General features: G+C 39.0%; 16 protein-coding genes, 1 long non-coding RNA gene and 6 other non-coding genes across 42 annotated transcripts; 9 read left to right on the forward strand and 14 right to left on the reverse strand.

Moving 5' to 3' along the window:
• Nucleotides 1-7,309: 7,309 nt before the first annotated feature.
• On the reverse strand, nt 7,310-19,714 carry dolpp1 (dolichyldiphosphatase 1). The gene is made up of 8 exons (XM_006640653.3): nt 19,607-19,714; nt 18,144-18,244; nt 17,391-17,475; nt 15,958-16,057; nt 12,871-12,969; nt 10,696-10,824; nt 8,842-8,931; nt 7,310-8,704 (listed from the first exon to the last, which is right to left on the reverse strand). The coding sequence occupies exons 1-8, from the start codon at nt 19,680-19,682 to the stop codon at nt 8,668-8,670; spliced, it is 717 nt and encodes a 238-aa protein (XP_006640716.1). The 5' UTR covers nt 19,683-19,714; the 3' UTR covers nt 7,310-8,667.
• Nucleotides 19,715-21,567: 1,853 nt separating this feature from the next.
• miga2 (mitoguardin 2) lies at nt 21,568-75,623 on the reverse strand. Of its 4 annotated transcripts, none has more exons than XM_015366879.2 (17): nt 75,532-75,623; nt 72,783-72,879; nt 40,279-40,455; nt 39,325-39,538; nt 37,163-37,272; nt 35,750-35,870; nt 34,957-35,087; nt 34,278-34,395; nt 34,057-34,160; nt 33,493-33,605; nt 32,205-32,277; nt 31,944-32,030; nt 30,674-30,772; nt 29,700-29,834; nt 29,056-29,109; nt 28,140-28,256; nt 21,568-27,996 (listed from the first exon to the last, which is right to left on the reverse strand). In XM_015366879.2, the coding sequence occupies exons 3-17, from the start codon at nt 40,372-40,374 to the stop codon at nt 27,799-27,801; spliced, it is 1,770 nt and encodes a 589-aa protein (XP_015222365.2). In that variant the 5' UTR covers nt 40,375-40,455; nt 72,783-72,879; nt 75,532-75,623; the 3' UTR covers nt 21,568-27,798. The 4 variants fall into 4 exon arrangements, with proteins under 4 accessions (XP_015222365.2, XP_015222366.2, XP_006640745.2 ...); XM_015366880.2 differs by lacking the exons at nt 72,783-72,879; nt 75,532-75,623 and adding exons at nt 41,091-41,187; nt 41,571-41,781; XM_006640682.3 differs by lacking the exons at nt 72,783-72,879; nt 75,532-75,623 and adding an exon at nt 41,571-41,781.
• st6galnac4 (ST6 (alpha-N-acetyl-neuraminyl-2,3-beta-galactosyl-1,3)-N-acetylgalactosaminide alpha-2,6-sialyltransferase 4) lies at nt 42,034-47,497 on the forward strand. 3 transcript variants are annotated; one of them, XM_069183450.1, is made up of 6 exons: nt 42,034-42,120; nt 42,752-42,833; nt 43,069-43,206; nt 43,645-44,054; nt 44,879-44,986; nt 45,740-47,497. In XM_069183450.1, exons 2-6 carry the CDS (start codon nt 42,822-42,824, stop codon nt 45,939-45,941), a joined length of 870 nt encoding a protein of 289 aa, XP_069039551.1. In that variant the 5' UTR covers nt 42,034-42,120; nt 42,752-42,821; the 3' UTR covers nt 45,942-47,497. The 3 variants fall into 3 exon arrangements, with proteins under 3 accessions (XP_069039551.1, XP_069039549.1, XP_069039550.1); XM_069183448.1 differs by lacking the exon at nt 42,034-42,120 and adding an exon at nt 42,413-42,565; XM_069183449.1 differs by lacking the exon at nt 42,034-42,120 and adding an exon at nt 42,413-42,558.
• st6galnac6 (ST6 (alpha-N-acetyl-neuraminyl-2,3-beta-galactosyl-1,3)-N-acetylgalactosaminide alpha-2,6-sialyltransferase 6) lies at nt 50,597-67,476 on the forward strand. 4 transcript variants are annotated; one of them, XM_015366884.2, is made up of 7 exons: nt 50,597-50,709; nt 57,997-58,074; nt 60,726-60,920; nt 62,109-62,518; nt 63,229-63,336; nt 63,597-63,663; nt 64,324-64,412. In XM_015366884.2, the coding sequence occupies exons 2-6, from the start codon at nt 58,051-58,053 to the stop codon at nt 63,655-63,657; spliced, it is 798 nt and encodes a 265-aa protein (XP_015222370.2). In that variant the 5' UTR covers nt 50,597-50,709; nt 57,997-58,050; the 3' UTR covers nt 63,658-63,663; nt 64,324-64,412. The 4 variants fall into 4 exon arrangements, 3 of the variants coding, with proteins under 3 accessions (XP_015222370.2, XP_015222371.2, XP_015222369.2); XR_011183488.1 differs by having other exon boundaries at nt 50,598-50,709; nt 63,581-63,663; nt 64,324-64,356; XM_015366885.2 differs by lacking the exons at nt 63,597-63,663; nt 64,324-64,412 and adding an exon at nt 64,034-64,278.
• Nucleotides 68,648-74,396, forward strand: LOC107079858 (globoside alpha-1,3-N-acetylgalactosaminyltransferase 1-like). 3 transcript variants are annotated; one of them, XM_069183445.1, is made up of 7 exons: nt 68,648-68,789; nt 69,497-69,557; nt 69,717-69,773; nt 69,994-70,041; nt 71,716-71,751; nt 72,421-72,555; nt 73,286-74,396. In XM_069183445.1, exons 1-7 carry the CDS (start codon nt 68,780-68,782, stop codon nt 73,971-73,973), a joined length of 1,035 nt encoding a protein of 344 aa, XP_069039546.1. In that variant the 5' UTR covers nt 68,648-68,779; the 3' UTR covers nt 73,974-74,396. The 3 variants fall into 3 exon arrangements, with proteins under 3 accessions (XP_069039546.1, XP_069039547.1, XP_069039548.1); XM_069183446.1 differs by lacking the exon at nt 69,497-69,557; XM_069183447.1 differs by lacking the exons at nt 69,497-69,557; nt 69,717-69,773.
• Nucleotides 74,571-76,727, forward strand: endog (endonuclease G). Its single transcript, XM_006640678.3, has 3 exons — nt 74,571-75,247; nt 75,574-75,683; nt 76,202-76,727. Exons 1-3 carry the CDS (start codon nt 74,705-74,707, stop codon nt 76,482-76,484), a joined length of 936 nt encoding a protein of 311 aa, XP_006640741.1. The 5' UTR covers nt 74,571-74,704; the 3' UTR covers nt 76,485-76,727.
• Nucleotides 76,728-76,815: 88 nt separating this feature from the next.
• Nucleotides 76,816-84,059, reverse strand: spout1 (SPOUT domain containing methyltransferase 1). The gene is made up of 12 exons (XM_006640677.3): nt 83,987-84,059; nt 83,737-83,776; nt 83,456-83,575; nt 83,108-83,267; nt 82,664-82,753; nt 81,837-81,886; nt 80,624-80,754; nt 79,530-79,602; nt 79,161-79,259; nt 78,780-78,882; nt 77,813-77,960; nt 76,816-77,437 (listed from the first exon to the last, which is right to left on the reverse strand). The coding sequence occupies exons 1-12, from the start codon at nt 84,032-84,034 to the stop codon at nt 77,363-77,365; spliced, it is 1,137 nt and encodes a 378-aa protein (XP_006640740.2). The 5' UTR covers nt 84,035-84,059; the 3' UTR covers nt 76,816-77,362.
• An 810-nt stretch (nt 84,060-84,869) lies between these two features.
• On the reverse strand, nt 84,870-97,189 carry kyat1 (kynurenine aminotransferase 1). 6 transcript variants are annotated; one of them, XM_069183441.1, is made up of 14 exons: nt 96,473-97,189; nt 94,303-94,415; nt 94,035-94,093; nt 92,730-92,877; nt 92,247-92,396; nt 91,407-91,493; nt 90,611-90,733; nt 90,262-90,382; nt 89,118-89,194; nt 87,579-87,668; nt 87,240-87,426; nt 86,609-86,685; nt 86,274-86,360; nt 84,870-85,997 (listed from the first exon to the last, which is right to left on the reverse strand). In XM_069183441.1, the coding sequence occupies exons 3-14, from the start codon at nt 94,085-94,087 to the stop codon at nt 85,938-85,940; spliced, it is 1,260 nt and encodes a 419-aa protein (XP_069039542.1). In that variant the 5' UTR covers nt 94,088-94,093; nt 94,303-94,415; nt 96,473-97,189; the 3' UTR covers nt 84,870-85,937. The 6 variants fall into 6 exon arrangements, with proteins under 6 accessions (XP_069039542.1, XP_015222459.2, XP_015222460.2 ...); XM_015366973.2 differs by having other exon boundaries at nt 94,303-94,425; XM_015366974.2 differs by lacking the exon at nt 96,473-97,189 and adding an exon at nt 94,892-95,346 and having other exon boundaries at nt 94,303-94,425.
• Nucleotides 97,190-97,293: 104 nt separating this feature from the next.
• surf6 (surfeit 6) lies at nt 97,294-101,635 on the reverse strand. 2 transcript variants are annotated; one of them, XM_069183442.1, is made up of 5 exons: nt 101,305-101,635; nt 100,872-100,967; nt 100,099-100,320; nt 99,563-99,648; nt 97,294-98,279 (listed from the first exon to the last, which is right to left on the reverse strand). In XM_069183442.1, exons 2-5 carry the CDS (start codon nt 100,963-100,965, stop codon nt 97,587-97,589), a joined length of 1,095 nt encoding a protein of 364 aa, XP_069039543.1. In that variant the 5' UTR covers nt 100,966-100,967; nt 101,305-101,635; the 3' UTR covers nt 97,294-97,586. The 2 variants fall into 2 exon arrangements, with proteins under 2 accessions (XP_069039543.1, XP_015222462.2); XM_015366976.2 differs by having other exon boundaries at nt 101,354-101,634.
• A 2-nt stretch (nt 101,636-101,637) lies between these two features.
• surf1 (SURF1 cytochrome c oxidase assembly factor) lies at nt 101,638-108,440 on the forward strand. The gene is made up of 9 exons (XM_069183443.1): nt 101,638-101,805; nt 102,012-102,093; nt 102,779-102,906; nt 103,168-103,250; nt 104,326-104,517; nt 106,446-106,518; nt 106,925-107,087; nt 107,766-107,847; nt 108,217-108,440. The coding sequence occupies exons 1-9, from the start codon at nt 101,743-101,745 to the stop codon at nt 108,281-108,283; spliced, it is 933 nt and encodes a 310-aa protein (XP_069039544.1). The 5' UTR covers nt 101,638-101,742; the 3' UTR covers nt 108,284-108,440.
• Nucleotides 108,440-114,076, reverse strand: rpl7a (ribosomal protein L7a; the record flags this gene model as incomplete). The annotated part of the gene is made up of 7 exons (XM_015339895.2): nt 108,440-109,252; nt 109,482-109,551; nt 111,208-111,338; nt 111,647-111,726; nt 112,796-112,936; nt 113,376-113,525; nt 113,926-114,076. Coding segments are annotated over 7 exons (828 nt in total), but the record flags the coding sequence as incomplete, so codon positions are not given.
• Nucleotides 109,625-109,696, reverse strand: LOC138225018 (small nucleolar RNA SNORD36). The gene has a single exon (XR_011183562.1). It is a non-coding gene; the product is annotated as a small nucleolar RNA SNORD36 (small nucleolar RNA).
• LOC138225016 (small nucleolar RNA SNORD36) lies at nt 111,438-111,511 on the reverse strand. The gene has a single exon (XR_011183560.1). It is a non-coding gene; the product is annotated as a small nucleolar RNA SNORD36 (small nucleolar RNA).
• Nucleotides 112,489-112,557, reverse strand: LOC138225019 (small nucleolar RNA SNORD36). The gene has a single exon (XR_011183563.1). It is a non-coding gene; the product is annotated as a small nucleolar RNA SNORD36 (small nucleolar RNA).
• LOC138225021 (small nucleolar RNA SNORD24) lies at nt 113,132-113,201 on the reverse strand. Its single transcript, XR_011183565.1, has one exon. It is a non-coding gene; the product is annotated as a small nucleolar RNA SNORD24 (small nucleolar RNA).
• On the reverse strand, nt 113,595-113,667 carry LOC138225020 (small nucleolar RNA SNORD24). The gene has a single exon (XR_011183564.1). It is a non-coding gene; the product is annotated as a small nucleolar RNA SNORD24 (small nucleolar RNA).
• Nucleotides 114,077-114,382: 306 nt separating the features above from the next.
• Nucleotides 114,383-114,460, reverse strand: LOC138225017 (small nucleolar RNA SNORD36). The gene has a single exon (XR_011183561.1). It is a non-coding gene; the product is annotated as a small nucleolar RNA SNORD36 (small nucleolar RNA).
• A 2,730-nt stretch (nt 114,461-117,190) lies between these two features.
• On the forward strand, nt 117,191-122,838 carry med22 (mediator complex subunit 22). Its single transcript, XM_006643409.3, has 5 exons — nt 117,191-117,262; nt 117,817-117,945; nt 118,050-118,130; nt 119,089-119,297; nt 121,980-122,838. The coding sequence occupies exons 2-5, from the start codon at nt 117,823-117,825 to the stop codon at nt 122,179-122,181; spliced, it is 615 nt and encodes a 204-aa protein (XP_006643472.2). The 5' UTR covers nt 117,191-117,262; nt 117,817-117,822; the 3' UTR covers nt 122,182-122,838.
• Nucleotides 122,839-123,553: 715 nt separating this feature from the next.
• On the reverse strand, nt 123,554-126,672 carry c24h9orf78 (chromosome 24 C9orf78 homolog). Its single transcript, XM_006643410.3, has 9 exons — nt 126,472-126,672; nt 126,278-126,337; nt 126,050-126,101; nt 125,651-125,721; nt 125,418-125,495; nt 124,881-125,078; nt 124,331-124,467; nt 123,974-124,072; nt 123,554-123,737 (listed from the first exon to the last, which is right to left on the reverse strand). The coding sequence occupies exons 1-9, from the start codon at nt 126,549-126,551 to the stop codon at nt 123,646-123,648; spliced, it is 867 nt and encodes a 288-aa protein (XP_006643473.1). The 5' UTR covers nt 126,552-126,672; the 3' UTR covers nt 123,554-123,645.
• A 63-nt stretch (nt 126,673-126,735) lies between these two features.
• On the forward strand, nt 126,736-153,937 carry usp20 (ubiquitin specific peptidase 20). 3 transcript variants are annotated; one of them, XM_015366965.2, is made up of 27 exons: nt 126,736-127,562; nt 128,013-128,089; nt 129,121-129,217; nt 130,099-130,152; nt 130,868-130,930; nt 131,283-131,417; nt 132,534-132,636; nt 133,474-133,543; nt 135,166-135,279; nt 135,847-135,925; nt 137,300-137,735; nt 138,540-138,603; nt 139,407-139,489; nt 140,928-141,040; nt 141,679-141,851; nt 142,897-142,991; nt 143,224-143,257; nt 143,674-143,719; nt 143,931-144,111; nt 145,327-145,453; nt 145,865-146,034; nt 148,637-148,718; nt 149,229-149,337; nt 149,794-149,896; nt 150,611-150,679; nt 151,077-151,271; nt 152,579-153,937. In XM_015366965.2, exons 3-26 carry the CDS (start codon nt 129,137-129,139, stop codon nt 151,232-151,234), a joined length of 2,742 nt encoding a protein of 913 aa, XP_015222451.2. In that variant the 5' UTR covers nt 126,736-127,562; nt 128,013-128,089; nt 129,121-129,136; the 3' UTR covers nt 151,235-151,271; nt 152,579-153,937. The 3 variants fall into 3 exon arrangements, with proteins under 3 accessions (XP_015222451.2, XP_015222450.2, XP_006640711.2); XM_015366964.2 differs by lacking the exon at nt 128,013-128,089; XM_006640648.3 differs by lacking the exons at nt 128,013-128,089; nt 138,540-138,603 and having other exon boundaries at nt 126,737-127,562; nt 139,361-139,489.
• A 1,575-nt stretch (nt 153,938-155,512) lies between these two features.
• Nucleotides 155,513-166,966, forward strand: LOC107079863 (uncharacterized). The gene is made up of 3 exons (XR_001480771.2): nt 155,513-155,812; nt 162,202-162,359; nt 166,596-166,966. It is a non-coding gene; the product is annotated as an uncharacterized lncRNA (long non-coding RNA).
• A 10,096-nt stretch (nt 166,967-177,062) lies between these two features.
• Nucleotides 177,063-187,582, forward strand: ptges (prostaglandin E synthase). Its single transcript, XM_006640647.3, has 3 exons — nt 177,063-177,400; nt 177,788-177,870; nt 185,618-187,582. Exons 1-3 carry the CDS (start codon nt 177,293-177,295, stop codon nt 185,865-185,867), a joined length of 441 nt encoding a protein of 146 aa, XP_006640710.2. The 5' UTR covers nt 177,063-177,292; the 3' UTR covers nt 185,868-187,582.
• A 4,869-nt stretch (nt 187,583-192,451) lies between these two features.
• On the reverse strand, nt 192,452-218,672 carry LOC102695424 (paired mesoderm homeobox protein 2). 2 transcript variants are annotated; one of them, XM_015366873.2, is made up of 4 exons: nt 218,012-218,672; nt 196,540-196,721; nt 194,770-194,948; nt 192,452-194,171 (listed from the first exon to the last, which is right to left on the reverse strand). In XM_015366873.2, the coding sequence occupies exons 1-4, from the start codon at nt 218,244-218,246 to the stop codon at nt 194,036-194,038; spliced, it is 732 nt and encodes a 243-aa protein (XP_015222359.1). In that variant the 5' UTR covers nt 218,247-218,672; the 3' UTR covers nt 192,452-194,035. The 2 variants fall into 2 exon arrangements, with proteins under 2 accessions (XP_015222359.1, XP_006640737.1); XM_006640674.3 differs by having other exon boundaries at nt 196,540-196,724; nt 218,012-218,671.
• Between the last annotated feature and the right edge of the window lie 20,525 nt (nt 218,673-239,197).

The raw sequence follows: 239,197 nt of genomic DNA on the forward strand, positions 1-239,197 counted from the left end.
AGAGGAGTTTATTGCCAAACTTACGTGTACAGTGGAATTCGTATTCATGCTGATCTCTCAGGACATACACATTACAATAGACATCATCACACAATATAGACAGTACATTACAAACATCATGAATAATAACATATTGTAGCGATCTTGGGTTCACGTGGGTTCGAGTCCCTGATGGTGGGGGGCTGACCTGAGGCGGCAGCGGCGAGGGCGCATACCCACGTGAACCTGAGACTGCTACAATATGTAATAGCTCACTCATTTATAGCAATCACAACAATTTACAGTAATCTGTCATTCTCCCGATCACATAAATGTCACGGACGTCCAAAGGGACTAACCGTGGGGAGCAGGAGAGCGGAAAAAGACCCATATGCGTAGCGGCGAGACGGGAAAAAGGCCCGGGCTCATTAGTGCAAAGAGTTCAGGAATGCCGTATAGAAACCTATGCCCTCAGGGAGCGGACGTGGGGCGCCCTGGTGCTAGGCGGGTCTCAGGACATCCGAACATCAATGCTGAGCGAGGACAGAGTGCAAGACCCGGAAATATATAGCCCAAGGAAGAGAGGGACAGGAAGGACAGCAGACCAGAAACTAGGGACAGGACAGAGAAGGAGCGCCCTCTGGCTGCAGAGGGCGTGACAATAAAGATATCGCCACAACACAACGATTTCTATAGCTGCCTAACATGTGAAAGACATAATACAACTCATTCATCAGAGGCACTTACTGACAAGAGCAGTGCAAAGAAACCCCATGGAACCCAGATATCAAACAAATTTCCCAGATGGGAAGTCCGGCAGCATTCTTCTCCGAAACTATCTCCGACTAATAACATGAGTATAAGATAAGATCACTTTATTGGCCATATACAAATTCTTGCATTAGGAACTTATCTTTTCACATACCCCAACTTGCTCTCCATGAGACACACAGACAGGGAGAGAAGGTTGGGGTCAGAGCGCAGGGTCAGCCATTTATACAGCGCCCCTGGAGCAGTTGGGGTTAAGGGCCTTGCTTCAGGGGCCCAACAGAGTAGGATTCCTCTGCCAGCCGCAGGATACGAACTGACAACCTTCCAGCGACAGGCACATATCCTCGTCCACAGAGCCACCGCAAGCTTTTTCATATAATTTTAACCAGAAGTACAATGATTCAAAATGATCCTGATACAAAACTGTAGTTGCTGATAAACAGTGATAAATGAACACTGATCATCTGAGAATCAGAAGTTTAACCTATACCAGTACTCATTAATGGTGATTTCAGTATAAATGATTGGAATAAAGTACAATTAAATCATCCAGTCCCTTCAGTATAAAACTCCATGTAGTCCTTCACTGGCTCTTAGGCCATCCCAAACCATGTGGTTCCCTTGTGCCCCCCCCACGCCGACCAAGATTCTCCAAGTCCAATGTCAGGTGCGTGGGGAGGAAAATGATGCCAGAGTCTTCCTCAGCTGCTCCCTGCAGAGTGCCTGGTGTCACTAATGTTTGCTACATGTTTGGAGTAGATTTGTTTAAGAGAGATAAGAGAGATCAGTTTATACGACTTCTTGCATTAGAAATTAGGAATTCGTCTTTTGGCATACCCCCAGCTTGCTCTCCATGAGACACGCAGACAGGGAGAGAAGCTTGAGGTCAGAGCGCAGGGTCAGCCATTGTACAGCGCCCCAGGAGCAGTTGGGGTTAAGGGCCTTGCTCAGGGACCCAACGGAGTAGGATTCCTCTGCCGGCCGGGGGATACAAATCGGCAACCTTCCAGCCACAGGCGCAGAGCCACTGCTCTGCCCTATGCCATATGTACTGTACAATACATTCTTAATCGCGCTGATCTCTCGGGACATATTACAACAGACAACACCCAATTGCCGATTAGCGTCTATGGACACTGAAGTTAAGGAAGTGCTGCACCAGGGCAGGCTGACGCTTTTTCACAGGTTGGAGTAATTTGTTTTGGCCTTGCACTACCTGTTCCTCCAGACTGAACCCCATTAGGTAGGGTAAGTCCAGCCTGGATGCCGCGGTTTTTCTTTTTGTTTTGTTTTTCCCGCTTTTTGGGTTTCTTTTTCATTTTCGCTAACCTCACACCCACTCAGAAGGGGCGTCGACTTGTACCGGTTCGCCGCGGCTCCTCCCACTCCCGCATTGCCACTGTAACGCATACGGAGAAACTCTCCGACAGAGGCATGATTAGCAGCCCGGCACAGCATCTGATGTCCAGACGGCTAAAGTCCTCACTGCCGACTGGCAGCAATCTGCTAGAGCTGAGCGTGGTGTGTGGTGTTCCTGACCCACTGAGGCAGCGAAGCCACGGACCTGTCCGAGCTGAGAATTGATGAACCCGTAAGGTCGAAGTCCTTTTCCTGGAGATCGCACAGGAAGATGGAGACCGGGCTCTTGCGGGAAGAAGGTTGCTCCGCGCTCCTGTCTTGTGGATGTGGAGGGCACCTGCAAGAGGCAGAGCAGTCAGGAGAGCATGCTGGTGAGGGCAATGTTACCCCCAGCCTGACGAGAGGACCATCCAGACCCGGGGAAACATCTAGCTACAGTGACTGGTCTGCACACCTGCACACTGGGCGACGGAAACTGAGTACTCCCCAGACGCTCAGCTCAGATCAGATGTGGCCCAACTACACCTACAGCTGGAGTGGCTGACACAAGAGAGAAATCCCCCCCTCTTCTCCCGATCTGCCCGACAAATAATACGACACATTTCTGGACATTATATTAGTTCTGTTACATAGTTAAAAAAAACAAGTAATAGTTTTATTCCATGCTGAAAAAAAGAAGAAAGAGAACACAACGTTTCGGCCGTGGAGGCTTCTTCAGGTGTGAAAAAAAAAAAGTTAAAAAAAAGTTTGTTTCACCAGTTTTGAACTAGAGACACGTAGAAGAAATCTGGGATATCATGTCAACTATTAATAAGGGAGAGATTGCGGGGGTTACTGGTGTTATGACAACCTAGATTTCAACATGGCTTCTGTTTACTACTACTACTACTAATTCTTTACACATATATAATGCTTTTTTTTGGACACTCCACTCAAAGTGCTTTACAGGTAATGGGGACTCCCCTCCACCACCACCAGTGTGCAGCCCCATCTGGATGATGTGACAGCAGCCGTAGTGCACCAGTACGCTATTAGCTATCAGCAATTAGTGTGTAGGAGCCAGTTCAGTTACAGCTATATTATTGTTAAAGCTCAGCTTTAATGGGTAGTGGACTGTACTTTCAACATTTATAGATGATTTAAAGTAAACATATTGCATTCTTATATTATAGTTTACACCAAAAGGTTAAATTCACACTTTTGGATTTCTACAAGACAGGGAGGCACGATTTATCTGCCTGCTTGTGCACAGGTTTGGAATTGTCTGTAGTAAACGCCCCATTCTGTTTTTCTGTTTTCAATGTGTGAGTACATATAACCTACAATTCTATACCGAAATATATATATTTTTTAAAGTACTGCTTTGATTCAGGATCTGATCACAGTAAGCTGGAAAACAAAATTTCTCAGGATTGCTGCGTCTGCCTTACACATAAACCTAGTATTGCCAAAATATTTCTAATCAGATTCAGTGAAACCAGGTAATAAAAATATTTCTGAACTTTCTTAAACTGACATTTTGTTCCGATTATGAGTTACCATGTAGTTTTGCCAGTGTTATGGGCAGAGCGGTGGCTCTGTGGCTAAGGAGCTGTACCTGTGACTGGACGGTTGCTGGTTCAAATCCTGCGGCTGGCAGAGGAATCCTACTCTGTTAGGCCCCTGAGCAAGGCCCTTAACCCCAACTGCTCCAGGGGTGCTGAATGTTGGCTGACAAATTCCTAATGCAAGAAATTGTAGAGGGCTAATAAAGAAATATTATGTCAATGCAGTTGCAGAAACACTGATATTTGCGGTTGCATCATAAAAAAAAAGTATTGCAACTGCTAATTCAGTGACATCTGAAGCTAATTTTAAGTAACCCTAAAAGGGCTTACCATTTAGCTTCATCGTTGCACATCAAATATTCTCCCAGGATTTTTACTCACACGTCCAGGATAAAATTGTGTTGGAATTTTGGAAGTGCCATCTCAAGTCTGACATGACTTTAAAGCTTCAGAGTTGCTAGTCCAATTAAGGAAGGCTGCAACCATAATGACCTAAATTGCAGCCTCCCCCTACCCCTTCACCTTGAGCGTCCCTCTTCAAAATCCATTGTAAGAGGAAGGTAGTCAGGACAGTCCAAAGTGATCTAGACCGGAGATAGCAGCGAGATTAATTTTCTTCCTTTATTTACGATGTGTGCACAAAGGGAGTTCCACAACTCATGTGAAACTGTAAAGATGCAAGGCAAGCATCTGATGTTAAATAAACGTTTAGGTGGGGGTGGCCACCTTCACCATGCATTTCTATCTGAATTTGAATAAGGTGCACAGTGCAGTAAATGATCACCATTTGACCATCCCTTAATACTCCTCCCTAGTCTTCTTAGCCTTCATCACTGTAGGGCCAAATAAGGAGGATCTCTACAGCAACTCTGGGACACAGGGATGCTCAACTTAAATGGCGCCTTCTTGAACCGTCAGGGGTAGTACATTTCTCCCTTTAATGTGCTCTGAAAACCAGTTCATACAAACTCTTAGGATGTTGTAGTACTACCACCCACTAGCCCCCTCCATCAAGGATGTATTGTTACCCTGACAGTCCAAGTAACGTTCTCAAAATATTCCGTGGGATAGTAGGCAGCTGGTTCAGCAGCGTCAGTATACATGAGTATAAGGCTTTTCATGTAACGTTAACCAGAGGTACAGGCTGGGTTCATTCAAAATGTTTCCGATACAAAAGTGTAGTTGCATATATATTAGGGATAATAAAGTAATCAACACTGATAATCTGAGAATTAAAAGTTCAACCAATAGCAGTACTCATTAATGGCGATTGCAGTATAAATAATTGGAATAAAGTGAGATTAAATGACTCAGTCCCTTAGGTCCCCTCATCATCCATCCATTATCAGAAAGAGACTTGTCCTGGTAAGGGTCGCAGACATCCAGGGCCTGTCCTGGGGCTGGAACTGCTGGACACAGGACGGGACCAAGAATGGACGACAGTGCATGGGACACTAGTTCATTACAACTCCAAAGAGGGACAATACAGAGTGGACAAGCAATACCAATACTAGGCAGCAAATCGTGAGGACTTGGGTGGAAACCACAACCCCCAATCCACACAGACATGGAGAGACATGGAGACATGGAGAAGTGCAGACTCCACACATAGGCCACTGTGGCCCAGAATCGAAACCAAGCTCTATTAAGCAGTAATACTGCTTTTAAACCATGACACCAATCTTCAAAATATGCATGCAAATTACAGAGTATAAATAAGTAATAGCAGCATCGAATAAGGCATAAGTGACTAAAACTGAGTGTACAGTGTAAGCCACTACAAATTAAACCTACGCAAAGGTCCCTTATCATGCAGAAGGAGTACCAAATTCAAAAGGTTCTGCAACAGACCAGTATAAAATAAAAGTAAAACATCCAGGTTAATTTTAAGAGATGTTGGTTTGCTTGCTCTGGAGTATCTGAGCTACTGTAAATGCCTATAATTTTATATAGGGCAGAAAAGCAAATAAAAAAAGCATCAATTGAGAGGTTCTCAATCCAAAAACACAAAACAAAAGCACAGTAGGTATAAACAACTTTAAAAGCTGTTTTGTTAAAGTAATTTGCATGCTTAAAAAAAACTTTGGAAAGTGTGGCCTGGTTTCAATTTACTTTCTAAGCTAGAGGATGAAAAATGGAAGGAATAAAATGCTGGATGAAGAAATGAACAAAAGGTTTAAAATTTTTTAACTAAAACTGGCCAATGTTAGAAGTATCATTCTTTTCCTTATACTTCAGACCCTGTTGCAGGCTCATTCCAGTGTACTGTTCAAACCAAAGCAATTTCCCTGTCCATGAGAGAAACAAAACATTAGGGAAAAAGATTGCAGTGGTTATGGCTGTTACAATTACTTAAACCAGAGGTGTCAACTTGAGTTGATCCACTTCAGGTCTTTGTTACGTGGTGGGCTAAACTATTATACTTCTACAGGATAATATATTCTATAACTATTCTATACTTCTACTTCTATAGCACATTATACTTCTACACATTAATGAAGAAAAAAAAACTTTAAAAGTTCTATATATCTAAACAAGAAAATAAAGTTCAATGTTTAATAAACTACTTAAATTGGAAAAAAAAATCACAAAACACTAGGTTTTCAAGGATTTAAATTGGAGATCCTGACTTAAAGCAAATAACTAAATACCAGTGCATCAACATTACATTATCCATGCCAGATAGCACTAACAGACCATTATCAGTTCACTGATAAAGACTTCTTTCAGTTTGAAGGATTATTTTTATATCGATCTTGTGTATAACATCACTGTAATCTCAACACTTGTAACCTTATGCCTAGCAACTCGAAGCATCGATGACTTTGCATCTGTTCTTTGGGCTCAACACTTCTTTGGACAACAAAATGTTCTCATACTTCTGCCATAACGTGCAGACTGCTGGCAGCAACTGTTCAAACACAAGTGTTTGACAGGAAGAAAGGGGAGAGAGGATGAGTCGAAATAACTATTAAGGAAGCAACTACCAAGTTGTAATTTCTGATGGACTTGGTTGCACCTGGCTATAAAGGGAGCTCCGCAGCAGAGAAAGAGGAGGGGAAAAACTTCTCTCATGGAGCTGGTTGGGTCCTTGATCTCTGCTGAAATAAAGAGGCCTGGTGATCGGTTCACCTCTGCAGCCTGAACTCCTAATTATTTCCCAGTCTCCTGAAGAGGTTTAACCAGTTTAGTAGGTTGATCAACAGCCCCGTTCCCCTGCTCTTTCTATGAACATTCTAAATATGTATTCCCCCTTACAGGAAGAAGAGTCTGAGTACCGGATGACTTGGAATTCTAATTGCTACTGAATGTCCATGTGTGCAATACCAATAGATCAACACAGTGAGATAAAAATGCAAAATTAAGATGCTGTTCATAATGGAAAAAGCACTGGGGCAGACAACTATATCCGTATTGTTTGGCGGCAGCTGTCACAAATAATAAATCCAACCAAGAAGTTTTGCCTTACAATCATTAATTACAAACTATATCTGTGAGGGTACGCTATACAAATAAAACAGTAACAAACTGAACCAACACATTCTAATTTTAATTATCCTAGCTCAAGAGCTATTCCACATTTATAGCCTTTAGTATCCCATTAAAGGCACATGATATAATTTATTATTAATTGATAATTAAAACAACTTAAGGATGTGCAGATGCAATTTTAATCTTTGCCTTTAACCAGCACATTTTTGTCCAAAAGGATCTCAGCGCATCATATATAGAAGGGGGTCTAATTCATACACCATAAAGTGTCGCACTACATAGATGACACAAAAATAACTTGGCAGCAGTAATCCCGCTGCACAGCAGACCAGGTAGAAAAGGAAGAAATGGTTTTACCAGGTGAAGTAAGGGAGATGATTCCGAAAGCCGACTGTGATAAGTGGTATGGCATATCAGTTGAACACCAGGGTTAAAATCCCTTTTCTTTTGAGAAGCGCTATAGGATTTTTATTTAACCATGGAGTAAGGACTTCAGTTGAACATCACTTTGAAAGACAGTACAGTATCTCCGGTCATCATAACGGGCCAATCCTTAGGAAATTTCATTGTCTAACCTCTTATACACCCCTGCAATGTTTCATTTAAGTAACTCCAGTTATCATAATTCCAGGGTGTTCTCATATTTTTCATTTTTAAAATGTTATACTATACCTGATCATTTTAAAACCGTGTCAGAAAAACAACAACAGAGCAGTAAGTTGTTTGCTATAGCTAAGGCTTCTTTTTTTTTTTTTAAGAGGAATGCTTTATAAAACATTTAGAGACATTCGGTAGTAGGGTTCCATACTCTCCTAGCTTAATGCCAATGTTTGAAAGGATGCATAATAATTAAAAAAAAAAACATTTCTTGCACTTGGCAAAAGAGGCTGACAATCACACAAAGACACAGGTTAAAGTACCAGGGACAAAATTTCAGTTTTCTTCCACATTTGTCTATAGTGTTCATAAAAGCATTTTTTCATTATTTTTTTTTTTAATCTTCACAAAGTGCAAATTTAGTTTATATTAAACTTTTAACTGGTTTCTTACAAAAAAAGTGTATAATTTCTTAAATGCATGATCAAAAAGTCAAAAGTGTTATGTCCACCCCACTCCCACCCCCACCCCCCCAAAAAGCCACCAAAATTGTACTTAAAAAAAACAAAACACACATCTAATATTTTCATGCCTCAATATCAACAAACCACTTTCATGTTTGCTTTTCTGAATCCTCTTTTTGCTCCCAAAATCAGATACAGTACTTTATTACTGTCAACGTGCGCTTGTGGCTAAAATATATTAATCTTTTCATTAAATAGTCTGCCTCCTGCACGGTCACGCATGCATTGGGGAGCATTTAGCAAGCTGCGCGAGCACCAGAAGCAAGCCAATTGACTTGCTCAGGCTGTAGGTCAGTCCAAGCACTTCCTGTGGTCCGTCCTTTAAATGGTTCCCCTCGTAGCAGTCTAGATTCTCCAGTGTGTGGTCCTTTCCAGGTTTAAACAAGGAACTGCAGATATCACTGAAGTTTTGTTCCCAGCTTTCGTTGTCGGTTTCTAAATAACACAAAAAAACGACATTAGCTATAAACAAATACACATTCAATCATTCAAATTTGGCACTTGTACTCTTCCTAAAACTGTAAGTGCACACCTTAGACTTTTTTTAGACGCTTAAGTTTACACATAGTTACCTTGCTTCTGCTCGTGTTACTGTATATTCAAACCACAGGATGTTTGGAATGAGGCTTGTGTCCCGGATGAGAAAAAACTCCGATACTGGCCTGTAGGGAGAAACAAAAACAATTAGAGATAATTAACAATGAACTGCCATCCGCTCAGAACATAATTTAAAAAAAAATTCAGTCTTTAAAAATTGAAAATGTAAACAGCACAATAAGGGATATTTTGGATGTGGATCACCAAAAAAAAGATAACCACACACTACTATTTGCTGTTAAATAATATATGATTTATATGACCTCCCCAACATTTTTACACACATATCCACTGCCCTGGTGTTTGAGAGAATTTACACCATGTTTCCGTTCAATGAAACCTCGAGTCACTAAAACAAACATGTTCAATCTTGGGGCGGAGCGGTAGGTCTGTGGCTGGAAGGTTGCCGGTTCAAATCCCACAGCCGGCAGAGGAATTCTACTCCGTTGGGTCCCAGAGCAAAGCCCTTAACCCCAACTGCTCCAGGGGCATAGTACAATAGCTGACCCTGCGCTCTGACCCCATGCTTCTCTCCCTGTATGTGTGTCTGTCTCTGGAGAGCAAGCTGGGGTATGTGAAAAGACGAATTCCTAGAAATTGCATATGGCTAATAAAGTGATCTGATCTTCCAGATGTACAAATTAATCCTTATATAATTTTTGCACACTGCAACCTACCAAATTAAGATATGCAATCAGTACTGGCACCCTATGACTGTACTTGACACTTTAAAACAGATTCCACAAGATCAGATCTTCATCTGAACAAAGGAATCTTAAAAACCTGCCACACACAAAGACCTCTAGAATATCTGTTGATACCTTTGCAGTGACAAATTCTGTTGCAACTGTGGATGAGTACAAATGTAGATCTTTTCAAGCAGTAGTACTTCCAATGAGAATAAAATGTTGCTTTCTCTTTTAGACCCATTTCCACCCATCAGATCAACTGTCATCATCCATTCAACAGCTTTCATTAGGCCAAGCTGCCCCCATTTCTACAGCGAGCTTTGCAAGATTTTAACAGTTTGTCTTATTCTTAGACTCTGTTGCATCAAATTAAGTAATTTATCCAGCTGTAACTAACCACTAATAATTGTTGAGCTCATTAAATCCAAGGGTTAATTGGGGTGTTTCAAATAAAATATTACATTTGAAACATTTACAGAAACAGTTCTGTATGTGTCACTACCACGGAAAAAACACCATGAGAAATACCATGAAAAAGCACCGTGTGATTTTAAACAGCTTTGACTGCTTTTAAAACAAACGATTTTACAAAAACACCTGTTTATTTTACAAACCACTGTCTGTATAGTTGCCTGTATAACCAGTCTGTGAAGTGTGGCCAATTTGGCTAGTGTCATGGGGAGATATGTTTGATTGACTGAATGCACCTCATGTATGAGGTTAAAGCCATCTGTTGTATTTTTTTAGCAATAAGTAATGCAGCAGATGATTGTGTAGAACTGGAACAGCTTGACCGAATTTTGGGAGTTATTTGTAGAGCACCTGGAGTATAGCCACAGGTCTAGAAATAGTTTTAAAAGGGACAGATCTAGTGAATTTGCACTACAAAAGTTATAATACACTTCAATCATTACTAAAGATATAGAAGCACAGATAGGTGTTGGGGAACTGTCCACAAATATGGAAAACAAAGCCTGATTAATTAAAAGATAAAACCGAGTGGACATTCAATGGCATCTTAGTTGGTGCCAGTAATCAATTTGCATGCTTCTTGCTTCTCATTATATTAAAAAAATAAAGCCTCCAACTGCTACAACCTTATCTTAAGTAAACATACCTATAGGTGACAGGGGTACTTACCATGCTGCGATCTTAGGAAAGAGTGGTGTTAGTAATTCCTGGGTGATAAAAAACCAGACTGCCCCTATAATGCTGCCAGCAACTCCACCATATATAACCTGACTCCAGGAATGGTACAACAGATACACTCTGAAAAAAATGAAAAATAACAAAAAATTAAATTGGAGAATCTAAAACAACTAAACTATTTTAGCCATTCCTAAGTTTCAATACCTAAATTTACAATTCTTCTGTGTCCGTGCAATCCGCATAAAAAAATCTCAGAGTCAATAACCTAGCTCTGTGCTGCTACATTTTGGCAAGATACCATGAGCTGAGGAATTGATAAATGCATATACATATTTCTGGACACTCCACTCAAAGCGCTTTACAGGTAATGGGGACTCCCCTCCACCACCACCAATGTGCAGCCCAACATGGATGATGCGACGGCAGCCATAGTGCGCCAGAACGCTCACCACACACCAGCTTATCAGTGGGGAGGAGAGCAGAGTAATGAAGCCAACTCATAGATGGGGATTATTAGGAGGCCATGATTGGTAAGGGCCAATGGGAAATTTGGCCAGGACGCCGGGGTAACACCCCTACTCTTTTCAAGAAGCGCCCTGGGATTTTTAATGACCACAGAGAGTCAGGACCTCGGTTTTACGTCTCATCCGAAGGACGGCGCCTGTTTACAGTATAGTGTCTCCATCACTATACTGGGTCATTAGGACCCACATGAACTGCAGGGTGAGCGCTCCCTGCTGGCCCCACTAACACCTCTTCCAGCAGCACCCTTAGTTTTTCCCAGGAGGTCTCCCATTAAGGTACTGACCAGGCTCACACCTGCTTAGCTTCAGTGGGTTGCCAGTTGTGAGTTGCAGAGTGATAGTGAAATTAAAATCTTAATTTTATAACTACAATTTCAATGGCTTCATCACACCAGATTGGCTCAAAACTATAAAAGGACATAGCATGACCCTGAAAATTACAAGCCCTTAAAATGCAATATTTAAAATATTATACAAATAATAATGTCAGATGTTTTATATTTTTTAGTATAATACATTTATAAGGCACTTTTCATAAATCACCTCAAACAAGTACAGTAAAATACAACTGAACATATGCAACCCAATTAATAATCATCAAATCAGACATGATTTTGTACACATGAAGCACATGTACTACAGTTGTGTAATCAGACATTCCTGGGTTATCCCAGTATAAACTACCTTTAACAAGTACTGTATCCAATGGTTATAAATACATATTTAAAGAAATCAAATCAGACAAAATTCTATATAACGTTGGCAAGCTATGTTTTAAGTGAAGAATCTGTTATTTGTAATTCTTGATCATTACTGTTTGTGCATCTAAGAGTCATGTGAAAACAGCTGTAGCACAAAGGATTTCAAAACTAATACCAGAGTGAAGTTTTATATTACTGTATCAGTCATAAGATAACATTTTTGGATAAACAAAAAATGGTATCTTATGTATGATACAGTAATATATAATCAGTAAATTGCCTGAAATAATTATGCATAGTGAAATAACTGTCAAAAACCATGAATACACAACAATCAAATGTTGTTACTAAACAGGGTATCATGCACAAGGTGCATTCATTGTACTCAGTTGTCATTGTTATAAAGCATTTGAACCTTTAGACTTTTTAGTATGTTAGAACACAAATAAAAGTGTCAGTCACCAAGTGAAAAAAAATACTTTTATTTATCAATCATCCACCTAACTGCAATATTTGTAAAAAAGAATGTCTTGTCAGAAATTAAGTCACTGAAAAATACCCTACACTTAAGGAAAAACAAAACCCTTAACTAAATAAAATAATACTGTCCTGAAAGAGATCACTGCCTTAATCTCAGATGTGTGGTGGTGATTTTCAGGTTTACAGCCCATGTACAACTGAAACTTGATTATAAACTATTTAACTGAAAACTGTAATTTTTGTATTTATAGATGCATTTTTGCTTCAGCATCAGTATACACACAGATATGAATTGGCCTTTAAAGCATTCACATATCTGACTTGGAAGTGCAAGCATACGCATTAGGTCAAGCTACCGGAAATGTTCTGTCTGTTGCATTACATGCTTAGCATTTTGTCATGCTTATTCCATCTCTGGAGTCCAACCTACTTATAAAGAGAGGTTTATCAAGGATTTGTACCTGCTGTAGGAGACAGACAAGGCCACAGTTAGCAAGCAGATAGACAGGATGTGTCTCCAAAGCAGTTCCAGGCATCTGGCATTGTTAGTTTGATGCATTCTATGAAAACAAAAGGAAAAACATTTAATTTACAATCAGCAAAGGTATTTCCTTACAGCTGATAAAATAACCATTCCAGGACATACGAATTTTGAAAATAATACTTCCGACGATGTCCTACACCAGGGTTCAGCAACCTGAGGCACAGATGCGATTACCACCACGAAAAAAGATTTTCTAATGGCACGTGCAATGAAAGTCTAATAAACCACATGGAAATTAAATTAAAAAAAACATAAAAACTATGCTTGACTGTCCTGCTATTCTCTACAACATACTACCCACTGAAAGAAAGCTATTTGGCATAAAAAAAGGATTTACTTGGTTTATTTATTGCATTATTTTTAGCAGGGCTAGCCAAATGTTTTTACAAGAAGGCTTGCAATTCGCGGACCTGATTACACTGTTTGACTTTACACTCAAGTGTGAAAAATGTCAAGCCGGGGGAAGGTTTTGGCACGCTTTGTGGACTGTCTCTATGCAAGCAAGAGTTTTGACAGAAAAAGGTCAAAACTACCCAGAATGGCAAGGTGAAAAATGGGTGGCAACATTTCAACATTTCCAACATTTCTAGCCGAGATCACCATACAGTGTACATATGAATGCACTTGACTTCTAACTGCAAGGTGCATATCAAATTATTTTGGGGCTTTTAAAAACATGGAAGGCATTTCTTGCAATAACTGCCATTTACTCTCAGGACACTGACCCCTCACATTTTAGCTATTGCCAACATCTTAAGAACTTTCAAACCATAGCACAATCTGTGATGCTGAGTGTATATGATCTGGCATCAGAATATTCTGTCAGATTTCAGGATATCCAACATTTTGGCACATTTTCTTTTCTGACTAAACCAGGCAGCTTTGATACCAGCAATTTTTGATTTCTCAATGTTTCAGTGGATGGGTGTTGAGGATTTTGAAATGCACCACATTTCAAATTAGCTCAAAGTTTGATATCACCTTGATTTGTATTTTTTGGAACTTCAACAGCTTTTTAACAAAACCACCCAGATATGTCAAACTTCTTGCATTTTGTTGAGGGTGATTTGAAAATTCTCACAACTTTCACTTTATCATTTAAACACCTATTTATTTTTGAGACATGATGTTTCAGATGTTAATAACTTTGCAAGGAAAATACACAAAAGTTTCAAACCACAGATGTTTAAAAGATCACGATCTGGGAATTTAGGCAGCATTGGGATTAACATACAGTCATATGCAAATGTTTGGGCACCCCTGGCCAAATGACATGTTTTGTTGATTTTCCAAGTGAAAAGAAGTTAACGCAACCTCTGCAGCGGACAGACAAACTTAACATGTTTCTGCAAATTTTAATGGACAGTTACTTTTTATTTGCTGAATTTAACAGATAGAAAAAAATAAGACAGTAAATGTGGCATGTGCAAACGTTTGGGCACTCTGTCAGTCAGTACTTAGTTAACACCCCCTTTGGCAGAAATCACAGCCTCCAAACGTTTCTTGTAGCCAGCTAACAGTCTTTCTATTCTTGCTTTAGGAATTTTTCCCCCCCACACTCTTCCTTGCAGAACACTTCTAGTAGTAGAATGGATTCTACCAAGTATAACAAATTTCAGAAGCTAATGTTCCAGAGTCAGTGAATAAACTGAAGCTGAGAAGAGGTTGGATATTACAACAAGACAATGAATGATCCAAAACATACCTCAAAATCAACCATGAACTACTTCAAGAAACGAAAGATTAAGGTTTTGGAATGGCCTTCACAAGCCACAGACTTAAATATTATTGAAGATCTGTGGGTAGATCTCAGACGTGCAGTGCATGCAAGACAACCTAAGAATATTTCTGAACTAGAAGCGTTTTGCAAGTGGGAAAAAAATCCTAAAACAAGAATAGAAAGACGGTTAGCTGGTTACAAGAAACGTTTGGAGGCTATGATTTCTGCCAAAGTGGGTGATACTAAATACTGACTGATAGGGTGGCCAAACTTTTGCACATGCCACATTTACTGTTTTATTTTTTTCAATCTGTTCAATTCAGAAAATAAATAGTAACTGTGCATTAAAATCTGCAGAAATATGTCAAGGTTGTGTTAACTTCCATTCACATAGAAAATCAACAAAATGTGTAATTTGGCCGGGGGTGCCCAAACCTTTGCATACAACTGTAATTCTGTGAACAGGTATTCTCACACATTAAGTCAGTTCACTCAATGGTAAGACATGCATATTAATTTAAGATATTATACATTATTTTAAGTTGGGCTATTCTTGACACTGAAAAAGTATCATGCAAATCCATAACAGGTGCATGAACTAGCTCTAGGCACACCCCTTCTGAAAGGCTGCCAAACCCTGAGTAATCAAATAGCTTTTAGTAAGAGTTTGCCAATGCAAAAGAAACCACTTTGGTTTAGTGCAGAGGCTGGTAGCAGGGAGTGGGGTGGCACAGACAAGGTTCTCTGCTGTGTATATTAAGAGGGCCTAAATTTATGACAGCTAGCTGATGGAGAAATATTATATTAACTGAACTGAGAGGTGTCAGCATATTGACCAGAGTCCCATCCTGGGCTGCATCCATCCTGGGCTGCACTGACAATGAGTAAGGGCCAAACTTGGCAAAACCACTAATATTTCTAGTGAAATAGATGTTTTGACTAAAGTCAGTAGACATTTAGAGAGAAGATGAATGCATTTACACATTTGCAAAACATTTAATAAGGAGATCTTTCACAGGCTATAAAAACACTGCTTTTTAGTGTTTTTTAAAATCTCAAACATTTCCACTGTTTCTCTTCACAGGTGAAGTATGGAGAATGTTAAATCCTCTTTCAAACACCTTGACTTACTCTTTTTATACCAAAACACTGCTCAGATGCACTAGAAATCCAGAATGCTCAGCTGAAAAGATGTACAGTAGTTGTAAACTTTTGTCAGCATCATTGACATATCAGGAGAAAAAATAAAACATTTGATAAACGGATACATTAAAACAACCTTACCTTAAATAAAGGAAGAGAAATGAGTATATAAAGAAAAACCAGATGAACTGAGAGTGACTTGAGGGCATCCCATATTCAGTAGTTAGTGTGGTATGAGCTCCTGTGATGACAGAAATAAAGAACAAGAAAGACAAAAATGGAAAAGAGGGCAGGATATTTTTTAAGGCTAAGGTGGATCCCCGTACAAAATCATAGCACACTGACACAGAAACACCCTTTCTCACTAATAGTTTAACCACTCAAATGGACTATTTTAAACAGAACTGAAAAATGTAAGGACTATGTAAAGAGTTTTAATGTACTGGCTTGATTCAAAAAGTGTCCTTTCTCCTTTAAGGAAATGTTGGAACACTTTTAAAGATGCAGAAAAACATTTTAAAGTTTCTTTTTGGTCTCCAGGGTGCATTTAAATATCTAAAAGGCTCCCAGGACCACTATGATTCAATCAAAATAAATTCAAAACAGGGCTCAACAAAATGTGTTACTTCACTATTTCCGGTGCTGTTCAACATATTCTATCAGACAAGGATTCCAGATGATCTTAATAGATAAGATTCTGTTAGATGGGGATAAATACGACACCAATCAATTTCACGGCTTAGTTTCAGCACTGAACTGGTAAGACACTGTCATGATCACAGTGTCAAGCTCAAAAACAATCATCTCGGAGAGGACACCCAGGCATTGAGGAGCACCCCTGAGCTTAAGCAGGTCGCAGGGGTAACTGGATGGGCTACAATGTGTAAGGCAGAGTGGGAAATTAAACCAAGGCTATATTTATGTCAGGAAGTTAGGTCAGGGGATCAAGGGAGTTAGGGGTTGATCACTCTCCTGAACTTTTATTTCCAAATACCACATTTTTATTTGTCCAAAACATTGTTCTGCATCTCGTCCTTCGGATGAGACGTAAAACGGAGGTCCTTACTCTCTGTGGTCATTAAAAATCCCAGTGTGTTTCTCGAAAAGAGTAGGGGTGTAACCCCGGCGTCCTGGCCAAATTTCCCAACGGCCCTTACCAATCATGGCCTCCTAATAATCCCCATCTATGAATTGGTTTCATTACTCTGCTCTCCTCCCCGCTGCTAGCTGATGTGTGGTGAGCGTTCTGGCGCACTATGGCTGCCGTCGCATCATCCAGGTGGATGCTGCACATTGGTGGTGGTGGAGGGGAGTCCCCATTACCTGTAAAGCGCTTTGAGTGGAGTGTCCAGAAAAGCGCTATATAAGTGTAAGCAATTATTATTATTATGACTTTCCTGGTGCTGCCGCCACACGGCCCACTCTAAGAATATTACAATGTCAGATACCGCTGCTGTGACTTGGTCATAAGAATACTGTTGGCTTTGACTGCATCTGTGCAGCCTGGCTAAGTCAAGCCATATCCAACAATACTACCTCCCTCCAAACGCACAGCATGACAGGCTCCTCCATACCTTCACAGGGCCGCGGCTCCCTGAATATGTGCTTCAATACCCAGTTGACTCCCTCGTTGAGCACCAGCCCTCCAAAAAACGAAATCTGGGGGAAAAAAAAGCACAGATACACACAATGCACTGTTATTACAATAAGGAAGCTTGAGTTTCCTGGAGAAAACTGCCCTCTTTCAGAGCGGAATTAGAATAGGCTGAACGCAAACAATAAACAGCACAAAAAGAACATAATAGCAAACAGAACAATCCAGCGAGGAGAAAAAAAAATCTTTGGTTAATTCAAATCTTTGTACACTGTTTAGAAATATGCCCAAGAGGTGAGCTCTGCATATGTATGTTCAGCAGAATAACTGATTAGGCATTTATGGTAGCATTTCTGCAGAACGGCTTTATGGTTTGTGAACACTGACTACATGTGTTCGGCCTCAACAACAAAGGAACACCTCCTGTTCAGGCTGTGCTGTTAATTTCCCTAGACATCAATTCACCAGTTCCCAGTCTCACCTTGTGATCACTCAGATGGAAAGTGAGGCGAGAGACATGGCTCACTGATCACAATCCTGTGATCAGTGCATTTGCAGTGATTATATAACTGGCTCACCAATGTATCGATCACAGGTGTCCAATCCCAGTCCTTTAGGGCCAGTGTCTTTAAGAGTCGAGTTGAATTGAGCACCTAAAGACCTAAATCAGCTCATTACTGGTTTAATGAGTCACATGTCCATCGCTACTCAAGGCGAAGCTGAATTGACTTACTGTGTGCAGCTCACGCTTAAAGACGATGAGTGTCACAAAGCTCACTAGGATGAAGATTGGCAAGAGACTGGAGTAGGCCAGAAGCTCTCCTGTTAGATCACCTTAAAAGCAACAACAAATGACATCAGGAAAGAGTTCATGTTTTTCTAATGATTGGTCCTACCGGCTGCGGAAAACAACAGAATCCTCACATCTGAGGCAAGAAAATTCATTCTTTCTGCATCCAGTGTGCAAAAAGATAATCTTAAATACATCAACAGTAAAATGCAACACATTTTCAGTTCTGGTTTAAATTCTGACACAACATACTGAAATCATGTTTTTAAGTGTGATATTGTCTACCTACAGGTAAAACAGATATTCAGAGAAAGCTTTAACATTATAAGTCCCTTATAGCTGTTTTTGCTAATCATTATCAAAGTACTAAAAATTAAGGCTGCTACAGCACACACAATCTTAAACAATTCCTATGACCTCATACAAATATATGACTTTGACATACACATCTTTTTCACACTGGCAGCAATTACAAATTTCTGAAGGGAATCTGTAATCCCTTTCACACTATGAAGGCGAAACATACATTGCTGTAGCAAGCTTTGAATATATTCCTGAGGTTAAGGGGCTAACCCACTAATATCATTTACATAAAGTTAGCAATTTCAGCAACCTAGTGACATTTTCTGTGCTTTCATTTTACCTCCTTCTTGTATTAAACAACCTTTCAAATATCAAGCCAGGTCATAAGAAAACTCACACATGAGCTACTTTGAATACAATAACACGTAAAAATAAATCATTCTTCGGTATGTCGTGGTTTTCATAAATGATTTATTGACCGGCGACTCTGTCAGAGTAAAGTGTGCATACTTCACCCAAATGTTTAAACGATTATCTACTGACTAGGCGCAGGTGTGTTTTCCTGTGGCAAATATAAACTTGTCTTAAACAGACATACAGTCTGAGCATATAGGTAAACCATAAACATGTGAAAACAACCTTAAGCAAAAGAAATAAAGCGTAATTGTGAGACTCTGCCATTCTGTCAGTGATTTTTCGGGACCATTAGGAACTGCAAAAAGTACAGTGTTAGCGGATAATGGCTTACTTATTTGGATAAGTCGTCAGGGCGATTGGCTGTATACGCACTGCCTTGACAGAGTTTACAATAGGCATTTTAAGCGTCTTAATTTTAATGTCTATATAAACTGGAGAACCCAATTATTGTACAGTTTTGAGAAACTGCGCATGCGGAACCGGCACACTATTTGGCAGTCGCTGTGTTACGTACGCTAACAACGTCTAATAGCCTCTCCACAGAATGGCTCACTATTTAGCAGTTACCCTCGGCCGTCCATTCAGTAGAAGGAATTCCAAAACATCATCTGCCCGAATACAATTTTAAAACTACTTAAGACTACAGATACGCGAACTAACAATAGAAATGTATGCAACTTCTTTACCTGAGGGATACTCGACATGGGTAAGAGAAACCGACTGCCACCGAGGTGGTACAGAGCACTCTTCTGCCGCCGCCATCTTACCCGGATACCGGGCACTAACAGCTGACCAATCAAAGTGCAACGCCCAAATACCTCCAGCCAATCAAAAAATGGAATGGAGTTTTATTTCTCGAAAGTGGGCCAGTGAGAGTGAAGAAGCTGAAAGCCTGTCAGGGGAAACAACCACCCAATTACATATGCGAGAGGTAAAATATTTTCTCCAATCAGAACACGAGTATCACCGGCGAATAAAATGTAGCCAATAAGAAATAGAACGGGGAATAAGCCTGGTTCTATTATCTATTATGCGAATATATTAATTGAATGAGGAATTTAATTTTAGACCGTCCTTCACTGGTCTTGTTACGTTTTATGTATTTACCGTTATGCCGCTACTATGTACTCAAAAACAGGAATCTCTTTTCATATTTAACTTCAGTCAAGCGGTTGAGGTAGATTACACATCTCTCAAGGAAGTTCTCTCAATTTTAAATAACATCTGCATAAACTGGATAACCTAAATCGTATTACAGAAATAAAATAACTCTAAATGCAAAAAAAAAAACAGTAATTCTACAGAACAGTTGTGCAGTTTAATACAGGCTATATATATATATTTCCCATAAGGAAACAGACTATAAATGAAAGCTTTATGAATTACCTGAAAGAGGCATTATCTTCGAGACATTAATGTGAAAATCAATTCATCATAATGTAGAATATTCCAGTTCAGTGTACAATTTCATATGCAGAAAACTAAATTGGTAACAATTGGACTGCGCTCCCCCTGCGGTCCATGTGGGTCCTAATGCCCCAGTATAGTGACGGGGACACTATACTGTAAACAGGCGCCATCCTTCGGATGAGACGGAAAACTGAGGTCCGGACTATCTGTGGTCATGAAAAATCCCGGGTAATTTCTCGAAAAGAGTAGGGGTGTAACCCCGGCGTCCTGGCCAAATTTCCCATTGGCCCTTACCAATCATGGCCGCCTAATAATCCCCACCTATGAATTGGCTTCATCACTCTGCTCTCCTCCCCACTGATAGCTGATGTGTGGGGAGCGTTCTGGCGCACTATGGGTGCCGTGGCATCATCCAGGTGGGGCTGCACATTGGTGGTGGTGGAGGGGAGTCCCCATTACCTGTAAAGCGCTTTGAGTGGAGTGTCCAGAAAAGCGCTATACAAGTGTAAGCAATTATGAATTATTATTATTATTAACAATGATAATAATGGTTTTGGTTGAAAAAATGTTTATCATCATGAATCCTTAATTACTAACATGGTCCAACACACATCTTGAAAATTGTGGATTATTTCAGGGCTCCAATAATGTCTATAAAAGCCACCCTATGGCTACTGAACACCAGCTTTTCACCATTCTCTGTTCAAGTACAGTACTATACTTGCCTTTCTTTTTCCTCAGACATGCCAGTATTCCTTCTGGATTCGCGTGGCGTTTGGTTATCTCCGCAATCCTACGGTACGTTTGAGGGGTGTGCTGAACTTGTTTGCTACTAGTGAACTTGGCTACACCACGCAATTCTGTTAGATCATATCGGTACCTCTGATGATACAACGATAACATAAACAAGATCATTTATATGTCAATAGGCGACTGGGACTAATCAATCTGCAGTATTAAAGTGTCTGTGCACTGGCAGAGACCAGTTGGGGTAAGACACCCGCACATATAATTAAACTGTTGAGCTCAAACTGCGCTCCTGCAGGGGTAAGTATCGGCTGAGCACCGTGGAAGCCCTGGATTTTATCATCTTTTGAACAAAACTAAGAAGCGTCTGTTTAAGACCGTGTTTTAGAGAGTACACATCTTCAGGGATTTTCAGATGGACAGGAGATCATTGTAAAACCACCGTGCTCCAAACCTTGATAACCTTGCCCACAAAAACGACCAAAACACGTTGGAATTATTGGTACATTTTATTGGAATTTTCATAACGCAACAAAAACCGATATCAAAACAGTGCACGAAGAAAGAGGAGAAGGAAAATGGCACAACTTTGCACATTAAATGAGATGTAAAACAAACACGAAAGGCACGGAATAAAAGTAGAGAAAAAAATTGTATGTCACCTAAAATGACCTTAATTGGAAAGGCGCTAACTAGTGCAGTCTTATGGAACCAACATAACTAGGACCGGATTAGACCAAACGCACCAGGCAGTTCAAATGCATTTCTGAGCCTTACAGACAATACTGCACACTATCATATTTGCATACTTTCCATAGTTTTGGAAACATATAAATAGTCAAGGATAAAGCAAGAAGCTGAGCTAGCAATACACGAAAGACAGTCTTTACCACTTTGTGTCTGACTTTCGTTACCATTAAGATCTGCCATATTTCTATTGTCATCGCCTAAGATACTTTACACTGGGAATTCTTTCCAGTTGTAACACAGGCGTAAAGGCCATGCAAGTCCATAAAGAGCTGAACATTTCACAACTTGTCTCGTCTTGTTTACATAAATTAAATATGGTTTCCGTGCACTTTGCAACAGCAATTACGGAACAGTTGCTTATGTTGCAGCGAAAGTGTTCCGTATAAGATGAGGAAAATTATAGGTCAAATCACTTTTCCTTTATAACAGAACAGTTAAGGTATGTGACCTGTGCATGACTGGCAGAAGGAGCAAAGAAAGATTTGTGCAGACAGGATTAATGATTTTCAGTCTGTGCAGAAAGAATGATTTAAAAGCTACATTACCTTAAAATGAAATATATTTGCACTATACTCTGTGCTTTTCATTGAGCATTCTTACCCAAGGATTCATAATTATAAAATGTTATTTGAACACCTTTTCCCTCATTTGCATTTTTCATATTTAACACCTATACCCTTAAACTCTTACACCGAGTCTGGCTGTTTTTCTGCATTACACATAACCTGATTTGAAGTTTGATTTAAAGAGCCACTCATAGACAGTAACGGGGATGGCAATATTCAATCCATAAGATTCTCTCTTATTTCAAAGACCTTTTTAACTACAGTACACTCAATTCTAAAAATCACATGAATGCTTAAATAAATCCCAGGCCCATCCTGACAACAGATAAAATACATTCACCAGGGGATGTACAGTAAATTGAACTTCATGCAGGAATTATGCAAACAGCAGAAAAATCTAAAGACAAAAAAATGATTTTTTGAACATAGTTTTCAAATCATCTTTGAAGAAGTCAGAATGTCTCAGAGGCTGTGTTGTGGACTGTTTAACATTGGGCTTAACAAAGAAATGATTAGATGAGAGGGCAGGTCAATAAGTTCATAAGAAAAGATATTTAATCTTAGCATTTGGCTCCTTTCAAAATGTAGTGAGACACAGATGCTACACCAAAAAATACATTAACAGTTAGAAATAAGAGGAGGCTCATCTAGGTCACTTTTTGTTCCTCTTCTTGAACAGCTGGTAGATGATGATGTCATCGCAAACTTCCCAGTTAAAAATCTAGGGGTGTCGCATAGAAACTGGCGAGATAGCAGCAAGGCCAAAGTCCCTGCAAGCTGGCGGCTGTGAAACTTCAGTTTTCAGGTGCAACACCAATAGAATGGAATCAAGTCGCTTTTATATTCCTTGATTTACAGGTGATACTTATCACTGAATCTCAGTGACGGAACAAGAGTTCTCATAGTGAAAGCTGCAAGGTGTTCCCATTACCATAGAAGTTACACTCATCCTTCAATGGACAAGATCATAGTGCCCCCTTTCAGGAGTCAAGAAGGAATTTCTGATGATGATTAATACCGGGATGTATAATCTAATTCAGTGGAAAGGTCTGGACAAGTTATCCAAGGACAAGAGGAGACAGCGTTACACAGTACAAGTCACTGGCCCTGTGCACAAGATCCATGTTGCCCAGGATGCCATTTGTGAATGCAGACTTCCGGTAGCTATGTAATGTCCATACCTGGTCCTAAGCGATTCCTGTTTCAAAGCTTGAAGGCTCACCTTCAAGGTGTGAGGTTTACAGACAATGAAAGCCTGAAGGCATTCAAAGAGGTCAGTTGAGAGAGGCATCCTGAAGAGTTCTATTTTGCTGCTATAGGCATGTATCTTACAGTATAAAAAAGCAAGCCAAGTGTATTGTGATTATAGGAAACTACACTGAGAAGTGATATTAAAACTGTACCTATAACCATTTTAAATACTTTATTCTCAGAACTTACAGACCCTTTCTCATTAGTTTAGCAGCACACATTAGGTATTCCTCATTATTTCAATTTTTGAGCTTATTTGTATGTCTTGTTCCATTACAATGGGTTTTGATGATTAAATCATTCATATAGACAGTATATTTAGAAAGCTGCTTAAAAAGTTTCACACAAGGTGATATGTTATACAGAAGGATTCAACCTCTCCAATCATATTCCTGGAAAGCAACAAGCTATCAAGTTTTAAAGGAAAACCAAATATTTCTCGAGACTTGGAACTGTTAATTACTTGCTATCAACTAATTAATTCTACCCATAAATTGTTAAGTCGTTTAGATATGTGGGACAATAATCTGAGTACTCTTCAGCTCTCAGTGACCAGAGATCTCTTAAATAGATAATTGGCTTAATTTATAAATATCTTAAAAGTGTTTATAATCTATAGAACTGGATCTGTACTGAGGCTCTGCAGGATCAGAGTTGAAGACCATAACTATAAGACATTGATAACGGATTCTAAGGTTAAAGTAACATCAGTAGTACACATTTAAAAACCATAAATGGCCTTCATAATGTCAACTTAAGTTTGATTTATATACTGTATACTGAACAAATCCAATGCTGAATAAGTCATTTCTACAACTTTGTTATTACAGTGCTCAAACATTAACCTGCAAAGGCAGCCTCCTCTAAACAATACACTTCTGATCCAGCAGGCTTTTCTGAAAGTCCTCCCCTGAAACTGGCTATTCAATAGTACTTTCTACATGTTGTACGTCCCATATGAAAATCTAAAAAAAAGTCAAATTAAAAGGCTATGTGCTTGTATTTGAGCAATAACAAACTATTTGCAAGAAAATCTGGACTGTTTACTCTGATAACTAACACTATACTGTACACTACACTGATACCATGTAGTTACAAAGTTACAATGAAGTAAATCTTTTTCTAAAGTTGTTAGGAAAAATAGATTTAATCAAACAAGTCAGATTCGCTGTACAATAATATACACTATTTCTGAGTTAACCAAGAGTATTAAAACTGTGGCTCAGATTTTCAAGACTGTTACTCCAATCTTGAAATCTAGATTGCCTAAGCATCATGTGAAGCTTTCTCATCTGCAACTTGTTTCTGATCATTAAAAAGCAAGCAAAAAACAGTTACAGTCTGAAACTGATTTGGAGACTGTTTTCTGATCCCCATGCATGATTTTTTCCTTTCTGTGCTACTCGTAGTGAGGTCCTATCTACTTTCTGAACAATACATCACATGTCCCAGCAGCTGTCACTTGATTCTGAAACTCATAACTAAAATTCAGTTCAAAACTTAAACAGAATCATGATATATGTGAAAATAAATTTAGCTTCAAAACGATACAAAAAAATAAACAAAGTGTTACTGGATTTTTTAAACCATTTCTTCTGTCAGGACAAAATGTTTCTACTTTATTATATGTCCCTTAATGCTGCAATATTCCCTGAACAAATGAACATTGACAGACCTCATCGCTTTGTCAACAGAAACAAGCTCCAAATCAGCTTTCTCTCTACAAAAATCTTAGCATTGCAGTAACACCCTACCCAAAGCAGATCTGCCCAGCTGAATGTGCCATACACAGTGGGCATGTGACTGTATTTAGTCAGGGCTGTGCAGTCCTGAAAGGTTGGCGTGTCTGCAGGTCTTCTAGGGCTATTTAAAGAAGCTGAATCAGAAGAACTTGGGGAAGGTTTAAATTGATCCAATTAAGTGAGTAACCAGCTGATTTAGCTTATTAAAAACTGAGTCGGAATGAAAGCCAAGAGAGGCACCGGTCTTCCAGGACCAAGATCAGACAGCCCTACATTAGATGACTGCTTGAACCAGGAGGAGCGAATCAGCTAAGAAGCCATCTTACAGTTAGAGGAATTAAATGGGGAACTTGGGTTTGCACTCATCACAGGTGATCAAAGACAGTGGTTACTTGTGTTTGTTCTACCTGAGCCAGAGGTCTCTTATTAGTTTAAAAACTAATTAATTAACTCGACCCATTTTACCACCTCTTTGGGTTCCAGTTATTTCACGGGTCATGCACCTAGGAATCTAATGTAACATATTGAGTGACTCATGCCCCATGTCACCCCAGACTCCATGAGAAAGAGCCAGCTGCCTCAGAGTTAAACAGAGGTCCACTTAAAGGGCACAATCTGTATAATAGAGATCCCACAATTTATTTTCTTTTACTTTCAGAATTGTGTATCAGGTTTTTAACATGAGCTTAATAATAAGGTCATGATTACCAGAAGACAGGAAAGGTTTCTGACCTCAAAAACAGCAGACAATGTGTTGGAAATGTTTGAACCCTAACAGATCTTTCAACAACAATGACACAGAAAGTACTACAGTACAGTATGTAGGTTTTAGAGAAAAGAAAAGTCGTTTTTAGATAAAGTGCAAAATACATCAAATACCACATTATGAACTTTGTAACTCACCCAAAGTTGGAAGGAAAATACATTTCTAAAACATAAAAATCAACTTTGTGCACAATTATGTGCTTTTGATACACGATTAATAAAAAAACACATTAAACAAAAAGCATATATCTTTCCTTGTGGACAAAAAGAAGCATTCTAATTATTTTGTGTAACTGATGGCTGAATGTTATCTTTTTATAGAGTTATTAACAACTGTTATCTGCTTTTGTATTGAGCTACCCAGACAAAAACTGCAACGAGACTGTTCTCCTCCAGAGAACTTCTGGCCAAGCTGAAAAAACAGATAATTCCTTCATGTTAATCTTTGAGATGTTGTAAAGGACAAGGATCTTCTTTGAAATTTTAAATTAGTTGCAAGCAATTAAGGAAGGTTTCTGGTACTTCCTAAAGGAATCTCTTTGTGGTACTTTTTCTTCATGCTGAGCTCTCACAAGTCTTCTTTGCCTCTCTCGTGTATGCAAAGAGGCCTTTAGAGCACCACAAAACACCAAGTTTGATTGAACAGACAACAGAGGGGAATTAGAGTTCCAGAGAATTAGAACAAAAATCTTTCAAAGCATTCCGACGATAAAATCTGGGCTGATAAGCTTTTCAGACAATGATGGTCTTTTTCCACCCAAAGTAACTCAGTCTGAAAGAGTGTGGAAAAAATATGGACTGACAAAGACGGAACAAGAAATGCTTGGTTTCACCCGAAATCCCTTATGATCAGTGGTTTTACTTTCAAGAGTTCTATCAAGACACTGGCCATAACATGGAGTTCCATGATTTACAGACTTTTCCTTTTGAAACACTATTTTTGCTTAATCCAGAAGGTAAAAAGAGATTAAAGCTGTAAATTCCAAGTTCATAGTGTCTCTGCAGTATATCCAGTACTCAGATTGCCATCTGCCTGAAAATGACATCAGAGTAATGTCAGCAAAAATTCTTCCTATGTCCCAGCAAGCCATGATCATACATATATTCATAGGTCACCTAAGCCAAGTAACCCAATTAGTGATTCCCAGCAGGTCTGGTTAAGGTACCAGATTTGTCACATTCAGTAAATTACCTTTTAAAATTCAGATTTAATCCTATTGCATTGGAATTCTGAAGACCACAAAAGTCTCTCTTCTGTAATTATGATGTGCCATCTAAGGTAGGAAAATATCTTTAAAAAATGCAGACAAGTGACTGATGACATATTCACAGGACTGAATAAGAGCTCGATTAAAAGACAGTGTCTTTCAGTGTTTATCCTTAAGTGTCAACACTTGAGTCCGTACCAGAGGGATAATTTACAGTTGGCCAAGAGAGAACAGATCCCGTGAAGTGTATGAGTTCTCTTTGCTCCTGGCAAGACCTGATTTTCCACAGTGCAGATGGAGGTACAGTAAGACTGATTGATTATCAGCAGAATACTGATACCTGTGGTGACTTATGTGGGAGAGATGGACAACAGCTCCCAGGCCTTTATGAGCAGGGATATCAATGAAGTAATTGTAAATTAGGTTCAAGGTACGTCTCTTAGTTATGTTCAGAAGGTCCATTGCTAAGTGGCAGCGATCCATTGGGCTCCACTAAGCTGTCAATGCCCAGGTATCCGAGCAGAATCTCACTGCGTCGTCGGGACAATCGCAAGATGTCATCAGCCAGTGACTGCGCAGTTGTGAAGCGAACTTTATCATGGTCAAACATATCCTTCAGGTATTGGACAATCTGTTGCTGTTAATGTGAGCAAAGGAACAAAAAAAAAATCATTTCTTTAAACAAAACATCAAATAAATATACCTTCTTCATTAATAAGCCGTTTTATCATTGAATCAACACAAAATAATTAAAACTATACAGCCTATCATGTGGCTTACCTTGAAGATACTGCACACCTCACTCAGGTGCTGTCTGGGACCCAGGAATCCAAATGCCAGAACTGGGCTCACATGCTCCGAGATGGAATAAAAGTGGGAAATGAAACCATCTGGTACCTAAAGAAAGAGGGAAAATTCCAAATTTAATTTTTCAAAGATCTTTCAATAACAGGCCCATAATCTATCATTGTGTGACTACAAGAGGCTGCATTTCTAAGACTAGGTGAACGTCCATAACTTCACAGTTCCACATATAGGATTTACTGGAAATTAATGAGCAGTTATTAAATGAGTGATGCCAGAGGAGAAAGATAATGAGATCCGTCATAACGTATTGTAATGTCGCTGCCTCAGTTGTAGTGAAGCAGCGTACGAGGGCTGTGTGACGAACCCGAGTACAGGGCAGAGCAGGCAAGCAATCAGGCACAGGCTGGCGTGGTGACAACAAACAGGCAAACACTGTCTGGAGTCATGATCAGAAACAAAGCAAAGGCCGTTGCAAAGTAGATCACAGTTCAAAACACAAAAGGTAGACAAGGACAGAGCAAAGAGAGGGTCGAGAGAACAGGTAGGAACACGAAGCAAGGACCATGAGTATCACAGTGCTTCTACACAATAATTATCACCCATACTGTACCTTTGAAAGGTTTAGAGCTTGAAGAGTAATCTTTGATGCAAACAAGCTACATAAGTGATTTTCTCATCTTAAAGTAGAAAAAAATGAGCTATGGCCTTGCTATAGATATATATTTTATAGTCTAATTAAGACGTAAAGACCAATTTGTATGGATGAACAGAATCCCAGTATAAGTAATGGTAATGATCCTGACTGTAAAGTAAGTTAGCAATCACCTTTGATCATAAAAACACAGCTCAGCACTGCACACACAAGCAAGCGGTTTTCAATTGCACTTACCATGAGCAGACGCCTTTTGGCTTTGAGAACAGACCAACAAGCTGTGGCCAGAGCCTGCAGAAGTAAAAATCATAGCCTGAAGATAATTCTCTACATATTTTTCACTGTATTACTGGCATTAAGGCTATCTGTGTTAAAGTTTGCCATTTTAAATATAACATGAAAAAACATATTACTGGGATTAAAAATATCAATCTTTTCTCATGTGCACTTAGAACACATTGAAAACACATGAAAGGAAAAGAAAATCTTCTAGATTCTAAAATATTAAGGAGCAAACTCAAACCTTAGAGCAGTCTCTTTTCCAAGAAACTGAGGATACTGAAGAAAGAACGTTAGCAAAAAGGACAAAAGAAAAAAACAACAACAGAAATAAAAGGCCATGTAATGAAATGCAAACACAGAAATATGCCACTTATAAAATGTATAAGTGGCCATGTAATGAAATGCAAACACAGAAATATGCCACTTATAAAATGTTTCTTTTTCCAAAAAGTCTTTTATCTACAAAACCCAGAATATTCAGAAACCTTTACTCAAAATATAGCGGAGCTGCTGACACGTGGGATTTATCATTATTATTTCAGTAGAATATTCCACAGACTTTCCAGTGTCTCCAATTCTTCACACCAGAGAGAGCTCACCGTCTCTTTGAAACTGTCCGAAAGCCAGCGATTACGTAGCACAGCCACTACAGATGACGGTGGGCTCTCCAAATCTTCGAAGGCATCCATCAAGATGAAGTCCAGCACAATGTCAAAGAAATTCATACACACCACCTGAGTGAGAGACAGGAATCAGGGGGTGGCCCAAACACTCAACTAACACCAGAAAGAAATTGGAGATGGTTATTTACTCATTCGTCTGAGGCTTTTGTCCAAAACAATTCACATTTGCACCCATTTATATACAGCCAAGCACTTTTTATTCTTAACTGGAAGAATTCCAATGCAGTACCTTGCTCACGGATACAACAGAAATGTCTCATTTGGGAATTGATCCCACAACCTTCCAGTCACACGTCCAGAACCCTAACCACTGCTTCACACCACTCACCCATTAACATTCATTTCCTCGCCCTGCACAGCAAGCTGTACTGGAACTTAAGTTAGCGGATGCAAACTTCTTACCACACATCTTTCAAAAAATAACTTTTTATGTTGATGATTAATTGGTGTGTTCTTTAATTTTAAATAACTAACTGTAAGTACCCTTTTAAGAGTAACATAAGCAAAATCCCCCTGCAAGTTATAGAAATCTGACCATTTGGGTCATACTAGAACAGAATTATCTGACTTTAGTAATTTTTAGGTACTGCATTCTGAAGACAGAAATGAACAGTCATTTCAAAATCCCACTTTATAGAATTCATTACCACTGTTGCCTCCTGGTAGAAAGATCTTAGCATCACGGGTAATGAATTTGTAACGGATTCCACAAAACAAGCACATTTTATAGTGACAGAACCACATTGCTGACATGTTGCTTTTCTTCCATTAGCACTGACATTAAAAACACTGGGATGCTCCTTGAATTTTAACAGCTCTGTGCTTTTATACCAGTATAAACGGATCACCATGTCAGCAGTAAGGCAAAGGGATTTTAGAAAGAGCCTCACTCCTCGTCCTTCTAGCTCCATCTTGGTTGTTGGCCAAGTCTCCTCCCTCTGTGTATAACGCAGCATTTCTTCATAGCTTTCCAGAAATCCCTTTGGACTCTGAAGGAGGAAAAGACCTTTAGTGTTTCAGTGCTAAATGTTGAATGTTTAAGTTGCCAAAATCTATGTAGATCTAGGAAGGCAATCCTGGTGCTATGCTATATACTGTATATAATGCAAAAGCATGCCAATTATAAAATGTTTCTTTTTCCAATAAGTGTTTTGGGACTTAACTACAAAACCCAGAATATTCAGAAACCTTTACTCAAAATATAGCGGAGCTGTTGACACATAATGGCCCCCGCAGGTCACCTACAGGAGATGCGTGCTGATCTCAAGCAGAAGTTGTAGTGCTTTTGGGCTTCCTCTGGTATGGGAAGCACTCCAAAAACGCAAGGATTTATTACGAATTATTTCATGAACGAAAACCAGCAACAAATTGAGGGTGCAATTTTTAAGATTTAAGAGGATGAAGACAATGCCTGCAGTACTAAATCTGTTTTTCTATACTGCCTTCTTTGTTGGCGAGAAAGCAGGCTTGACCGTAATACCGAAATGTGAACAATAAGGATACATGGTGCAGACAAGAGTTTATTTTCATCTCAACATTTACCAGTCAGGATGTGTTTACCCTGTGGTGGTCATGGTGAGCTTGCATCACCCTCAACGCAACATATAATCTGACATTCTTGCAGGTGCTTATTAAACACAGATTATGCCGACTGGGTTTCACAGCATGCTGAACAACCTATAGTTTGAACAAACTGCAGTATGTCCAAAATTCAGCAGCCAGGATCCTGACCAGGTCTAGTGCAAGTGATCACATTACTCCTATCCTGGAGTCCATGCACTGGCTTCCTGTCAAATTCCGTGTGGACTTTAAAATCCTCCTGTTCACCTATAAGGCTCTGCATGGCTTGGCACCTCAGTACCTGTCTGAACTATTATCGCCCTACTCCTCATCTCACAACCTTCGCTCTTCTAATTCTGGTCTCCTAACTGTCCCTCAAGGCCATCTACATGCGATGGGTGACGAGGCGTTCTCCTGTTATGCCCCCAAGCTCTCTGCCCAAGGATATCAAAACGTCACCTTCTCTAAACTCATTTTGCTTTGAGAAGCCACCTTTGAAGGCGCTATTTAAAATAAAGTTTATTATTATTATTATTATTAGTAGCAGTATTATAGCAACCACATGGCATCCAACCATGATTTAAGATTGAAGAGTTTCACCTTGTTAGCCTTGGCCATGAGCCCTGTAATCATCTGTTTCCCAATCTCACTGAAGAACACCTGCTGGTTTTCATCCAGCAATACCACCTGCAAAAGAGGGGTCACAGTAATGGCAACACATTTTTAAAGAGAAGGAAAGCAGAGTAAGCAGTACTGTTGCTACATACGCTGAGTTAACAGAGTGATGCGAGGAAGGCTGTGAGTATCGCCAGTGATATCCTAACATTCTGAAACAATATGAGCGTTATATCAAAACCGTACCTCAAAGGCCTGTCTCACACAGTGCAGCTTTGCCAAAAAATCTTGGTCACTGTAGCACTCTAAGAGCTCTGTTCTAGAAAAGAGAAAACAGGAGAGTAAACACAGAGCACATGTGGTAAGGCTGCAGATGTTCAGCGTCTCTCAGACTAGTCCTCAGACTAATCTAGACCTTGAGAACTGTGCTCAGAAGCATTCTTATACTTCTCTGTTACTAGCTCAATGCTAACAAGAAGAATGATTCTCATTTGGTTAACCTACTGCACCCACAAATACCAAAACAGTTTAGTTGTTGTTCACAGGAAGCCCCTAGATTCCACAATGAACTATGGTGTTATAGGAGACAGAAGCTTTGTGGTAAAAGTTTTTGACTCGGAGAAAGGATCAAAGAGCACTTGAACCCAGACGGACATCAGAAATAAGCATTCCCAGGTGTCAAGTCAGAGGTCAGATCAGAGAAGCTGGAAGATGACCAAAAACTGGTAGCAGGAATTCAGGTAAATGAGAAATTTATATAAGACGCAGAAAACTTGTATTCTATACCTCTGAGGCTCTAATGTGTGGTAAAACTTTGAGGTTCGAAGGTAGTTTGCTGGGAAGTAATCACTCCACGTAAAGACTGGGGGGTGAAAGGTGATTAATCTGCTTCTACAACAGCTATAGTGAATAATGGTCAATATTTCCAGTATTCCCATGTCTTGAGAGTTATCTTCCCCATGACAGACAATTACATGGGCATAGCAATCATACCACAGGTAAAATATTTCATCTTTAGAAGATCAAGGTATCGACAGTTGAGAATATATAACCTGAGCTGTTTTATTGCTACAGAGATGCTCATTTACACACGTGTATTTACACGTGATGCGATCAGATTAATTGGAGAAAGCAATGATGCTTGGAATGGTCAGTGGAAGAAGAAGACGAGGCTGCCAAAGATCTAGGTGGCTCGATGCCATCAAAACAGACACTTTTAGGCTTAGGCATAGAACAGCTGAAAGGGAAAGTCCAAGACCGGAAAGTGTGACGAGAGATGGCCTATAGAATCATCGAGAGTCGGATCGGACTGACTGGATAACATCATTATCATTTACAAGTTGTGCCTGTATATGCATATACAGCCAGACCGATCTTTTTTCATTTTAGCTATATGTATTAGTAGCATAAGGGTCAGTCCTGAAATGGACAATAAATAACCACTTTTAGTTTGTAAAAATGCAAGCCAAAAGATTACAGCAGGAATTGCTTCTAATTCCGCATAGGGCACCAGTACTCCAGCCTCTTCTCTCACCTTAGTGTTCTGCAGGACACCTTTCCCTCTTTCACAAGAGCCAGAGCCTCCTCATACAGCGCTGCCAACCTCGAGGGCCGGTATACTTCGTCAAAAGACATGGTATCAAAGAGCTGCAGGGATAGACAGTGGGCAGGGTCAGCCGAGAACCAGACTCACAGCAAGGACGGGTTCTGTCATGTCTAACATAGGCATGGAACAAATCTGAATGATTCTAACATGGAGGGTCATAAAATCAGTGCAGGGACTAATGTCCCAGTATCACTATATTAATATGAAATGAAAGACAAAAAAAGAAGGTGTGGGTATTATGGAATACATGTTTGAATTATTACATGACAACCTCTGACAACCTCAGCAAACACATACAAATTGACTTTTACAGCAGTTTGATTCATTCATGCTAAAGATCTCACAGAACCCACTTTTCTGAGATCTGCACAGATGACAACATTTCCATCTGCTGCACATAAACAGGAGAAAATGAGAAAAGCACACAAGGGAAAATGAAATACAGCCAGACTGTTAAATGTTAATGTTAGAAGGCGGAAGAAGGAAACTCACTTCGGCCGCTGAGAAGAAAGAGTCATCTGAGGTGATACTGGCGCCATCGTCCATGGGCAGCCTATGTGAACTCTCATTGGGCAGGATAAGTGTTCCCTCACTCTCTGTCAACCACAACCACAGGAATTGAGAGCGAACCTGAGCAAACTTCTTCTCTTCTTTTAACAGTTTGGCAGGGTCCAGAAATTGTCAAGCTTCACCCTCTTCGGGACGTGACTTACCAAAGTCAGGCAGCAGACTGTCTGGGGGGATGGTGCTCCCAAACTCCTCCTGGAGGTGATATGCTCGGTGAAGGAGGGTCTCCAGCTTTTCGGCAAACACATTGTTCCTTGGCTCGGACTGGGAAAAGGGGAAAATGGAGAAAAAAAAAACTCTGTCAAGTATGAAGGAGAAATGTTTTTCCTTCATGGATGCGCTTTCAGGAGAGGGAAACTCTGAAAAGGGGAGAGTGGCAGTAAAACAGGGGACAGAAGGAGACGGGTGGTAAACGGGGAGACAGTGGAGTGTCCCACAGAGCCCCATTTTCCAGCCAATCTCACCTTTTCTTTTGTCTTCTTCACCATGCCTCTTTCCCAGACTTTTTGCTCTCCCTCTCTCCCCTCTACACACTGAAAGAAGGCTCCGCAATCAAAACCTTGAGCGTTTCACTCCATCATTTTCTCCTAAGCATGGAATTCACCTCTGCTTTTTCCTTCTATACTTTCATGCAGTTCTCCTTTCTAACTACAACACAAAAGTACTGAAACAATCCTTTTACACTATACAAACACAATACAATTCCCAGGGCGAAACACTGCATTAAGGAAGCCCAATTATTTGATTCATGCTATCTGCAAGATGAGATCTGGCTGAGCTCCACTGGCAAAGCTCTGGGAGGACAAGAACTGGGAAGAAGAGCACCTCAGGCTTTTCTGCTGCTGATGCTCCCTGAAGGACCAGGCTACTGCTGCCTGTCGCCTCTGATCGGCGTCGGTGCCGAACGTTGAGGGCTAGCTCCCATTTCTGCAGGGCTTCCTCAAAGAGCTCCATCCCTGCAAGGAAAAAGGAAACGTAGGGTTGGCGCAGATCTGTGTGGACAAATCTTTTCTTTTCCAGCAGCTGAGGGCAGCTCAATGCCAAAGACTTACGATCAATGCCAGAAGGAACATGAAAAGTACATGCTCAAAAAGTCCTGCCTTGAGCATTCACACAGTGCACTGCATACGTTGTCCAATCCCTCAGACACTCACAAGCTCCCTCAAACTGATTTAGGCACATATCATGTTGTTATGAAATAAATCTGAAATCAATGCAGGTGAATATCAGCAGAGGAGGAAATGAAAGGGGATCAGTGTGGTGCCACACTATTTTTAGCAGGAGCCTATGAAGTTTGAATAAACAAGGTTTTCTGCTTCCAGACAAATCGACAACACAACTGCAGGATCCATATTAATTCCTATTAGATTCAGATGATCCTGTGTTGGTGCACCAAAGCTACTGAAAATAGCCAACACTTTTTCCCATTTGCTCTTAATAAACCGTGATGGTATGAGTAGAATTATAAGCTCTTGAGACACAACATTGTAACATTGAAACTTATCTCACTGCAGATAAATACAGAAATATTATTAAACATATTCTTACAATAGCACATTAAGTTCTTCCATATTTCCGCACACCAGGGGTCCTTGGCACAGAGCTGACTCCTTCTTACCCATGATGTAGAGATTCTCTGCATTGGAATCTTCCGCCATGCCAGACTCTTCCTCTACTGCCTCTGCTTCCCAAGGTGCTGCAGGGTTGGTTGCTTGGTTCGGCGAGGGCGGAACGCGCACCTGCGATCAAACATTTGTGAAGAAACAGCGACTGAGAAAAGACAACACTGGGATCCCTAAGCCCATGCATAGCCCATACCACATACGCCAATGCCAGCAAAGCCCTGTGCAATGGCAGCAGCATTTTCAAACACTGAATGGAGGCAGGCTCTTATTATGAGCACAGATTATTCCTTATATTGCGACAATTAAAGGATCTAGTTTCCTAACATCCTAAGGACCTCACAAAGTGAACAGGAATACTGTAGTGTGCTATTTAAATAGACATTCCCCACCTGAAGAAGGATCCACAGCCAAAACATTGTGTCTCTTTTCTTTTCAGCATGGAATAAACCTTTACTTGTTCCTTGACATGCTCCACACGCTGATTAACACTGCAATTGAGAGGTTTTCAAACAAGTGGGCTGCTCTACACTTCCCACACTTAAGGACATTCGCCTTTTTGATGCACTGTTCACCCAGATAATACTCTATAGCACTCCAATTTCTCCTCGCACTGACGTTTCTGTAAGCCCAAAGTCACCGGTTCACTGAGCGAACTCTCTCTGGTAGCTCTATTCCAGCAGGAATGCAGGTCCTGTTTGAGGACTCCCGGTCACAGGCTGTTAGTGACATGATCCAGGCTGGAAACACAAGCGTCGGGGCCACAGAGTTCAACCCACACTCAGGAAGAATGCCATCACTGGAACCATTACCACCTTTTGCTTGAGCTCATGGGGTCTCAGGAGCTAAGTACTGACCAGTACTGGGATGGTAGACCTATAAACAAATTCAGGTTGCTGTTATATACAGTGTTGGAAGACCACAAGGCGGTGCTCCTGCCTCTGTACAAGAATGTCCAAACCAATGTCCAAGCATGGTGACCAGGAAAGCTGTTCTGTGGATGCGGTGCTAAATCAAGGTTCTCGCCACTTTGTCACTAAGGATCCCGCCGCACTAATAAGAAAAGGGGTGTTAATCCTCTTGTCCTGGCAAAACGTCCTTCCTAAATTATCCCCTTAATATAACCGCTGATGTAGATTCTGCACCTTACTATATCTGCTGTGTAGTGAAGATGAACAATGTCCACAATGTGACCTAGGCAAGTCCTGCACTTCAAAGAGGCTCCCTTTCAAGAAGTAAAGAGCTTGGGAATCTTTTGGGAATGGAACTCAGGGCACAAATACGAACAATTAGCGTTATTTATGAATGAAGCTGCCCTCTCCAAGAGGAATGTGCTCATCCTGTGAAAGAAACTGCCCTCATCCCAGCAGGGTGGCTGGCGCCTGGGACAGCCCTGTGTCCAGTCTTACCGAGGCCAGGCTGTGTGAGGAGCTGGAATGCTTGCTAGGAGCAATAGAGGAGATGCCGCTCAGGGTGTCATTACTGCGGCTGCTGGGGCTCGTTACCCTCCGGCCAGGGGCTGACAACGACAAAGCACAAGGGCATTTATTGTTATCATCAGTGTGGGTCGCGTGTCCCTAACTCAGGCGATTTCCATCTGTGAATCCTCCACCAGTGCAATCACGTCGAAATGCTTGGGGATTATTTCGGCAATCAAATCTGCTATGTCTGATACCATAGATCCCACAAGCAAATCAATTCTAGTACTTTTAAATCTCCCAGTAGTTAGCCCAGCCCCCTTTCCCTGTCTTTTCTTTTCCTTCTCCACTATGAACAGAAGAGGCCCTCCTGATGGTCTCTGCAGAGACCTGGCAGGACTGGACCGGACCTGGAGCACTCTGGAAGTACACCTTACTCTTCCAAGTACAATTTTAATATAATTGCTCATTAAACCATTTGATGTAAATTCTATGCTTTTTAGCTACTTTTTATATTCTAACCTAATGGTTGCCTATTTTATTGTTTTCCCTAGCTGTATATAGAAAAGCAATGCATCAGCATAAACACCTATATCCTTTTCATGGGTAAATTATCCATGCTTATATCCCCCACCTTGCATTTATGCAGTGATACTTTATTCACCACTATTACAGAGTGCATCTGGCACTGAAAACAAGTTAAAAGCATAAAAAAGAGCAGTAACATGTTTTTTTTTAATAAACCCTGGATGCTGTGCCTGAGAACAGTCAGACATTCACTTTGCCAGTAATAAGAGGAGTAATAGTTTTCCAACAGTACTGTTAAGTAAGAGTTCATAAAACAGAAATCAGGACCTTTACACAAGTGGCTGAGGGGATTTAGAACAAACTGCCCAGCTATGCTATTGAAATGGTTTCCCTGGGTCTTTCAAGACCTTGGAACAGTAATCAACTAACAGCCCACCTTGCTGATTTGCTTGAGTGACTTCCTTTCACACGTAGCTTTGATTATTGTTAAGTTTTTCGCCATCAAGTAAGTCAGATAACAAAGTGTACAGTTTCTGAGCGTTTCCTTAAAAAAAGTATCGCTGATTCTTCTGTTTTCTTTCTAGCCCACAGATTATTTCATAGTATGTTAGTTTAGCACTCTAGCAATTCTGTGGGGTCGTTATTATCATTCTTAATTTCTGTCCAATGTACTAATTGTTTTGTATATTAACCATGTTTCAATCCAACTACACATAACCCCAGACGCTTAAACTTTAGAAATAGTCTTCATTAACTGTATGTGAGACAATTGAAAAACAGGAAGAAATATAGATGGATGCAATGAGAAGGCTCTCATCAATAACACTCATCTTGGTGCAACAAACTGTACAGTCAAGAATTGTAAGTTTCAGAGGTGAACAATATCAAGTCATTTGTGCATTTTGTAAATTTAGAAGAGACAATTACACTTTACTACATACCTTTTACTTTATTATTGCCAATTATGTCTTTACATCTCAGCTCACAGAATGGACGCCTGTGGCCACACTGGGACAATGAGGAAGTGCAGACAAGCTCCTCCTACCTGTTCATCCATTGAGTCTTTCACCTTTTGAGGTGCAAGCTCTGCAGTGACATGCAAGAGGTCCAGCACCAACTGGACAAGAGGCTAGACTCCTTCTCACAGCAACTCATAGAGCTAGGATCCAAGATCCCACCCAAGATCCTACACCCGACAGTGCCAAGCTAAATATGCGCTGCCACTTGGGAAAATCCCAGTTACGGACGGCTCATGACATGACCCAAGCTCAAACTTGAAACTAGATCACAAAGCTTGATCCGTGCTCTGAGCGAGCACCTTAACCAGCTGAGCCACTCTAGAGCCCATAGTGTGCACATGATCTGGTATTCTCTCATCTTTCTCTAGGATGTGCTTCTGTAGCGGAGCTCGTTTGGGCACGGAGACGTCATCGCCCTGCCTGCGCGTAGCAGGGACCTCAGCCGCCTGGGTTGAGGGTTGAGGGTTGAGGGAGGTCTCCTTTAGCTCACTCGGCTGGTACCCTGTTGCGTTACACCGCAGACCCAGGTTCCTGCCCAGGTGTTGCGGGACGAACCGGTGGGGTGGAGTGGTGAGGGCATGAGCGATGGTCGCACTTCTTGCTCACCTTTCTTGAGGGATGACTGGCGCCGCCCATTGCCCAGTAGGGACTCGGGTACGTTTGTCTGTTTCGGCACATCCTTCCCCTGGGTTATCTTCTTCCTCTTATGGCCACGTCTCTTCAGGTGATGGGCTGTGAGGGCCAGGGCTACACTGCCCAGGGCTGTGGCAAACAGGACCTTCTTCAGGCTGGGGGAGAGGCGCAGCTGGGAGAAAATGGACTAAGAAAGACGCAATCCATAAGAGCCTCATGTCTGAACTGTACTTCACCACTAAATCATACACCACAGTATCACGGGAATCAATGTGAAGCTTCGCATTTTCGAAACACCTTATTTTATGGGGAACAGCTTAAGGAAATACACTTGGTTCTGTACCCTCAATAAAAAGTGCCTCTAAAAACCTTCCTCAAACTACACACTAGCACAGAGCGCAAACAAACGTGTGTATGCTGCCTATCTGAAAACACCTGTACTATAGCATGGTCTGCTATAGTAGCAATCCAATTATTCTCTATCATGAGAAACTATTATTTTGACCACACTTCCCATAAGCCTTACCAGACTTCCGATTTTTCTCTCACATTCCACAAATACAGGCTGAAACGTTTCCCCACTAGCCCTACTAATGAGAGGTGCACTCCCACTGAATAAAGATGAATCAATTGCTTTTTGTCTTCAATTAATAACTCATTGTAAAGATAGTCAGGCCAGAGACAGGTCCATGAGACATTTGCTCCAAAACCTCTCTTATTTTGAAAGCTCAGATATGCAGTGAAATAAAACATTTCACCTCACTGAACTGTATCTTATTACCATTGAGCTCATTACCATACACACAATACAAGTCAATCAGTTACCATGAAGTGCCCATCTTGTCTTGTCCAGTTTAATTTCTCAACTACAGCCTTGAAATTACTAAGCCTGCCCTGTCCCACCAAGAGCGCTCAAATAAGGTTTACCTGCCCGAAGGTAGAGTAAAGGAACATAGGGATCTCGGCCACAGTCATGGCCAAGGCCTGTATCACCGAGACGCCTTCTGTCCTCCTCATCGACATGTCCGCCTTCGAACGTCCACAGCAGATCAGCACCCAGGAGCTGCGTGCACTCAGCTGCCTTTACTGGGCATTTCCCAAACCCTATCCCGAGAGAAATCCGAAAACAAGGCCAGGAATCTGCTTAAGGGTCTTGCACTCTCACATAATCTCTTAACGGCTTGGCGAAGGGTTACAGATGGGAAAAACAGTTTTCATTTTTTTCAGCGTTCTATTCGTGTAATTTCGTATTTCTACTCCTTTTTTTCCTTTAATTATTTTTTTTATTCTGAACTTTCCTACAAGTCCATGTATAACTAACACTATCATATCAAGAATTTCTTTCCTTAGTAGATACATTTTTAATGGTACTTTGTGCATCATTAATCTTATAATAGAATCCAGGCACAAGGAGTAATTATCCAGTTTGTCCTGACAAAATAATTTCCAGAGAATGCTAATTACATAGGCGGAGAATTCCAAAACTTACAAAATCATATGTGAGTTAAGAAAAAACACCCATTAAAATTTAACAGCTGAAAGAAATGCAACCGGCGATTTAAAAAAAAAGACGTAGAAAGATTTCAAGTAGACTTGAAGAGAGACTTTAAATCCTAACACACGTAAATAAGCAAACAAACAACAACACATGAGAATCAAGTGAAATGAAGTCAACTGTGCTGCATCTTTGTATTAAACATCTGCGGGTCAGAGACAGCAGAAAAAAACGAACCTCCTACCTAAAGATCAGTTTAAGTCATTGAATACCACCCTTGCATCCGACAAAGTATGAGCCAGATGTTCCACGAGAAAATGAACTCCTCTTCACTTTCGCAGCTGTGAAACGTGCATGTATTAGAAATACATGTCAAACCAATTCCTACACAGTAGCGCGAAGTATCAGTTTAAAATATCAATGCAGAAGTAAACACAGTTGTAAATAATAAAGCCACGTTTCGCTTTCGTATTGCAGATAGGTGTCGGAAGTCTTTTCCTGATTTTTGACGAGGAATTTCCTTAACCTGACAATTTCGGATTCAGTACTGTCCTTTCCTGGCTGAGACATTGGAATGTATTGTATTTCCTATATTGTGTACCTCTATTTTTACGGGTTCAAGTCATTTGTACTTATAAGAAAGTGATATACACAAACTGTAAAGACAGCCACACTCAAAAGTAACCTTACACTAGGAGAGAATAAATTCTATTCAAGCACTCACTCTGCTTCTACAGAAGGGCATTTTCTCCTTTGGGCTCACACTAGCATGATACTCTGTAGGCAGGATTTCATCTTAGTTTGACGTTTGTACGAGCAACTGGTTCATGAGACGCCAGCACAGAACCGTACTGGTAGCCAATGCGAAAGCAGAGGGGAGGAGCCTGTTCGATCACGTCAAACACCGGCATTCACTTCCTGGTTTACAGGCGAGAGGTAGTTCCATGCTGAATGCTTTTCATGTTTAACACTGGATTGTTGATCTTAAAGGTGTATGCATCACTGCTTGGGCCGAGTAACGTTATTCGATTGGCTCATCCACTAATACAGACAAGCAAAGTCTACTGGAGTTGCAAAAACAAACTTTAGCACCTAGAAAGAAGAGCACTCGTTTTAAAATCTGCATAAACTCTGACAAATTTAGGTGGATGCAACGACTTGCGCTTATAATTGTTGGTGGGTGGGGTAGTTTGTTGCAGCTAGGTACGATCCTCTATGGAAAGGGATTCCCATTTTCTTTTCCATTTCTTCAAGGTTAGATATCGAGATGAATGGTACGTGCCTGGGGTTCACCTCATCTTTTTATTAAACTACAGGAAAAGTTAGCCACAGTATGTCAAATTTTGAAAACACACTGAACAATATCTACATTTAAAATCGCGTTCCACATGATTTGTTGTTTTCCTGAAAGTTGAACTGTCAATTGCTGAAAGCCATAAATGATATAGACTCCAAGTCTTCCGCTGACAGTATTACAGTATATGATTGCAATGTGGGATGGATTAAGAGGAACGTTTGTCTGCTGTAAACTGCTGTCGGGGGATAGTCATTCGTGCAACACAATATGGTGATGTAACGGGAGTGGATGCTATGTTATACATCGAACATAACATTAAAAGTTTAAATTAATCTTGCACTATTTAAAGATCATCTGTGTAATTAATATGCATGACCTAAAGAAAAAGTCCAAGACGACGCTAGACTTAATCACGGTACCTTGTGAGTTTATGTCATTTCAATGTTAAAGTAATTTACAAGTTTAGCGGTTGTTTCCGATACCTACATTTAATGTGCTGTATGTTGTGGACTAGTGCTAAATCCGATATATGCAGTTTTATATCGGACAGATTATTGCGCTGTAGGGAAATGACGTAAATCATATCGATTTTTCACGTTTCTTTTTAGGAATGAAGCTGTCGTTAAGCTGTACCATGATAATAAGGAGGCGTCGAATATAGACAGTCCCTTCTAAGAAATGAAAACTCTGGTTTGTGCAGTTTATTATTGATTCTTCATGGTGGATTGGGAGTAAGAGAAAATCATTTTGAGAATAAATAAAGTGCACTGTATCTACCTGCCTGTTTATTGTATTATTTTGTCAGAGTGGAATCGAGATGTTTTTTTTTTTCGATATGTAAAATACTTCCTTCAACTAAGTAAAGCCTTCATGACGTGATATTAAGCACAGCCATACACACGTGTATACTTTTCATTCTTTACAGAAACTACTTTGGGTTGGAGTGGGGGTCACTACTGCTTTTGCCGTCCTGGTATGCTACAATCACGTGACGAAACATATTCAGGCTCCCGCTGTTTCTGACATTGGCCTGCATGGGTACGTTAGTATCTCCACAGGGCAGGTGGGTGAAGATTGCCTCAAGATGAGAGTTGAGACGAGCTGACTTTTACTGTCATGTCCTTTTTTTTTTTTGCATGATTTGATCCTGTGGTGTTGAAAGGCCTCTCTTAGAAAATATAATACACTTTCAAGTTTCTGAAAAGCAGTTGTCAATAACAAACATTGCTCCCACGAAATTACATAAAAAATTGTGCTCTAGGTTATATTTGGTACTATTGATATTACATTTTAAGGGAGATCGTGCGGTCAGACCCTAGACTTGATTCCCATTAGTCTCACCGAACTGAGTTGCGGCACAATTATTGCATCAGCGCCAGGAGATACAAGCTTTTGGGGAACTGGACGAGTTATTTCACAGTTAACAATCATGAGATTGACTCTTCCACTTCACATAAAAAAGGAAGTGGTCCTTACAAAATCTGTCTTTGTCTCTTTGCAGTACCTTGACATCCACTGTAAACGATGTGCTCTGGTGTCGAGTTCTGGTCGGATGCAGAACTCGGGGCACGGGGGAGACATCGACCGGGCGGACTGTGTGATCCGTATGAACAACGCCCCCACCCTGGGCTACGAGGCAGACGTGGGACACAAGACCACCCTTCGCGTGGTGTCCCACACTAGCGTGCCACTGCTGCTCAAGAATGACACCTACTATTTCGGGCGGTCGGCGGACACTGTCTATGTGTTCTGGGGCCCCGAGGGGAACATGAGGATGGATGGGAAGGGCAGGATATTTAATGCCCTCTTCAGAGTTGCGAAGAAGTACCCCCAGGCCAAGGTGTACACAGTGACCAGGGAGAGGGTTCTTTACTGCGATAGCGTCTTTCAGAACGAAACAGGAAAAAACAGGTGCTGTTTCCCTCTTGCGCTTTGACCCTTAAGTAATTAAAAACATTCTGCAACTGTAAACGGCCTGCAAAAGTCACAGAAAAATCTCGGCACCTTAAAGGCATGCAGTTTAAGGTTAAGAATAAGAATTCCTAGAGAGAAAAAGCACGTAAAACAGCTAAGGTTTTTGACTAATTTAAAAGATCTTTTAGAAAAGGGGTGTATTGCGGTGTGGTGGCTCTGTGGCTAAGGATCTACGCCTGTGGCTGGAAGGTTGCCGGTTCGTATCCTGCGGCCGGCAGAGGAATCCTACTCCTTTGGGCCCCTGAGCAAGGCCCTTAACCCCAACTGCTCCAGGGGCGCCGTATAAATGGCTGACCCTGCGCTCTGACCCCAAGCTTCTCTCCTTGTCTGTGTGTCTCATGGAGAGCAAGTTGGGGTATGTGAAACACAAATTCCTTATACAAGAAATTGTATATGGCCAATAAAGTGATCTTATCTTATCTCTTATATTGTCATATTTGTGTTTAGTTACATTTAGTTTACAAATCATAGGAATTTGGAATTTGTTTCCACAATGTGGGTCATACCTAGTAACTAGTAATGGCTATTCACAGAAAATATGTTTTTATGGATTGTATTACAGAATTATTGTATTATTTTCAATCATAATTATCAGTATTCTTTGACAAGCTTCTTTAACGTGAGGTAGCCCAGGACTAGTGATAATTAGACTATAAAATTATAACAGAAAAATCTAGCAAGAGGTGATAAAGATAAAGAATTTGTCTTGCTGTAATGAGTTTTCTTGATGTTGTGCCTGACACCAAATCTCCATCTTTTAGGATGAAATCTGGGGCCTTCCTGAGTACAGGGTTTTTCACAATGGTTCTGGCTATGGACATATGTGACAGTATACAAGTCTATGGGATGATCAGTGATAACTACTGCAGGTAAATGCTTGTTGTTCGACTTTGTCTTGCACATTTTTGTTCCAGTCATGTAACAGTGATTATTCTGTTATGTGATGATTTTAAAGGTAGCCTTTGAGGTGGGGTGGGGTGATAGGGGTCACATTTATGTTACGGGGTAAAGTTGGACATAGATGTGCAACACGGACATAGACATGTTCATCCTTCATCTCGTTTCATGAGGTTTTTGAACCTAATTTAAATTATTGACTTTTATCTTGAAATATTTCAAATTCACAAGATTCTGTGAATGCTGCAGTATGACCTTGAAATGCTAACAAGAATTCCATAATGAATTAATTCTGACTAAAAAACATATGAATAATCCTGGAACAGGAGTGCTGTTATCACCCACAAAGCATAGTTATTTTATGAAAGCTTCAGAAAATGAAATAATTGTTACTGTTTCTCTCTAGAGCCCTTTCGTCTGAGATGTTTCTTGTTAGTTTTCCAGTCTTGTGGACATTTTTAAGTGTTTTTTTAAGAAGTTTGAAAATTTGAACAAGACGAACACAACCTGAGAAACATTTTTAAAAATCCCAAAAAACATCAGCCAGACAAAGAGCCGAAAAAACCCAAATTTGCTCTGTCTGGTTGACGTTTTATGAGATTCCATTGTCTGTTGACACAAGGGCCGAAAGGTTTGGTGTTTTTATTTTTTTTAATTGTGTCAAAAGTAGCCCCATGAGTCACAGCGACAGTAATGTGCACTGACGTCAGTCATGTCTTTCCTAGCCAAACGAACCACACGGCTGTGCCTTACCATTACTACGAGAGGGGGAAGATGGATGAGTGCCACATGTACAAAGCCCACGAGAGAGCACCGAGGGGAGGCCACCGTTTCATCACCGAGAAGGCCATTTTTGCCAAATGGGCAACGCGCAAGAAAATAGAATTTCTACACCCCTCATGGACAGATGAGAAGATTGTTTCTTGAGTGTTTTCTGCCAGTTCAAGGTTTATACTAACCTTTATCGCTTTCAGTGCCTACAGAAACCATGGCCATTGTGTTGACATTTCTAACGTGGCAAAGTAGTAAGACTAACAGTGTTTAAAGTATTAATGCAGCATCAGTATTGCATGATCTAATTTTATAGTAGTAAGGTGGGCTTCTGTGCAATATTGTTCTGCCCCCTATCATCTCGTTCTACATAAGCCAAATGTGCTCAACAAGGCAGTATTGTAAACTGAGCTTGGCATATTGAATGGGTCGTTTGAAACAGATGAAATCAGTATTATTATGTGACAATTGAGTTTATACATGTATACATGTATATATATTTATTTAAATTAAAAAATTCTGTGACTATTGTTTACTCTTGAAAACTCAAAACCTAAAACATAATTTTTCATAATTTCCTGAGTTTTAAATTTAATTATTATTCAGACTGTTAACATGCCATCATTAGTTGATGATTTAAATTCTTAGAGAATTCTCAGACAGATATTTAACTCATTATAGAAAGTCTAAGTGAAATCAGGACCAGCTTTCTATGAACATTTGTTTTGGGTTTCTTGCTAAAGGTCAGTTTTTCAAAAACAAAATCACAGTGTCCTATTACAAATTACAGATCTTTTTTTTAAATTGATTGCTTGATTTTTCAGAAATGTTGCCATCAGATCAGTATGGCGTGTTTTAACGTTTTTGAGTCCCTACATCACACTGTTTATGACATACTTAGCTTTTATTAACCGAGTGCTACAGCAAGGATACAAAGCTTTTTTAAAAATAATAGCCAGCGTTGCTACCAAATTGTAGCCTGAGCTTGTCAGATCTCACAAGTCAAGCAATGGGCTGGCTTCCAAAGAAAACCAGGTTGCGGCAATGTTAGGTTACCAGTAGGTGTCACTCTGACCAATGTCCAAATCAGCACCCCGGTATGGTATCTATGCTATAGATGGTGCAATCCTTCACATGTGATTGTAAGTGAAGATTTTCTATGTTTAGTCATTAAAGATACTGTAGCATTATACATAGGAATAGATGGTATTTATCGCAGTATCTTAGCTGAATTCCACTCTAGTCTTGCTTGATCTGTCCTTGATGAATGCCCCTTTAATTCAGTTGGTAAAGTTATGCTTCAGTGCTGCTCAGTTTCAGTGCTGCTCTGCATGTTTCCAGCTGCTCTGCAGTGTAGTAGGGCTTCTGGCACATAATGGTTGTCACACATCACCCAGGTGATGGATGAGGTTTGTTCCCACTGATTTGTAAAACACTTTGGGATCCTTCTGGATGAAAAGTGATATATACATGCAAGAATTGTTATAAGGTAATTTTTGTATTGATCTGAATTTGCTATGTTGTTTGCTTGATTGTTATTTATGAGGTATTTGTGGCTGAAAGACAGGTCTATAGGCATACAGAGGAATAGTGAAAAGGCCAGGCCATAGTTATGTAATCAATGTCAGTGTTGATCTGATGGCATCCTGGTGAGATGTGGGGCAGTTGGTGCTTCTGTTAAGGGCATTAAAATATTCTATTTTAATATTCTATCCGGTGTTGTTTTAAAGTAGCAAAATGTTACTTTTAATGTTATTTTACATAGTATGTGCATGGACAAAACAATAGCCAGTACAAACACAAACAGAGAATGTCGGTCACAGCCCAAATATTCACACGAGAAGAACGAAAGATTAAATCATGAAAATAATTGGCAATTTATCAAAGATTGTTAAGGTACCGATTTGTACATTAAATGCTTCAGAATTTATTGCGTCTGTTACACTTGAAATTCAATTTAAAGTCACGCCAGAATAGAAATCCATCCATCCATTTTCTAACCACTTCTTCCAATTCAGGGTTGTGGGGGGAGTCTATCCTGGCAATCAGGGGCACAAAGCAGGGTACACCCTGGGTGGGATGCCTGTCAATCGCAGGGCAGGTACACAGACTTACCAGAAACCAGAAGTTTCCCAGAAGCCAGTTCACCTACTGGTATGTTTCTGAACTGTGGGAGGAAACCCACACAAACACAGGGAGAGCATACAAATCCATGCAGATAACACCCCAAGTCCAGAATTGAACCCAGGGCTCCCATCCTGCTAACTACTGTCCTACCGTACCTCCCCTGTGTACAAATGTTTTTACAATTGTACAGCAGGACCAGACTTGACTCAAGACGTACGCCACAAACTTTCTGATAAAAAAAACAACCTTATTTGTGTGTCTGAATCAGCGGCGTGGTAGGGGTTGTGTCATAGTTGGGAAGTCCTGCCAATGTCTGAACTGTTGATGCTGGCAGCATTGCAAATTGCATTTAAACCCATTAATGCCTGGAAATGAAATCAACAGGGCTGCCTACTTGTCATAGCATTTCAATTATGTTTTAATTGTTGAGATATAATATAAGTATATCTTTTATTCTCTGTTTCTCTTTTGTGCCTAATTTGATGTAGCCAATTAATTCATTAAACCACTATGTTGCCTCAGTTTGCTTTTTGTATCCTGGGTATGAATATATAACAAGTTGAAAATGTACGCTGCTCAGTATCAGTGAAAGAAACAGCATTACTGTTTTGTGTACCTGAAACGATTCATAGTGCCTTAAATGAGAACAGATTTAAGGATCCAAAACCTGTCCCTTAAGTTCTGTGTCCCTGTGTCTGATTAAACGGAACTGGACTGCTTTATGTCTTTTAAAATTGAAAATGTAAGTTGTTTTACCAAATGAGATGAACTTTACAAGACAAAAGCATGAAAATGTAATTATGCATGAATGGCTTCATGTTCAAACCTCACTGGTCAAGATGGGAGTTTTGGATCAATCATAACAAAAGCATGTTTAAAAGGAAAGTTGCTGGGTGCTCATTTGTAACGAACAAGGCGTGCCCAAAAACACTACTGCAGTATAATGATGGATATATGAACATATTTTTAGTAAGCATTGCTGTGCTTATTAAAGTATTCATCCATCAAAATACCGTAATAATTTGCAGTTCTTGTTTTCAACAATGAATAAATATCTCCAGGAAATGGACACATTTGGCACCTTGCATAAAATTGCTGTATGTTGTGATTCCTATGACAAAAGCAGTTTATAAAGACTACCTCACAGTCAGTGAACTCTTGTAGTTCCTTTGTATTGTCTACATCTTTTCTATTTTAAACATCATGATTAAAATGGAATGCAATCTTCTGTCCTGGGGTATAATCCAAAGTAATTCATTGTGTTGATTGTTATGCCTGCATTCTCAGCTTTCTCAATTTCCTTGCACAGAACATGTTGCTACTCCTTCCGTTGTATAAAGATATGAATACACTTGTTCTCTGAACCGTACAGTGTCCTGTATCCTGAGAAAGGTTAAACATGTCATTGTTTTTTAATCTATATTTTTGAATCACATTATTACCATTATTGTGGTAACATCTGTGTTGTACTGAACTGTTGCAATTTGTATTTTAATTGGATGATGCCTTTTGTTTAAAATAAAATATAATCTTTTGATAAAAGAGTGCTTCTCATTGATACCCTAGAAAGATTAAAGTATTGTGCGGCCTGGAGTTTCACTGAGTGGCATATTCTGATGACTGCTGGGATGGAGACTGACACGAGTGGCCAGTGTCCTTTAATTATTGTTCCGCGTGATGTGTTCATGTTAGATTTTTAATTGACCCCCCCCTCTTCCTGTCTGTGACCCTGCTGTGTGTGTATAGACCTGACAGGCAGTGAGGGAACTCTCTAGCTGGGTAGCTTGTCCCATACTCCCCCACAGTCCTTTACCCAAAGGGTAGTGGGAGTCTGGAACAAGGGGGTAACTCTCCTCCCCTCTCTCAAACTAAACTTATTGCTTATTTTCTGGGCAGAAATTCAATTTACTTTCAGAAAAGCCACAGCACTCACAGAAATGCAATCTGTCATTATTTTGTGTGGGGAAAACGAGCGACAAGTCCTCTTACTCCAGTACAGCCCAGGTGTTAGTTTAATATGCAGTAAACATTAAGACACACATTTTCTGGCTAAGTGCTAGGTTACTCTGCGTGTTGGTCAAATATAATGTGATCCATGTGAGAAATGTGGTTAATAAATAAGTCCTCGGAGATCGACCTGTAAAATGTAATTTTAACGCATTAAGTGTTTCTTTAGCCAGCAGGTTCAAATCCCAGGATGCACGCTTAAAATACCCAGTTCTATAAACGAATGCAGGTGTATGTCCCTTTGGATAAAAGCATTGGGTTAATTAATTATTTTTTAGACAGTATATTTCAGTTTCCTGTAATTTGCGGCCACCCAATCTTTGATTTTATGACCAAGAAGGTTTCCCAGTGTGGCATAATTGGCAATTATATTCCTCTTACCGCCAACGCAGAAAAGAGACAACCGTACCTCAGATTGAGGCACACTGATATCACTGCTGTAGTAGTTATCGAAGTATTAAAATTGTTTTTGTAAAAAAAAACATTACCATGGGGGAGAGGTTGAGGAGTCTTGCTAGTTTGTATACTGAAAGGCAACAAGCAGTCACCCGGTCCTCGCTTGAAGTAGAGACTTAAAATAGTGGAACACATTTTTTTCCATTTGGTCACATTGTACAATACTTGTTAGAACAAACCAGTTTAACACGGCATTGAATTGTACGTAGACTAGCTTTAGGACTCAGCGGATACTCGTCTCCTCCTGAAACAGGAGATGCTGGGAGGCTGGGTGACGCGTCTCGTCGTTTCAGCGAAAACGGAATGGATCAAAACCGATTAAGAAGCACAGATCGTAAGTTTCGCAAATGCAAAAATAAATGGTTTTAATTTCAAAATGTATTAGGGTTATTTTTAAACGCGTCGGATTATCAATGTTATCGTTGAGCACAACGGCGTTAGCAATGTGCCTCAGATAACGGTTATGAATTTCATCCCTATCTGTGCAATGCGAGTAGCAGCTATCCGGAGAGACCTGTGATCATAGTTCTTTCGAGTATCAGAAATGTTTAGGGTAGAATTTAAAGGCCTAGTCTGTAATATATTTATATTTTAATGTACAGCAAGAGCGAGTATTTCCCGCATGGGATTACAATTCGATGTGCGTCAGTATTATGATTAAGGCGGAAATGTAGTCATAATTAAAATTTTCAGATTTTTGATACCAGATCCTAGTTTAAAACATACTTGGGGTTCACTAAGAATTGGCAAAATGTTGCACCTTGTTGCCTATACATTGGGACTTCATAGAGTGTTTCCAAGATGTTTCTGCTAAAGCGAACTCTGATTCGCAACCAACCAAGGGTCTGAACCGATGTTATCGCTTACTACAGCTTCGTGGTTGTGCAACGTTGCCCGAGGCACGGATAAGAGACGCCGTAGTTTCATTTTAAGGCACTATGAATAATAGATGTGTGTATACATTTCTTTGGAAAGAAACATGTGTTCGTCATCAATTGATCACACCCTATGTAATATGGAGCCATTTAACTGGGGCGGCAAGCGTAAAAATAATTTATTACATACAAGGAATGTCATTCATCACATCTTCCTTGAATTATTTTCTAACCGATTTATCTGCTTACCGATTTATTTTGTAGATGGTTACCACTAGTTTATGCAACAGCTGCTTTGCAACACCTGACCAGAAATTGTATGTCTTACGCGATGTGGTCCTGCGCTCTGGATATTGCGAAACGTAGAATAAGTGGTTTTAATATTCCAGTTCTTACGGTTTTAAAGGTGACATTATGCATTTTAAAACTTGAGCGATCCAATATTGAAATTCTAAACATTGTATTGTCAGACATGGAAAAGTTCGGAAGCCTCAGTACTCAGTACCTGGAGGTCTTAGTGTCTTTTGGTTTTTGTTACAACCTAAGTTATCAATTAATCTAAGTAGTTTCTTAGATATACAGAATTTTTCATAATGCCATGAAGTTGGTTACTCCAACTATTTATTTCATTAAAGGTGACGCCACAGAGCCTCATTGGAAGCCTCAATATTATGAAGTTGATTAAATAATTAGATCAATTATATAACTAAGAGCTTTGCTGAAACTAAAACCTGAACACACTAGGCTCTTGGGGAACTGAGGGAGAGACCCTGTTATTACTGTTGGGGTTTGGGTTTCTGTTGATAAAACACAAATATCTTGGGAGAAAAATTAAGATGAGTTCAAATAAAATATTAGAATTTGTTACCACTCTTTTTAGTCCAGAACATAGTTGCTTCCTTTTCTTACAGAAAACATATATTGAATTCCTTACTACTCACATACTCACATTATTAATGTTTAGTGATAAGTGCTATGAGCTTAAGTGCTCATTGAGCTATTCAGTGGTGTTGAGTAAGCATTGGTTAATCACACTTAAACAACTCAATGGCAATGAACACCAGGAATAAGGATGAAGAAGCTGGTAGGAAGACGATGGGAAAATTCCATAGGTCTAATGCATATATGAAAAAATTAAATCACCTTTAAATCACCCATCTATGAATTGACTTAATTACTCTGCTCTCCTCCCCACTGATAGCTGATGTGTGGTGAGCGTTCTGGCGCACTATGGCTGCTGTCGCATCATCCAGGTGGATGCTGCACACTGGTGGTGGTGGAGAAGAGTCCCCATTACCTGTAAAGCGCTTTGAGTGGAGTGTCCAAAAAGCACTATATAAGTGTAAGGAATTATTATTACCTTTAAAGGTGGGTTTCCTTCTCACACAAGGAAGCTAATTTGTCCAGTTCTAGACTCAGTGGCCATAGTGAAACAGAGTTTTCATCATACAGTAGACTAAAAGATATCAACTGCATGTCAAAACATGCATATACAAATTTTACCTAAATATGGTGTATGTGTTCCTAGCATTTCATGGAAGAAATCAATCTATTTAATATTGCATTGCATCTGATTTTTACATCTAAGAAATTGACTGTGTATAGAATATTGAGTGGCAGTAAAACAGCTACTGCTAAAAATGAGAAAAACTAAAATTAGGCATCTAGTTACAAGTAAAAAAGGCAGTAAATTCCTGAGGTTAGAGTTCTGCATTTGTGATATTTTAAGAGTTCTTTGTAACAACCTTCTTTATAAGATTCTTCCCCTGAAAGCAAAGCTGACTTTCAGAATTCTTGAAATATAATTGATAAAATATGCTGCCATTACTGTTTTATAGGCATTATTTGTTATGATAAATATGAGGGAAGAATAATTTATTAGTACATGAATGAACAATAAAGGAGCAATCTATTTAAACGAAGAATGAAGAATGGGATTGCACCAGTCACCCTCAAGTAAAGACCAAAAGTACCAAAATAGCAGATTAGACCTGTAAGTTCAGTACTGAAGTCTGTTTTTAAATTTTTCTCATGTCTGACAGAACAAAGGAATTCTTTTCAAATACAACAGGAGCTCATTGTCTTCGGTGTAATTCACAGGAGGAAAAGACTGAAGCAGAAGTCAAAGTGCATGTATACACCCTGCTGTTTGGTGCAATTTGTGCCAGTCAAATCTCAACTCTGTGACAGGAGATGTTGAAAAGATATACAAGGCTGCAGGATTTTAGAATCTGAAACTCTGCTCCCATTAACTATGCAGGAGATAAAAAGTCTGACACTTTTTATATAAAAATATTATGCATTTCGATTTTTCTCAGTTGTTTTTTCTGTTTATGAGGTCACTGTGGATGCACTGTGGAATTAGAGACGAAGAGACACTAGGATACAAGAATGATAAGGCACAGAGCTTAAATTACCTTTCTGTGCTATTGAGGGATGAATTCACAAAATTACATGTTGTTGAGGAAAAAGCTAAAATTAGCAAGAGGCACAGAGACAGCTACATGACTAAATGATGAACAAACCGGGCAGTTAACAGTCCTGCCATACAAATACTGACAAGAGGAAGAAACAGACCAGGTTAATTACAGGAACCATGCACCAGCCTGCACTTCCTGAGTTCATTTACCGATTGAGAAAGAGTACAAGAGCATTGTTCTTTTACTTGAACTTGTTAGGGCGTGAATGTCACATCTTGATCTTGCACAGTTTATATACTGACTCTTTGCAATGATATAAAGCATGCCAATTTGCTTTTGACTTTAGCTCACTGTTCTGGGACTTTTACAAGCTAAAATCTGTCCAGATGGGCAAATCTTATGTTGAAGCCTTCTAGGATAGCAGGTAAAACCTCTGAATTCTTGAAACCATCAAGGGCAGTCTGTTGCTGCACTGAAAAAAAGCCATCTTTCATTATTGCATGTCTGTAACCTTGCCATATCTCTGGCTGGTATTGTTTTTTAGGTCCTTCTGCTTTGAGTCATTCTTGATCAGTATAGAAAATTCAAACCATAGCAAATGTAACCTAATAAAGAAGCAAGCTTTATAAAAAGTTTATTTGCAAGTGTGTATGTCCTTATTTAATTAATACATGGTAATTAGAAGGAAAAGTCTGAGAGAAAGTATGGGTCTGGCAGGATTTCTGTGAATTCAGATGTGCTGCAGGACTGGTATCTTTCATAAGTTGCCAGCTGGGCTGGCACAAACAGATGAGCAAGCTGTTGCCCTAAAATTATATTCAATCCAAAACATATTCAGAATTTCTCAACAGATGGGAGTTTTTAGAACAATTATATAACCTGTATTTTAAATCAAATGTATATTTCGTTTTCTGAAAGAGGAGGGGTGATGAAGACAATTTTAGTTTGGAATGGAAAAATGAACCTTTCCTGGTTTTAAAGCTTGAGTGACAAAAAAAAAAAACTTATCGATTTTCTGAAATAGTGAAGAAAACATTTAATAAACCAGTTCTGTTCCTGAAAACAATTACTTTAGGGGCATAGATTTTTTAGATAACCACCATCATTTGTAGCATTAACATGCATTACTGTCTTATATGATAACCCTGTATCCAACTACTCAGCATGATGAAAATATGAAATGATTGCAGCTCATTGACTACACTGTTGCTCATGAATGGTTGTGACCTGAAGCAGGCACCTGCACAGCTGTACAGCTGTGATTGGCTTTTCAGCTGCTCACTCAGAATGCTGGCCCTCGTACTCACTGACACAGAAAGATGTTTTAATATACCTTCATCAGTGGTTAAACAGTTAGTTTAATTTAGACTGTTGCTTGCCCTTACAGATGTAATTAAAATATTTCATATTTTTATTAACCTCTGTGAGTGTGCTGCCAATGCTCAATAAAACGTTAGCATATACTCAAAGAGACAGTCTTTGACTGTAAAAAGCCTGTCACAGAAATCATCTGTACAGCCAAGTAATTATGGCAGTACTGACTGAACACCCAGCCCTTTTCGCTGAACTTTTGCATAGAGCATTTACAATAATACTATTACATACTGGATTGTTTACAAGCAGTCTGCAAATGAAAACTGGGCTGCCAGTTGCTACTGAACAGATGGGGTCATGTAAAAGTGTACACAACAAAAGCAATGGTTTATTTTAAGAATGCACACTAGTGTATATAACCACTAGTTATAGTGGTTATAAACATGGACATGATGGATATGAACATGGACAGTTCATAGTTCTTCTCTAAAGTTTCACTGGAAATTGATTATATGAATTGACTGTTGCTACTGTAGCTTCCTGTTTGAATGCCACATACTGAACTTCAGATACTGTATCAAAGGGCGATTGATCCCAAGTGGAGTTAAGTGCAGATAAAACAAGTAATGTGTAGTATAGAGGAGATCAGGAACTTCCTATTTTGCTGTGATTGCTTATGATAAATAAAAACTTTTGGAATGTTTCTGTTAGCCATGGTGGTCGAAGAAATACAGCTTCAGAACCCACTACGTGCATGTGCAGGGAACTGGTTTCTTACTGTTTATAGTAACATTTATACGTTTACAGTTTACATAAAATTGAACATTTTGTAAAATTATGTTTTGCGACACACATTAAAACATAATAGCGGATGTTTACACACTCAGTATAAATGAAAAATATTATTTCAATCGTGTAAAACACTACTTGGTATTGTTTGGATCTAAAAATCACAGCAAAATAGAATCTTGTGTCATTATCATTTATGTTGAACTTAATGTTTGATATCCTAAAAGAATAAAAGTCTTTTTATAGTTGTATTTCTTTCAGTGTTAAAGTAGTTCCCCATTGTGAATCCATGCTTGTTCTTTGCAATAAGAGAAAAATTATTGCTCCGATTCGATATTTAACTGTGTCACATCATAAAACAAATCGGATAATATGATAATATACGTCTGCTAAAGCTCAATCTGTTTCCTCGTGGGTTTCATGTGTAATTTAGATACTGCAGAAACAGATTTACAGTTTTGTGTATTATTAAATGAGATGCATGTTATCTTTTGGGGGTAATGTACAATGTTAATTCTTTTAAGGAACTTTATTCCATTTGTCAGGTTAAGAAGCACAATGCCAGTACTGTTCTTATTTTCTAGAACAGTATTCACTAACAAACAAGCATGTTGCATGTGTGAACTCGACAGTTCGCTGTAACAGACGTGTGTGTAAGAACTTAATTAGCTTAAGCACACAGCAGTTTACCATTAAACCACAAAGCCCAGCTAGAAAATCCTTTAGCTTGCCTCTGCTGTTTTTTCTCATTATTATGTCACCTGCCACCACTAGTGATGGCTGATCGCAGGAAATCTGGGTGTTTTTTTAATGTGATAAGCTCAGGGCAAAATGAAGGACATGAACTATATCAAGAGGATGTGTAAGAAAAGTTAGTTAATCTCTCTGAATGGGATTTTCCATCAGATATAATTGGCTTAGCAGCCCTTAAGTTTCTATAAGAAGCTTTATCTACAGCCTGGCCTGTCAAGAGCTTTAAGTTAAGAGACAAGATAAATACAGGGGGGTGGATGAAAGTGTGAGGAGAGGACCTCTAGTACATTAACTTATTCCAGGTGTAACTAGTTTTACAAACAAGTACAGTTATCACTGTAACTGTAACGTTATGACGTTATTTTATTACAATGTATGAGTTTAGCCTGAAAAAAACTGAAGAAAATATAACTTTATGCTTTGAAAGCAATATCAGAAAAAAAACAAACAATAGACAAAAATAAGGCTTTGACTGAAACACACAACTTTGGAGCAAATATAGATAATTCCTTTTCCCAAGACGCATAGCAAATGGAAAACAAAGTCTTTTATGACTTATGAGATAGCATCAGAGCACCACACTGTCAGAGAGTTCCTCTCCAATACTGTGTTTTTTCAAAGTCATACAGCGTGTATATTGACTGACAAGTCATTTTGGGTATATTTTAGACAGTAGTGATGTGGAGAGTGATTTGTGTTTATAATGTTACTTTATGCTTTATTACTTTATGCTTTATGCCAGCAGTTCATTTGTACACTGTATGCTGAACATGTATTTTACAAGCAAAGCATTCTAAATATAAATCATATCATAAATATTATTATCATAAATCGAATCTTGTGCATTCAGAAGATCTATATGTTATAAATTAAACAGTACTGATTTCAATTCACCGGCTCTGATATGCTCTGATTTCAGGAACTGTAGTACATAATAAGTCAATCATTAGTGTCTGGGTCAGTTCCAGGCAGTGAAGGCCTTCTGTTGAATATTCTAAACTGACCGATAAGCCCAAGGCTAGTATTGTGTGTTTTGTACAACTCAAAGACCTTCAACGGCTTCTGACAGAGACACAAAAAACAATTCATTTAAAGAAATCATCAATTTGTTTAGAACAAAAAGTGTTTTTCCTCAAATTCTGAATCAGATAAACTATACAAACAAATAAAAATCGCAAAAAGATTATAAGCAAAACTTGCACATTGCACTATTATTTGTTTGGAAAAAATGAATGATATCCATCAGAAAGTAAATCACAAAAGCAGGTGCATTTATATTCAGATTAGAACACCTTGAGAAAATGTATTTACATTTACAGTTAATATTCCAGATCATGATGTACCAATTAAACATACAATCTGGTTAATTCCTCCATCCAGGACACTATTATTTGGCACTTGAAAAGTTGTCCAGTTTGAAGATATAATGTCAGAATATTAATTTTTTTAATTTATCTTCTTTTTTTTCAGGAATGAAGACTGAACAAGTGAAGATGGGATTGTAGTCCTTGCACAGCAAGCAGAATGGCACATAGGCGTGGGGATAAGGTAATCTTTTAAACAGAAAACTGTATTCAATGGTTGTGTATAACAAGTCCCATCTTTTTAATGTAGCAGGATTATATTCTGTATATTCATCAGCATCACCAAAAGCTACATAAATAGATTTAATCCTCTCAAAACAAATGTATTCATTGTATAGAGCTCAGTTTCTCTGTAGTAGATACATTTATTTAATTGTAATGTGACCTATATATATATACTGATGGAAAAAACAAACGCAACATTTTCTGGAATGAGAATACTACAGTTATAGCTTATGTGCTTTCACAAAAGGTTGTCGATTTGTTTTAAGCACTCTGACCAGCAAGACAACTTGTGCAGTGAGGCATTGCAACTTGACAATCACATGAAAGCTTGTTAGGTGCACTTTTACCCAACGACATCCAGGTGGAACAATGCCTGATCAAGTCACCTTTAAAAGGGCCTTAATTCACAGCTTAGGTCACTGTAAGAAAAAGGCCCCACTTAGTCAGTTTTCTGAGCATTCCATAGTGCTTCGAATCTCACCAGATACATGGGCAGGCATGACATGTGCCAGCATTGCCAAATATTATGGAGTAAGCTGCTCCACTGTGTCCCGACTGCAGAGAAGGTTTCAGCAGACCGGCAGGACAGAATACCATCCAAGATCTGGTCGCCCTCAAGTGACCACACCAGAGCAGGACCGACACATCAGACTGGTCCAACTGAGAGATTGTTTCGGAACTGCCACCTGTACTGCTGCTGAAACTGCCAGCAGACACAATGACCACATCAGTGACAGGACAGTGAGGCTCCATGCTGCTGGCCTTAGAGCAAGGTGACCTGTCAGAGGTCCTCTGCTCACACCTCTTAGATGTCACACCCAACTGGCTTGGGCCAGACAGAGGCTGTGATGGACTCGTCGGCAGTGGCATCAGGTCCTCTTCACAGATGAGTCACTCTTAAGCCTGTTCCACGCAGACAGGAGGGCCAGAGTGTGGAGGAGGTGTTTCTTTTTTCCATCAGTATATAATTCAGATCAGTTATAACATATGATATATATATATACGTCAAAACTATACAAGCATTTGTGCCATTACATTTGTAAATATAAATACAGTACCATCCTGTGGGGGTGCTGTACTGGAAGATGCTTCAAGAAAAGCTATGCATCTTCACAAATATTTATCTTTCATTTCCTTAAATGAATTAAATAATAATGTTCATGATTTCAGTTATAATCATCCTAGTTTACCAAGTAGAGATATTAAAGATTCTTGCTTTTATTAAGTTCACACATCCATTTTAAGGGTTTATAACTAGTGCCTGTTTATTTTTTATTTTATTCCATTTAGTGTATGTTTGTAGTCACTGGCAAACAACGTGATTTTCCTTGTAGTGCAAGTCCTTTTAGTTTTTGTATATTAGATAATGTACACATCCCTGTATTTCTGCATTAATAAAAAAGCCTTCCCTTCAATAAAGCAGAATGTTTACATCCCTGTTTATACTTTATGTCTACCATTATAATTGTTTATAATGTTGTGTTGTTTTAATTCATAATCAGTATTCTTTACAGAGGATTATACTCAGAGGCCCACACTAGTGTTGTTCAAACTGTTTCTGCATATACTGTAGATATGAAATCTACATGTGAAAGTACATGTGAAAGTAGCTGGTATCAGTGAAATGTAGCTGGTATCAGTGCATAAGATGAAACACCAGTGTGGAGAAAGACCAATTCTAATAATTCTCTGCATTTATATTGCATTTTTATAGCAGAATAGATAGATACAATACTAGCCTGTGCTGGTGGGTGACCACTATCTTGTGTGGTATCATTTGCAACCTTATATATTCAAAACTATTGTTTATTGTAGGATCACCTGTTATGTTTTTAATATATTCCACCTAATTTACTATCAACAGTTGAGACTTTATCCCTTGGCTCACAGTGACAACAGCTGTGCCTGCATGGTGAGACTGAGGAACAGCAGACAGGCTCCTTTAAATTGCCAGTCCATTAAGGTGTTCGTCTTTGGACATGTTGCTAGTTTCACCCTGACATGCAGGATGGTCTGTCAACACTCACTGATAGCAGCAGGCACATGGGAGCTAACAGGAGTTGCTGTTTCTCTGGGTGCTGAAAGAGCTGAAGTGTTGCCTAATGACAATATAACAGTCATACCAGGAGACAAACATTAATAATACAGTAGTTCAGCATGCATATGCTGCAAAGGAACAAGTAATAGGTTTATTCCATGCTGAAAAGAGAAGAATGAAAACACAACGTTTCGGCCGTGGAGCCTTCAGAAGAAACGTGTTTTCTTTCTTCTCTTTTCAGCATGAAATAAACCTATTACTTGTTCCTTTTATAATTCAGTTCCTTTAGAAGACCTTTTTTCCATGGTGATTTATACTGAACTATACATCAACAACTGTCGCGTTGTTTCGCATGACTGATCCCAAGCTTAACTAACTTGATCTGGGTTAATAGAGCATGTCAGTGGCAGAGCAGGAAAATGAACAGGAAATCTCATGGTAACGAGACCTCTTTCTCAGTTACAGAACCGCCTAGATTAATGTTGATGAAATACTGAGATATTCAAATTCTAAAAGTGCTTGACAGGCTGTATATGCTGTGTCTCTTACATGTTGCCTATGAACTTGTATAGCAGGGGCAGCAAAGCCAGAAGATAGTCATCTTTGGGGCCATCTTCCTCCTCACGACGCTGCTCATCCTCTATAACTCCAACACTGGCAACGACAGCTACAACCCACTGCGAAACGGCCATCACTTCACTGTTCGCTCCACTGACCTCAAGAAGTGGGCGTCTGAGGATGGCTACATCTCTGTATATGGGAACAAGGTACAGTATAGGATTGTAGCCCACATGTGAACTATTAGACATTATATTAACAACCACCATCGAGTCATGTGTTATGACCCTCATAACAGCGAGAACATCTTGAAAAGGACGGGACATGGATTCTGCAAGGCTGTGAAGCGCAGCCCAGGCTCACCCCTCTGATAGATCCATGTTTTCATGTTTAATTTTTAAAGATGAGATGTGCTTTTCCCTCGCGTCGAGTTTATGCATTCAGGAGAGTTTATTCAGGTGGATTTAACCGACTCCCACACTAAAATAATCCTGACTTTAAAAAAATTAGATATTTAAGAAGCTAAAAATAAGGGAAAGTGTGAAATGCGTAGGACCTCCCTTAAGCCCTTTTGTGGATGGGGAAGTATATTTACATGTGTAGCCGGGATATCGAAAGAGTGAATCCCAGAATCTATATTTATAGCAAGACGGGAGCAATCTGGGTTTAGGCACATCATGGAAAATAAACCATTTTTTAAATGGAAAAGAGAGTCCCCTGCCTGAAACATTGCATCACTACATTTCTGCAGATATACTGCTCCTTAATGAACAGAAAGCTAGACAATTGTTTATATTAACTTAATACTTTTTAAACATTCATTTCAACACCTTGTCTTAATTGTACTGTATTTGTGTTTCATTTGGACTATTCTCTGCGTTAATATGTTGTCAAAAGACACAGTATAAGGTAGCATGTTTTTTTCCTCAAAATGGTCAAGCAAAGATGTTCAGTGAAGAAGCCTACTTGTAGATTTGTATTCTCAGTGGAGGAACCTGTGATGGCAGCTGTTACTGAAGAATGTTACTGATCAATAGGCATGACTTCATGACTTACTCTTAACTGGTATTGGGAGCAGAGAGGTGCATGAGGATGGATTATTGAATCTCATTAACTTTGCACTGAATAGTTGGTTTTATTAATTTTAAGGTGGGATGTAAGTAGAGTGAATGGAAAGATCTGGCATACACGGAAGGAAAATGATTTAAGTGAGACCTGGAAGCAATGCAGGAATCAGCAGAAGCTAAGAAAAGAGCTCCGAGTGTCATTTTAGAGCCATTTCTGAAGCGAAAAGTAGGAACATCAGTCGACAATTTTTGCCGACAAACACTGCGATTTCTATGGCCTTGCTCTTTAAAGCAAAAACATACCAGGTCATGCAAACTGTCTTTTCCCAGACCTTGAACCTTCACTGTAGGCACTGCGCCTTGGTGACAAGCTCAAGCCACCTACTGGGAAGCAACGTAGGCAACGAGATCGACCAAGCGGACTGCGTGATCCGTATGAACGACGCGCCCACGACGGGCTTCGAGAGGGACGTGGGGAACCACAGCACGGTGCGGGTGGTGGCGCACTCCAGCGTGTACCGCCTGATCCGTCGGCCCAGCGAGTTCCTGAACAAGACCCTGGACCCTGTGCTTATATTCTGGGGGCCTCCTTCCAAGATTGGCAAAGAAGCCAAGGGCACGCTCTTTCGCCTCATCCAGAGGGTCAGCATGGCGTTCACCAATCTTTCTGCCTTTATCATTGCTCCCAAGAGGATGCGCCAGTTTGATGACCTCTTCCATAAAGAGACCGGAAGGGACAGGTAAGAGACAGCCTTGATGTCTCACGATGCATTTGAAAATGAATTAATCCATGTCTGTTGCAACCACTGTGGCGTTACACAAGGTGTGTTCAGTGTGGAGGCGGAGCCCTGGAATGACGGCCATGTGTTGCCTTAGCAACGACAGCTGACCTGGCTAATTTAGGACAGGCCACAGCTGGGGAGGCCTTTTAAGACACACTGAGCACTTTCCTGGAGGGACGAACAAGCAGGACTCCAGTCCTGGTACCCCAGTAAGGGGTAATTTTTTTCTCATCCCTCCGGGGAAGTGCTCAGTGCGTCTTAAGAGGCCCTTCCCAGCTGCGGCCCGTCCTAAATTAGCCAGGACAGCTGTCAGCTTTGTGTCGTTACAGGTCCCACGTAATGCCACACCGTCTTTCTATTGTTCAGATTTCACTGGACCTAGAAGATCGATTTAACCCTTTATTTTCATATATGTACAGTACTAACTGGCCATGCAAAGAGATACAGAAAAAAAAGTATTTCTGGTGCAACACAAGATTAATTCCTTAATCCCTGTTTCTCTCTCAGACTTTTGGTTTTTTGCCTTCCATTTTTAAACTTGTAGCTGTGCTTTCATTCTCTCTTAAAAGCCTCAAAGCTTTTCAAAGTTAGTCAGGGGCTCCCAGTCTTTGAGACTGTGTACAGTATATTCCCTACAGTGCATGTGTCCCAATTTTTCTCCTGCGCAGGGAAAAGTCTCGATCATGGCTGAGTACCGGATGGTTTACCATGGTGATTGCCATCGAGATGTGCGATAGTGTTCATGTATATGGGATGGTTCCACCACACTACTGTAGGTAAGATGAAGTGCTTTGAATCAGTTCAGCAAAGAGGAATCAATAGTACAAAGTGTAATCTTCACACCATTTATAAAGGCATTAATGCGCTATAAAGAGGCAGCATAGATAGAACAGCAAAACTCTGTTTGTATATAATGCACAGTACCAATACCGTATGCACAATTACAATTAAAACACGCCTTCAGATATGCCTCTGAGCAAGATTCTGCCCTGCCCTGGAAGATTAACCTTTTTATTTTAGTTAATCTCTCATCCAGAAATTCCAGGGTTTTGCATCATCAAAGATGTCCTGTCAGATGCATGCTGACCAGGGTGTGAAACAAGGCAGGTATTGTAGGAGCCATGTGGTGTTTTAATTTTTGGTTCTATTCTTTTGAAATCAATCCTGTAAGTACATGGTATAAATTGTTGTTTTGTTATTACGTAAATTGCGTCTATCCCTTTAAGACGGCCAGTGATTAGTGTTGACTAATCACTAATGTTCATTTGTGTAAATTCTAGAAATGTCTGTGGCAGTGGAAAAAAGAAAACAAAGAGTGGCCCGGTTTCTGACGTGCTTGTGTAGATGCCTGTTTAGTTTATGTGAGCTTTGTGGAATAGTTTGGTATTGTGGAAAACTCTGCCTTTTTGTTTTGCTAATGAAACCATCGTGAATGTGAATAAAATACATTTTGTTTTTTTAAACCTGGCGAAGTTTATGGTGGAGTCTGCACAAGCGCAGTCAGCCATAAGCTCGCCTTTCTTACAGTGGACTGTGGAAGCTACCCAGAATGTATGTCGTGACAGAAAAGGGGAGGGTCTTGCGCCATGAGCAAAAACAACTTTCTAATTCAATAGTAGTCTGAGGAACAACAAGGAGGGAGAGAGAAAAAGCTGTCTATAATAATGATGGAAAAATCGCTGGACTGCTTGCTTAGTTAGCAATGGATCCAGGGATTTGAAGACAGTGTGGATGAAGAAATCTCACAGTCCTTACTTTTGCAGCAGGAGACCCCAGCCCAAAAAGATCCCATACCACTACTACGAGCCCCGCGGGCCTGATGAATGTACGACCTACATCCAGAATGAGAGAGGGAGGAGGGGCAACCACCATCGCTTCATTACCGAGAAGCAGGTGTTCGCACGCTGGGCCAAGCAGTACAACATCACCTTCTCCTACCCGAAGTGGTGACCTTATGCACAGGAGGTGTAGTAAGAGGGGTGGAGGAGGGGTGCAGACACCCTCTTCAATCTCCCTTTTCCCCGGTCCGCTTCACACTTGCAGCGAAGGCATTCCTGAACACAGTCAACGCTCTGTGCTCAGCAGGTAAAACCCTACAATCTGAGCATTATTGGAGAACACTGAACACTTTGCTAGCTGCTGCAGCACCTTTTGTGATTCCCCTGAAGGCATCGCGTTATCTGATTTATGCTGCAGGTATTTGCCGATAGTTTTGTAAAATAAGAATCACAGGAGTCTGTTGTTTTCATAAAAATGTATTTTTGGCATATTTATAGTTCTTTGTAGAAAAGACCACAGAAATTGGGTATTTGTATTTTTGTCTAAATCCTCAATGGAATTTAAATGTATTGCTGCAAGTAAGGATTGTTTTCCTATTTTCCTAGAAACTCTGTATACAGAAACTGTGCTACAGGTTACAGTGACCTTTTGCACCACAACCAACTATAAACATTTTTCTGTAGAGATGAAGTATCTTTCTTAAAATATTTTCATTTTTATCCCTTTTTGATACAATGGCTTTCATTCAGAAACGGTCGGTTGTTTTCTTTCTCTGCTTTTGAAAATCTCTAGGAAACAAGGGCGTTTGAACACAGTCAAGCTTTTGGTTTTTAGATTTCACACAGCGTTCAGCTAGTTCTAAGACAAAAGCTGCTTTTGTGTTTTGATTTAAGGCGCCCACTAAGAGAGCTACATGATGTCTGGCCTGACACAATGCAAGTCACGAACAAGTAAAAGCAGACAACTTATGGGTATTTTATAGTCAGTGTTACAAATTGTTCTTTTTTTTTCCTCATCTCTCTACTGAACTGTGTGGTTAAGGTGCACTGCTCAGTTCAGCTCCTACTGTAATGATCTCATTGGCTGCCTTAAAACTGCCATTGTTCCTTTACAGTACTGTCCAAAACAAAGGTTTTGAATAAATCAGACAAAGAAGAATGTACAGTATAATGAATGTCAATGTTTTTCAATATTGTTCAATATTGTTGTAAACTACTGTATATAATGAAGTATATTGTTTTATTGACATAGTAATGCAGTTTTCTTCAATGAAAGAATGAGTTTGACTTTTATTCTGTATGCAGAAGTGCAAATGCTTTTTGTCTGTATATGTAAGGTTCATAAGGAGCTGTAGAAACAGTTGCAATTGAGAGGAAGCCATTTGGCCAATGTAACCTACAGTATTTAGTAGTTAGCAGCTAATTTATCCTAGGATCTCATCCAGCTGTTCCTTGAAGGAAGCCATGATAATGAGTGCTGTGTGGGAGTGTGTTATGGCGTGAAGCTGTAGCTTTACACAAAGCTGTACTGAAGAATCTGCAGCTGTCATCTATGGTCTCATATGTACCTCATATTTGTACCAAATTTAAATACAATACTGTTTTCACACGAGTTTTGAAAGCTCACATTGTAGTTTCCTACAAATTTATTCACACATCTGAAGCAATGTAACCGAAAGTTGCTTTAACAAATGAATTTGTAACTAACTGTACAGTTCTAAGGACCCTCTAGGGACACATTTGTACTACTGAAATGAAATACACTGTTCTATCGTGCTTTATTACATACTGGTTTCACACTGTTTTAAACTATAAGCTTAACTCCAAGTGGTATAATTTTTAAGACTGAATTCTTACTGCAAAAACTGCCACTTAATCTTGAGTATGTGGTCCTGAGGTGTGTTATGGAAAACAACACAAATGATGCCAGACTGCAATATTTGTAAAAGGCCTTTCTGAAAATAAGTCCGTTTAGCTAGAAATTTCGGCTTCACTGTTAACACAAAAACAAAATGCATATTACAATTTATTGTGAACATGTGCAATGTAAGGAATTTACTGAAACACTTTAAAAACATAATACCATATTCTAGTTAAACAACTGACAGGGTAGTGTAAGGTTGTTTTATGAAGTTTAGGCAGTATTTCATTGTGAACCTGTTTCTGACAAGGTTATATGGTGCAACAAGTCCCTCTGAAAGTGATAGGTACCAGCCTTAACTCAACTATAAGTACAGTATGTAAACAACAAGGCTCAGACTGGCAGAGCACTGTGATCCCATATTGGCACAGGAAAGTTTGCGTTATCTTCTATGTGTAGGGATAAGGATATCATACTGATGTTTGTGTTGCTGTAACAGGTCTGCAAATATTGCTATCATCATGTTATACATTGATCTTACCAAATAGTCCAAGTTATCAAGTTTGTGGTCTGCAGACCTTGTCCCTTGTTCTCAAGGGAGAATTAACAAAAGAGTTAAAAGCTTAACGCACACAAGCAGCTACTGCAAGCACAAGCAATTTTACAAAGTAAATTGTCTTTGACAGAACAATATGTGCAGCTGTTCTACCATGATTCGTAAGACATGAGTCCTAACTCTTTTGCCGATTTTATACAAAATAAAATGTCAAGTTAGTCAGCACTGTATGATGAATATGAATAGTAAGGGGTGGAATTACTTTGTTTCTAAAATGTGTCAGTGTTTTAAACGCACAATATGTGTGGAAAGGAACCTAAAGGTATAACTCAGGCCTTGAAATGTATATTTCAAAATGCTTCTGCTGCTGCTCACCTTTAGGGGCTCGAAAGATGTGGCTCCTGACTACATCAGTGAACAGGTAACACCCCAGCCCTTTATTTTGGTCATCTCTTCAGATTCTGGATTTATTTCGGTACAATTACGAGACATTGAGCCCCTTGAGGGACTGTGCTTTCTGTGCTGTTGCTCCAAAGTAGAATGATCTTCCAGCCCCTATTAGAACTTGCAAGTCCCATACCTCTTTCAAATCCCATCTTTATTTATTTTTACTGTATTCATTTATGTGTATGTATCTCAGTTTTTTTTGCCTGGTTTTAAGCACCTAAAGATGATGTGTCATGAGAGACACTGTATAAAATAAAGATGATAAAATCCTAAACTTCAGTCATGTACTCTTTTTTAATAAAAAAAACACTGCTCAAGAATATAATTGACGCAATATAAAATACAACACTACAATTTTAAATAGCTTGTGACATTAATGAAATTCTAAGAAGCCCTCACAAGAGTTGGTTACGAAATACATATAAATAATGTACGTATATTTATAAAGGGAAAGATCATACAGATGGACCATTATGTTTTTAGAATGTACAGCAAATTAGCTCAGTAAAATTATGTTGAAAAAAATAATATGAGTTATTGAACTCCAGCACATTTTGGTGATCTGTTCACACATAAACTTTTATTCCTAGGCAAACACCCGATATGACATTTCATATAGAGTTGCAGACTGTTAATTAGCAAAAATGTTACTAGACTTTTTATATGGAAAATTCGGATGTTGAAGAAGCACAAAGATGACTTGGGTTCTATGAGGTTTGTAAAAAACACTGGATAAACTTGCTGAAGTCTACACATAATCAAATGATTCACCCTTCAGTTTGTTCACTGTGTTATTGCTGTTCAGCTAAATTTACCAACATGTCATGTATTCTGTTTCAGAACTTTATTGAACATGAATATGTCGTAGCAATATTAAGAATTCTCAGGAAATTAACCAACTTTAGACGAGGGGCACCAATGTGGTCGTAATTGTGTAGTGTTCCAGGTACAGGGCAAACTTTGACACTTAAATCAAAGGATTTGGAACCAAAGGGCTTAACAACGATCACCAGATGACCTGTTTTCAAGTTCTTTCTGTCCTTTTTGTCATAGAATAGAATGGTTTGTCTTGGCTGGTGGAATAATCACGGATTGTAAACGCAGCAAGACAGCCTCTAAAATGATTGCCACTATTCATACAAAAGATAACAGTTTTATAAATGAAGCCCATCACCTTTCTTGGTTCAGCTTTCTTGATCCACCAGAACTGTATTGATGTGGGATTTAACCCTTACAGAGTAACATTTACTCACTCCTGGGCACTCTTAAGGTAGGTCCTTGTCAAACGTTTTAATATTTTTATATTTTAAATTTTAATATTTTCAAATGATCTTCATAGCGTTATTCATATCATCATTTCATCGTTTTAAACAGGGAAAATCAGGATAGTAAAATCCCTAGCAAATAATAAACAGTACAATGTATTTTTATTTCCATTCAGGGATCCGCGGGGACTGCGCCGTCTGCGTGAGAACACAACGCCTCTGTAGGGCACATTAACAACAGAACACGGGTGTGGTTGCGCTTGTGTGCTAATACAGACCGAGGAGGACACGGTTTTAGTAAGGGAGGAAAGGATGAGCAAAGGTACAGTTTGTCATAGTGACACTCGTTTTAATCCTTAATGACCGTACAGTACATGCATTTTAGGTCTGCAGGAAAGACCAACGAACACTTAAGTTAAAAAAACAACATCGTTTATTTCTACTTTTTGACTCCTACTTGTAAAGTCAATAATGAAATCAATACTTTCAATAATAAAAAACGCTGGGCGCATGTGCGACGCCTATATAGATTTATTCGTTTGAGTTATTGCGAAAAAAGCTTTTCAGGCTATCCATAATTTATTATACGTGGTATCTCTATGTAATAAAAAAGGTACGCTCACTTTAAATAGAAATTAAAATAAAAATACATTAGTATTAATTGCAAAATGGATGTTGCTTAAACGCCATTGCTCTTTGTGGCTTTAAAACCTTGGCTACGAGTGAAAGCATCTGCACCTTTTTAATATTTTTGTTTTATCCTCGTTAAATTACGTATAATATTGCCGGGTGCTGTAACATAGAAATGTTACTAGACACTGTATGTAATAACAGAAATAAAGCATCGTCCCCATTCCTTAAGTTACTTATTGTACGTTCCACATGATTTAAAAGGCAAAGTAGCATGTAGTTCATTCAGCGGGCTGGTTAAGACCGTTAATAAGTATATAGCGTAGCTAACTACAACAGGCTTACAATAAATAAATACGAAATGTTAATATTGCCTTAAATAACCTTCATTTCATTTAGGTAAACTGGTCATTTTGGGCACTGTTTGTCTTGCCATGTTTGGAATATTTTCCGTCTACTGGTAAGGTATACTGGTATTGATATTGCTCGTTGTTATAATAGAATATTTAATTTGTTAGAAGCTTTAGAATAAGAAAATATTCTTTACATTAACCTGTATTGCCATTAAACAAAAATGTTTGAACTCTTTAATTCAATTAAGTATTCATGTCTCCACTAGGTTCAAGCCTTCAACGACTCACTTCAGAGTAGTTCCACTGCCATGTCTAGACCATGAGTATGATTGAATTTTTTTACAGTATTGTATTACAGACTAAATACATAGTTAAACAGATAAATGACTATTGGATCTTAATTATTTTTAGTATATTGAATATAGTTTATTTACACATTTTTAGGTGCAGATTATGATACATCCTGCTACAGCTATTTTTATTTATACATTTTGGATTAAATGACCATAATGTTGACTCTGTTCTGCCTTATCCCCTTTGCAGGCTCGTGTTGAGAAAAAGCATAATGAAAAAGGGTAGCTTGTCACAGAGGTAAGTCAGATTTTCACAGAAGTTACTTTTTATTCCAATATTCTTAAAAACTTTAATAGACAGCCTTAATAGAGAGACAGGAATAGACTGAAGACGTCTGATGAATTAAACTTTCAGAGAAAACGTACAGCAGATTAACCAGCAGAAAATTCCAAATTTAAGACCAAAATGAAATGTTTTTTTTTTATTTAAATTTAATTCTCCAAGGATAAACAGTAATAGAATAAATTATTGTGAAACCAAGAAGAGCTGTACATCCAATGTTTACAGGACAATAAAAATGGCCAAGGAACAAAAACTTACGAGTGCAAGCATGTCTCACTAAAGTGACCTAAAGCCATGTCACTGATTCACTAGTGTCAATACTATATGAAAATGCATTGTCTCGCAATAAAAAGGCCTTTTTTAAAAGTCCGAAGGACATCTGTGTGCTTTGGTGTGCTTTATAAAAGATGTATGCCTCTGTGTTGAATTCCATCTGTGGAATCCATTTGTCAAAGTTATTCAGTAATGATACTTCATTGTGGGCAGCACAATCGCACAGTGGTTAGCATTGCTGGCTCGCCGATATGGAGACCAGACACTGGAAACACCAGTTTGTTACTCACAAACAAAGAGTAACAACACAACATCCTGCATTGTTGCAGGGTGAGCTACCCGTATCTCGACGATTAGCTTGTCTTGTAATGTGGTTACATTTTTTCCTGCGTATTTACCTTTTTCCTACCTTAAATGAGCAAGCCCAGGCAACACAACGGCGCAGTGGTTAGCATTGTTGCCTTGCAGTGCTGGGGTCCCAGTTCCAAGTCTGGAGCCAGGAACATGTTTGAATGTTCTTCCCATGTCCGTGTGGGTTTCCTCTGGGTACTCCAGTATACTCCCACAGCCCAGAAATATAATGGTAGATTAGTTGGCTTAAAGGGAAATTGGCCCTAGTATGAGTGTGTCTGTGTGTGCCTTGTGATTGACTGGCATCCCGTCCAGGCAAGTACCCTGCCTTGTGCTGCTCCAGCTCCCTCAAAACCCTGAATAATAATAATAATTGCTTACACTTATATAGCGCTTTTCTGGACACTCCACTCAAAGTGCTTTACAGGTAATGGGGACTCCCATCCACCACCACCAATGTGCAGCATCCACCTGGATGATGCGACGGCAGCCGTAGTGCGCCAGAACGCTCACCACACATCAGCTCTCAGTGGGGAGGAGAGCAGAGTAATGAAGCCAATTCATAGATGGGGATTATTAGGAGGCCATGATTGGTAAGGGCCAATGGGAAATCTGGCCAGGTTACACCCCTACTCTTTTTGAGAAAACGCCCCGGGATTTTTAATGACCACAGAGAGTCAGGACCTCGGTTTTACGTCTCATCCGAAGGACGGCGCCTGTTTACAGTATAGTGTCTCCATCACTATACTGGGGCATTAGGACCCACATGGACCGCAGGGGGAGCACCCCCTGCTGGCCCCACTAACACCTCTTCCAGCAGCAACCTTAGTTTTTCCCAGGAGGTCTCCCATCCAGGTACTGACCAGGCTCACACCTGCTGAGCTTCAGTGGGTTGCCTGTTGTGAGTTGCAGAGTGATATGGCTGGAATAGGAGGAGGCCATTAGGAAATGGCACTTCGTTGTCATCCCCTTGCTTTCTAGCGTAACCACTGTTTTTCTTCCTAGTGTCACATTCAAGCAGCCCAATGCGATGGAATCACCGTATGTATTTGTTTTTTCTATTATGTTTAAGATGAAGTGCATTCATGAAAATATTTAGAAACCTCTCTAAATTGTGCTGAATTGTGTTACGCTTCAGAAATGCAACGTATTGGTTCTCTTACTTATGAATCATGCAGTGCTAACCCGTTTAAAAAAATATGAGAAGTGCTAATAATTAGAGCTAATCCTATTTTATGTTCTAATGTCCCACAAAAATGTGCGATACTACTTTTAACTACTTTTTTCTTAGTTATTATATAGATGTCAAACGTTTTTAAATATTTGTAGGTAAAATGTACTCCTTACCATTTTGGTCATAATAAAGAGTAGTATTTTTTCAATGTTGTCTCATTGCAATTGAAATTACTAGGCTCTGTGTAAAGCAAAACAATTTATTGTCAGTTTTCATGATGTTTAGTTGGAGAGGTCATTAATCCTACTTTTAGGAGTGAGCTTGATGTTAATGGCAATTTCACTCTGAAACTCGTTAAAAGTCTGCGCCTTATCCACTGTTACAACAACACTCATGTCAATTATATGATATATGATGATAAAAAGGCTTACTACACCCAAGTGCAACATAAGACAACTTTAAGGTATTATCTTAAATAGGATCGGGAATGTTAAGTAATGGCTGAATAGTTTTCCTGAACAAGGCTTGTGTTCCAGGAGGAGAGATGTGCGGACAGTCACTCCATGGTTGGCGCCCATTGTCTGGGAAGGGACCTTTGACCCTTTTGTTATTGACAACATCTACAAGCCTCTGAACATCACCGTAGCAACCACTGTGTTTGCTGTTGGAAAGTAACAATTGGACTACTAAGTATTAGATAGTGATTTCATAATGAAACGGAAGCCATTATTTCTTTTATTTTTGTATTTGTGGGTGACTAATCTTCCTCTGGGTTTTCTCGCTTATGTAGGGTTGGCTGTCCTGCAACGTCATATCTTATTGCATCACACTACAGTACCTCTCCTCAACCATCCTCATAAACTCCATCTCTTCTTTCCATATTCCAGACTTTACCTACCTTTTTCTGTCCCTTTCTCTGTAACCTCTTCCAATTTCAGTCTTCTTTTCTCCATTCCTGATTCTGCATCTTCGCATCACCCTCACAAACGAAACGGCTGACGTGCGTAGGAAAAAAAGAAAGTCCCGCGTGAGAATGAAATTAAAATGGTTCCCTTGTGCTGAAATTTAGAAAACATACTTTATTCACAAAGTCCTGTAACATTCAGTCTTTCTACCTTCCCAGTCATAAATCAAGCCGGAAGACTAAAATATGGCATTATTAAGTTAAAAAAAGTTAAATTTGCAAAGCTTATGATTTCATTTTCTAGTAGGATGTACTTATAAAATATGCTATATAAAATAAGGATATAAATATCTACTAAAATAAATAATTTGACATCACAGATTAGCTTTGAAAGAAAAAAAATCTACTTTCAGCTAATGTTAACTCCTCCACATATTACTGATGAGCTCTGGCGCAGTAAGACTGTTCTTACACCTTGCCATTATGCTCTGTTCCAGGTATACTCGCTTCCTGAAAGCATTCCTGGTGACAGCAGAGAAGCACTACCTAGTGGGGTTCCGGGTTCAGTACTATATCTTCACTGACCAGCCTCATGAGGTGCCCAAGGTGCCCCTGGGTTCTGGGCGGAACCTCACTACCATCCAGGTGTCCAAACTCGACCGCTGGCAGGAGATCTCCTTACAAAGGATGGGGATCATTCTAAAGACCATTGAGGAGCAGATCCACAAAGAAGCCCAGTACATTTACTGCCTAGACGTGGACATGCTCTTTCACAGCCGCTGGGGGGCGGAGGTGTTTGGTGACCTGGTGGCTGCAATTCATCCTGGGTACTACAAGGTCTCCCGGGAGAACTTTCCTTACGAGCGCCGGCCTGCCTCCCAGGCAAACATTCCCCTGGACCAGGGCGATTTCTACTACGGCGGAGCCGTGTTTGGAGGGCTTGCTGAAAACGTTTATAGGCTGACCAGGACCTGTTACAGGAACATTTTGGTAGACAAAGCAAATAATATTGAAGCCGTCTGGCAGGAAGAGAGTCACCTCAATAAATACTTTATTTATAACAAGCCCACTACGCTGCTGTCTCCAGAATACCTGTGGGATGACGAGAAACCTCAGCCCCAAGAGATAAAACTCGTCCGCTTTTCAACAGTGAAGAAAAACTACGCAGAAGTTCGGGACAATTAGGAATCTAAGGACAAAGCTTTTTAAGTTGAGAGCCCGTTAGTATCATTTGGTCTCCTAAAACAACTGCTTTTTACCTGAAGCTTTTGATTTTTAACGATTACACAAAGCCTGTCGTGAAAACTCAAAATGATTTTTGTTTGAGGAGGGAATGTTTCAATATTCACACAGCACAAGTTGAACCTTTGAAGCAGCAGGGGCTGCGGGAAAGAGCTTGCTGCGCTTTCTGAGCACCATTTGACGTCATACACCATCCCCCCAAAAAAAGTTTTTACAACACCATATCGTGCCAGAGAAGCGAGAGAAATTCAGTGAAAGCTTTGAATTTTATTTTTATTTTATGGACAATTCATGGAACAAATACGTCCTTATAAGATGATGTATAACAGAAATGACTGGTAAATAGAAAACGGGCGTCTTCCTTTGGTTATTGATTCTTATTTGCAGACTTAACAGCGTTTCTGAGCTACACAGAGCCACACACATGGTAAATACAAGCACATCTTAATGACGTCACACAAGGACACTAGAAGAATGGCTTCTGAGCCACCGGAACGCGACCAAACACCTTCAATGGAAAGTTTACACGTCATTATCTTGCGACAGATTGACTGTGCCGGTGTCACACTGTAACGCGTTCGAAACGTTTAACAGGTGGTGGGAGATTATTAACCTGGCATATATAGTATACCTAAAGAAACGCACAGATATTTGTCTTAGATTTGGAATAAATAATGCACAGAATTTTAAATTCTAAATATTTCGTTTCTGCCGTGTCCTTGACCGTGGGAGCGGGGATAGGCGCTGCTTGGGTGGGATTGAAATCAGAAGGACTCGGGACGCAGGAGCAGCTGGATGGAGTTCTTAAAAGAATTCCAGTCCTCCCTATTCCAAGTGTGGACGCTTTAGCTACAGACCTTACGCATTATCAGAAGAATCTGGCCGGAACGTCTAGAGCCACGTCAGTGATGAAATATGGTTTTCCTTCCCTGTCCAACATAAAAACCAGGGAGTCTTACGTTGTCTCCTACGACTCCAGAAACAGGACTGCGCACTGGGTAATTGAACAGCTTAACGGGGAGACCTTGACAGGAGACTCCGATAGAAAGTTCTGCGATTTTAAAGAGGACGACACTGTGCACAGTTATCACAGGGCGGCGAACGCAGATTACAAAGGCAGCGGCTTCGATAGGGGTCACCTGGCCGCCGCGGCAAATCACAAATGGAGCCAAAAAGCGATGGAAGAGACGTTTTACCTCAGTAACGTTGCGCCACAGGCAAGTCGAAACTTCTAAAATAATGGTGCTTCCTTACAATGACTCCACAGGAGAATCCTATACCATGACAATTATGATTTTGATTGTAAAAAACTGATTGAAACTTGAGGACGAAATTGAGCGCTGTCGCGAATGACGTTTACTAACTAAAAAGCTAGGAAGTCAAGTCGCGGCTCTGCAATATTAAAGTGAAAAACATTTCTCGCGTAGCAAAAAAAAAAAACTGCAGTCCGGTTTTAACATTATCATATAATGAACACGTCACTTCAGTTCTTAATGCTTACCTTCTCGGGGTGACTCTTGTATTCATGTATTTTTTTCCACAGAATCCGCATTTAAACCAGAACGCGTGGAATAACTTGGAGAAGTACTGCCGCGCGCTTACCAGACATTACCAGAACGTGTTTGTTTGCACGGGGCCACTGTATTTACCCAGGTGAGACCAGGCAACGTCCTGTAATGACCAGCTTCCAGGATGGTTAATGCCAGTTTCGAAATTCGTTTTGCAATTTATCTTCCTGAATAGGTTGGAAAGAGAACTTTATAGTAGTCTTAATAATAAAAAAATATATTTTTTGGACCTATTCTAAACCCGAAATTTGTCAGGTGCAGATGTACCAGAATCTAAGAATTATTTGACCTTTTTATCTGCTTCTTGATTTCATAACCTGTTTTACAGCAGGGCTTGTCTGTATTTTTCCCCAATGATTGATTTTTTTTTTCCTTCCCCAAACAAATTAATAGCCAAGTGGTACCGATTTGTGTAATGTCTTCATTGACTTTAGTAGGAACAGACACAAACGCCTTCTGCTCAGAGATTGTGAAATCGAAGTTACTTTGCATGGCATGTTTAAAAACAACACCAAAGCGCTCGTTTTCACTGAAAATCGAGCCTGCTGTTCCGAATGAACCAGTACACGTCCAGTAACATTTGATCTGCACCTGGTAATCCAGACAGGAGCCAGATGGGAAGGTATATGTGAAATACCAAGTGCTGGGGAAGAACAATGTGGCGGTGCCCACACACTTCTTCAAGGTGGTCATTCTGGAGAAGCACAAAGGCGAGGTGGAGCTCCGTTCGTACGTGATGCCCAACGCGCCTGTGGACGACAAGATCCCGCTGGAGCGCTTCCTCGTGCCCATCGAGAGCATCGAGAGAGCCTCTGGGCTTCTCTTTGTGCCCAACATCCTGAAAAGCACTGGCAGCCTCCGGGCGATCACTGCCGGGGGACAGTGAAGCCACCCACAACACTGACATGCAAAGAAGCATCTGGTTCTTTAAGATCCAGGTATGCTTTTCCAAACTGTGAACTCCTGAAGCTTGTAAAATAAGTTAACGTGGGTGTTTTAATTTGCATGGTGTAAATCAAAAGCTAATAAGGGCGAACAGATGGGGTGATTTTAAAGACTTTAAACGGGTGTTATTTAAAAGATGAAATAATTTATGTATTTTAATTTTGTAATAAACCTGAACAACAAACCTCTGCTATATTTATGTCTGTTTCATGCACATACACCACCTTAACCAGTTTTTGTTCCACAAGTAATGAAAGCACAGTTAACACCAATGATGATGGGCCTAATACTTTTAATGGATTACACTGAATGTTTGGACATGGCTTTAATATAATACAATTTTGTAAAATCATGAAAATCACACCTTCATTAAGAAATAAACACCCCAGGCTGGTTTCTAAGCATCTTGGAAACTACCAGGAAAATACTCCTAACATAGAAGATATTTTTTCCCAATGCTATGAATTTAAAGGTGGGATTAGGGAGTACACTACTAAGGAACTTCCATTTAATTCAGGAGGAGCTATTACATTTCCTTTGTTGTGCTATGAAATCAGCTTCTTACTCTGTAAAAAAATACATGATCTTGTTCCCTAATATTATCATACATCACAACCCCATTCACACTGAAACTTGGAATGATCCCTACATGTTATTCTTTGTAACAAATAAAGCTGAAGGGAATTCCTGTCAGTCTAGGGTGCTGAAAAACAATCTCGCAAAAAATAAATAGACAAACAATACTCCAGTGTTTGCCATTGCTTTCACACGCTTTATGGAAAATGAAGCACATTGTGAAAATTCACATTTTTGCAGCAGTCAGTCTGTAGCTGCGCTCTGAACAGTTGTTGCAAGTTTGGGTCTCAGGCCAGACAGAGTAATGAGGATGGCTTCCTGAAAGCAGAAAAGAACAATTCAGAAAGTCAGGTGACAGTATAGAGCACTGGCTATCAACACTGGCAGAAGAGCACCCAAGCCTTAAGAATTAACTTTTTATTCTCAAAAATACTACGTATATCACATCTTATACATAAGAGTATAAAGAAATGTAGCAAACAGATCTTCCATTCCCTTTAACTTGAAAGTGGTTGCTGTCTTAAGTTTGTGTTGACTCTTAAAAGGTAATATACATTAAAGGTTTAGCATAATAACATTACAAGTCAGTTTTGCAATATTTGCACTGTAAGAAGAGCAAATGGAGAGAAAAGTTTCATCACAAAAAAAATATTATGTAAAAAATAAACATGACTGCTGTGCCTCATTATGTACCTCAGTGCGTATCGTCCTGCTGCCCTGACCAGGACAGGTGTTGAGATAGAGGTCAAACAAAACACTTGGGTCAGTGACCTCCAGGTTCTGGTCAACATCCACACTTGCTTCCAAGCCTTGCAGCCCTCCAAACACTATCAGCACGTGACTGAAGAAGACAGCGTATTAGGTTACAGACAAGCAGAAAACAAGCAGCCTGCTCTGCTGGAAAACCTCACTCCTGACTCCCTTTGGGACAGTTCTCAACTATGTTTGTGGAATGATGTCCTTCACACAATCAAAAAATAAATATACCATTTTCTACCTAGATGACTCAATACAATTACACAGTGGCCCTAGGTTTCAATAATTCTATAATTTTTCAAATAATACAGCAGTACAAAGGTCATTTCTTCTAATCAATTTAACTTTTTTTATTAGTAGTTTACAATTTTGGTCCAACCTGGGGTTAGATTCTCATTTCTAGACATTTTTACTAAAAAAAAAATAATATTAAGTGAAGTCAGGTGATATTGTTGTCTGGTTGCTGCTAAATGTCTACATATACATACATCACTTTTTAATAAATATAGCAAAATATATATCTTTAACTGACCAGTAGCAATAGAGTGAGGTTTATAAAGTAATTTCAGTTGTTCACACATTGTTATTAGGAAATATAACAAATATTCTTCTTAGTTTAATTCTAAATTATCGTGTTTTGGCATGTAATGTTTTACAGAATCTTGCTTCAAGAGCTGTAGCAATTATGCAATATTTGTAAACTATTTCGTAACACAGATCATTTGTTCATAATTTTAGTGACAGCTTAAAAGATCCAGCCCATCCGAGGCAGGAGCCAGTTTGAAATCAGTGCACAGAATTCCAAAGAGAGTATCTGCCATAAATAAATCTGAAATAAATACAGTCCTTCTCAAAAACTGCTCACTTTCCAGGGGAACACAATGAAACCGAGCATGAAGCTTACTTAAAAGGGGAAAGGGTTACGTCATCGATACTGGATCCTCTCTCCGACGTGCCAATTGTCAAATCATACCCTTCCTTGTATGGGCATTCTGCAAACACGTTGCCTACACAGATCATAAAGAAATGATAAGACTGCAAAAATAACTCTCATAGTAAGTTTATATTGTTCTAATTGTAAAAAACTACAAGGGCACAGACTCGTAAGTCCTACCATGTTTTCCACAGAATTACGTCTGATTACGGCTGATTATTTCTAATTAGCCCTTTAATGCTGCCTTGGTTAAATACAAACGAACAAACAGCAGTAACAATTTCTTACTAGTATGCTGGCTCTCTGATTGGGAGGGGCTGTGCTAGTTTATAAAAAACAGCTCTGACTTACTGAGGCATGACACCAGACGGACACTGTAACCCCAGTACAGTCCAGCTTCTGTTCGAGGGACATGAGGTGCCACTACAACCCCTTTATGGACTTTGCTTTCTGAACAAACAAACAGACACGCTCTTAAAGTTCAGGAAAAACAGCAGGCGCACATTCCGATTTAAAAAAAAAACTTCACATTTCCTGAAACTAAAACAAACCTTCAGCTTTATTATTATAAAAAGAAAAGAAGCAATTTAGTCCACTGACATTCCTGATTTGTTATTTTTTAAAAACCAATTTCTCTTAACTTCTCAGCCATCAGAAGTTGCTGATTGACATGGTTTGCTATAATTCTTTGCTGTCTGTGGTGACAGTAAGGTTGATTACCTGCACTCTGGTTTTTATCTAGGTGTACTGTAACCCTCAGACCAGCCTGAAGTCTTCGGTCAATCCTCACTTCCTATGGAAATAACCACAAATAGAAACACGGGTTTAGGTATTATTAAGTTTTCTACTGAATTATTATTAATTTGATCTTTTTTAGTCAATTCAAATTGGCCATCGTGGAGCAAACAAAATCCTTTGTTAAAAACAATTGTGCAAAATTAATAAAACATCATACACTATTAGAGCCATACGGATCTCTACCACAGTGAACATGCTGTTGTTGAATTACTTGAAATATCCACCATACTAGGATTTACATGATTTTCAGAAACTAAAACTTTCATAAACACTATTGAATTTGCATATGTTGTAGATTTCTTTGTTCACTATTGCGAATTTATTAAACTTAACTGAGCAGTAAAAATGTAATGCATATATTTCCCACATGTAAATAAAGCCGATTAGTTGTGTGATATAGTGGCTATATTCAATTTTATTTTTTTCATTTTCTCTCCAATCACCAGCACGATTTAAGTATAATTTTGGAATTGTGATCTTTGTCAGGGGAGAAATGTAGATGTGAAATCGTAAAAATTAATTCTATAAACCAAGAAGGACATCAACAGCCAATAAAAAATGCTTTTAAAAGGGTCTGTAGGTGGCACCATGACAGGAATTCAAATACTGTCACATGCAAAACTGGTGCAAGTGTTAGACAGGTGAGACCGACAGTTTGGTTTCAATCCATGTCATGGGAGCTATATGGGTGCTTGCAGCTTCTAATATAGATTTTGTGGCACCCATTAGGAATTGAAACACTTACGAGAGCCTTATTTTAATTCAAAAGCAGTGTATAATACAGAGATAAAGTTGCTAAAGTGTGTTGTATAGAGCCTCACCCAAGCTGTCATAGTCATCATCAGCATAAACAGAAAATCTATACAAGTATCTTAACCCTTAGAAGGAAAGAAAATCTCATTACACCAGCTGATCTACCATGCCTTGAAAAAAGATGCTCAACGCCAGTATTATTCTTTAATCTGCAAATTTCCCTTGGTTTTTACATGGTTCACCCACTCCCTCGGACTGCCCACCTTTCTCATGCCACAGTTTACAAAGGAGCCCTTCCCAGGCCTGCTTGGCCGATCCAAAACCACTCCTTCCCGAAACTCTGCCTCCTCATCTGTCCTCATGTGATGAGGGCTGTCCAAGGGGTTCAACAACCCTGGAAAGAAAAGCAAGCCTTCGTTTTCCTTTTTCATGAAAACCACAGTCTTATGGCAGAAGGCAAGAATGACCTCCTGTAGCGCTCCCTGTCGCACCGTGGATGAATCAGTCTATTGCTGAACGTGCTCTTCATTTCTACAAGCCTGTCATAGAGGGGATGGGAGATGTTGTCCATGATGGCCTCTGGTTTGGACACCATTCTCCTCTCAGCCACTACCTCCAAGGGGTCCAGGTCAGACCCAATGCCAGAGCTAGCAAGCAATGACCTCTGTCATTTTTGCCTTCTGCCATAAGACTGTACAACGCATCCACCTTGCGTCTGGGCAGAGGCAACATTGACAGTGACCTGTTTCTGGACTGAACGCATCTACACATCTTCTGCTACATCTGTTCTCTTTCTTTTCCCGTTTACAACCATTTTTTGTGCAATATATGCCAGGGACCCGTGCAATACATTTATATTTATATCTATATTTACATCTATATTTATATTCATATGTGCGATACAATTTTTCTGCGTACTGTTCTGTTCTAGTTTGTTCTTTGTGTGTCCGGACTGCGAGTAACTCTTTTAGTGCACCCCTCACTGTACTGATTGTATTGTATGTATTGTACTATTATTATTATTGTATAATTCGTTACACTGTGGCTGTGTTGTCTGTGTAAAGCTGCTGTTGCACTGCAATTTCCCTCACGGGATCAATAAAGTATCTATCTATCTATATGAAGCTGGTTGAGAAGACTTCAAACAGGGGGCTTTGATTCAAATTGAACCATTAGTAGAGATGTGGTTAGCAGGCCTCTTCTGGGTGAATAAGGGTCACAGGCAAATGCAGCTGTCTGGTAAAAATGTTCATGAAGATGCCAATTTCAATATTATTTTTCTTTTCTGGGGTGCCTTCTTCAGGTGGCTTCACACTGAAGAAGGCACCACGGCTGAAAGTTTGAATATACCTTTACCTGTTTCTTTGGTCCCTACAGATGCTGACACAGCTACCTACTCTAACTTCACTCTTTTTTTTTCTCTATTTCTTTATAAAGAAAAAAAACATTTTACTCATAACAGTGACATAAACTCACCAGCAAACTGCAGGTCTTGGTGCTTTGGAAAGAAAGACTTGCGCAAGTACCTGGACAGAAACAGAAATGGCAAATTCTCAAACACAAACCACAAGCAAGTGAGAGCGAGTCAGAAGCAGAAATGGAATCTTATTATTTGTCATAATTTCTTTAATTAATACAGCACATTTAAATATGAGTAAACCAGCACAGCTAAGCAAACCAAAATTGCATGGTGACCCTCGATTTCATTGAGGCAAAAGAAACAGTTGTAAATTCAAACCCACCTGAACTAATTTATAAGTCTATGTGTGAAAAACTATAACAATGCACATAGATCATAGCTGTCTAATCCTAGTCCTGAAGGGCCAGTGTATTTGCAGTTTTAAGCCATATAAGTTCTTAATGACCTAAATGTGCTTATTATTGTTTTATTTGGACCAACAACCTTTTTTTCATACTTTCAGTCCATTATTTAGATGCTACTGCTGTAATGGCATCTAAAGACCTTATATACACACTTATCGTCCAGGACCAAGGCTGGACAGCCTTTTTATGTCAAAAAATATTTTTACAGGAACAAGAAATCGTTTTATTCCATGCTGAAAAGAGAAGAAAGAAAACACAACGTTTCGGCCGTGGAGACTTCTGAAATAATTTTTACCCACTGAAATATTTCTACAGTACAACTATTGACCAGGCAGCTCCAATTATTGACTGCAGTGCTGGAATAATTGAGTTAGAAACCAGTACATCTATATAAAGACAAGTCTGAAAAATGCCTTGTACATCTAAATAGTGAAAGTCTTCAATGGTTTTGTTTCTAGCTGTAGAACGTTCTAACTTACTGTGGGCATTCCAGGTACTGTAGGATGCGTGCGAGCTGCACACAGGCTTGACCCTTCTTTCCAATCCCTTTAAACTCGCCTTCCACACTCCTGAATGCAAAGAAAATAATGTCAGTGGTATCATTTTGAATTTTTCATTCTCTTATGCCAGTGTATGAAGTCTCACTGTTCTATAAACATCAATAAATAGCCAAAGATCTTTCAGGGAGTAACAATTGTATTGATGCAAAAACTACCACAGCCCTCCAAACACACAATTGAATGCCACGCAGTGGTGCATCAAACCATTTAACTCTGTGATTAAAGTTTACAGTAGGTGGCTGCAAACATTCAATAACTAATGAGGTAAAACCCACAGATCAGAGCATGTTACCTATGAAAAGCAATCACTTCTACAAACAACTGATGATTCTGAAGCAAGACCCGGAGAGTCTTCAGGCTTACTTTGCATCTTCCCCTTGCTCGTCAAACACCACAATCTCGTCGACACAGAAGACAGTGCAGGCTCGGGCTATCTGCCCGGCCAGGTAAGTCCGCAGTTCAGGAGACTGGGCATTGTCCAGCACTGACCCAGGCAAGGCAATGCTGACTGTATAATGGCGACCTGCAATCAGAAGCCACATGACAATCATTTTCGGAGCTAGCTAAAATCTAGTTACATTTTCAAGGCAGGTTAAAAACAATCATCTAATGACTCTCAGTGGCCTTTTGATTTAGCGTGTCTGATTAACTGCTCAACACTGTGTTACACATAAACATTGAAATGTCCCATATTGAAGAATTACCGCCTACCTTTCCTTATCTTGTCTTCTTTCTGCAATTTTTCTGTCAGCTCTTGCTCTTCTTTCTGCCTCTGTTTCTCAAGCTTTTTAATAAGCTTCGCTTCTCGGATCCTCTTTTTCTGCTCTTTTCCTGTGATTTAAAAGAGATCCATTAAGACGAAACCTGCAACTGTAGCAACATGCGCGAATAATGTGTTTTCTTAGCGATATATCTTACTCAACTAGAAACACTTCTGATCACTTGTACTGTTCGCTAATATATTAGTCATAAAACGCGTAAGGACCACTCACTTTCAGCATTCCTCTTTTTCCAATCGATCTTCTGGTCACCCTGGAGGGAAAAAGTAAAATGTATTTAGGTTTATTGCGACGAAATGTATTTTCTTGCATCTAACGTGGTTGGTTAAGTAAATGCAACTACAATTAGGTTTAAAAATGACATCTACGTTCTGATAAATTTTATAATTGTTAATGCGACACCTCAAAAAATATTCATCGTCCATTTCTGAAACATTACTTGATAACGTTTGGCATAACATACCACTTTTGGTGAAAGCTTATGCTTTCCTAGTACTGTGCTTTCGGACATCTTTAAACAACCATGCCGACTATATTTCCGGTGTCCGCAGAAAAACTTCCGACAGATCTCTTTTCTGATTGGACATGAAAGATGCAGAGGAGGAGTGAGGCGTTAATAGTAAGGACTTTCAAGTCTTAGTAAAGGTTTTTCAAGTCCTTGAATTGACGCTGTGCATATGTACTGTATAGTGCAACTTCATAGACTATATTAAAATTAAATTACGTTTCAATTCATTCTTTGAACGCAATCAAGATTACTCTACATCCAAAAACATAGTGCGCCAGAACGCTCACCACACATCAGCTATCAGTGGGGAGGAGAGCAGAGTAATGAAGCCAGTTCATAGAGGGGGATTATTAGGAGGCCATGATTGGTAAGGGCCAATGGGAAATTTGGCCAGGATGCCAGGGTTACACCCCTACTCTTTTCGAGAAACGCACTGGGATTTTTAAAGACCACAGAGAGTCAGGACCTGGGCTTTACGTCTCATCCAAAGGACGGTGCCTGTTTTAAAGTATAGTGTCCCTGTCACTATACTGGGGCATTACGACTCACATGGACTGCAGGATGAGCACCCCCTGCTGGACCCACTAACATCTCTTTCAGCAGCAACCTTAGTTTTTCCCGGGAGGTCTCCCATCCAGGTACTGACCAGGCTCACACCTGCTTAGCTTCAGTGGGTTGCCAATTGTGAGTTGCAGGGTGATATGGCTGCTAAATATTTTTTTCTATATAAATATCTTGCATGTTTTATAGAGAATTGAGATTTTCAAGTTTTTTTTCTTATGAAAGACTATTAAGATTTTACATGTTTGAGCTTTAGGGAATAAATCAAAATGCACTATTTCATCAATGCACAACTTTAATCAATGACAAAGAAAAATAATTCTTCTGCTGTGTGCACCCTGACAGACATAGCCATACATACATTTTGTACTTTTCATATATTTCCATTGTACTCAAATAGATTAAAAAATGACAGTTGGAGTCTTTCAATTTCTAACAAAAATGTATTTGACTTTGATGCAATGAGTCATTAATACAACACTTTTCCATACAATACTATGATTGTTACACTTTTAAAACAGTATTATCTTGAATGTTCACTTTCCTGAGTAATGATGTGTGTGCAAAATCTTTAAACGAAACAAAACAAGACAAAACACAGAACCTGAAGTTATTTGTTATTAAGAGAAAGTAAGAAGTCAGGAATAACCTACAGTATGGCAAAAATGTGTTCGTCCAGAATCCATAACAGATAGCTTGTAAATGCAGCTTCTGTGTGCTTCATTTAAAATCTTGTCAGCAGATATGAAATGAGGCCATACAATGTATTTATTAATGGCTGGAGTTGTGTAACAATGTACAATATGACAGAATAAAAAAGAGAAGAATACACAAGGTTTCTTATTTCATCAATGACAAAGAACACGAATCTACTAATAACTAAGAATCCATCAATTTAAGCTTAGTTTTTAAGAGAAGACTTACAGTATGTACTACCCGGAAAATACATGGATGTGTATCTCTTCAGCAGCACATAGAAACAGTAACGTTTTGTTCACTGAAAATGTCTCCCTAAACTGTTAATACTTTTACAATATTTTAAGTGCATACTACTTAAAATCTTCTGTAACAAATATACTAAATACAAATGAGAACATAAATGAATATTTTAGATTGGGTGTGCTGTATAACCAATATGATTAATCACTCAAAATTAGTTAAACAAATATGCATGTTAGATATTGTCATTAATCAGAATTCAGGTATACTGATAAACAGTGTATTTCAAATCACCTTGTTTTTTTCCATTCAGGAGTGTGAGTGTACTGTTATGGCAAGTATGTGGGTAAGAAAGTGTTGCTGTTAATAGAGGCTTGAAAATGACAGGAATATCAGTTTTCCAAGTTCACTTCTTCACACTCCATTCCCTTAAGATTTGCTCAGCAGAACTTAATGTAGAATCTTTCTGCAGAAAAAAAGAAAAAGAACTGAAAATCACTGGTAAGGGTGTACATACTGTATTCTCTGTCCCTATACTGAGGAAATATACAATATTGTCCGACAAACTGCTTAATGGACTAAAGTGAAATTGGACCTTTAAATTACATGAAATATAAAGTGCTAAACCAATGAACTATAAAAAAAACTATAAACATAAAAGTTAATACAATGTGTGACTGATACTCTTGTTGTTTTTCCATGTTCAATTTGTGCACATTTATGAGCACCTAGAAACGCTTACCTTCACAAAGCAGAATCTGACATAGTTTTCAAACTCCCTCTGGTGTTCAGGGCTGTAAAAGGCAGATACTGGGATTGTAGCCAATCCCTGAAGGCCAAAACACAGGAAAACAATGCGTTCTTATTTGATCTGTGATCAAAAAGCACTTAGATATATATGGTGTTCTTCAAAAATGTTCAGATGATGTGAATTTATAAGTCAATCAGAAAAACTTAATTCAGTGAAAAAATGATCTTCACTAACCTATTAAGACCTCAGGTTCAAACATTTTCTCGAACATGTTTAAACCTCAACGTCATGTGAAGTTACTGTGAATTATATTTCCGGGTACACACCTTATTCCTGATAAGCCATTTTACAAATCTGTTATCATAGGGTTCATCTGAATCATCAGAATCAGGGAGGTCTGCCTCTAAAAAATGAAAGCAGTTCAATTTAGATTCTGTACAAAACAGATTATCAATAAGACAGGGACAGTATTCAGCCAGTGAGCTCAAGCATTCGATCAGTTTTTCGAAGCACAATAAAGGGAACAGAGTTCTTCTACCAAGAACATCTATAGACGAGGGAAAATTGTTTAATACCATCAATGTCCAGAGACCACCGACAGTTTAAACTATAGTATTTTGGGGTGCAAATGTGAATGAAACATTCATATTCTGTTAAATGAGCACAACGTATATGAAATTAGAAACATGCACTTCCCCGTTTTATCAAACAGACAGTGGTCTGTGTCAGGGAACCACAAAACTCAAAATGTTGAAGTGGAACAAGAATAATGCAATCTCTGTGCAATGTACATCTTTACCAGCTAGAAAACACAAACATCTTCCAGCTTGATTTAAAAAAGTGCAGATATGGGTATTGGCAATATTATCTAACACTGAAATTTTACAATTTAGGATTAATATCTCGGAAGTATTGCCTATTGGGAAAAGGTAAAAAGCAGTTTTAAGAAAACTTCACTGATTGCTGAAATATCTGCGATCATGAAGTAGCCCCCCTCAGGAATTATAGGCTGCATTCCCACAGCAGCCAGGCAATCTGCAAGTCTCTGCCGTTTCTGATGGAAACTCTGTGGCAGCTGGGAGAAATAACTGTCTGGCTTCCCAAAGCGCTCATACTCCCGCTGAAAGCCATGAGCCACAGCGTCCTGGACAGAAACACAACCAGACAAAAAGGAACTTTATGACCCTTTGAACCAGGGCTTCGGAAAAATAACATAAGGCTTTAATCTCAGTGTAGTAAAGTCCAGCAAATATTCAAAAATGAAAAAAGGACTCTTGTCCAATAGCGGACTCTTACCTGAGCTGCTGTGGCAGAGTGATACACTGAGTTCTGGTGCACTGTTTTCAAGTGCTTCAGAATATGTTGAGGACCTATTGCCCAGCCCACCTTTAATTCAATTGGAAAAAAAGGAAAATTACAATATGGATTTTACATGTACAGTGAGCACAATAAACCTTTACTTCAAGCAGTTTGCCAGGCTGGCTGATAACCTATTCACCTATGGATCAGACAGTTTAGTAGTCTGAGCGAAGGTCACTGACACTGATAGCTGTGTGGGCTAATTGATACAAGGTTGAGAACACAGAGGTATGTTTCATACTGTACATCTGAATATGGAACTGTTTTCCTTTTGTTGTGCCTGTCTTTTGAAGTTTCCTGAAGTAAGACCCAAATGCAGAAGAACATTTGTTAGAAACTACAAATGAAACAGAACTGTTAATTATTTTTGTGCGCTAAAAGATGTCTAACTTTTCGCTTTGTCAAGTTCTGCCACCTACAGCAAACCTGTTTTTGACTCTTCTGCATCATCTGTGTGATGATATGTCTCCTTGGTACCAAACTTACTCAAAAGGCAATATTGCTCATATAGATATACACTCACCACATCACCTTCTCAACAATAATGCATGTTTATAGCATGTTTAGCAGATCACATTAAAAGATTCTTAGCAAAATAATCCAAAATAATAACTTTTAAACAAGTAATAAATACAAATTTGCTTTTTTAATCCTACAGTGGTTTCAGATAATACAGGGATTTCCTTGTTGTGTTTGTTTCCTTATTTAAGAAACTTAATATTTATGTGCATTTAATCCAAAAATATATATTTAATTACTTTTTTCATTAACATAACACTTTTATAAAATGAGCATTCTGATTGGTTAAGGGTTTAAAAATGGCAACCCCAGATGTCCCCCTGACAGTGGTCACAATTCTATTTCACTGTTCACTTAAATCATTGATTTTCACAGTTGAATTCGCTTGCATGTGCTCCTTACCTTGGACTTCCTCTGCTGTGACTTTTATAAAGGAAAGTGGTCAAACAGAGATATTAAATACCTTGTCTACAAAGTAATGAGAATGCATGCTTTTAAACAGCTCAGGGTTTTCTGGATTCCACCCTTGTAGAAGCTGATAACTCCACTGATCACTAGCAAATATTCAACCTCAGAGGTCATCACTGAAGAATCGAAATGGGTACAGGAAGGACAAAGTCTGGAAAGAGTGACCAAGATGTAAGGCACTTAGGAAGTGTTTAGTGTTTTCTTCATGCTCATTTGAGCTGTACAGTATGTGGTCTTGCAATGTCAGGTTGCACCAGAAAACCTTAAAAGATTAAATGTTACCCTGCTAAAGATTCGCCAGGGATTACAAAGTCCAATAGTGAAAATGTACCATACATGGCAAGCAGAAAGCTTCTACCAGGATGGCATTAAGAAACATGAGACTCAGAAATGCATTTGTTGCAACATGGAGAAACATATTCATATATCTGTACTGTGTCCAGAATAAAAATCATTACAATATTCCATTGTTTCCCCATCTTCTCTTACCTTCCATCCTGTAGCACTGAAAGACTTTCCTGCACTCCCAATTGTGACCGTCCTCTCCCACATTCCAGGTAAGGTGGCTGGATAAAGATGCAACAGATGCATCAGTGTCAGTGACACATGCTCACAAGGTATGTCATAATATTCTGGACTATGCAAAGTAAGATTTCAGGAAATATCTTCACGATCAAGTGTCCAGTGGGAAGTGGGAAGGTGTATTAATTCTAAATGGCTGTCTGCACCTTTGTGTCCCTTCAGCACGATTTCTATGGGCTTTCCGATTGTAAAATACAAAAGTTTTATTACAGAAAACTTGGCATTTTATTATTAAATTGAAAGTGTTTGCTCCAAAGTTCAGCAGTTCAAATTTCCTGCAAAGACTAAGAGTGTTTGGAGTCCGACAGTAAGAAATTATATCAGATCTTACCCACGTTCTCAACTCTGAATATCAACTTTTTCCTTCTGGCAAACGTTTTAGGGTTCCCAAATGTAAGTCAAACAGATACAAACATTCCTTTGTTCCACTATCCATTAAAGCCGTCAACGCAAATGTCAAGGATAAACACAATTTTGACTCTTATTACCCACTTGAGTGCAAAATGTTTTGTTATGTGTTATAAATGTTACGTGTTGTTATGTGTTATACATGTGGAATAGAGCGATTTGCAATGTTTTTCTTATTTTTTGTAATTGAATAATGTGCAATGTTTTTCTTTTCTTCTTCTTTTTTTTGTTGGCATTTTATTTAAATGTACAGGAGTGCTGTGTATCCATAAAAAAATTCCCTCAGGGGACAATAAAATCAAATCTTAAATATGTCCTCCACAATCACCTTTTCAATTTTGAGTAATGGGATTCTAGCGGAAATTTAAAAAAGACAAACCCCTCAACCATACACACCCATCTTAACTGCAAATACACTGTACGTGAAACAAGCACAGAATTCATTGCTTCGCACCCCTATTCACTTGCACTGGCTGTTTCCACCAGGTGAATGAAATTCTGATAACTTTGCTTTGGCCAAAGCCAAAGCCAAACTGTTCCTAAAAGTGCTTACCCTTCTCTGAATTAAATCCTTTATTTAACCAGACATGATCACTGAAAACAAATTCTCATTTACAACCACAAACTGGGCATGATGCCTCACCTATCTTAATGTGCATGGCTCCATCATAAACAAGCCATTCATAGACCTCATCACTGATACAGACAACTCCGTGCTTCACACACAGGTCTGTTATCACCTGCAGCTCCTCTCGCTGAAACACCTGAGGCAACGACAGAAGCATGGTCAGTGATCACTACCTACATCTCAGTACCCAAAGCCCTCCAGCTCTCCAGAAGCCATTACCATCTAGAAGAATGTACCCTTAATCTGGGAAAGTACAGACAGTACAGGCCTGGTTCATGGCTTGAGAGAGAGAGAGCATTCATTACCAATGCCCATTTCACAATAAGCACAGTAGTCTACTATGCTTTGAAGAAAAAAAAAATACCTTTCCCAGAGGATTGTTAGGTGTGTTCAGGACAATCGCTTTTGTGCGTGGAGTGAATTTGCTTGCCAGCTCTTCTGGATCCAAAACCCAGTCCCTGCTAGACATGGCTTTCCCCTTCACTGTCTCCAAGACAGAACACAGGCTTTTAAGTTCACTGAAACCGATTCCATTGACAAGCAGGCTCTAAGGTACCCATTATACCAAGAAGTAGAATGATGAAACCGAAAGTATAACAAACAGAGTAAATAGGACAGGTATGTCCTGAAACAAAAGGAGCAGAAGGTGCTTCTTCACAGTCCAAAGACATACAGAAGGGTTAATAACATCACTTTATTAAACCTTAACAATTTCTTGCATTAGGAATTTGTCTTTTCACATTCCCCAGCATGCTCTCCATGAGACACACAGACACACAGATAGGGAGAGAGCCTGGGGTCAGAGCGCCCCTGGAGCAGTTGGGGTTAAGGGCTTTGCTCAGGGGCCCAACGGAGTAGGATTCCTCTGCCGGCTGCGGGATTTGAACCGGCAACCTTCCAGCCACAGGCACAGATCCTTAGCCACAGAGCCACTGCTCCGCCCCATTGGCTTCTGGGAAAATTGGCCCTGGTATGAATTTGTGCGTGACTGCATCTATGTGTTCCCTGCAATAGACCGGCAACCCTTTTATAGAAGAAATACAAAAGGTAAACACCGAAAGGTCTCAGCATGACAGGTGCCGTATGATAAGATTTATATTTATGTATAAAAGATTTACATTTATTATAAAAAGGTCTGAAATAGCAACACACATACTTACTGGTCTCAAAGGCACATAGACTGCTTTTCCCCCTGCCATTTTCACCATTGGCTGGTAGCAGTCAAAAAAAGGCTCTATAAGTATAACCTGTGAGAAACAGAGATTGCTATCACAAAACAGCACATGTGCTGTATATAGTGTACAACTAAAAACAACCATTTACTGAAACCAAGAAACTTCTCCTTACACAAAGCAAAACCTACATAAGGTCATACGTTATCTTAATGAGTAATGTTTAGTTACAGTACATCATAGTACTAACTATATCTGCCAGGCCCTTGTATTATATGAAATCCAGATTTGTTATAAATAAAGGAGCTCCAGTTCTATCTCTTCCTCATCCATTGTTAAAATCTATAAAAGTAATAGCCTACTGTATTATCTATAAAAGTAAGACCTACTGTATTATCTACCTTTGAGTTGCACAGACACCTCGTGCTAACTTGTGTTGTGTAGATGTTGTTTTGCAGACTTTCAAGGTCAGCTGTAACATCCTTCTAATACGTTACCAGGACACGAATAGTTTGCAGTTTCAAACTATTAAACATTTTAAGCTACTAGTTTAAACCGTGTTTTGAAAGTCTGCAAAAGAAGTTAGGAAAAAAGCTTTGAACATTGTTAAATTGGTTTTAAAAAGTGAAAACATGTATGCTAGATTATAATACAACATCAAAACACAATTGATTCTTCACACCTGAAGAAGGCTCCACAGCCGAAACTTTGTTTTCTTTCTTCTCTTTTCAGCAGTGAATAAACCTATTACTTGTTCCTCAAAATACTATTTACAAAATTCACAAATTACATGGACGTGGATCAGTGAAAATGAAAGATGCAGTGTACCTCATCCCCTTCATCAACGAGCGCCTGAAAAGTACAGTACAGGGCCTGGTAGGCTCCCACAGAGACCAGGATGTTTTCCATGGGGTCTATCTGCCGATCCACGATTCTCCCAAAGAACTTTGCCAGGATTTTCACCAGAGGCGGATAACCCTGTGGCAGTAAACACATATTCCTTATTACAACCTAGACAAGCCTTGAACAAAACATCAGATATACTGTACATCTTATCTTTGAGCTACACCAAGGCACCAACTAGCTGTAAAAAGGGATATTGACTGTCTGGGTCTCACTAATACAGAAACTTTGAGCACCCTAAGTACTCTACTGTGTAATAATAGTAAAAGCCAATGCCAGAGTAATCATACTACAATGAAATATATCCTATGTTACTTGTTAAGGTTAACATTATCAAATGCAGATCTCCTTTAGTATGCAGCTAGTGTGTGTTGTATATAAAAAAACACCTCTTCATGAATTGCTTACAAAAGCCCGGGTATACTGGTGCAGGTCATAGTCCCCACTGACAGCGTGACAAAAAGCTTCTTTCATGAAGTCAGGAGGAGAGAAATCTGGAAAACCTTGACCCAGGTTAACAGCCTTGTAGTCTGCTGCCAGCTGGGTAAATTCAACCCTACCAAGGAAAGAGGACATAAGGACTTGGTGAGAGAAGGCTCCTACATGACAGCAATGGGCATACTCCACAGGAAATTAACCCCATAGGTGGTTGTTATTGACATGATAAGCACCAAAAACACAATGTTCACTTCTAAGCCACAGTAAGATACTGAGACCAGACACAGCAAACTTGTTTGTCACTCACAAACAAAAAGTAACAACATAGCATTCTGTATTGAATTAGTGTGAGCTACCAATATCTTGAACAGTTGCTTAGTTTGTTGTTTTTAACATTTCTTTTCTGTTTGATTGTCGTTTTCTTCCCTGAAATAAACAAGCCCGGGTGGCATAATGGTGCAGTGGTTAGCATAACTGTGTTTTTGGGGCCCCGTGATCAATTCTGGAACTGGGATGCTATCTATGTAGAGTCTGTGAGTCCTCCCTGTGTTTGCATGGGTTTCCTCCCACAGTTCAAAGACATACTGGCAGGTTAATTGGCTTCTGGGAAAAGTGGCGCTGCTGTGACTCTGTGTTTGTGTACGCCCCGCGATAGACTGGCATCCCATCCAGAGTGTACCCCGCCTTGTGCCCATTGCTTGCCCTTGACCCTGAATTGGATGAAGCCAAGGCAGAGTGACAGAATATTTGGCACTGTGCACAAAAAGAAAAACAAAAATAAAAAAACAGCACAAATTCAATTGGAGAGCCTTTAAATTATTGTAAAAACGCATTGAGAGGAGATGAACATTTATTCATGATCGTGTGCAAGGACTTCAGAGCTTATGGTAATTATCACACAATGGGGGATGCACAAGATTAACACAGTAAGGAGCTTGCAAGCAAAAATTGAGATTTCAATGATAATTGATTTAATGAGAGCTCTGAAGGGTCGATGACAACCAAGTTCAGTTTCAACACTTCTTTCCTGTTGTAATTTCCTGAAAGCTCTAAACTCCAGATGCAATATTCTCTTTTTGTATTTGCGTACTGCATCCCCGCCTCCTGTAACTGTGCAGCGGTCTCCTGGTGAACCCCTCACTCTGAGTGGGGTTCCAGTTTCCTCCTCCTCCTCCTACGGCACGAGGGCTAAGCCAAATTCCATCACACATATTCAATAAAACAAACACAAACAGTTCTGGGGTGTTTCTCTTGCTCGTAAAGTGTCATATTTACCAAATATTTTTGTCCACTCCCTCAATCCGGCGAGCGTGGAGCTGGCGTGACATTTTCAACTATAAATGAACACAGAAATAAAATATTTTGCTTTATGAACGTACTTCACTTTCAATATTCCACTAGCATACCTGTTGACTTATTGTGAGTACAATGCCATAGCTCCATTATTAGTAGCAGTACTAACATTCAAGCGCAATTCTTCAAACTGATTTAGCTTTTAATAGGTTTCTGTCAGTATTACGATAAATCACGATCTTGATCCTACCTGATTTCTATGAAGTTGATTGAATATTTCCTTGTTGGTGATCTGACACTTCCCGGGAAGAATAATACTTCTTCTGAGGATGCCAGATAGCGTTCAACAGCAGGAGTCACTCGCTATAAAAAACTGTGTTTAAACATAATGATTGCATTCACAAAACTATAATCAGTGAATTCGTTTTTTTTAATGGTACGTTTGAGGTAAAGTGTGAAATATGTTTACTAGAATGTACTGGGTTAATGTTGCATGAAAACAGCTCCGCTATAGAAAAAGCGTAGCTCTTTAAACTGAACACCGCTCTCCGTAATGCTCTAGTTATAGAAATCTCCTTCCCCTGCATGGTGTACGCATGTGCACAACCGTCTTTCTCCAGCCTAAGAGCGTCCCCGATCACGTGAAAGCGCATTCCTGTCAGAGCGCTGCAAATGATCTGAAACTCTAAACAGAAACTTTTTATCTACAATTCAGAAGGATTCTTTAACACTGCAAGTAGTGGACGCCCAGTGTTTGACATATGTCTACGTTCCCGATTGTGCTTACTTTTTAAAATTAGAGAGCAAGCGTGTCTTAAAATGCACATCTTAAGACGTACCCCAGTATTTAAAAAGTGTACGTGGTCCATCACTCATCTTCATGAATCTGAAAAGTTATTCTTTACAGGCGTATATACTCCACACAAAAGGGCGCCAAATCCAGAACTGCGACATGGACTTGTGAATGGATGAAAATTATAGTTGACTGACTCCCCTATCTTTCTTACACCCGAAGAAGGCTCTACAGCCGAAACCTTGTGTTTATTTTATTCCCTTTTCAGGGGAGGGGGAGAGACACACAATCCATAATATTTTGCGGATGATATTTATTTTGACGACTTTTTCAGCCTATTACAATCGATGGTACTGATGTTACCAAACCAGCAAGTGAGACAGTATGTTAAGACACTTTCAATAAAAGACTCGTAGAGAAGTGTTAGGTTGGTTCTAGCTACATTAAAATTGCTTTGTTTCCTCAGAAAAAAAGAGTCCGTTGTCCATTTCTATGAATAGTGTCACAGCATTTGTTCCAACTCAGGGTTTTATCTACAAGTCCCAAGTACACACAGTCATTGACAGTTTCAACAGTCTGACCCTTAACTACAATATCTTGGAGGAGTTTTGCATTTTTCCTAAAACCAATGACTATCTCTTTTCTTTTTAAAACATTTAACTGCAAAGAGGACTCGTCACAACATTTAGTAAAGTCATATAGAACGGATCCATTATAGTTTTGTAGGTCCCTTAATAAGCTGACCAGGCCTGTGTCATCAGCAAACCTGATGAGATGTCTCTTTGAATGTTTGCTTTTACAGTCGTTAGTGCACAAAATGTACAGTAAGGTGGACAAAACAACCTTGTGGTGGCCCAGTACCAAGTATAGCTAATCCAAGATAACCATACATTACACTGTTTCCTGAGTACTACTTCCAATAGACCATAAAATAAAACAATAATGTTTCTCATAATATTTTTATTGTCAAACACACAAATATCAGCAAAAACGGTGTAATTGAACTTTTACTAATGATTAAATATCTATAAACAGTCTTAAGCGTTCACGTTCAGATCAGCTGAGGCCTTGTGAACGCGCTTTTACGAAATCGGGAGCGCCCGTGGACCAGAGAGAGCACAGGTGCTCATGCGCACTAAGCACAAGTTAATATTTGAGTTCTGCGAGACGGCTCAGCTGTCAAATGGTGACGAAGTGAATCTACTATTTACATTCATTAGAAAATATACTTGTGCACTACACGTTACTCTTAACTCACGACATAATCTTATGTCAACAACAACGTGCCTTAATTATAACAAGGTAACGCACCAAAATCATATGAACGTCACAAGTAGTAGTGTTAGAAGTACTCATTTAATCAGTAACTTGGAACACTTAACTGAATCCTCACTTTAAATGGAATGTTTAGTTTTCATTTGTCGGTATTATTTAATAAAAGAATCAGGCATAACTGTGACATCAAGCGAGTTATCATACTGCAGTGAGTCTAAAGTCTGTCAGAGTGTAGTAAAAGCAAGTAAACAAATTTAACGCTTATAACGCTGCATATTCCGCCCTGGTGAGGATTTTTACAACGTTATTGAGTCACAGAAATTTACTTTGAAAATAGTGAAAACGAATTTACCTGATGTGTTGTAAAAACGCTCATTCGTCCGTAGAGGCTACTTGTCTACTTGTACTATATTACCCCATACGTGACCGCAGTGTCGCATAAACGTGAACAAGTCTCTCGAGAAAGCCAAGCGGCGCTGTTTTTGAAAACGACCCAACACCTATCAGAGCGGAAAGGTAAGAGAGAACAAACTCCAGTGCTTTTCGTAGTACTCGACTAGCTTTCTGGATACAAAATTAGATTACACATTAAAACATTAAATTAATGTTTTTTTAACGTGCAATTCGCATTGCTTTGTAACCTAGGTCGGCAGCGTCGTAATAATTATAATGTGTGCATACACGGACATCAACCACTGAAAACATTCCCCTGCCACTTTCAACAGGATTGTGTTAAATACGAGACCATCAATTAAAACCAAAATATCGCAATCGGGACTTAAAAAAAATAAAGCAACTTAAAATTAACATAGGTGTACATAAACAGGGGGTACAAGGCCCCTTGTCTCGGCTTTCCCATAACTGATGGACAAAAGCCAATATACGGCACCGATAAAACTGCATTATATAGATATATTCACATCTATATTGTGAGCAAGCAAAACCTTTTATTTCAAACTTGTCTTCCACTTTTAAAACAGCAATTAAGCTTTATTTACTGTATTCCTAAAGTGCAACTTACTGTGAAATAATCGACGGCAACTGGCTGACATTTTTCCAATGCTGGCACTACCTACCTCCTATCTACTGGTATTAACACCTCAGTCTCATAAGACAACTACAGATGACAAAAACAATCTTCTCGCAACATGAAGGAAATAAAATTTCCCAAAGTGTTGTTATCATTTTTTTATTAGCCTATTCACATTTTTTTTTTTAAAAAACGAGTCTTCTCACTCCTGTACTGTACATGTTGAAACAGTAGATGTACACAACTCTGGTATGGGGGTTTGCTATGAATCAGTGGGAGTGAGCTGCCACCTTCAGAGGAGACCACCACACAGCGGCAGTGAATGACATTTCCCACAGGACGTGGAAACAAATTAAAACCATATTTGATTAAGTGGGGGGGGAAATGAGCTGGCCCAGAACGATAATACTGTGCTTCGTTCACATTCCCGTTGGGCCTACTTCAGGTCCTCTGGTAGGATCCGGCCCTTTTTGCGGGCTCGGTCCTTGCGTTTCTCCGCTTTGCTTTGCTTCTTCTTCTGGATGTTCTTGCGCCGCTTGTCCTGGCGGTTCTGCATCTTCTCCAGCACGTTCTCGCTGCGCTGCTCCCACCGCCTCTTCTTCTGGGCACGCATTTTCTCCTTCCGCTTGAGGGAGCGGCGCAGGAGCTCCTCGTTGTCCTTGATCTTCAGGCCCTCGGCCTTGTACAGCACGTTGGTCCACTTGATCTTCTCCTCCAGCTCCTTGGCCTTCTCCTCGTCTTTGCTCCGCAGCTCCTCCACTTTTGCCTTCCGGGCCTCCACGCGGTCCAGGAGCTGCTTGTAGTTCTTCCCCGTCAGCGGCGTCACGTTGCCCTTGATCTTCTTCCTCTTCTCCTTCTTCTGCTGGGCTTTGCTCACGTACTCCCCGCTCAGGTCCACCTTGTTGAAGACTATTGAGGTCTCCGCTCCTCCTCTTCCTCCGGTGCCACCTGGATTCTCGACTTTCGCCCCATCGCCCTTGGACTCCTCAGCTGTCTCACCTTCTCCGGTTTTCTCTGCGAGCTTCTTCATCCTTATCTCTTTCCTCTTCCTCTTCTTGCGCTCCCTCTCCTGCTTTCTTCGTGCACGTTTCTTTGCCAAGTCTTCAGCTGACAGCCCCTTGGAACTTCCCTGAAAGACATAAGGCAGCGATTACCCCTCCTTACTGCCGCCTGCACCCCTTTGATTCTCAAATGCTTTTCTCACACCCCTTAGCAAAAATCACTGAAGTAATTCAGTTCTTTAAACCTCAGATATCTCTTAACTCTACAGTTGAATCCCTCTCATTGTACATTTATTTTCGTTTTGCAGTAAAATTGAAAAGACATGAAAAAAGACACACTTCTTTTAAACTTAAATGCCTGGGTTTGATGAAAGAATGTAGCTTACGTGCTTGTGCTCAATTTGTTTAAATTTTGTTTTAGCCTTCTGCACAATCTGGCATGTCTCACACCCCCAGAAAGGGTGATGTGTAGAACAAGTGTCTCCATTCCTGATCCTGAACCCCAATCTACCCTACTCCAAGCTCCAATCCTGTTGGTCTCATTTCTAACCCCGACTCATGATTTTCTATAAAAGATTAAAACCACTTAAACATTACTGATCAATTAAACAAGTAATCTGGTCCATTAATGAAACTCTAGAAGATTGAAAAGTCCTCAGTATCCTTTTTCCAAATGATCTCTATATCACTTTACAAAAATTGCTTGTTTCATTCAGTTTAGTTGTTCCAGATCTTTAGGGTCTAGGGATAAGCAAAATCCTAAAACAATCAGATTCCAAGCTGTCTGGGTGTGTTTATTATCATGGTTCAGGATTTATAAAGAAAGTAAAATCTAAGAGTACTACAGAGTAATGAAAAATTAAGAGATAAGAGAGATGCCCGGGAAGTGAGATAATCATATCATTTTCTTGTTTTTGTATGTTTTTGCAAACTATGCAGTCTAGTGGCTTGACGTAGGCTTTGTGCTCAAATGTATATTAAGATGCTGCCTGTCCTTGGTCAGTAAGATAAGGGCATGTATTTGGTAAGCTGGCTGTATGCCCAGAATATGAAAATAACTAACTGTTGTCTAGTCTGCAACTTAGATATAATTAATTGGCAGGTGTTGCTGTCTTATCATTTATTTGGAATATGTCATTGTAACTCTTTGTGTTTTAAGGTATAAAGGACCATCTTCAGCTACTTATTTTTTAAGTCTGGTGGTTGCAAGCCGGACTTCCATATGCATATGAATAAAGGACTTCTGCTTCACAGACACCTAAACTTTGTCATTTGTTTGACACTACAGTAACTACAGATAACAGAACAGTGAAATCTTAGGCATCTAAAACTGCTGCATTCAACATTTTCAATTAAACAATTAAATTATTCTCTTTAAATATGGGAACATCCCTAGCTGAAATATACATACATTGCCACGGGACTCTTCAATCTTTTCATGCAGTCTCTGACGCAAAATATCCACAGCAAAAAAGGAGTCAGTGGCAGTCTTTGCATCTGTAAAGGAAACGCAACACCTTCAAGACTAGTACCACCTGCCTAAACAATTTTAGGATTGTTTTCACTTGAATTACATAAAATACAAAACAACAATGGATAAAATATGAATCACAAAAGCTGTGTAAACAACAGCACACTGTCAAACTGATGGTCTGAAAAAAACATGTTCATACTTTTACATAAGATTTATAAAAATACAATAACTAAAAGCAAGTTGGACCAGAGACAAAATTAAGTGAGTGGACACTAAACAATATTTTCCAACTTTTGAGAGGTTTGAGGTTCCCGACCAAAATAACAAAAAATAAACCTAACAAAGCTATAACATAGCATCAACATCCAAAACTGTCAATCATGTCTTTGGTGCTACTAAATTACACTGTTGTTATTTGAAAGCTGTCAAAGCAAGAGCTTTCAAATGACTTCATACAATATTTTAATTCTCACCTTTGGGTGCCTGTGCTGTCTTGACAGCTGTCCCATTCAGAACTGTCCCACTGGTGCCATCAAGCACAGTGGTCTGAGCTTTGCTGGATGCTGGCTGAGAAGATCCTTTCTTTGTGGTGTTCACTACAGGCTTCCTTTGCTTGGCTTCTGAAGTCTTTTTTCCATTTGGTTTCTCCTTTTTTTTCTTCTTTGGCTGATCTGCCTCCCGGCTCCTGTATGGAACTAGGGCGTTTTAATAATAATGTTGGTTACATTTGGTAATGTTTCTTACTGAAGTGTGTATCAAAATTAGAACGTAGGATATATACTCCATGTAACAGTGCAATAACCTAAAAAAAACAATCTAATTTATATACTGCGGAGAATGGAACAATCTCCTTGTGACCTGTATAATCTCCTGATATCTGTTGTGTTTTCAAATTGCTTTAGTTATGACAAAATACCACACTGAGATGAGACTCGTGTTCATGTACTGACAAATACACTATAATATATAATAGACTGCCATGAAACCTGACAAGTAGTCAATCATAAAAAAAAAATGTTATAATGAGGCCGTCCAGTCTATCTAGCTTGGCTGCTAGTAGCTAATTGGTCGGAGAATTTCATCCAGATGATCCTTGACGTACCAAGGATTTACAACAATGTAGCTGGGCAGCCTGTCTCATAAACACACAACCGTTAACCTCTGCCCTTATAATGAAAACACGAATAATGTCTATAATTATAATGGTCTCCTAATGTGTAAAAGAAAAGAAAAACTGAAATATTACCAAAGGGTCGTTTTCGCGGTTCTTGATTCTGCGTTGCACACACTTTACTTGCTAGTTTTTGAAGGTATGCGTCCTTTGAAACAAGACTCGCCATTTCTTTAAAAAGCCAGAAAGACAAGCAAGATTTAGAACTCATTTTACACATGAAAGGCGTTGACAGGCTCAACATTTCGTATAATAAGATAATAATGTGTTAATTAACCGCATTATGTTAAAGTTCTTTGTTTTACTGAAGTACTCTTGTATTTCTAGCAACTATGTTTAAAAGTGTTTCAGAAAACCTGAGAACGATTACCACTCAATACACGTGTATCATAAAGTGAAGCTCAACTGAAATGCTAGACTTGTGTAACTGGGGCTACCAGCTCGATCTCCAAAACATATATTCGATCGGAAAAATTCGTTAACAATAAATATCAGTCGAGCATGTTACCTTCTTGTAATAATAACAGTTATCAAGCAGTTTACACAGTTCCCAATACCTGCGTGTAGTACAAGCGATCTTCTGTTAAAGGACCCACATGGCAAGACGTAAGCAATCGAAGCACGCCATCATCGAGCAAACACAAGGCTGGAGAAACAGAAAACGTTTTTTTCCTCTGTTCCCCTTCGGCTTGTTTTTTTTTTTAAACTAATGATAACGTACAACAGATTAGCTAAACATAAGTCTGCCACTTTTACAGCCGTGATTAACCATGCTGGACTTGATTGATACAGATCGAATTCCGCTTCGAGCTAGAGACGGATGAGGAGGAGCTATGCTTTGCTGTCGGAAGTAGTTACTGTATCACCAGTCCCCGGAAAACAACCTTGTGGCCGTACAAATGTGTCTTCAGATATAGTTTGTACTGTAGTTTGCTTTTTCGCCAAAATGAGTAGGATCAAATTAGTCTTAATGTCTTCTACCAGAGCTCTGATGATTTTAAGAAACAATGTAAGTAGTTACGCTAGTTTTGCATAAAATTAAATGATATAAATTTGAGCGACATTGTAATGTGGTCTCTGTTTACATGTAGGTTATGCAATTTTTTTTTACAAAGTATTACTGTTTTTCACGACTAGAGTAAGCAAAGGCGAGCCTGTCCTCTTATTCTATAAGAGATGTAGGGTGATGTCGTGCGTTTTTGAATGTTGTTTCAGACCCATCACTTATGCGCCAAAGGGACGGTTTGTGGACGACGCTTCGGTTTTTCCACGCTTCTTAATTTAAGGAATTGTGAGGGTAAGGTTTCTTTCTTGTTCCTATCAGGAAGGGGAAAGTTCCTGAAAAGCCGTGTCTGTTTGAGCATTTACATGCTGTACAATTTGAAATGGTAAAGAAGAGGCGAATTTGATATTTCTCCAAGGGGTGTCAGGGCTTACTTAGGTAATCAGCACAAGATTCTGCTGTTGGGTTTGAGGTGGCCTTAAGTACACTACCCAAAGTATAGTACTGGGTTCAGTTCTGACCTTGAGAGACTGTCTGTGTGGAATTTTGCACGTTGTGCTCCTATTTGCAAGTTCCCTTCCACCTTCCACAGATATGCTGGGTGGATTTGTTTAACGACTCCAAATTGTAGAAACTGCGGAGGAGCCTCCCGGATAAGCCCCACCTAGCTGTGACCCTCAGGAGCACGAACTTACTGAAAATGAATAGGTGATGGTTTCCAAACAAGTACTTTTAACTAAACAACAGGAAGTAACCCAGGTTTGCAGGTGGTGTTATAACCTGATTTCCATACTCAACATTGATTTTTTTCAGACTTACATTTTGTACATTTGGTGAATGTTCTTGTATGCCTGTGTTTTGGGATTAAAAGTCTTTGTTTGAACTGATGTTTATGACAAGAGTTTAGTTGCATGGTCAGGCTCTATCCAGGCTCAGTGTCTGTTTTAGAAGTACCCGCTGCTCTTGTTTCTGTCATTAGGGAGGAATGTCCGACCGTACTCACAGTCCAGCCCCACAGCGGCTGAGACAGAGAAGGGAAACGACACCTTACTCAAATGGTTCCTTCTGCTGATTCCAGCCACCACCTTTGGCCTGGGAACATGGCAGGTATACCGACATTTTCAGAAAGCTATACGCCACACACATACCTATCATTAGATTTTGAATTGTAGTTTTGCACCTACAGTACATAATCCTAAATCATAGCAATGACACACTGCCAAAAGCTAGTTGACCATTTCAACTGTAGTACAGTTCACCTTTGCATATCTCTACCAGTTTCCTGATTTGCGGATCTGAGAATGGTGCACCGCGTGTCATTAATGAAGGAGAACATGGGAAGAGATCTTTTTTTTATTTTTCCTTCAGGTTCAGCGGAGGAAATGGAAACTAAAACTGATCGAGGACCTGCAGAGCCGGACTGCTGCAGAGCCGATTGACCTCCCTCTGGAGTAAGTGGTGGAGAATGCTGCTACGAGCACTAACAACACTAGGCCTGGAGAGTCGGTGTGTCTGCGGGTGTTCATTCCCCCCCCCAGCTCTTAACAGATCAGTGGGACCAGTTAACAGCTTTTCTGACCTCTTTAGGTGCTGCTGCTTTGGACAGACTCAACTGCCCTCTAGGGCCAGGACTGCCACCCCGCTGTTACTTAGCTAGGATATTACGAACATTGGTTCGTAAGATCAAATTTCATCACTTCGTACATACTTGTGAGCTCTGTAGGTCCAACATTAAAGCAGTTATACAAGCTGCAGTCCACATATCAAACGCTTTATAGCCAGCAGCCATATCACCCTGCAAATCACAGTTGGCAGCCCACTGAAGCTCAGCAGGTGTGAGCCTGGACAGTACCTGGATGGGAGACCTCCTGGGAAAGCAAAGGCTGCTGCTGGAAGAGGTGTTAGTGGGGCCAGCAGGGGGCGTTCACCCTGCGGTCTATGTAGGTCCTAATGCCCCAGTATAGTGACGGGGACACTATACTGTCAAAAGGCACCATCCTTTGGATGAGACATAAAGTTGAGGTCCTGACTCTCTGTGGTCATTAAAAATCCCAGGGTGTTTCTGGAAAAGAGTAGGGGTGTAACCCCGGCATCCTGACCAAATTTCCCATTGGCCTTTACCAATCATGGCCTCCTAATAATCCCCATCTATGGACTGGCTTCATTACTCTGCTCTCCTCCCCACTTAGAGACGATGTGTGGTGAGCGTACTGGTGCACTATGGCTGCTGTCACATCATCCGGGGGGGGCTACACATTGGTGGTGGTGGAGGGGAGTCCCCATTACCTGTAAGGCTCTATATAAGTGTTAGGAATTATTATTCTTGCACGCTTGACACCTTGATGAATTAATGAAGGCATGCATCTCTGGCCTCTGATCTAATAATTTTTAGCTTCTTCTGCCATTATCCTTGTTTCTTTCAAGTATCTATAAGGCGTGAGGTGAGCACGGCTGTCACTCGGAGCCGGTGTTCGACACTGGGGTTGCGTATTCACCGATCGCCTCTGCGCGTGCCTGTCTCCCCAGCCTCCTGGAGCTGAAGGCCCTGGAGTACCAGCGGGTGAAGGCGCGCGGCCGCTTCGACCACTCGCGGGAGCTGTACGTGCTGCCGCGCTCCCCCGTGGACCCCGAGCGCGAGGCCCAGGAGGCCGGCAGGATCATGTCGAGTGGAGGGAGCGGAGCCAACGTCATCACACCCTTCCACTGCTCCGACCTGGGGTATATAGCGCCGATTCGCCTGCTGAAAACATCCTTCTAATGAATGAGCATGGAGAAGATACAATATGGATACAATATGCTTGAAGGAGGGCATTTCTGAAGCTTAATGGAGTAGTTTTCCTCTCAACGACTGTTCGTATATAAATACTGTAGTTCAAGTAGGGAGCTGCGTCAGCTTGCGCAGGCTGCAAAGGGTTTATTCCCTGCTGAAAAGAAATGAAAGGAAACCCAACATTTCGGCTGTGGAACCTTCTTCGGGTGTGAGAAAGACAGGGTAGACGGCAATGATTAGGGCGAAGCGGTGGCTCTGTGGCTAAGGATCTGCGTCTGTGACTGGAAGGTTGCCGGTTCAAATCCCGCGGCCGGCAGAGGAATCCTACTCCGTTGGGCCCCTGAGCAAGGCCCTTAACCCCAACTGCTCCAGGGGCGCCGTACAATGGCAGACCCTGCGCTCTGACCCCAAGCTCCTCTCCCTGTCTGTTTGTCTGTATCTCCTTGGAGAAAAAAAGCTGGGGTATGCGAAAAGACGAATTCCTAATGCAAGAAATTGTATAGGGCTAATAAAGAAACATTATTAAGATTAAACAGCACAGGAGAACGAAAGCTGGAAAAGTGGAGGAGGAGGGAGAGGGGAGAGGCCACTCAGGAAGTGCAAAGTGGAGAGGGGTGGAGAAAGGTGTGAAGTCAAAACCTGCATGAGAATAAAGAAGATTACACGAAAATAAGTCTGTCATTGGTTGATGGTGGGGTTGATGGGGATGGTGTGAACCTAGTTCCAGCTCTGCTGCTGTGGGAGCTCTCCCTGCTGTGGGAGTTGAGAAACCCTCCTTTGAGAATGGAGACAGAGAGATCAGTGTGATCATGACCGTCTGAGGTGAAATGAGAAACCATGGGCTTGGAGAAATCTGTCATCTTCACAGCCATAACATGTTCTCTGAAGCGGTCTCTTGGTCTCCTTCCGGTTTCCCCAACGTAGCTAGCTGGGCATTTCCTGCAAGAGATACAGTAAATGAGGTTGCTGGAGGTACAAGAGGTCGCCGGGGTGATCCGGAATTGTCCTGAGGGGCCCTGAATGAGCGTGTTGTTAGATATGTACTTGCAGGTGATGCAGCGAGCTCTGTTAAAGGGGAAGGTGAACAAGAAGTTTACGTAGATTGGGTGGTTGGCGATAAGAGACAAAAGGGTACCGATGGAGGGATTGTCCTGTAAAATGGAGTCGTTTTAATAATGGTCTGTTAGGGTGGTAAGGAATACACCTAAATACTGTATGCATTTTGGTGTGCAAGATATCCTGTTTTTAATAGTGCACTATACAATGTTACAGTTCACTTAGGCCAGTGTTGCCCATTTCTGGTCTGCTGGCCTCCTAATTGATTCCTTTAATTTATTTCATAACTTATCTAGACTTGTGGATTGCTGGATTCTACACTATGTCCTACGCTAGTCAGGGAGCTTCAGAAATGCCCTCCTTCAAGCATATTGTATCCAGCAGCTTCAGCATACAAAGTCTCTCCTCAAACTACCCTTATTTCTTGCTAAGAATGACGATGTATCAAACAAGAGTTAATGTTTTCAATTTTGCAGAGAAACCACAGTTATACTTCAGGCAGCATACCTGAATGTGGAGGACCCCTGACACTCAGAAATCGGTGCAGGGTTGATACAAATTCCAAATCTGAATACTTTTTAAAATATGCCCTAGCACGTCATTGCAGAAATGAAATATGTACGCTGCAAATGCAATACATATTGAATCAGTCAGAAGATGGAATGGCAGTAAAACAGCCGATTTGAAACTAGCCCGATGTGTTGACAGTTGTTCCAAAATGGTGCACCAATGTGATGACATTGTTTGAATTAGAATTAAAAACATTCAAAATAGCCTTTTGAGTTAGGTGTTGGGTTGGTCATGTTGTTTTTTTTCCTAGAATCACAATCCTTGTGAACAGAGGCTATGTCCCCAGACAGAAGATTAATCCAGAAACACGGCAGAAAGGACAGGTATGAGTTCAGAAACATTGGAAGAAACATTGGAATAAACCGATTTTAAGGATTCGAAAATATTCCAAATCAAGAATAAGAAATAGTTTTAAATGAAATCACCTTGTTCCTACAAAAAGTGTTGAAGCTGGTGCAGAAAAGTGATTTAATTTAAAGTTGCAGGTTCTTTTTTGTTAAGAAGTGTGGCGTTTTACAGCACATGTTACTGAACAAAAATGCTTCAGTTTTACATGGTTAGCAGAATAATCCAATTTTAAAATTCGTCAGATTAAAGTTTTTTACACGGATTTTGATCAGTATGTTCTTCCAGTCACTGCAGTGGTTTAAGCGTTTCAAGCTCTTTAAGAGCGACATGCTCTTTTGGAATTCTGTCTCTCTCCTGTTCAGGCTGTTCTGTTGTCTGTAGATTGACACGGAGGTGGAGCTGGTTGGTGTGGTGAGACTGACTGAGCCTCGCAAACCCTTTATTCCTCACAATGATATTGATGGGAACCGCTGGCATTACCGTGACATAGAGGCCATGGCTGAAGTCGCTGGGACAGAGCCCATTTTCATTGATGCCGACTTTGGTGAGGTCTCATAAATACTAGAGGGATAGAATCTGCTTTGTTTATGTCTTTTTATAATGTAGGGCTTTTGGAAAAAAATCATCGTCCTATTACATGGTCGAATGCAAGAATGTTTATTTGTTAAATTTGTAGTGTCAAACAAATTACAAAGTTCAGGTGTCTGTGAAGCAGAAGTCTCTTTATTCATATGCATATGGAAGTCCGGCTTGCAACCACCAGACTTAAAAAATAAGTAGCTGAAGATGGTCCTTTATACCTTAAAACACAAAGAGTTACAATGACATATTCTAAACAAATGATAAGAGAGCAACATATGCCAATTAATTATATCTAAGTTGCAAACTTTCTTTTCATGTTCTGGGCGTATAGCCAGCTTACCAAATACATGCCCCTTATCTTACTGACCAAGGACAGGCAGCATCTTTATATATATTTGAGCACAAAGCCTAATTCAAGCCACTAGACTGCATAGTTGGCAAAAAAATACAAAAATAAGAAATTATATTATTATCTCACTTCCTGGGCAGCTCTCTTATCTTCAAATGTCATGGAATATTTCAACACTGTCCATTTTGCTCGTCTGTCTTTGTGTACTTAGTAATTGGATAGTTGTAATAGGCAGTTGTGTTAACAGTGGTTTTACAGTGTCTGCTAAAGCTATACTTCTGTATCTCACAGTCAGCACAGTCCCAGGAGGACCTATTGGAGGGCAGACTCGAGTCACCTTGAGGAATGAGCACATGCAGTACATCATTACATGGTAAGGACAGCTGGGAAGGCTGCAAGCGTTCAATTTTACAGGTGGACAAAGGTAAAAGCAATTATGGCCTTAAAATGATACAGTTCTGGAAATGAAGGACTGGGGTCAAGGTCCAAGAAAGAATCCGATTTAAAGGAATGCCCAGAGGCTGTTCAGTAATGCTAGATTAAACATCATGTGTTGATTAAATGGAAAAGACAACAGCAGCCCACACTATTCAATAATACAACCTGCCAAGTTATCTTTTCATGTATCAAAAATGTCTGAATACCTTACCTAATAATTCAAACAACTTGTGGACAACCCAAGTGGCTTGGAACACTAATATCTGAAAATATTTACAAGTAAAAGGTCTTCTTTCCTTGCTAGGTATGGTCTTTGCATAGCTACGTCTTACATGTGGTATAGCAAATTCATCAGAAGAGTACCACTGTAAGATTTGGAAACACCTGGATGGATGTCATACTCTCATTCTGCATTCTTTTGGTCAGAAAACTGTTCATTTATACATGGTCATATCTTGAATGTAGTTATCTATAATATCTGTTCCAAGTTTTTCAGAATTCTTTCAAATAAAATTAGCATCAAAAGATTATGAACTGCCTTCATTTTTTATTGGCATCTGCATTTGGTCCTTGCAGGCCACAATCTGGCCTTCAGAAGAAATTAAAACACCACCGTACTATAATAGTGTACACCTTTGTGTTGCCTTTCACAGCTGAATGCTTTTTGGGGACCTCATCTCAGACTAAAATGACAAAATTAGGAACAAAGCACTTGCTACACCTTGATACATGTAACATTTCTCCAAGTATGTTTTTAATTAAGATAGTGTCTGTATAAACCTGGATTCAAATTAATACTCCACAAGGAATGTAAAACTGCACCATGTCAGAGAACTATCTTGAATTCAGAGAAACAGAATTGACTATTATAAAGGCTGCAGTCAATATTAAAAACTAAAATTAAGTTTTAGGATGATATGCAAAGATGATCCGAGTATATAATTAAGTCACTGAAAGGTGAAAAAAGGAGCCGAGAACCACTGAGTGGATAATTATTTCTTGGGCAAAGAAAGCAGGTGACTGACATTAAGGTACTAATTTTGCATTGGCATCGGTATAATAGTTGGCAAACAAGGTTCATACATCCTTAATGAATCCTGACATATGGTTAAGCATTTGATTAGACACTACATGTCAGTTGTACATCATGAATTTTCAATAAGGCTGAAGCAAGCAGATTTTTTTTCCAGAGTTTTATTTTATATACACAACAGGGAACCTCAAGCATTGTGTATTTAACCAAGCTTGGTGGCCAGTTCCTTGGCTTTAGCCTTCTCAAGCTTGGCGATGCGAGCGGTGGACTTGGGGCCCATGATACCGCCTCCCCAGTGACGGCGGATCTGCAAGAGAAACAACTTTGTCGGTCAGTCTGGCGAGAGAGAAGCCGAGTGAAGAAATAACCTTTTCTTCAATTCAAAATGAAAACAGGCCCCGCAGAGATGCCCGAGATGTTAAATGAACCAGACAAAAAGTGGATTAGAACACAGGGAATGACTTGCATTAGAATTTCTTTTTCAGATGGAATGTTGTATAGTTCTGCTTTAACAAACAACCAAAATCCAGTCTTACCTCCTCATATCTGTCATTGTAGTTAGTCTTGACAGCTTCCACCAGCTTAGCCAGGGCACCCTTGTCCTCACTGTAGAAGAATTATAGATTACTGATCACGTAAAGAAAGGTACACAAATCCCCAATTCAAACAGTTGAAACCTCCTGCTCAGGGTTAAAAAGCTCATATATAGCTACACGGTGCTTCAGCTGAAGAAATTCAAACATCATTGCCAGGAGGTTATTCATGTTCCCAGATCCCCCATGAACCCTTTGTGCACTGTTTAGATTTTTGATATCCTGTGAATTGTCTTTGAATTGATTTGAGGCCAATCATGATCGCCTTCATTACAGAAAACGTTTAATTCCTTCAGTGTCACAGCAAATTAAAACTAGGGTTACATCACTGTTCAGAGCACAAACAGGAGATCTCAAATTGTAACCATTTGCAGTTCCTCTATCAAATACGTTGCCGTGGTGCTCATGTAGCCAAATCCGAATTTCAGGTTAACTACCTTCCTTTAGTGTCATGAAGCTCCAGTTATCTAAACCGGATTAAATGGTTGGTGCATTTATTACCCGCCAGAAGGAAAACATGCTGAAGCAACACACCATAAATCACGAGACAGATACATAAAGTTGATGTATGAATTTAAAAGTTGACTCATCGCTTTGATAAAATGTCAACTAACACTTCATTCCAAGAGGAATACAAAAATCACTGTAGAAATACTGTAACACATTGCTTATCAACACAAAATTAGATATCGGTCTAGTACACGGCCAGATTCATCAGCATCCACTAAGCATAGCCAAAATGAATTCAGCAATAACACCTGAATCAACTGACAACCCTTATTAAAAAGCTCAAACCTTTGCTCAGCACAAATAAAAATAAAAGACTGGTTCAATGCCAAATGTTATGTGAATTACATTCTCAGGCCTGCACTGATGAATAAGTACATCAGAAACATGTCTAAACTAGGTGCCAGCATATACATAGAAATAAAAATTCTACCACAAATCCCCAGTATAACCTTTCAATCATTAGAAAAGTACATTTTTTCAAAGTTTTCAATCTGCTCTAGTCTGAATGACTTTTCCAAAAACTGAAAAACCCCTCACTCCCTATTTTAAACTCAATGTTTTGGAAGCCAAGGGTGCATCTCCATATCCTTTCAATCTGTAAGAACTTTCAAACTTGCAGGAATATACACCACTCCTTCTAAACCCAAAAGGCAGAAACCTGAAGCTAACATCATTTTGAGGAGAAGCTCAGAATATGAAAACACATCAAAGCCTATTCTGTAAACACAAGGGCACAGGGCAGTGAACAGGTTTGTAGTTTATCACAGAGCCACAGAGATCCAATTCACAGAGCTGTCCATCAAATCTAGCAGGAAACTGGCAAAGGAAACAAAATGCAAGTTTAACCGAGATGCCAAAAGCCAGAAATGAACCCATGACCCTGGAGCGTTAAAGAAGCAGTTACCTGTCACACCACACCACCACTCCAATCAAAAGTTTTAACAGTAGTCACGCATTGGTTAATCTGCTGAGATGAAGGACTAGTATTTGAATTCCAGGCAAAAAATACACCAAAGATTTCAGATTAGTAGGGATAATATAGAATAGATACAAACTGTCCTCATTTTCACTCTAAAACGATCGTGCAGTCAAATCCCAGCACTGAAATAAACCATAGCCACTATTTAATCCCAGATATTCATTTTTGTTCCATACTTACGGGTTGATCTGTGTGAAGGCAATGCAGGTGCAGGTCTTCCTGTGCACCAGCCGACCCAGTCTGGCTTTGCCCTTGACGATGCAGTATGGGACGCCCATCTTCCGGCACAGCGCAGGCAGGAACACCACCAGCTGCAAATCCCAAACCCAGTCAAGGTTAACAGGAAAACCGCTTCTGAGGTAGCTTGATAAAAGTAAGACACTTCAGGAATAGCCCTAAACTTTATGGCTGTTACTCAGGGTTAAAAAGCTCGTGTTTAATCTTCATTGAGAATCAGGTGAAGAAATTCAAAACATCATTGTAACAGCCAAACATTTTCTAGAAACATGAGCTGCAGGTGCACACACCCCTTATCCCTTTATCTGTGAGCTGCTTTAAAGGAGCACGGTTGAAAAAGCGACATTTAATGAATAACCTGAATGCTATTTAAACTCTTTACCTCAATAGGATCCACATCATGAGCAATGACAACCAGCTGGGCCTTCTTGCTTTCCACCAGAGTTGTGACCGTGTTCACACCTGTGACGACAACAGCTTGTCAAATTCCTAATCTTAAGAAATCTGAACAAATCTCCAAGGCCCGACAAAAGGAATATGGCTGTGCACCCAGAAGCTGTCAATAGTTAACCCTTAAATGTGAAGTAGGAAGCCAGTACTGTGGCTTCTTTCAAAACAACCTGGATGAGGTCCTTGGATCAACTACCAGCTACCTAACAGGATAGATGAGCTGAATCTTGTCACACATTCATGTAGGTATATGTAACATTCATCTTGGGCTGGTGCTTAACAACTCCTAAGGAGTGTCTGTCCATACTGTTTCTGTTTGAGTATCTCCAGTCAAATATGACAAATGACACACACAAGTGCATTAATCTAACCAGTCATTTAAAATGACAGGAAATAGCACTTTAGTTCACCTACATATGGAACAAAAAAGGCAATTTACATATGCAAACCCATCGTTTAATACCAGATGTCAATGAGAAATGTCTACAATTTAAGACATTGCCTCCTTTGGCATGAACTTTGAAGACATTTGGCCTTTATACTGCTTACTATGTGGCCATCGTCACCAAATAAGACATATAACCCTAAATGAAGTTTATTACTCTTTTTACATAGCACTGCACTACTTTGTCACACAGTAACAACATTTTTCCTTCCATGGTAGTACATTCACAGCAGCTCTTCCAGAACTAGGTATGAGAAGTGCAATGTTTTATCACTGGTAATACTGCCCATCACTACTGTGAGAATATGTACAACCTTTTAATTTTGGCCAATGCTCAGGGTTAAAAAGCTCAATTGACTCTACATTTAGGTTTCAGATCAAGATCTTCATCATTGCATCAGCCAAAAACCAACAACTAATACAACAGAGAAACCAAAATCTACCTCACGTTTATGTGAGCTCACACGAGAGACAAATTCAGAATTGTATATTTAGAAATCCTCCAAAAATGCCACTAAAACCTTTTCATGAATACCACTAAAAAAAACACCACCTATGAAAATAGATGCTGTTTAACTGTCTTTTTCCCCCATGACTTGGAAGAACGATACAAGGTCAGCAGGCCCATAACCTCACCTGCTCTGAGAACTGGGGGCCTCTTGGTTGGGGTGTCTCCTTTGCCTGCAGCCTTCTGCTCAGCCCTTGCCAGCAGCCTCTGCTTCTTCTCCTGCTTGGTCTCAGGCCTGTATTTGTGGGCCAGCTTGAAGAGCTGGGTGGCTGAAATGCACAGCAATGGTCACTCAGCTGTTGGAACCGTTAAAGACAACCTTAAAGTAGAAGACTTTATGCTTCAAGAATAGCAAATTCCAGTGTATAACCAGTACAAAGCAAGCTAAAGTTATGACACTAAAACATAAGGTTGGATTCTTTTGGCCACAGTAAGACCAATGGACATTGGAGAGAAGGGCAGGGTGCATCAGCGATCTTGGTGGGTATATCAGCACGCAGTACTCTGATAGCAAATATTATCACATCACCTGCACAGCCTGACTGCAAACACTACCCAAGTTAAATCTCGGCATCTGTTTTTATTCAATAGTTATGTGCTCCTAGGTGCTATGCTACCCTTTCAATGGCAAGGCAGTCTTACAGTAGGTTCACCTGGAATTAAGGATGAAAATCAGGCTGCCACACGGAGTGGACACGGAGGACGTACCCGTCTGGCGGTCCAAAGCCTGGGTGAACTGGTTGATCGCGGGTGGCACCTTCAGACGCTTGTACAAGATGGACCGCTGACGCTGCAGCCTGATGTAGCGAGGCCATTTCACGAAGCGCGTGAGGTCCCGCTTGGGCTGGATATCCTGACCTGTACGGATGGGAAAGACGATTTAAGACTGACCGAAACCCGCTTATTAAAGCGCAACGGGGGAACAAGTGCATCAGAGATCTTGGTGGAAAGTTGTCGGCATTGCTTTCTAAGATAGCAAATATTCATTACATCATCTGCACAAGGTCGTCCACAGGGCTGAGACAATGAAGAGAGAGGTACTGTAACTTCAAACCATGTGCCATCAACTCCAAAGAAAATTCAGAACTGAACACACCTCAAGAGTGGTGACATATGGGTTAAGCCAGCTTATCAATTCATCAGAATTGTGCTCTAAACAACCCCAGAGCACAGCCTGACTAGTTAAATTCAGTTTTTACCAAGGACAGCCCAATAGACAGAAAGGATTATGCTATTTTCAAAGGGGGGCGAGACTCACCGATGCCAAAGTTCTTGGGCCGCTTCTCGAACAGGGGATTCACCACTTTCTTGGCCTCCTGTTTCTTGGCCACGGAAGGGGCAGGTGCCACCTTCTTACCCTTAGCCTTCTTCCCCTTCGGCTGCGAGGACACAGGAGAGCCACACTTTAATCAGGCCGCGACTACACAAAGCTGCAGATTCTCCACACCAGTCTGTATATTGAGGGCAGTATTGGTCAAACTATTTTCCGGACTTCAACTTCCATTCAAGATCGGAATCAAAGCGCCTTACTTTCGAGACCCACGATGTGGCCCTGTCCCACCACAGTATTATGGGTTTGGGATATCTCTCATCGTTGTCCAGTTAAAAATGTTTTGATCTCCACAGGCCAAGTGAGAAATGTTCACTAGCACTTATGACCCGGTAAAAGCACTACTCCCGCCCTGTATGGTGGGGTCACCTGTAGAAACGCGGCTGGTGCTCAGGGTTAAAAAGCTCGTGATTTTTTGCTCAACACTCAAGTTTCAGGTGAAGAAATTCAGACATCATCGCATCAGCCATTAGCGTTTCCGTCATGCTTCTACCGCGGTGTAACTAGACAATAACGACCAACACACTTTCTACAAATCTGCACACGTTAGGAAAAAGCTCCACATACACAGTTTCAGAAATGAAATCAACTGTTAGGATCGCACAGCTTTTCAGTATTTCTGTGGATTTTTATCGGACACATGTGAAACCTGAACGCATCCACACGTGAAGGCCTGGTCTTGTCACTGCTAACGAGAGTCCTGTTTGGTCAAATAATCACGAAAAAGTGACCCCAAAAAGCTAATTACGACTAAAAACCCTTAAAAGCAACCACAAAACGATTTCATATATCCTCCACAATACAAAAAACAACTATTAAAAAGCTAATCGACATGGCCCAAAAGCAAGTATACCAAGTTATTAAAAATGCTTTCCCCCAAAAAAGTTCTCCATCTATCGCATTTTCAGGTATCATCGATTCTGTTGGTCTTTACTAATCGGAAAAATTGTCAGAACTGCAATTTATCTAATTTTTAGGGGGGCTTCTGCTCATTGGGGAACACACAAAATTCTGTTAAACATAATAGAATTGTATATCGCACTTTTCGTAAAACTATGCACTTATAGGGAAAGGAGAACTTGAACACAACACATTCGTCTTAAATTCTGCATGATTTAACGCTTAAGTAAACTGATGTTATAAGATATAAAAAGCAATGGTTCTCCCCAATTCAAGATGACGGAACACTCACCATGTTGGATCAGAGAGAAAGGAAGAAGGGAGCATTGTGGGAAATATAAGTATCGGACACAAAACAACGCGAGATTACGGCTCCACACCATTACGTCACACTGTCGCTAACCCACTCGATTGGCAGTTACTTTTTAATTGCAACAACGAAAAAATACAAATACAAACGAGTACATATAACATTTCAATAACATCGTCAGGGGTACATACTGTAACACAACTGCACTTTACAAAAAAAAAGATTAAACAGGGTAAATAATGATTAGGTCCGCACTGCTTTCATATTCCTACATTTAGAATGTCTATACGTCTATTTTAAACTTCAAATACGGATCTCACTTTATGCATAGTGAGTATACTAACTAACGTACAAATACCTATTATTTTAAATGATTATGATTTCAATAATTATGTTACAATTTAACATAACATCTCTTTCTTTAAAAGTAATGTCAATATTAGACTCTGTCTTTATAAATCTGTGCAGATCAATCCAGAATGTTTTAACAACAGACCATAACCAAAATATATGGTGTAAAGTTTCAGGTCTACTTTCACAAAAATACTCTGTTATCATTTATATTAATTGTAAAATATGCACAACAACGCTCTTTACGGGGGAAATTCGATGAACGGTTTTATGCGTTACCCCCTTAACCTCATTAGTTATACAATATTTGATATCACCCACATTTTATTCCAATCGATTAGTCTCCCAAATGAGGTGGTACAAAATAGTTTCAACTTGCAAAAGGGATCTTAAAAGAGGTGATACTTCTCTAGGGATCACATTGGTTACAGTCAAGTATTGATCAGACTTAATAGAATAGAATATCTCTTCACAAAGTTAGTATAATTATATATTTCACCATCAACATTAAAAAATTGCTTTACCCATATGATACCACTTTCTACCCATTTGTCAAAGAACAAGGTTTAATTTCTAACTTTTATATATCTGTTATTCCAGCTGGTATGTGGGGAAAATTATGTTTATACATAAGCAACCATGTAAGAAGTACATGCTTATGGAAGCTGGAAAGTTTCAGCAACAGTTGAGTATAAAGTCTATACACCCTACTTCTTGAAAGATTAAATTAGGAAATATACAGTATACCACATACCTTGCTTATTTTTTTAAATATTTCTGCATCCATTTTATCTTAAAAATATTATTAGATGTTCTAAAATCTAAAGCGTTTATTCTTCCATATAAACTTAAAAAGTTTAGAATCAGTCCTTCTAATAATATTTGAAGGTGGTATATCCAAGATAAATGGTTCAACCATTTAAAAAAAGGTCTCTCAACAGCCATGAGATAATTGGCATTTGCTGTAAACGTGCATCAGCATATACATATAAATGATTACACATCGTGACTCAGAAACAACTCTTTCTCATTACCATAACTAAGTTAAGAAAGTTCTACACACAGTTAAATTTAACCAGAATTAATCAACTCTCCTCTTTCATAAACATGGGACATTATTAGTTGTATTTTTTTAACAAGAAAATTATCCTTTTTACATTTTAATATTCACTGAACATATTTTTAAACAGTTCATTTGCAATGCAGTGCAGATCAGTATTCTTACATTCCTATTATAGTAGCATGAATAAATGCTTGTATTTTGCTGGCGTTTTGTAAATAGCATATAAATCATATAAAAAATGTAACCATCTTTTCTCAGATCAAGAAACATCCAATCTGATTACCGCTTTCTCGTTTTTTATATCAGAGTTTCCGAGAGACCTTGGCAGACCCCAGAAACAAACATTAAGAGCTTCAAGAGTGCTTACGTTTGGTTAATCTACAGTTCGGGTTTTAATGTTTTCAAATGAACAAAAGAATTGTGCAAACATTAATTTCCAGTTCATGTTGAAGTTTTACGAGCTGCTATTTGAACACGAGCTCTCAAAGGCGGGTCACAGCGCAGACGAACCTATCAGAGAGAAATATACGGGTTTCCGGTTAAAAAGCCAATCACAAAAGGTCGTGGGAGGGGATTAAGGTGTAGGAGGTTAGGTTGTGCTGTAATGTATTAACGGCAGTATTGAAATGAGGTAGTCGGAAGTAAGTATTGTTAGTTGTAATTTATTTTGTAATTGAAAAGTATGTTGCATGAACACACCTTTCGTTTAAATTATATTTGGGAAATAAAGGATGTGAATAAACGGAATGTTTAAGCGTTACTTAAAAAGGATCTTAATAGTGGTAAACCACTAAGAAAATACGACTGATTATATGGATTCATTTGATATTATTAAGTATAAACAAGATTATGTAAAAATGTTTGCAACCTTTTTATGCAACTTTGAATATAAATTAACTTGACACCATAAAAGTAGACGTTTTAACCTGACTTCAAAATTCTATTCAATGGTTATTAGTCAGTACTCTTGAAAACATCACTACATGAGATATCACTTTCCTATTTTAAAACGGCATTGCAACGGTTTTTGTTATTTCACAGTACCTTCAATTAATCTGGGATTTTGAGACTTTGTTTTTCTTTTTTCATAATAATACATTTTCCGTGAAACATTGTGAAGTGGCTGAAGATAAATCTGGGCTTTTATACTGATGTGTGGTCTCTGACCTGTTTTGTTTTGGTAATGTTGTGGTAGGACAAGATGTCTACACAAAGAGTCCTTCCTCAAAGTAAAGAAACGCTTCTGCAGTCGTACAACAAAAGACTGAAAGATGATATCCGATCCATATTGGACAATTTCACAGAGATCATAAAAACAGCCAAGGTAGGGGGTCATCATGGTTAACTGTTTTTTTGTGTGCAACTTTTAGTAGCCTGCTGTCGTAATCGGTAATCATTTAATAATTGAATTATTGTTCTTATATCCAGATTGAGGATGAGACCCAGGTTTCACGAGCAACGCAAGGAGAGCAAGATCATTATGAGATGCATGTCAGAGCAGCTAACATTGTGAGTAACTGAGCTCCAGGGGTGTCAAATCTATTTCGGTCCTGTAAAATACAGTCTGTGTCCTTATAATAATAATAATAATAATAATAATAATTTCTTACACTTATATAGAGCTTTTCTGGACACTCCACTCAAAGCGCTTTACAGGTAATGGGGACTCCCCTCCACCACCACCAATGTGCAGCCCCACCTGGATGATGCGACGGCAGCCATAGTGCGCCAGAACGCTCACCACACATCAGCTCTCAGTGGGGAGGAGAGCAGAGTAATGAAGCCAATTCATAGAGGGGGATTATTAGGAGGCCGTGATTGGTAAGGGCCAATAGGAAATTTGGCCAGGATGCCGGGGTTACACCCCTACTCTTTTCGAGAAACACCCTGGGATTTTTAATGTCCACAGAGAGTCAGGACCTCGGTTTTACGTCTCATCCAAAGGACGGCATTATTAAGGCAAGGTGGAATGAATTGGTCTGCCAAGCAAAACAGGTTGTTGAACATGCTTTTACACCTTAAAAAGTCTCATACAAAACCAAAGGAAAGCAATCCTGCAACAAAATTGTCCTGCAGTTAAAAATGTGATGATTTTGTTATTGGTGAAAATGTGTGGATATGTAATATATTTGCAGAATATAGTATATTGTGGTGTGGCTGTTGATTTCCAGTTTGTAGTAAGCAAGAAAAAAACCAGACTGGTATGCCCATTACTAATAACCATTGCAGGTAAGAGTCGGAGTTATAGGACAGTATTATTTACAGCTATTATTTTGCATATGATGTCACTATGCTGAGAGAAAAGTTGGACCTTTCATGTTAAAAAAACATTGGTTGTGGTTTTTCCTCTTACTGCAGAAGAATCATAGTAGCATTGTCCCTGATTTTAAATCTTATCCAGTAGGAGCCAGTGTTCACAAACTCAGCTCTGTGTGTCTATATCTCCTGCCGGTGTGTGTGCGTGAAGGTCCGAGCTGGAGAGTCGCTGATGAAGCTGGTGTCCGACCTCAAGCAGTTCCTGATCCTGAACGACTTCCCCTCCGTGAACGAGGCCATCAACCAGAGCAACCAGCAGCTGCGGTCCCTGCAGGAGGAGTGCGATAAGAAACTGACCTCCCTGCGGGATGAGATTGCAATTGACCTGTACGAGCTTGAGGAAGAATATTACTCCTCCAGGTACAAATAGGTTCATAGTTACTCTCACCATACACGTCTCTGCCCTACGCATTTATAACTAGCGCCTTAAGTGCCTTTGGCCGTTAGCTGGAGTGCTGGAACTCCTTTTCTTTAATCTAAGAAACTTTACTATACTTTATAATATCATGTGCCTTGTTCAACAATCCTAAAACCCCAATGGTAAAAGAACAATTACTCTCTCCTCATTTTGCCTCTTGAAAACGATGCGTACAAGATAATGTAGGTGACTATTTTATCTGGAAAAAATTCTAAGCTGCAAGACTATAAAAGTGAAATGAGAGAAGTTCGCCCTTGGTTCCTTCAGCATACTACAAAAGAAATAGCAGTGTAGTAATTTATGTTGTGTGTCAAATGTGTCCTAGAATCCAATGTGTTGTTTCCTATATTTACACCTCAAGTGCTTTACAGAGAACAAAAAAGTAGGTTGCAATTTCTACTAAAGTGTATTTTCCTTGTAATTATGCTAAAGAGATGATATTATTTTGAAGCACTTTTTAGTCTTCGTTGATTTTGCACAAGGATGATTGTGATTGGAGTATGTTGTTTTTTTAAGCAACAAAATAAGTGGTTTCATTTGCCCATAAAAGTATCCACTCAAAAAGTGAATTGTTTCTAAATCTAGAAGCAATTCGACTAAAGATGTTTTTTACATTTGCAGAATTATAATTAGCTCCTTAATTTTTATGATCAGTCTGCATGGAAATTGACTTTTTATGTTGCCAGGCCCACGATTTGATTAAACTTTTTATTTTTGTTATTTTAAATAAATTCTAAAATCAATAAACACAGGACAAGAGTAAAACCATACAGAGATTAGGTACACAGTTGTTTGGTTCAGCTATGTTACTTATAAATCGTGGAGATTTCGTGTTTTCTTTTAGCAGAATGTTCAGAAAGTATGCATGTGGATATCTACAATGGTTTTGGATGTGAAAAAATATTTGTACAATATATCTTATTGCAACGCGTTTTGCGAAATTTTCTTATTGGGCAAAAACTATTTCTTTAATTTAATCCTGTATAGGAACTTCATATCTACATTAAATATTTGTTTAACGTGTTCTCTGATACTTCATGTTATATGATATGGTCAAGGATACGTTTACATACTGTATGTTACCTGTATGTCCTATATATAAAATGCTTTAGGATAAAAAGCACTATATATAGTAAATGCAAGGAATTATTCTTGTAGCTAAAGATTTTATTATTTTTACTTTCAATAATAAGTGTTGGTATTTTAATTAATTGTTCTGCACACCTCTAGTTGAATGATAGTAACAGGCTCAAAGATCTACAATATCTAAGAATTTAGCAATGATGTTTATGCCCTGAACTGCAGGTTCTCATCCCAAAATCTGAGAGGGATCTGGGACAGCATGTTTCATATAAACACACTAAAATGGTAGTGCTAATGACTTTCAAAGTAATGAAGTTCTCAACATTACACTAAAGTGCATCTTTATTATATGGTTTAATGTAACCTGTTTATGTAGTTTTACTTTTACTCTTAAAAATTCTGGAAAAAATAAAGTAGAACAATGGGTCCCTCACTTTTTAGTCGTTTTTTTCCCCCATCAGAAAGATTTTAACATTACTTCTTGGTTAATACCTCTGTACGGTTACTTTTCTCCTCTTTTTATTTATGTATTTCCCCAGAGCTCTGTCAGGTTTGTCTGCATGGGAATGTTATCTAAAACATTTGAATGTTTGAGTCTGACTGCATTTTTATGAAATCCAAGCCACACATTTTTGGAATAACACAATGAGATTATCAGTTAGATTTAGATTTAAATTAATGATGTATTAAACGTAGGAAATCCCTATGTCTGCAAACTTAAAAACATTTGTGTGCATTTATTTATAGAACATGCTTTTCCAACATCATTTCTAGTTTAAAATACTTATATTGCTTGAGTGAATAGGTTCAAATTTGAGCGTTTTACTAAGGAAAGAGTTGAAACACTCCTCAACTAAACATTCAGTTCTATAGTTTCTCCATTCCCCAACAAGGGTATTAAGACATTTTCAGTATTTGGGTAGAAAAATTATGTTCTAGAATTGCTTTTAAATTAAATTCAAGTGAACTGTGAGAGCTTTCCAAGTGATATTAGATTATACATTTAAGTGCATTTACAAACTCGTCGAAGTACGTATTAAACAGTTATGGAAATGTTCCCAGAAACCTTGTGTGACATGTCAGAAAATTGTCTTCTATATCAACATCGGAACCAGTTAGTGTAAAGCAGTAGTTTTAACTTTAAATCAGCTAATTAGTTGATAACTAGATAGAACTTTATTCTGAATTGCTTTACTAATTTTAAAAAAGTTGTTTTTTGGGGAGAAAATGAGCTATGAAGTGTCTAAATATATAAAGGTAAATGGCACACAGCTAACAATTCCCTGATTTGTACATTGAAGTTATAATGCTGTTTTTCCACACTTATTAATTATACGAGCCTCAGAACAAAACTCAATTCAACCCTTTTAGGTAAACAATTCTGTAGATTTTTTTTTATTAAGGTTTTCCAAAGTTTCAGCTCTGATCACGGGGAAAGTCTTCCTATGCTGGTGACTGTTTGCCTATCGCCTCCTTTCCCTCTGTGCGTCTGTCTGGACCCCTCTGTGCTCATTCTGTGCCTGGGTTTTTGTTCTGGAAAGCTACAGTCAGTGGGACAGCACCGACCTGCCCCTGTGCGAGGCATTCCGGAGGCAGGACAGCCCGAGCTCCCCGGATGGGACTTCGGGATCTTCAGGCTCGGGAATTGCTGGGAGAGCCGAGGATGGCAGTGGAGCGGCGTCACAGGGGTCCACACCAGGCCACCTGAACGGGCACACAGCGGGCACCTCTGAGCACCCCTGAGGAGCTGGCGTGACGCAGTTCTGCTGGACGCTCTCCTGATTCCACCAGTAGTGTTAAGACGCAGCCAATCATGTGTATCGATTTACTGTACATGACCCTGACCCCATCATTAACAATGCTGACAAATACAGGGCTCGTTGATTAGTCTTCCTGTTTGTGTAGTTCCAGTTGTGTAGGGGATTATATTGTAGTATTGTATTTTTGTTCTCTAAATGTACATGTGGGAGCAAGCTGATCTGAGCCTAAACAGTTGTGATAAGCTGCCTATGCAGGCTGTTTTATGGTTCACAATACTTGACGCAGGAAATAAAATCACATGGGATAGAAATCCCAATAGGGAAGTGTTGCTTTCTGGGTCTTGTCTGCATTGTGTGTAAGATGTAAACTTTATTTTTTATCAACATTAAAGTGTTGGTTGCACACTCCCACTCCAGTTATGCATAATTTGCTTGGATTTGTAGGATTGTAAGTTTATAAGTACACAGGGAGCAAGATTTCAGATGTAGGAAGACTTCTCAGAAACTCTTCTCAGGAAGCAGTATTAAAGAGCTTAAATGGCATTATGAACATATCATTGCACTGGATTTATAAAAACTTCATCTCAGGTCCATCTCGATGTATTTGGAGACTTTTTTTTAAATAAAAAGGTGAAAATAACCTAAAATGTTGTCTGAAGTTTGTCTGCCTTTAAAAATGGGCACAGTCGTGATTTTGTGGAACCAAATAGCTTCACAAAAATAAATTTCACAAGTTTTTTTATTCTTTTTTCTTTATAAATATTTAGTAATCCCTCTTAAGTAATACACTGAAGATTTTTTAATTTGAATACTTTACAAAACAGTATAAAATCCAATGAGAAATGTTTCTAAATAAAATACTGGATTGGAAACTTAAAGAAAAAAGTTTAAGATACATGCACATAAGTTTTTCATACTTAAGTGCTAAACAATACAAGAAAATCTACCATCTTTAATATTTATTAAAATTAATTAAAAAACATGGAATGGCTTGTGAAGCTTTATTTCATATAACAGAAAACCTTTCAATTCAAACTGCTAACAATTAGCAATGCCACCTCTGGCATTGTTTGCCCTTTTGCAACAAAAACAAAAGCCTGGTAAATTATTTACACAGCAGTTTTGTGTAATAAAAATTGTTAGCTGCACTTTTTCAAATGCTAACAAATTGAGAGATTTGTCACCATTACAAAAAGGAACAAGTGTTAAATTTTAAACGTGTGAAACACTTCACCTTCATTTTGCAAGATCTCTTTAAAACCTGAACTCGTTTTCTTAATTTTGTCATCATTACTGTTTGATTTTAAATACCCATTTCTTGCTTTATGGCTTTAATGAAAAAACTTACAAAGACCTATAATAACAAAGAGATATTTTAATGCAGTACAATGTTATAGGAAATTGGAAAAAGACCTGGACAGTCATAGATATCCTCAGACAAATCAGTTCAATATCTCCTGTTCATCTTTTTAAACTTCTCATAATGGTAGTCGTCTGTGGCCTTCTCATTGGCTGGTCTCTTGCGATTAGGAGGCGTTTCTGTGGAAGACAAAGGTGCAATTTTTTAGGCTGTTGTTACACAAATGTGTGTTAAACTTGGATATTCCTACTTATTTTGTACTAAATGGCTTTCAAATTTAACAGAAAAATTAACTTCAGGTTTACAGGTGGTAAGTTGTCCACTTCAGCAAAAGAGCATGTGAAGTAAAAATAATAAGATTTGATTTAAAACTGAATTCATTTTAGTACACGGTGATTGTTCTGTCAACTCTTACTTTCTGGTTCAGGTTTCTCAGTGTCCCCCACTCGAAGTGGCCGAGCTTTGGGCTCCTCTCTGTGTCTTTTTGCTGGTGCATTCACATCTTCATGGTAGACTAAAATCAAACAGAAGAACAGGCATTTGACATTACACTACACTACTGGGCAGTGCATAATGTTGATCCTATATCCTTTGGCATACAGATTCTAAAAGGATATAAGTAACTGAGGATAATGTACTGTTACTTCAATAATCTGGCTCAGTCAGTTCAAGCCAAATCGTGTTACATTATTGCACTATCAATACAGGAATCTGGGATCAGTTAGGCTTGACATTGTGGGTCTTTATTAATTACAAAGAGAATGGGGCTTACAGCGATTGTGTTGAACATAGTTCACTGCTATGTTTGTAGGTACAAAGGAAGTGCTGCTGTCCTTCTTCTTGTTGCGTTGCTCCGCTATGAGCTTGGCCTTGGCGTCTTCGGTGCTAATGATGTTCTTTATCTTGGCACTGAGAGACAGTGAAAAGAGACAAGCATCTGCGTTCTTGTTCAAAAACCAAACCTTCAATGTCACTGCACTCTAGGCATTCTGTTCTAAAGTGTCCCAAGAACAGTAAGCCAACAGAGGTAGTACATTTTTGTTTAGAAGTATATCCCATTAATACAGATAGACGTACTTGCTTTGAGATGATAGGGTACTATAACTACAATATAAGCTAAATTATTGAAAAGAGAAATATTTAAATGAGCAAGACAATCACATTACAAATTGCTTGGATAAACAGTAGCTTTACTGTGAGAACACATTTGTTTGCATAAGTAAAAGGAAATTAAAGCCCGTTTTGGAGTACAATAATGTCCTAGAGTGCAATTTATTTTAAACACAACTTTTGTTTGTTCCGTTAACTGATCAATCACTCACTCAATTCCAAGGTCGACTTCCGGAATGCCACTCAGCATCTGGTTGGAAAGCATTTCTTCTGTTTTCTTGGCGGATGAGACTCGGATATTCTCTGGCAACTCATACAGAAGATCCTCTGCGTTCTTCGCCTTCACCTTTTGCTCCTCTGCCTCTACCAGTCCCTTCTTCTTCTTAAGTTCTGTCTCAATGTACTTCATCCTGAAAGCACATTGAAATGTTTAGAAAAGAACAGCATGAGAAAAAAACAGCTGGTCTCAGGACTGCCAGCTGTGCTGTAGCTCAAATTATAATCGACAAACTATAATAAGTACACTGTTCTCTTGAATATAGCTCTATTTGCTGCTGAAAATTCAACAGAGGGCAGATTACTGTATTTTGTCATTTCAGAAAAGTTCATTTGACTCTTTTCACAGTGTGGTCCCGGGGAATTTCTATAAAACATATCCCATACTTTTGATAGCTGATATCTGCATTCTTACTTTCTGTATCTTTTAGGAGGCCTTAGATCACAACAAAAGAAACTGAAAAGATACCTACATGTCAGCATCTTCATCACGACGATTTGTCTCTGCTGAGAATGACGTTCCCAGATTCAAATCGGTCTCGTCTTCCGTCCTAGGAGAAGAAAGAGTATTTATATTTTTAAAATTTATATCACTGCAGTTTAATTATGGTTTAACAGGTATTCAGGTTAATGATGTATACACCCAGATATATACAGATCCCCACATAATTTTACACTGCTGCATTAAAAAAAATAAAACACTCACATGTCTCTGTTCCTGTCTTTGATTTTCTTCATATCCACAACTCCCCCTGTCTTCAATTTAAAGGGATCATCCTAAAAAGATTAAAATACAGTACACACAGTAAGCATGCATGTACACATATTTTATATACATGTACATGTTTTGTTGTAGTACTACATACAACAGTTTTCCAGAAGGACAGACAAAAATAACCAAATGCAGAGCATCATTCAACAACTGAAAAACTGGATGTAAACTGATTGCAAGGTTAAACCTTTCAGAGACAAAATATACTGATTATTCAAAAGCACATTTGATGCAAGCTATTTCACTGTTCTACTATCATTATTACTTGTGGGGCTTCTTTTGGAAATGAAATAAGACTTTGGCAGATAAAACCTAAACATACAGCTTACGTACCTCGATCTCCGATTCAGGTGGCAATTTTTCACCAACCAGTAAGGCTGTAATGCTAAGGAAAACAGAAACGCAGTTAAATATCAATAATATACGCCAAAGAACTGGGAAAGCTTATTGATATTTCTGTGGACAAACCGAGGCTTAAGGAAAACTAGCTAGGACTAAAAAACAGAAATGTATCTTTTGAATACAGTGCATTGTTTTCAGTACCATTCCCAGAATATTTACCTCACGCCACTCTGTCTTTTTCTAAGACTCTGAATTTCCTTTGCTTCATCAAGTTTAGATCTGTAAGGGAAAAGAACCGACAGGTACCACATCAGTGTGTACCCTAAAAGAAACACCTTTCACCCTAAGGCGTTCCAACAGATTCAGCTGTTTCTGACTGTTTTAAAGCTAAACGCTTCTGATCAAATATTTACCTGACTTCTGTTGTTGTCTCCTCGTCCTCCTCGTCGTCAGAATCATCTCTCTTCCTTCTAAAGTTTTTATTGGAAGGCATATTCGTCTTCTGTTTTGTTAAAAAAAATCAACAAAAAATACGTGCGTACATGTGTTCCCTGTTTTCACGATTCTGCGACCCACAATTCCAGCGACTTCCAAGAGGATGTTACGTCACTATGTTTTGAAGCCGAAGTAATGACGGTGTGCCCTCTGAAGGGCAGGAAAAACAGAAAAATTAAACGAGTCGTCTTCGTTTCCCTAAATACATTTATTTTGCTTTGGAGCAAAAGTCTTTCAATCTAAAATCATATGGGTTTAAACTGAGTTTCTTTTTCTCAGCAAAGTATATCAACATTAAATACATTTGAAAGTACAGCATTAAAATTAATCAAAAAGCTTACTAAAATTGAGCTAATATCGTGTTTTATTGTAATGTTTTTTTATTGTAATGTTGAAACAATATAGATGCCACAACCTTCTTATTATTCTTAGTCAATAAATGTTTTTAATTGAGAGAAATGCCAACATAAACCGAAGCAGTGCTCTAGACCAGAGAACAGGTACAGTATGATAAAAATCCCTGCATGGGTATCTCTCACATAGAAGGGTTGGTTTGAGAAAAATAAACCTTTTGCAAATTTAGTTTAGGTTACGGAAGTGTTTTGGAAAGCTAATAAAATCTAATTCAAGACACAACGTCACTCTCATTCAAATTATTGTACGACTTATTTAGAGCACTACCAGAATTGTATAGAATAACTGACCCAACTGTGGTCTCTTGCAAACAAACAAAGCATGCTGCAATTACCAAAAGAGTTTTATGAACGTCTCGAGTGAAAACATGTTTGCACTACGGATATTCTTGATCAGCAAAGAAACCAGAAAATATCCACAGTCCTCGGCAATAGTCAACATCACTGTCACGCAGCGCAAACAAATCTGACGCTGAGGCACGCTGTAGCGATTCAGAGAGCAGTGTAGCATCTCGGCTCCTTAGGTTTCTTTATTCATCTTTTTTTTCCAAATGTTTTAATGTTTCCGAAGCTCGTTTTCACACTGCTGGCTGCAGGTAAATATACATTTCTTAGGTGCTGAACTGTCAAGTATGTCAGTGTCTTTTAATTTGCTGTATATGCGTTTTTCCAAAGCGTTTGGTCTGGTGTAGGAAAGGCCTGTAAATTATAGTGTAATGAGAGCCTATAGCAGGAAGCTGAGTGTTGTCGGAGCTATGTGTGGCTTTTAGACCTGCTCACTGACTAATGTGCAATACGCACAACGCTTTTGTTTTTGTTTTTGTTTTTATCTCGCGTGTAAAGTGCATTTCCTTCATGCATGGAAAATGTACAGTCATCGTGTCAGAATTGAAAATGCTCAAGTGCATAATATGGCGATAAACATACTGTTCTGAAGGCAACATTTTTTATGATTTAAACATATTTAGTGAGACGTAGAGAGTAGCCCTTTTTCTAAGGAATCCTTTATGTTTAATATTTAACATTTGTATGTGTTTTTTTTAAAGAATTGTCATTGGTACAGTAGGAAATCATCACAGTCGTGAAAAGGACTCTTGGATCAATGCTTTCGTGACATATAATGGCAAGTCGTTCACTTGACGGATTAACATGTAACCGTTCAATTCTTTGATGTGTGGGTTCTGAGCATTGTTATGTGTTGGTAGTCTTATGAGATTTGCGTAAAATCCTCGGCATTTTTTCACACTCGGCTTCCATTATGACTGCCTAAGGATGACTAAGGCTTTATTTTTGCAAAGAAATATAACCGCATTTAACACGGCCAATATTCTTAACTTCTATTTCTGTGTAATTTGACGTGGAATTTACAGTATCACAATGTCCAAAAGGTATTGCCAGTTAAATACATGTGTGGAGATGCCTTTAGCTACTTAAAAATAATGAGTGATGATGATGACTTAATGGACTGAGGGCTTGTCGAATCATTTTATATCATTAGTAAGACTGAAAGGGTGTTATTGATATTACTAGTGTTTGAAATCTAGAAGGGAAGAAGTCCTCGTTTATTTCATTGTGCTAAATATATTAACGATACTGACGAACTGGTGTAATACAGTAATCATTCATGTTATGCTCATCCCTTAAAGTGTCAATAACTTAGAAACCTGTTATTATGATGTCGTCTTCATGGGATCGGTAAACATTCTTTGTAAACTTTGGTAATGATTAATCAGTAGTAACAGACACAAGATTTGTTTACAGTCTCCGATCTGTCACCATCAAAATTAAATAAAATTTCATGTGACAGCTGTCTGATAAAAATCCCTCTAGGGCTGTTCTTACTTGGTTCTGGGCTGTTTGGACTGTCTGAGCTGACGTTTTAGCGATATTTAAGTTGGTCTAATTGTTTGTGAAGGATGAACTAACTAAGGCCTTTTCTGACTGAAACGAGGAATCAAAATTAAATTCCCTTGTCACTTGTACGTTTTTGAAAATGTACTGTATTGTTTAATATGCTTTCACAAGTAGATTAGAATACAGATTATGCGTTACTTAGCATTTGGCAATAACACAGTAGTAATAATACTGTAATCACTGATTTAATTATTTTTATTGTGTTTCCATAATGTGCATTTGTATTTTATCTAAAAATAGGTACACGTCAGAGGAGATGACGGAAAACGGAGATCTTTGCCCTCATTTAGATTCTATAGGTGAGGTTACCAAGGAGGAATTACTGCAGAAATCCAAGGTGAGAACACATATCTGTTGTCACTAATCTGGTTGCTTTTAAAAAGTGTTTGCCAAGTCCTTGAGTTATTAAAAATGTCTTGTTGAAACCTTGAGTTTTGCTGGTGAGGTTTCAGTAATAAGAATTATTTGAGCAGTGTAGCTGACAAGACACATGCAGTAATATCTTGGAGTGAGCTTCCTTCTGTAAAATAACAGTGCAAATCATTGAAAAATCAGCATTTTTAGTAAATGTGGCTTCATAAAGATGGATCATTGCATCAATGCGGTTAAAAAAATAAAGCTACTGTGAGAATAGAGTACAAAGACAGTGTTGTATTACACCATTCACAATTGTTTGATTCAGACTGCAGTGTGCAATGCAAATCAAGGCCTAAGGTGGTCTTTACAGGATAAGCAAACATGGAAAATCACATTCTGGAGCTGCACAGTCAACTCAGAAATCTGAAGACATTTCAGCCCAGGTTAGCCAGGAGGAGTTTTTTTTAGCCAAAATCATTTGACAAACAACTAGCCACAATTATTACGGTTTCCTGTAGTTTTGTTCAAGTGAACTTATTTTTTTTTCCTTTGACTTTGCTGTTACAAATGCAAATATTGGTATAAACAAAGAGGACTTTGATGAATGCTTTTACATCTTCAGATTAGCTAATTGTTGAATTGAAGGATGCCAATAGTCTCTGCGATTCTGGTTGATTTAAACATATATTCTTATGTGCATTTAAAATATCAGACTTTTTTCGACTCTGAAATGCTTGAAGCATTGCAGGTATTGCTGTTATGTGAACTTCAGTAATGCCATTTTTCTTACAGGTTCACTAGTTGATGACATGCCAGAAAGTCCAATTGAATATTTTTGTTTTTATGTTGTGGGGGATTTAGGGAACATGCCAGTCTTGTGGCGCAGGGGGACCTAATCTCTGGGCATGTCTACAGGTAAAAGAGTTGTTTATTTGTGCATTGTCATCTAAGAAACACAGAGAATAGCACAGAGCGTCTTTCAGCACCTATGGAGATCTTTCCTATCTCAGTTCTTCCAATCAGTACAGGTCTGAATCTTTGTAAAGCACAAAGCGTTGTCATGCTCCGACCTCTATGAACATTTGAGATTTTATATGCTTGTATTTGCTAATATGTCTTATCATATATACTGTAGCACAGGAAATGAGCAGTAATATTATTTCCGTATCAACCTACATAAATAATCCTTGGCTAGAATCTGTTAATTGGCAATAACGTGGCACTGATTTATTTTCATTTCTAAGAGGTTTGAGTGGGAAGCTGTCTCAGTGTGCACTGACTGCAAAGGAAGCAGTAAAGGTTAATTCCATACCTAAATCGTCAGGAAGAAAACAATGTTTCAGTTTAAGGCGACACTCACTGGAAGGAAGATCAACGGCTGAAACGTTTAGCTTTTTAGTCTTTTCTACTTTTGAACGTGAAATGAACCTTTAATTCTTCCTGCATTTTAGTTTTAGATATAGATGATTCCTTTTTTTGTTGCATTAGATGATCTTATGATTTTAAGGTAGAATCTTAAACATGATAAACAAAAAAACTAAACCCAGGCATGGAGAATTCAGTAAGGTGCTGTTGATGGCTAGTAAATGTACTTCATGCTCTTTTCTCCTGTGTTTTGGCTGCGGTGCAGAAGGATTGTCCATATGTGGGTTGTGGGGAGTCTTATGCAGATCACAGCACCTTACATGCACAGGTAAGATAGTGGCATTTTAAAGTTCATTTGGCTGAAAAAGCAGAAAGTTGTTTTTTTTTGTCACAGGCTCACACTGTACATCTGCACGTTTATACATTATTTAATTAATAGATTGACCAGGTAGTTTGTTTGTTTCATGGTAAGTAAGCTTATCTGATATTCTCCACTAGATTTGCTTTGCATTATTTAAGGCTTGCTCAAGTCCAGAAAGACAGATGAGGCTGGAAAATGAGATCAGAAGGTCAGGGGACATGAAGAGTCTCACACAATCTAAAATGGATTCATGTATGGACATGTGGGGATATTTAAGAGAGGCTTTTTGTTCATTTATGCTGCTGACATCTTCTTTCAGGCTAAAACGCACAACCTGACGGTGAACCTAACCACATTCCGGATCTGGTGCTATGTCTGTGAAAGGGAGGTGTTTCTGGAGCAGAGGCCAGTGACCCCTGTGCCCTCTAGCCACCAGTGCAAACACAGTGAGCAGGTAAAGAGCCACATTCTGATCAACATGGTTTAAAGATAATAATAATAATAATAATAATAATAATAATAATAATAATAATAATAACAATAATAATAATAACAATAATAAACTTTATTTTATATAGCGCCTTTAAAGGTGGCTTCTCAAAGCGCTTTACAGGATGACAATAACAATAAATAAGAAGAGTATAACAATAAATAAGAAGAATACACAAGATAAGACACAATTACAATATATAGAGGAGACCGTGGATGGTGGTACTAAGAAGAGCAGAGGGGTGAAGAATGGAACCATTTAAGTAAAGGCTATTCTAAAGAAGGTTTTGAGCCTTGATTTGAAGGAGTTTAGAGAAGGTGACTCTCTGATATCCTTGGGCAAAGAGTTCCAGAGCTTGGGGCCATAACAGGAGAAGGCCCTGTCACCCATACAATGTAGACGGGCTTTGGGGACAGTAAGGAGGGCAGAATTTGAAGAGCGGAGGTGGGGAGTAGGGTGATAATAGTTCAGACAGGTACTGAGGTGCCAAGCCATGCAGAGCCTTATAGGTGAGCATGAGGATTTTAAAGTCTACACAGAATTTGACCGGAAGCCAGTGCAAGGACTCCAGGACAGGAGTAATGTGAACACTTGCAGTAGACCTGGTCAAGATGACTAAATCCTCTAATTGGTTTCTTCTCTGCCAACCTAAACCTGTATTAACAAAGCTGTTATAACACTAAAATACACTAGCAGAGACGTTGAGTGAAAAGTTGATGTTTATCACATACAGTACATACAGTATATATAAGACTGAGTAGTAGTTTCTTTTTTCTCTTTTAGATCCCTCTGTCGCTCCTACTTAATGTAATTAGCATTACATAGAATAGCCTTCCGATCTCACATTCATTTGCAAGCTAAAACTGATGGGTGACATTTATTAATAATGATTAGAAAAATACAATTTTTTTGTACTCCTCGGAAAGGTTTCAGCATGTTCTTTTATTACCTGCTTTACATATGTGTGTACATGTGTGTTTTTATCACCACGCTTTCTGAAAACTCGTATAATATATAAAGCCTTTTCCTTGGTATATTAAAATAGAATCTCCAGCAGTAGGTGTTGGTTTGCTTTCCCAGGAAGCAGTTCCACAGACTGGCAGCCATCCCTTGAAGGCAGTTCCAATTGCAGTCGCAGACGAGGGGGAGTCGGAGTCAGAGGAAGATGAGCTCAAACCACGAGGTAGTCTCATTCTTTGGCAGATTCCCCTTATCTCCTTCTCCAGTTGGTTGAGACCTGCTTGCAATGTCATGTCCCCCAAAATTAAGAATAAAGCTTCAGTATATAAAGGGGATTCAGATAAGACCAACCAGTACTGAGAATGCTACCTCTAGATTCTGTCTGGGATTTTATAATATACTGGGCACAGTTATATTAAAAACAAGGTCATTTTGAAATTTGTATACTATTAGGTGGATATGGATTCTTTTAAATCCTGTATTTTAGCTGTAAATATAATTATTAACCAATCAGATTGTCCTGTTTGGGTTCTGCAGTCTTTACCCATGGAAACAAATGACAATTATTACTGTATATCAGTGCCTAAACTGGAGATATATTAGTGTAATCATTATGAAATGGAAAGTGTGATTGTAGGAAATCAATCATAACTTGAGACTAGGTTGCTGTGCTTCAGTGCAGCAGTAAATTGTCAGAAAATGTTTTTTTACTTTCTTGACAACACCTTTCTACATGAACAAATAGAGTTGTAGCTGTATGAGACTTGTTTGAGATTGTATATAATATTGAATATTCCAGTCATGGTTGTATAATGTTGTGCAAGTCACAGTTGTTGTAAGTGTGCTGGAACATTTCTGCGGAAAGAAAGGCTTCTGACACTAGCAGGGGTTTTTCATTCTCCTGAAACTGAAGGCATGATCATTCATTACTCCTTTTAATAAGAAGTTTTGAACATGTACATTTTGTTATACAGATCTGTGTTCACGTGCTTTTCATAGAACAAGGCCATCATTTACAAATTCTGTTCTGATCTTGTGTTGATTTGTTTAAATTATTAAGGTCTCACTGGGATGAAGAATATAGGGAACTCGTGTTACATGAATGCAGCCCTCCAAGCACTGTCTAACTGGTGAGCTAAACCTCTTCTTGCTGTATCTACTAACATCATTGCTATCTTTTGTTCTTGCCACTGCTTGAAACACAAGGCTTTTCTGCATATGGCCAAGATTGAACCTTTGTTAAAGAGGGAAGTGTCATGCTAAAACTCATTTAATAGAAATTCATTTAGGCATTGGTGCATTATAAATTTAGTTAAATGTATAATAATTAAACCAGGCATTATAAACGGCAACCAGGCTGTTTAGGTTTGTGTTATACTTTTCTGTAGCAGTCAAATAATACATTTTAATTTCAGTAATGGCCTACTGTATACTGATGTACAATGAAAACAAACCAATCTGCTGAGCATGAGTTATGTAATCCCAAGGAACGATTGTGAAACTTAAATCAGGTGATTTCTTGATTTCAGTTGCTCAATGGTATTTAAATTGAGTTAAAGTTGCCAGAATAAGTAAATAAACTTTTAAAATGTATTATTTTAATTAATGCAAGAAAGGCAAAGGATCTGGTCATGCCTAGTTAGCTAGATTCTAGCTAGATTGAAGACTCCTTCTGTAAGAAACGGTGTCCAGAGAATGAGATGGTCTGCTACAGCAAGCAGCACACTGGTCCAGAGAAACCCAGTTGTCTTTTGATAGAACAGGCCACATTCTGGAAAGTGGATCCCCACACCAGGCCCAGACTGTCATCCATCTGATCAATTTGCAGAAATCATTTTTGGACTGCAGCGACTACGGCACAAAAAGGAATGACTATAGGTCGCTATCTGTGTGAAAATGGTGCGCATGCTCTCTTCTCGGGTAACCTATTGACAGCTAGGAAGTAGAAACATCATGTTCTGTGGGCCGGTGAGGTGGTGGTCGAGAGTAGTGGAGTCTTTATTCACTGGTTTATTCAATGTCTTTGATGCAGATTGAGGGCAGCCTTAAAGGTTGCTGGTATACTGACTTAGTCCTTGAGCTGGGACTGTTTTGTTCCTACACGGCAGTCCAGGAATGCGAATCTTCCAGGAAGACAATGCAAGATCAGACAGTGCTAGGACTACAATGGCATGAATTCAGAACAACAGTGCTGAGAGTTTGACATTCACAGCTTTGTTTCCTGACCTGCCTTCAATAGAATATCCATGGGCCCCACCCACCTGTGCTATTAACAGGATAATAGCTACAGTAGGTGCAGCTGCACATCAAGAGTGGTGAAAAACTCCACAGCAGTCTATCCACTCTGTATTTTAGGTCTCTGTTAGTGTGGCCAGGGCCGAGTTAATGCTCAGGGAGGTCATACACTTCACTACCTTTATAATGTGTTCATTTTGATAGCATGATATGTGACAGTGTGCTCCATTTTCATAGTGAAAATGTCTGATGAGTCAATGAAATCCATTAGAACTGAGCATTGTATTTCCTGTGCATCAGTATCATAGGCATTGAAGATTAACGACCCGTAATTGAGGTTTTCTTTAACTGTTGTGTGTTCTAGTGCACATCAGTATAGACATACTATAGGCCTTAATGCTGTGAAAACGGAAAAACATTGTGGTTTATTGGAATCGATTTCTGAGTTAAGTATGAAATGTATACCTGGGATACTTGTGTTTTACAATTGGTGACCCTCAGTCTAATTTCTTCACAGCCCCCCTCTAACACAGTTTTTTCTGGAATGTGGAGGTCTGGTCAGGACTGATAAGAAGCCTGCACTTTGTAAAAGCTACCAGAAACTCATTTCTGAACTCTGGCACAAGAAACGGTAAGGAAGGTTCAGCTTCTTGTGTTTTGTATATTTTCTAGAACTATTTATCCTTGCAATACCGTAGAAGCTGTGGATTTATCCATGGGTGTTCTTTGGCTTTAAAGTCAATATCATATCTAGACTTTCTAAATACCTTACCCAGTGTTTTGTATAATGAAGCCGCAGTGCTTAATATAACATCATATTGATCGTGATTACACCTTGCAACCATTGCTTGCCAGTAAAGGCTCCAGTTCCTCTGCAATCCTGTGTTGGTTTAAGCAGTTAGAAAATGGATGGATGATTGTGATTAATACAGTGCTTTCTTGCTACATTTTTGAACCACTTTACAAATATTTCCTCTTTCTAACTAAATTTGCACTGGAAAAAAACATTGTATAGGACAGAAGAAAGGACATCAACAAAAATAGATTATTATGAATTGTATTTTGTGATTATTTAAGATTACCACTAAACAAGATCCCGGAATACCTGGGCTTTGTTGTTAGGAGACTACAAAAGACCTGTGTTTTGGGAATTTTCTGATATCAACAAAGTATAACTCTGTGAGTTCTGTTTCCTCAGCCCCAGCTATGTTGTTCCGACAAGTCTTTCACACGGAATCAAGCTGGTTAATCCGATGTTCCGGGGCTACGCACAGCAGGTAGGGAGAGCTATGTGTGACATTTACATCTCAAGATAATCCTTTGTCTTAAATCAGGGCACAGAGAGCCATTTTGTATAACATGCGAGCACCAATTATTTTCATTTTTTATAACCTAGTTTGGAATTGCCAATCAATTTGATTTTCTGCAGCCTCTGTTCCAGTGATGGAGAAATGTGCCCACTGTTTTGCTCACTTAGTATATCATGTGCAGCAAGTGCTGCAGAGTATTATAAATAAATTCACACCAACCAGATGAGTGGTGTGTCTCTCACTTTTGTCTTTGGAAGCTCCCAAGATGTTTCAGGGTCACTGGTGTATAGCAAGATTATATGCCAACCTGCTCAAGCCTACCAAAACCCTGCAATGCTTGGTTAATGTGGGAAACTTGGATAATGACCAGGTCGAAGCCCATATCAGTGACGTCTGGACAATAAGACTCGATCTGTGCTCAGAGCCCTCTGCGCTCTGCTTTAAGGTATATGCATTTCAGAGCTGAAGGTTTTATTTTCAGCTGCGGTTTTCTTTTACGATTTGCAGCACAAGACGTCCTGATATTGTGATCGTTACTCATGATTCTTTCATATTTTCATTGCTTTTAATTGAAAATGAAAAAAAGTGGAAGAATGCTAAGTGATATCAATTTGATTAGGTGCAGGTGAAGTCAATTGTTTTATGAGTTTAGGCAGTGACCACACAATACAGGTTGGCAGGCATGTGCAGGTTACATTTCTTTCCTTTGTTACTCTGAGTACAGCATGACACAGACGTGTTGTCTCTTATAAAAGTTTAGTATGGAAAACTCTTCCACTTGGGTGCCATAAAGTTCAAGAATGTAAAGAATTGAAGGACTCAATGTGTCATTAAAAACGTGCTAGAACATCAAAGCACAGTGAACTCAAGTTAAATGCTTGGCAGATGTGTATGTGTAATGTATATTTAGATATATATACTACATGTGTCTTTTTGTAATATGTGGTAAAGATTTCTTTACATAAAATCCAACTGTACCCAAAGCAGAAAAACATAAGATTTCCATTGCCTAGACGTTTCATTCATTTTTAGGTTTTAGAACACGCGGGGTTAGACATGAGCAATACCAAGTGCCTGTTATTATTAGTTTGCTGTTTTATTTGAATTTAATTTGCATTCGTTCACGTTATCCTGAAACAGTACAAAGTTGCACAGGAGCCCGCAGATCATGACTGCTGAGATTTGTGAAATGCCTATGTAGAGAAAACCATGTTTTTTTGGACATCTGTAGAGATGTAGAAAGAGTACAGTAGTGGAAAGACAGTAAGGGCATGGAGTTGCCATGGAGATTTGCTTGGATAATCTTTGTAAGAGGCTGTCCCTTCTGCCGCGTGGCGACAGGACACCCAGGAGTTCCTGCGCTGCCTCATGGACCAGCTGCACGAGGAGCTGAAGGAGCCCCTGGTGGAGTGTGGGGAGCCGGAGGGCGAGGCGCGGAGAGAGGGGGACCGCAGCCCCTCGGAGGACGAGTTCCTGTCCTGCGACTCGGGCTCCAGCAGCGACCGGGGGGAGGGGCCGGAGGGCCGCGGGGCCGGGGAGGCCGAGCTGCTCATCACGGACGAGTGCGGCGGCGGGGGGCGGGGGGGGATCTCCGAGAAGGAGCGGCTCAAGGAGCGACGCTTCTCGGGGTCACCCCACCGCACGGGCTCCCAGGAGATGGACGAAGACGCCGACGTGGACACCGCCGCCGAAGAAGGAAGAGGAGCCAGCCGGGCTGGGGACGAGGAGGTGACGGCCTCCAACAACCAGTGCAGCCAGAGCCTGAGCCGCACACCAGGTACCAGGAACGGCAGCACGAGGGGTGTACTTGAACTTCAGTCAAAATGGAAAAACTCGGGGGTGATATTCGATTCAGGCTTAACGTTCGACCCGTATGAGCGACATATTGTCAAAACATCTTTCTTTCACCTCAAAAATATCGCTAGACTGCGTCCAATGTTATCGCAAACTGTGGCTGAAAAGCTGAAGAACACATTTGTCTTCTCCCGAATGCTGTAACGCTCGACTCGCTGGGGTTTCTAAATTCACATTGAACAAACTCCAGTATGTCCAAAATTCGGCAGGCAGAATTCTGATCAGGTGCAAGTGATCACACCTGTGTCGACTTAAAAATCCTCCTGCTCATCTATAAGGCTCTGCATGGCTTGGCACCTCAGTACCTGTCTGAGCTATTATTGCCCTACTCCCCACCTCGCAACCTTCGCTCTTCTAATTCTGGTCTCCTATCTGTCCCCCAAGCCCGTCTGCACTCAATGGGTTACAGGGCCTTCTCCTGTTATGCCCCAAAGCTCTGTAACTCTATCCCTAAGGAGATCAAAGAGTCATCTTCTCTGAACTCCTTCAAATCTAGACTTAAAACCTTCTTTAGAAGAGCCTTTACTTAACTGGTTCTGTTCTTTACCCCTCTGCTCCTACTGTATTCAGTAACCCCATCTACTGTCTCCTCTCATTGTGTATTGTCATTGCGCATGTGATTTTTTTAATTTTAATTTTTTTAAATTGTTGTTGTCGTCGTTCTGTAAAGCACTTTGAGAAGCCACCTTTAAAGGCGCTATATAACATAAAGTTTATTATTATTAAGGGGTGTTCACCTCCTGTCCTGAGGAGAAGATGGGGAGAGGTGTTAATTTGGCCCAGTTAAGGCAGTAAGTATGAAAATTGAGTAGCTAGGAGCTCAGGTTGAATGCAAACCGGCAGATGAAGTGGCTCTCCAGGACTGGACAGGCTCTTCTTATGGACCAGCTTCTTGAGGAACCGAAGGAGCCCTTGGGGGATTTTGGGGTGCAGGAGAGGGTGAGATGGGGATCACACCATCTCAGAGCAATCCTGGGCTACACAGTTTGGCACCGTGTTCCTCAGCTTCCAGGTTTCTTCATGGGTTTAATAAGGAGATGAAAATTACTTGAAAGAATCCTTGCTTTAATCCACTGCCAGGACATGACAAAAAAAAAAAAAAACAGAAGCCATGTTTCTCAAAGGCTCAGTTGGCTGTGGCCTTTGAGATTGTTTTTTAAGTGATTTCTCCTTTTTTCCAGTGGTGTTGGATCTGGAGGAAAACAAAATCCATTTTCATTTTTTTTTTCTAGTTTCAAGAGATCATTTTCAGTAAGAGTCCTCGTTCAAATGTATTTAACATAAGCATGCAATTTTTCCAAATAAATTTGCTATTATAAAATATTAAAAGGATGTCAACATGCCCACCAAATGTCCTACCAGAAGTCTTAGTTAAGGTGTTCATTTTTTACACTAAATAAAAGATTAAAAAGTTTTCCTTTGTACCTGGGGATCTTAGACCCCTGGATGAAAGCCACCGGTAGAGAAATGAGGTGAATTTGAATTCTGTTGAAAGGAGGTGATTTTTCACGGTTTGTCCCTCATATAATGTTTTTGGTTCTGTTTCAGAGCCTGACAATGAGGCAGCAATGCACTGTAACTCTCGCCCCTGCAGTCCCATTCACGGCCTGCAGGAGTCGCACCCCAAACTGTCCAGCAGCCCTCTGCGCTCTGGAGCCACCTACTCGCTGAAGAAAGGTTCTCTTCCTTTTCTCCTGTACTCTTTAATTTGTTACCACTGCTTGTTTTAGGTTCCATAAATCATAGTGTAATATATCACCACCTGGTGCTACAGTTGTTTAACACGTCTGCATTTCTATTGCTTGAAAAGTGTTTCAGGTTCTCTGCAGGGCTTACCTCTATTAAATGGTGTATCAGTTCATATAAAGGCTTTTGTATTGTAGTGTGAAGTGTTTCTTAGCTTTTTGGGAGCTGCCAGCTATAGGCACTTCTACTATGCTTAGGTTTGGGGGAAGGTCTTTCTGTAGCAACTTTGAGTTGCTACCTTGAGCATCCTGAACATGAGCGAATGTACAATTTGCAATGTCCTGGATGGACAAAAGGAAGAAGTGGCGGCGACAAATTAAAAAGAAAATCAATGTTGGCTTATATGAAGTAAGCCTTCTTCCTTTTCTTGGAATATTTTTACATACAGTACATGTACCGTACTTAGAAACAATGTTCATTATTGTGAAACTGCCTTGCAAAAAATGTTTTTCTACCTTTTATCAAATCCAACAGTCCAGGACTTACTTCCTCTTGCCACTGCAGGGCAGTATATGTTGAAAACGTTTTCATCAGTAAAACGAAACACTAGTGGTTCACTTGTCAAACAGTTGTGAGATGTTCATGGTAATGTAGCATTGCTACAAACATTTTGGACCTTGTTTCCGTGGCTTCTTTTTGTAATCAGCATTGAAGTTTGTTCAGTACATGACATTCATGACATTTTTGCCTGTGCTGACTCCAAATGCTTTCAAGTGTGTAGCTTTTGGAAAAGCTCCAGATAAAATATTGGAACCAGTTAAAAGTTTGTTGCTGTATCATTCATCAGGAGAGTCCAGACTTATGAAAAAGAAAAAAATGGCCCAGTTTGAACTGTAACAATATTTCTCTGGTTTGTAACATAAGCTGCACGTCAATATAATTTTTCATCTGGGCTTTCAGGCACCAGCAAATACGGTGGTTTGTATCTTGATGCTTCACAACCTAGTTTTGTGGTGAACAGACATATGATAAAGACTTTATATATTTAGACCAATTGTTTTTTTAAGAGGACATGGTAGAAAGATTTAGCTTAATTCAGTTCACCCTTAAGGTAGATTTATATTTTGTCATTTTTAGAATTCAATCATTTCTACCAAATGATTTCCAGTGTTTCCTAATTAGCACTCACAAGTTAATTGCTGGTAATCTTTGTTTACTACAGTTGGTACAAAACATCATGGAACTAAGTAAACTTGCTGATTTCTTTATACAACCCAAGCAGTTAAAGAGAGTATGGCAGTGAGTCCTTTGCAAGTATTAATGGTTTTTTGACTCAGAAAGCCCCTTGACTGATATAATGAGTGAAGAAGGCTTTAGAACACTGGTCAGTTTGTCAAGATGTTTTTGCCCTCTCTTTATCCTTCAACAGCTCAACTCCTGCTTGGTTCCAAGAAGAAGAAGCAGTTTCGCTACCGAAGTGTCATTTCTGACATTTTTGATGGCTCCATCCTCAGCCTGGTCCAGTGTCTCACCTGTGACAGGGTGTGTGTGCGCTTTCATAGAGGATCAGCAGCACTGGCTGTATAGGTCAGGATATTGGGTTGATCATTGAGGATGTGAAAGGAGAGCATATACTAACATTACATCTGATTTTTAGTTTTAAAAGGGTGTTTTTTTGTACCCACCAAATTCGCTGGGTAATCACTTCTTGCTAATAACAAGGTTTATTTTGGCTGTCCGTATTGATTATAATTGCTGGAAAAAAGCTTAACTGGAATTTTTAAAAAGAGATGTATAAAGTACTTAGTTTAGACTCTTAATCCATGGCACTATTATTAACAGCACTGCAAATAGCTCAATTGTGATAATGTCTATGAGGGTAGGCAGTACAGTACCTAAATCTTATAAAAAGTAATAATTTAAATGAGGATTAGAAGTCTGACTTCATTTTCTTTTTTTTGTTTGTTTTTGTTTGAAGCAAGGTAAAGGAAAATCACTTAAGCACCGTTTTTACTAAATGCAGTAATGATGATGCATTAGCACTAAAATGAGTTCTGTTGTGTCATTGTTAAGGATATTTATATTTTGTGTGTTTTAAGGCTTTTGTTGTAACATGCTCAGGGACTTGGATGGGAAATCGTTTAAGGCTGAAGCATTGTCTCTCCATTGATTTTTGTTAGGTGTCGACGACAGTGGAAACCTTTCAGGACTTGTCCCTGCCAATCCCGGGGAAAGAGGATCTTGCTAAACTCCACTCCTCGATTCACCAGAACCTTCCGGTCAAAGCTGGGACCTGCAGCGATACCTACTCCTCACAAGGCTGGATCTCTTTCATCATGGACTACATTCGCAGGTCAGACACAGCTCGCGTGTCGCAAAGGAAGTAGGGCGGGGGCTGTAGTCTTTTATTTCCACTTCCTTTTGTCATCAAGTGGGACCTGTGGTGGCATTTTGCCTGGGATCTCTGGATTATGAATGTCTTGGACGATACAGGACGTACTGTATGCGTTAAGCTTCAGCACGTATGTACTGCATACAATCAGGTGCCATGCTTTGCTGCAGTGATTCAGGGTAATAGTACAACAAATGACAGTTCCTTCCCACTGTTCTTGTGTTATTTCACCTTAAGACTAGGGAATCAACTCAACAGAGCTCATTAACGTTTATAAGCATTTATGCAACCTTTCCCCCTTTCGGTGAGCCATCATATTATGATCTCCGTGAACAATTGTTACCCTTTAGAAGTTATTAGAGTGTCATGAAATGGTTGTAGGCGGCTCATGTGGTGAGGACTCTTACTCGGAGTGTAGGTTGAGCTCTAATAATTCAGGCATCACAGTTGCGAGCCTTGGGCACTAGGCAGCTCTGATCAGGAAACGCCAAGTGTCACCAAGCCCAGGATATACTCGTCGGACAGAGTGAGATGGCAACTCTTGCAACTTCCTGTGTGCGTGTAGGCTTGAGGGATGTCAGATTGAGAGGAGATGCTCTTGCATTTGGCACTTACTCTCCTGTCAGTCACCATGGAGAAAATTATACATCAAAAGATAAATGACTCAGGTCAGGCAGGGTGGAGAAGCTTGTCTTGACCTGATTCACCCTGTACAGGAGTTAATGCTGTAAGCAGTGACAGAATCAGCGACCCCTAGCTGTACGTTTAGGAGCACTAAAAACGGGCACATTTTTACATTTCTCATTCAGAAGTGCCCACTGTGGTTGGCTAGCAAATGTTACCTCTCCAGTCTCCCTCAAGGTTCACTTAATTTCCTGTCTAACTGCCGAGGAACCTGCTAAAAAGAATAAAGAACAAGCTGGCAAAATTTGTGGAGCCCTCTTGTGGTCTCGGGTTACTTCTCTGCACACTTGGCGCTCCTGCCTGACCCTGTGCTTTGCTGCAGGTTTGTAGTGTCCTGTATCCCTAACTGGTTTTGGGGTCCTGTTGTCACACTAGAGGACTGTCTGGCTGCCTTCTTTGCTGCTGATGAACTGAAAGGTGGGTTTGTTTCCAAGTGTGCTCAGCCAACATCTTGTACTTTTAAAATGTCCTTCTCTAGGTTTAGAGGGTTGTGTTCCTATAATAATTTCCAATGAAGAGTTTCCATGATTGATAACAGATAATGCATTAAACCATCTATTATGTCTGACAAATAATTGTATTTCTGACTGCTTTAATTTTGCATGCCCCAACAGTTTGTAACCATAAGGTTTTTTTCTCATGTTTTCAGGTGATAATATGTACAGCTGCGAAAGATGTAAAAAGTGAGTTAAAATGTAATATAATAAAACTACATTAAAGATTTTGAAAAGGACAGCAATCACAGCTTGTTCTGAATACTACATTATTTTGGAGTAAGATGATTCTGAATAGGTGTTCTAACTTGCACGTTTACATACCATGAAATTTAGGGTCCCTTTATAATTTGAGATGTACATGCAGATTATAGTATTATGTGGGGTTTACATTCCAGAACTCTGTCCTTCTTCAGATATGCAGTAGAAAAAATGATGAACTGATTCAAATGAGAAAACCACCGAACTCTGTATTTGGACTGATAATAGAATAAAAGTCTACAAGTAAAGACAGCATAGTATGAGCTGCAGATATGATTGTTTCGGCATGTTTGTTAAATCATAACCATTTGTTATGATGCTGACATGTTCCCCTTATCTTACAGATTACGAAATGGTGTTAAATATTGTAAGGTTCTTCGTCTACCGGAAGTGAGTTTTTTTGTTATATTTTCTTTGAATGAAGTGAATTCATAACAGAATGAATGTTTTAATTATAATTATTTTGTTATTATATTATTATTTATTATAATTATTTTAGTGTAATATACAATATTATACATTATTATTTTATTATAACATTTTATTGTTATTATAAATTATTTCCAGTTTGCTTATAAACCATGTGGTTTCTCATTCTTAGATTTTGTGTATACACCTGAAACGCTTTCGGCACGAAGTCATGTACTCTTTCAAGATCAACAGCCATGTGTCCTTCCCATTGGAGGGCCTTGACCTTCGACCTTTCCTGGCCAAGGAAAGCCCTTCTCAGATCACGACCTATGACCTCCTCTCGGTGATCTGTCACCATGGTACTGCAGGAAGTGAGTATGGGTTGGGGGTTGATAGAATCTGTCAACATTCTGAGGAAAATAAAAAAGTATGTCAACATTCTAACACCAGGTGGCAGAGCGTCTTAAAAAAAACTTTTCAGGAAAATGGCTTTTTTAAGTGGGTAAAGTTTGTCATTCAAAAACGGTTAAGTGTGTTTGAAAAAAATTAGCAATACTGTAAAAACGTCATATGTCCCACAGCCCTTCAGGTTTTATTGTTTTCTTTTCATTCTTTTTTTTCCCAAAGCTAACATTCCAGGGATACAATGTTATATAAAAAAATAAAAATCATAGTAATAATCTCTCTTCAGGAAATAATGTGATTTGACACTACTTATGTTCCATAAAGTACAATGCAGAAGACCCATAAAGAGACACTTTTCAGAGCTTTTTGTTCTGTTGTTTTGTTATCTGCACTAGTTCCATGCCCAAATAACCACCTGCTAGTTATCCAGGACTATGACCCAGATTAAAACAAAGCGTCAATGCATCTACAAACTGTAGATAACAAAGCTTCAATGCATCCACAAACTGCAGATAAACTGCAAAATGTTTTTTTTTGTGTGTCCCAGAGTTTATCTTTCATCTTTTCAGTGAAAACACATTACATAGTGGTAATGTAGTATTAGTGGGTGGGAAAAGGTTATTTATATAATCTGGGCCCGTTTTAGTGCAAAAAAAGTTAAATTGTTTTAATTTCTCTTTAATTTCAACATTTGTCTTTTTGTCTCTGTTGCTGGCCGTATAATTTTTTAAAGAAAGGAAACATATTTTTCACTGGAGCAAAAATACCACTGTGAGTGTATTCTGCTGAGGCATTTCCTATTTATCATTGTTTGGTTTCTCAGAGCAGAAACATCCCCAGCCACGATGGAAGGGAAGAATCAAATAATCTTCAAAAACATCAACTATTTGTTTCAAAAGGGAAGAAATACGTGCATTAAAATGCTTTTAGTTTTAGTGAGTGAGCAAGGGCAAAATTTGGTGACTTTGACTTTGAGTGTGGGGAAAAAAATGCAATATGAAGTGAGGTGGAAAAAACAAACGTTTTCTGTGCCGTCAAGCCCTTCAAAAGTCATGCCAACCCTGCCAACGCCATGTTCTTGGTAGTTGGTGGCTCTTTGGTACTGGCTGGCTTCTTGACTATCAGAATCATAATGCCATCAATTTCTGTGTCATGACTTGTGTTATCCTTGCATTGAACAGGTGGTCACTACATTGCCTATTGCCAGAATGTAATAAATGGTCAGTGGTACGAGTTTGATGACCAGTACGTCACGGAGGTCCATGAGACGGTGGTGCAGAACGCTGAGGCCTATGTGCTCTTCTACAGGTGAGAAAATACCCCTCAGCAGTCAAAGAAATGATGTTTGGCCCATATATATTTCAGTATCTCAGAATCAACCACAGGATATTGTGGTTTTTAATTCCTGTTCTCATAATCATCTAATTGAATGATTTCTTGACTTAATGTGCCTAAATTAACCTAAAGGATTACCTATAATTCACGTGTGACCTCACACTAGGTGGGCTGCCTTGTTAACGTAAGGACTTTGGCTCTCTCAGACCAGGATTTAAATACCACTGGTTTTGGATGATTTCCTATATAGTGCAATTTAGTTTAAAGGAACACATTTGCTGCTCTGACAGTGATTTGTGGACATTTCATGTGATAAATTGCAAGCAGTCAGAGGATGAATTTTATGACTTCAGGGCTTGCATACACTGTGTGTTTGTGTCACAGGAAGAGCAGCGAGGAGTCAGTGAGGGAGAGACAGAAGGTGGTGGCTCTGGCCAACATGAAGGAGCACAGTCTGCTACAGTTCTATATCTCGAGAGAGTGGCTGAACAAATTCAACACCTTCACCGAGCCTGGCCCCATCACCAACCACACTTTTCTGTGTCAGCACGGAGGTGAGTCAAACTCGAGCTTTGTGGTGCTGTGTGTGACAGTGTTACTGTGAATCCCTGTCCTGGGTGAGTTGGGTTAGATAGTAGATTTACATCCCCATGCAGATTCCGGGGTTATAAAGTTATAACGAAAGAGTATATGTGGAGACCATAGACTCTATAACTAAAGACTATTCTAAAGATGAACAGAGGTATCATTTTTTTAAATGTGGAACTGCCATTTTTCATTTTTTTATTTTGGGTGTCTTCAAGACATCTTTTGACATGCTGCAAGCTCCACAGTGCCTCACAGGGGAGTTACCACTGATTGGAGGAGCTGTGCGTCTCTCTCAGCCATGTCATTGCTATCTTACAAGCACCTGGCAAGTCATAGAATGTGCCTAAAGGCAAAAGGAAACCCTGTGTATTAATGTCCAATATATGCTGGCTTTGCTCTGCAAAACATTAATGTTTTTTCATTAACTCTATGAAATAAAAATCTCTGGAACCTCAGGTTGAGGATATCTTGAGGGTGTAATATCAAGCCACATAACTGAGCATTCCAAGCTCATAAAACACACCATGGAAGGTTGTAATATGTCCAGGAGTCTAGGTTCTTTTTATTCATACAACTGGAGCAGCTCTTATTATAATGGCAAAATACAGATTGCAATAACAATCTTGTAAATTAAAGCCATTATGCAGTATGTAATATTTGTACTTCTTGGTTCCTCTCTTAAACAAACCCGTCCAGCAGACCTTAATAAAAAATTCTACAATGCAAGTCATCTCAGATCTGACTAGTAGCTTAAATAGGAAAAATATGAATAAATATGAAAGTATGAAAAATGTAAACCACACATACCAAGTGGAGTCAAGTAAAACTGCAATACATGAGCACACAAAAGCATACAATGTAATTCAAGAGACTTTATATGTGTTTTGGGGAATCTCACACAAACCCAAAACCCAAACATTCTTTCTGTAGATAGTTTCATATATGATCTCATATACAAACATGGCAAATCACAATTTGCGTGTACCATGAGTGTACCAAACACACTTCGCAAGTTTATATACAACATGGTTTTCGACAATTGTGTGTCATTCCATTTGTACTAGTTTCTGATTGAAATTCTCGCTTGGGTATTTTTTATTTTATCATATATATTATTACATAGCAAATCAAGATTTAGCCTCTTCCTGTGAAAAACGGAGACATCAAGTCAAATTGATTTTGCCATCTTAAAAGATAGAGCTTTGGTTGGTAAACATCCTGAGCCCTCTCTCCTGCTTTTTGTACTTTACCATATGAGACTTCATCGGCTTGTTTTCTTGTAGCATCCAGGCCCTTGTGGTAACTGTCTGTTTCCAGACAAAAAAAGGGTCCATTCTTTTAATTTCATTTAGGATGGAGAAATACACAGCAACAAATAAAAATAATAATAATAAGCCCAAAGAGAAGCTGCTTAGTTACAGCATTTGTTGGACTATCAAATACTCGTTTATTCAAAATGGTCTTCAAACAAATCCTGATTTGCTTATGAAAGAGATTTCAGGTCGCTTTGCAAAATTCTGTGTTAAAATATAAAACAGCTTTGGTTATCATCAGGAAAGGTTTTCATTTGGTAGGTTATGTAGTTTTGTTCTTTTCTTGCTAGGACAAAAAAGATTTTTCTGCACTGGTGTTTACACCAGAATTCTGAGCTTGAATGTCTTAATATGAACAGGGTCTAAAATTGCCAGATTCAGCGTTTCCATGCAAGCAGGATTATGATTATATGCTAAGCAAGTGTTTCTTTGTTGGTGTTCTGGGTAACCATATTCCAAATTAGGTGATGCCAGATTCACTCTTGTATTTGTGTAGTAACTTGCACACCAGTTCTTTCAATACTAATTCCAATAGACACCTTATTCAGAATAGCCAGATATTATTGTGAGCTCCTGCCCATACAAATATCACCCAGTGGACAGAAAGGTGTGTTAATGCCAATCTACATTAATGTAACAGTAGTGTTTTGAGAAAATTTGTGGTTACTCCCCCCCTCCATTACAGAGGAAACAGGACATGACGTGCGTGTGTAACGCAATTAAACTTAAAACAGCTCACAATTAAAACAAAACACGCTTTGGTTTTGTTGACGCATGTTGGCACACATGAAGTATTCCACTTCAAAGAAAACACAGGCTGACCACAGGTTATGTCTGGAATGCCTATTCCTATACTCATGTGAACGAAGCTCCAGTATTCATAGTACGTGTTTCAAACTAGAGCACTGAATATTCAGAATTCTCTCTTCATGACAGTGTGGTGAGTGAAATCAGTCTGCGTATGGAGGTTAAAATGTGTCATAAATGATGCTACCGTATGCGATGCCAAAACTCTCTGAGAGGTTAATGAATTTGTCATCGATGTCAGTTTCACTTTCCTTAAGGAATTTGTTTATAATACATGATTTCTGGAGTCATTAACAGCCAGCGTGGAGGTATCCAGATATTCTCTGATAAAAATGAGAATCCTGTAAATTAAAAAAAATGTTTTTTTTTGATGATTGGCTCAAGTCTAAAGGGGGTTTTGATCAATGGGAATAAGAACGTCGGTGATTGTCTTTTTATTTTGACACAGGTATCCCACCCAACAAATATCACTATATTGACGACTTGGTTGTGATTCTGCCTCAGAACGTGTGGGAGTATCTCTACAACAGGTGAGCAGTCAATCTTCTTCTGTCGGTACAGGGCTTATGACTCATTTAAGCTGCTTTTCAAGCTATCTGCAGGCATTACCTATTTCTCTGTACAGCTTAAGTATTATAAGGAAACCTGAACTTTTTAACAGCACTTCAACTAAAGATTGCAGTGCTGCACTGAGGACGCCTTCAAACATGTAGAAACTGTCTTGCATCAACTAACGTGCTAAGCTCCATGAAAGTTACTTTGACCCTATTTTATATTGATACCTCTTGCCACTTTTGAGTGAATTATATAACAATTACCAGTTATTAGATAAGGAATCAAGTATTATTTTTTAATACTATAAGGAGAATATGGATGTGAATCAATAGTGGCAGGTTTAACTCAGAACTCTGTAATGTGTTTATCATCCTTTATGTCAAATGCTTGCAGAAGTGTGGGATGTTCCTATAATTTTTGTCGTCTAACAAGCCTGTGCAGTTAGAGTTCATGAAGTTCATTAAAGAATTGTGGATTCTCTCTAGGTTTGGAGGTGGCCCTGCTGTGAACCATCTGTATGTGTGCTCCATATGTCAGGTGGAGATTGAAGCTCTGGCCAAGCGCAGGAAGGTGGAGATTGATACCTTCATCAAGGTATGTTGTTTGGAAGCCACGACCTATGGAATATTAACGTGAAAAGCAGCTTGGCTCTTCACCCATAGACAACAAGTGAATGTTTTCTTGGAAAGATTTTTGTTACAGTACTGCACAAAACAAAAGATTGGCGATTTTAGTTTGCCGGCACATTTCTGCTGATCATTACTCACACAGCAGCAAAAACAGCATGCGATAGCACCGATCTGCAGATACATTCAAAATCAACAGCAGCTGCTGTCTTTCCCTTTTTGATATTATTAAAGTATGGTTAGATTCACATAATAGTAATCATTTAATATGTGTGTGTGTATATATATATAAACTACACCACTTCTATAAAGTACAACACTTCTCTTGTTAAATGCATCCTCAGCAGTAGAGATGTAAAATGCTTTTTTAAGAATTCATAAAATGTTTCAAAAGGTTTTAAATCTGTTTCCTTTCCCACTGTAGCTCAACAAAGCATTCCAGGCAGAGGAAGCCCCCACTGTCATCTACTGTATCAGTATGCAGTGGTTCAGGGAGTGGGAGAGCTTTGTCAAGGGAAAGGACAATGGTACAAATGTAGCCTTTTTCTTTATATCCTGTGGAAAGTCAGAACTAGGGAGCATTGTGTCTTCCTGTGTTACCTCAGTTACCTGGATGTAAGGCTCACAATCAGCTATGCTCAGCTATAGCCCTAGTCTTCCTTTTCCTTTGCAAGGAAGGAGGATTTAAGCAAAGTATTTGATCAGGCAGTGATCAAAGCCTCTAAGGATTTAGAAGCTCTTAAAGCATGCAATTAACGAGCGATTAATTCAGTGGAGAATTTAACTTCACAGACTGTGTTCATGTTAACATTTTCAGTGAGGCCTTTTTACAGTGGTAAAGTTCCAGAAAGGTTTGAGTAGAAGATCTGTTAAGACGTTGTTGATTTTAATAAATTCAGTACGGATATATCTATCATCTATCGGTAAAAGAAAGTATCGACCTAAAGTATTATTTAATCATGTATTATTTTGCTGACTCCAAAGCACAGCTACAACAAATGTAGACAATCTGTGTATTTTATTCGTTATAAATACAGCCTTGTAAAATCATTTACAAAAAATACCTTTTGACAGAAAAATACCAGAATCAAGCTTAAACCTGCACAATACCGTTTGATGAGTTAAGTGGTGTGAGTGGTGTGTTTTTCTGTCTAGAGCTTGAGGTAGTTTTTCTACAGTGCTGTGCAGTAAAATGACGCCATGATTAAACTAAAATTATTGTTCTCTTTTCCTTTTCTCAGAGCCACCTGGTCCCATTGACAACAGCAAAATTGGCGTGATGAAAGGGGGGCACATACAGCTTAAACAAGGTTATTATTACTGCAGGAAAATTGACCTTGCTTTCATGCTGTGGCTCGATAGGAAAAGGGAGCGTTACCATTTGTATTTTCCTTTTTATAGTTGAAATGCACGGACCTGCCGTTTTGTCCAGATGTTAAATTTTATGCCTATTTTTAAACCACTTTAATAACACTGGCAAACACATCCCACAATCACATTGCATTATAATGTAAATCCAAGAACATTATAAACAAACTACTGGTGAGCAGCAAAATAGATGGAAAAGTTTGGGTTCTCAAATGGGTATTTAGGGATGTAAAGGTCAATATTGAAAAATCACACTGCATGCATTACTAATATTGAAACAAATGCTGTACTGGAAAGAGCTGGTTTGGCAATGGCTAGCTGTTGTACTTTGGGTTTTAGGAGCCGACTATGGACAGATTTCGGAGGAGACATGGCATTATCTCTTCAATATCTACGGTGGAGGGCCGGAGATCGCGGTGCGTCAGACTGTGGCCCAGAGCGACACCGAGAGCCTTCATGGGGAGCGCAAGATTGAGGCCGAGACCCGGGCCATCTGAAGATGAAGAAGTGTCAAACCCGAGCCACAGGATAATGGCAAGTGTGAGCCTTTTGCTTTTCATGTTCAGGTGTTCGAGGGAAATGCCAACCTTGATACTTCTACTCCTTTCAGTTCTAAAGCTTTGATCCAACCTACAGTAACATGGCCAGCAGCCATATAATTCTGCAACTCACTACTGGCAGCCCACTGAAGCTCAGCAGGTGTGAGCCTGGTCAGTACCTGGATGGGTGACCTCCTGGGAAAAACTAAGGTTGCAGCTGGAAGAGGTGTTAGTGGGGCCAGCAGGGGGCGCTCACCGTTCGGTCCATGTGTGTCCTAATGCCCCATCACTATACTGCAAACAGGCACCGTCCTGACTCTCTGTGGTCATTAAAAATCCCAAGGCGTTTCTCTAAAAGAGTAGGGGTTTTACCCCAGCATCCTGGGCAAATTTGCCATTGGCCCTTACCAATCATGGCCTCCTAATAATCCCCATCTATGAATTGGATTCATTACTCTGCTCTCCTCCCCACTGATAGCTGATGTGTGGTGAGCGTACTGGCGCACTATGGCTGCCGTCACATCATCCAGGTGGATGCTGCACATTGGTGGTGGTGGAGGGGAGTCCCCATTACCTGTAAAGTGCTTTGAGTGCAGTGTCCAGAAAAGAGCTATATAAGTGTAAGCGATAACTAATGATTATGCTTTTTTGTCTGTTATGTACAGATTCATGGATAGCATGATATAATTTAATCATATCATTCATACATCTGTATAAAACAGACAAGATCTGATAAGACGCTCAGCAAAAGAATGATAAAAAGAAGTCTCATCCTAGTGAATAAAACATGTTGTCATTTTTGCATCTTCCAAGTTAGGTCTTCAGGAACGCCACTCACTTTCTGCTGTGTTACTGATTAATTAGGAACATCATGTTTCATATCCCATTTCTACATACTTTTTAGGGTGACGAGTCAAAAACCACCTGTTCAAACTGCACTTGTACATCCTAAAATCCATCCCTGCTTGCAATCTGTAACCTGTCATCACTTTTACTTCACACTACCCACCAAATCTCAAGCACCCTTATCATTTTAATTACCACTCAATATTAGATATTCAAGTGTTTTGCTTTGTACTCATTCCCCTTAGTTGCTAGGATTGGTTGATTGTTCTTTTTACTGTGTAACTTTATAACTGTATATCAGTCTAGCATACTGTATATTTGCACAGTTCTGTGAATATCCCTTACTTTTATGTTGCCTTGGATAAAGGCATCATCTTAATAAGTATTAATAGCAATTGAATAAACCTGAGAAGAAACACATTGTGATCTGTTTGTTTTTTAATCTGTGTTTTGTAGGTCATGCTGTATGCTAACTGGACCTAGTGGCACAGGCTTTGCTCCCTGACAAACACATCGTGAGCACTTTTGTGATGTACCGGTGTGTCATCCTATCACGTGTAAAGAAGAAATAATTATAAGTATAGTAGGATTGTAGCACAGTAGAGATATTATTTATTGAAGACCATTTAGTGAAGCCCTCCTGGCTTTTGGAGTGGCGACAGATGACTTCTATAGTAATATCAGGTTATCCTGTAATAATGTAATACTAGTAAATCACAGAGTTTCAGTCTAATGAAGCCTTTTAGCTTCAATGTCAAATGGCCAGTGAGAACCACTTTACATTAGCTGCAGCTTGGATACAAAGTTGCTTCTGTATAAACTATTTAATTAGCAAGCATGGCACCAAGCTTAAACACTGGATGTTGGTCTTAACATGGTCGTCTGATGAGTATCGGAACTGAAAAAGTTTCTAATGTATGGAAATGCACATTGTATATATTTCTAGGCCCCGGACTGTTGCTTTCTCAGCTTTGTGATGCTTCATTATTGCTTGCAGTCCTGCGCTAATTGATAGGTGAACAGGGTAGTGCTCTCTAGTCCAGGAATGTAGAGAACTGAGGACTGAGTAAAAAAAAATTAAGAGAAGAGAGATGTGAATTGTCTTGACAGGTCTTCAACAGATCACGTACTCTAAGATTTCTCTCTTATCAGTCTTAGAAAGTCTAATTCTGGATGCTCCCATTTATCAGACTTTAGAGCCTGTATGAATCAGCCAACCAAAGAGAACAGAGAGAACAGTTTAACAAATGTGTGGGAGAGAACCACTCAATAGTGCTTAATTTCAAAACTGGAACAAAGACTTCGATATGTTTCTGCCTTACAAGGACATATATTAGTTGTTCCTAGTTAAAGATCAGAAGATGTCCCTGAGAGATTCATTTCAGCTGTGATTTTGTAACATTATCTTCATTTGTTTCAAGTATGAACTCTTAGAGTAACAGACGTCTCGCTGGTTATTGAAACAGTACAATTTCAGCTTATGACTGCACTTAAGCTTTGCGTAATTGTGCAAAATATGAATGTTACTGCCTCTAAAGGATCAAAAATAATTTACACATGAGTAGATCTGTTGTTCATGCTGTAAGAGTTGCAGTATGGGAAGCAAAATGTCTGTAGTTTTGTGCTGGTGTCCCATATTCCTTGTCTAATGTCACAAAGCTTCTGTGTCTGAGTGAGGAAGAATGATTCTGTGGCAAACTGAAGAGGGATCCCTACTTTACAATCTCTCCAGACATAACGACACGCATCAGCAAGGTGACTGGGATATAACCGGCTTTTCTTAGTGTACTGAATAAACAACCTTGACCAAGACAATACTGTTTGGAATTATTTTACGGTTCACACTAAAAAGCCTCCATGAGATTACAGAGGAGAGAAGGGTCCTGCAGTCAGCATCAGTCTTTTGGTTTTAACATAATTTTCCGTCACTGTTTTTTTTCTCAAAAGTCTTGCATCGGAAATAAAACAGAGTCATTGGCAAAATAAAATAATCTGTGTGAGAACAACACAAATTAGACAGATCATAATTTATTAAGATGCTGTACATTCAACATTAGATCATGCAATATCCCTCATGCAAACACTTGTTTCAATAGTAAGTCTGCAATCTGTATTAATACCCCCATTACTAATTCACCCAGTAGGGACTTTAGAGGATAAAGTCTGGACTTTTTTACTGGACAGAATCTGGAACCACCTGTCAATGGTTCAGTGATCACTACCCTGTCAATAAGGTAAAGCTCTTATGATATTAAACTTGAGGAGGTCCTTCATAGAGTGCGTGTCTTGTAAATGTACATTGTCATAGTAAGCTCTTAATCCCCAACTGTGTACAAAGAGCACCCCAAGAACATATCCAGATCTACACATACTGTAAAACGCTTACATTAGAATTGACTTGTGGGAACGTCGTAAAAATATCTTATGATTTTTGATGATTGGTGTAACAGAAGACTTACTAAATGTCATTTATTGTGCATAAAAGGGAAATTTGAACCTATTGTCAAAGTTGTCTTGTTTTTCATTAATGTAAATTCTTCATGAACTGTTAATGACTGATAAGCTCAGATCAAACCAGATGTGTTTAAAAAGAAACAAGTGAATTCCATTTCTACTTTAAAACACAATGTTAATAAAGTGTCTACATGTAACTGTAATGTGTTCTGTTCGGGCAGAATTGTACATTAGGGCTCCCTGCAGTGCTGCCCTGTACTTAAGTACACAAAATCAGTAAAAATTAATCAACAATGCACAAACTCTGCATGCTTGCTTTTTATATTTTATGCTGTCCCTCACCATTTTCTTTGGTGGCCAGGTTTAAAGCATAGCTGGTGTTAGATGAACTAAAATGAAATACCTTGGTATTTATTGTGCATTCATATCCCACATAAGAGAAACGTGGCCCGTTGAGTGTTCATTGAGAGCTGTGCATGCCATTGACAGATAATGAGCACTGTAGACACATTGGGAATATACTCACAGATGTTGCTTGCTTCCAGCTGAACTGTGCAGGACGTCAGAATGAGGAAGCTCTTTCTGTTCCTTCTGCACTCTGTTGACAGCAGCAGTACCTTATAGCCTTATTTTGTAGGATCTCAGAAGCTAAAGAAGGCTGGGCCTTGTCAGTACTGGAATGAGAGACCTGTAAGGACAGACAGGTTGCTGCTGTAAGTTGTGTTGGTGGATCAGTGGGTGGGCACAGGCTGACCTCCCCAGATGTGTTCCTTGATTAAATGGGTGAAGTCTTGCTATGTTTTCTCACTTCTCCAGCTGACCTGATTTATAGTGGGGCTGTTGCCGCATGATAGCTCCTCCTGTTACACAGGTACAGTAAGTGGCACAGTGCAGCAGCAGATAAACATGTCCCCTTCTATAGATGCAAAAGCTGACTCTGTGGGTTCCGCTAGGATGAAAATTGTTATATAAAGGCTAGATTGTAATACTGCTGTACTTACAGGGATGGCGAAGTGGTGTGAGGCAGGAGACCGGATTTAGGTTCGAGCGCACAATCCAAAACGCAATATAATTGTAACCGGGGACAAGCGTAAGTCAAAGGTCTATAAAGTCCCAGGGGAAAGTATGAAGTGGAGTAGAGACGGCAGTCCAGTGTCAAAGCCAGAGAAGTCCATCGCAGTACAGAGGCAATCCAGGAGCACAGTGAGAAAGCAAGCACAGTTGGAGCATGAACAGGTAAGTGAGTGGAGAACGCTTGGACTAGAAGAGAAAAATAAGGCTAAGCACAAGGAGATGAGAATGTGGGTCTTAAAATCCGGAATAAGTCTGATGGGAGGAACTGATTGCCTTCCACATCATGTTGTCATGGTTACTGATTGATAATGATTGAATTAGGGTTAGGGAATTAGCAATGAGTTGGTATGACAACTGTAGGTATGACATACTGTAGAATTATTACTGTTGTGTAGAGACCTGGGAATAGCAGGGTTGCACTTTCAATAGAGCATTCCCTTACTTTAACAGACAACATTATCTGAATTCTTCAAGTTCAGGTTCAAGTTTATTGTCATTCTACTCATATACAGGTATATGGTTTAACGAAATGCTGTTTAGCTAGCTCTCAGACGATAAGTAGTGCGAAAAATGACAATACAATTGTATAAGAAAAGAAAGACAGACAACAGGCAGTGTGCAAAACAACAACAGGTAACAGGTAATGTGCAAAACAACATCAAACGTGGAAAAAACATACATCAACAGAATGAAATAAAGGATAGAAAATTATGAGGAGTGAGCTTCATGCAAACATCAGATTATATTAAACAACAAAATGTAAGAACTCTGTACAGCTATTTTGTATCCAATTCCCTAGCTATCTTGAATTACTTTCTATTCAAAGCAAGCCCATAACATGTTTTCATTTTGTCCAATTTGTATGTGATACAAGCAGAGCACTTTCCCAGGAACCTGTTGTAATGTACTTGTCTTTTTGAATTTCAACTCCCTCTGCTATTTGCTAGACATCACATCCGTTTCTTTTCTGAAGTCCCACCCATGGAACACAATGAATAGCAGTAACTTTGCTCACTAGTTCTAGAAAGAATTACTGGGGCCATTCACTTTTGAAGCAAGATGTTAGAGGTCTTATTTCACCAGTTATCCATGCCAGCAATAAAACTGCATTTTTTCAGCCGTGAAAAATGTGTCAGGCTTGAAGGGTTCCCTAATAACGATGAGCGACAGACGGCAATTACTGACCTTTACAAAGAGACTGAATGAACTGGAAAATCGCGCTCTGGTTTCTGGCAGCGGTGTAATCATCGGTCGCCCTTGTATTTCAGGCTGATAGAGTAGGTCATCTGTGACTTATGTAAGAAACAAGCTGTGGAATTAATTCCGCAAGAGTCATCAGATGAAAAGTTTGAAATGATCAGTGCTGACCTTTTCATCGTTCTGGAATATACTGCACATAAGAAACAACAGTTCTGTCTCCTTCACAATGAAACACTTGAGGAATGGGCCAATGACCACAATGTATAACCCAACGGTCTGCTCTAGCCAAACATTTTTACTTCTGTTAAGAGTACGTGGTTTGCCGAGCTGAACATAAGTGGGAATCACCTTTAAGGAAATGAGGAGTCATGGTAAAGCAATGTAGTGTGAAGACAAGAATTAATGAGAGCTGGAATTCAGCAAGTCAAAAAAAGAAGTTGTCTAATTCAGTAATGCTGGCAACAAAAATTGAGAGAGGCTGTGCTCTTTGACATAAAAGTGCTGGCCACAGTATTCTGCAGTGACTTTGAAAACATTTAAAAAATACAGATGGAGAGGTTTCTAGAATTAACATTCAAGGTGATCCATAGCAAGGTACAATGCATGAAGACCCATATCTACAGTATGCACCTGAAGTCAGCAGGCCAGAGTGCCCCTTTACTAATTGGATATGTCTACTATTTACAAATATATACAGTATATATTATACATATTCATACCCCCTTATTAATTAATAAATATCAGTGCATAACTGCACTAGTGCCTAATAAACGTAATGCTTAAAGAAAAATAATTGTAACAAGTGAGAGAAAATGTCAATGAACTTTTATTTTTTTAAATATTAAAATGATTCTTAGTATGTAGTGTAACTAGTTGACTGTTTTTTTCTGAAGTATAGCAACAATTCTCGATTTCTTTGTTTCAATTAAAATATTCACCAATTGTTTCCTTTATTTTTAAACGGAAGCCAGTTGAAACAATATATTGTATCAATTACTACGGAGGAATTAAAAAAAAACAGCTTTTTTCCCCCCAGTTCACCTACGCCAGAGCCCAGGATTGAAGCAGAGACACTTCTGTGTGGCTTTTCAAGCTACAGTACGTTGAAGGAATAACCAGAATTTTCAAAGGCATTGTTTCTTAGTTTTCTTACTGTAAATTATGGCTGCCATTTCAACCGAATCTGTGCTCATTTGAAATTCGAACTGGGTGTCGATATAAGCAAAATACAAAATAAGTGTCAGTACCTAGTATTTTTACTTTATTGCGTACTTTTATTACAAAGCCGCCCTGAAAAAAAAACGCGTCAAAACGGTTTTCTCCTACTGAATTCCTAAGTAACTGTCAAGTATAACGCCTTCCACTGGTTCTTAAATGCTGTGTTAATAATTAAAATGCTATTTCCCTGAAGTTACGGATTATTTCGTGTTTTACCCCATTATTTGTGAATATGTTGTAATTGCGCACGACATCAATAATCTTTTATATCGGACCCAAGATTCTCATTCAGCCGTTTCTTGAAAGTAGTCAGATTTAACGCCAGAAAACACATCTGGGCTGCGGTTTCATCGAACAGTGTAAATTATATTAAACATTATTACCAAGGAATGGACCGCTGATCTCAGAAGAAATGGGAAAGGTGTCTAAATCTTGTTAATGAATACTATAGGCATAATAAGAATGATCAGAATACATATTAGAAGTAACTGTGCACTTACCACTGTAATGCATTGCTGATTAAATTCTATTTATCAATTTAAATACAAATTACGTATTATTTCACGATCAACGAATTATAGTTTCTATATTGTTAACAGAAAAAGACAATGATTTATCGGATTAACAAATCTTCCAAGAGGAGCTAAACAGTGATACTACTCTGTTCACTTCAATAGTCCTTCAGTACAGAATTAGAATTGTCGTTTGTTCGCAGTTAAATTATGAGATTATTCTGAGATGATCTATAGCCATTAATCCCAAGAAGTGACTGCATTGACTGTGTAACAATAGGTCAAAGCTTGATACTAAACTCTTTAAATTTCAATCGAACTATAATGGGAAAAAATTGATACAGCATTCCTCCCCAATGTATGAAATAAAATGGCAATGGTAATAGAGCTCAATTACAACACAATCTCTACTCCAGTGTACATTACAGTGTACAGTAATGTAATGTTTTTGAATGTAAAAACAGGACTATCACAACATGTTAAGATATCGAACGTGGTAATAGTGTTACAAAGCGACTGTTTTAATAAGGTCATTTAGATAAATGTATAAATAAGTATGAAATGAAAATAATGATGCAATTGTGTGAACGTATGTAAGGAAATGGTTGAGTTCAGTAATGGAGTGAGAATAATACAACCGGTGTTTTAATCTTTTGTTTCCTTAATGAGTAGCCTAAAAGGAAATAGAGGGTCCTCAATATTGGCAAGTGCGCTTTTAAAATGCCAAGACCGATTTTTAGACATTGTCACTGATCATTCCTGACAGTTCCATTCAGCTCTCAGAATTAGATTAATCGAAATTCATTTTGCATATTTTCTTTCGTTTTCAGAGCATCAGTTTCAAAGGAGCGTTGCACAGGGGGCGGTAAAAATCAATACATAATCTTGAGCAATCTCAGAGCCACATTGATTTTGTTCGACACTGGGCACTGACCCCATTACGCGGCAGAATAAGGCGCAGCTGTGTTCATCTCCATGAATTCCTTGACGCAAGATCCTTATGGATGAATCATATCAGTTAATTTAAAGAGAGCTCGTCTTACTTTCCTCATTATGATGCCTGCTTCTGCAGTACTTTTCCATGATGCCACTTTATGCCCTCACAAAATGGGAATATGCAGTAAAATTTTGGTTTTCCAATATGGAAAAGAACGAATGGTCATTTTTGAGGGTTTTTTTTGGGGGGGGCTCACGGCAATTCGAGTTTTCGGTTAAGTTCTTGAGAAATACGGTTGTGTACAATTTTTGTAAATCCAGTATTGACTCTTGGAAAACACTATAAGGTACGTTTGCACTTTTTAAAAATAAAATAAAGTTTAAAGTTTTCCAACGAACTAATCGGTTACGTGAAAAAGATGCAGCGCCTGATAATCTGTGTGAAGCACAGCATGGATTCCACCCAAACATAAGTAAGTCTAGTAAGCGATGGCACACACGGTATAATCGTTTTGGAAAAATACTAGAAAAAAAGCACTTTATAAAATAATTTAAAAAGAACATGATCATCTGTATAGCAATAGGATTCTAGTGGTTAGCCAACATAATGTTGGAAAAAGGTAGGTTTTGCTAAGGTATCACGTTAGAGGTCTTTGAATAAGTAACAACAGTAATAGATTTTAATTTATTAGTTGATGAGTTGCTATGTCTGTTTTTTTTTATACAGCTCCTGTTTAAAGACTTACTCTTAAACGGCAAATGGCAGACTCTCAGGAGTGAGCCACCAAATCACTTATGTCACAGTGTTTCCCAGAAATTATTATTATTATTATTATTGTTAATAATAATAATTGCTTACAAGTAATGGGGATTCCCCTCCACCACCACCACTGACTGTTGGAGTCAAACCAGTGGTAAAATCTGTAAACCATGTGGCCTTCCCATCTGAATCTGACTTGCATACAAAGAGATACCCATTCCCCCAAACTTCCCAGAACACTGTCAGACAGATTTGGTATCCAAATTGAAACATATTCCAAGATTTAAAGGAATGACTACAGCACATTGACAGGTGAAAAAAAAACAGAATCTCTTTAGCTCTGAACACTATGAGACAATGATGGGTCCTGATTCAAAATTGCCTGTGACTATTTTAAAGTCAGCCCAGGTTAATGTGCTTGAAATGGTTGTTAACATGAAGCAGGTTTTTTGTGTGTCAACCTATGAACATAAAACCTGTGGGAAAAGTGTTTCATATGTCCAGTAATCTTTTTACTCTAGAGCTAAATGTCATAGGAAATCTAATATTGCCAATCTGAAAGCCTAACATATTCCCCAGGCACTGAATTCCTGCAAAGAATAAACTCGTATTTTTAGTACTGTATACCAATGCATACAATAGGTTTCATTAAAGCCGGTCTCTACTTTTTGTACAACTAAACCAAGGTGTGCAGATAGAATGAGCTCTTTTGGAAATGGCTAAATTTATATCTGTTTAGAAATGAAAAAAAACGTTTAGATACAACCCCTGTGATAAAGACTAAGGTCAAGATGTAATACCTGCATTTGAATGAGGGATTGTCAAGTTCATCCTTACTTCACTTTGTGCATCTCTGTTCCACCTGTTCTGCTGATGGATGGATCCCACGCACTGCTTCTTCCTGGTTTTATAATTATTCCAGAAACATAGGACGTCAGGTAAAACTATCCTTGACAGGTTGCCAGATCTTCACATGGGCCAAACACAGTCACAACGGGGCAATTAAGAGATTCCAACCTACCTATCCAGCCCTGATACTTCATGACTCATCTTCCCTGATCAGTTCCTCTCTCAGTAGATCACAAAAGTACTCTGACAGAACACTGACTGACAGAGACTAAGGTCTAAATCTAAAATGTATATATTTTAGAAAACCCTAGCGTCATCAAGATACACTGTCTACAAGGCTACCATTCGAGGCTGACCTCTCAAATCTGGAGCATGTAGCAGACCTTTCGTGGCAACATGAAAAGAGGAGACACTAATTTACCTAGTTTGAGCACATGTTGTGGCTGGATGAACTGTACTGAGAAGAATCTGCTCTGCCTTAGTGTTGCTTTGCAGTCTCTGCTCCTGGTGCAACTGCAATTCTTCTTTTGAAATCACAATGAAAATATAGTAGTTATCTAACTGGGATTGATTAAATGAGAACATTTTGAATAATATTTGCAAAATACTGCTGTATCAGCTCTATTTATATATTATGGGACTGAAATGTTTTCATTGACTATTTTAATCCATTATGTTAAACTTATATATTTGAAAGGATGTATCATATTGATGATAATGTGAAGCCTGAGAGAAAAAAATAAAGCTATGTGTTACCCGTGGAGAAACTGAATACATTTAGTCTTTATTATGTCCAGCTTGATTTTTGTTTTGAGAGAATTTTTTTTAAAAAAACGTCAGCAGCATGTGGAACTAAATGGCTTCACACAGGTAGAAATGGTCTCTAAATAGCACAAATCACCTCCAGGCTGCAGACTCCGTTAATTTACAGGGAAGGCAGTAAATTGGTATTCTGACATATTTGCTGGGTTTAGCAAATGGAAATGTCTCTCTTAAGGAATCATGTGTAACAGAAGGCAGAACTGGCAGATAACAATGATGTCACAGGGGCTGTAACCCCACTGTTTCTCCCTCAGGAACATTTTCAAAGGCTGATAACATTGCAAGAGAGCGGCAGAGCAGAAGAAAGGCTTCTCTTTTGTTGGAGAGAGAAGAGGGGTGTTTTCACTGCAGAGAGATACAGATCTGACTTTCTCCGTTATCACATTAATTATTTTCATCAATAAAAGAACAGGTGGGTGTAATTATTTTCTCAATTGCTTGTTGATATTAGATTTTTCTGAGTTGCAATCCCTTCTTTTCTTCTTTTGTTTTTCAATACTTCCATGAACATTTTAATACCTGAATGCAAGCATGTTAGAATGTTGTCAAATAAGGGTGTAAAGTTTAACTCTGGGCTTGTGAAGGTTTTGCTGTAAGAATGAATCAATTATGGCAATATGTATAGAGCTGTTTATCTTTGTTTTTCATAACTGTAAAGTTCAGGAGAAATAGCATGACACCAGTGGAGAAGAGATACTTCACCACTACTAGAAGAAACAAGGAAATCATAGAAAACATGTAAACTCAATTCATACAGGGCATTATAGAATTTTAAATGGCTAGAAATTCAGTTGTAGAAAATGTCTTGTACTCTGATCAAAATTGAGCACACTGGGAAGCTAGTAAACTTTGACAGTACTGTTCAAGACAGAAACAAGCAGCTCATCAGTGGAAAAGCAGTATGTAAACCTGGGGAAGCTGAACAAATATTTTTGTTTTCATAATTCCAAATTCTTTATTCAACAAAGACTGATTAGTATAGATTTAAAATGCGTCCCGATTTAAGTGAAAACGAGAATTGGTTTGTAAAGATGGTGACTGCAGCTTTGCAAATTTACTTTTACTATGTGCAGAAGGTTTAGATTTGCTTTCCTCAAAAGGTTTCATGGTACATGGATTATGACTGTGATGGTAGTCATACCCACTTTTGTGTAAACACTTTCATTCTATATACAGTATGCACAACGCTACAGTCTGATAAATTTGCATGGGTTTAAGTTTGAACTTAAAGGCCACTTTGAAATCATAACCTCTTTATACGAAACAATCACAGTTTTGTTTGTAGTAAAATGTCACAGATTTTCTTTTATTCTAAGGCTTGTTCATGTTAACAGCTATGGTTTGTCATGTGTTTTTCTCTTTGTGCTTCAGCAGTAGGACAGACTGTAGGTAATCCTAAAAAATAATGAACTATCACCTGCATTTCATAAAGAAGGCAATGTTTGTTTATTGTATGTGTCTAAATGTGATGGCTTAAAAATGTTTTAGGTAACGTTTTGAGGACTGTTTCCAAAAATAGACTGACTCATGCACTTTCACATTTCCAAACAAAAAATCTCGTTCATCTCCATCCACTGCATTCAATTGATTCTGATTAGAATGAGGAATTTAAACCTGCACTGCACTGCACGAATCCTCTATAAAAGCATGATTCATCTACCAGTTTCTCTTCCTCGTTATTTTCAGTGCATGCTTACCACAGCGTCTTGGAGAGTATATTGTAATAAATAGTTTTGAGCTTTGGGCTTGATGATTTTAGTGCTGGGAGAATTCTGACTCAATGGAACAGTGGCAGACATATGGGAAAAGAAAGAGTGGGGTCACACATTGTCTCATTCCTGTTGAACTCCAGACTCTGGTATTTATCTAAATTGCAAATTGCATGGATTTTGTTTTTTAATCAATATGGTCTGCACTAGATGCAGAGGCCTCCTGCTCCTGCATGCTGCCTGTGCAGATTAGTTTGCACAGGCTCGTGTAGGAGGAACACTGGGAGACCATGTGTAGCATGCAAACAGAAATGAGCAGTGGAGAAAATGTGATGTGTGAACCTGGGGAAGCTGAAGAGTTATGTCGTATTTGAATTGTTTAGTGAACCCCCATGCATCTCTCTCATGAAATCTCTACCAGACAGTCAGCGTCAGATTTTTCACAGGTTATTCATTCTGGTTTATTAACTCAGTATGCTCATCCGCCCAAGAGCAGCAGCCCAATGCCCAGCAGATCAGGCAGAGCAGTTAGAAACTGGTTCACCAGAGTGGAACAGCACACTGGAGTTAGCACTCCTTCTCTTGCACTGGAACTGGAATCTTTATTGATCAACCTGCCAGTACTTCAGGACTTCAATACGTACACCATGTTCTGTATAGCAGAAACATTAAAATCAGAGAAATGCAATAAGTTAAATAGTGCAACATTAAGTACAAGAATAAAGGCGCGTGCATTGCTTTGAATAGAATATAAATAAAGAAGAACAAGCAGTAGGTCTAGGGGGTGGCATGCTGGTGCAGTGGTTCTGCCTCGCAGAACTGGAGCCCTGGGCTCGATTCTGGACCTGGAGTGCCATCTGTGTGGATGTTCTCCCCATGTTCCCAGGGGTTTTCTCAGGATGCTCCAGTTTCCTCCCACAACCCAAACACCTTCTGGCAAGTTAATTGGCTTCTGTAAATTAGTACTGGTGTGAGCGTGTCTGTGTCTGTGTATGCCCTGAGAGAGACTGGTGTCCTGTCCATGGTGTACCCTGCCTTGTGCTTGTTGCTTGTTGGGATATGCTCTGGCTCTCCCATGACCCTGCATTGGGTAAAGCAGTTAGAAAATGGATGCATGGACTAACAGCTTCTCTGTTAAAACATAATATCATTCCCGTTAGAAAAGGGATGGATGGAAGAACGTGGTCAGTATTTGAATGGAACATGGCGCTGAAGAGTGGACCCGTGTTGCGTGTGGCTCCTCGTCTGTATGTCTTTGTCCGTTTCCTATTGTGGGCTTTCTGTATCCAGTCTGTCTTTTCAAACAATTATTTATGGCTGACAAGTGCTTGTGGACATTGGTTCGAGAACCGCTGATTTAAACACAGATATATCTTATTTGTTCAGGTGGGCAGCTGCATCAGCATGCGTAGGCTGTAAAGGAACAAGTAATAGGTTTATTCCATGCTGAAAAGAGAAGAGCCTCACACCTGAAGAAGGCTCCAAGGCCGAAACGTTGTGTTTTCTTTCTTCTCTTTTCAGCATGGAATAAACCTATTACTTGTTCTTTTATATCCTATTTGGATCTGAATCAACTGTCCTGGGTGTATAAGCATTTCATTGCACTTGTGCACATGACAATAAACTGAACTCTGAACTCTGGAAAGGGTTACATAATAATAACTCTTTTACCGAATCAGGTACAGTAGATTTGGGGCCAATGGAAAAATAATTGGCACTCTGCGCCAGAAATTCCAAACCACCACAGGTGTATTTTGACAGCGAGCACTGTGCTACAGACAGCTCCTTCCTTTCTGATTCGATGAAAAGTTTTGACTGCTTGTGGTGGTTATGAATGCTTGCTTTGACTCTCTTTTGTAAGAGCAGGGCTGCTAATGCTGGTGTCCTGGCTAAATACCACTTTAGCCTTGCTCATTTTAGGTCACATAAATTACCCCCTTGATTTGAATTAAAGTAATTTCACATTTGTCCACCTATCCTGACCTGACCGCCTGTGTTGAAGTGCGGTGGTCCCATCACCCAGGTGGGTGTAGGAGGATCAAATGAGTCCCCTCCTACTATACGCAAAGCACTGTAGCATATGACTTTGGGGATTAAGCAGAAGGAATATTCGGTTAGGTATCAGTGCATATACACTATATACAGTGCATACAAAAACCGCACTCCAGATAAAAGGTGGAAGTTAACAAAAACTTTAATATGTAAAAATTCAGTATGCAGTAATTTCCTGTCTAAGATTTCTATATACTGTATAAGCTACCATGAGCAACAGACTCGGTAGTTTTCATTTTAAATCCCCATAACCTAGTCTTGTGAAATGCAGGAATGTCATGCACAGCTGGTGGTTCATGAATCAAAACTTTGAACGGCCGCACTCACTTGGAGCTTAATTTTCAGGATAAAAAGGCAGTAATTTGAAATGGAAAATGTGCAGCTTTCCATTCCCTGAGAGGTAGTCAATGAAACCGAACGCCCATTCATGAGCTTTGTGAACAGGGTGTAGCATTACAGTGAAACCCTGCAATGGGATTTGATTCTGCGTGGCCTTCCAAGAAGTATGGGAACTGAGAAGATCTTGTGGTGTCACCTGAGTATTGGTGTTAATAAATAATCACCTTAAACATGATGGGACTTGACTGGCCCCTGTAGTGGGTCCTAATAGTGTAAGAACATTAGCGTGTCAGAGTTAAACCTACTGACTATACTGTATATAAGCAGTAGAAACGTATTATGTCTTCTGCTGTTCTCTACAATGCAAGCTCTCTGAACTCTGCTGTCAGTTTGAGGTCTTGTTTTACAAGCTTCGGCTCTAAGTGTAACAGAAACCTGAATGACGTCGCCTCTCCCTTTCTTGACGGATGCCAGATGATATCAGTCACCTGACCGTGGCGAGCGGTATGCCTCTCATGTTGCTGTCATCTTGTTATTTGTCTTGGCAGGGTCTGCTAAGATGTAATTGACCTGACTGAAAAGAGATGATGGCAGATTTTGGATGAGACTGCTGTCCGAATGAAAAACGACGTTTGGATGAGTCGGAGTGATCGAAGATTGAATTTTCAAGGATGAAGACTTCCTCACAGTATCTTTGATCTTCCGTGCATATTGCTGGTGGGTGTATCCTACACAGAATTCAGGACCTACCTACAGTTTTGGGCTTAAGCTACTTCTGAGAAGACCTGGACTAAAAGAGTATTTGTCCAATTCGGACTTTTCTTTCAGTTAGAAACTAACAACATTCATTCCATATAACAAAATTAAGACATAAAAACTCTAGGAAATCTGGGAATTTCAAGAAGAAAATGACCTTATTAAGTGGAATCCTCTGTTACAAATAACAGGGTTGAATTTTTAAGGATATTTGGAATGAAAATATGTAACCATTGCATTTTGAGACACAAACCTACAGTTTTGTGAACTAAAAACTGAATTTTCAGGTAATGGCTGGTGGTGTGAAAGAGCATCATTTCCTACATGGAAGTGTCATATTTGAGACACTTCAGCAAGTAACTAAATAAATGAAATGTCATAACCTAAACAGCAGATTTAAGTGACTAAATGAGGTCATATATGAAACAACGGAAATGTTCTTAACCTAGTTTGATTTTCCTCCTATTTATCTATCCGAACAAAAAAAAAACAACAACAGAATTTCCTGCCTAGTAATCGAATTTATAAAATAGAAAACATAATTCAATGTCATGTTTTGCACAAAAACCTGCTTATTGATTCCCATCAGTTGAAGACCATGTGTAGATCATTCAATGAGATAATGCATAGGAGAATATAAAGATTCACCAGAGAATCCAAAAGGCTTCTCTCTTTCTCTTTTACTTATGAAGAGGCTTTTGTTATTAAAAACAAAACAAATAGATACCCAGAGATATTCACTTGATGAACGAATCGGCAACAACAGCAATCCAAAAAAAGAACAGATGCCTTCTCCTTTCCCGAAGCTGCCTGTTCTGTGTGACAGCTGTCTGCAGGAGTGAAGAAAATTGCAGAGTGCTGTGTTTTGCTCTGCTGCTGACAGAATGATGCCCTCTAGCTGAGTCTCACATGGGAAAGCAACTAAAAAAAGGAGGATTCCAGATGAATGTGTCCCTTCTATGCCCAATACCTCCCTCTTTTCCTGTGGGCAAAAAAAGAAATACAAGAGACAATTCCTTGGTTGTTACTTTAACCGGAAAGACAGTCAGTGGCTAACCAAGAAGAGGAATGGCCTCATCAGTGTGAAAGTTCAACTGGTAATCTGTTTTTTGAAACACTGCCTCGGGAGTGTTTTGCTCTGGGACTGACCGGCTGACCACCAACCCCAACAGTCATTATGGGCTGTGTCATGTGCTCGCCCCTGGTGGAGATGTGGAATGTTTCCACTAAGCAGCCAGGGAATAACTGTCTGGAGCTGTCTGTATTTCCCGAATCCTGTCTGCATGGATACCAAAGAGTGACTGGACTCCACTATGTATCATCATTCTCGGATGCTGAGGACTGCTGTGATGATGGCGTACCTAACAGTCCCTGTCTGACAGATGGCTCAGAGACCGAAGAATAAAATTCTGTGAACGCCGTCCGGGTTTCAAGACTGCTCTGCCCCTCTCCTGGCCCAAAAGTTCTCAGCAAATATGTTGTGTTTGATTGAAGTTTCTGGTGTGAATGCGAGACCTGTTTTTTCTTTTCACGTTCTGTTTTTGTTTAATTCATTCTGGTTTAGCAGAAATGTCTTTGCAATTTTCAAATCCGTTTTTGGAATTGATACATTTTTTCCTTCATTCAAGTTGCGCAGAGGCAACAGTGCTTTCTTGGCTACATATGCCATTTGTTTCATTGAGAAAAATTAAGAAAAAGGTCAAAGCACCAGATTGATCTGCTCAGTTCAGTACTACTTTAAGATTAAAATCTTATTTGATTTATTTTTGACCGAGGAGAAGATACAGTGATCTGCATATGAACGATTGGTTGGATTAATTTATATAATTAGTCTTGAAAAACTGTAGCATGCTTTTTTTGTATACTGTTTTCATGTTGTTATTACTGTATTTATATTGGACTAGTCTTTTCTAGAGAGCATTATGCTTACAGCTGTTTTAATTGTACCCAAACCTCGGGAAATTTTACGTATTGGGTAAACTTAGATGCTCCGCTAGTAAAAGTACAGAACCTAAGTCAAAGGAGAGATGAAAGGCTTCATTTTCACCCCTCTCACTGCAAACTTTTCACCCCTACTCGAAGTTTATGGGTTGCTGACAGACCAGGAAGGGGTGTGTGCTGGTCCTCTGTGCTGTTTTTCCTCTGCTTTGTCTTTTTTTTTTTGTATTGGCAAGATCCCTTAAAATCCCTGTTAAAAAAGACATGCTGTTATACTACTCCCAGGTGTCGATATGATTTTTCATTTTAGGAAATATGTTCAAAAGCTGAATAATTTCATTCATGCCACTAAGGGATTCTAATACTATTGTGATACATTAATAGTATAAGGCTGCAATAAAGGACTGCTTGTGATTTCTCCCCTACTAGGAATTTCATGGTAGTGTGGAAATTTGGACAGGACCTTGTGATCTATCAATAGAAAGTCATAGTCTATCTTCTATTATTTACTTCCACCAGGGGGAGGCTCATTTTCTCAGTCATCATACTACTGATGGGAATGTTGGTTCATAACTTATCATCTATCATCTGACAGTATCTGTTTTTGTCTTTCATGTAAAAGTCATTTCACAGGAGTGCAGGATTACTTAGCAGTTAGGATTTCACTCAATTACATTAGGTGGAAGTTTAATCATAGTTTGTTTTTTACTTGATTTTTAGATATTTTACGTCACTAAAAGCAGACATATCCCGTTAGCAATACTAAACCTAAAAATAAAAGTACAACTGTGTTAATCAAGAGGTTACTCTTTAAATACTATTCAAATTATTATCCTGCTTCTCATTTATCTTATCACACTAAATCATAATTGACTTTAATTGAGGTACACTTGCTTTTAACACTCTTGACTGTAAGCCTTTGTGAAATTAGAAGTCATTCTAATTCTTTCTCTGTGTTTTACTGAGCATTTCTTTTAAAAAACTGATTGTTTAAAGCACTAGTGTACCTGATACTTCAATTATCAAGTGATTAAAATGTGGGTGAAAGGTCTTTTATCTGCTGCGATCTGAGTACTAGGAAACTTGTTTGCAGAAAACCTTTAGTATTACAGAGAAAGGAAATAAACTTTTCTTATTGAAATTGAACTGTATGCAGACAGAAAAGATAGCATTGATTGTGCAGCATTTGCTTTTTTAAACTGCTTAGGGATTTATAAGTATTTATAGTTTTATAGTGAATGTTTGTCAAATTCCACTGCTCCTTAGGGCCATAAACCTTGACTTAAGAATCTAATATCACGTCAACATCTTGTAATGTATTAACCTACAAATATATTCTGCCCACTCTCACAAAATAGCATCTCCTCAAGCCTTAAAATCTCGGAAATTCACTCAGTGTCAGTGTTTTTTGATAGGCAGCACTTTTTGCTATCTTTGTAAAATTATGTTTAATCATTAGTTCAGGAGTTAAATACATTTTATCATCATAGATCTGTCTCCAAATTTAAACATCTTGGAAAAATGCTTCCAAATTTCTGAAGTACACTGTTGTACTGTATAGTGTTACGGGAAAGCAATAAAGTCTGTGCCTTAGAGGGTGTCAGTAATGAAAAGTAGAGCTAAGCTCAAGTGAATTATCAATATTAAAATCTCAAGCTTACAGTAAATTTACAGTTAAGATAAGACTGAACATTTTTTGTGGTGTGCAAAAAGTTTACTATACAGTATTGTATAGCCTTTTTATTTAACTACATACTCATGCACAAAGATTCTCATTAATAACCCATTTATTAATGAATCAAAACATTTATTTGAAACAAAACAAATTCTGTGGAAGTCACACATTTTGAAATGAATGACAATACACGTAATGCATTCGTTGGTTATTTAAAATACCTACTTTATTTCCCTTTATAGCATTATCAGAGTCAATAGTAATATCAAGAAAAGAACTTCCACATAAAATAAAAGATAGACATTTTAGTCTTGGAACTTCAGTAAATAGCTCTAGAGCCTAACCTCACTCAGAAAGGAACACACTGCAATTGTAAGTAAAGTTGCTTTAACTTCAGTTCTAGATTTTATCCAGACTCAGAGTAAATTAAAACCCTCCCTACCTACCAAAGCCAAACTCCAGACTTAGTGACTGATGGAAAAGCTACTTAGGTAAAAGCAAAACATTTATTTCAGACAAAAACCTGCCACTAAGTACTACTTTTGCCATTTGCTTTTGGAAAGTAGGTTTTCAGGCAGAGGTCCAGGCAGAAGTTGGATAAAACGGTAGTCTCACACATTTTGATTAGCCAGTGTCCTAAATGTTCTTTCTTAATTTAACATTAGGGAGTCCAGCATTATAGAGTACATTATGACAAAGGTTGTATTTATTGAGTGTAAATATATACAGTAATAGATGTAATAACTAAATGTTTATAGGCTTTTTGTAAACCGTCTCTATTCCATCTTTTTAAGGAATAGTACAGTAGGTAGCATTGTTGCTTCATAGGTCCAGGGTCAGTTTAGCTCCAGGTTTGTTGCTCTGTCTGTATGGAGATTGCATGCTTTCCCCGGGTTTTCATGGATTTTCTTCAAGTAATAATAATAATTGCTTACACTTATATAGTGATAGTAATAGGGACTCCCCTCCACCACCACCAATGTACAGCCCCCACCTGGATGATGTGATGGCAGCCATAGTGCGCCAGAATGCTCACCACACATCAGCTATCAGTGGGGAGGAGAATAGAGGGATGAAGCCAGTTCATAGATGGGAATTATTAGGAAGCCATGATTGGTAAAGGTCAATGGGAAATTTGGCCAGGATGCCAGGGTACTACCCCTACTCTTTTCCAGAAACACCTTGGGATTTTTAATGACCACAGAGAATCAGGACCTCAGTTTTACGTCTCATCCGGAGGACGCCACCTTTTTACAGTATAGTGTCCCCATCACTATACTGGGGCATTAGGACCCCCATAGACCACCCCCTGCGCACCCCACTAATACATCTTCCAGGAGAAACTTAATTTGTCCCATCCAGGTACTGACCAGGCTCACACCTCGCAGCCAGCAAAGGAATCCTACTCCGTTGGGCCCCTGAGCAAGGCCCTTAACCCCAACTGCTCCAGGGGCACTGTACAATGGTTGACCCTGCGCTCTGACCCCCAGCTTTTCTCCCTGTCTGTGTGTCTGTGTCTCATGGAGAGCAAGCTGGGGTATGCGAAAAGACGAATTCCTAATGCAAGAAATTGTATAGGGCTAATAAAGCAACATTATTATTATTATTATTCTTTTATTATTATTATTATCATTACCCGCTTAGCTTCAATGGGTTGCCAGTTGTGAGTTGCAGGGTGATATGGCTATTGGCGAGCAAGTGCTCTTGTTTCCTCTCACAGTCCAAACACATGGTTGTCTCTCAATTGCCTCTCTGTATGATGGTGCATACACTGAAATGGACTGGTGGCCCAAACATGATATAGCTCTGTCCTGTACCCTTTTTCTGCCAGGCTAGAACTCAGGCTACCTGCGACTCTCTAAGGATATAAATTCCTTACTAAAGCTGAATGGACATCTTTTTAAACATGTGACTGCATGTGTAATGACTTGTTTTGATTGTTTGCCTGAATAAGAGCCTTACTGAAGGCAAAACTTCAAGAAAAAAAAGTATTCTGTTTCTTTTTAAGTGTGTGGATGTCAAAAGGAAAAAACAAATCAGCCTAATGTCCTGATAAATCCAGTGATAGGTTGCCCACAGTTCTTCTGTGGTTAGTGCTGCAAAGTTTAGTTTAAACACGGAACTGTGTATAAATGGTTCCACATTTCTGAAGTAGATTATTATACAGTTTTATGGGAAGGAAATGAAGTCTGTGCTTTGAGAGGGTGTAGGAAATGAAAAGTTGAGCTAACCTCAACTGCATAATCAATATTAAAATCTCAAGCCTTAGAAGCCAAACGTCTTAGTTATTATAAGTCATCAATAACTCATAATGATAGAAAAATACCATCATGGTCTGTAAAATGCAGAACTTTGCTCAAATTGGCACTGTATTAAACGACTACAAAACTAAGCTTGATACGGCATGAAAGATACCACAAAATGTTTTGAACACAACTTGCAAATGATAGAAAGTAGCCTTTCAATTTCGGTGATGAATTAACTATAGTATATACGACAAAGGCTACAATTATTTGAAATGAAACTGTCATGTAGGTGATGATGCTTGTCCATCATGTGTGATGATGACAGCTGTACTCTTCCAAACAGCTGAGCTGTACAAAGAAACCTGTGTGGGACTGTTGCACCGGGGCTGTCCCACTCTCTCAACCTCAGAAGCCTGGGTCCAGTGGTATGAGTAGTCGTCATGACTGGAAACTTCCTTGGCTGCAGTGGATGACCAGGACATCTTTCTGTGCCTTGTCATGCCCATCGCTTTCTACAGAGCGTTACAACAGTATAGTGCCCCCATCACTATACTGGGGCATTAGGACCCACAAAGACCACAGGGGGAGCACCCCCTGCTGGCCCCACTGACACCTCATCCAGCAGCAACCTTAGCTTTCCCAGGAGGTCTCCCATCCAGGTACTGACCAGGCTCACACCTGCTAAGCTTCAGTGGGCTACCAGTTGTGAGCTGCAGGGTGATATGGCTGCTGGCTGTCATGTAAGTACACAATGTAGAACATACATGTGAGACCTGCTCTACCAGTCCAAGTTTCTTTGAAGTGAATTTAACCTCTTTTTAAATCTGGCCAACAATCATCAAAACAAAAACTTGAAAGAAGCTGCAAAAGCATTTTCACTTAATTTAAAATATATTATCATAGCATCCTTGAATGTGTATAGATATCAATGGGAAAACTTTGGCTTTTGCAAAGCAGGTTGCATATATCGGCCTTAATGACTGTTTTCATTTGTACTTAATTCACATCATTTCCACACTTTCATTATGAGCTGTTCATACGTACATTGACACCTGAGTCAGCAGTATTCTGAAGTGTTTTTATTAAACACAAAAGTGAGAAATGCAGTACAGCTGTTCTGACAAGGACAAATATTCAAATTATAGCAAACAGACAAAACAGCAGTGGCACTGTGGCTAAGGATCTGCGCCTGTGGCTGGAAGGTTGCTGGTTCAAATCCTGTGGCTGGCAGAGGAATCCTATTCTGTTGGGCCCCTGAGCAAGGCCCTTAACCCCAGCTGCTCTAGGGGTGCTGTACAATGGCTGACCCTGTGCTCTGACCCCAAGCTTCTCTCCCTGTCTGTGTAATGGAGAGCAAGAAGGGGTATGCGAAAAGACAAATTCCTAATGCAGGAAATTGTATATGGCTAATAAAGTGATCTTATCTGATCTATACTATGAGACTCAGAAAAATGCTAAATATTTTAAAATCCTAAATCGGTAGTTATCATCAGAGCTATTACCATCCATCTATGGCTGGAGCTTATGGTAAGCAACAGGCCCAAGGCAGGGTATACTATTGTTATTCAATGTCCACAAAATACCCCTTAATGCTGTTGAGTGAGTTATATACTGGTGGTGGTTGAATGCCGTCGAGTCAGTATTGATTAATGGTGACCCTATGGACAGTTCCACCTGTCACTATCCAGAGACTTTTCTTGGCAAGATACGGAAGTAGATTCCCAGGCCTTTCTTCCACGCAGGTAGTGTGAGTGCTGTTGCCGTTGTCATTGAAATGTGACCCTCCGCCGCCAACACCACCCCATACTACTGCTGCCCAGTATGGGTTATTAGAGAACCTTGCGCCCGACGTGGGACATGAACCTACCCTGAGATTATGAGGCTCATGCTCTACCAACTGAGCTAGTCTGGGCTGAGTCATATATTAGAATAATACAAATGGATTCTTCAACCTACTCTAAAGCAACTGAAAACAACCTATTCAGTATTTGTGTTTTTTTCCCTGTTTGTGTACCTGATGCTTATCATTAAATGCTTTTCCATCCATCCATTATCTAACTACTTAATCCAACTCAGGGTCGAGGGGGAGCTGAGGCCTACTGTGGCATGAAACAGGTGCCAGGCAGTGCCACCAGTCTATCACAGGACCCACACGCTCACACCAGGGCCAATTAATCTACCAACATGGTTTGTATGGGGAGAACACACAAACTTCATGAGGATAGCACACTGGGTCTAGAATTGAATCCTGAGGCCCATGTGCTGGAATGCAGCAATATTAATCACTGTGCCAAACTGCTTTATACCATATGGTGTCGCAGGAAGCCGGAGCCTACCTGGCAAGCAACAAGCGCAAGGCAGGGTACACCCTGGACAGGGCGCTTGTCTATCGTAGGGCAAGGACAAGCCAATCATACATGGGGACAATTTGGAGGTCAGGGTAAAGGCTGAGAGGGGAAATTTGACCCAGACACTGGGATAATTCCTTACTTTTCTAGAGAAATGGGGATCTTTAATGACCACTGAGACTCAGTACCTCGGTTTGATGTCTCATCCGCAAGATGGTGCCCACTACAGTATAGTGTCCCTGCCACTATACTGGGGCATTAGGACCCACACAGACCGCAGGTTGGATGGTGCCACGGTGCTGCAGCAAATTACAAATAAAATAGACAATTCTGTCTTCTGCCTACACAGATAATGGCCTTAGTGAAGACCACATTCACCCAGTTCTGCCATGAGGACATTGGATGGAATTCTGGTGTTCTTAAAACAACACTTACTCTTCAAAATGATGTCTCTTCTGTTTCACAGGTATGCTTTCTTTTTGTCTTACATAAGTAGGTAACAAGAAACAAATGGTAAAAAAAAGATTGGTTTTCCTCTCCCATATACTTACAACCAGGAACAGACCAAGACAATCAGATGTTTACCTAGCTCTGCAACCAGATCAAATTATGATTTTTGGAGAGAAGTTAGCTCAAGACTTAACAAGCTTAATAAACCTGCCAGCACAGTTCCATGTTGCCACAATTATAGACTGGTGCCGTAGTGCTTATAATTGCTGTTCATTAGTTCTTTTCCAAGAAACATTTACTAACTCTGGGCTGTGGTGAGAAACGCTCAGATGCAGAGATGCACCATGGGTGGCAGGAGCAATCCACTTAGCTTAATACGTCATTTCTCTCTGCTGGATCTTGATGAGCAACCTTAAACATTTGGTTTGAACACTCAATACAATTTGTCCAATTGACTCCTGAAAAACAAATATGGTGAATTATTTTATATGAATTCATTCTTGTTTATATCATAGGGATATAAACACAAGTTGCCAGATATGGACTTGCTTGGCAAAAGTATTTGTCAGGTCTTAACTACTGTAGCATTCTAGATAAATCCATAGCAGAGAGTTTGAAATGTTGCCTATACTGTGTAACCCTGCAGCCCAGAGATCTCCAGTGATCTGTATGGTCACAAAGTGCCTCAGTCCAGCAGATTTTGTAGCTCACAGTTAAGTCACTAATTTACTGTATGTTAAATGACTTTGCGGTCAATTAAACTGCTGACTTGACAGATTAAGTACTTAAGAAATAATTAAGGACTGGATTCGAAGCACTCTTCACCCCTTAAGGACCAGAATTCTCTTAACTGAACATCCTTGCTTGATTCATTCTTATAGGTGTTGCCAATCTTTAAAAGCAGATTACGTATAAGACTATGTCTTTAGGACAAGGGTTGGAGACCCCTGCAGTAAACTGACCGATTTCAAACAACAATACTGAACGGCTATACAGTATGTCTCACGAACCCCTGTAACAAGGGGTAAGTCATCTTTGCAGCTTTAGTTTAAATAATTAATCAGTAATCCCCAAAAACATCTTCAATTAATACAGTTACAAGTAACATTGATGAATTCTGGTGTTTCAAATTATCCTTAGCTTAAATCATATTCTTCCCACTAATCATTAATAAAACGCATACCACTTTCATGAAGTGAAACACAAAATAACTTCCCAGCCCGTTGTTTGAAAAAAAGTCAATAATTTTCTCTGGCACAAATAATTTCTGGCGAGATTAAATCACAGGGTGTGATATTTTTACTTCTGTGTTTTTTTATATTATTAAAATACGATATGTAACATATATCCGTTATTAGAAAGTCACAAATTGTTGGAAGTGGATGTTGTATCTTCGCCATATGTTTTCTAAGGTAAGACTACGTCCTGAATGGACATATCTTCGGTAGTTCGTCATCCTTAGAGAGATTTGAACTCCACACAGACGGATGTTTCAGGTTGTCCCAACGACCCACGATCCAACAGATGTTTTATAATATAGATGGCAGCACGGTGACGTAGCGGTTAGCGCCGCAACCCTATTTAATAAAACTTTTTTCCTTGTTTGGTAATGGAGGTAATTTGACCAGCGGTATAGCAGTAGACTTGAACGGAAAGTCAATTTCCTCCGCACCCTCAAGGGTTAAGAAACGAAAATGCAGAGAAAGCTGCAATTTTTTTTTTTGGGAAGGTCGCAGAAGTGGTTATTAGGTCGTGCGTTTAGCCGTGAAAGTTTAAAACAACCAACAGAGCAGGGAAAGCGTCACTGATAACTTGCAGACACCGAGGCAAGCATGCTGGAAAACGTAGTGTTTGCATCATTTGTGTTTTACAGCACACTTCTGATCCTCAAAATGTTTGCCATTGCTGTTATCACAGGACAAGTACGACTCCGTAAAAAGGTGAGCGTTTGTTCTCACGTTGTTATTGTTATACATTGTCCTTTGCTAAAAAGAAATGTTACATTATGTACCTGTACTATCGTCGCCTTTAGGAAACAACAGCTTAAAAACTACGTTTCAGTGTAGCCGTGTGTTGAAAGAATGTAGGCGAGTCGCCGGAATACAGATGTTTCTTTGCTGGAACATAGTGTAAAGGTTTTACAGCAAAGCCTTGGGGGATTAAATATATAAAATGACTTTTTTTTAATCTTTACATTCACGTATTAAAACTTTTTTAAATACCCCACGCAAAAGAGGGGGGTGGTCCCCGCGCAAAATAAATATCAATCCGCCAAGTATCGATACATACCTCACTCTGTAGGGAGTGATTTGTTCTTTTCATCTCAGGCGTTTGCTAATCCCGAAGATGCACTGCGACATGGAGGAATCCAGTACTTCAGAGAGGACCCAGACGTGGAAAGATGCAGAAGGTAAGTGCAGTGTTTTGAATAAGTGTAGGCGTAAAAAATAAGTTTAGATAGCTTAGAAGACGCCACCAACGGCACTGCGTAAATAATAAAACGTGTAATCCAAATATTATGGTTTAATAGTGTTTGAACTTGGCGAGTTAAAAAATGATCTGCCCACTATTCAAAACAACGAAATCAAGGTCCGTCTGACGCACTACGACGTACGCAAGTATTATTTCTGTAAAACCTGTTTTCTGGACGTTTCCACCGTGATTTTTTCATAACGGGCAAAATAGGACACGGAATGATTTCTAAAGCCTGACATACATGGACAGTTTTGGTTTCAAGAAGCTTTAATTCGTGGTCCTCTTATTATTTTTTATTAAACATAAAGTATAAGGATGTGACATGTGTGCTACAGTTGGACTTCTTTGTTCCTTTTCGTTTTTCACATTTATATATAAATGTCACGCTAACTTGACGGTTGTCTATAGTTTTCCTACTATGGGTTACGTTAAAGATGACTTTTTATGATAATTACTAGAGTACATTTTCAGTTATTCTCAAACACTGATCACTATTATTCTTCTGGTAATCAAAATATTCCCTATAATATTTTTGCATGCTTCGTGAAGTGGTTAAGGACTCTTTTACTCAGCGTTGCAATGAGAAATGGACTGTATCTGGTAAACACCATTTGTGTGCACTTTATATAGAAGGGATGGCATTTTTTATTGATAAAGTGACATTTATGATTAAACTGTATCCCTCAAAAATAATATGGTTGGTAACATTTCACTGACTTTGGAATTTAGTTTGTGTGCATTCCTTTACTTTGTTTTCAAATCTTTGGAAATAACATGTTGGGGGGAGAACAAGGAAATAAAGGAAGTAGTGTGTAAATCTAGTATCAATAAAGAATAATATAATCTGACTTTTGCCTGTTGCTGTTAAACAAATATAACCCTTCACCGTTCTCCAGGAAATGTTAAATTGCAGACGTTTCAAAGAAACGGCCAACCAGGGAGATGGAAAAAGAAGTGTATGTGGTCAAATTTGAAAACCGTTTGGTAAAGGAGTACCTAAGGAGGCTCTGTGGAAGACATTTGTGGTACTGCTTGGTAAAAACATTGTAGCTACACAAATACTAGGGAATCCAGTAAACAGTGTCACAGAGGATTTCAAAACAGTTTATTCGCATTAAACACTTAGGAAACCAAAAAGAAATAAATACAAAGCCACAATTAATTACCGCTCTGTTTAGTGCAACCTTGAGTCAGGCACATTCATTTCACAATATATACTGTGTGTTGTGTGTCTTACTGCTGGATTGTTCTATGATGGAACACACAGGTGTTTTTCTGCATTAACTAGAGCAAATTGTAGTTTCTAAAAAAAAGCTAAATTAATTCAAGGCTGTTAGGGAGTTATATTGGTTTTTGTTTTAGATCCTTTGTCTTCTAAAGGCAAATGTTTTGCTTGATGCTAGAAGATAAATGACTGTTCTCTGGCGACGGATCTGTTGTTACCTTTTGCGATTAGCTCCCTGTTCCTCACAGGTTAAGATGGAATATAGCTTTCTTGATGAATCTAGGAAGATGGCTTGTTTGAGGGTTAGCAGGTTTTTTTTACAAGAAATGGAGAATGTAGTGTAGCCCCTGGAGCCCTATCAAATCCTGAGCTTGCCAGGAAATAGCTGGTCTGGATAGTGGGAGTCTGTGTGTAAAAAAAAAAAAAAGGCAGCTGCTTCTTTTCCAAAAACTTTCCACTCTGGAGTATGAGCAAAACAACTCTCAGCAGACGCTTCTACATCACAGATCTCTGCCGTGCCTGTAATATTGTGATATTTAACCCATCGGTGCATCAGGTTTTTAAGTTTTCTTTGGTGTATTTATATACCAATATGACCTACTAACATTTCTAGTTTGCTTTATAAAATAAAGCTTGTCAAAGACATAACTTCTTACTTACACAGGACAGTACACGACATTTTGATGTTAAGAAAATATTAAAGTAATCTATTAAATGTTTATATATATATAATTTAGACAGACTGTAACCAGCATGCAGTTAATAAGAATAAAAGGGACTGGCTATGTAGTCTGGCATCAGTATAGGAACAAGTAATAGGTTTATTCCATTCTGAAAAAAAAGAAGAGAGAAAACGCAGCGTTTCGGCCATGGAGCCTTCTTCAGGTGTCTGAAGAAGGCTACACCCGAAGAAGGCTCCACGGCCGAAACGTTGTGTTTATGTTGTGCTGAAGCAGCTACCCACCTGGCATCAGTATAAATCACTAAGTTAGTTCCTTGGTTGTAAAAGTCCGTTTGAATACATTTTTGGGGAACTGAAGTGAATTCATTACCAGTTCAGTTTATTGTCATATGCCCAAGTGCAATGTATGTATGCATGTATGCTCTAATACAAAGACATTAAGGTAACGCCAAAATGCATAAAGACAGAAATAGTAGCAGCAACAACAACAAGTTAACTAACACACATCTTAGAGAAGAAAAAAACCCATCAGTGTATCAGTGTGAGCCAGTGGTAGGGGTAGAGTTCAGTAATCTGAAGCATGTGGAAACGGTCTCTGAGTCTGGGACGTGCCTTTATGTTCCTATAACGCTTACCAGAGGGAAGGGGGGAGAAAAATGAGGAATCAGGATGACTGGTATCTTTAACAATTATTATAGCCTTCCTGAGACACCTAGTAGTAAAAAATGTGTGACATAGAGGTGAGCTGTACTACAATATTCAACTTTCTGAATATTTAACCATAATTTATATAGCTGTCATGAGGCAATCTTTTAGGCTTCATGACCAAAATGTAATGCATACATGCACATATAGAATAGGTATCTACCTACAACTGTAACTGTGTAACTGTAACTGTGTAAGAACTGCTGAAACTAAATGAGTAATGAATCCACTTTGCTCAGCTAGTATCTTAACTTTGGATGTTTCATACCCAAGTATATCTATAGTACATCAAAATCACTAACATTCTAATAGGATCAGTGCCTAAATGTTACATGTTATGCAAATGCATTATAGTTTTTAAAAGCCATCTCAAGGGAAGTCATTCTGAAGAAAAAGTAGAATGTTATGTTGTTCATTTAATAATATTTACAGTTCGATGGAGATGTTACATAATCTGCAATGTACAAGTAGAAGGATTCTTTTCACATCTGCTTTGTGATGTGTAACCATCAACAAGGTAGCTTGAGATAAGTATTATTGAAGCTGGTTACTTTTAAGAGTTGGCGTATGTCCAGTTAGTGTGTTGGAACAGTTAATTCCCTCATAAGACCATCTCAGGTTTTGTTTTTGTGAGGCCCAATTCAATGCCATTATCGCTAGGGCTGGCACCGCTAACACCAACATTTACTTAACTGTAGTCTGAATAGAAGGAAATGTTTTCATCTCCTGTCTAATCTGTAAAAATGCTGGAGGCACCAATGATATTGGGGCCATTTCTGTGTAGATTGGACTCTGGAGACTATTTTCAACACAAGACCCTAAAACAGGAAGGTTGGAATGGCTATGATATCCCTTCTCCTTATACATGTTTATGTCCAGTATATCTGTGTAGCTGTTTAGGTCCATTACCATGTTCAGAGAGGCTGTAGGTGAGAATTTTATTTTTTTGTTTCTTCCTCGTAACCCGCAAGATTCACAGTCTTTACAGACCATGAACAAAAAACATTTTTATTTCATAATATACTAAAGACATTGATGTTGCTGTAAGTGTCACAGCATCATAGGTATCTGTATAATGACATTGGGGATTACATTGAAGAACAACATACATCATTGTTCTCAGCCACTCTGTAGATGATGTTTCCAGCTGTTTGAATGGTCGTGTCATTACATTCAATATTAGTAAAAGTTCAGGTGAAATCTGTCCTGCCGTGACTGGAAAATCTGTCCTTTCCTCATTCTGTTATCAATGTGTTTCTGCTGTCTTTCTTTGAAGCTTCCACCTTCAGGTCATTTTAATTTATATGACAAGTACTCTGTTAAAGCCAAAAAGTTTTAATTTGATTTTTTAATGTCTTAAGCAAAAAAAAAAATAATGAATTTAGCGGAAACAGTATCATCATTCTGAAAACACAGTAGAAACAGCTCAGAAAGGTAGTTTTGCACATTGATCTTTTCACTTAGTGAATATGAATAAATATCTAATACAGCTGCTGAAAGGTGTTGTTTTTAAAAATGTAAAAGAGGAAAAACACTTTGCCAATACCAGGACTACACAACAACTTCAAGTGATGAACAGAGACAGCTTCTGAAATATTTCAGACTGCTTCTCTGTAGCCCTTGACAGTATTTGCAGGAGGTATGCAAACTTGGATTGTTAAACATTGTGTGTGTGCCAGGAAGAGATGAGTGTTGTTCATAGCAGGGAATGAGGGAGTGAATGCAGTCTCCTCATGGTACCATTAACAGTTAGAATAAACAGGAGCTATGAATGTTTGATGATAGTTTCCAGCCACCTGTTATCATTTTACATTTCTTTCTACTTAGGAATGAGGATTTATTACATATTTCTTGTAGGCAGCTCACGTCTGTTTTGTTTTCTGCTGTTTTGAATATTTATAATATTCATCAAGGTAAAACAAATAATGAAACTGGGTGTAAATCGTGTTTTCCCACTGTTGTCATCTTCCGTGTTTGTGATGCAATTATGAAGAACACTCACAGTGATGACAAACTGAGATTTTTTTTCTCAGGCTACACGATGGCTTAAGATTTAAAAAAAACAAAAAAACTGGCATGTATTAGGAAAACTTTCCATTTTTTTTGTTCTCCACAAAACCATGATTGTCTAAAAGCCATGCATTAATGAAGAGAAGGGTATCTAGGGATAGTGAACTCATCAAAAAAGCATTGCAAAACGAATGAGACATAACTTATAAAAACAATCAAAAACAGTTTTTTCCCCAATTACTGTGTTTTTATAAGATGTAACTGGCATTATTTGACGTACACCCAGGGCATTTTAATCATCAGAAGGCAGAAACACAACTGCATGAGCATAAAGCAATTACCTAGAAACTTCTAGCATTGGTTTAACTGAGAAATGTAATGAATGTGTTTGAATAAGGAATATTAGGTGGGATTGTAATTCTAGAAGTAGATGAAGAGACAACAGATCTGTGAAACTCTCAGAATTCGTAATGGAAGTATGAAACAGCAGTTTGTGATTGAAGAGTCATAGCTACTGGAAGTGGGGGCACTAAGATGTGGTTTTAGTAGTGAACGTCAGTCCTAACTTCACATTTGGTTTCAATTTCCAATTGATTCAAAGCAGGTTGCAGTCTCCCTTTTCAGTCTTTTGCCATTGAGAGACTCTGAAGTTACATTGGATATAGTCCTTTTTTTTTGCTGGTCACTCGGATAACAGCCAGGGATGCATTCATTTTTCAAGAGTACAAACCTAGCATTGAAACTGTGCTCTAAAAAAGTAAAGTGGAAGATAATGATAAATTTTATTTTATAAAGCGCCTTTAACGGTGGCTTCTCAAAGCGCTTTACAGAATGACAACGATAAATAAAAAGAAAACACACGATAAAACAAAATTACAATAGACAGAGGAGACCGTGGATGGTGGTACTAAGAAAAGTAGAAGCAGAGGGGTAAAGAAAGTAAAGGCTATTCTAAAGAAGGTTTTGAGCCTTGATTTGAAGGAGTTTAGAGAAGGTGACTCTCTGATATCCTTGGGGAGAGAGTTCCAGAGCTTGGGGGCATAACAGGAGAAGACCCTGTCACCCATCGAATGTAGATGGGCTTGGGGGACAGTTAGGAGACCAGAATTAGAAGAGTGAAGGTTGTGAGGTGAGGAGTAAGGCGATAAAAGTTCAGATACTGTAGGTACTGAGGTGCCAAGCCATGCAGAGCCTTATAGGTGGGCATGAGGATTTTAAAGCCCACAAGGAAATTGACAGGAAGCCAGTGCAAGGACTCCAGGATAGGAGTAATGTGGTCACTTGCACTAGACCTGGTCAGGATTCTGGCTGCCCAATTTTGCACATACTGCAGTTTAGAAACCCCAGCGAGTAGAGCATTCTTGCTGTCAAGTAGTCAATTCGGGAGAACACAAATGTGTTGACAATCTTTTCAGCCACAGTTAGTGATAACATACAGTAGGGCCTAGTCTAGCTGTATTTCTGAGGTGGGAAAAAAAGATGTTTTGACAATATGCTGCACATGTGGGTCGAATGTTAAGCCAGAATCTAATATCACCCCAAGGTTTTTCAATTTAGACTGAAGCTCAAGTATAGAACCATCTACAGATAGGGTTACAGGATTGGCTTTACGAAGCTGATGGGGGATGTCAATTAGCATGACTTCAGTCTTGTCAGCTAAGATGAAGGAAATTTTGAGTCATCCAAGTTTTTGTCAGAGATGCAATTAGAACAGAGCATTCTCGCTGTCAATTTGTCAAGTAGTCAATTCGAGAGAACACAAATGTGTTGATAAGCTTTTCAGCCACAGTTAGTGACAACATATAGTAGGGCGTAGTCAGTTAAGATTAAGGAAATTTAGTCATCCAGGTTTTTATGTCAGAGATGCAATTAAATAGAATAGAGCCAGCCACATCAGTGTCAGGTTTGGTATGGATGTATATTTGAGTATCATCAGCATAGAAATGATAGCTGAGGCCATGTGATCTTAAAAGCTGACCAAGTGGAAACATGTACTGTAAATGCTGAAGAGCAAGGGGTCCAGTATTGAGCCCTGAGGAACACCAGACCAATTTCAGACCTACGGTATACCCATTAAGAGAGACTAAGTAACAGCGATCAGTGAGGTAAGACTTGAACCATTTGAGAGCAGTGTCAGAAACTCCAAACAGTCTCAGGACAAGAAAGTAAGATGCCATGGTCAACAGTGTCAAAAGCAGCACTGAGATCAAGAAGGATGAGTAAAGAAAGAGAACCAGAATCAGAAGCTATTAGAAGATCGTTAGTGACTTTGACCAGGGCAGTTTCTGTGCTGTGAAGTTGACGGAAGCCAGATTGGAGGGCTTCGAAAAGGTTATTTGCCATGAGTTGGTTATGAAACTGAAATATGATGGCACATTCTAGAATTGTTGCAAGAAAGGGTAAGTTGGAGATGGGGCGAAAATTATTAAGATTGTCGAGAGCCATGTTAGGCTTTTTGCACGGGGGTAATGGCAGCAGTTTTGAGGACCGTTGGTTGATAACCTTTTTTAAATACAATTGGTCACTTGCCTTCGTAGCACGTATTTCTGTAGAATGGTATAGAATTACATTATAGCTCTTGTGTCCACTCAAGTATTAGCACGCGCTGTATCGTAGTACGTAGGCTGTGTATTTGACACAAACTAATTTTATTCAAATAGAACATTTTGAAAACCTGTCCCAATTTTTCAGTGCACACAACAAAGTTCCGGGGTCATATGGCATACCGCCTGGCGGCGCTCCGCGTTCCACAACTGGTATGCGTACCACAGTTTGAGAACCATTGCCCAAAAAGTGAGTTTAATGGGAAAGAAAGAGTAGAATTGTCCCATAACCTGAGTTATACAGTATGTAGTACTGTCAGACATGTTCATTGTATAAATCGAAACATTTTTCAACTTGGACTTTGAAATTCTATCTCTTTTTATGAAACTGGGTGCAAATCTTGCTACATTTGAAGTTTTGTCCTGCCATTGTAGAAAAAGAACTACAGTTTTGTTTTGAAAGTGAAGGCTGGCTGGACTTGCCTATTTAAACCTGTCATTTCTATGTTTGTTTCAGGGCTCACCGCAACGACATGGAGAATATTTTCCCCTTCCTGTTTCTGGGAGCCGTTTACTCCATGACAGAACCAACCTTGCTTGTAGCCCGAATTCACTTTCAGGTTTTCTTTGTAGGCCGGCTAGTCCACACTGTCGCCTATTTGTGTGCCCTGAAAGCTCCTACACGTTCCCTGGCCTACACTGTTGCACAAGTTCCCTGTGTCTCCATGGCTGTCCAGATCCTCATTGCTGTGGCCACTTATTGGTGAATTATTGGTCATGTCCGAGAGTGTTAGTTTCATACAAGTTGGTGAATGTGATTTTTTTCTTTAATCTTTTGAAATTCTTTAACCATAATACCAAGTTTTTGTCAGTGCAGTCCAGTATTTCTAAGTGCTTAAAATCAACAGAAAATCCACTTTGTCAGAGATGGATTTGCAAGCTTTAGGAATTATTTAAGCAAAGGTGTTTGTTAATTTTTTTTGTGTTCATTGAGGCATCGTCATTTCACAAATGAGCTTCATAAAATATATTTTCTCCCAGCGGTCCATGTCTACCTAACCATAGGAAAAAAATCGATAATTGAATTGCAAGAAGAAAAAAGGTATCTCATGGTAGCAGGTGCTGTCCCTTACCTGCAAAAGAGAAGAACTGTGCTTACACTTTTCCTTGGACCCTTTTTCTTCGACCCTGTTTGAGCAGATAATATGCATTTCGTCCTTTTTCTCGTTAAACAAACACTAAAGAACTCTGAACAAATATTACTTAACCTAATCATTGCCTTGACAAGTTTCTTACTCTGTTCTGTATCTCTCTTATCAGATGAAAGCCTCTTGTTGAGAAGTAAATACTTGAAGGGTCCGGTGCATCTGCAGTGGATGTTTCTGCATAGCTGTGAAATAAGATGTTGGATGTAAGGCAGGCACATGACAAGACCATTTTAATCATTAGATGGCATTTTGCTGCACAATTAAGTCTGTTTCAAAGGATGGCATGAAAAATTTACTACAGTTCTTGAAGTTATGAAAAAATAACTTGGCCATTGCCACATAGCAGAACCATCTTAACCGAGTGTATGAATGGATGTTCATTTGAGCTTGGTCTGCCAGGTAAGGAATTTAAAGAATCTACTGTATCTGGTTTAACTATTTGATATTGGCATGTATTGTGATAGCAATTAATGTTTATTTTGCTAAATGTTTATATAATGCACAAAACATGGTTAAGTGTTTATACAGGCACACTTAAATTTACAAATTCAGTGAGATCTTCGGTGCCAGAAACGTTCATCAAACTGTGCTCTTGTGTTATACTATAAAATGTATAATTAGGACTTGAATGTTTGTGCTCATCATGTCCTACTTTTGCTGGAAATTCCTCATTTGCAAAACAACAGCTTAAGTCACCATTAGACGGCACTTTTTCCAGTTGAAAGCAAATTGTTCTCATATCCGTTTTGCATTGAGGTAAAGGGAAAATGGTTAAATTAATCCCACTTGGTCACTGTGAGTGACGTCCTGTGGGAAAGATGTCTTACCTTCATCTTTAAGGATTGCCACAAGTGTGAACTGAGCGTTAAACACTGCACTGTTTCAAGATGGAAAATGGATACATTCCATATTCGTCAAAGCACAGTACTTTGAGTGTATGTAAAATGATGGTGATGTAGAAACATTAAAAGCCTGTAACTTGCTCACCAAATTTAATGAATGTATTTGAACTAATTAAAATCACTGCAGCACCAAGTTTACATCTTTCATACATGCTAGTTGAGAGGCGTCAATAATGGAAAGCACTCTCCAGACAACTGCTACACTGTTCATCTGCACTGCCTATGAAACATTGTATTATGTCAAAGGATTTACCACTTTGTTGTTATTTTCGTAGTTCTTTTTTGGAATTGTAACCTTTTTTGTATCTGCACGAAAATTATATGGATAAATGTTTTGTCTGTAAGTCAATAAAACCAAAGTATCAAAATGCAGATTGAGAAACGATGTATTGTGGAGTGTCCAGTTAAAGATGAAGTGCAAGTTTTGAGCTGGTGTAGTTTCTTCAGTTGTATCACTTGAAGCAGTCTTCCCATAATCGCACAAAAAGAATGTCCAACAAAATCAAAAATCTCCTGCCAGCTTGGGTCATTCTGGGATTAAATTTACAGATCATTAGAAAAAGGTTGTAAACATTCATGTGGCTGGTAGAACAATTTTGATCTAAGGATTTAATTCAGTTTTTTAATAGATCCTTGAAGATCTGCTTCAGTAACATGACTCATCTGTAAAGAAGGTCTTTTAAAAGGTTATTCATCGTGCATATTGATGAGTAATTCATCTTTTTGTCTGAAGAGCCAAAAATACAAAGGATGAAGGAGTAAAAATGAAAGTTGATTTGTAATGCTTCTTGTGACCAGTGGGGGGAACCAGACAACACTATAGGATTGGGTCACAGTCTATTTAGATTGTTTCTGGTTTATCAACAGAAGGGGCACAAGACAATACTAAGACCGGGATCCCTGCTCCAGGAAAACCACAGACCTGTAGTGAGAACATGCAAGTATCTCCTAATTAAGGAACTGATGAACTACGGCTTGTCATTCCTCACCCAAGGATCACAGTTCATGTCAGTTCTCTAGCTAAACTGTGGCTTAATAGACAATAGCAATGGCAACCAAGACCAGTCCTACCACTTTCCACTTTATATACCAGGTTTTCTAGTTCTCTAACTTCTCTGATGTTTAAGATTTGAAAATGGAACAAACATAAAAATGTAAACACCATCCATTTAATGTCTGTGATTCACACATTGTATGTGCTACAACAACGTTCACATGAAAACTGGTGACAGAGGATTTTGTTCAAACCCAAGACATGATCCTTGTGTCCACGTGCTGTATAGACTCAGTTAGAGGGAGGTTACAGTTGTGACAACCTGATCACCCTGATGTGATAACCTGTATAAGGCACAGATACCTTGCAGTCACTGATGCTAAATGGGTGATCATACAGAATACTGTAACTTGCATTTACAGCTTTTGTAGCTTGGATGATTGTGGTACATGCACTTTTAAGAAACATTCCATGCTTTCTATAAACGTGGTTCCGTTGTTGCACATCTTGTGCCTCAATATGTCTTTGCTTTGCCATTCAATGTTCATTTTCTTTTCTGGAGCAACACTGTCCTTGATGTACTGCAGGACTTTTTAAACAGGATCGCAGCATTGAGAGTTCAAAATATAAATCCTTGGGTTCTTCTGCCACCTAGTGGCTTGTGTCCTCCAATAATTCCTTTTTAATCCAATCTCGGCATTTCATGGTACAGGATGCCCTATAGTGATCCTGAAAGGGCGCTGTGTCTGCAGGTTTTCTAACTTGATTTAAATCACCAGCAGCTGAACTGGGCTATATTGTTAAACCAGGAATGAGCTGATTTAGATTAAGAGCTGAGCTGGAATGAAACCCATGAAGTCACACTAACTCTTCTGATCCAGAATTGGACGGCCCTGCTGTAGTACTGTGTTTAAAGGTCCTAAATGACTTAGCATATTTGTTCCTTTGCCAACATTTTTTAACTGTTATTAAATACAGTGAAGATATCATAAAAAATAAGGGATTTGTATTTCTGTTCACACAAGCTTTTCATAAGCTCTTTTTCCCCAAGTTATGGTTACGAACATTTAAAACTGTGTATATGATGTACATTTTTTTACCCAAATGGTGGTATAAGTATGAAATAAGCCATCCAGCCATGTTGTTGTAGCAAATACCCTGGCTTCTTTAAAAAATTGCTGAAATCCAAGAATCAATTAGCTACTAGCAATCAAACATGACAGATTGATTTTGCTTTTTGCTTGTAATATCTTAAAGTAATCTCGCCTGAGTCTAATTTTCCAGTTTTATACACTTAGAAACTCAAAATTAATTTGTCTACAAGAATATTTGACACTGAGCGGTATATAGGAGGTTACATACTGTGTATTTCTGCTACAGATCACGGAAAAACATCTTTTATGTTTGGTAATAAACCATTTTAGTTTTCTGAAGGACAGATAGATGTCCCTGAACGTAAACTAATTTTATGTTTATTTTATGTTCTATTTTATTTCAATACTGCAGAACACTGCAATTACAATAATAAAAATAATTATATTATACTCAACTGAATAACAAAACAAATCCTGTAATTAAGAAAATACTAATGGTTGATACAATTAATCACTTAAAAGGTGTGAACAGTTTTTAAAAAGTCAACTGCATTTCATTCAGGGACTAAAGTTGAAAATATTTTTAGGCTTTCAATTAAAAGGCTGTTAATCAAAAACAACATGACTCAAACTAGCACCTTTGTTCTGGTAGATTATGTTCTACCTTACAATAAATCACAGTCTTTTAAGACTAAGTGGAACCAAAGGTTCATTTTTCTACACTTGTTCTACAGTGTGCCTTAGATGTTGTGGGCTTTTAGACTTCTGCATTAAAAAAAAAAGCTCCAGAGCATTGAATGTGGATCTTGGAATCTGCATCAGTAAATTATTTACAGGGCTTATGCAAAATCATGAATGTGCATAGTAAAGAATGTAACATTTTTTGTCTTCATTTGGAAATCTGAAAAAGACTATAGTTAATCAATCATGGGTTTACTCAATAACAAAACATGTTTGGAAAACCAGGCGCTTAGTGGATTGAAATCCATGGTTCCCATATATCATGAATTGCACAGATGCTGTTGTTGACTTTTTGTCCAGAGGATATTGTCCTGAAGTGAATAAGTGAAGGAAACACTGCCGTGAGATGGAAGGGTGGCAATTAAGGAGAAAGCAAATGGCATCAAGCCCAAATCGTTCTGTCATGAAGCAGTGGGATGTCTGTTGTTCATTAGACACCAATACCTTCTGTAGTATGAGGGGCAAAGGCTGAGTGCATCTTGCTGCACTCTTGAATCTTGCTACAGCAATTACATGACCTGTGTCCAGCTGGACCACAGAATATAACAATAAGTTCTTTCTGTAGTCTGATAATCTGGTTCTTCACTAGATATCTTGTAGTGGATGCTCAGCTCATGCCAGAGTATAAAACTTGAAACCTCAGTCTTGGAATGATCTTTGTATTTTGTCTCATTGAGGAATTAAGGCATGGACAAGCTATGAGAGGCCACAGGATGTTTTTGCTCCTTTTCTGTAAATTACTATATTGAATTCATTTCTGTCCTGCTTTCGTTTAAGAGGAGATACACTTCATCCAACAAGTGATGCACAGCCAGGATTTTGCACGGTCAGCCCCACTTGAAGGCAAACCACATGGAGGAGAGAGAAATTACGTCACCCATTTAATTAAGGGGGGGTATGGGGTGAAACATTATGTATTTAACCAGGATACTGTTATTAACATACCTACTATTGCAACTAACACCATGATACCTTTAATGACCAAGTATTCAGGACAAATGTCTCATCTAAAGAACCGCCTCTCCTACAGCGCAATGAACGCTGTTATCATATTGTGGCATTGGTTTGGAAATTCTAGAGTAAAGAGTGCCACCTGCTGGTCAGCTAGCACCATTAGCATAGTCTCACCTTCAAGGCCCAAACTTGCTTTATTTCTAAAATTTGTCCAGATGAAGCTTTAAGGTGGCGACACTGCTATGTAATTTTGAGATCCTGTTGCTAAAGTCCTGGTAACATCTAAGAGAGTCTGAAGCAGTGATTTCAGCTTTAACCATCTGCCATTATATGAAATATACAACATATGATACTCATACACAAGGATTGTTTTTTAAATTTATTTAACTAAGCTCAACAAACATGCTCTTTTGAGGATTTTGTTTCTATTATGTATTTAGAAATAGACTGGCCCTTCCAAACTAAAAATATTCTAGGGAGATTTTTAGCAATGGTGGATGTAAAAGTGAAATGCAGTAAGAGGAGCTTGAATTAACCTTTCCCATTTCTAAGCCTCTACTTGATTTGCTCCAGGTCTGAAATGAGAAATCACAGGCACCCCTCTAATTGGAGTGGATGGGCATAAGGTAACCTGATAAGAATGGAGTGACCTCCAACACAAGGGCTGCCTGGAAGTAACCTCTGTCCCCACATAAGCCATGCTGTAACAGGAGAGGAACTTCACCAAAAACCCAGCAATTATAGTTCAGTTTTTCCCCTTCAAATATAATTATGGGGACTTCTAACTGGAACCTTTTTTCTTGTAGTTTTTTTTTTACATTTTTGTTTGAGCGGTGGGTGATTCCATGTTCAGGCATTTTAGGAAAAAAAAAAGAGAAAATACAGAAACTGGCTGTTATGTGTGAAACTGAATCGCATAATGACCATCTGGTACGCAGTTATGATGGAAATTAACATCGCACTGGTTTGGTAGTGATGAGAGGTTGGGGGAGGTGATACTGATGGGTGCTTTACAGTTTCTTCCCTTCTCTGCCAGGAAAAGTCTCGATTTTCAGAACTGTTGCCAAGGACGATCTAATAATCTGACCTTGTCTAGCCAAAATCAACAGTACAACCCCTTTACTGTAGCATTTTGAAAGAAATGTTCTGAAGTGTTCTTGTTTTGATGTTTTGCTCTCGTAATTCTAGTTTTCTGACGCTTTTGTCTTCAGAACAAAAACAAACCCAGTCTCGATACTTAATTGCGATTCGATTTGCAAGGAAGCTAACATTCTTTAGAAGTATGTGAGAAACAAAGCTTAATTTAATTCCGCCTGTAAAATGGAGTAATTCTTACCAGACCATCATGTTCTTATAACATTGAAAGAATGACCTCGTGAAATGCAACCAAAAGAAGCTCATTTCTTTTTTTCTTTTGTTTTGTGCAGATTTCATCACACTCAAAAATCTTTATTCCAAAATTTTTATATATGTTTATTTGTACAAATCAGAGAGAGAGAGAGAAATACAGACACACACACAACAGCTGGCCGATCTTTTTACAAGAGACAGAATTGTACAAACACTGTCGTGAATTTCAGTGAGAGTCTAACAGGACTCTGGAATCTACTGCAGTAGTAGCAAGGCAATCGCAGTGATTTCTGCATTGACAAGTGGTGACAGCATGTTTTTGTTAAGCAATCGTTCGTTGCAGAGCACAGAACCGAGAGTGCACACTGTGTATTTAAAAGCTGGTGAGACCTGGACCTCGAGATTTGCAAAGAAAGTTCAAGTCCATGGAAAAGTGGAGCTTTCACATGCTAATCTGAAAAATGTCAAATTGGGCTCAGTGTTGTAAGTCAAGAAATTGGGGTTTGGAACGGTCACTCACTGCCTCTTGTATAGTCTCTTGAGGGTCTTCTTTATTCTTAAGTCATGGTTACTCCACATTTAAATCCACCCACAGCTGGCAATATGTTTTTCATAGGAAGTTACTTCTGATGGCTCCAAGCAATTTTTAAGGGTTTTTTAAAAAGTTTGGAAAATTCTCCTTGGGAGGCTTAAACTACATGGGCCCAGCATTCCCTATGAGAAAGCGAAGCCATTTATTTGCTATGTAGTGGGCGGTTTGGCCGTAATGTATCCTCGGAGAATGTAAAGACACTTATCTTTTAGCATCCTGTAGTTAACTGCCTTCATCACTTACAAAACCAGATTGTAAAATCCTTGAGACCTAGATGCAAAGGGTGAGAATAACAGTTGAAACTCTACACTGAGTTATTTTCTATTTAGAGCAATTCATGTGATGAGGAAACCTAGAATCAAGAAAGTTCTGGAAAAAAAAAACAATGCAGTCCTCACCATCCATTGAAAGTAGTGAATCAAAAAGATAACAGACCAAAAACAAAATTGAATGTTGCTTACAATAAATAAACTCTTTAACCTCTGCACATTCTGTCTCTCTCTTTCTGCATAGCATTTTGATCATTCCTTCCTCACAAAGCAATGGAAAAAAATCCAGTAATCTTCTCACTTAGGAAAAACTGTAGTGTAATCACAGTTCCACTGCACAATTTCCATCTTGCTATGTCAAAAACAAATAGTTTCACTTTTAGTGAAGTCTGTGGTATTCAACCAGTTATTCTCCTGTACCCTGCCCTTAAAATCCTTGGACATTCACAATATCCTTTAAAGTACAGCTGTAGAATTGGAACAAAAAATGCAAACGGGAAACTCAGCTGAGAGGGTATTGGTATTTTACCATGTTTACCGAAAAAAAGACCATAACTCATGAAAGCCTTTCACAACACAAAGCCTTTCACAAATGATATAAAAATAGAAGTCCTGTACATCTCCAATACTAATATATGGCTTCTTTTAGACAACAAAGCAACCGTGTTGCATTCAACATCAGCACTGTACAAAGTCTGGTTCAGATCAGTGCTCATGGGTTTTCAACAGACTTGTACTCAAAGACGCAGTCACAGATCCTGGGTCAGTAAGTGTGGTTTTCCTGGTAATTTGTCAGTCTGTTCGTGGGTCTGTGGCTGAAAAGCTGTAAGTTCAGTTTGCTGTGGGCACTTGGTTCTGGTGCAGACTGTACTCCTTGGCCTTTAATCGCAGGCTGGCAATACTGTTGGCCATGGTGACTCCCTGCCCTGCAGTGGGTGTGCTGGATGAACTATAGTTGGGCACTGCACTGCAAATCAAGCACAAGAGAATCGTCTGTAAATATGGGACCGGCTCTTGACTCAGTGCAATACCGCAGAATTTCTGTCAAACTGTTAGAATCCAACAAACTTGCTTGACTCTCTAATACTTGTAAGATATTTGTGGCTGTTTCGGTAGTACTGGGACGCTAGTCAGTTTATTTTTTATTTTCAGAGCTGTGTTGACAGAAATAGATCATTATATTTTCATCACTTCATAATAACCGGTTCATTATTTGGTCTAAAGATTTACTGATTCAAAGCTCAAAGCTAAGGATTGATTTTCTTCAAGGGGATAGCTATGGTTTCTCCCTGTTTCATTCTTGAGCAGGGCTTACTTAATGCCCATCCTTTAATGTCTTTATTGATTGCTACTCAATAAGGAAGTAACCAGAATAATATCTAGCAGTTGAAAAGCTGAGTGGGACACCCTGTTGAATGAGATAGATATCAATTTGATTGGAAATTTAACTATACCTACTATACCATCTTTACATTTACATTCAGGAATGTTAAGGGATGTGTGCTCCACACATTCACACAGTAGTTCACAGTAGGAAAGTAGAGCAATAGTGTCCAGTGTCTCACCTATAGGGTGTGGCTGAGGACCAAGAGAGATACTCTGAGCTGAGGGGGGCTGGCCGAGGGGCGACGGGCTGTTCTATCACTACTTCTTGGTTGTAGGACTTTAGAAGATTGGCAGAGCGACTGGCAAGAACTGCCCTCTCATTCCGTCTGAACTTCGCTCGTCGGTTCTGGAACCAGACCTGGGAGAAGAAATTAGTGGGATTTAAGAGGATATGCTGATGGAGCTGAAAACACAAGAGACATGCCTTTACACAAATTATTTTTAAAGCAGATTCCCTGGAGTCCTTAAAAAAAATTGCTAAATAATATTGTTAGATTAATACGTTAGTCAGCAAGGTGAGATGAAAAGGCTACCTTTCACTAGAAAATATTTTAAGTTCTTAAAATGGGATTACAGATACCAGTAATTCAGAGTTTTGAGATCATTTAATCTCAGATACTCCAAAAATTATCTGTGCTTGTGAAATATGGTGAATATATACACAAAGCAGGTAAGGTGAGTTTTGTAACATTCTCAAAATAAGTGCACATAACAGTGCACATAACTCTACTACAACCCAGAGAATCTGTCACAAAAAAACTAGTAACAAAGGATAGCATTCAGAAATAGAAGACATATCCCTTGATCATGTAATAAGTGTAGATGCATGAGGTACTGTAGCTACAGTATATTTAAGAAGATGTGCTGAGCCACCATAAATAAACCATAAAACAAAGTAGACAGTCTCTATCTCTCACACAGTAGTGTTAATCTAATGAAGAGTGTACCATCTTGTGCTTCAAGCTGAAATATTTTAATAAATTGCAGGAAACCATTTCAGGTGTCACAGAAACAGTATGAGTGAATTTCAATGACAATCATAATGTCTGTGATAGGGTCTAATGTATGTGGATAACCACTTGTAAAGATGCTGGGAGAAGACAGATGGATCAGTGTCACGCACCTGCTTAATCAAGTTCAGACAGTGACTGCAATGGTCAGGACATGAACTGCAGAACCTATCCACGAACTGTCATCAACAGCTTTACAAAAAACATTTGCGTTTGTGACTAACTTTCTGACCTTCTTTTACATCATCCATGACATGTTATAGGAACGGATTTATTCCAAGAAGATTTTGATCTTCAGCCTCGCTCAGCTCATCGGTGTCCTACAATCTATGAATCTATGTGACCATAACCCAGAATCTTTCTGTGTTTTTTTTTTAATAAAGCAGCATATTAGACTTAATGACAAACTGTTTTGAGTATTAACCACTGCCGGTGCAAAACAGCACAGCAACCAGATCTTCTTTTGCTGTTCTTCATATGATATGCTTCCTACCAAGACTGGCTCTGTGGCTAAGGATCTGCGCCTGTGGCTGGAAGGTTGCTGGTTCAAATCCCGCGGCCAGCAGAGGAATCCTACTCCGTTGGGCCCCTGAGCAAGGCTCTTAACCCCAGCTGCTCCAGGGGCGCTGTATAAAGTGGCTGACCCTGCGCTCTGACCCCAAGCTTCTCTCTCCCTGTCTGTGTGTCTCATGGAGAGCAAGTTGTGGTATGCGAAAAGACAAATTCCTAATGCAAGAAATTGTATATGGCCAATAAAGTGGTCTTATCTTATAATGTGATCGAGCTGTCCATCACCCTTATGCACATGTCCTAGCATGTAGCATCCCGCAGTGAGCAGGTCTTGGTGGCTCGGCATCATGTGGACTACCCCTGGCATGCACCAGTCTTACAGCATGTCCTGGGTGGCGGGCCCTGCCGGGGGCTCAGGGTCTTGCTCACCTGCACCCGGGCCTCGCTGAGGTTGACCCTGCGCGCCAGCTCCTCGCGGACGAAGGCGTCGGGGTAGTGCGTGCGCTCGAAGACCCGCTCCAGCGCCTGCAGCTGGCTGCTGTTGAACGTCGTCCGGCTCCGGCGCTGCTTCTTCTTCCGCTTCAACAGGCCCTGGCCGGGGCTCAGGCTGTCTGCTGGGGCGGGAGGCAGCAGGGGGCGTCAGGGAGCGGGGGTACGGTGTGGCCCGAAATCAAGCTAAACATCAAACGGCCTGCAGCCATATCACCCTGTAACCGACAACTGGCAGCCCACTGGAGCTAAGCAGGTGTGAGCCTGGTCATTACCTGGATGAGAGACCTCCTGGGAAAAACTAAGGTTGCTGCTGGAAGAGGTGTTAGTGGGGCCAGTAGGGGGCGCTCACCCTGTGGTCCATGTGGGTCCTAATGCCCCAATATAGTGACGGGGACACTATACTGTAAACAGCCGCCGTCCTTCGGATGAGATGTAAAACCGAGGTCCTGACTCTCTGTGGTCATTAAAAAATCCCAGGGCGTTTCTCAAAAAGAGTAGGGGTGTAACCCCGGCATCTTGGCCAGATTTCCCATTGGCCCTTACCAATCATGGCCTCCTAATAATCCCCATCTCCGAATTGGCTTCATTACTCTGCTCTCCTCCCCACTGAGAGCTGGTGTGTGGTGAGCGTTCTGGCGCACTATGGCTGCGGTGGCATCATCCAGGTGGGGGCTGCACATTGGTGGTGGTGGAGGGGAGTCCCCATTACCTGTAAAGTGTTTTGAGTGGAGTGTCCAGAAAGTGTAAGGAATTATTACTAACTATTATAAACCCTGTCAGAAGCCCCGTTATCTAAATCTGCTTTTAAGTCTGGAAGTTGCTTTTATACTCTCATACATTTCAAAAGATAAACTGGTTTATGTAGGCAGCTGGAAAATTGTTTGCAGATGTTGTGGCTGCCCTTAGAGGACGGTCCATAGGAAGGGAGAAAAAGTTCCACTATCATATTGGAATGCTGGAATTCAGGATTTCTTTGTTTCAAAAGTTTTCTTAGGTGTATTTGGTGATGATCTATTGCTTTCTATGGTCTAATAATCAATGGCACAGGTACTGTGTGAGTCTGTGTTTATTTCCACACTTTGAGTTAGGACTATAGACCATTCTGAAATACTTATACCTCATTGCTAGAAGCAGGAATAAGAATGTGAGACCTTAAGCATGCTGCATTAACAGGTAAGTTTGGCACTAGAGAAGCAGCTGAAACATAGCGGAGGAGGATGATAAATACCCATCTTAACTTGGAATTACCACAGGAGGATAGAAAGAGATAAGAATCTAAACTGGCCAATATGAATTCTAATGGTTTAGCAATAGGTTTATGATACAGCCCACTTAGTGCAGACAAGGGCACACATACTTTACTGTTTAAAACATTCTACTACAGCAAAGTAACATTCTGTTTTTGGGTGATTTCAGTTTTAATACATAAATTATGCAGAATACAGAAGCTGACATTGGTATGTTTTGAAGTAAAGATTTCTTTTTAACACATCTTCTTACTAAAATAGATGTTCTTACTAACCTGGTCTTTCCAATTAACCAGGATATAATACATATGACACAACCACTGTTATTTTGAGACTTTTATATAATTACTGTTAATGTATATTTCAACTTGCTTAATCTTTATTCCAATATAATGGTTTATAATCTTAGAAAAGCAGACTATGAAGGTTTGAGGCAGAGCTCACAGTGAGCAGGTGGGTTACTGTAAGTAAGTAGCTGAAAGAAGGGTCAACTGTACTTAAGATTCCAAAAAATCATTTCTAGAACAATTAAATACAAATCCTCAGAAACATAGCCCAAATTCTTAAATAGCAAAATTAAGATAAAAAGAGAAAGAAGAGAGTACTCTACCAACTCTGAAAATAGGCCAACGGGTTTAAGCTAGAAAAATAATATACTATAATAAAATACATCTGAATTGTCAAGAAGACAGAAAACTCTATTGCAAAGGAGACAAAAAATAATGCAAAGCATTTTGTCAGTACCACAGCACTGCAAAACTGTAAACATGGAAAAGATGACAAGATAAAAGGGTATAAATAATGGAAGATGTACAAGAAACAATAAACATATTAAATTAATATTTCTTGTAGGTTGAAATGAAGATAACAATAATGAGCCCTGTATTATCTAAGGATCCTGCAGGTTTTATAGGCAGCCTTAAAAAGTCATTATCACAGATTTGAAAAGTTTGTTAGTGCCTCCTAATTAAGCAACTGATTGATTCAATAAAGTCAGTCAGAGATTAGCTGCCATTAAAGCAAGAAGCAAGTCGCTGCATCTCTCCAGGACTTCAGCTGCACAACCTACTTTGGGGGTGATTTTAAGGGACAGCCAAGGTATACAGTACTAGAATAATTTGAACAAGTAACAAGAATGATCAATAACACAGAAGTGTATATCTTTACATATTTAGAGGTCAAGAAAGCTTTTGATAAGGCCCTTTGAGGAAGGATTAATCTAAAAAGTGATAGATATCTGAGGTAATGTACACACGTGAATCAAAAACTGATTAATGACTAGGAAACAGTATGCCATCTTAAGGGAAACAATAAGAGTATAAAAAGCACATCATCATAAGGGATTCTAATTGGGTGGATGTGAGCAGTGGTCTATGTTATCAGCCTGTTGCACTTCCTGATCTATACCAATGATTTAGATTCGGGGACAGTTAGGAAACTGATAGAGTGGTCTACACAGGAAGTTGGATTTCCACTGTACAACATATCTTATTATTCTGAGCTGCAGAAAGGAGTACGTGAGAGGGGTTTCAGTGGAAGATTCTCCTGCCCTCATCAAGAGAATGTGGAGAAGCAAGTGAAAAGAGCAAGCAGAATGGTTGGGTAAGCAGCAAAAAGTGTGCAATTTATATCAAGAGACATTATGGCCAAGCTTTACAGTGCATTAGTAAGGAATCTGTTAGAACCCTGGAACCGTGCTCCACTTTGGTCACCACACCACAAAAAGGATGTTAGAGGCAGAAAGAGCTCAAAGAAGAGCAACAATAATGATTTCTTGTCTCTGGGGATTTTCATATGCTGACAGGATAGAGGAGATAAACCTCTTTCAGTCCAGAACAAAGGAGAATAAGAGGGACTATGATTGTAAGATTTAGAGTAAATAAAGTATATAAACCCAAAGTAGTCCAAATCAATCCAGAGGAATATTTCAGATTTAGTCGTGAATTAAGAACATGGAATCACAGCTATAAACTAAAAGAGGTTTAATTCAGACTGTAAATTAATTTTACAGTTTAGAGTTTAAACTTTAACAGTTTATTTAGATAAATACTTGTGGGTATCTGGAACAGGCTTCTCAAATGTATAATTGAAGCCCAAACTCTGGCCTCCTTCTAGAAACAACTGGCCAAATTTTAGTTTCACTAAAATGGGTCAAACAAGGCATGGGTCAAATGTTCTCTTCTCATTTACAACCTTTTTAGAAAACATCAAGTTGGGGTAACCTCCTGGGATACTGGAACTTGCTAAGGCCTTTCTACATTAACTAACTGTGAACACTAGAGCAACCCCTTGGGAACTCGTACAAGATAATCTACCAGCAATGCCGAGTCGTCTTCTGTAATGAATTACTTCATTCCTCTGGCTCAGCTCCCAGACAAGTGAAGCACAGAGCCACATGCCTAATTGTATTTGGCATCTGTCTGAAAGCTTTATGATGTGTCAGTCTTGGATCCGCCTTTTCTGTTTAAAAACTGATTTGAACACCTGAGGACTTATTTAGGGGTTAGAAAAAGGCAGGAGGGCCTAGGCCAGATGACCATCACCTGCCGTCCGGAATTCCCTAGAAGGAAATTTCAACTTTGTATTCCTTTCTTTAAAAAGCCAGGTAGATAAAAGGCACTTACAGATCCTCTACTCTTTTAAGAAATAAAAAAGGAAAACAAGAAACAAGAGTTGAAACTGTCAGCCCTTAAAGAAATGTAATTATAACGAACGTGTGTCAGGCTTCAAAGAGTTTTGTTTGCCAAGAATTAATCGATGACACTGTTGCCTTTGCTGTGCTGTCAGGAATAGGTGGCTATAAATCAGTCTGTGCCTGACATTTTTGATGAAAACAACCTTCGGCAGAGATCGCATTTTTGGAAACGAACGTCATGTCTGTCTTTTGGAGGGTTCTGGGGAGATCTACTCACTCGGATCATTTATATGTAGGTCAGAGTTTTGAAGCAAAGGGGAACATGTAACACATGTTAATAATTGTACGTTCATTATTTACTTTTGAAATAGTGGTATAAGCAGTAGCAGTAGTAGCATTTCACTTGCTTTACAGACATTAATAAAGAGCACTGCTCACAGACTATCATTCTTGAATTTTACATAAGAGGATAACAGTTTTACAATCCTAGCATCTTAGAGATAAAATTTGGACATTAGAGTTCACTGAATGATTCTGCCTATAGTTTGGTGAAGAGCTCTGCAAACCAGCTGTATTGTAATTGGAAGCCCTAGAATATTAATTTGTGCCTCTTCCCAGCCTAACCAATATAAATAAATTTTTACCCACAAGAGTAACAATGTATGCCACTAGGGAGAGCAGGGATCTGTATGTGAGCTGCCTAGCTGGATCAGTGGAATGAAGGAACTAAATGGGAAAGAATTATGGGAATGACATTACATATGAGCTTAATGCTCGAGAAAACGTTTCTCAAATTATGCCATAAGTACAAACTAAAAAACTAAAAGAACGCCACTGTTATTGATCCAAACTATTTTTTTTCCTACTAGGTAAAACTCTGACTGGTACATTCTTAATCCCTCCTTGTTAGTGCCATTGATATATAATTACTTAAACAATTTATATCTAGTCATTTTGTGTCCTTATCAAGTGAAATGCTGCTCACTATGGTAGTTTAATTTTGAAGAGATACAGCCAGAACTAGACCTGGATCTCACTGCACAAAATAAGGTAAATACAAAAACCATGAGAATAAAACGTGGATTTGGACTCTCTGTAATCACATAATAAGTTCAATGTGTTAAACCCAAGAAATGCTTAAGCGAAAAACAAAGGAGGTATTTACCCTAAAGTTTTTTACACAGCAGGCCCGGGGACTCCTGTTATAAAAGAATCCAAAATTAACCACGAGGATAGTTCCTGCCTCCCCTGAATTAAACTTGGGCTGTTTTTCTGAAATTTTGAGGATGACAAATTAGATGGGATTAAGCAAATACAACCTTGTAAACTGTTATGCCCCAGACGTTAATAAAGCCAGGTGGGTATAATGACATGACTTTTTAAAAGAACAACCGTAAAATAAATGGATAAAAATAGCCTGTTTGACTTGTTAGCGTTAAACATGGGTCTCTGTGACCAATCTGTGTTATTTAGTAGGAAAATAAACAGCTGACTCCCCGTGCTGTCTTTTTAGGGTGAGAGGCACTGAAATTGTTTCTTTGAAAGACTTTTCTGCAGCCAGATTCCCTCCAGGCTATTGCAAACTTCCAATTAAACTGAAGAAAACACTCCAGGTTCACACTGCAAAATGTCCCTTTTAACAATGTTGGCAAACAGACTACACAATAAATTCAGTCCAGGAACCAAACTCCAGCAGAGAAGGACTCGGCTAAGACATTTATTTTGCCACAGATGCATAGCTAAATAAAACATATTAAAATATTTTTTTTTAATTATGCAATTTAAATTTATTGAAAGCCTTGCAGTTAAACAGAATTCCTGTGGGTGAACCACACAGTTCCAGCTCTACAGAGGACCACTTGGAGAACATGGTGAATTTCTCAACAGCACGTTGATGTTGATTGAGAACATTTGCACAAAGAGAGATTTACATCTATCTTCCATGATTATCCCACAAATATGAGACTTTCATAAATGTTCATCTAGTTTACACAGTGTGATAAAAGTTTCACACAGGAGTTTGGTGGATGTCATTTATTATTGGTAAGTGCTGTGATGTGATGAAAAATACCCCAAAATTTCCTTAGCAGAATGAATATTGGCGAAAGTAATTTTTACCGTTCATGTTTACTAATATTAGAATTTGTCCTAAAGAACGTACGTTTAAATCTCAGAGGAGATCCTGCTTGCTTGGTTATTAGTGGTACTGATCAGAGCATATGAGGACGTCATCCAGTGGATCATACTGTAGTGTTATGTCAAGGTAAAACTAATCTTGACTGATTTAATTTAATAATTGTAAGCTTTGCTGGAATAATAACCAGACAGTTCTGTAGTTCTCCAGGACCAGAGTGGGAAACCCTGGGTTTGTCATCTGTTTAGTCTTGTATGATAATCAGTGTGATTACTACAGCATGTGTATTGAAACCCAGTTGCTGACAATTACTACTGATCGCAATAATGTCATGAGGCAGACAGGGATGTTATTTTGACACTGATGCCGAAATGTTTTCTGAAATGTGTGAGAGCTGAAAAGTCTAAGTCTAGGACCACAGTGATGCACTGTTAATGACATGCTTTTCATCAACAATTGATGGATTCAAAAGGGTGTGTTTTTGTGACAGTTTGTAACCACCAGAATGAATGCTTTAAGGCAATGAATAAAACACCTTTCATCCATTCCATCTTCTGGGTATTTGCCGATAAACAGAACACTTTTCCCAGTGTCGGCTGTTGTGGCTTCAAGAAGTGCTGCATTGGAAGTTGCTGAGTGAATTAATAAATCTAAACTATATAGAAACCAAGAAGTAAAATGAAATAACAAAAAACATTGAATACAAATGGGGGACGATTAGCACAACAAACGTAACTTATGTGACAGATAAATGTTTGATGAAGATATTTCATGCTTGCATTTCTGCAAAACCCTCTTTATTTGAGTTTATACATGCCTCCAGCATAATCCATCCATTTATCCATTTTCTAAGCAGTTATCCAATACAGGTTCGTGGAGGAACCGGCAAGCAACAAGCACAAGGCAGCATACACTCTGAACAGGATGCCAGTCCATCGCAGGGCACACACACACACACAGACGCAAATACGCACACACTCACATCAGGGCCAGTTTTAAAAGCCAGTTAACCTACTAGTATGTGTTTGGAGTGTGGGAAGAAAACCTATGAGAACATGAGACTTCCACACAGATGGCACCCCAGTTTCAGGATTGAACCCCGAGTCTCAGCACTGCAAGGCAGCAATACAAACCACTGTGGCATCATGCCACCCTCGTCCACGCTAATATCTTGGTAAACGTCTGTGCCATAGAGAGGTAGGAACCCAAGAGAACTTCACAAACATTTACAACTGGTGAATGGATTTCACACAGCTTTTCAGCTTTCATTGACCTGACCAAGTCAAAGATGATGTTACAGAATTCCAAGAGTGCAGGTTTGATCCAGACTTTGGCACAGTATGATAAATATTTTCATTTTTCCCCTCTCTTTTCATTCTAGGTCCACTATAATGGACAGTGCACTGTTAATTCTTTCTGGAGTTCAAAAATAAATGGCTGTGAAACACGCTAGTATTGGCAGATACTACACATGAGCAGATCAAGGCTGGAGCCCGTAGACAGAACCATTCGAGTAAAGACTCAGTGAACAGCTTTGTGACACATCAGGCATTATTTTTAAAAAATATTATTCAACAATTATGAAATATTTTCCTAGAAATCACACTTTTATAAATACAAAAAACTAAGTGAGAAGATATCTGACCATACATTATAAAAGAATCGTCTGTTTGTCTCAAGCAGGCTTACAAAAACTTAAATGTTTTGTACCTGTGTTAAACGAACTGTTGTAAACCTTTACAAAGCAGGGTGGAAATAGTGATTTAATTATTTTACATTGTTTACAAACAATATATGTGTTATTTCTTATTTACATAAAAAATGCAGCATAAATGATGAGCATTTCATTGCACTTGTGCATATGACAAACTGAACTGATTAGCAGGACTGGATACACAGAGAAACTGAATTAATAACAGTACTGTGGGCATATTTTAGATTAAACTGCCATTTTAAGCACACGCGTTGGGAATGCTATGTTTCCTTTGGTGTATTCAGAGAATTTGTATGGTGAGGTTGAATCTCAGATGTAGACATTTAGAGTAACAGAATTAAATAAGTACCTGTATGTGGACCTGATCTATATACATCAATCTTACAGACAACAGAGTAAACGACTAATACAGTCCACTGAATCCTTAAATGAGATGTTTAAGTAGAATACAGCATAGGCTCTGTGTCTTCACAGATGTAAGAACTAAAACGGAAGGAGATGAGCCGTTAAAATTGCTAGCTAATTGTACATATTTAGTAGACACCTTTAGCACCACAAAGGAATTAGTGGTTGCATTGTGTAACTACAAAGCCTGCATCTGTAGAGTCATCTAGTCATCTGATGGACTGCAAACAGAAAGGATAAAACCACGGTAGCAAATAATATGTCATTGTGATAGATCATGGTCTTGACGCAGGAACCTAAAAACAAACCCTTTTCCTGACTCACTGGACCATCAAGGCTAGTCAAAGCGGATATTTTAACCATAGCTACTGCCAAGACACTACTGAACTGGAAAACGTATTGTCCTCTCTGCAGAGACATATTTGACCACTGGTTCTTTTAAGATACTCCAGATAATCAGAATCTTATGGCCAGTTCTTTTGGTCAGTGTGTAACAAAATCTGGTTTAATACTATTGCTATTTTAGATTAGCTCCCTGATGAATGAAAAAAAACAGTCCACACATCTGGGCTCTAGTATGCTTTGCAAAACCTTTGTATGTAAAATATGTTTTAATTTTCCTTTCATAAATGACGAAGTGTTCTGAAGATGCCAGTAAAGTTGTCTCTTATGAGCCCACAGAAAAGTACTGTTATGTACTGTAGTTACTGTCAAAAGTGTATAGTTCACTGCACTATAACATTATACAGTAGCTGTACTAAGTTGTGGTTGTTTAATTATTTAAGTGCTTATTAATAGAGTCTTTCTGTACTAATGTTTCCATTTTGAGCCACTTCTTCCTCAAGAGTTTCATGGGAAGTGACATTTTAACCACCTCTTATTGGCTCATCTGGAACATTACTAACTGCAGTGCTTCAGGTACATCCTTCATTCAGGAATCCAGAGCTGTAACCACTGTTCTGCTTAAGCAAACATCATTTTAAGGAAATGAAATAACATCTAATAAATAAAATACAGAACCGAGCAGCCGTGACATAGATCAATAGTTCTCAACCTTTGCCCTGGGGGACTTCTGTGTTTTCTGTTTTTTTTTATGTCCCAGCTGAGCGCTGAATTACTGAGACTAATTGATTGCTTTAACTAAACTTCAAAAGATGTTTTAAACTAATTTCTGCCCTTGAAACATTAGCTTGGGCGTAAAAATTAACATTAATTTAGAGCCAGGTTCAGTGTTTAACAGCGATTCTCATTCAGGTGTCTTAAATTTAAGCAATTGGATGCAAGTAGAATGAAGGGCTTACTTTTTATATATGGTAGTGTTTGATACATTCCTGTGCCTGATCATTATAAATTAGCAACCTATTTAGGGCTGTTCAGACAGATATAAACGTACAACAACTTCGTAATGATGTTGGGGAAAGATTGAACAGAGTTTTGTTTGTTGAGGATCTTCAAAACAAAATGCCTGCAGCAACACAACCTTGAAACAATGACTGAGTGCAGAAACAGGTTAGAAAGGTCTATTTAAGCAAGCAGTGCTATTAAAGAGACCAATTAGCCTCTACACATAACATCCCAGCTGTAACAGAAACCAGAAGACACAGGAGCCCTCCAGGACCAGGGTAATAACCACTGTTGTATAACTAATGCAGGTTGGATGAAACATCAATCACAAAATGGGAAAGGTGTGATTACATCTTCCATTAGCTGGCAGTGTGGTCTTGTGGCTCATGCAAAGCCTGATTCAGATAGCTATGTTGAAGGCAAATATTTTGTTGAAGTGGTGTGGGAATGCTGGGTGATTCCACTGTTTTTGAAGAGAGCCCGGATAGCTCACTTTTAATCTGAGGGTCCAGGGTTCAAGTCCCTGTCTGCGGGCAGAGTGGGGGCTCTGTGGCTAAGGATCTGTGCCTATGGCTGGAAGGTTGCTGGTTCAAATCCCTTAGCCGGTAGAGAAATCCTACTCCACTGTAGCCCTGAGCAAGGCCCTTAACCCCAACTGCTCCAGGGGTGCCATACAATGGCTGACCCTGCACTCTGACCCCAGGCTCTCTCCCTATCTGTGTGTCTCATGGAGAGCAAGCTGGGGTATGCAAAAAGATAATTCCTAATGCAAGAAATTGTAAAGGGGTTAATAAAGTGATGTTATTATTATTATTTAAAAAAATGCAAAATTGTTAATCTCTCAAACCAAGATTAATCTCAGTTAAGACATCAGTTTCGTTTCTTTTATGCACTGTGAACCCTTGACTGAAATAAAAAGAGCAGATGAAAAAACAGAACCTGACATTAAAATTCACACTTCCGATTGTGATTTCCAAAAAAGAATGACAAGAGAAATCATTTTATCACTGCAGGAGCAGCCAAACCAACTGGCATCTGTTTCCAGTGATACACACAGCTGCACAAGCAGGTGTGATTTGTGTTAGTACAGTACTGCAGATGTAACCACAAATCTTTTCTTATTGAAGGTTCGTAATTTGATATCTACTGCACATCTTTGGGATTTTTGGTGAATTCAAGAGAGACATTTTTCATGTATTCCCCATGTGTTCCTGATTAGTCACTTGGAAAATTATTATTAATAATTCTAAAACATTATTTAAAATTGAAACTATCAGTTTTCCACTCTTAACAGCAGGATAGTCTGCTATATTCTTTTGTCAAAGATACTTATCCTTAATAGTTGGATTATGTGTTCAATGGGGAATAGGTGGTTATGCAGTAAGTATTACTATGACCCATTTTCACACATGGAAAGCAAATGGCCTTGTTGTTTTAAATGCAGAATTATGAAAAGCCAGATGTCTGTGGGTTTAATGTGCTGCTTCACCAAATTTATGATTATTACTTTGGACTAGATAGTTTGCTACATGCAGAATAGCACATAAAGATACAATAAAGCCATTACATAAAGAGTGTCATTGACTGGTGTTTTTATGATGTACTGTATACATCCTTTTCATATACAGTAATTGTCAACAGGAAACAATGATATGAACAATTGATTTTTGGTGTAGAATCTCTTTATGAGGCATGGGGGTTACAGACATACAGTAAAAGACATGCGATTTTTTTAAATAGAAACATTTATGCTTATTACGTGGTTTCAAAAACCGTCAAAAGGATGATACATTAAATTAATGTGATCAATTCAGTTAGCTGTCAGCTGAACTACCTTTCGTTTGTATGTCCTTATCCAAATAAACCTCGGTTTGTTACATGCGAGAATTTAATGTCACCTCCTGCTCCAGTCAGTTGCATTAAAAGCCTGCAGATGTTCCAGCTATAGAAAATAGCTCAAAACGTCCTATAAAACTATAAATCTGTATTTAAAAGACTGGAAACCGTACGGGGTTCTGGGCCAATTAGACTTTTGTGCGGGCCTTTCTTTGAAACACAAGCCTAAAAGTGCGTGCTGGAGAGGCTGTTTAGAAGGGAAAAAAAACATGTTTCTCATTTAAAGTATACCTAAGTATATACTAATAACAGGCCAATTTGTTCGTCCTCTACCTGTAATTACGGGTTGCCCTAAACTGGATGGTGTATCTGCCTGTGAAGGATGTCGCAGCTCAGACGGGAGTTTCCTCGCGTGTGAGCGCTGCGGGCCCGCTGACTGAAACGCTGACTAGATGGCGCCTCCGCACATCTGGTTCAGTGTCAGATCCTGGCGCCTGGCTTCGCCGCAGCATTCTCTGCGTGAACCCCCATGCGCGCAGCTTTGTCTTCTGACCCAGAGTATGCGCTGTGCATGTATCAGGGCACAGCCGCTGGCGTCATGTTGTGCGAAACATAAATACGATTACATTTCAGTGCATTGTGTGTGCGTCTTTTATTGGTGTACAGAGACAGGAGAAAGATCATTTTCAAAGCTTCGAATCTTTTCTTTGTGAGGGCGCTACAATGACGTTCCCCGTCCCCAACCCCAGCGTTGGCTACAATTATTGGTCCGTTCCTGTCTTCCTTCATTTTCCATTTTTATCCTCTGACAGACAGACCCAACACGGGCCTGGTTATTGCAAGTCGTAAACATCCTGACTATACACAGATCCACAGAAGTACATATATACACTAAGTACACTATACTATAAAATTAGACGCATTCCAATCGTTATACCGGTGCAAACGCTGAAATAAAAGTTGGAGTAGTCGCCCTAGTGTAAAAAGTGCTTCGTGTGTTGCTTTATGTCACAGGGGCAGCAAATAAGTAATCGCGAATGACGGTAATTTCGCGTCTTTCTCCGTCTTTTAGCAGAGTCCAAATCACCAAGAAAACACCGCACAGACACCTCAGACGTGTGACTGTTATCGTCAAGTCATTGGGTTGTTCGATCATTTCTGTTATTAAATTAGCCGAAATCATCACCACGAACGACTACGTTAATTCAGAGGTAAGGTGCAGACCTGTCCAGGAGCAGATGGGTGTACTGTAGCATGAGTCCGTGGAAAAGAAGGTATCGATTGACATCGCAAAGCCTTTCTCCAAAAGCGGGGGTTTAATATGTAGGTTCAGCGCCCACATTGAAAAATAACACAAATCGCTTGGAATCTGAAGACAGTAATTATAATAATAGTTCCCATCCTTGAGTCGATAAACAAACCATGTATTCAAGAGCACAGTTTGGATCATCTACAAAATGAAAGGAATCTCCTTAAGATCGGAGGACTGATTTGTTTGTAATTTGAGCAATAATGCAGCCTTTCGAAACGTTTTGTGTCTTTCGCTTTTCTCACAGTTGCTGTGGGGAAAACGGAATGAAAAGTGTGTAAACAAGTCTTTAAAGCAAAATAGCCCTGAAACAATGCGGGAAGCTTTCAGTAATGAAATACACATTAGAAATAACTAAAAATTAATGTACTAATGATATTCATGATAGATAATAATACATGGAATAAACAGCAGGCATCTGATTGCGGCGAAATCACCTTGAGGATAGTTGCCACACTTGCAGCGCGTAAAACACTTTCCAGGTTGACGTTATACTGTATAATTACTCTGGCGATACATTTTCAGTGTCCTGTCTCCCTCTTATTGTAAAATTTTGGAAAAAGGGCTTAGAACCACAGATAGGAAAGATAATAAAAATATCAAAGACATGCACAGTTTCTAAATAGCAATTCAGAAGTGGTAAAATATTAAAAGTCGACGGGGAATAGGGTTGTACGTAAGGAAATCATTCGACCAGACACTAAAAAGGTCGATTACAAAATCGACATAAGGCAAGCGTAAAATGTAAATTATAGGTGCGAAGAAGAGCAAGGACAGATTTATTTTCATTTTGCTAAATAAAACATATTAAGTTGACGCTTTGATGCATAGCAACTCTTATCACACTCTTGTTTTTTTTATGTAGTCTTTTCCCAGGTTGTGAAACTGTTGTTGCATTCTAATCTCAGCTAATACGCAAAGGCTAGAGGACGATATTATTATAAAACAAGAGTTATAAAAACATGCTTAGAGGAGGCAAGAGAGTCTTTAATGACCGCAGTATGTTATAAAGCTGGATGTGTTTTTTTTAGAGGAACCCCAACGAAAAGCTGGTGTCTGTTTTCAATTGGCACTGCTTGGTGGCGATCGCTCTTGTCATAAACTCATAATTCACCCCCTTTGGTTTCAACAGCAGTACAGCTATTTATTGCAGAACAAAAAGCGGAAAAAAATTACCTACCCGGGTTAAAGGTAAGTAAATGTGTGCACCCTCTCAAAGGTAAAACCGTCATCCTCTGAAAAAGTCGGTGCATTCGTTTATACACTATTATTGACCTTATAACAAATTATCATATTATTATTATTATTATTATTATTATTATTATTATTATTGTTATTATTAGTAGTAGTAGTAGTAGTAGTAGTAGTAGTATTGCTACCTACTTTTAACTTTTATCTGTTTATTGGAAACATCGGCTTGTGGTCGACAGGGGAAATCAATCAATAGATTTCTATAGGAACCGCTTAAACTTTAGTGTCAGTATTGATAAACTTCCGTCCCACTTCTTCGGGGATCAAATCTTAAACAGTAGCAATATGATAATCATACTGTCTTTATATTTCACTTATTTGTAATCTGACACCATCTTTACTTTCACAAGCAAGTTTGGAATTATTGTTATTGTTATTTTTTTATGTTTGACAGCTGCTTAGCGTTTGGAATTTTGAAAGTTTTGGTTTATTAAAACATGCAAGTTTTTGGTTTTACAGCAAAACTGTAGAAGGAACAATCCTTATGCTAAAACTAGAATTCCCATCCTGTCCTACTGTAAACCACGAATTCAAACTTTGGTTCACTGATTTCCGATAAAAAATTAATGACTCTGTACGACTTGTCTTTCGGCCTCCACTTTTGGCGATGCAAATTAGAAAACTCTGAGGGGTGATATTTGAAAGATTTTGAAGTCCTTAGTAACACAACGACTTTCCAGAAAGTTTTGTTCTTATTTCAAGTTCCATACTGTAGTATTCGATTTAAACTAAGCGTATCATTTTTTATATTTCAATATGAGGTCCATTGTAGCCAGATGAATGATTTACCTAAATAAAATGTAGTATCGATTACTGTGTGATCATGTAAATACGGTTTTCATTTTTTTTAAAGAAATGAAGGCCGTTAGTTTTAGACCGAACAGAATTGTACATAAAGTGCTCTTTAATTCTGTACAAATTTGTCTTGGTATTTTATTTGTAGAAGTCAATTTTGTATTACCTACCTTTGCATTGCTCTTAGAAGAACGTTCTATTTGTCCACAGATTTTTAAAAGATGATTTATGATATAAATAACGCAATTACAACTGGACAGCCAAGATCACATCTCGAAAAAAATGTTTAGTGATCGAGATTTTATGAAAAGTTTTTTTTTAACTGCCTAACAGTTTAAAAAAACAACGATTTTGTTGATAATATTGTCATCCGATTTTTTTTTAATGGGTGGGTTTCTGAAGAATGTCGAAGTCAGTTTTGGAATGAATCTGTGCTTTTATTTTCCCCATCAAATGACGCATTGTGAAGAAGCACAACTCTTTAAATGAACTGTATTATTTTGATCTTGAACCTTTCTATTTTGGCTTCGAGTTCGGCAAACGATTCTCATTTGACATATGGAGAGAATTTTAAAGGTCTCCACCTTCTTACTTTAAGTTTATACCTACAATCCGCCCTGCCCCCCCGAAAAAAAAATCACCCACATCATTACTAATTGTCATAGCTCATAATAAAATGCAGAGGCTCTGAAACCGATATCATACTAAAACCTAATAGGTTTGGTTACAGTTACACAATGTACTCCCATGCACCCTTAAGAACGTAGTATGTAAAAGGGGGAATAGAGATTAATTATGTTTGTTCTTCTGTATTGCGTTAGTTTGCTGAAAGAGAAAACGCTGTTTCGGGTTTCAGTTTTCATCAGGTGTCTCTGCATTTGTTCCTTTGCACAACTCCGTGTGCGAGTATTAGACGTATGTACAGTAGATAACAGCTGTAGTACTGTATGTCAGAATCAAGTAAACACCGTGTTGACATGTACGGGCAAAAAGTGGAAAAACGTCCGATAAACAACGGTAGGATTAGTATTTTTTATTTTTAATTTACGGTAGGATGATAATTGCCGCATATAAAAGGAGTCTATAAAGACTCCTTTCGTATGTAAAATATGTTGTGACGCTCCTCAAACTGGTCACTATGTTAATGTGCTACCCAACAACACATTTTTTTGTATTATTTGGTAACATCAAAACAATTAGACATAATATTGTTTTCCAACTGAGTACGGTTTTGAACGATCAAAAGTACAACACATAGTAATTACATATTCCACTTTTCAACCATGGATTAGCCATGAACTCCCACTTAGTGTGAACTGGGAGCAGCTGCATCGTTTTCCATTAACTGGTAATGCCTCTTCAATTCATTATTATATACAGATTATATTATCTCAATTAACATATCAATCAACCAACATTATCCCTGCCGTGAACTATTGTTTAACGAGAATTAAATTGAACTCCCATTTCTTTCTCTAAAAAAAAAACTGCAGTAAAAATTTAGCTCACCAAAATCCAGGTTACTATGAAAACGACCAACAACCCAGAAAGGAGCCATCTGTTAGGAGTTTTTGGAATTTAATTTTGAGATAACACTCCATACGTATCACGGAAATGTTACCAAAGGGATGGTGGCTTTCCTTTGCTCCAGAAGGCGAATCCATTTATCATTAGATGCTCGTGGCGGGATAACCCATCATTAGAAAACGGGATTTGATCAGTATCCACAATATGTGGGCTGTTAATATAAACAGTAATTGTGTCTACCTCACCTAGAACTTTACCCTACCACTTTTCTTACTTTATTGTTCATTATTACCAAGACCATAGCCTAGACTGGGGGTATTGCTAACCCTTCACCTTTCACTAACACTACTTTCATCACTCCGACTGAATTACCTTGAGGTCAGAGGAGGTTAGGAAGTGGTAGTTTTTGTCCTCACTGGGAATAATCAAGTATATTCCATGGGTTTAACTGTTTATTATTGGCATTTAAAGTCAAGCAGACAGAACAACAATTGTTAAATCCACGTCGCTGGAAATTCACCTGTGATTCTGTCTCTAAGACTTCAGGAGGGTTCCGATTTAAATTGCCCAGTTTTGACAAACCAAAGCTGTGTTTGATTGTTGAGATCAATTGTTTTTTTTTTTTAAAGTCCGTGAAAGCAGCAAGACTTTATTTACTTGCTCATATTTTAAGCGGGGGACTAGAAAAAAAAAGATTGGGATGAATTGTAATTGTTTAGGAGTAAATTGAAGGGAAGAGAGTTTAATCAGGTGGTGACCCTCCATGGCGGTGTTTAACTCAATCTGGGCTTCGATACCCTTCTTAATCCAACCAAAGCAATTATTTTAAAAGAACGTGAAGTCGTGAAGACGGGCCGCTATAATGTTCAATACGTGTGATGTCTCAAAGCTGAGATAGGGTGTTGCAGTTAGTTGGTTTGTGTAGTCCAGATTGTGTAGAATCTGTTAGAGGAGGTGTGCAGGGAAAGACTGGTTTTTGTATTGAAACGGGTGGACTGGACAAATTCGGTGAGTTTCAGTGTGAGTAAATTACAAGGATAGATCAGGACTCCTGGTTTCCAGCGTCTCTCGCATTGTGTTGAATAAATAAACGCCTTCATTCTTCAACTCGTGGAAGCTCTCAGAGAGGGTGCAATCCGCGGCAGTATGTTTATTGCTTCTGTGATGAGACCCTTGTGCACTGTAGTGTCTTTCAGTAGTACATGCAAACCATGTGGGACCCATCTTAGAGAGCACGGCTGCGTTTCCTTCTCATGAGTTAGAATGCAATTCAGTTCAATTCGATTTATTTTTATATAGCGCCTTTCACAACAAGGGTGCCCCAAGGCGCTTAACAAGTGAAGTGTTCTCTTAATTTGTTTTACATGGATTGTCTTAGGCGCTCAATGCAACAAATGGAATTCCAAGGCTTATTTATGTGAAGAAATGTTACACGTATTCAATGGCAACGATTAACAGAACCTATTTTAAAGCCGTACCCAGTGCAAAAATTACATTATAATCAAAACTAAAAATGTTTTAGTTATTACAGGTAACGGCGGGATATTCTTTTCCCGTATTTTCTTTTTTTTTAAATAAGAAGTATCTTAGAAACGCTTTTAATCTAATATTTTTGAAGGGAAACTACTGTAACACATTTACACCAGGTTAGTCAAATAAAATTGTATGCTTTGTTGTGAGAAAATCTTCTGGGAAGAGTTTTTTTTAATGCTGAAACATTTTACTACACATTTCAGGTATACTGCGCCTGTGGCTTGTAAAACAAGCACTAGTTATTTAACATCTGTGTCAATATTTTCTCTCTAAAAAGTAGTGGAATTATATAGGTAAAAATAAGAAACTATCGTGTGCTTCACTGCTTTCTTTTTTAGATCATTACTGTTGTTGCAGTGTCAGATGAGTTGTGTGATGTCAGTGCCAGGGATGTACATCTAAACCATATTGTAGTTAATTACCACAAACTTTGGGTACCCATTTCCTGTGCTTACCGCCTATACCCAGTAAAGCTCTAGCAATAATAAATATCGACCTTGACTAAATAAATCAACCGTCCACTGGAGAGCAGATACAGGGATGGATAAATGCCATCAAGTGAAGTCCTCAGTCTGCGTGTTTCCAGAAGGAGAAAGCACTTCTGTTTCGTTTAGCTGTGTCTCCGAGCGGTGGCTGTTTAAATTTATATTTCCCCGACGGACTACATAAACCTAATAGGCGAGGTGTTTCGTTAATTCTCCTTCAGCTACTGAGGCTCGCACGGGAGTTTTCACATTGTGCTCTAAAGGTTGTTTATTATTGGGAGTGTATTATTGGGAGTATAGTATAGGAGTATCTAGTGCTTCAGCATTAGCTACAACACTATCGTAGGTATTGTTCAATTCAGGCCTAACACTAAATTTACCCTTTAAGATAAACGTGTCAGCATCAATGATACTTTTATCTCTTGCAATGGGTAGTGTGTTAATAAAAATAATTTGTAGCAATTCAAAATGTTCGTCAAGGTAGTTCAATTATGATGGAATTCAACAAAAACGGCAATAATTATTCTCTGTTAAATACAATCAATTTGTGATTATAACAGTATACAGTAGGTGGAGAGAATGATCATATATATTTAAAAATATGTTAAAGATAAAGGCAAGAATGTCCTCCAAATACCATTTTGTTTCAACGCATGGTATCACGACGTCTTGATCCGAAAAATGAGCGTTCGTTAGAAATCGAGACCTATATCGTTATTAATGGGACCTACCGCACATAAGGTGCTATCAAGGGGAAAATATTTCCTTCAGAATTGAGACTGTTTGTATTCGATATCAGAAGTGTGAAACATTCCTATTCTCAAATACATTGAGCTTATATTTATAGCAACCTAAACCATAAAATTGTTTGCATTTTAAAATATTTGTGATGCTTTAGAAGAAAATGGGCAGATATCGCATAATTATCTATATTTATAAAATGCAAATTTCATCAACAGTATTTGATGGTGATTTTAGATCCGCGGGCAACGGAACAAAGTACTGCTGCATCAAGCCACAGTTAGTAGCGAAGTGTAATTTGTGCAAGTCTACCTTCTCTTACAGAATTCCACTTTAAAAAATGTTTCAGTCACATAGAATTGCTAAATAAAATTATCGTACATACAACTTTAAGTGACATAAACAAAAATAACATAGGTGAAATAATTTTAACTTCAATTTCATTCAGTTTAAGCAATCATAAGAATAGCCAGACAATCTTAACGTGCCCTAAACTTGCATGAAAGTTGTGGTTGTGGAATGATTTAAAAGGGATCGCTAAATTGCTTAAAGTCAATTTGACACAGATTCTTACAAACGTAAAATTGAATACACAAAGAAGAAAAGGTTACGGTTACTTTGGTCTGCAACATTTTTGGGCATGTTCAATTTGCGTCATTATCAGAGGAAGCATTAAGTGCTACGGTATTTTTATGTAATCTAAGAATAAACCTAAAGCGTGAAAAGTGTTTTAATAACATATGTTTAACATGTTATGGATAGCACAAATATTGTATGGGAAGTAAAGGTAATGGTTACTTTGCTCTTAAAATGTTTTTGGCGTGTTGAATTTGTATCATCATCAGAATAATCACTAAGTGCTAGAGTATTTCTAGATAAACCTAATAAACCTAAAGCGTGAAAAGTGTTTTAATAACAGAAGTTTAATATTTTTTGGATAGCATTATCAAAACAACCGAATTAGAATACATATTTACAAGAACCAACATTTTTGTTTGTTATTGTAAATGGCATCTTCAGATTTCGCCATTAAAGTAGTTATCTACTGTATTTAGAAGCCCTGGAGTAGGCGTTTGCACAGTAGGCAAGCATAACGCATTTCCCCAAGTGACTGCAATCATGGACATGCTTCAACAACGCGAATGTTAACAATACATTATTGTGATTGATTCCAATAATTAATGTAATTGAATAGCTATTGTTTTATGTGAACTGTATAGTTCAGTGGTCACTTCTTATAGGCTGTGCGCTTTCGTATCCACCCAAGTCTTTACGAGATGACACTCCTACAGGCTTTAAATCATTAATCCAACGACATCAACACAGAGCATATGAACAAGAAGGGATGTCTGCTATCTAATCAGTGTAAAATGAAGATACCTGAAAGCTCAGAAAACATAGCTGGATAGCGTCATATTCTTCTTTTCAAGGAATAGAACACAGTGTACTTTGTTGCCCGAAAACGTTTTATGATGATATATCAGTACTTTTATCGTACTTTATAAATGTTGACAAACTTTCGAAGGCTTCCTTCCACAAAATAAGGTATAGCTTACTGTTCTGAGCTAAAGGGTGTCAAGTAACCGGCTTGTGCTATCAAACCTATACATCAATCTACCCGGCCATTTGTAGAAAGATGCCTGCTCCTTTTAAAGGCTGCGGTAACCCGGAGCCTAATTGCAGCAAATGAACTGTCGGAGGTAAATTGCTACCCTTTTAATATTACAGTATTGTGATTGAATATACCCACGAACAAACCCTTTAGGACACAGACAAACAAAAACAAACAGTAATGACATTTTAATGAGCTGCTGAAAAATGTTACGATCCTGCAGCCGACTGAAATTCATCGGTTGAATTAGGCCTCTGGAATGAGATGTCCGGTGACTAGATTTGGTTACAGAAATATTCTAACTTTCCAGTGTTTTCTGGATAGCTCGTAAACATTATTCGCGTTGGGATTATTTCGTCTCGGTAGACGTACCTCGGCTTTTCATCATGAGCATTTTAGCGGAGTGGGAATGCACAGCTACTACCTTAAAAGACATTTCCCCCTAACAATACAGGATCATTTATTTCTGAAGGCAACAGCGATGGTCCCGCCTTGTTTATACCGTGGTTTTGCAGAATAATTAAATTGGTGTATCTTTACCCTTTGATACTTGGAGCGAAGTGCGTTCAGATTTTGCTAAGAGGTGCCCAACATTTAAGTGCCACCTACAGTATACCCCTCGCATTTCTGCATTAATACTGCAAAGATACCAGCCTTAATGGTTTTAGTGAAAGCTCTATTAATGTGGATATAAATCACTTTTTATTACCCGAAACAGAAGGCATAAATCTTGATTACACACGGCATTTTTTAAACGGTGGTTATGTTCACAAACCTAACCCGAGACACGATCCACACATAATTACGATTTCTTCAACGTTACTAAAAAAAAAACACTTACTGTCCTGCAATGCTGCCTCACTTCCACTGCTTACTCCGGACTGCTCCTGAAGCCCTTTCCCGGCTTCTCTGATCGATCTGCCTGGCTCTTTCACGCCGTTCATTCCGGACACCTCTTCCAGGTCCAGGAGGTGGCTGACGGTAAAATTCTTCCTGTTTTGACTGCCATCTAAGGAGTCCATCCTGCTTAGAGAAGTAGGAGCAAATTGTTTTTCTACCAAATACCCTGTGTCCATCCCTCCTATCCAAATGAAATGTTAAAAAAACGTTGTCTCTCCTTTTTTCCCTTGCTCTCTGCGACTTGCTCAGCAGATAGTCTACAGATGTCAGGACCACTTAAAGAAAGTAAATAGAATTTTCCCCCCTTCAATTTTTTCCGCCTTTCCGCCTGACGTCTTGTTAAAAAAGTATAACAATTTCCACACCCCCACAAGTTTTTTTAAGTTATACAATTTTCCCCTCCCCTCCTCGATGCCAGAAGAGTTAAACTTGTTCTTTTTTAAGTTTGTTTCTCTAGAGCCTCTATCAACAAATGAAAATTAGTAAATCCTTTGGAGGCAGTTGTTGTGTGACTCAGTCATCTTTCCTCGACTAAGTTTTTGCAATTTTGTTTGAAAGGGTTTGACCCGCACTGACACTCGGACCTCATATCCGTATTGAGGTTAAAAAAGTTTCTCCCCGAAAATACTCCAAGGAGTTAAAAGTTCCCCACCATTAAATCAGCACCATGTCCCCGGAGACCCTTGGAGCTGGCTCTAATGAGATAATTATGTCCTCATCCAAATGTTCAAATCTTCATTCAACCCCCTAGGATTAACAAGAACGAGTCTATTTAATTAGAACCAGTGGCTCCAAGTTAAAATTATGTTTCCTTTTCAACAGAATGAAATAGAGGACGGCACGTTTCAATGCGGAATTTAACATTAGATAAATACGTGTATTTATGTACTGTCTTTTAAAAAGTATATAAAAAACACCATCCAGCAATGGCAAATTGTGACAAGTCACTAAGAATGCAAGTGATTTTGAATAGCCTAGAGTTAAGGAAAATTAATTTTGATCGTTTTTTGTGTGAACGAAAAATAAGACTTTTATGAGTAAAATACATATATGAGAATAAAAAATCTCACCCAATCTTTACTTTTGTATTCTTAAGGGCAGAATACCCTGGGGGTATAAACCTAATTTACAATCAAATAAAATAAACATCCACAATTACATAATTCAAACCATATGGTTATTTTAACAATCATCGATGCGAAGACTACTAACGGTTTTCCATATCTTGCTCTCTTTTTGATTTCTGCATATGAGCTACTTCTCTGTCATCATAACTGACTTCACCGCAGTATTATACCAAGTTTCAGCTTAACATATTCATTTCATGTTTAATTGTATTTAATGCTAGGCTATAGTACATCTTGGTCCAATTATATTGAGGTTGAATTGCAAATAGCAGTATGCATATAAGTATACGTTTCCCATCAACAAAATAGTTCTTGGCTGTCTTTTTTATGCATTTTTAATTGAGTGGATTATTGTAATAATTTATTACAGTGAACTCGTCCTTTTTGCACCGACTTGTTCTTCCACAGACGAACAAAACCAACTGTATAGAAAGGAATTGGAAAATCTCTGGACATGAAGTTTCAGTTTCACAACCGCCTCCTCTAACCCGTCGGATCGAAAGGATTTGCAATGAAATATGACCTTTTCGACGATCAAAGAGAGAAGCGAGTTCCTAAGCAAGCGCTGCCGTTTTTTTCTTTTTCTCCTGTTCACAATAACTTAAAGGGCACCGCTAAGTTTCTTTAAACACGCAAAGATTTATATAACTGTCTACAGGGGGCCTTATATTTTTAAACTCAGTGTGTTCTGTACAAATTTAGTCGGTGAGATGGAGAGACGGAGCGCTATATCACTGTTATTACTGTACTATAGTCTAGGTCTGTAGTTATGTCTTGCAACTTTCCATTAAACTCAGGTAGTCATTTGAACTTTTAGTTGTAGGGAAAAATTAAAAATAGCGGTTATGGACTTCATCTACCAGCGCAAAAATCCAGAGGAACAAGCAGCGATAAAATCCTCGCTGTTAAGCAAATTACATGCACTGTGTTTCAGCGAGGATTACTTCTTTAACGGTTTGAAAATCGCTTACTGTATATTTTCAGTGGCACTTGAAAAGTACGCCGTTGCTTAAACTTTGTGTGCGTTTTGTCCTTTTCAGCGTGGAATTAATCTCTTTAAAGTAGACCTTAAACTGACCTACACGCGCAATTACCAACCACTGCACTGCGCATATCAAGAATATAGATGATTGTGATATCAATATAGATCATGTAGATGATTGTGATATCCAACACAGCTTTTATTTCCCCATTTTTAATTTCAGCTTTTATCATATCCCGCCTCACCTTCAGCCCTGCAAAATGATGGGATTCAGAAGAATTTGATAATCGAATTAAACGGCTCAGCTCGGATACTTCTTAAAAATGTGTCCCGCGTTACCATGGAGTCCAGCCCTGTTCACATTTAACATAATCTTAGAAAAAAAAACAGGCGATCAAGCTATCATAACATATAAAATATAAAAATGTGGTCAAGAGTTTACATTCACAGAAGAACAGCAGTTTAGAATAAGTAAAGCATGATGTTTTCTTAATTCTGGATTTGGATTCACTGTATATACCGCCATGACATTATTATGTTTTGCCACTAAATTTAAGTTTCCTAACCTTTCATATTTTGCGTTAAGATCCATCCAGTGCCTTTGTGTTTATAAGAGACTTAGAGAATGGTACTAGATTGGTACACGGTAATAGATATTAAAACAATATAATAGCTGATAACTTAGTGAGATGATCTTATTAAGTGGTCCTGTAAAAAAACATCTTACAATGAATCTCAGTTTCTGTTTCATTATCGCCAACAAATGTTCAATATCCCAGAAGAGAAGCGGTTACACGCCAGCCCAGGGATTGCTTGTTTGCTATACCTAAAATCATTAAATCAACTTCTGACCAGTCCCTCCAGGTGCGTCAAGCTTTGAGATGATTTTTTCGACGTTATATTTCTTTCATTAATGCAAAAACAGAACTATAATTATTCTGACTTTTCTGTCAAGCTTGTCTTGTTCTTTCGTCAAAATCACACATCCTGCGGTACAGACTCTATTCGAATTTTCTTCTGACGTGCGGAGGGCGGTTAATTCTACTAACGCGTTATCGGAGCACAATATTCAACTTTATTTTCCTGATTAAGGCAGCTGCAGAACCAGCCTGTAGCATTTCTGTGGAAGGCAAAGAAAATAGAAGAAGAAATAAAATAAAAAAAAAACTACATTTGGAAGTACAACACAGAGGAGGGGTGTGGGGGCGAAGCAGGAATTCAGATCCCTGCAGAATCCTGAGTGCTTTGGCTCCATCATTCCCCCCTCTTGAACATGAAGATGGGCAAGGGGTTCTCCAGTGCACCAAAAAAAAAAAAAAGAGAGAAAAAAGAAAATCAAAGCTGCACATATTGGATCCAGATGTGCCCCCTTACAACACAGCTCTCTCCAGCAATTTAATTAAATTCCCCGAGACAGCCAGAAGGGTTTTTAATGATCAAATTTCCCTGGCTCTGCTCCTCCACTGCCACTCGCTCTTTCTCCTTCCCTTTCCCTAATGGATAGCAACCTACACTACTCCTGCCAAAATATGAGCCAAATGCTTTTTTTTTCCCTCCCAAACAATTTTATCAACAGAATGGAAGGCTGTGTTGTTCGATCTTTTCAGATAATCTGCCGTTCCATTTCAAGTAGGCCCGGTACATCCACTGCTCCTTATTTGGTGTTATGCTTCAATTAAAAAAACACTGTGAACGCAAAACGCTCCAAGAAGAGGAACTTGCTTTTCTGACTGTCTACTAATTTCTTGAAGCATTAAGTTCTCGTTACTGACAATATGACAGGACATAAATTTCACTGCACAAACACACTCACACACACTGCTCAAACTCCTTGGATTTAGTTTTAAAGCCTCCTGGGTTTAGTGTAACTACCTTTTTGTTTTATCTCAGATTTCACATTACACAAAAGTTTTAAAATTGTCTTTAGAGTTAACTTTTGCGAGAAGCACGGAACATTCAGAATCACCTGCAATTATACTGTACACACGCAGTATAATTTTCGTTAAAAAAATTGCTCAAAGAAGAACTGGGTTGTAAAATAATTTTTAAAGATTAATGTACCTACGTAACTTTGTTGGTAATGACACAATTTCATACCCACATAAAGTTAATAAAACTTACGCAATTAGAGATCCAGAAGAGCTTTTGGAGCCTGTGTTATGGCCTAGTTATGGCTGATTTTTTGTCATTCCTGAACATTGTGAAGAAAAGGTTTCTGAATGTAGAGAAACCGCAGTTATTATGGCATATTTACATAATAGCTTTTTTACAACTTAAACTTCCCTGTCAGTCATGATGCAATTCAATCCTGTGATTTTCTCTGGTTAGGACAGACTGATGTGCCGTATTCACGAAACAGAAGTCAGTCAGTTTAAAATACCACAATTTGAAATCAGAGCAAGTGCATCTGTGTGGCTCTAATAGTTTGGCTTATTCTTTTTTCTTTGCAATGTCTGACTAGCTTCGGTGCGAGCAGGAAGTGAACTCTCTATGGATTCCATCCCAGTTAAATATTCTCATGCAGTATAGTCGGCATCTATAAACTTGCCCCATCGAACTAGATAGATTGATAATACTTTATTAATCCCGTAGGGAAATTAATTGATAGATTAAGAGAAACAAAACCTAGTTACATTACACAAAGACAGTTTTAAAAGATAATATGTCCGTCGCTGCATTTAAAATTTACATAATGAGACACAAACTAACTTGAACTGCTTGATAAATCATGTTTTGCAATGTAAATAGGGTAAATGTAAGGTGAGAAAGACATGACTTTTTGTAATTTGAAAAGGCTAAAAAACAACAGATGGCAGCAACACAAATTAAGTTGATTTTAACTTACACGGAAATACAAAATGGCAAATAAGCTTAACTTGAGTATATGTCCCACGGTAAATTTAAAAATGGAAAACAGAGATACTTTAACCAATAAATATATATATATATAAGAAATAACTGGAGAAGGTAGTTTGGTGCGCAGACATTGCAATGTTTTTGTATGCTTTAGGCCCGCTTCCAGACCTTAATACAAATCTTTTCATAGTTAGCTAGCCTCCACTAATCGGGGTTGACTGTAATGTTTATTAGGTGTTTGCTCAAACAGAACAGTACAGAATTCCAATGCGGAAATCTGCCAAAAATAACACAAATCTATTCTGATGCCCAACGATTTTGCTGCAGTCCTTAAAACCACTAAAGCAGCCGATTAATCATGGCTTTTCCCTAAGTAAGCAGCCTGTGGAGTATACTTGTATACATACTATATTGAAGGTGAAAGTAAGTAAAGTAACTGTCCTCCAACAGTCAGTGACAAGCATCTGTTTTGTTTGGTGCTATTGTAAAATGAACAGACAAATACTGTAGTCTAAACCCCAGAGAACTATTCTTAAGTATTGGAGGGAATACCACTTGGTTTTGGGGAGATTGTATCTGGTTAGTCTGAAGCATTGCTCTTTATCACTATTGTTTTGCGAAGTTAGAACATTTCGCCATGAGAACTCAATTAGTTTCCCTATTAGTTCTTCAACCATGACAGGCCAATAGCATTGCCTCCTTAGGCCTAACAAGAACCCTTTGCTTGAGATGGTATGGTTTCTAGGTTCTAAATCTGCCAGCTTTCAAAAATACTTTAGTAAACTCTTGTACAGACAAGGTTGAAATGAAACCAGTCACTTCTTGGCAATAGGCCCCATGTTACTTTACAAAAGCTCCTTCAATGAGCCCCGATTTGAATTCAGCCAGGAAATGACCTTGTGACATGCACTCCATAACTGCTACACCTTCCCTGCAGCCATTTTGTTTAGTCCGAAGTCTATTTGTCAAGTCAAATAAATGCAGTTGTCAAACACAGAGCTTCAAAGCTGCCAGGAAAGATCTCAATCCACCCCAAAGATTCAGATGTTACTGATAAAACACAATGTACAAAGAAACAGTCAAAAAACAATATCATCCATTTAGCTAGTACGCATACAGAAGACTTGGAAAAAAGGGGACAGGGGAAATAAGGACTTGGAGAAAGTACTTGTCTCAGCCACATTTAAGAGAAAAGTGAGTGAAATGTGTTGATTAGTCTGTACATAGCCTCAAACCACATTATAACACGTTGCAAAGTGCAGCTATGCCAAAGGCCCCTGTTCTAAACCGCAGACCTTACACTCAAAACAAATTATCAGCATCAGATCTGCTCTTCCATTGCTTGTGTGTGTTTGTGGTGGTTTGGGGTGTGGTGGGCAACCTCAGTTCAAATCATTGCACTTCAACAATCAATCTTGAGCAGTCTCAGATAGGTTCATTTTTAAAATGGTGTTTGTTATCATGTTCTAAATCCAGAACATGTTATATCAGTGGGACATTTTGCCAGTGGTGGATGTGCTGCATCTATTGATCTCATCTGTCGTACTCACCCTAGCCGTGAAATTGGTCTTGGTGTCAGTCAGCCAATGGACAGTGTTCATCTCACGTTGCAGCAGAAGCTCTCAGTGATGCTTGCCATGTGGAGATCGTTGTGTTGGAAGATTAGGGGGTCATGTAAAAACTGGTGTGGTTGTAACAAAGGATTGAGCACAGGTCTCAAAACATGGTCCATATGATGCTGTGCAGTGTAATGACTATATACTGTACAACAAAGCCAGCTCCTGAAACTGACATTTAAACCACTTTTCATCATTATGTAGATGGTACCAAAACAATGTTTTGCCCTTGCACAGATATAAGCTAACCTCCCTGGATTTTTCTGTATACATGTGTTCTGTCATCAGCAAACAACAGACAGAGATTAATCAGAAAACAACATTCTTTTTCAGTATTCACGTTTATATGGACAAACTAAATTCTTGTGGTCTGGTGGCAGTGGAACATGACGACGGCAATGTTTGGGATGCTTGATCACTATAATGTGGTCCATAGGTGTTGTGGTGTGGAAGCAAGCTTCCGAAACTCCTAAAACTGAGCATCCTGTCTTTGATTTGTTACATCTAGTTGACAACATCCTCCTGACAGCTGTTGGTCCTGCCGCAGTCTAGCAATGATGGATGGACCATGGACACTCTAGTGACGTCAAGCCCTTGCAAGTGAGATAAATAGAGCATGTTTCCTCTTTAAGCTGTGGCATCGCCGATGTGATAAAGGAGTTTGTCAGGACTGCAGGTTCAACTCAGTGATACCACCAGCTGAGGCACAACCAATAACCCTGGTGATGGTTTGGCAAGGCTGTCAGTGAGAGCTGCATCACTTTCAGTGCAGAGCTCTGCCACAGACACTGTAAGGCACATAGTATGAAAATGGTGAATGGAGTACACAGTTCACCTTTATTGGCGGGAGTGCTACAGCAACTCCAGGCTCAGGCCTAGGGGGAGAATATAACAAAATGACTGAATCTTGCATTATTCCTTTTGATGCATGCAGCTTGCTCACCTGTATATGCAATAGCACACAGCTCTTCCTGTGCAAGCACTTTTACACATGTAAAGGGGCAATCTTCACCCACCACTGACGTGAGGCACCACCCGGGTGACGTGCAGCAGCCGTTACGCACCAGCAACCCACTGCACAGCTGATTAGGTCGAGAAGTGAACATTTTTAACAAACAGAATTAAAATGGGGGCACCTCACAATACTGGGTCCAATGGACCTGGGGTGCCATCTGCACGGAGTTAGTATGTTCTACTTGTGTCCTGGTGGGTTTCCTCCATGTGCTCCTGTTTTCTCCCACACTCCAAAGACATACTGGTAGGTTAATTGGCTGTTGGGAAAATTGACATGTGTGATTGTCTGTGTTCCCGTCTGTCTGCCCTGTGACGGTGGTCTGGCACCATATCCAGGGTGTACCCTGTCTTGTGTCCGTTGCTTGTCAAGGGGCTCCCATGCAACTCTGAATTGGAAGAAGCAGCTAGAAAATGAGTGAATGGATTGAATTAACATGGAACTTGGAGAAGGCCAGATTGTAAAAGTCCAGTGTGGAATTCATGTAGGCTAACACACTAACTTTTACAAAAAGAGTACCTGGGATTTTTAATGACCAAATAGGACCATAGTTTGACGTGTCATTTGAAGGATGTGTCACCTGTCCCCTGGGCCATTGATTTGAGAACATTTTGGTCCAGCGGGAATTGTGCCATCTACTGGTCCACTGCCAGTAGACACTATTTTCTTACCCATTCCAGAACAGAGCAGGCCCAGCCTGCATGGCATTAAGAGAAGAAAAACTTTGCGAGTCCACAATGTCAAAAGTAATCACAAAGTTATCACTGCAGAAAGACAGCCTTTCATGTCAGAGAGGTTTGTGTTATGGAGGCCCCAGTGCAGAAACATTTTTGATTTGTGTTTATCTAATCAAGCATATCTTTGTCCAGGTGGCATTTCTCCGGTCAGGCTGGGGGGACAGGGAAATTTAGAGAGAGAGAGTGCTGAAAGATTCGAAGGCTTTCACAGGCCGTACTTACACCTCAGGGGACTGAATCTCTGCTTCCCAAATTACAGGCTGGTGATGAATTGGTCGGGGGAACAACACCGCATGTTCAAATCTCTGAGACCATTTGTCTTACTAATGTGTCTGTCCCTTTTATTTGCTGGAAAAACTGATGGAGGAAGAAAATCTTGGTTACTAAGGAACTAAGATAAGTTCCTAACCCAAATGTTTAATGATTTTTCTTCTATATTATTGTGTCATTCACGGAGTAAAGTCTTGGGAAATAATGGTTTGTTTTAAAGAAAAAAAAACAGAAATCTGAGTCGGAGAATACTGTACCAGATCCAATGTGACTGAATTGGCAAGGGACCTTAATTGATCAAATCTCATAAGATTTGAAACCTAACAGATATGTCTTCTCACAAGAAGAACAGAGCAATAGTTCAAAAAGGACGTTAGTGGAAATGAGTTGGTGTGTACATCACTAGATTTCACTGTATTGTGTTTACAGTAATTTAGTTTTCCCTTCCTTCTCTTCCCAGTTTGAAGTGGCTGCTCCCCACATTTCGTACTTCAAACATTCTGAGGGTACGTGATAAAATATATTGTCATTTTCACGGAGTTTCATCTACAGCATTTAAAAATGAGAACAACCACATCAGTCTGCTTACATATATAGGATGCCGCACAGCTGTTTTAACCTTACCCCTCACCACTGAAGCATTTTAAAATCCAAATGTCTTTAGTCCAATTATGACAGAAGATTCATGCAGGCGAGAGATTACTTTTCATAGCATAGGATAATTTGTAATAGTGGATACGTTTAGCGGTTTCACGTTTCCATTTATTGTTTGAATCTGTGCCAGGGTTTTTGGGGTACAGTCAATGAATCACGTGTAAAATGAATCTACGGACCATGCAACGCACTCAAATTCTTCCAAATCCCTGCAGATGTCGATTTGTCGCCCCCTTATGTCTCTCAGGAGAAAAAGTTTTGCACACCTGCAGTAGCTCATAGTTAAGAGACCGACTGGTCGCCGTCTGAATACTTACAGTAAGTACTGCTGCTTTGTGAACTAAAATAATTTGTTCTGATCAGTCAATACACTCAGAAGTACTATAATAATAAAAGGCAGGAGGGAGCTGTTTTCTTCCACACGTTAACGTTTTTCCGTAACAGGAATTCAGTTAATTTCCCCTAACGAATCCCTCGACAAAAGTTGTTTGAAAATAACGCAATATTTCCGAAACTTCTTTACTTGTTATAAAAGGTAGAAAGAAACAAAGTAGCAGACATGAAAATAAAGAACAATATTAAGCCCGGAAAATTTAGGGTTTATGTTGGTTTGCATTTCTGTATTTGGTTACATGAACCATAAATGAGACTTGACCTTTATTGTAGAACAGAGAAATATTGTAAAAATTGTAGCGTTATGCATCCTAGATCCGAATTTTGTCTGCGAGTTAAGGTTATGCTGTTAACTAGAGCTGCAAACATAACAACAGTGCCATCTAGATAAGTTTTGAGGCGCTGGGAGTGCGGAGAGACATTCAGCTTGTTTTAATTGCAATATTTTGAATTCTACAAATTTTCTGCATTAGTGCTTTGTCTGCAGACATCTTTTACAGGAGATCTGCAGCAACATATTTTTTTAATTTGTCAGTCGGTCAAGCAAATTTATTCCCAAACTTTCATGACTCGGGAGCAGTTGTCTGTTCACTGCTTTGAACCAAAACAACACTTTATAGGCTGTTGAACATATTTGAAAAAAGTATTGGGGAAAAGAGCGTTTTCTGTTAAAAAAGTATTTAAATACAAAATTCCTTTGCTAATTGCTCTAGTAAAGACTGCTCAAGCTATTCTAATGATTGTAGCAATTGTGCTCCCAGTTTCATAGTCAACACTGGTAACAGTATTAACAAATTAATTGTTCAAATAATGAACATATGAAAGACGGGAACCATCTAAAGGAGATGAATTCAGACTATCTGTATATTCTTCATTGTATTTCACTGTTTTTTGTTTTCATATTCATTGTCCTCATTCATTTTTTTCATGTAGTTTTTATGGTATTTGCATTTGATCATATCTTTAGTTTGCTTTGTGCTTGTAAATTTGATGTACAGTATATAAGTCACTGGATACTTAGAAGTTAGAAGAGATTTTCTTTTCCACTTGCTCAGAGTGGCAGGTGGAAATGAGAGAATAGTCACTGCTGGAACTCAGGCCTTCATTAAGAGAGAAGTCTGTAAGTTTTTCCACTGCAGGAAGGCTCTTGGCATGTGACCTCCTACTTTCTAGCAAGTTTATTTAACTTGGTGTTGTATCCAAATGAAGACAAAGACTTTGGCATTTCACATAAGTTTAAATGTCAGTCTGCTCTGCTTAAATTGGTTTAATTTTTTATATAGCTGTATCAGCTGAGCTTGATGTGCAAGTGTAGCACAATAGCCATGTTCTTGGCCATTTCCTGATATTGATCTCAGCGGTTTAATAAGACATCTATTATTTTGTAAGGTAGTTTGTTTTTGAAGTCGTTTGATGGGAAGGCAGGATTGTTGTTCTGCGTTTCTTACTGAAGCACTGTGTAAATTTAAATCATAAATCACCCTGTCAAGATATTTCATTAGGAATGCTGGTAATATTTGCAGCACTGGAAGTGAACGGTGCCGACTATTTGAAGCGAACAATGGATGAAAAATGTCAGAGCTGAAGGATTTTATTCTCACGCTATAATCCAAAATAAATAGAGTTCCTTCCTAAGCATTTGAATTTCAACTACCTAGCTGTTGAGGCCTGTGGTTTAGACTAGGAAGGCAGTATTTAATGTATAATTCTATCCTCTCACCCAGGACATACTGACCTGTAAACTGACCTGACCTGCGGAAATGGATAATTAAATCTGTTATTGTGGGTTTATTTAGAAACAAGGAAGAAAAGGAGAGAAAAAATAAGGGTTCTTAATTAAGAAATTAAAGTACTAAATTAAATTGCGTTTTTTGAGAATTGTTCATTGAAATACTCACGGACCCTGGTGTTTATTTGGAAACAAGGAAGAAAAGGAGGGAAAAAATAAGGGTTCCTAATTAAGAAATAAAAATACTAAATTAAATTGCATTTTTGGGGAATTGTTCATTGAAATACTCACTTCTCTAAAATCCAGTTTTTTCAGCATCATAGTCGTTTCAGACTCCATAGTATTTTAAATGACTTCAGGGAAGATACTGTGTGTCTTGATGGAACGTTCTGCCCTGAGGCGTGGATTTGCTTCCAGACCTCTAATCTGTCTGAGTAGAGGTGACAGCACACTCAAACAAGCATATTTTTATTCTCAAATCAAAGCTGATTTGGGGATTCATTAAATGTGCCTGGTCATTTCTCTTCTTGGAAGGCTGGATGATAGCCAGAGCTTTGCTTTGTGTGATTGAGAGTTTTTGCACAGCATAGGATACAACATTGAAACATCAGATGCTCTTCGATCACACCTGCCTGTGTGATTGCATATTGTCTCCAACTCCAAAATGTTCTAGAGACATAGGGTAAACTCTAAAATGCACAGCAGTATACATTAGCTCTGGAGAAATCTGTTTTTAGCAAAAAATACAACTTCTAAATGACTATCATATGTGGTTCATTTGTTTAATCAAGGGATGTTATGATAAGTTACACAGTGCAGTGGCATATACAGTATAATATTGTGTACTGTTTTGATCCCCATGTTACAAAAATGTATAACGCTTTTATAATTATCCCAGTGGAAATTTACAAAGTGAATTCCTGACCTTAAGGGCCTGTCATACACAGATATTTACTCAATGAGTATGTTTTATCTTGCCGAGGATATGTAAGAAGACTTTGTAGGAGTATTCAAAATTGTGGTAGACGACAAAGTCATCCCAGAAGACTTTTCCTGGGCCAGTAGTAAACAAGGAGCCAAAGGCAAAGTCTATACAATTAGGATTAAAAGCAGGAGGAACTTCTTTCCCAAAATGAGTTATGGGTGTATAGAATACACTGTTTAGATTGACTGAAGGGCCTTCTCTTGTGTGTACTCTTCTATTTTTTACTGTAGCTAAAAGGAATACTCATTTTCCCATTTATACATACAGTAAAAATTAAAACAGTAATGTCAAGATGTGTTCGTTAATGATTTGCACGTATTTAACTTGATTTCTTCTTCATAATGTACCAATTGGGCTTAATGACAGTTGGACAGTACCATCCATGAAGCTGCAGATATAGAAGCTGATATAATCTTATAATCTCTTATGTCCTGTCGGATCCCATACAGGAGACGTTTTTTTTTCCTGTCATTTACATTTTTTTGCCAGATTGTGGTACAGGGGCCTCTCTGGCAGGCAGGTTAATAGCAGTGGCATATTAAACCATCACTCCAGCCTGTTGAGTTTGACAGGAAAGTACGACGTAATTATGCCCAAGGCGCACTGACGATTGGAACAGCAGGGCTTGCTCAACTGTGGAGCTCTACCTATTTCGCCTGCTTTGCCTACCTCCACAGCCTGCAGCAATGTTCAAGAGCACACAGCTGTTCTTTTACAGCTTATCTCATTTTATTTTTGATTTCCGTTCAGGTATATATATGTGTATTAATAGTCAGTTTTTTTTTTAAATAAGAATGCAGTCTGTGTACTTCTTTCAATTCAGTTCACCTTAAAAGTAATCATTATTGTTTCTCCCTGTTCTGCAATTTTAAATATCATTCAAGAAGGAAAGCATTTAAATGCATCTCAGATACTTCCCATGTTGCCACTGGGATTCTGTTGCTTTCAGAGGGGATATATTATTTTTTCTTTGATCCCCAAGACCGTACCGAATTATCTTTTTCTGCAGTAAAGGCAGTTCCTTACCTAAAAAAGCCTTCTCCAAAAATCAACTGACTTCTGTCTGTGGCAGCTGTTAGTTTAAAAACAAGATGGATGCTGTTTTAATCACTGGAACCAAGAGCATATTCAGAATACAGCTGTAGGGCTCTGGCCAGCTTAGCATGTAATAAAATGCAGCAGTTGTTGACTCCAAGATGGGGTCTGGTTTGTTTAGGATTCGTGAGGCACTGTTTAGAAAGGTTTGAGACATGACTGAAATCTATTCCATCTTAAAAGGTCAGAGCCTAGACTAATACAATTAATTTTCTGTTTTTCCCATAATATGTCTGAACTTTTATTTTAATTACATATTCAGCAAGCATTAACCAATAAAGACAATAGAATTTGATTATTTTACCCCTGACAAGCCTTCACAAATCTTTCTTCTGACTCCCTGTCTATTGCTACATGTATCCAATTCAAAACCCTACAGAAGCTCTTACCTTCTGCCTAATACTGTCTTGCCCTAGTATTTGTAATTCTCAGACTGGTAATGTCACTTACTAATTGTACTTATTGACAAATTATAGACCAAGTAACAATAATAATGTCCGAGATTGTCTGGATAATGCTGGATGGTCTCATTTATTGGAAAGAGATCATCAGATTTTGTACTCTATTTGTTAACTAATGAGGGAATGAATGAATTTTGTATTGGGTTTTATTTGTATCCCACAGCCAATGTTTGACAACAGTTTGAAGATTTGACATAATTAAGACTGTAGGATTACTCCTTTGGGCTGCTTATTTGCAAAATTCCGATAGTCTCCCATTGCTGGACACATGATTTAACTTAGAATTCACATTTGTTCGTTACATGCTTGTCAAATGCAATAGGGCCTGTGCAATGTGTAAATAAGGCAGACGTTCTCTATCCCCCCTTACCAAGCTCGAGACGCCTTTTTTTTAAAACCACTGTGTAATTGTAAAGGCAGGTTGTAGACAACAACCTGAGTCATTGAGCTGCAGCATGCTGTAAAGTTACAGCATAATCAATTGGGTTTGATACTGTGCAGCAGGCGAACACATGGTCCATGGTCTGTGGGATACGCTACAAGCCTGATGCATTTGACAACCAGATGGAGGATAGCTAAAAATAACCTGTAGGATGTGGTTTAAAAAAGCAAGCTAAAAATAGCTGTTTTTAGCATTTTGTTATAGCGCCTTTCAAGGAAAACAACCGTTGCAATGTCCAAAAGCAATCAAAATTTTTTAAAAAAATATAGAGAAGCAAAATAAAAAAAGAGAACAGTTAAAAAATGGTTATTAGCATAGATAGTGTAATAACGATATAGCCCTAATATAATACATTAGCCTGTGACGTTTAGAAGACCAGTTAAGTGCAAAACTGCTTTTTTTTGCTGAGCTCTTGTGCTGTTGCAGTGGGATTTAATCCACAACCTGTCCATCTAGCATGTACACATCCCCTTACCGGCAGCAAATTACATGAATTGTCTAACCAAGGGGTAACAGTGATTGCAAAAAAGGTTTAACAGGTATGTACATTTGTAAATGAGTTTTCTGTATCACATTTAAGTAACTTAATTCGTATCATGAATAAATAGTTAATAGTGAAGTGTAATTCAAAATCAGACTCAATACACTACGATGTAAGATAGTGTGTTTTTTTGTTCGGATACCGGATTGTTTGGCAGGTTTGATAGTATAGTACTGTATTCATTTTTGGAGCTTATGGTCACCTGAGCATTGGAGTATATTAAAGCAGATTTTGAAATGATGTGGTTAACTTTCAGCTTGTGGATTGAAAAACACAGAAGGTAAAGTAATGTCTTTGGTGTGGTCTTTATTTAGAACATAAGAAAGGTCACCAACAAAGGGCTTTCTTTGTCCCACAAGCTTGCTTGGCTGTTAGTCACTAATTGATCTGTGAGTGTTATTCGGCAGTTTCTTCAAAGGTACAGCAGTATGAGCTGCACTTACAGGGACATTGTGAGCAGGGGCTTCTCCCCATTTCTGTAAGGTCATGCTGCATCTTCTCAGTCCCAAGTGTACAGTGTATTATAATAATCAATCGGTACATCGTTAAAACCTTTGTTGATTAGGACTTGGTTTACACTTAGTGAAGGCAATTCCACGTGAGGCTTTGCTTTTGCAAAAGAAGAATTTAGAGCTCGGGTTTTTAATATTAGTATGCAATAAATAAATATTTATGGTATTTATTTATTAAGTTCCTTAGGCATCTTTAGGAAAGCATACTGCATGTTTGTATAAATTAAAGTAAACTGCACAGAAGTAGTAGCTACAAAGGACAGGTTAACTTAAAAATCAAAGGACTTTTGAGGATTTCATGGAACAAATTCTGCAATGAATGTACTGTACAGCAGCTGCAATTATTTAGAAGAGTCTAAGGGTGGCAGCAAAGCATTACACAGACAGAAAAATAGCCTGAGAAGCTGAGGATGGTATTTAAAAAGGCAAAACAAAGGAATCGGTCTTCTGATGCACCAAAAACGAGAAGCCGAGCATGTTCTGCTGAAGTCTGAAAATGAAGCGTGCAGGTTCATGCAAGGACTGCTTTCAAAGTGTTGAGCTCTTGTCCTCATGACTGCAGATATGAGATAACTACAGTACCCCCTTGCAACAAACCTTTGACCTTTGCTTTGGCTGTTTAATAATCACAGCTTTCAGTTTCACCTTCACAGAGCACACTCTGCTGGATGACTGAGGTCATTTCTGTATCTAACCCATTATGCATCATTTGAGGGAGAAGAGAAGCAGATTCCTTTTATTTTGGAACGTTTTCTTCATTCTCAAGAATTTGCTCTTTTTATTTGATGATAAATTAATGTGCCATTTTCCCGGATTTCAACATTCTAAACACAAAGGGCAGAACTATGTCATTTACACTTATAGTTTATACCTGCCTATGATAAGTTCTTGCAAGAAGAGAACCAAATCATTTTGAAAATTATTCAGTTTGATGACTACTGCTAGTGAGTCCAAGATTAGAGCTGAGCAGAGTCTGTAAAAGCATTAAAATATTAAAATGTACATTGAGGTTTTGATGTTTGAACAACAATCATGAAACTGTTGTGGTGAATATTGAAAAAAGTGTGCATATCAGATTCAGTGCCTTCTGGACTCCTACTGTAATAGCAGAAGGGAACAGACTGCAGTGCGCTAAATACTGTCAGTGGCTTAAGCTGGCTGTCCTTTAGCCTTGGTCTATGCCAAATTCCAGGATCTGTGCTTCCTTCCAGGGTAAACTGCAACTGGAACATCTATTAATATTTCCTATGGAATTTAGATTTCTGTGGAGCCCTTACTTATAATGTGGTTGTCTAATTGCATCAGGCCTAATGTAAATTTGGTTTAATTTTTAATATTTAAATGCTGTACTGTAGGTATTGTTTTTTCAATTGCATTGAATACTTCTTTGCTTAAAAAGACTACGTTTCTTGAACCTTTCCTCAACATTCCCTTTCTCTGTAGTGTTGTCTGAAAAAACTCTGAGATGTTCCCTTAATACTCATTCACACAGGGTCCTAGAGTGTAATGAAGAAGCACACATCTGTTAAAACAAAAAAGGCCGAACCACCTTGCTAATTCAAGCACAGCTGCTATTGGGACTACAGTAAAGAGTCCAGTAGAGAGATAGCTGGCCATGTTAGAGTTATGTCCTCATCTGCTTAGAGGCGAGAGATCAATTGAAGTTCAATCTGTGATCAGCTGCCATCGTTGGCAGTAGCTGCCTGTTGTGCCAACATGCTTGGCAGGGTCATTAATCTCAATACAACTACCTGTTCCGCTAAAAACAACAAAAGGGTTATTTTTATGCGATGTTTCTGCTGGATCAGCATTGTGTTGACAGTCATGGGCCCTCCAGGGTCCTGAGTTAAACAGAATCAGAGGAAGACAATGCCCTTCCTTCTTGTCATCTACTGCATAGGCATCCCTGTAAATCAGTTAGAAGGTACTCCTGCAGTACAGCACACAGCTACAGCCACTTTGATATATTGAGTGGCCTGAAAGCTCACTGCTCGGCTCTGCAGGCCGGCTTTTCTGGAACCAGTCACTGCACTTCTGTTGTGGACATCTGCAGAGTCACAGTTTGGAATGGCCCTGCGAAATCACTAGCACATTAGAATCCCCCTTTACTCCTTTCTAATAGTTTTGCCTTATGTCTGGACAGGAAAATTGCAAATGCAGATTGCCAGATTAAATTGTCTGTTTGAATTCAATATGTGCAGTACCACGCAAATCTAGCATTTTGTATTTTCATTCTGATATTAAATATATACAGTATGCAGAAATACTTAGTGTATCTAGCGAGCTTTAAAGGCCCAATGCTAGTTCAAGTGGAACTGACAGTTTCAACATTATTTGATCTTTCTGAGGATTTAATCCTCATCTGTTTATTTTTGAGGTTATTGAAAAAGATAATTAAAATGACAAAATGTGTTTTTCTTACACATGCACATCTCCTCCTTGGGATTATTTGTGGAGATGTTCCATTGATTCTCATTTTCATTTTATTTACCTCTCTAAACTCCAGTCAAAAGCAACCCCCCCAGATTAAAAAGACAACGCTTTTCTCAAATTCTACCCTCGTTCATCATAATATTTTCTCTCTTGGTCAATCTCACTCAGATACTGTATTACATGCACAAGGCGTCTCACTTGATTAATTCTATGAACTTTTTTAAACAGAGTATCTCTTATGCTGTAATTCTCAATTTAACACCTCCTGTATGCCAAACATCACTTTCATTGCCAGTATCAGATTTTGTGAAGTTATAAAGGGTGAACTGTAAATATATATATTACATATAGTTTTCAGAGCTGCTGTAGTTCTTTTTTCTTATCAATAGAAAATTGCTGTCAGAAGGTGATTTGCTAGAAGGAATAAAGTAGTAACGAACACCATCAACATGTCTTCTGACTTAGCTATTTCACAGGCTGAAATAAAATTATATCATTACAATATACACAGAATTTCCATACTAACACCTCTTTTATTAGTTGGGCATATAAAACCTTCAGCACTGAAAATGTGGAAAGTTGTCAGAATGCACAAATCTGAACCTAATTGTATTGATTAAATTGAACATGCCACGCATGTAATTCATTTAAATGTTTGGAATTGGACCACCAGTAACGACTAAGAATCAAATGTATGGTTCCTTTTAGGTGTTGGCCAGCAGAATGTTCTGTAGTGCTGTTCCATTTCTAATGATAGTTATTGGGGAAAAAAATCATATTCCTGAAGGATAATAGCCATTAACACACATTTAGAAACGTCTAAAATTCCCTAAAATATTGGAAAAAAATGCATGCTAAATCACTACAGTCTGCATATTGTTGGATCTTGACATTGAAAAAAAAAACTCTTAATAAATCATTAAAGAATAATTCATTCTAAAAGCGCTGTCTAGATATAAGGGAATAGTGTTTGTGCAGGAGGGAGCCTCTTTGAGCCAATTTAAAGTGTGCCAGTTTTAATTAGCACATTTAACTGTATTCATTTTCTTTATAAGGTCTGACCTTTGCAATATTGTTTTGTCTTCTGATTTAATCTCATTAGTTGATTGCAGAAGGAGATTAATCTGAGATCTTTGGAGAGGCAGCATGCTCACCTTTCATGGCTGTTTTCTTATCTGAAGATGAACAAGATGCGAGCATTATGACAATAATATGACATCCTCTGGTTTCTGTAACAAAATCTATAAAACACCATATGCAAGAAGGAGTCTCTATCTTGAGTACTACCAGTGCGATATTTCATTTACAATTTATTCAATTTATTTGTGTGTGCAAGTATGAGCTTGTAAATGTATAGCATATGCATTGCCAGTGGAGCATATACTGTATATAGCTGTCAACAGGCCAGGTATGTCCCTACAGTGTCATGCAACATATCAAGATGTATTCACAGTGTTAGCAATTAACTACTTTACTTTGCCTAGTGCGTCACTGACTCAAATCAGATAGACTGTTGCCTTATAATATAGTTGCCTTATATGGTAACCCTTCAAACAAAGAAATTGGGGTAAACTGATTTCTTAATTTCCTTAACTAGTAAACTGAACTAAATATACTCATTTCACCTATTAATGAGACAGAAGTTCCAATAAGTCTGAATGCACGTGATTTGAAGAAAAAAACCTAGTACTTGTCTTACAGCATGGTTAGAAGATTGAATATTAGTGTGATTTGTGTTCTTAGAGGACTCAAAAAGCAGCACGTCTACAGTGGGTATAGAAAGTCACAACCCCCTTTCAAAATGTTCACCTTTTGTTGCCCTTAAGCCCTAAAAGAAAACAAATAAAATCAGACTTCTTCCAGTTTTATTTACAAATTGTACCTTGCAACATCCAAGTGAAAAAAGAAAGCAAACGTTCTGGAAAAAAAAGTACAATAACTGGGCTGGATAAGAGAACGTCCCCCTGAGTTAATACTTGGTAGAAGCACCTTTTGCTTGAATTACAGACTTTAGTCTGTTTGGATACATCTCTACCAACTTTGCACACCTAGAGGGAGGAATATTTGCCCATTCCTCCTTACAGAACTGTTCAAGCTCAGTCAAACAGTTCCCAAGATTTTCGATGGGATTTAGGTCGGGGCTCTGACTAGGCCACTTAAGGACATTCACCTTCCTGTCCTTCAGCCACTGTACAGCTGAAGAGAATCACCCCCACAGCAGGATGCTGCCACCACCGTGCTTTACTGTAGGAATGGTGTTCTTTGGATGGTAAGATGTCTTGGGTTTTCGCTAGATGTACCGTTTTGCATCACAGCACCTTTTGCCACTTGGCCACAGAATCTTTAAGGTGCTTTTTAGCCAAACATAAACAAGACTTGATGTGCCTTTTTTCAAGGAGTGACTTTTTTCTTTCCACTCTCCCATAGAGGCCAGATGTGTGGAGCGCTTGTGATATTGTTGTCACACGCACACAAAGACCAATCTTTTCCATAAAGGTCTGTAGCTCGTTCACAATTGCCAGCGGCCTCCTGGTAGCCTTTGTAATCAGTCTCCTTCTTACTCTGTCATCCGGTTTCAAGGGACGGCCTGTTCTAGGCAAGGTCTGGGTGGTGCCATGTGCCTTCCAGTTCTTAATGATGGTTTTGACTGTGCTCCATGGGATACTTAAAGTCTTTAAAATCTTTTTATACCCATCTCCTAACTTATGCTTTTCCACAACTTTGTGTTGAAGGTCTTTTGAAAGCACCTTTCTGCCCATAGTGGATTCTTTGCTTTGAAACAGCTGCTTTTATTCTGAACTAATCAAAATCACCACAGTTGATCACAGGTGGGAGCCAATTAGTTTGTAACGTGATTTGTTATACCTGAGCAAGTTCACAAATACAGTTGTAAGGGGGGTGTTCACTTATCCAAATAAGGTATTTTACTGTTGTAATGTTAATTAATTTTCAGAATGTTTTAGAATTGTATTTTCCCTTGGCTATTGTGGGTTACTGTGTGTAAATAAAAATGGAACAACCCTTATTTCATTTGTTTTTATTTTCAGAATTTCATACAACAAAAAGTACAAATTTTGAAAGGGGGTGGTGACTTTCTTGACCCACTGTTTGTGCTCCAGTGGTGGCAAATTGTTATGGTAAAGATTAGTACAGGTTGTCTGAACCCATTAGGCTCCTTTGGCAGTGTGGGAGCAGGTAGCACCTGTCAGCCCCTACTAGTTAGAAGCTGAGTTTCTCTGATGTTTACCTGCTCGGGGGATTTAATAGCAAGACCACCACAGG

This window comes from Lepisosteus oculatus, chromosome 24 (assembly GCF_040954835.1).
Source record: "Lepisosteus oculatus isolate fLepOcu1 chromosome 24, fLepOcu1.hap2, whole genome shotgun sequence".
NCBI lineage: Eukaryota > Metazoa > Chordata > Actinopteri > Semionotiformes > Lepisosteidae > Lepisosteus > Lepisosteus oculatus.

What these genes read in the sequence shown, in the direction of transcription:
- med22 (XM_006643409.3), top strand. Translation starts at nt 117,823, where the DNA reads ATGTCTACACAAAGAGTCCTTCCTCAAAGTAAAGAAACGCTTCTGCAG. An exon ending in ATGTCAGAGCAGCTAACATT is followed by an intron (nt 118,131 to 119,088) that starts GTGAGTAACTGA and finishes GTGTGCGTGAAG; the next exon opens with GTCCGAGCTGGAGAGTCGCT. An exon ending in GAAGAATATTACTCCTCCAG is followed by an intron (nt 119,298 to 121,979) that starts GTACAAATAGGT and finishes TGTTCTGGAAAG; the next exon opens with CTACAGTCAGTGGGACAGCA.
- surf6 (XM_069183442.1), bottom strand. Translation starts at nt 100,965, where the DNA reads ATGGCGAGTCTTGTTTCAAAGGACGCATACCTTCAAAAACTAGCAAGT. An exon ending in ACCGCGAAAACGACCCTTTG is followed by an intron (nt 100,321 to 100,871) that starts GTAATATTTCAG and finishes AAAACGCCCTAG; the next exon opens with TTCCATACAGGAGCCGGGAG. An exon ending in GACAGCACAGGCACCCAAAG is followed by an intron (nt 99,649 to 100,098) that starts GTGAGAATTAAA and finishes TTTCCTTTACAG; the next exon opens with ATGCAAAGACTGCCACTGAC.
- c24h9orf78 (XM_006643410.3), bottom strand. Translation starts at nt 126,551, where the DNA reads ATGCCTTCCAATAAAAACTTTAGAAGGAAGAGAGATGATTCTGACGAC. An exon ending in AAAAGACAGAGTGGCGTGAG is followed by an intron (nt 126,102 to 126,277) that starts GTAAATATTCTG and finishes TGTTTTCCTTAG; the next exon opens with CATTACAGCCTTACTGGTTG. An exon ending in GAAGTCGACCTTGGAATTGA is followed by an intron (nt 124,468 to 124,880) that starts GTGAGTGATTGA and finishes ACTGTCTCTCAG; the next exon opens with TGCCAAGATAAAGAACATCA.
- LOC102695424 (XM_006640674.3), bottom strand. Translation starts at nt 218,246, where the DNA reads ATGGACACAGGGTATTTGGTAGAAAAACAATTTGCTCCTACTTCTCTA. An exon ending in TGAGGCAGCATTGCAGGACA is followed by an intron (nt 196,725 to 218,011) that starts GTAAGTGTTTTT and finishes CTCCCGCCCCAG; the next exon opens with CAGACAGCCTGAGCCCCGGC. An exon ending in TCCTCAGCCACACCCTATAG is followed by an intron (nt 194,172 to 194,769) that starts GTGAGACACTGG and finishes CTTGATTTGCAG; the next exon opens with TGCAGTGCCCAACTATAGTT.
- LOC107079858 (XM_069183445.1), top strand. An exon ending in CTGCCATGTCTAGACCATGA is followed by an intron (nt 69,774 to 69,993) that starts GTATGATTGAAT and finishes TCCCCTTTGCAG; the next exon opens with GCTCGTGTTGAGAAAAAGCA. An exon ending in AAGGGTAGCTTGTCACAGAG is followed by an intron (nt 70,042 to 71,715) that starts GTAAGTCAGATT and finishes TTTTCTTCCTAG; the next exon opens with TGTCACATTCAAGCAGCCCA.
- miga2 (XM_015366879.2), bottom strand. Translation starts at nt 40,374, where the DNA reads ATGTCGATGAGGAGGACAGAAGGCGTCTCGGTGATACAGGCCTTGGCC. An exon ending in CCTCACACAGCCTGGCCTCG is followed by an intron (nt 35,871 to 37,162) that starts GTAAGACTGGAC and finishes GTTTGATCGCAG; the next exon opens with GTGCGCGTTCCGCCCTCGCC. An exon ending in CTTTCTTCTCAGCGGCCGAA is followed by an intron (nt 33,606 to 34,056) that starts GTGAGTTTCCTT and finishes CTATCCCTGCAG; the next exon opens with CTCTTTGATACCATGTCTTT.
- st6galnac4 (XM_069183450.1), top strand. An exon ending in TTAGTATCTCCACAGGGCAG is followed by an intron (nt 43,207 to 43,644) that starts GTGGGTGAAGAT and finishes GTCTCTTTGCAG; the next exon opens with TACCTTGACATCCACTGTAA. An exon ending in AACGAAACAGGAAAAAACAG is followed by an intron (nt 44,055 to 44,878) that starts GTGCTGTTTCCC and finishes TCCATCTTTTAG; the next exon opens with GATGAAATCTGGGGCCTTCC.
- ptges (XM_006640647.3), top strand. Translation starts at nt 177,293, where the DNA reads ATGCTGGAAAACGTAGTGTTTGCATCATTTGTGTTTTACAGCACACTT. An exon ending in AAGTACGACTCCGTAAAAAG is followed by an intron (nt 177,401 to 177,787) that starts GTGAGCGTTTGT and finishes TTTTCATCTCAG; the next exon opens with GCGTTTGCTAATCCCGAAGA. An exon ending in GACGTGGAAAGATGCAGAAG is followed by an intron (nt 177,871 to 185,617) that starts GTAAGTGCAGTG and finishes TGTTTGTTTCAG; the next exon opens with GGCTCACCGCAACGACATGG.
- spout1 (XM_006640677.3), bottom strand. Translation starts at nt 84,034, where the DNA reads ATGTCCGAAAGCACAGTACTAGGAAAGCATAAGCTTTCACCAAAAGTG. An exon ending in GAGCAAGGGGAAGATGCAAA is followed by an intron (nt 82,754 to 83,107) that starts GTAAGCCTGAAG and finishes CTTTGCATTCAG; the next exon opens with GAGTGTGGAAGGCGAGTTTA. An exon ending in CAGTACCTGGAATGCCCACA is followed by an intron (nt 81,887 to 82,663) that starts GTAAGTTAGAAC and finishes GTTTCTGTCCAG; the next exon opens with GTACTTGCGCAAGTCTTTCT.
- dolpp1 (XM_006640653.3), bottom strand. Translation starts at nt 19,682, where the DNA reads ATGGCGGCGGCAGAAGAGTGCTCTGTACCACCTCGGTGGCAGTCGGTT. An exon ending in CCATGTCGAGTATCCCTCAG is followed by an intron (nt 18,245 to 19,606) that starts GTAAAGAAGTTG and finishes GTTGCTTTTAAG; the next exon opens with GTGATCTAACAGGAGAGCTT. An exon ending in GGAGCCGCGGCCCTGTGAAG is followed by an intron (nt 16,058 to 17,390) that starts GTATGGAGGAGC and finishes CTGTCATCACAG; the next exon opens with GAGCTCATACCACACTAACT.
- kyat1 (XM_015366971.2), bottom strand. Translation starts at nt 96,496, where the DNA reads ATGAGCGTTTTTACAACACATCAG. An exon ending in GGAGTGGACAAAAATATTTG is followed by an intron (nt 92,878 to 94,034) that starts GTAAATATGACA and finishes TTTCCTTGGTAG; the next exon opens with GGTTGAATTTACCCAGCTGG. An exon ending in ACCAGTATACCCGGGCTTTT is followed by an intron (nt 92,397 to 92,729) that starts GTAAGCAATTCA and finishes TTACTGCCACAG; the next exon opens with GGTTATCCGCCTCTGGTGAA.
- surf1 (XM_069183443.1), top strand. Translation starts at nt 101,743, where the DNA reads ATGAGTAGGATCAAATTAGTCTTAATGTCTTCTACCAGAGCTCTGATG. An exon ending in TTGGCCTGGGAACATGGCAG is followed by an intron (nt 102,907 to 103,167) that starts GTATACCGACAT and finishes TTTTTCCTTCAG; the next exon opens with GTTCAGCGGAGGAAATGGAA. An exon ending in CCGATTGACCTCCCTCTGGA is followed by an intron (nt 103,251 to 104,325) that starts GTAAGTGGTGGA and finishes CTGTCTCCCCAG; the next exon opens with CCTCCTGGAGCTGAAGGCCC.
- endog (XM_006640678.3), top strand. Translation starts at nt 74,705, where the DNA reads ATGCACAGAATTTTAAATTCTAAATATTTCGTTTCTGCCGTGTCCTTG. An exon ending in TCAGTAACGTTGCGCCACAG is followed by an intron (nt 75,248 to 75,573) that starts GCAAGTCGAAAC and finishes TTTTTTCCACAG; the next exon opens with AATCCGCATTTAAACCAGAA. An exon ending in GGGCCACTGTATTTACCCAG is followed by an intron (nt 75,684 to 76,201) that starts GTGAGACCAGGC and finishes CTGGTAATCCAG; the next exon opens with ACAGGAGCCAGATGGGAAGG.
- usp20 (XM_015366965.2), top strand. Translation starts at nt 129,137, where the DNA reads ATGACGGAAAACGGAGATCTTTGCCCTCATTTAGATTCTATAGGTGAG. An exon ending in AGATGAGCTCAAACCACGAG is followed by an intron (nt 132,637 to 133,473) that starts GTAGTCTCATTC and finishes TAAATTATTAAG; the next exon opens with GTCTCACTGGGATGAAGAAT. An exon ending in AATTTGGCCCAGTTAAGGCA is followed by an intron (nt 138,604 to 139,406) that starts GTAAGTATGAAA and finishes TCGCCCCTGCAG; the next exon opens with TCCCATTCACGGCCTGCAGG.
- st6galnac6 (XM_015366883.2), top strand. Translation starts at nt 58,051, where the DNA reads ATGGCACATAGGCGTGGGGATAAG. An exon ending in TCTCTGTATATGGGAACAAG is followed by an intron (nt 60,921 to 62,108) that starts GTACAGTATAGG and finishes GTCTTTTCCCAG; the next exon opens with ACCTTGAACCTTCACTGTAG. An exon ending in AAAGAGACCGGAAGGGACAG is followed by an intron (nt 62,519 to 63,228) that starts GTAAGAGACAGC and finishes TCTCCTGCGCAG; the next exon opens with GGAAAAGTCTCGATCATGGC.